The 288358-nt window shown below is 29.5% G+C and overlaps 3 protein-coding genes and 1 pseudogene across 12 annotated transcripts; 3 read left to right on the top strand and 1 right to left on the bottom strand.

Moving 5' to 3' along the window:
* The first annotated feature begins 7968 nt into the window (after positions 1–7968).
* On the top strand, positions 7969–36490 carry LOC129960831 (uncharacterized). Of its 8 annotated transcripts, none has more exons than XM_056074494.1 (10): positions 7969–8103; positions 10211–10392; positions 14073–14285; positions 14454–14571; positions 18916–18971; positions 20177–20279; positions 27282–27386; positions 34969–35111; positions 35191–35259; positions 36247–36488. In XM_056074494.1, the coding sequence occupies exons 2-10, from the start codon at positions 10219–10221 to the stop codon at positions 36340–36342; spliced, it is 1077 nt and encodes a 358-aa protein (XP_055930469.1). In that variant the 5' UTR covers positions 7969–8103; positions 10211–10218; the 3' UTR covers positions 36343–36488. The 8 variants fall into 8 exon arrangements, with proteins under 8 accessions (XP_055930469.1, XP_055930473.1, XP_055930471.1 ...); XM_056074498.1 differs by having other exon boundaries at positions 7969–8107; positions 34969–35069; positions 36265–36488; XM_056074496.1 differs by having other exon boundaries at positions 7969–8107; positions 36265–36488.
* Positions 36491–47417: 10927 nt separating this feature from the next.
* Positions 47418–74438, bottom strand: LOC129959879 (sonic hedgehog protein-like; annotated as a pseudogene).
* Positions 74439–116968: 42530 nt separating this feature from the next.
* Positions 116969–219635, top strand: LOC129960158 (mothers against decapentaplegic homolog 3-like). Its single transcript, XM_056073347.1, has 9 exons — positions 116969–117183; positions 117361–117653; positions 175878–176071; positions 204970–205107; positions 205794–205862; positions 209118–209153; positions 214156–214368; positions 216305–216442; positions 218554–219635. The coding sequence occupies exons 2-9, from the start codon at positions 117457–117459 to the stop codon at positions 218820–218822; spliced, it is 1254 nt and encodes a 417-aa protein (XP_055929322.1). The 5' UTR covers positions 116969–117183; positions 117361–117456; the 3' UTR covers positions 218823–219635.
* Positions 219636–240088: 20453 nt separating this feature from the next.
* Positions 240089–285676, top strand: LOC129960713 (uncharacterized). 3 transcript variants are annotated; one of them, XM_056074283.1, is made up of 8 exons: positions 240089–240137; positions 243299–243886; positions 245829–245970; positions 260889–261059; positions 262951–262987; positions 269699–269797; positions 270243–270479; positions 285439–285676. In XM_056074283.1, exons 2-8 carry the CDS (start codon positions 243339–243341, stop codon positions 285648–285650), a joined length of 1446 nt encoding a protein of 481 aa, XP_055930258.1. In that variant the 5' UTR covers positions 240089–240137; positions 243299–243338; the 3' UTR covers positions 285651–285676. The 3 variants fall into 3 exon arrangements, with proteins under 3 accessions (XP_055930258.1, XP_055930256.1, XP_055930257.1); XM_056074281.1 differs by having other exon boundaries at positions 240115–240196; XM_056074282.1 differs by lacking the exon at positions 262951–262987 and having other exon boundaries at positions 240115–240196; positions 269665–269797.
* Positions 285677–288358: the final 2682 nt, after the last annotated feature.

Genomic DNA, 288358 nt, shown 5'->3' with positions numbered 1-288358 from the left:
GGAAGTAAATCTGCAAGATTTGTCAAAATGTTTCGCCATTGTAAATACTACCTATTTATCTTATTGAATGATTCAAAAATCAATTCATAAACTGCTAAAATAGATAAAAAGGATAACTACAAGTCAGAATCATTGAATAATGCACATCCAGAAAGGCTTTACGGATACTTCAGAGGGTACACAAAGTTACAGAAATAAAGAGAAGTCAAAACTCTTTATTTGGCGATACTTTATATTTTGAAAATTGTGTACGCATCCGCTTTCACAACTATAGTTCACAGTTCTTACTGTTTAGTGTTATGCAGCCTTCTCAATGAAGATACATGGATTGGCGAACCTTTCGAAAATACCCGACATTTCCCGCGCATTTATAACGGCGATTTAGATTTTTGCCACGAAATAATTTGCCGAGCATTTCTCAAACCTCTCTTCCATCGCAAGCAGAAATCCGTGCAAAATAAATCGAACCATAGCATTTCTCATCTGTGCCTCTAACTCATCTGGGTGATGATATGATATTTCCCTATGTGATTTTGGCTTGCCTTTATGTTTTTTTTATCTCTCCCAATATGTTTGCATGTTGAATTTTGAGCCATCCAGTAGAAACCATCTTAAGGATATTTGCAATGTGTGTGTGTTTTTTTTTTTCATAGTTTAATTGCATTTTTCATAGTCGCATAAAATAAATGCACTCACGTTATGTCTTTATTTCACACAGATCAATAAGTATGATCTGTGTGAGAAAATCGGTTCATTTTTCACTAATAGACATTTTCATAAGTTGTTTTAGTTTAAACATTTATAAAGTAAAAGATTTTACCAATTTTTTTGGATGAAGGTGATTTCGTTATATATTTATTTAGAGTAAAGGTGTAGTAAACATTTCCTGTCACATTTCTTTTCTTGCTCCTCTTCTTCAGTCATCACATTTTAAAGTTAAATAAATACTGTAATAAGTTGTATCCTGCTAACTCACCTCAAAACTAATTCTCTGAGTGTCTATACCCTGCTTTCTATCACACTGGTAAGCTACTGAATTAGACACAGACAGTTAATTCCATGCGCTTTCACAAAGTTGATACCTACTTTTTTAGCAATAAAAAAAAATTCTAAACTGTTTAAAGAAATATGATCTTCCAGAAATTATTTTCCTCACTTTTTAAGAATCTCTTGTCGAAGCAAAATGATTCAAATAAAAATGTTATTCCCTAATATCATTTATGATTCAAAGATTATCTTTGTGTTGTTTACAAAAAGTGATAATAAAATTCCCTGAATATTGTTTATTGCTTTAAAAAGATTGAATAATAAGCTTTTTATCTGTCCTTGAATAAAAAATATTTTAAATGAAACTTTTTATTTAAGCAAAAACAATTCATTATTTAAAAATTTATGATGATTCTTGTAATTATAAAAAAAATAATAATAAATGCCTCAATTGCGCCCTTTGAAGTTTTTACATAGATTCCCTTTCCCTATTATATTTTCTCTTCGTCATTTTCCCTCGTTTATCAAGAATTTCTTAACTAAGGTGTTCCTAATTCATTAGCATTTATCTTTTCGTGAAAAGATACTTCTTAACACGCTTATTTAAATCACACTTTCCCTTCAATATATTCCTTAATTGCTGCCTCACAATTCATTATCCGGGGTAAATTGAAATTTATTTTATTGCTCAAGTGTAAATAGCATGCATGATATTTCAAGTATGTGTTTGGATGCGTTTAAAAGAATTTTATAAGCATTTACCTCCCTTCATAATTATAACAGCAAAATAATAAGGTGTTGTTTTTGTAACATTGCCGTTTATTTATTACAAATGTTAAAGTTAAATTATCAAAGTAATGGATTGATTTGATGCAACGTCACAATCACCTCACAACTGTAACTGTATACTATATCATCTAATGTTTAACTATGCATTTTCTTACTCTGAGCTATGACGAAACATTTTTCGGAATTTAAATTAGCCTGATAATCACATAAACACAAATTAGTACCATTATCCGTTTCTTAAGTCCGGATGGGTAGCTAAATTTTTCTTAAATTTTTGCGAGAAGAACAGGGTAATGAATTTACTCGGTTCAACATCACGATCACATTACATCTAAATGCTAATTTTTCAGATTTTCGTATCATGAGTTGTAAAGAAACGTCTTTCCGAATTCAAATCGAAATGACGCTGTTGAATCTGAATCGATTCTGTTATCTATTCTTTATATCTAAATTTTTCAGGTTTTCGTAACCTGAGTTGTGAAGAAACTTCTCTCCGAATTCAAATCGGAATGACGCTGTTGAATCTGAATTGATTCTATTATCTATTCTTTATATCTAAATGAAGCATAGAAGATTTTAATATTTTATAACAAACATTGTATAGTAATAGTTTTATGTAAAATTTCATCAATATTACGCTTATTTATTTATTTTTTATAAAACTCCGTAGGATCCCTATTAAACATGTTTTGAGCTGCGAAATGTCTTTTTATTCCTGCCTCTGTAAGGGATAAAAATATTTCCTTGATACAATTTACTAATTAAAAATACTTCAAATAATTCTAATTTTGTAAGATTCTGTATATTGTTTATGTACTGAAGTGTATCTTAAACCTTTTGCACTGTTCCGTTTACCACTGCTTACCGCTACATTCTGTTTCACTTTTCATTTTAAAATGACAAGTAAAGGCACACTTTTTTTTTACCCTTATCCTTTAAGAAGGTCTATTCCAAGTTGCTAAAGAATACTAAAATCAATTCAGGTGACTTAACTATCATATTTTAAAAAAATCATTGCTTATTTTATCTAACATCCATCTACTTTTTATCTTAAACTTAGGTGTGTTAGGTGAGTTAGTGCGTCCCTCAATAAATAAGAGGGACGCACTCACGTAAATAAAATTGGCTCAATCGTATTCAATAAGGTATGTAAATAACAAAGAGTATGTCATTTTCAATGTAGGTTTCAAAAGGTTAATGTGTTCATATCTGTAGCCGCGTTCCTGTGGCCTTTACGGATATGGTCGTAAATCTTCCAACTGGCCCATTGTATGACCATCCCCGCCTGTGGACGTCTATCGGAAGCTTCCCGCAAATTGTCGGTAAAATGAACAGACGTCAAAGAGCCCCGGAAAACCCCAAGAGAGTGGAAAGAGGGGGAAATGTACTTGTCTTTAGACGCGCATAGGTCGTCGGAACGGGGCTTGAAACACATCACCACTCCATGTACCTGCAACTAAAATCTTAAAGTTAGTTAAATAGTGTCGTGTACATGAAGTGGAAGACAAATCACAACTCCTGAGGGTAATGGTCTTTCTTGATTCTCGCCAGCTTATCAGCGTTGGGCCAAATTTAATTGTTTAAGATATAAAAATAATTAAGGAAAATTTAGCAGTAGTGGTTTCATGAGGCAGGACTGCTCTTGTGCGTTACAAACTTTGAAAGAAATATATTGTAAAAAGAATTCTGAAGACACAAATGCACATGACAAAAACAATCGCAGAATAAAAACGGACAAACAGTAAAATGAGACTAAATGCTGTTTACAAAACTGAATAGCATGAAAAGTAAAAGAGAAAAAAGAAAGAGGAGGGACGAATAAGAGATAAGAAAAGAAGGTAGTTATATATATATATATATATACTAGCTGCCTTTGGCGACCAGCCGGTTCGCCAATCTTAATGTTCGTTAAAATTTTAATAATTAAATATTTTATGCAATTCCAACTTTAATAGATTCTTCAGCAAAATATTTTAAAACTTCAAATTTTGATAGTCATATAATTCACTCACAATATTATAAAGGCCTTTAGTCATAACATGATATGTTTCTCTCTAATTTTCTGTTACCCCTCGTAGAATGTATGCTTTAAATTAAAGTGTAAATGATTAATCTGCAATTAATATAATAATATTTTTTACTGAAACAAAGTATTTTTTTTAATAATATGGTTACTGAAAATAGAGTCACTGAGCGTTTAAACTTTATGGGCACTAAAGAATATATTTTTTAATTTATGTAATCTCTCAAGAATTTGTCAACAAAAATTTCTCAGATTCATCATGAAGAGATCGATTCATTAACAATGTTTCATTTTAAATGCATCAAACACTAAGAAAATAAAATGAATCGTTTAAAATAATCGGTCTAAAACAGGTTTAAAAAAACTACTTAAAAAACGATGTACTTAAAACTATAAGCATATACAAAAAATATATATAACTAACATAAATACAATTTAATTAAAAAAAAGCATGCAACTAACCTAAAAATAATTTAAATCATTGAAAACAGGTTTAAAAAAACTACTTAAAAAACGATGTACTTAAGACTATAAGCATATACAAAAAATATATAACTAACATAAATACAATTTACTTACAAAAGCATGCAACTAACCTAAAAATAATTTAAATCATCCGTTCATAACGTTTGCCATGGCAACAATCAGAACACAGTGCGCATGCGTGAATTTTCTTCGCCAGTTACGTTAACGCAAATGCGTGAATTTTTCTACGCCAGTTGGGGTAACGCTATGCAGATTATACATTTTTAATTTCCTTTATTCTGTGTTATTTTAATTCAAAAGTACTTCAGAATGAATCTGAAACATGGATTAGTTAAAAATATTTAATTTTAAATGCATCAAACATTAAGAAAATAAACAGAATCGTTTGAAATAATCCGCCGAAAAATATTAACCCTAGCCTCATTACTGTTGGGAGAAAATAAAACGGAAGCCTTAGTCATTTTTTTGGCGGAAAAGTTGGCGGTGGGGAAAATGGAAGATTTTTTTGGCGGGAAAGTTAGTTTTTAATTAATAATTAAAATTCTAATTAAAAATTCGAAAAAAGGAACCCCAGGTGCACATTCCCGACCTCCAAGGTATACATGTACCAAATTTGGTAGCTGTAGGTCAAACGGTCTGGCCTGTAGAGCGCCAACACACACACACACACACATTGAGCTTTATTATAAGTATATATATATATATATATATATATATATATATATATATATATATATATATATATATATATATATATATATATATATATATATATATATATATATAAACCCTTCAATTAGATCTGCAGTCTTTAAATGTTTAAATATACAAGGCGTTTAATTTTTCCTAAATTATCAAAGTAAATTAAATTAAAAAACCAAATAAATTATCAAATTGCGATTTGGCTCAGGATTTAACTTTTCTCTTTAATTATTATTTCGCTGTCAAGTGAAAGGAGAAGGAAATGTTCAGGAGGTTGTTAAAAAGTGTTTAAAAAAATCTTTTTTTTTAAATATATAAAATAAAAATAATATCAATTATCAGAGAATAATAATTTTTAAAAAAATAATATAAGAACCAAAAAGAAAAACCAAATAAAACACAAAAAAATTATATATAAAGAGGTGTAAAAGAAAATTATAAATTAAAGAAGTAAATGAATAAAAAATATATGGAAGCATTTGAACTCACAAACATACTTATAAAACAAGTACTGTAATAAAAGTACAAAACTTTAGTATAAAAAACTGAGTGAAAAAATGTGTTCATGTAGAGATTAAGAGATTAATTTGCTTTCTATATTTTAACTGCTTATGTTCAAACATTTATGCTAAGAAGCTAATAAAAATAAAAATCTGTATAAATTTAGCATAAATTTTGATGCTTTTTGTCCTTTTCTTCAAAATATAGTGCTATTTTTTAGCCCTGTTAGAATATGACATTCAAAGAATTCATGTTTTCGCTCCATTCTATCATGCATATAGTAAAGATAATCAACATAAAAAGGAGAAAGACTAAATTTTTAGTGCATTAAAATTTTCTTTAAAAGCAAAATTAAATTAACTTAGATGAATTTAAATGAATGAACATTTTCTCTACTAGCAGATTCTGTGACAAAAACATAAATCTATTTATTACCTTAGAAATTTTCGTTTTAAAAGAGAAGTTATTATGCAAATACTAAACTTGGGTAAATCCCACATAAAAATTCGAAAGGACAGTACTTAAAATCATACTAAACGGAGGAAATACCAAATTTGCGTAGCGATTATTACTATACAAATACATATGTTCTTTAATTCATAATCAATTATGGTAATCTGTTTCATTAAGCGTGTAATTTAGCATTATTTTTAATAACAATTTGAAGGAGAAAAGGAATAATTGAAATTCTGGCCCTTTGCCTCCAATATATTGAATAAGGCCTCCAATATATTGAATATTGCCTCCAATATATTCAATATATATTGAATAATATTATAATTATGGTAATTTATGGCCTTTTAAACAAATAATATTTATACATTTATTTGCAGTGATTAATTTTAAAATTCTTTAGCTTCAAGGCATCATATGATATTTACATCGTTCTGATCAATTGCATTTAAGCTTGAGTCTTATTTCTGCTCTTGAATATCAGATACACAAGATGCTTGGAAATCTTATAACAAACTTAAAGGGTAAGTCAGGCATGCAAAAATAATTATTTCTAAAATAGAATATAGATCGCAAAAGAAAGGAGCAACAACTACAAAGGGTTCTTTGCCAGCGAATTACAGCGTGATTATTAAAAAAAAAAAAGTTTTGCCTGTATATAGATTTTTGCTGATCACATTGTTCAAAGAAAAGAAATTTAATTTTGAATATGAGCCTTTAAGATATGCACTCGAGAATGATGTGAAAATATCAGTTGAACTTACATCGTTATGATTACAGAGATAAAATTTTAAAATCACCACCCTTCTCTAATTTTTTTTTATTTCTGTTTTATCTTCATAATAAAAAAAAAAAACGATGAATGGCATTAGATAAGTAAACGCAGCAAGAGAAACGCTGGTATTAGGCAAAAGACAGGTAGATTTCGATCCTGTATCTCGGTTTTAAAATTTATTCACTCTCCTGGGTCATACTTTATTTATTTATTTAAAGAAAAATAAATCCATGTTAGTTTTTTAAAACTAATTAGATGTAAAAAACTTTGTTTTCGGAAAAATTACCATTCCAACTTTTACTATATATAAAACATGACAAAATGATTCTGTTTAAGTAAATCATCAAGAGTTACGATGAGCCCATGCTTTATAGATAATTATATTTCCTCTTTTTCTTAAGGGTAAAAAAGGGTTCACAAGCTTCGTTGGGAGCGAAAATCATTCCTTCTACAGCTTCAAGTAAGCTTAACTCTAGAAAACTTTAACTTTAGAAACTTTAGCTTAACTTTAGAAAACTGATGTAATCAAAGGTCTACTCAAAATTATATGAAGAGGTGTATGATACTTCGTAAAAGTCGAACTCTTAGAAAAAAAATCCGTTGCCATAATAAAGTGGCGTTAGACAAAGGTTAACCAGTCAGTAGATAAGACGAATTGCTAAACGTAAGGTCGCAAGTTTGAATCCCAAGATAAGTTTAAAGTAGAGTAGGATAAAATAAACGAGAGTAGCAGCAGTTATCGTATGAGAATATGGAATTTAGGTTGTGAGAAAGTCAAGGCTTTAATTTTCTCCCCAATACTTTAATATGTAGCTAGGTTTAATTTTAAATACTGGGAACTATGTTGCAAAATATTAGGAACTATATTGTAAAATATAGGCTTAATATTGTTGGTACTTTATACTGAATATTATAGCAAAAGCCTTATAATTTACACTGTTTAGGATAGTAATACTATATTAGTTTTCAAATTTTAATAGGTTAGCTAGTAGGACTACAGACATTTACAACTTATATTCTATAGTCGAAATGACTGTTTGAGTCTGAGTTTCTCCCATGATTTGAGAAACACGTTATCTTATTTAAACGAAAACCAAACAAAATATAATATAGCAATACATACATTAAAAAAAAAAAGGAATCATTAAATCAAAAAAGCGTCACCTGAAGTAATAAATAGTTATATAGCATTAATTGAGATATTGCGCATCTGTTCTAAGCAACGGTAAATTTCGGAGGTATGCGACAAATATCTATACGATCTTTTTTCAGTTCGTTTGGCGAAAGTATCGAGTCAGAATATAGCACATCCCATACTGTTGACATTCTTGTGAAAATGTTTCTGTTGGTAAACACGTGAATTATCAGCTGTGAATTCACCCGATAAGCAAGTATAAAGGAATTTGTTTCAAAGTGTTCAATTTTTATGAATTTACTAAAAAATATAGTATAATCACCAAACTTTTTTAAAAGCGATAAATTGCCAAATATAGTAATGTAATTGCATTCGTTAGTAAATAATTGGAAAATTTTGTACTGTTTTAAGAGATTGGCGGGGAATCTTTTCTATGTTCGTTAGTTTTACCAATTAAACGTTGAAATAGTGACGTATTTATTTATTTGTATTTACTGCAGAATCGAAGAAAATTTTTTAAATATGTATTCCATTCACATTCAACTCAAAAATATCTCTGTGTAACTCTAAAGCGTGAACAATTCAAAGTAAATTACTAATTTAGTTGTCCGATGGACTTTTAATAGTTTTTACAAATTATACTAATTTATATTGGTAGATATATTTTTTCCATAAAATGCATTAAACAAATTTTATTTCATAATGTAGCAATTTAAGACTTGCATATCCAGACAATTTTCTTCACATATTAGATTTTATTTTTTTATTTGAATTTTGCTCCACTCAAGTGTGATTCTTCTTCCTAACATTCAATTGACTTTTGTAGTATCTTTAGTAACCAAGGGAAGAAATAGTTAACAAAAATAAAAACTAGCAAAATTTTGAGCCAAAAGTGTAAATATTGGATATTGGTTTTTAAATTTCTCTTATTTACAGATGCTTTGCATTTAACGACTGCTTGCATCGATACAAACTTAATGTTTATTTAAAAAGTATATACTAGATAATCTAAGATTTTTTTTAAATATTTATTCCATTCCAAATTGAAGGAATATCTTTATAATATTAAATTGTAAGCAGTTTAAAATAAAATTATTTATTTAGCTGTTTCATGGGTTTTATTCATTTTTATTGGGGCATTAGCAAAAATAAAATGCATTACACAAATTTTGTTTCATAGTATGGAAATTATCATACTTCCATATCCTGAAAATTTTCTTCACATGTTAGATATCAGGTTTATTTACTTATTTCCAAATTCTGCTAGCATCAAGTGTACTTTCCTTTCTTTCTCTAAAAAGTTTCGAAAATGTGATTATTCTTCCTGACATTCAGCTGACTTTTATAGTATCTTTAGTGACCGACGGAAAAAATAATTAACAAAAATAAAAAAGGGGACCAAAAGGATAAAACCAAAAGAATAAATAATGGGTACTCTGTTTTTGAAGTTATCTTATTTACTGATATTTTATACTTACAGACTGCTTGAATCGATATGAACTTGACTCTTATTAAAGAAAATTGATTTTATCCAAGTGTGTCATTTAGTTATATCTATGCACAGTTTTTTAGTACATGCAATTTTCTGAATTAATGCCATCAATGACGTTTGTTACGTAACTACATATTTAGAAAAATTTTAATAATATTTGTTTATTGGGGCAATTTGCACTATGTATTGTCTTTGTAACCATTGATATAACTGTGCTTTTTCACCTTTATTTTATTTTAATTTTTTTATATTTTTTTTAATTTAATATCGCTATAAGAATGCCATGAAAAGCAAAGAGAGCCAAAATGCTAAAAATCTGGGGAAATAATAAATTTTGAATTTAAAATAAAAATTTTATTTAAAACTATAAAATTAATGTGATAAGTTTCTGCACAGTGTCAGCTTCTTTATCCATTCTATCAATAATAATTTGATAGTTTTTAGATGAATCTGATTACATAATATCAGTTATTATTTGGTGCATTTACATATCTATCATACTCAACTACATGTAGTAATAATTTTTGTGAAATTTCTACTTTTTTATCCTAATATTATTGTTATTAATAAATATTGCTAAGATTACATTTTCAGTTAAAATTTGATCACAGTGTTTTTGAAATAATATCAGAAAATGATCTGATTTACATACTGAGTTATAAAAGTAGTCATTAAATGGCAAATACTTATACCCAAATAAACTTTATTTATATTTAAACAAAAATTTTATTATTTGTTTTTATTTTATTTTTATTGTTATCTATTCTAAATATAACAAAGAAATGTTTTTACAGCTTGTTGTTATCTAACTCAGTAAATTTTTCTGTCGGTAATAAATTATTTCTAAGAACTTTCATTATTGATTAGTTGCTCAAATGGCTAGAGAAGCATATGATGAAATGTGGGATTTAGATTGGACTGAAATTCCTGAATTCCCATACATAATGAAATACCAATTTGATGAAGAGGGATATGTACTGATGATCTCTGATTTAGTTGCAATTTATGGAGAAAAATTAAATGAAAAAGCTATCCAGGAAAGATTTCAAGTAATTATTTTATGAATCATTACTGTGCTGTCAACATTTTGTTTTATTTCTCAAACAATGTTAGTTCATATTTCAAGTAATTTCTGTATAGTGATGTATATAATGCTGCTGTTTGATGTAAGATAAAACAATGAATATATGGTTACTCTTTAAATGTTTCTTTTGTGAATTCCCAGTAAAATTGATTTTAATTCATTCATACTCAAAAATTAATGTGTCTATTTTTATTTTTGTAAAAACATTGTTTCATTTAAAACTCTTAGTATTGTGATTCATTGATTACAGCTATTTATTACTGAAAAAGTTACATATTTTTATTAGTCCAAGAATTTGGATTAATTTCTCAAAGAAGTTGCTATAATTTCTGTCTAAATGAATGGTGAACCTTGCTTCATTAAATAGAGAAACTTTGTGTAAGTGAAATCTAATACGGCATTTTATGGTTTGTGATAATATATTATCAGGAAAAATTGAAGTTTTGAAAAGAATTAATAAGTTTTAAGATTCATATAAAAGAAACAACAATAAAAGATCACATAATGATTCTGATAAACTTGGAAGCGTCAGCAAAAGCATGGAATTTATGCATTTTTATACGTACATGATAGTTGATTGGTATGATGTATTGTAGTCAAATTATTAGCACATGGAACAAGATAATTATTTTTTTTACCCATTTTGCTTTAAAAAGGGGGGAAAACAAAGCCATTTTAATAATTTTGTCTTTGTTTCCACCCCAAGGCAACTGTTTGCCCATTACTAAACTTTTATTGGCATCTATGAAACAAGTAAATTTCAGTACATTTCTGAAGTGAGCATATGAAATCACATACTATTCTGTCTTTGTACTTTTTCTGCAGTGGTGTAGCATGGTTTCTAGTTACCCAGATCATACTCAAAATTTGCCATCTCCTAATTTAGGTATTTTATTCCAAGAAGCTCCCAATTTTACACAACTTCCAAAGAATTTTTTTGGCAAGAGTAGGGTTGTTATTGTGGATTATACAGAGTACAAATAAAGAAGCCATGTATGCATATTTTATAATATAATAAAAAAGATTTCTTACAAAAGTTCTGACATGTTTGCCATTGATATACAATATTTATGTTATATGTAGAAAAGCTAAGTTATTATTTTATAAAATCAAGAACACATAACAAATAACAATGAACATAATATAAAACACAAACTTTTATTAAAATACATAATTATTAAAAATACATAATTTTTAATATCTTTTTAATTATTTCAACTTTTAATTTGATGGATTATTAGCAACAAATGTTAATATGGAGTTAAATCTGACTATTTGCAAAATTTTAATATTTATTTTTTCAGAAAAACCTGAAAAAAATGTGAAAATTACAAAAATATTGACTTAAACATTTTTTAAAAAATAACTAGAATTCTCAAACTTAAATCCATACTAATTCTTAGTCCAATTTATGTGAAAGTATCTATAAAAAAATTTCAAGGCTCTACTTGAACAGGGAGAAAGCCTTAAAGGAAGAAAGCATTTGCATCACTAACAATGCATTCTAACACAATGCATTTCTATGAAATAATAATAATAACACAAATTAAAATTAATATTTTATTATAATATTAATAATAAAATTAATATTAAAATTAATTTATATATCCATCATTATATATAAAACTTTTTAATTTCTAATCTGTTTTAATTGACATAATTAGATTTTTTTGTGTGTGTGTTGTGCGACTTCATACTTCATTGATTTTATTTTCAATATCTACAATCATATAATTTGATACAATTGGGATATCTTCAGTTTTATTCGCAATATCTTTATCTAAAACACTTTTATTTTGAAGTCTCACATTAATGTCTGCAGATGGCTGGTTTTCAGAATTGTTTTCACTACTCTACCATCTCTTGAAAACATTGTGCCTTCTTAACTCAAGAACATTTCGATTGTGATATTTTCTCAAACAAAAGAATGAATAAGATACAACAAAACATTAACTTGCAAAGTTTCTAATTTTAAAAAAATGTTTAAGAACTGATATTAGCCTTGAAAGGCTATAGATATTAGTTAGATAGTAATGAAAACTAAAAAAGAATGCAAAACATAAACAATTTGGATTGTGAATGATAACTATTTCATTTAAGAAAGGGATTTGCTCAAGAATAATTTATTAACTTTAAGAAAAGAAAATTGCTTCAAAATACAAATGAAACTGTGTGCCCTCGATATGAGACTGCTACAATCAGAAAACTTCAAATTTCTTTAAAATATATAAATATGAAATCTAAAATTTGAAATCAAACTTCCCAACCATATGGGCTGTAGAAAAATACAATAACATTTCTTTTTTGATACTTTTGTCACTTTTAGGGTCCATTATCCATTTATGTCTTTTATGTGAATCCCGAATATTTGAGTATCGATAAAATGAATAAAGCTGAGGTTATTTTCATATAACAGACAAAGATTCTGGTTGATTTGTGAATACAATTAGGAATCTATTTCCTATGGGAAATACTTTTTAATCAATTGAAAAATAACGATAGTAGCCCTAAATAATTCTCCTTGGACAAAAAAAATAAATGAATAAATTCTCTTTTTTTATATCTGCTTTAAATAAAGATAGAATCATTTGTTCCTTTTCCTTTTATCTTCCAAGTAACACTTTAAGCTACTTCAAAATATCCAACTACCTTTCCATGATAAAAGTCATTTGAGTAATGTTTTTTAAAACTTTCTGTGACTAGTAATTACTGCAGATAGCATTTCGTTATCATAGCATTTTATATTTTTATTTTATAATATCATTGCTTTCAAATTTATTTATTTTTTATTACAACACAAATTTATTATTTTATTTATTACATCAAGTCTTGAATTCTTTCTTAAAAACTGCATAAATTTTGTCATCTGCTTACCAAAATGCTAAAATATGCATTTCAGCAATCTCTTTATTATTTCTTTCCTACCCCCTTGGGTAGGTCATTAGAGTAGTTCTACAAAACTGAAGTCTTAGAGGCTGAGGAATGGTAAAATGTATATTTGCTTCGTTATTTATTTTAAGTCAGCATTATTTTGTTCTATTTGTGGAATCTAATAATCCTAATTGAGTAGAATTTTTTCTTCCTTTGAAACAAGACTTGATAGCAAATATATTATTTTATATAAAAGCAAGGCATAGCTTACTTACAATGAAAATAGAAACTTTTAGCTATGCCAATATTCAAACAAAGATATCCCTACATCTTGAAAACATTTGACTCTCTCATTTAATTTTGATATTTTTTTAAATATGTCTTTTGAAGTGAACAATTTGTTTAACTTTAGCCTTTCTGTATTTTTTCATAATATTTCGTGAAATGGCTTTATGTTATATTGCTTTTTCTTTCCAACACTCTTCCTTAATCTCTTCCTATCTTAAAAATGTGGGACTTCAGTTGCTAGTTACTTATTGAATACTAATTGCATGAAGGCATTAAAAATTTTGCATATATATTAATTGCTACTATAATTAGAGTAGAACTGGTCTAATTAACATTATTTCATTTATGATTTTATTTTTAAAAAAGTTTCAAAAGACGGAATTTTCTAAAATGATTAAGGCTTTCTTGATTTTAATTTTATATGTTGCCTCAGTTAATCTTTATTGTGAATTAAAAATTGATGTTTATTGTTTTTGTTTTTTCCAGATTCTAAATCCATATGCTGAAATGCTTCCTAAAGTCATTTTAAAACATGTAAAACAATCAATAAAAAACATACTGGCAGGTGAACAAGAACATGAAAAAAATAAACTTAAAATAACTCTTGATTCCAACAAGCTTATTATTCAGCATGAATTTGATATTAGTGGTGTGCGTTTTGTGTTCAACTTTGAACCACAGATATTATCTGAAAATCAGGTATGTTAAATAATTTTGTGTTCTTAATTATTTCAAAATATTATTCTATTGTTATTTTCACTGTTATATAAAAAAGAAATATTTTTAAATAATTTTTATTTTAATGCAATATTGAAGCCCAAAAGTTTTTAATGTAATATTTAATCCAGAATTTTTTTATGTTTATAGTTTAAAGCACATATTCTTAGGCCTACTTTGCTTAGAGCTTTAATTCTTTATGAAGAAAAGGCAGATTTGCAAAGGAAAGTTGAAGAATTAGAAGGAAAACAGAGTTCATCTTCAAATAGTATGTTGTAATTTTACTATAAATTTTCAATGCTTTTAATTAGACTTAACTAATAGAGTCTATATTTAAAGAATCAAATCTTGAATGATGAAAGTATTCTACTCTTGTGCTTCTATAAGCTGCTATCTTAATTCTTAGCTCATCTCTTTTTATGTTGATGTGTGTTTATGATTAGAGTGCTTATTAATTTCATTTTTTTCGCAGCTGAATGTTTATCAAGATCTAAAAGTGGATCTTTTATTGTTAAGGAATCCAAATTCTAATTTCAGTTTTCATTTAGACACGTGCAAAAAAAATGTTTTCTGCTTGAATTTTGGGTAATACAAATTCACAATTTCTTGGCTTGAATTATATGAAATTGTGGGGAGGGGGGACGAAATTTGTATAAGAAAGTGTAAATATTGCTACGGAACTTCCTCCACTTAGTCCGTAAAGACAACGGGTTCGCTTGTAGTGGGTGTATGGTGTAACGATCAACAGGTCTCAGCAACAAACAACGATTTTTATTAAATTGACGCAAATACACAACCGAGATGTACGCAAACAACACACTTAGTACAAACAGCAGTCCACAAGTAGTAACCGGTAGCTAATAATAAACACAGCACCCAAAGCGGCCAGACAGAATTCAGCAGGAGGAGGGAATCTATGTAGCTACTTTTTACGGTTTCTCCAAACGTCTGCAATTCTCCACTGTCTCCTCGCTTTAGCTGTATCCATTACTGCCGGCTCACTACTTCTTATACTACTCGATGCTGCTTCGATTATAAATTCCAGGATTAAGCACACAGCTCAATTCATCAATCGCTTGAGCTCCACTCAACATCTGCGCTTTGCTGGACTGATTCTACTAATTCGCCATTGACTCTCTATGCGACTCTAAACCTCTCAACAACTGTCTTCGGCTTAGACTTCCTGCCTTTTATAATGTCTGGAGCAGGGCAGAGAAGGTTCTTGAACAAACCTATGGCTTCTATGGATAATATGGAAGATTCCAGTATTATCTATTTTGTCTCTAAGCACTTGGATCACTGATTCGGTATTCGATTACCATCCAACAGAGCTGATCGTAAAGGGGTCTTTCCAGTGATTGAACTAACCGTGTTGGAAAGCAACATTACAGATTTGTAACATTATCAATGATAAAGTCAAGTTTCAAATCAAATTATTGTTGATAAATTGACCTGTCAGAAAATTCTTTGATTTAATCTATTGTAATCTCAATACTTTTATGTTTAGGAAATTATGAAGCTTCTAGCAATTTACAAGTGATTAACCCTTTGACGCACAATGGCTTCGTTTGAGTCCATCTAGCCTTTCATTTTTTCTCAGCCATGTATGTCTGTAAGATTTGCCACAGTAGCTTCAAATGAAGCCACCCCCTAATTTAAATGTTAAGTACGAAAAAAATTCATTGTAATTTTAATTTATTTATCTTGTATTTGATTTAATATAATCAATTTCCATCTGATATTCAGTAATTTTATGTTCTGTACCTCAAAGGGTAGGACATGTTTTAACAGTCACAATTTAAGCATGCATTTTTTAATTATATGAATGTAATTATAAATTATTTCAAAAAGTTTTATTAATTCTTCTGAGTTACTTTGTTTTCCAAAAAAAAAAGTGGTTTTCTTGATTCCAACAATAAATGAATAACAAATAAAAAAAATTGTCTTTTTTATTCTTAAAAATTTTACATTGAAATTTTTCTGAAAAAATTATTGTTTTCAAAGTATTTTCTTAGAATCATTGAATTTATACTTGATTAAAATAATAATTAATAAAAATACTGTTGTCCAAAGAAAATTAATTATTCATTATTTATGCAAAGGGTATTCATTTATTTACTTGTTGTTTTTGTTTATAATTCTAAAAAGATGCTAGGCTTCAAATATGTTTTTTTACTTTACTATGAAAATGAGTTTTTTGTCGATTATGAAAATATCATGGTTAATATTTCTTTATGTAATTTCTACTGCTATATAAATGTAAAGTTTTTTTTTTCTTTCCATGTATGCGCTCAGGTCACATGTCAAATATGAATTACATTCTTTAATTTTATGTAATCTTAAATTATTATTTATTCATAAAGAATATTTTAATTATTAATAAATAGCTGTGTATTATGTATAGTATGCGCCCACAAATAAGCACACAACTTTTTCTTGTAATTAATTAGTATGAAATTGAATAATATATGAAATTTCAATTCAATAGCAAATACTAAATATTGAAATAAATTGAATAAAAATTAGTGGAAGTTTTTTAGACTTCCTGCTAATTTAAAAATCCACAGAGAAACAAATATCTGAAATTATTATTGGAAAACTCAATGATTTGAATTTAAATTTGCAAATTATGTGAGGCGGTTGATATGACAATGGGTCCAATATAATGTGCGATAAAGTGGGAGTGCAATTTTGAATTAAATAATTTAGTTCGCTGGCATTCTATGTTCCATGTAATAGTTTCTCTCTCAAACTTATTGTTAATGATATTGCAAAGGTTCTGCTGATGTCTTCAATGTGGTCCAATATATATATATATATATATATATATATATATATTCCTTACATACTTTTTGATGAGCTTACTTTAAAAATACTTTAAAATAATACATACTTTAAAAACATGTTCAAGGATTAACTTTGCAATCTTGGAATGATACTAGATGGGAGAGTGGGATAGAGGCCTTAAACCCGTTTGGATTTTATTCGGGAGATGTATGCACCATCTTACTAAACAATTATGAAAAGACTAGAAATTGATAATTTAGTAAAAGGCGAGACTTCATGTTTATTAAATTTTATTCAACAGTTTACGTTTTTATGTGCATTAATTATTTGGTATAAAACACTAAATTGCATTAATTTAATAAGCAGGATGGTGCAAATAAAAGACTTGTTCTGACATTTGTATTCGATCTTTTACAAAACTTTTTTTTAACTATTTTTATTTATTTTTTTATTTTAATTATTATTTTTTTTTTGTCTTGTTATATTTTTTCAAACAATTATTGCCACAAAAGAATTTGCTACCGAAATTGATGTTGAGGCTAATTTTGAATCAATGCCGCGGTGTAAGACGAAAAAAAGAAAAATGAACTTCTCGAATGAAGCATGAGATTAAACCAATCAAAGAGACAAAAAAAAAAAAAAAAAAAAAAAATTGATCAAGCACTAGATGCTAGATTCGATCAAATTAGTCACCATAGTAACTGTTTTCTATTCTTATATACTATATATGTTCGAAATACCATGTCTAAAAGAACTACTAACTGTTTACTAAAACTGTAAGATTTTGGAATGTATTTTAACTGTTGATGATTCTAGCAACGTAGAATTAGTAGAGGAAATTTCAGCAGTTTGCACTTTAAGAAAAAACAAGAAAGCCTAAGCAATGTACTAAACTTAATAATAAAGTTGAATTTTGTTCAAAATCTCAGTACTGTATTACAAATTTTGCTAATCGTAGCAAGTAACGAAAAGTCATTTCTCTACGTTAAGAATTTTCACGTTCAGCTCCTTCATGAAATTGTCTAAGTGGTTTCGCTAATGAGCATGAAAATTCCTGATCATATAAACTTATAAAACGGGATTTAAAAAAAAGAAGTTTTCTGAACTAAAAGTGAGAAGAAAAGTTTCTTGTGACTTTATCGTAGTTCATGTTACTTTAACTTGATTGTGTAATGATACATTTCTTTTTTTAATAGCATTATGAATGTAAAAAATGTTCAAGCTAGAAACCAGCATTTCTTAATTGATTTTAACTGCTTTGCGCTACTTGATTATCAATTTTATGTATTATATATTTCTTTCTAAATAGATGCATTTATTATAATTTAAAATGATTTGCTTTTTTTGTCCTGGGCAACTGCTAGAGTGGGTGTTGGAAATTAAGACCTATATGTATTTTTATATTAATTGCAGATGATACATTCAAACTATGGGGACAATGTTTCGCATATTGCATTACTTTTTGTTTAAATACATGCATGAAATTCGTATCCGTTGGTTTCCTATTGAAAGTTTTTTTTATTACTGTTTTTTAGAATTTTTCAATAATCCCAGATACTTCGGCTGGTTGGATGAATACATTATTGCAGATAATTAGTAAAAACCATTCCTAGTTTTTTGTATTCTTAGTCCTTGAAAAATTTTCATATTCATAGATTTTTTCCTTTGAAAAAAATTCGTGAAGGGAGCAGCTAATACTGGTGTTTGAAGTTCAGTGATTCGTAATTAAAAAAAAGTATGCATGGTAATTTTTTTATTTCACAGTTTGTTAGAATTGATAATTTGATATAATTTGAGACTATAATTGTCTTTTCTTTTTTTTTAGGATCTAGTGAAAGGAAAAATATAAAAGCTATTTACTCAGAAATTAAGGAAATTGATGTACGTTTACTTTTCTGTCCTTTTGTTCTCGAGTTAGAAAATTGCATATAATGAAAAGAAAAACAACTGTTTAATGATTACATACAAGTAGTGGATAGTGAAATTTTATTATCAGGAACATTGAAAATTCAATTCAAAGTGTTACCGCCCCAAGCTTTTCCAAATGTTTTGATACGTATGGGATATTTCTATCATTTAAAAGCTCTGGGGATTTCTATGCACAAGTGAGAAGACACAGAAATAGTAAAAATAATTGCTTGGAATGATTTTTTAATTATAATTATTGTTCATTATTGAAGTCTAAAATATTATTATCATAGAACTAGAATTTCAGAATTATCACTGGCATGTCTTTCTAATTATAGTATGGAATTATTCTTGGTAGTTTGTGTCAGTAATAAAAGGAATAAGTCAAATAACAAATTTATCAAAAAATGAATGATATCTTTAGTAAATTATATTCATTAAATTATTAGATCAAATGTACTATATTTTATTTTAAATTAAAATATTCAAACCTTTAAACAGAAATTAAATGCTGTGAACATAATAAAATTTTCATAATAACTTGATATATAAATTCTGTATATCTTTTAAGATTGCGAAATAATTTTAATATTACATGTGTTCCAAGGATTTCATTTGAAAGTTTAAGCTTATTTTCATTCTTTTTGCTGAATATTTCATTTGAAATTTTCATTTCGCCTAGAAAAATTTCTTGTTTTTTGAAACATCCCTAGTTTTGCATTGATTTTTCTCTCTTTTAAATAAAACTCATTTTCTCATAAGCCCAAATTTAATACAAGGAATTAAAAATTCAGTGTTTTGCTTAAAAGTTATAAATTGATCTTTGCATCTTATCATGATTGACATGTTAAATAATACTTTGTAAAAGTAAATTTCCTATAAATGTTTTTTTTAATTCATTGATTTTCATAAGGTAGTAGGAATGAAAATATTTTATTACATATGTTATTGGCATTTTTAATTTACAATAGTAATGATCATCCTTTAAAAATATAATTTTTGCCAGAAGTATTCATATATTTCATATGAAGTTTAAAAAATTAGATTACATAGTTTTTGCTTATTCTGTAAAGTTTTGTTTTTAAAGGTTTTTAAGGTTTAAATTTTTAATTTTATTTTTTCTGTATGCATAATACTAGTTTTATTGATACTTAAAACTGTCAAATAATTTATTTCAGCCCCCTGCATCAGGTGTTATTCGTGCATTTTTGTGTCTGCAAAAAGACAAAATTACCTTGCCTGAAAGCCTTGAAGGCACTCCAGCAACACACCAGAAGGCAAGTAAGTGCTATGAATGAGAACTTCTAATTTGTTAGATGATAAATATTCTTGTATGATTCTCCGATTCAAAATATGTCAATAATGAAAATCAAAAAGCTCGCATGAGTTTCAGAAGCAGTCTCCAGAATGACGCGATTTCTTTCAGAAACTATAAAATTTGTAAAACTGGAAACATTTGTAAATTTTCTTTACAAATCTTCAAAAAAAACTTATCTATTTTCCTTTTTGGAAATGAGTACTTATTGATAGGAGAAATTCATCAAAAAGAAAACAAGAAAGAAACAAGAAAATACAAGAAAATTCATCAAATATGCTCATCTCAAGTGCATTAAAAATGAGAATTCAATTTCTCTCATCATAGTATTTCATCACTATTGGAGACAAATGTCTTTTACAGACTGCCCATGATGAATTTCAGAATAGTTTCTTGATCTCACAAGTGAAATACATAATTTTTGCTACCATGCGTACAAAGTGAAATTAACTTTTAGGGGGAAAGTGGTAATTCATTGTCACTATGTAAATTTACTGTTTTCATATGAAGAAATAAATTGCTGGTTTCTATGATAGACATCAATATGTCTATCATCATGCATTTTTTTATTATTTACAAATTATCAAAATATTTTTATGTCTAAATTTCTTCACATTTTTATGAGTAACAAAATATTGTTATATATTGTTATATTATGTTATTTAACTATTTATTATTTATGTTATTATATTACTAATTATGTTAGTTAAATTGATATTATTTGACACTTTATGAAGTGAAATCAATAGAATCAAATGTTAAAGAACTTCTCAAAATCAAATATTAATTGTTTACAAAGTATCAATAATAGTTATTACTGTTGTTTTTAATGAAATAAATAAATACCTATTCAAAATAAAATTACTATTTTTCAATAAAAACCAATTTTTTTAATTAAAAAGGTTTGGGGTAGAATATTTTTTTGATAAATTTCTAGATATATATATTTTTTAACTGCAAGTTTATTTTTTTTTAAGTTCTCAAATTAAATCAGCTATAAGTTCTATTAAGAATTACACTAAACAATACAAATAAGTATTCGTATAATGTAAAATTTATATGAATCTCTCAAACATTCCAATTAAGATGCAAAAGAGTTAAAAGGCTTAAAAAGTTTTTTCAAAAGTTTGATGTGCTTTAAAAGATATAAATTGAAAAGATTCAGTTTGAAAACATACTAATCGTAAACTAAAGTGCTGAAATTATGTTATAAAATGTTAGCACATATGTTATAAAATGTTAGCACATATGTTATAAAATGTTAGCACATATGTTATGTTTTAACTTATTATGCGTCATACATGCCTGTTGAACATATCATATAAATTTAATTTTTATAATTAAATCGCTAAAACAGATATTTTATAATTAAATAAATCTAATTTGCATTTACCTGTTTTATTTATACTGTGGTGAAAGCTTATAAGCCTGTTAACAACTACGCTGCACGAGCAATTGCTTTTGTATTGTGGGCATGTTACTGGGCTGCGAACCATAAGGTTCCAGGTTCCATCCTCGTGCATCGCAAACCCGCCACATTGGTGACCTCGGACGATGAACTTTCAACCTTCGTACAGCTGTTGTGGCGCCATCTACGCGCAACCAAAGTCGTCAGACTCACTTGACGCAGCAACCACTCATCCACACACGCTTGCCATAACGCTTGGCACTACTCAAATTTGTATAGGCGCATTAGAATCAACAGCTAAATTAATACATCACCACTCAACAGCCATATCGTTCGTCTCACTGGAGGGAGGGTCTGTGGTGAAAGTTTATAAGCCAGTTAACAACTACGTTGCACGAGCAATTGCTTTTGTACCGTGGTCATGTTACTGGGCTGCGAACCATAAGGTCCCAAGTTCTATCCTCGCTCATCCCAATCCGCTACAATACCATTGGTTTATGTTGAACTCATATCATTTGACAAAAGTGCAATTCTTCTTAGCAAAAATACATTTTAAGAGAGTGGTTACAAGTACTGCTTTTTATTTTTACTAGATTTACTTTTGCTATTCACCAGACTGGTGAATGGCTGAATGGACAGAATATTATAAAAAAATAAAATGTAATAAATTATAAAATTTTGAAAATTTATTGATGCAAAAAGAAACGATTGGAGGAATAAAATATCGCCCCCCCCTTAAGTGTAAAATATTAATTGGGGAAAACAAGTCGAAAGGCGCCCGTGCATTTGTTGCGTTTTACGAATGTCCCGGTCTTATATAAAACTGACTTTCTCATTTTCCCTGACAAATCTACAGATAAGTAATCAATACAATCGACAAATGTAAAGATTCTTACAAATTTTCATCCTTCGTATTGATTTCTTAGTGTAATCTGATTTACCTTGTCACTATGTTGGTTATTTTGCTAAATATAGAGCAAACTGCAGGCTAGAAGACATTTTTTCGATTTAACTATTGTTCAACTGATTGTCTAAGTCGGAAAAAATTATCAATTTCGACTGTTCACCTTGTAATAACTTTAAGACTGGGTTTAAATTATCAGTATCCAATATTCAGCTCTCCACAACTCCTTTCCGAAACGGTGAAAAGTTTTGTCGTCGAAATTTTTGATTTCTCATCGGACAAGACAAGCGGTTATCGATAGGAAGACAAAGCACCCCCTATTGTCGCCACCCCGAATTATTAATAAAAATACTGTTATTCTTATTTAATTTTAAAACTTTTTTTAAACCAAAACTCTGGCAGCAAGCTTAAGGTGAGCAGAATATTAAAGGAGTAAAAATGGTCCATCTCAAATTTTAAGCACCTTAAAAGTGCTTAATTTTGAAAAAACGGCCTTAAGAAATGCTTAATTTTCTCAAGAAGTGCAAAAACAGTATTTTAGTTGTTTTGTTTACTCACATTAAATGCAATAATTTGAAAGCATTGTCCTAAAGACTTGTTTAGCAGATGTATCAAGAAAAAAAAATCAAGGAAAGAGAAGAATTCGGACAAGGTATACATGGAGAAATAGATCCACGGGTTATCATCGTATTAAGATAACGTTCATGAGACTTGATCCACGGGTGCCAACACACATTAAGATAACCGTTTATTGAAATACTGGAATAGTTATCAGGAAGGGGCAGTACGAAATATATACTATACTTAACTCGTTGCGGTTCAAAAAACGTTCGATTTTTTTTTTTTTTTTTTTTTTTTTTTTTTTTTTCAAATTTTTCAAGCACTAAAAAAAATTTTTAATGGTTGAAAGGTTGAAGAATTTATTTAAGTTTTGCTTAGTAAGTGTATGTCTAACCTCTCATGTGATGTTAAAGAAGAATACGCAGATTGGTCCGATCAACTGAAAATAAAAACACATCGAGATGAATTTGGTGCGCCAAAGAGATATATCGAACATGGTAGAAGCAGCTGTAAAGACATTTGCAGTGAAGCATCTTTATTTAGTACGTTACACATTCGATCATCATTCTCTTTAATAAGTTGTTTTGGAGCAATCTCTTGAACGACTTCTTAAATTGATTTTATGTGCTATACTGAAATGTAAATGAGATTTTAAATTAAAATCATAAGTTTCCAAAAGCATGGTTTCTTTCGCGGTATACTGATTAAATGACCTAAACCATTTGAAAATAATTTTTTGATAGAACAATCTCCCCCAATTTTTACCAAAGGAAAAAAGAGATGCTACTTTTGGTACTTAAAATTTTTAACGGGATGAAAAAAAAAAGCTTTTCAAAATTTTTACTCTTCAGTAATTAGATATTATAATTTTATGACGATTTTTTTTTCTTTTTATAATTGTTATAGAAATTTTGTTCCCAATGAAATCTCTCTTTACACATAAAGGTTTGGCCTAATATGAGAGAGTAGTGTGCAACATAAACCATTGAAGTTAGGAATATAAAATTTGGGAAGTTATTTTTGGGATAATAGAGATTGACTAAACGAAGATTTTTTTCAAAATTTTAATTCAAAGTTTAATTTTAAAAATAAAAACAGAATTTTAACGTGTTTTCACCATAACATCAAAGCATATTATAGCACAAAAATTATTTTAATGGTGTTTTAAAGGCTTGAAAAAAAATAGCTTTTCAGTGATAAAAATTTTGTTTAAATGAATGCATTTTTTTTTTTTTTTTAGTAATTTTTGAAAAATTAGTTTTGGACACAATTTATAATTTTTATTATGATGAAATTCAAAACAATGTCATTGTTTCTTCGAATAGCCACGTCGCATTATTTTACCGCTGTTAAAATCATGATAGAAGGAAAAAAAATGCTTTCTTTGCTTTTATTTAAACTTAATTTCATTGATTAAGGTGCTTCATTTGAAGAGTTTTGTTAAATTTTGAAGCAATGCTATATATTGTCTTGCAGTGGCTTCAAAAAATACTTTTAAAATGTGCTTCAACAACATTTTTTATTTTCATTTTGCTTCTAACTACAGAACGGGTTCATTTTTAACGTCTCCAATTTGTTTCTGTTACTTATAACTAGAAATTGTTAAAGCCATTTTCATTTCTTCGTAAAATATATAATCACATTTTTCAATATATAAGGCAAAATATATAATCACATTTTTCAATATATAAGGCAAAATATATAATCACATTAATATATGTAATGATATTTTAATTCTAATTTCAGTTTAATTAATTTCCAAGATTTTATCTTAATTTAGCCCATAGTAATTTCATTCTCTTATTTCCTGATCCAATTCCACTTTCTCTACTTAATTAATTCAAGAGAAGCTTTATAAAATTGCTGAATCGGCTAAGCGCCGACACTTTCACACGCTCTGCGTGGAGGGACAAAATACCGCTTACTTTACAAATTCTTCTAAAAGATCCCTGTGTTTCCCTGGCTTTTTGATTGACATGCCATGGAAGTCCCCATTAAAACATCACAGTATATAAGACCGGGTTTCTCCTTCTTTGTACGCCACTTCTTGACTAATGTGTTGCTGTGAGTGGACGTGCGTGTCCGCGCTGCATGTACGTAAACATGCCTGCCTGCCTCCCGGGATAGAAAATAAAGTGAACTTTAAGACTTCAATGAGTCTTTCTGTCTTCGAAACTGCGTCCTGATTAAAAAATTATATGTATGTATGTGTGTGTGTAATGATATTTTAAACTCTTAATTTAATCTAAATTAATTTCCAAAACTTTATCTTAATTTAGGCCATAGTAAAATATTCTCTTATTTCCTGATCTAATTCTACTTTCGGTTTAATTAATTTCTTTGTAAAAATAATGCGCCATCAGTAGTACGTATCAAATGAAAGTGATACTTCCGTTGCCCTTGTCAAAGATCAACACATGTATTCCATCGGTACGTGGCCGGAAATCTTATATTATATAAGACTAGTGATCATTTGTTTTGCGCTCTTTCTTACTTCTGCTTTTGTGCTGCTCTGCGCTTTCTTGTAAATAATCATGCTTGCCTCCCGAGAAAGAACAAACGAATTTAAAAGTCCAAAATGTCTCTTCATTGCTTCGAACTTGCATTCTCCTTCAACAATAATATGTTGCATATATGATTCTTACTTATACAGGGTGGCCCTGAATTCATATTCCAAACTTTAAGGGTAGATAAATTACGTTAAAAAGGCAGTTTTCGTATAAAAATGTGGGGTCAAAAATGAAAAGCATAGGCGGAGAACCTGCTTCTAGTTTCTTGACATGAAAAGAAACGCTGTCGTAATACTGACGGTGTAAACATGGAAAAATTGTGTAATCCTGTTTTCTCCGATTAGGAAGCGTCCATGAGAGACAACCTTTAAGTCTCCCTTCAGTAAAAATTTGCAGCCCGTGCATAAGATGCATGTCTGCTTACTCGGAAAGCGTAAGTCGCTTCATCACGTAAGGAATCGTTTGAAGCTCGCGTAATGCCATTCAAACTCAATAAAATTCTTTTGCAGACGATTCGACAATGCAAATTAAATATACCACCATAACTATTCAATATTTTTCTTTTCAAAAATTCGTTTTTATTTAAGCTACCTCATTAAACTTAATTGTCGTCTGCTCTAAAAATATATAAATAATTTCATTTCCTCGGCATTCCTCCCCCCCCCCACACACACACACAAATACTTTTCCTTTCCGACCCCATATTGCTATACAAAAATTCTTTCTTGTTATGTATTCTATCTACCCGTAAAGTTCGTCCCTTAAATTCTGGGACACTCTGTATAAAGCAAGTTTTTATTAAATTTTTGGAATGCAAAAACGTTTGAAAAAAGGTTTTCAGAAGTAAGAAGCGATGAGACAATTTTTTTATAGTCTGTCCATTTCTGAACGCTGCTATTCTTTTCTATTAAAAAATGATTTAAGAAATTCATTTAGAACATGGCATTATATTATCATCAATTTCATGGCAGTTTTGCCAATTTTATGATAGTTGCCAGTCTGGAACACTTAGTTCTTAGCTTTATAAGATGGAAACAAAAATTTCTAAATATAGCAAGTTAGTACAAGAGAGATTTACATTTTCCATTTAAATTATATCGAACCTTATTTGTTGTTACGTATAAAAATGAAATACAAATTGTTTGGTCAGGCCATGCTTCTACATCAATGTTGATATTTTCAGAAATGATGTATCCAAATAAACTGGTGATTTGTTACTTTTAAGAACTATAAAAAAAATCACAGATTTTTATTTTTTAATCTTATAAAAATTGACTTAATTTTTTGGTATTGGTAGTTTTTAATTTTTATGATCTTTTGTCAAAAATCAAAAAGACATAATTTGTTTTACAATACAAGATGTTGTGTAAATATTGCATAAATACAGAAATAAATATTAAATTTAAAGCATTCCCATTTGAAATTAATTTTTTAAAAAAAAATTTCAGTAAAAACTCATAAGTGTAATTCTATGTTTTGAAAGTTTGGGATTATTTATGATGGGTATCATAAATATTCCTCATTGTTTGCTTTTCTGATGCATTGGAAATTGCAATGCATAATACATTTTTAAATGTCTTTTTAGATGTTTCTCCAACAAAAGGAATTCATTCTTCTAGTATTAGTGGCATTCCACACAAAAGGATGAAGGATTCAAAGAGCACAGTTAAAAATATACCGTATGAAGAAGGTATGCACAGTATTTATTTCCTATGCTTGCTTCATTTTAATTGTAAGAATTTAATTATCATAACTTTTCTAAGATTTCTAATTCAAATACATTTGATTTTCTGCAATCAGTTTGACAATGATTCTTAGAAAAGATATTTGTATATCTGTCTTTAAGATTATAAAATATATTTACCACCAATTTTTTTTATTCAATGCAAATTTTTGTGTTTCTTGTAATGAAATAATGTTTCCTTAACATTTATTTTTATTATTTAACTCTGTATACTTCAAAAAATATATCCACCTACATTTTTTTTTCCTTTCTGACAATTAATTTAAAACTAAAAATATATAATTCTCTTCAAACTTTTTATTTTATAAAAATTTTATATATATATATATTTCCTTATAGATATAAAAATTTTAAGTACAGGTCTCCTTCCCCAAAAAATGGAAGAAGTGTTTATTCCCTTAAATATTGCACTTAAAAAAAAGACTTCTAATTACCAAGTTTTATTAAATACGGTAAACAATTATATGATTTAACTTCATTTTCTGTGGAGGCTGATGATAAACAGTTATAAAAATTAATGTTTTATACAGCCTTTTTAATGTAAAAGTGTCAGTCGGTGAAATATCTTTCTTACATTTATCTTACACAAAATTTCACACTGCAGACTCAAAATTTTATGCCTTTGTCTATAAAGTTTGCAACGATATAAAGAAGCCTACTAATTTATTGACTTAGACTGCTTTTTGATACCTCTGACTGTTGTTTAAACTAGTCTTTCCCTGCATATGTCAAGATAATTCACATATCACAAGATTATTAAAAGTGTGAGATCAGAAAATAATAGTGCATTTATTAATTTTAATTAGATTTTTTCATAAATTGCATTAAATGAAATATTCGTAGAACTTGTTCATAATAATCATTTTCGATACTGATACGAAGTTGTGTTCTTTCAGTATTTGCATGTGCATACTGTGATTACATAAACTTAAATCAATAGAATTTCAAAAAAATCCTCATTTTTGAAATGTGTTATTTTTTAGGAAAGCTTAATATCATACTCTTAAATGTGAGCAAAGAATTTATATTTTCTTATTTGGAATTGCACTAATTTTCTGAGGTACTTTAAATGTTTAATTTTTCAAGTTCCATATTTTTTACTATGTCGAAATTGCTACTGTCGATTCGACAAAGTAAATAACAGTATTCGTTAGTAATGCATTTCTTTCAAGTCATGACGATTGAATGATGAAAAATTAAACAAATATTTGCTTATGATAATTTTTATGTTTTAAATTTACATTTCTGAAATGAATGTTTCCATCTGATTTTGCGATAAGTTCCTCTAAATTTAGAAATAAAAATATTTTTATGAATTTGCAGATAGAAGCGTGAAAATTTGTGTGTAGTGAGATGAATGTTAGATAAACGTTTTACTGATTTTTACAGTATAGCGCTGTACACATATATCTTTATTTTCTAACTCCATAGAAGCTAAAGTATTTTTATACAATCGACCACCTTATTTAATGAAACTTTGCAACTGGAAGTATACAGGATGTCTCAAAAACCTTGACCGCGGCTTTTATTCCTTAAATATTGATCGTAGACATATATTGTAAATTACAAAGTTGCTTAAAAAAAGGTGCAAAATGTTATGAAATCGATTAAAATTTTCAAGGGATTAAACTTTAAAAAAAAAATTAAATTCTAATACGAACTCCGTACAAAAAAATTCCCAGTGAGTAAAATGTGCTCAATCCTCTAATAAGGTCATCTACAAAATTTCAGAATTTTATCATGAAAACTCTCAAAGATATGTTAAAACAAAGTTGGTGAAGGGTCAATCATAAATTAAAATTCAAATGTTTTCAGCTTCAGTGCAGATGACGCGACGCAGGAATGCATCATAAGGAAATAAAACATGCTTTATATCTTTAGTTTTACATACAAATTTTAAAATCTATGTTTCCTGAAAAATAATTTAAAATTTAATATCATGAATTACGGAATATAACTTAAAAATAGCACAGTCAATGAACTTGTAAAAAATTTATGTAATCAATCCTTTAAGTAATCTTTCCTTTATGTAATCTTTTCTTTAAGTTATTATTTCTACAAATTTTTAATACTTTTGAGCCAATAAATAGCAAAATTATTATTTATTTATTCAATCATTACTTTCTTTGTTAATTTTTGTACGACCCCTAAAACACGAACATCCGACATGATTTTACCTCTTTGCAAACTCATATCCAGGCATCGAAAAATGGTTTAAGTCAGGATTTATGTAGTTTCATATCTTTGAGACTTTTTGTGATAAATTGCTGGAATTTTGTACATAACCTATTAGAGGATAGGACACATTTTACTCATTGGGAATTTTTTTATACGGGGTCCGTATAAAGATTTAAATTTTGTATTTTTTGAAGTTTAATCCCCTGAAAATTTTAATCGATGTTATAACATTTTACACCTTTTTTTACGCAGTTTTGTAATTTACAGTATATCTCTGTGATCAATATTTAAGGAATAAAAGCCGAGGTCGAGGTTTTTGAGACACTCTGTATGTCCAGATGTAATATTTAAGGAAATAAACACTTTCTCCACTTTTTGAGGGCAGCCTGTGTATGCTTATCTTATTACTGGATTCGATTGAATAAATTGTAAAAGGTATTCGGAAAACCTTGATAATGTCTCTGTGTTTAAAAAAAAACTATTTAAAAAACACCGAAGTGTTATATTATCCCTTTCAATCAGCCCTGTGATATTTTAATCTTCTTTTACCTCTTTTTAGACATAAAATGCCTCAAACGCTGATGGTTGGTACGTTAAATTGCAGTCCCATCAAGAAAGGATAGTTGAGTTTCATACCCCCCCCCCCCCCAGTAATCGACATATTAAATGCTATAGACTATTTGCTATAGTCTACTCACAGCCACATCCTTAAACTGCAGGTTAAAAAAAACGTTTGGCTAAAATTTAAGTTTCAATCAAAAAATAATGTTTAAAATTCTCAAATGTGGTGATTTTTTTTATTCAAAACTATAAATATGAATGCTTTGCTGTGTATGTTACTGTATAATTAACCTTTGAGATGCCGTGTTTCTTACATGACTTAACTAGTGTTATTCTTACATCGGAAAAAAAATTATTTCGAAAATGATGTGAAATGTTCAGGAATATTCTTTGGGATAATGTTTGATCTTAGAAAAGCGATTTCGAAATAAAACCCATGATCCTTTCAGTAAGATGAAAATTGGATTTCTTAATCAGCTAACAAAGTGAAGCAAAAAAAACTTAAGATAATTCTAATTATGCTTTAAATTAAACTACCACTCTAAAAAGAAGATACAGAGGACTTTGCTCTTAACTAATAGTGAAAAAATATATATTCATTATTTGGAAAGAGATATGTAATAGTACATTAATTGTTAATTGATATAATTAAAGTATTTTCATGCCTTTCATAGCATGTGCACCTAAATCTATGAAAGTTTAGTCATTGTTTTATTTCAAAAATATGCTTGAAATATGGAATACAATTGAAAACATGTCTGAATATCAAATAGACCACTTTATTTAAAATTTCTCACATCACTAAATGCCTTTGATGGCAGTTCTTTAGGTTGTATATATCTGAACTAAATTTAAGAACAAATAAGCTAATTGAATTTAAATTATGACTAAACAAATAATCTTTTTTAAATATAAAATTAATGTGATAGCACTCATAACAGCAAATAATATCAGAAATAAAAATTTAAATTTTTTTTCCATACCTTAAAAATTTTCATATTTCAATTGCTTTGCATGATGAAATTTCCGAAGATATAATCTAGTTTCATTAAAAAGTGTTTTTCTATAAAAATAAGTAAATTTCATAGCATAACAGTTTGTAAAAGTGCTTTTGTATGTTATATTAAAACAGCCACTTTTAACTTTTATGTTAAATTTCAATTACTTACTTTGGCATCAATAAAAACATTTGAAAGATAAAATATTATTACTGATAAACGATTCTTTGTTTGATAAAGAAAGTTAAATCATTAATCAAATGAGAGTTTTCATTCAACTTATATTTAATTATAAAATGCTTCACTTGATTGCGGACTTAAGAAGGAGAGAGCATTATGTAAAGAAAACATTACTCAATTCGATTTGCAACTTTCAAAAATCAGATTACCATTTTACATCATTGCCTGTTTCCTGTTTTATGGGAAGAATGGGGAAAAAAACTCACCTAGTCTTTTTCAAATAAGGTTGTGATTTCTATCCTAGTCACAATTTATTTTCTCAAATTATAACAAATCGAAGAAGGTTTTGTCGAATTTTACAGTTTCTTTCGTTATTAAATGTGTTTAAATAAACATTGTGAAATTTGACAAAGGCATTCTAAGTTTGATAACCATAATTTTTTTAAGCATAGTAATATTTTTATATTAATACTAATATAATTTTTATTACATTTATAATATTATATTTATACTAAAGTCTTTATTTATTTTATATAATAATCTCCAACTGTTTTAGTTGAGCAGACTTAATGAAAAAAAATTTGCTGTATAGTGTATTTTTAATAACTACATTCTCTTCAGGAATAGCTTGCCACCCCCCACCTGTTAATTAAATGAACTTTGATGTTGTATGCATGTTTGACAAATGCGTTGGGCTTATATTAAATAAAATTGTAGTTTCATTCTGCTTCAAATGAATTTAAATTAATCTTTTCTAATCATCCCATAAAAATTGAATAAAATATCTGTTATTTATCCACCTCAAGATTTGTTTATAAATTTCAGGTAAACTGAACATATAAATTATTTGAAGGAAAAATTGTTTAAATCAACTGTTTATCTTTTTTACTACACTGTATTTGGTTTAAAGAGTGTTATGTATTTAAAATATTTTGCAAATCCCATTTAATAAATTTAATCACTAAAGCAACCTCTTTTACTGAGTTGCATGAAATTGTCTTATTTATTGTATATTCAGTTTTCATGAATAAATTGACTCTTTTGATAATTAATTTTTACTCTTTCTTATATTATTTTTGAAATCTTTAGAGGAAAGAAAATCAAATTCTATATTTTTTCATATGAATGTTGTAAAAAAATGGTATTCTGATTGAAAAAATATCCACTCATTTGTATGTAACATAAATCAACATGTTGGTCTTACTAATAAAGCTACTTCCTGTATGTACATCAGAATTTTTTTCCCTCATAATTAATGACTAAAATAATGATAATTTTATCTTATTTATAATTAAGGACTAGAGGCATGAAAATATTCTAATATTTTAAAGTTTATATTAAACAATTGATTTCAAAATAAGTTGACATGAATGTTTACTGGAATTATTTAGAATAAAACCGAAGCAATGAGTAAGTAGAGTAATTTATTTAAGAAAGGCACAATTAACATGGTATAGTTCAAATTTTTTTGTATGTCTACCATAATATTAATTTGTAGACTCTATTGGCAGATATTTTATTTTCCTTTTTACAAAGTGTCATCCGAGATAAAAACAAATGATCAATGGATATAATCAATCGTTTCTTATATATTTATTTTGTATAGAAATTGTGAGACATCAAAATTACTTTGAATTTACCTTTCACATAAACTACTATTATCCTACTCATCTGAAAAAATTTGGGGGGTAATTAAGAAAACAAAATTAAATCATTTATTTAATTTGATTATTGCAGATCATGGAAATTTAAATAAATAAACCTTTCGTTATTAGTAACTTTGTTTACAAATGAAGAAAAAAATCACTTTAAAACTTTATAGCACAACAACCATTACTTATATTCTGATATTACACTTTAGAAAGTCTTTTAACTCTACTTTTTCATGATAGATGGTAGTAGTTGTTCTAGGCTGATGAATTTTGCGAGGAAGAAAGATATTTTCGAACGGACATTGTGTTCTTTTGCTGCCATTTTGTACGGATTGCCACTTTCATCTTTTCTTTGATATAAATATATAATATCAAGCCAAATTTAAGTGTTGTATTTTTTTAATTCATTTTGTATTATCTTAGAATATTATTTGCCCAATCATTATAAGATAACAGATTATGTAATGTGCTTAACGGTCGAATTATTCGGTGGTACTTATAAGTACCGCCAGTACACGTAGTGTTTTAGAAAAACTTGTTTTCATTTTGTCCATGTAATTATCTATAGTATTTCTATTTATTATAATGTAATTATGAAAGTGTAGTGTAGCAATATGTTTTAGTATTTTTATAGATCTCAATTATAGATTTTTTTAAATTATTTATTTATTTATTACTAACACAGTCAAGAGCATTTGAAAATGTTAGTATTGAATGTGAATTTGCTTTTGTATTCCGAATAAAAAAATAAGCTAGATTTTACTTGCTAAGTCCAAAGGAGACTCAAAGATGGTACCAAAATTGACGTTACCGCACCCATTATTGTAAAAGACTACAATGGACACATGGGGGGAATTGATAAAGCCGACATGTTACGTGCTATTTATGATAGGGACAAAAATTGAAAAAAATAATAGCACAGTTTTTTTTTTTTTTTTTTTTTTCGCTATGCTAGAAATGGCATATGTAAATTCATATATTGCATATGTGGAAGTGCGTCGTGAGAAAATGTCGTCCCTCGAATATAAGCGCTGCATTACCAAAGGATTACTAACAAAATCAAAACCCCAACCAAAACGAAAAGGGATACCTAAATCTAATGGAGATGAACAAACTTTTTGTGCAAAAAAGAGAAGAAAAGAAAATTTGTCTGTTTCTAATGATGTTCGTTTAGAAAATAGAAGATACCATTGGCCAACATTCGTGTCGAATCGAGGACGTTGTGAATTATGTGCACTCAAAAATAGTCAATCAAAACCACACTCAAAATGCTCAACTTGTAATATATTTTTGTGTGTAAATGAAAAAAAAAAATTGTTTTTATGATTATCATCAAATGTGAATTTCTACATTTATTATGTATAAAATAAAATTATGTTAATTTGATAATTTCTTTGTTTTCTTATGAGTGTTTACGAGGTTAAATTTCATTAGAAATATCATCCGTAATTTTTTTCTATTATGAGGAAATTTATATATAGTGTACTGATGGTACTTTTAAGTACCCTTTTAATTAACTAGTTCTAACAAATTAAATTTCGCACCGGGGAGATTTTTTTTCTTCTTATATATTCTTTAATTATCAATATGACATCTAAAATATATATATATATGAAGAAAATTTTAATAGTTCATAATGCAGTAGATAAAGGATTAAGTATAGAATTCAACTGAGTATAGTTTTTCCCTGTTTTTCAAACAAATTATGCCCAATGTATAAAAGAAGAATTGCAAAATCTTGTAATTGTCCCAGAAGGTAAGAATAAATAAATTGTCTGTGTTAAATATATCAAAAGATCGTTTGCTATCAAAGTTGTGTGCTTATGTTTGAATTATATGAATGAAAATAATGTGTCGTTGGGCTTCATTTCCACATATATAGTTGAATTTTGATTAGAAATGTTAAAAAGAATATTTATCTAATTAAATATTTAAAAATGTACTAGGTTTATTTTGTAGGTGATTCTGATGTGACACTTCAATTCCAGAATAGAATACAACAATCAAAAGAACGTGAAATTTCCATAAAGATAGAGGAAAACGAAGCTGATGAATCGAAGGTGGATGAATTTAATAATTCGTCAAGTAATTTTATAACAAATGTAAATGAATCTTATTAGATTTGTAATGTTTCGATTTATTATTATTATTTTTTTAATATTCATTAAAGTTTTTTTTAAGGCACAGAATGGAAGGCAGACAGATAATCGTCTGTCCTCCACTAAGAGGGAAATAGTTGAGGAAGATAGTGTAAGTATATATTTAGAATATGGATTTAAAAATGTAACCTTTTTTTTTTTTTTTAGACAGAGGGAGAGCGAGAGGAAAAGCTTAGTTTTTTAATATTTTAAGACTTAATTTTCTTTTTCACCAGCTTTTAAAAAAATACCTGTCTAATGAATTTCTTGAAGTTGTTTGGCTATTGTTAGTTTTTCATTTATATGAACACTTTCCCTAAATGAGCTTCAACTTTGATTGTTTATTTATAATTTTAAAAACATTTTTAAGACAGTCTCAAATTTCTTCACTAGCTCAATCTTAATCCCTTCAAGACCAGCACGCGGTGAACGAGGCGCTCTCACAACACCGAACGCTTTGAATTGGAGCGTCACTAAGGGCTCACGCAGTTTTCCTAATTAAGTCTTAATTTTACAAACAAAAAAAATCATATAAAAACATTATTTTAATATCATGACTTCAATTTTACAAGAAACATTTGTAATATATTACTACTTAATATGTATTAATATAAAAACTATAACATTAATAGAAATGAATGAAGTAAGCACTCAACTTTTAACTATACCCACAAAAATAAATATTGTACTCATGAAAACAAAGCTATAAATATAAAAATTGTATATTTTTAATGGCGATATCGTGTACCGTGAGCCGGGAAAGGAGAATCGCGTGATCACGTATATTTTGTCATAGTCCTGAACGGGTTAAATTATTATTTATTTTTTTATTAAGAAGTATTTTCACTTGTTTTAAAATTCAATGAATAATGTAATTAATCATACTTGTATTTAAAAATATTTAACTTTTACAAATTTATGGATGAATATAAACAAAATCCTTACAAAAATATGCATTAAAATTTAAGCAAATTTATTATTGTATTGTTTACTTTATTTGAGAAATCTGTATTTGACTTTTCTTTTGTTTTATCATTTGTTAGTTGCTACTTTGTATATTATTATGTATTTTTTTTAATATTTATTATAATTTCATTAGAAAAATTCCCCTTCCCAGAAAGAAGAAAGTGTTTCGAAACCTACAACGTATTTGAAACCATCACCTTCCAAAAGGAAAAAGATTCTGAAGTTTTGATGTATTATTATTCAATATGAATGTTTATTCACATATTTCGTTTAGTATTTATTTGAAATTTGATGTATATGTTTTTGTGATTTTTATATTTTGCATTTTATTCTAAAAAACATATTGCAAATATTAATACAATTCATTCAATATGTTTTGTAAAATATAATATTTAATAAAGTGGTTATACATTCAAATGTACCGATCAGTGTATTGAGACAACTTTAGAACAAGGCTGAGCGATTACCGAACTTCATCATCGTGATATATCATCCAACATATATCGTGATTTTATTATTTATTTATTGCTATTATAAATTATACATAGCATTTCTTAACATACTCACTAATCAGAACAACTCCAAACAAAAGAAACTTTCATCTTATATAATAAAAATATTCCTGCTTTTTTCAATAACTAAAAAATAATTGTGTTAAAATATCTTCAATAAAATGTATCAGTTTGAAAGCAAGTCTGCAATTTACATTTTAATATTCCGGGGTTTATTATTGTTTTTTTCAATAATATAGTAATTTTTAAAATCTTACATTTTATTTTTACTGTTGATTTAGAAAACGTCATTTTCTTTCAATCATAAAAAAAGAAAGAAAATGCATAACAGCCTTTAACAGCTAAAATGAAGTAATTTTAATAAAACTCGAATTCCAAATCTGACATCTAATGTCTTGAAAAATTAATTATATACATGAATAACATAAATTTTTATTCTTAATTTAAAATATAATTGGCAGATTTGATTTAATTTAAATATGCATTGAAATTTTATGAAATATGTAGATTAGACAATTGAAATTGAAGTGGTTTTCATAAATTTTAATATTTCAAAAATCAAAAAGAGACGAAAAATATTAATTCCGAAGTGAGTAAAACACGAATAATAAATATTGTGTCGTGTAAGTTTATTTATAAAAAAATGATGCAATACATTAAAAATTTTAGAAAAAGTCTTCCAATTTTCGTTCAACTATGAAACAACATGATCTAATGAAAGAAAAATTCTCCGTTATACAGTGTCTCACAAAAGTGATGGGACACTTGTGCTTTACAAAAGGAAACTGTAATAAAATAAATTTTAAAAAACATGTACAAATTTTTTGTGGGTGTGTTTCATACTTAAATTTAGTAACAATTATTACATAACATACATTTTGTCAAAATATTAATTTAATAAAAATGCAATTGTTTAGAACGGAGCAAAAAATAGCTCACATAAGTGATGGGACACCATTACATATGCAACAAAAATCGTCTGAACTAAGCAATAAAAATATTTTTGGTGGTTTTATTTTTACTCAAAAGCAATTGGCAATAATTTATAAAATCGTCTGCAGTATTTCTCTCCAGTTTGTTTTGGAATTTTTGTGTTTTTTAGCTCTGTGAAGCCATGAATGCTAAACGAAAAGAAACTTCGCCTGAAATTCGAAAATTAGTTATTAATTTGCATATTGAAGGTGGAAAATCTATTAGAAAAACTGCGGAAACAGTTAACTTGTGTCATTCAACAGTTTCCAATATCATTAAACGATATAAAAAGAATCATATTATTCAGGATAAAAGAAGACCGGGCCGACCATCAAAACTATCCAATGGAATAAAGCGAATTATCGTTCGAAATATTAAAAAAAAATCCAAGAAAGAGTGCTCCTAAAGTTGCTGCTGATTTACAAGCATTATATGGAATAATTGTTAATTCTGAGACTATTAGAAGGGTAATTCGATCTGCTGGATATCACGGTAGAGTAGCCAGGAAAAAATTCTTCGTAAGTGAAAAGAATAGAAAACTCAGACTAGCTTTCGCAAAATCCAACATAAATAAGAATTCTGATTATTGGAATAAAGTTATATTTGCTGATGAGAGTAAATTTAACATATTTGGTTCTGACGGTAGAATCTTGGTGTGGAGAAAACCCAGGGAAGAATTTCGCAAACAGAACTTGGTGCCAACAGTAAAACATGGTGGAGGAGGAGTTATGGTATGGGGGTGTATGTCGTCCGCTGGAGTTGGTAATCTTGTTTTTATTGACAGTATAATGGATCAGTACAAGTATATTGACATTTTAAAGCAAAATTTGAAATCTTCAGCACGAAAATTGAACCTTCATAACGATTTTAAATTCTACCAGGACAATGGCCCCAAGCACACTGCTTTGAATGTTAGACTCTGGCTGCTGTATAACTGTCCTGAAATAATAAAAACACCACCACAATTTCCAGACTTAAATCCCATAGAGAATATTTGGCAAGAATTAGAATCAAGAATTCGCAAACAGACCATTTCTTCAAAACAATAATTAAAATCGGTGCTTCAAGAAGAATGGGGTAAAATCACTCCAGAAAGCACAAAAAAAATTAGTCGAATCCATCCCAAGAAGATTAAATCATGTTTTAAAAGTAAAAGAAAATCCAACAAAATATTAAAACCTTTTAAAAAGTAAAATTTTTGGATAAATATTTGATGGAAAAGTAAGTGTCCCATCACTTATGTGAGCCCTTTTTTGCTCCGTTCTAAACAATTGTATTTTTATTAAATTAATATGTTGACAAAATGTATGTTATGTAATAATTGTTACTAACTTTAAATATGAAACACACCCAAAAAATTTTTGTACATGTTTATTTATTTATTTTATTACAGTTTCCTTTTGTAAAGCACAAGTGTCCCATCACTTTTGTGAGACACTGTATATTATCATTAATATAAACTCAATGAAAAAAAAAGTAACTAACAGATGACATAGTGAAAAACTAAACTAAAATAAGTAAAATGCAAAAGGTAAGCACTTTTAAGCACCTTAGCCAAAACAATTCAGCACCTTTGTATATGTATGCATACATAAACTATGAATTTAATATGAAGAAGATGTTTTCTGTTTAATAGTAATGTATACTTTTTTACAAAAAAAAATTTTTTTTAATTAATTTTAAATGTGTGTTTTTAATTTTTAAAAATAAAATATAATTAAATTAAAAAAATGATTATATTTAAATAAAATTTATAGAAATAGTAGACAGTTATAGAGTGAAAAATTACCACTAAAATAATGTTTCCTAAAAACAAAATGTAATTCTACAAGAAATTTCTAACGTCAATAAAATGCCGGATTTTTTAGAGCAATTCAAAGTACTGTATATTTGAAAATACTTTAAAAAAAAAAAAAAAAAAAAAAAAAACAGAAATAAAAAAGAGGGGGAAAGCAACATTTTTAAACTGTGTAGAAAATTGAATAAAGCGCCACCTATATTTTTATCATATAAACTGAAATAATCGAAGTAAAAAATCTTTCTTTTTTAAATACAAAATAAAATAATTTAATAAAAAATATATTATGAAATTGGAGAGAAGCATTTTTTAAAGATATAAAACCAGAAAAAAAATATACGTTTTTAGAAATATAAAACGCATACTACAGAAAAGCATGCGGATAAAAGAAGAAAAAGCCGACATACTTTTCACTGATATACAAAACAGTGCCTTCAAATACAGTCGTAAAACATTGCCAGAACTAATTCTCAGCGGTCATGAAAATTCGATCATTATTGAAAGCTTGATTATTATTGAAAATTCGATAAGCATCGAAAGCTCGATAATTGTCAAAAGTTCGATCAAGTCCGAGCAGCTGGAAATATCGATGACCATCAAAAGTGACATAACTATGAAATGAGGGTGAACTGTTCTACCATTAAAATTAATTTTAAATTAAATGCTATAATTAAAAAAATATTAAGAAATTGAAAAACTAGAAAAATTATACATTTTTTAAAATATAAAAAGTACGTACTGCTGATTAAAAAGTAAAAAAAAAAAAAAAAAATCATCAATGTAATTTTTATTGATATGTGAAACAATGTCTTAAAATCCAGTCATGAAAATTCGATTATTAGCGAAAAGTTCAATAATTATCGGAAGTTTGATCGAGCACTCGAACTAGTTTTGAACGGTGTTGGGAATTCTGAGAGCCACTAAGGGTCAAGACTTTAGGATTTTTTAACCATTGTCCATACCTGTGTCTCTTAAAGCGGAGGGGAAGGGATTCCCATTCACAAAAAGGGCCTTTACATAGTTTCAGTTCTCATATGTTGTTACCATTTATGTGGAAATCCCATGTAAGAACAAGCGTATAACATATGTTATAGGTGTAGAAAGGATTTTATATTTGACTATTAAGCTTTCGCATTGTAAATTATCTTGCTTTAAAAACGCTGGTTCGAATACTTCGTCAAACATACCTGCTCTTAATTTCAAATTTAAATAAATGTATTTTTAATGATAATAATTTATATCTAACTTAATATCTTAATCAATTGGATAAGTGTTATAAAAAGAGTTTAAAATAAATGTAATTTATATCTAACTTAATATCTTAATGAATTGGATAAATGTTATAAAAAGAGTTTAAAATTAATGTTTGGTATCTGTTGCCGAACAGATAAATTTGGAGCTCAGTTATTTGCATAAGTTCTTAACTTAATACATAAATATATGAAAAATTATTACAAAACTGCTTTACCAATATTTCTGGAAGATATTTCGGATATTTAAAATAAAGCATTAAAAATTTGCTTGAATTGTAAATATATTTGAAAATAAACGATATATATATTTTTTATTATATTTAACTACTAGCCGCCTTTGGCGACCAGCCGGTTCGCCAGTATTACCGCTCGCTACAATTTTCAATTAAATATTTTAAGTAACTGGTCTCTTAATAGATTCTCAAACAAAACATTTTTAATCTTCAAATTTTGATAGTCATAACAAACTTATATTGTTGTTTAGATCGTTTCGTTCAATTTACTATATATATTTTGCTAATTTGTTGTCATTTCCGGTAAAACTTCAACTTTAATTTAAAGTGGAAATGATGAAATTGCAATTAATATAAAGATATTTTTTAATAAAACCAAGCGTTTAATTTTATTTATCATCTTTATTGTTGTTTATTTATTATTATTATTGTTGAATATGAGTATTGCAAACAGAATCGCTCGGTATTTAAGTCTTATGTGAACTACAAAATATTTTTCATAATTTATGTAATATCTCAAACAATAATTCAACAAAAATTTCTCAGATTCAGCATAAAATTCAGTTTTTAGTTGTGCTTTCAAAAGGATCGAAATGAAATCAATTATAATATTTTGTTCCAGCCTATAAATATATTTCAAAAATTATGAAGTCTAAATTTAATACAGTAAGGTACCATATTCTGAAAAATATTCTGGACACACCAAATTTTAAATAAATGAATGAATGTTTCTATTTTCCACGATCAACTGAGACTTATTTATGAAGTTTAGAATGTTAAAAATTTAGAAAAACTCAACATTTTCATAATCTTAGGCCAATTAATTTTGAGAAACCTGCGCGCTGATTGGCGTATTTTCTTTGAAACGATCGATGGAAAATCTAAAATTATCCTTTTTTTATTGAATAGTGATATTCAAATTTTCATAAATCAGTCAGTTTAAGTGATTGATTTAGTTGATTGGAAATTAACTCTTTTTATTTAAAATATTAGTGTTTCAAGAACATTTTGTTAATCTTGATTTCCACAGCAGACGCTTTATGTAAAAATCAAAAATTCGTTATTTATTAGATCATTTATTGAATCAAGTTACATAAAAAATAATCATTTTCCATTTAGACGATTTTAGCAGATCAGTGTCTTTCTTACTAAAGGTTTACAAATTAGCTGTGTGGCCCTGATTTGAGTGGATATCCTGTTCATATTAAACAAAACTTGCCTTAAAATAAAACTGATTTATTGGATTAATAATATAGAGAGTGTAAAAGATCATAAAATAATTTTTCTTGAATTTATTTTTTAGAAAAAATAATATTTCATATTTGTTTCATTTCCTACAGACACGTGCCGAAAATTATATTTTTGCAGATCTCATTGCCAAAGAGATTTAATTTCTTTTTAATTGGAGCTTTAATCAATGTGATGGCAACACTTTGAAAAAAGCTAATTTTTTTCCCATGAATGCGAAACGTGCTCGTGCAGCTTAAATTTTTATTTTTATTTTGTACGAAAAAAACTGTTGAAAAATATAGTTAAAATATTCATTTAAAAATTCATTAAAAATAGAAATTTAATTTTAAGGTTAAAACATTGGTATCATTTAAAAGATAAATTTTTGATCTTTAACTTCATGTAAAAATCTTTTTTTTTTTTGCGGTAATATTTTCGGAAGTTATAGCAGAAACACGCCAAAATTTCGCTTAATTTTTAAATAAACAAAATTCTAATTATAAATTCGAAAAAATAACCCCCAGGTGCACATTCCCGGCCTCCAAGGTATACACGTGCCATATTTAGTAGCTGTAGGTTGAATGGTCTGGCCTGTAGAGCCCCAACACACACACACACACACATTGAGCTTTATTATAAGTATATAGATAAATCTGTTGCGGCAACTTTTAGTTTTGGCAACAGAAAATAATTTATTCTAAAATGACACACCTAAAGCAAGTACTATTATATAATAAAAATATGAGAGTATTTGTAATAGTATTTACAAATTATGCTCAAAAAACAAATAAAAACTTAATTTTCAACAAAAATAAACACATAAATATTCATCAAATTCTGTCGTTCTCGATAAGTGGGATTCACACAAATGATAAAAGCTCCAAATAAACATCAGTTTGAGTATCGAAAACGAAAATTAATTGTGAATATCGAGTTACTGCATCGCGATTCATTGTGTATCAGGATTAATTTTTATGATATAAGTAAATCACAGCCGTACTCTAAAATGCTTATTTGTAACATTAATTTAGATTAGTCTGGTATTCTAAAATATTGCATTTAAAAAAAATCAGCTGTAACAGTGAAAGAGCTGGAGATTTGATCGGATTTAAATTTCACAAACTAATCTTGAAATATTATTAACTCAACGATCATCTTTTTCTCTTGTATATTTTTAAGATTTGAATGTAAAAATGTGTAGATTTTAAAGAAATATATGTTCGTACATGGTACACTGAAATTTTGAAATTATTAAAATAAAAAATAAAATGATGAAACAATCGTGCAAATAAATTGTTCCATTAAGCATACAGTTGAAATTTATTTATCTTAAAAAATTTGCACTACAATCTTAATATAATTTATTTGCCAATTGAAATTATAGTTTATGTAAAAACAAATATGCATACTTTTTTACTATAAGCAATTTTAAAAATTATATTAAATTAATAATAAAAGTATATTACTTTGATAATAAAATTATATTATTATTTTTTATCAAAATAATATTATTTTAGGTTAGTCATTATTAACTCCCCTACATTTATGAAAAATAGGACATTTATAAGAAACATTAATGTAACTAAAAGTGCAGAATTCATTTCAAAATTTAATAAGGAGAGAATACTTCAAAAGAAAACGTATTTCACAACAATATTAAAAATAAATTATTTTTTATTGAATAGGTTCATTGTCTTTCTCTCTCTCCCTCTCTTTCTCTCTCTCTCTCTCTTTTTTTTTTTTTGCTATATCTTTATGATATTTTATTTAGAAACAATTTTTTAACTTAAATGCTCAGATCAACATTCAAATGTATAATTATTCATAATATTTTACATCATAATAAGTCAAATGTCCACCATAAATAATTTAAAATTCTAACAAAAGAAATTCTATTAAAAAAATTCCGTGGAATAAAAAATATTTATAGTTGTATGAATTCAAAAGGATTAATTTAGTTTTCAACTTGTTATTTTAGTTTTAATCTAATCACTACCAATCAAAATTTTTGCAAAGCATTCAAAGTTCATGCAACTATAAATATTTTGTTGAAAATGCATTCTTAACATAGTGTTAGTTAAGAACTGGCTTTTAGGATTTATGTATTGTATATGAAATTATAGAATGGCTTTGTTTTTCTTCTTTTGTTAGATGCTATTTTATATGATACTAAGCCTGGTACATTTTACCTTAGCAACAATTTTCTAAGATAAGCACTTTTTATAATACCGATAGGTTTCTGCTTTGTTTTCTATGTTAACTTTGTTTCTGTGTCAACTTTATTAGAACCGTGATATCGAATTAGCTCTCTTCAAATTTTTCATTATTGCTCATAGATGCTTGATATTTCCATCGAGCCACAATGTCGCATCCATTTAACTCGTGCAATTCAATGGTAAGTTATATTTCTTGATTAAGCTTTTTGTAGAACAATGCATTTAAGCTTTTGTAGAATTTTTGTTTAATGTGATTTTTAGTAAAGCGATATCAACTTGGCTGCTTTCTTATGCTTGATATTTGTATCAAGTATCAAGTACATGATACAATGACTAGATAAAATTTTCTTGATGAATAGTTTTTTTTGTTGTGCATATCGGTTCTTTCTCTCTTTCAGTGTTAGATAGAATCTGTTTGCCAATGCCAACTTTAATCTGATTATTTTTCCATAATGGCACCACCCTTACACTAACTAGAAATATGATATTTTCTTGGGATGATATTTCTGACTAAATATAACATTAAATAGAGTTTACCTAAAATCTATATATTGTCAATCCACTGAAACTACTCATGGGCAGAAAGAACACAAAGATACATATGTATTGTCATTTCGGGACAAGTACTTGCTATTCCCTGCTCTTTCTGCGTATGCATGATTTTGTTGGATTAACAATAGCGGCTTAAAGTAAACCCTACTTTACACTAAATGAAAAAGCATGATTAATAAAACAGATCATCAATTAGAAATATCCGCTAAGAGTTCTAAAATATAGTGAAAATTGATTTAATCCATTTGGCAGGGTAGAGGGATATTTTTTTAATATCCGCTGGACGACTAAAAAACGGTAGTTTTCCAAACAATAATTTGGACATTACACCTTCTACTATTTATCAAATATGCATCATATTTTATTATCGATCAATATTGCACATATAAATGAACGTTTGGATCTCAATAAAATTGAATAGTGATGTGTACAATCGTCAACAAAAATAATAGGACACCTCTGTAACTTTGTTACCTATTAACGCATCTTCACAAAATAGAAATTACACAAAAAGGCAGGTTTATTTAGGTCGAAAAATTGATTCATCTAATTAACTTACTTAGTTAATTAATTAGTATCTCGGAATTTTCTCATCACGAAAATCGAGATTTTTCAAAAATTTGATTCGGTAAGCTTTTTTAAATATGTGTATCAAATTTCGTTCTAAACTTGGCAGTAGTTTTTGAGTTATAATTAATTTTGTTTGCTTAAAACTCCGTCTTGAAAGAGCCCAACCTCTAAGGACCATATATTAAATAAACTTCAAATTGCTTCAATCAAAAAATGCATATTTTTCATTTTATTTCACTAAGAATCTAAAAAATTAAACACGTGACTCACATTGATCTTTCAATTATTGTATGGTTTTTTTTTTTTAATTTAAGCATTTTATTGCATTTTAAAATATTTTCAAATCCGCCTTTGGGGTTGATCCTGCCCTTCATTTTTTGTGGTAATTATTTGACCGCTTTTTAATTTGGATTTAATTATTTATTTCTTTGAGGTACACTATCTTAATTTGCATATTTCATGAAAAATATAAAATCATGTTTAAAGCACAGATAAGATAGTAATACTAAATAATAGATAAATAAATAAAAGACAATATTCGTTTTAATTCCCCGATTAAAAATACTTTTTAATGTGAAAAACAGAAATTCGTAACTATATTTGATAATCATTTATAAATAGCGGAGTTTTCATGGCCCTTATTTGAAATTCTTATGTCAAAGAAAATCCAAAGTATTTAAACTATGGGATTGATGCGAAAATTTTGTTTAAAAATTCATAAATATGCATTACTTTCACATCTAGTCATTGATCATTAAATTTTAGAAAGAAAGACAATCAAATATAGATCATTCGTTAAAACTCTTAATCCAGCAACATAAGAATGTTAAGAAATTCTTCTTAATATTCTACACCTTTAATATCAACTGATTAAATATGTTTATTTTTGATAAGAAAGGAGAACTCTATATAAAATTCATCTCATCTGCAAATGATCCAACAGTGATTTTATAACATCAGTTAAAACTCACGTATCACGACGAGTAGAGCGACAGAAATATTAGATCGATCAACGGATTGGCTCCAAGGCACAGTGGGAATTGGACAGTTTTTTCAAAATATTTCAAAAGCTATTACAGATATGGAAGAAATTTTCAGGATTCCAATATTTTAGTATCTCAGCTTTACTACCATTTAAAAATTTTACTATGTTACAATTCCTTTTTTTTTTATCACAGCTGCGTTTAAAAATGTGTAAAAAATATTTTTTAATTTAAACATTTATTTCGTCCATTTATGCAGCAAAATTATGTTCTTTAAGGAAATGAAAAAAAAAAATCAGTAAAGTATTATAGTTTCCGAGATATCGTTAAATGTGTTTATAATTGCACTTAACATTAGATGTACCATTATTCAAAAATTTTTAACTCGAAATTTTCACCAGAAGCGAACAAGAAAAAGGTTTGATGGCTATTTTCATAACAAACAACTAGTTTAGCAAGAAAGAAAAAAAAAGGGCAGCCGTTATGGGAAAGTTTCGAGATATGCTTAATTAAATATGTTAATTAACCCAGTAATCAATGCATATATCTAAGCAAATCTATCCTCTTGAGCCATTTTCATTGACGCCAATTTTTTAAAATTCAATAATAAATAACAAAGTTGCAGTGATGTCCCATTATTTTTTAATGACTGTACCAGCTGTAATTTCGCTTACATATCTTTATGCAGAACCAAATTTACATTCTTTATCACTTTCAAGTGAATATTTCTGGTTTTGAAAATTACGACAATTTGCCAATGGTGATAGACGGCTTGCTGCATCGAGCACTCTGCATTCTTTACGTATAAATCTATTCTGTTCAACACAGGGACCAAACAAGGAAAAGATAAATATAATTAATTAAAATCAAACTAAATATCACAATGCTCACAATTCATACCGAATGTGAAACACCTGATTGTAAAAATTGATTAAAAAGAATTTTAATATTGCTGATTTTATCACATTTTCAGAGAATCAATATACAAAAAGTTTTTGGAAACCAATTCATTAGTTATTTTATACAAGAATTTTGCATACCAATGTATGCCATTACGATTTTGTGATGGATTTATTTTTGATGAGTTTAATTTTAGCAAGTGTAATTCTTGTAAAAAGTACAAACCGGCTTGTTTAAAATTATGCAATATCCTCATGGGTAAGAATACTATGTGAGCTAATTGATGATTTGATATAACAGCATAACAAGAGGCTACAACATTGTTCACAACTATTGTTCCATGCAGCGTTAATGGAGCAAAAATTCCAACCTTTCTGGATACTGTAACTTTAATGACTTTTTCGAAGGAAATTCTCGCCTTTTGTAAACTAGATGTTTCTGATACAACGTAGATAAAATGTCCGATTTTTACGTCTCTTGCATATGTTGCTACTGCCTTTTTATCGTCAAGATTAGCTTCCGATTTGGTAAAAATCAAATGAGAAGATGTTAAAGTGATCTCTGTGCCATTTTCTGTGATAATTGTCTGAAATGACCTTCTTTCTAAATTATCACGATCTAGAAATAAAATAATTTCACTGTAATCCAAGCTTCCATCAGCAGTTGTGACTAACACCTTATCACCCGTTCTCAACTGCGACATTTTTTTTCCTTCCTGTTAGTGTGTGAACTGTTGAATCGCCATTAAAACAGCCTCCTGGTCTTTCCAAATCAGCAAAATCTGAAACATGAGAAACAATACTAAAATATTAATTTGCACCCTGTTATAAATTTTAAACTCTATTTCTAGAGTGAACTGGGTTTTCACTCTAGAGATAAGCATTTACTCCTAATGAAAAAAAAATACTTTAAATGAAATAAGTAATTATCTTTTATTTTGTTCGTGCCAATAAATGGATTGCTGAAAATATTTCAAGAGATCTAAACTTTTATACAATAACCTAGTCATATTTAACAAAACATTCTAAACAAAATAATATTACATATATAATAATAAAGCAACTGATGTAGAAATAAATATATACATGTTATGGATCTTGAATAATTAAGAGTAAATTTTAAACAGCGTTTCTTAAAAATACTTGTAATGGATTATTTTAAACACAATTTTTGAAAAAAGTGTAACAACTATCCATATTTTTATTAATTTGTTTCCAGTTAATCGAATAAAAAACGAAAAAAAATGTAGTAATGCAAACTACATTGCGCAGTTAAATATATGTGCTATAATCATATATAACTGTTAGTCTTCATAAATATTTTTTTTGTAAATAAAAATCAAAGCCGCATACGATAGAAAGATTTTTATTTACTACTAGCCGACTTTGGCGACCAGCCGGTTCGCCAGTATTACCGCTCGCTACAATTTTCAATTAAATATTTTAAGTAACTGGTCTATTTTAAGTAACTGGTATTAAGATTCTCAAACAAAACAATTTTAATCTTCAAATTTTGATAGTCATACCAAACTTATACCGTTGTTTAGATCGTTTCGTTCAATTTACTACATATATTTTCCTAATGTGTTGTCATTTCCGATAAAACTTCAACTTTAATTTAAAGTGGAAATGCAAAAATTGCAATTAGTATAAAGATATTTTTAATGAAACCAAGCTTTTTATTTTATTTATCATTTTTATTGTTATTTATTTATTATTATTATTATTGAATATGAGTATTGCAAACAGAATCTCTCGGTATTTATGTGAACTACAAAATATTTTTCATAATTTATGTAATATCTCAAACAATAATTCAAGAAAAATTTCTTAGATTCAGCATAAAATTCAGTTTTTAGTTGTGCTTTCAAAAGGATTGAAATGAAATCAATAAAAATATTTTGCTCCGGCCTATAAATATATTTCAAAAATTATGAAGTCTAAATTTAATGCAGTAAGGTATCAGATTCTGAGAAATATTCTGGACACACCAAATTTTAAATAAATGAATGAATGTTTCTATTTTCCACGATCAACTGAGACTTATTTATGAAGTTTTGAATGTTAAAAATTTAGAAAAACTCAACATTTTCATAATCTTAGGCCAATTAATCTTGAGAAACCTGCGCGCTGATTGGCGTATTTTCTTTGAAACGATCGATGGAAAATCTAAAATTATCCTTTTTTTATTGAATAATAATATTCAAATTTTTATAAATTAGTCAGTTTAAGTCATTGATTTAGTTGATTAGAAATTAACTCTTTTTATTTAAAATATTAGTGTTTCAAGAACATTTTGTTATTCGTGATTTCCACAACAGAAGCTTTATGTAAAATCAAAAATTCGTTATTTATTAGAGCATTTATTGCATCAAATTACATAAAATATAACCATTTTCCATTTAGACCATTTTAGAAGATCTGTGTCTTACTAAAGGTTTACAAATTAGCTGTGTGGCTCTGATTTGAATGGATATCCTGTTCATATTAAACAAAACTTGCCTTAAAATAAAACCAATTTATTGGATTAATAATATAGAGAGTGTAAAAGATCATAAAATGATTTTTCTTGAATTTATTTAAAAAAACAAATATTTCATATTTGTTTGATTTCCTACAGACACGTGCCGAAAATTATATTTTTGCAGATTTCATTTCCAAAAAGATTTAATTTATTTTTAGTTGGAGCTTTAATCAATGTGATGGCAACACTTTGAAAAAAGCTAATTTTTTCCCATGAATGCGAAACGTGCTCGTGCAGCTTAAATTTTATTTTTATTTTGTACGAAAAAAACTGTTGAAAAATATAGTTAAAATATTTATTTAAAAATTAATTAAAAATTGAAATTTAATTTTAAGGTTAAAACATTGGTATCATTTAAAAGATAAATTTTTGATCTATAACTTCATGTAAAAATCTTTTTTTTTGCGGTAATATTTTCGGAAGTTATAGCATAAACACGCCAAAATTTCGTTTAATTTTTAAATAACTAAAATTCTAATTAAAAATTCGAAAAAATAACCCCCAGGTGCACATTCCCGGCCTCCAATGTATACACGTGCAAATTTGGTAGCTGTAGGTTGAATGGTCTGGCCTGTAGAGCGCCAACACACACACACACACACACACATTGAGCTTTATTATAAGTATAGATAATATTAAATATAATATAAAATTTTGCGTTGAAAATGTGTTATTTAAAAGATTTTTATGAAGTTTTTGTGATAGTTAAATCATAAGTTTTTATTAATAAAAAAGTGAAAATTTCCTCCCAAGCAATAGTGGATATTTCAATTAGTTTGCTACAAAGAGTTCAGCTTTTGAAGTTTTGTTTCGAGATTTCAGGATCAAATCAGCAAGTCAGAATCAAGTCTGCAATATTATGTATTACGTTTTGTTGGCGTTTCATCTCCTTTATCCGCCATCAATTTTTTACAACGGATTCCAAAATTAAAGTAGCGCAGCATATTTGAAGATATCATCAGTTTTAGTTATCAACATCCAAGCCATTCCTCTCTCTCCATGCTTCCACTCCACATCAGCTCAAGGACATTTCATCCTTGATGCGAGATTTCCCGTACGCCAGGTCTGTATGCAAGGAGAATCCATAGTAAACCTGGATTTCTTCATTCTTGAAACAGATGTAGCAGCTTACAACTGGACCTCCGCGGCCTTAAATGTAAGCATGATGTGACACCGGTGTATGATATGAGCATGGTATGAAGTGGGATTGCATTAATTTTTGGAGTTCTGCAAATAATCAAAAGTCTGAAAGTTTAATACCTTAATTGTTTTGCTTTTATCATAATTTAATTAGAGGTTGCTTTTTCTTTTTGTAATGCCCTGTCTTATTGATTTAATTTAGAATTTAATGTTTTTGTAGATTGCGTATAATTTTTTTCTATCGAATGATAGCGCCTTTCAATGATTTAATTTCAACTTATAAAATTGAGAAGCGGTAATTCGATGCCCATATGACTCGCAGGCACGACCACCGTCTTTGCATTCTTCATTTACTAGAAAATAAAAATTGCGCCGGCGTCCTGGCATAGGGGTAGCGCATCTTCCCTGTGATCTGGGCGTCCCGAGTTCGGATCCCGGTTTGGGCGTGGTTGTTCTATCTGTGAGATGTGTGAATGTTCCCTCCTGTAAAAAGGGGTTGTGCAAGCAAATGAGTGATGCGTGAGTAGTCAAGTCGTACTCTTGACCCAAGTTGGCTCTACGGTAAAAGAGGCGCTCCACCTTAGGCTTAAATCGGCTGTCTTTGAGCAACGGGCTTGTCCGCGGCAAGTGTCATAAGAAACAACAACAACAGCAACAAAAATTTAAGTTACTGAAGGGAAAAAAAGAGGGGGAAACTAAATAATTGATTTAAATGAAAACTCACTGAAAGGGAACAGACACAAACACAATATGGAAGAAAAAATAAAATGTAAAATGAAGGCTAAATATTAACACTTGACACTTTGAGAGCAATTTGTGAAATTACAATTTTATGTAGAATTTGGGAATGGAATCAGCTCAAATGACACAACATTTATTTCTTCATGAAAGAATAAATTTCCAGGTTGTTAACTAGATGAATCCTCCCACGCTCATTAATAATAGACATCCACTTCTGCTGTATATCATCTGTAGATAGAGTAAGAACTTGCCTCTCTGAATACTGGCAGCGTGGGTGTTCAATATTTAAGAGAACTACTTCCTATAAACTCACTAGATTTAATTCTCACAAGTGTTAGAAGAAAAACTTGTATGCTTCATGTCCATTGTTTCAAATATGTCCTAGTATGAAATTTGGAATCGTCTCAAAAAGCATGCCGGTATGTATAATATTATTCAAACTCTCAATTTTCATTATTCATTTTTTTTTAATATTTCAAAATTATTGCTTACAAGCTTTTTGAATTTTGTTAAACCTGATATCGAGTTATCGATCTTTAAGGTTTGAAAATAAGTATTCATATGTAAAAAAAACAAAAAAAAAAAAACCCTGAGGAATTTTTTTTTAATTTTTTATGTAAATAAGAAATAAAGGAGATGAATGCGTATTTTGATCTTAATTCAGTGAAAATGGTCAGAGGTTTGAGGTCAGAGGCCTCAAAGGTAAAACATTAATGCTTTTATTCTAATTTTTAAACACATTTAATTTTTTTTTTTTAATTCTAGTTTATAGCGAGAGGGGGTGCCATTTAACCTTGCGAAACCAATGTCACAGTCAGCTGACGTTCATACAATTGAGACATCACTTATAATTTCCAAACTAGAGGACGTTTGAACCAAGCGGTGCTTAAATAAATGATGCTGAACTGGAAAATAATGATTTTTCAGAACAAACAAAAGAACCTTTCTTGTTGTTTTTGTTCAAAATAGAGCAATTCAGGAATGATTAACAGCAGTTTTTTGCTTCGAAAAGAAAAATAAAAACTTTTTTTAAACACGTACACGCTAATGCTATTTATAAATTATAACAATAATTTGAGTTCATGGACTTCATTTCAAGTACAGTAGTTACAGTAGTAAGAAAAAAGGTAAAATAACTGGATTGTCATCAAATGCGATCTGATTTTTGCACTTTCCCATATTCATTAGCACGTTCACCGCGATGATTAGCGCCTATGATTCGCACATTTTGTCTTATTAGATTATTCTTTCTCATTATAAGAACTATAATAGAGATGGGGTTTCATCTAATTAGATGAAAGATGTGAGCCCCAAGCTTGAATCAAATGTGTAATCTCTTGATCCTGACCGATCAAATAAGTGAATAGCGTAACAAACAGTTCCTTTATTTACAGCCTTATATGTACACAAGAACAACTTGTTCTCATCTAGGTTAATATGATTTACAAAACAGTTGAAAGTTAATCTGAAATAGTTCCTTGTTCAGTTCGGAGAATAAACACCACAAAAAACGTTAAACAGGCTGTTAGCTCAAACGGCTACTCCAGGGATAGCTCTAGAAATCCACCGATCTTTATCGGGTGGATTTCACAAAAGCCCGAATAACATGAAGTTTCTCACAAAATCAGGAAACTTTCGAACTCGCAATGGTTCGAAGGCAATGATTGAAAACCATTGCCATTGAACCATTGAAAAATGATTGAAACAATGAATTATATCTTTAAAACTACATGAATTATGAAACAAACAGAAAAATAAATAAATAAAGCTTCTCTCGGCAAGCTGGAAGGCAAAGATAGATTCCTTTACATCTAAGTTGCTATCTGGCAACATAAATTGTTGATGTTAGAAACAATCAAACTTAGGGCGTGAAAATCACTTTTCAGCCCCTAACTTCATATTGCAGTTATAGAAATATTTTTAATTCAAAAGTTATTCGTCTTAACAGGGCGCTAATTTGTCTAATTGAATTTATTTTTCCATCTGCAATATTAAGAAAGTTATAGCGAAATGAAAATTTCAATCCCCCATCGTTTCCACCCTCCTTTGAGCTAAATGGGCCATTTACGAGCTCATCATGAGAATGTCATGTCATGAGAACCATTGTAATAGGTAATCTTCCTATAGAAATCTACCTAATTGACTTATGCAACTTTTCAGATAACTTAAAACGGTGTTTTTGGGGTAAAAAACAGGGGCCATATACAAATTTATAATGGAAATATTTAGATTAATAATGCAATAGCGTGCGTGGAAAAAAAAAATCCCAAATGCCCTTAAATAAAACTTTAATTTACTTTATTTTTCCTACATTAATCCGGGGGTTGGCAAGAAAATATGCAATTTTGTCGGTTTCTACGTATTCAGTGTACAATCGATTTCTCCCAAGGCCAGGGATGAAATTAACCAGTAGTTCTTAATTGCCCCATCACCCGATAAACAAATGTGCGTGTAACTTCAGGCAAATTCGGATGTCCAAACTCCTTATAAGTTTCGGCATTATTTTTATTGCTCATAGAATAAATCATTACTAATTTAAATAACTCTCCATTTTTTAAAAATGCCATAATATATAACCAGTTTTGCTATGTTCTTAATTATAAAATGAAACATTGCTGAATGATTTCCAATCTTTATTTCGACATGTACAAGAAAAATTTGGTTAAGTTGAACTGAAAAGGAATAATTCTGAGAATAAATGAAAAAAAAAATCGTTTGCGTTTCACTATGCAATTAAAAAAAATTTTTAACATAAATATTTGACACGGCTAAATTTCGATTAAATGAAAGAAAATAAATCTTCCGTGAGTTAATTTGTTAGAATGTCGTTTTGAAAAATTATGATAAATTTGACAATAGATTACTTGCATGCATTTATTTTGTATTTTAATTTTTACAAATAAAAATGGCAGTCTAAATATAAAATAACTCTTAAGAGTAAGTGACGGTGTTGCAAATCTGCCTTAAACAGGGAAAAAGGGTTTTAATGTAAATATTATGATACATTTTATCTTTTTGTAATAAGTCACAAATTTTGTTTCTATTTTGCTATATGGTCCCTATGCAGCGCGTTCAATTTTCGATTAAGTATAAATCGCGCAGTTTTAAAAATACGAATGTGGGGTTTTTTTTGTAATGAGGTTGTTTCATAAAAAAATTAAAGCTTTCTAAATGATTAAATTTGTGTAGAGGGGTATAACATTTTAAATTTGTATAAAATTTTTTAAAGAGTAACTTTTTGAGAATTAATGGGAAAATTTCTTATTAACATACTCTTATTTTGTACTTTATTTTAAACAATTTTGCAATTCACATTGCCCAGTTATCTCTAATAGGTAAAGAATTAAACAGCGTTTCAATCTTTTAGGGACTATTAATTGACTGTATAATGATGCTGTAAAGCCATTAAAAATGGCATAGTATATGAATAAGGAGAAATAAAAACTACAGATGCATTAAATAACATATAGGAGTGCCTTTTAATTATATAACGATATTGGGAAATAAGCCTGAAGAGAAAGTTGAAAGCTCAAATAAGTTTATTTCGCTTTACTTTCTTGTTATCAAAAGAGTCTACAAAGGAGAAACACCTGCGGCCTCATATTGCCACAGCATAGAAGATCTAAAATCGCATTAATTCTTTTATGGATCGCATCGACCTCGCCTGTCAGCATTGCCGACTTGAACACTTACCAGCTGAAATCCAAAATTTAAAACATCTTGTTCAAGATCTGGCTATGAAAGTGAGAAACTTTAATCTCTGACATCTTCTTTCTTCTATTGCTTCCCTTCCTGCAGCTTTTTCTAAAAGGAAAGCTAATAAAAACTCCTGTGTTATCTAGGAAAAATTCTCCCAAAACACACTGCGAAAAATAAACCTATTGTGAATCATTCACTGTATCCCAAAATCTCTCTAATAAATAACATGGATACTGATAAAGGGACAGTCTCCCATAATCGAAAAACTTTCCCGATCATGTTAAAGAAATCTAATGATTTTGCGAAGGACTTATCAATGATAACTTCGACGACATTAAACGTAAAAATGCTGGATTTTATTTTAAATTTATTCCCACTTTTCTAGAGAAAAATCAGAAATTAATTCAATGCCTCACTAAGAATAAATGTCAAAATTTTATAATCTCCCCAAAAGATAGTAACTATCAAAACAATCGTCAGAGGTTTGAGATGGAACACAAAAATCATCGAAATTAAAGATGCTTTAATTTTCATAGAATTCTTCGTTGAAATAGTTTATAATTTACTAGTTTTAAAAGTAAAATGCCTCTACCTCCCTTCCAAGTTGTTCTACCTAATAGGACAAGGAAAATCAATGTTCCAAGTCGACAATCTACTATAGATTAGAATTATAATCAAAAAACTTCAACATCGGACAGGCCCAATTGCATTCTCTTCCGTTAAGGATAAGGAGTATGCTTTTGAAAACCAAACGTTTACAAAAAATGCCCTAAAGCTAAGGAAAATTCCTTACTCACTTGTATTAACTATGCAGAATCTGAACACATCGCCTCTTGGAGAGGATGCAAAAACTTCCCTAAAGCCAGAAAAAATAACTTTTGCAAAATTGGCGTTTCCTACGCAGACATAATTAAAAAATCAGATGGAACTTCTAATATTCCAATAATGGTCTCTAAACATCCCCTAAATATTGCTAGAACCGCTGAAAACTATTATTCCATTTTTCAACATATTGCTGATATAGAAGACATGTTATATATCAGATCAGAAAGTAAAACTGTTCTGTATTCTGTAAACTGTTTTTAAAATGTTAGTTAAAAATCTCAAAAACACTAAAAATGACGCGCAGCGAATGTTACTTCTCATTGACTGTATACACGCCACCTACAATTTTCGAACGTAATGTTATCCAGAGAAAAAAAATTCCGAGCTCTATTCGTTTGCTATTGTTTTCTTTTTTTTTTTTTTTTTTTTTTTATGAAATCAACTGCAATCAGTAGAAGGAATAAAAAATAGGTTTCTGCCAAAGGAATTCTTTTTTCGGACCTCAAAATATTTTTAAATATTTATTAAAAGTCGCAAAACTTCAATTCCATCATTAAACAATTTTAGAAAAAATTCTATCATAAATAAATAAAAATAGCAAAGCGGAAACGTCCTGTATACTTTAAATTTTTTTTTTAATTATAAAGGCTAAATTTTAGTCGTAATATTTTTTTAATATTTTGTCCTTTCCCCCATGATCCTTTAACCCCGCCTTTTTCGGGGAGGACTCTGTTACCACTGATTTATGGTGGCAGTTAGCGGTCTGGTTTTCAGTAATTGTAAAAAAATCTCCACAGCAAGTAAATTCTTTTTTATTTATTTTTCTTTTGTATCACAGTTGTGGTCGTCTGGACACTTCCAATGCACATGTGTTTCTTCGAGTGCTACCGCATCATGAAGAACAAGACTTGTTCTACACTAATATTATTTACTTACTTTTATGCATGTTTATGGTTAAATTATTTTTTCTTGCTCAACTTTTTTAAATATTGAAAGAAGTAATTTGTTTATCATTTTAATATAATGAAATTTTTAAACAGCATTGTCCCGCATTGTAGGTAAAAAAAAACGAATATATCATCTTGTTATTGATTCCAGTATAACAAATTTGTTAATTCGCGTGCGAAGAGAGGTATAAAATTGACAATATTTAAATATGCGTACTTGTGTAATTGTAAGTTGAAGTCACAATTAAAAAAAAAAATCCCTAAGTATACATGAGGGGGGAGGGTGAAGCGTTCTTCATTGAAATGGTTTAATTTTATTTGGATCATAGAAGAAGTTCGAAAAAAAGGTTATATCATCAGGACAGGAGTTTCATAAAAGGCGTCGGTAACTCCTAATTTCTCTTTAAATGTTCGTTGCCGAAGTTGTAGTGTTAGAACAAAAAATCAATTTGTTGTAGAGAGAGGAACATAACCGTTATCGGAATTCCGCAAAGCAGAGACCCTCAAAATGCATCTTCAAATTCAATTTTGAATTGTCCTTTTCATTTAAAGAGCTGTTAAGACCGAAGAAGAAAAAAAAAAAATAGAAATTTTTAAATTAATTAAAGGAAGCTATGCTTGCTCAACAAAATATTAACCTTTGGGAAAATTTTGATTGCCGAAATGCAAGAATTTCAAAGAAATTGCTAGTGTGGTGTGAAACTGGAGATTTTGGATGATCTCTTTACGTACCCCTAGATAAAATAGATGCAAATTAAGCAAATGAATGAACATTTTCAGAATTGGTTTAAATGAAAGATTCCTCAAAGCAATTTACTCAGCATAGCAGTTTATACGTGCATAAGATCGAGTCATAAGTGGGTCCAAATTCGCATCGATCCTTTTCAGATCTTTTGACAGCTTGAAAATTCTCGATGAAATAGGGTTGTAGTCTCTTGCGAAAATGGACTAGAACTTGGAATAAATTTCTATTTCTTCCAATAAATGAATATTAATACTTTGTCGTATATGAAGTATAGAGAAAATATAGTTATCGTCGAAAAATTCGAACGGGAGATTTGGACGAATCTCCAAGTTTTAAATATGCCTTTTCCAAAAACACATTTTTGAAATGATGTAACAAAGATATCTCAAAAACGCTTTCAGATAGACTGATGGAATTGGTCTTTATACCAAATGTGTAGTTTTCTATCAACTTTTCAGCAAAATCTATTCAGAGGAAGTCTGTCTGGCCGCCTGTCCGAATATAAATTAACATGATAACTACAAAACGAAGAGATCTAGATAGATAAAATTTGGCACGCAGATTTAAAATCTATAATGTAGACATCCATCAAGTTTTAAGACAAATTCAAAAAGGGGTTGACTGTCTGCTTTGAAAAATATGTCAATACGATAACTCAAAAACGCAATGATTTCAATATATCAAATTTGGTATGTCATTTTGTGACTGCAATTGTAATTCTGTATCGAATATCGGTTCATTTGGTTGGGAAAAACATAAATTCACTTTTATTAGAGAGTACTCAAGAAAGTTTTTCTTTCTCTCTATTAATATAATAAAGGAGAAAGCATGAGAGTGATTGTGTTCGCGCTCTACAGACCAGGCCGTTAGATCCAGAGCTACCAAACTTGGCACATATATAATTTGAAGGGTCAGAATGCGTACTTCCAAGAGATTTAAAAATTTTCATGTTTCCCATAGGCTCTTTCTGCAAATAATTAACTCTTATGCAAAAGTAAATGTTCTTACTTTTCACATTTCTAAAATGATAAACTAGGATCAAATATTGCAATCTCTTGTAGAATTTTCGACCCTGTCATCTGTGCAATTACATAAATCAATTTTTTAAAAAGTTTTATGATGAAATTCGGGAACTGTGTTCTTCCTCTCTTACCTTTTTTAACACTGCAGTGAATATGTGATCTGGATTCGTAATAAACGAAATCAAAACCAGCTTCTATTGCTAACCTTCCAAGCATCCCTAAAATAAATTGAACAAATTTATAAGTTCGCAATTGATATATTTATCCATTATAACGGATTTCATAGATAAGTTTGTTTATTTGTATTTGATATTTAAAAGCAATTCTTACCTATGCAAATATCTGAGAATTAATTCTCACCCAAGAGAAGATACTGTACTTACGGGTAATAAGTACAACTTCATATAGTTTTCGCATTTATTGATGAGTTATGAATATGATAATTTTAAAATTAAATTCAAAGTGATTATGAGATTTTACTTTAATATGTCATTCTTTGAGGCTATCTGAAAGTATTTATAAAAATAAAAAAATTTAAAAACACGCTTTCATAATTTATGCCGAAAAGTATTATAGAAAAATAGAAATTGTTTTTAATCAAAAATATGTAGGCCAAAACAAAATCGTAGAAGCATGAGGTATAATCGAAATATCATAAGCAAATTTAAACTTTTAATCACCAAACATATTTATGACTAAAACAGCAAGATACAAGTTCATTATTTAAAAATTTTAAATATATTTTAAATTTTCAAAGATTGTTTGGAAATTGTGGATTAAATTCTACATAGTATAGTTTTCAGTTTCTGACGTTTTTTCGATTTTGTTTCAACCTCCATTTTTTTTTCATTAAAAGCTGTTTTCCTCTTTTCAATGCGTAAATCGTATTAAATGCAATAAAATCGTATTAAATTTTTTTAAAATTATTTTACACATTTTATTCTTCAATATATTTCGTGATATAATATTATAAATATTATGGAATTTTATATATTCCATTTTTTTCCTCAGATTCACTACAAGAGTCGCTTCTGATTATGTAATTAAAATTATTAGATTAATTGATATTAAGTTCTCACAATTTTATTATCATCTCTCAATATTTTATTATCATCTGAAACGTTTAAGTGTAAAAATTTTAAGCTCTAGTGCATCAGAATCCCATCGTTACAGACACGGAACAAGTCGAAAGCACATATGCAAAACACAAGAATGCGTTAAATTATACATACCATATTTCGATCGATCTCGATCACTTGTTGTGATGTCGACTGCTCTTCCTTCATAATGGAGAGAATTCGAGCTATGTATATTATCCTCATCCCATGCCTCCGTGACTCGAAGTTTAACAACATGATACGTGTTCATAACCAAAACAGCAAGATTGTCAAGCTTTTCCTTTAAGCGCTGAAATGGGAAACGTATTTTAATTACTATTGTTATTTTTTTTTTTTGAGAATACTAAATATAATACTATTTAATACAAAAAAAAATGCAAAAAAGGTGAGAACTGGCCTGCATGGCTACTCTCTGGTGTGCTTTGGCAACCATTTCTATTACATTTTTGAAATTAAATCCTTTCTATTTATTAAAACTGCTTTGTCGGATGAAACAGAGTATATGTAAGATATGATTTTTTAATATAAAAATTTATAAAAAGTTCATACTTCTTGTGCTATTTTATTATTACTTACAGTTTCGAGCGTATTAAAGTTTACGTTGCTCTCTGTGTTTAAAGAAAAATTTCATATGCACTGAATTAAGTTTCACATATACAGAGAATTTTTTAATATTACAATCTGAAGAAATATTCAGTGGCATAGCAACCAAGAGGCAAGAGGACGGTATGTGTCCTGGACGTCAACCTTGGGGGGGGGGGGTCATCGAGACGAAACATTAGTGCTTGTATGTCAATTTTTATAGTCAAATGTGACGAGAACATAGTATTAGTTATCGGGTGCCATTTACTCTTGATAAATCACTTCTAATGACTGAAAGCGAAATAGTCCTTTTATGCCCCGGCTGCCGTTTATCCTAGCTACGCCTTGTGTTTTTTTATAAATATATTTTTGAATATAAAACTTTTATGAAGATACTGACATTCCTAACGGCAGACAGGAGCTATATGTCGGGGAGGGATGCTGTCATTATAAAAAGGAGGGAACATATCTATGGATTGATAAAAACCACACAGCATCCTGTCTCTATGCCATAAATATCGCTGATTATCGTGTCCAAATTACATAAATTCAATGGATTGCATTGCATTTTTTACAATAATCTGTTATTTGTGATGCTTCGACGTCATTGAAGGCAGATTGCACTTGTCTGACAAATGTTAGGGAATAAATAAGTGCTTGGTTACTAGAAGCAGATTGTGCTTGTTGAAAGGGGACTTGCAAATTTCAGTATGATTCAATGTCATAACAGCACCTGATTTTTCGACCTTTTGCTCTCAAAAACATAAACCATACAACGTCAACCATAAATTTTCGTAATCGAACATTGAAGCTCGGTGGTTCATATCTAAAAAATAATTCGCTTTGATGATCTGCAAAACAACATCTAGGGGCGGATTATAAAGCAGTCGAGCGTCAGGAGTCCCAAACTGGAGGTTTAGAAATATCGCTGCAATAAGATTTCGTTATTTCAAAAACCCTTAAACTGATTTCCAGTTAACCAGAGACAAAAGCCTACTGCAGATGGCATGTTACTTTATTAATTCTCGATAACCTCCAAATTTTCATTTTTTAAAAAAATTTATTTATTTATTTTTTCTGGCTTGAAAAAGAAATTTACAAACATTTTTAAGAAGTTATCTTTTCGATAATTCTGAAATATTTAAATTGTCATTAGCAACAATGAAATAATTTAATTCATAAGACTACTTTAAATTAGCATATAACTATTTCGGACAAATGGCAAGTTAGGAATGAGAAATCAATCTTTCCCCAATTTGATCCCTCATGAAAACGTATTACATAGCATTTGAAAGACTCTTTAATATTGTTCCCTACCATTTTTTATCAAGGTACATCCTCCAGTATATCCTAGTAAGTCTTCATTTGTCTACAGTCAAGAATAAAAACAAGGCACTGTCAAGTAGATTCCTTATCATATAAATAAATTGCTTCCTTTCATTTCTTAGGCAAAAGTAATGAAATATCAAATATTGAAGCAACCACACATAATGATTTCATTGCTATCACAAAATTCAGTATTTTCTGCAAATTGATTTTATTAAAGTAACAAATATTATAAAAATAATAAACAAATGTATGTTTGTTTCTAAGCTTATATTATTGAAAAGCATTAAAAAGAATTAAAAGTTTATCGTCCGCATTTAAAACATCTTGAAGAAACTAATTATAGTTTGCAATTGTTGTTCTTTCAGTTAAATGCAGAGAAATGCAGTTTTATATGAGAGAAAGTACGAATTTTTTATTTGATTTTTCAATTACATTGGAGGGGAAATGGCCTGCTGTTCTTGATTAATGTTGGAAATAAGGTTTTATATATTGCGTTTTTGAATATTTCAGTTATAACTATTAATTTTTAATCAGTTTAAAAAATACTTCTGTACTTGTGTATTAACTGTATTAAAGTTATATTCGTCCATCTAGGTCTGTTGTCATTTTCCCTCAAACAAATAAATTACTTCCTTTTGACGGATTTCGTCCAACAGTTGACAGAAATATGCATTTTTTTAATGTTAAGACTGCGATACAAATTTCATCCGTCTAGCTCGCTGCCTTTTGTTTTTAGTTATCTTTTCAATGATAGACGTAAATAGTGTGTGTGTGTGTGTGTGTGTGTGTGTGTGTGTGTGTGTGTGTGTGTGTGTGTGTGTGTGTGTGTGTGTGTGTGTGTGTGTGTGTGTGTGTGTTTCTGTAGCAGAACGGTCGGTCTAAAATAAAGAGATTTATTAAAATCTCGATTACCAATTTTTTTACAATTGCAAAACTTTCTTTGTTTCGAATAAGAAAAAGTAAGCAACTGTAAGAGATATAAAGATTAAATCTTCATAAAACTGAAAATTATACTTCACTTTATTAGATTATATTTGTTATATGCACATCAAAATTATAATTTTTTATATATTATATTTTTTTCCATATTTAATTATATTTACTATTAACAACTATGATTATTATTGCACTCTTAGCAAATTTCCCATATTTTATTTATTATTTTAACACTCATCTGAAACGCGGTAAGTGTTATTGGTATTTTTCTCACGAAAGCTTCGTTTCGTTATCAGGGACATGGAGTATCATTCTCCCTCTGACAGTGATTGATTACCATATGGCATACACTGTCAAAGCGCCAAATCTTACATGCAAAGATAAAGGTTATAATGTGGCAACCTTTTTAAAGTTTGAACGCAAATGCGACTGAGCGCATCTGGATCTGACACACGATCCATCTATAGACCTACCACAAAACTTCTGTAGGGAAGATCTGTCGCATATATCCGTCATATAAGCGCAATCGGTTATTGCTCTAACTGGTAGGAAAACGTTACTATGACGAAATTTCCAAAATCAGTTGCCTTTTCTTTTATTTAATATGAAGTGAAGTAATTTAATTTTAAGGCAACGCAGTATCATTTTTCAAATAAATAAATAAATTAGTACACAGTAATATTGAAAGTAATTAATGACATACATACAGATTGCATTATTAAATTTATCCTGACAGAAAAAGTCAGCTTACCAAGCGGCCTTATTTTAATATTTTAAAAAATTGAAATTTTTGTAGTTTTTAAAATCTATAAAATATTAAATTTTTAATATTTTTGTAAGTATTTCAACTGATTTTTATAAGTTGGTTTATTGGTAACAAAATTTGGTATAGAATTAAAGATCTGAATCTTTACAAAAATATCAACTTTGACATTAAAAAAAAAAAAAAAACTAGAACTCTCAGATTCAAATGCATTCTAATTCTTATAGTGTGTATGTATAAAAGTACCTTCAAAAGATTTCAGGATTTTATTTTTGTCAGAGAAAATGTCTTAAGAAAAGAAAATACAGTCATCAACAGAAATAGAAGTCCGAAAAATGTCTATTTAGGGTAAGTAAAAGTATTAAACAAAAAGTAATAAAGCTAATAGAGCTCTTAACTTTTTAATTTGTTCTTTTGCAACTTAAAATATGCACAAGAACACTATTTAAACTCAAAAGACTGAATATATTTTATCTTATTCAAATTATTCTGTTTTTGCACTATATCAATTGAAATAGCATTAGTTATGGCACCATACACAACATCGCTTCATGCCCCTGAAACTATAACCCTCTAGTTATTTAACCCGGCAGGACGCGCGCGGGGTGTTTTGGCACCCCACACCTGAAAATATTTTTCTACCTTCCCTCCCCATGAACCGAAGTGGTTGGGTCTATCAGTACCTGTTTCCAAGGTCACATTCCACAGATAGTTTAAGTAAACCGCAAATTTGGAACTATTTTTAGACTGTTAGATCGAACTGGGGTGTGCTGACACCCCCTGCGCGCGGTCGTGTTAGAATTTTTCAGTGCAATAGCATGGCTTCCTGCAGTCGTTCAGTTCGGTCTTTTCCTCGTTTGACTTATGATGAAGAAATGGAAAGACTTCGGAACCTCTTCTAATAAAGACTTTATTAGAAGAGGTTTCCTCAGATGAAGAAACCATTGAAGAAGAAATAGAGGATTCAGATAATGAAGACGTTTTCAGTGAGCACCAGTCTGAATCAGAGGAAGAATGCAGATCTTCAGATGATGAAGTTTGTGAACAAACTAGCTTTTTTGTCGGAAAAGATAAAACTACAAAGTGGCAGAAAGAACCTTTCAGAAATCAGAAACGCATACCTGTACAAAATATAATCAAAAAACTGCCTGGCAATACGCAATTTTCTAAACATGTTACTTCGCCAATCGATGCTTGGAGACTGATATTTGATGATTCAATAATAGAAATGATTGTGAAATGCACTAATACTTATGTAGAAAGTATTTCTGGTAATTTCAAAAGAGAAAGAGATGCAAAACCTTTAGTAAAAGAAGAATTTTGCGCTTTTGTAGGACTATTATATATAGCTGGATTGCACAAATCTTCTCATGTGAATGTTAGAGACTTATGGGCGACAGATGGCACAGGATTAGATATTTTCCGTAAAACTATGAACTATAAGCGATTTCTTTTTATACTTCGTGTCTTGCGATTTGATGATATCAAAACTCGGAATGACAGACGAAAGATTGATAAATTAGCTCCAGTAAGAAACTTGTTTGAACATTTTATCAGGAACTGTCAGAAGTCATATCATGTAGGTGAATACGTAACATTAGATGAAAAACTAGAGTCTTTTCGAGGCAGATGCTCCTTTCGACAGTATATGCCAAAGAAACCAGCAAGATATGGTTTGAAGATATTTGCTTTGGTCGATTCTAGGACATTTTACACCTACAACATAGAAATATATGCAGGTCAGCAGCCAGATGGCCCTTACAAGACAGATAACAGTTCCTGCGAAATAGCTAAACGCTTGCTAGTTCCCTTATACAATTCTGGAAGAAATGTCACCACAGATAATTGGTATACCAGTTATGAATTAGCCGAATTTTTACAAAAACAAAAAATTTCTATTGTTGGAACAATACGTAAGAATAGAAAAGTTATCCCGCCTGAATTCGCCTCGCATAAAAATAGAGAAGAATATACAACTCTCTTCGGGTTTCAAAAGAATATAATGATTCTTTCTTACATGACGAAAAAGAATAATTGTGTAAATCTTCTGTCAACCATGCATAATGATAATCACATTGACGAAAGTACAGGAGATTTAAAAAAACCGGAGGTAATAACATTCTATAACATGACGAAAGGAGCAGTAGATGTTGTCGATGAAATGGGAGGATCTTACTCTGTTGCTAGAATATCTAACCGGTGGCCTATGGTGATATTCTTTTCACTGCTAAACATTACTGGAATAAATTCAAGGATCTTGCTGTTATCGACCAACACCCCACCCCAAAAATTCAGAAACAGGAGGCATTTCTTGAAGGATTTAGCGTTTTCACTTTTAGAACCTCATATGAAATCAAGGCAAAAACAACAAGAGTTTCTGGATGAACCACAAGCAAAAAAGCAAAAATTAAGCTACCGTAGATGCTACTTGTGTCCAAGAGAAAAGGACAAGAAATCAAAAACTACGTGTTTGAAGTGTGAAAAAAATATATGTCGAGAACATTCAGTAATTGAAGCGGTATGTACAAACTGCAAACAATCTAATGTTTCTGATCCATGTACACCCTAATAAGTTTGAAAATTTAATAAATATCACTCTTTTTATTCACAATAATGCGTTAAGTTTCGATTATAGTGAAAATTATAAGCAAAAAAGAAAAAAAAATCTTTAGAGTCGATATCATTAAAAGTCCCTTCAACAAGAAAAAAAACAAGGTGAGTGTATTCATTATTTTTTTACATGAATTTTTTTTTCTATTATTCGTTTTTATAGAAAAAGGGTATAGTTACTATAAAATTCATTAATTTATAGTATTCCATTGATTTCTTTCGTCTTATGCCATTTATTATGGCTGGGGTGTGCTGACACCCCATGCGCGTCCTCGTGTTGCGTTTCACAGCGCGCGTCCTGCCGGGTTAAACAGTGTAATGAGCATGAGTGGGAGAGACATTGAAAGACACTCCTGTTCTATCCATTCTTGTGACTATTCATTGACATTCATTTGCGTCGCCCGACATTTATTGATGACAATTTGGTAAGGGATTTTAATATTGGATAAAAGAAAGCCGAAAGCAATGAGTTGTGTGAAATTCAAATGGGAAGCAGATTTGGCTTATTAAGCTAACTATCAGAGAGAAACTGAAGACCTGTGCTAATTTACATAAGCAGACTTATAGTTTGTTTATGATTACAACATTCTGAAAAATAATAATAAAAATATTAACAAAAAATTAGAAACGAGGACAGAAATAAAAATAAAAAAAGAACGGCACACACATAAAAAAAATACAAATACAAATAAATGCTATGTACAAACACAAAAATAACAGAAAATAAATATGTGGATGTACAGTGATACTCTTGGGAAAAGTGTTCTTGAAATCTAAACAGATCTTGATTCTCTTCGATATGACGAATCATTCTCTGAATTTTCATCCTGGATCCTTGGGAAGAGGCAGCGCTACGGAACCGAACTCGTTCTAGTTCAGATGTTGGCTTGGTCGAGTGGAAGGAAGAAGTCAGCATACATTCTGTTGCGTAGTGGATCGGCGTGGCATCAAGATTTCTGCAAGGGCAGAATGCATTAGGGGTCAGATTAAAATGCCGAATATAGAGGGGAATGGCCCGTGGAATGTAAAGAAAAGAATATCTTCCCTTTTCCAGTTACTTGGTAGAAGGGAGACTTTGGGGAGAATATTGAATGTAGATCACCCCGTATCTCCGTCTTCGCAATCCTTTTGCCACTCTTTCATAAGTTCCTGCTTAAAAACGATTTTAGGTAGGATTTTAGTAACTTAGCGTGGCATTGTTCCTTGTTTGATTCTGCGGCTTCCTTCGCCAGTCTGTCAGTTTCTTCATTTCCCTCATACCCAACGTGGGCTTTAATCCAGGAAACTTTGATTTGCCTGTGTTGGATTAGATTTTTGCAGATGGCCCTCGCAACTGGATTTTGGTTTCTTGGGTTAGCTGCCGCTTGTAGGCTGGCTTGGTTGTCAACTAATATTGTGATGTGTTGTGGATGGAGGTTAGTAACATATTCTATGACTTTTTGGAGGTCTAGAAGTTCAGCTTGATATACTGTGTTAAAATTCTGCATTTTTGTTGACCATCTATGTACAATATTATGGTTTTCCATGACACAGAATGCAGCGCCAACTCCATCATCCGTCTTGGAACCATCCGTGTAAAGACGAACTCCCTCTGAGATGTGCCCACCATCTTCAATGGATATCTGATCTTGAAATGGATATTGTAATGGGTGAGCGGCCCAGCCTGTTTCAGATTTTTCAACATCCTTCGGTTTTATCATTGTGAGGCTCTCTGGTAGCGAAACGTTGAGTCTATTGATTGGTGTATACTTGGCTTCTTTCTGGAGTTTGAGATGTAATGAAGGGATCCCGAAAATGAATTGAATTGCTGATGTTGGGGTCGTTCTGTTGGCTCCCGAAATTGCCAACAGGAATGGTCTTTGTAATTTTGTGCATTTTCTTTTTATTCTTACTGGAGGATCCAAGCACCAGACGACTGCTCCGTAAGCCAGCATCCTTTCAATCACAGTGGAGTAAAGGATTTTTTTTAATTTCTGGAAAATTCCGCAAGCTTTGCCCATTAATTTAAGGATGCTTCTATGATACAGGAATGTTTTAATGGAGAAACTTTTAATGTGTGCATTCCAATTGAGTTTGTCATCGATATGAATGTCAAGATATTTGATGGAACGCTGTCTTCGAATGATTGGTTGAAATTTGGAGTTTATTCTTGTTGATCCAGGAAATGAATTTGGATATTGCTTCGTGTATTTGATTTTCAATTTTCTGTCCAGTGGATGCATGGGTGACTATAACAAAATCATCTGCAATTGCTTGAATCGATGTAATTTCTGGGAAGGAGTTATGGCAACATCTGATTGCTAGATTTAATCAAAACTTAATAACTGCATAAAAGTTTTGAACATGATGCACTTCTGTAGAGCAATAATAATACATGTTTTAACTACATTTGTGCATAAAGCTTTCTAATTTTTTTAAATCGGCACAATTAGTTGCATGCAGGATTTTATATATCACTGATTTTATTTTTAACATCCATATTAATAGTTTGATGCAATAGAGATGTTTTCAAGTTTAACCTCCAATACCTGCATTCAAAACACTTATATTTTGAAGTCTCACATTAGTGTCTGCAGAAGGTTGGTCACCAGAATTATTGTTTTCACTAGGCTGTCAACTCTTCAAGACAATAAGCGTTTTAGTAATTTGAGAATATTTCGGTCATAGTGTCTTCTCAATAGGAAAGAAACTAGAAGGCGCAAGAAAGTAAGCTTCTAAGTTTAAAAGAAAGAAAAAAAACTGCGTAAAAACTAATATTTGGTATTGAAAAAGTTCTGATCTTGAGAAGTTATGGATATTAGTTAGGTAATAAAACTCAAAAAGAATATAGAATAGAAACAATTTGAATTGTGAAAGAGGATAACCATTTCATCAAATGGATTTATATTAAAAAATATTTGAAAAATTAATTTTAGAAATGGAAAATTGCTTTACAATGAAAACGAAAGAGACCATTCGCTTTCAATTTGAAACTGTCAACACCCAGAAAACTTCTAATATCTTTAAAACTATATAAATATGAAATCTAAAATTCCAATTCCCCTTTTTTTAATTTCAGGAGTCGAGCTTCCTAATTGTGTGGACAATCAAAAAATGCAATAAAATTTTTTTACTATATTTTTGTCATTTTTAGGGTACTGTGTATCCTTAATGACAACAAAAAAAAGTAAGAAAATGACTTTAAAGATAAATTCCTTGTCATCTAAAATAATTTAAATTGCGAGAAATCTCAATTATTGGTGCATTTTCAGTTGCATGTAGCCTAACCCAGTTCAATTTTCAGTTAATATTTTGACATTTTTAACTGTAATTAACTGGACATTTTATTTTATTAAAATGATTGATCTAATAAGTCTGATAATCTGAAGTCATAAATGATTTCATAGTTGATCAGATATGATATCAATATTATATTATAGTATCGATAGTTAAATTCCCAGCAAGAATCAAAAGGCCATTTTGTTTTTATTTTTGTACAAGAAAGTCAATTTTTTTAGTAAAGTTATCTTTTAAAATAATCATAATCCACATAAACAATAATCCCCATTGCTTCAATAAAGGCACTGTTAAAAAAAATTCAGTTCTTATGCTAAGAATGATACAATTTGAGTAAAGTACAAGAAAATCGCATGCATATAAATTAAAAATAAACTATATATACATGTTTGTAATTCTATTCGGTCTTTTTTTCATTTACATATTAAAAGCAGAACTTATTTCTAAATACTACTTAAAGCTGTTATCATTAAAAATATGTCTAGTAAATATAAAGTAAGTTTTTCGAAATACAAGCTGACCTTTTCTAAGGCCATGGAAAGTATACTTTCCCCCAAAATTCATCGATTTTTGAATGAAGTTATGTAGCTAGGTATAAGTTTTCACTGATTTTTCAATAAGACAAAATCCTAGCTGCTTCAGTTTCTTATCTCATATAAAATGAACTGTCTTGATTTCTTACTTAGTAATTAACTAATCCAATTAATTAATAAATCAAATTAAATTTATCAAATAAGTTAAATGAATTACTTTTCTTGAGACAATATCAATATCCTAAAAATATTTTAATATGCCGTAACTGGTATGTATTATGTTATATGTAACTAGTAGTTTATATGCCAAAAAAAAAATGGCCTTTCAAAGGGTTAAGTAAAAATGGATTTTACCGCTGAACAATAACAGTTGCAATTTACTGACACTTAATTTGTCATGACCACGTGTTTCTGCTTTTCCCAGACAGAAGATCTGATCTATTTCTTTACAAGTGTATGAGCATAGGAGTAGTATGTTATGTTTACTCTTTGAGTGGTCATGTCAGCTTGTAATTATAGTAAACGCGATTCCTTCCACATTTCAATAATTGAAACTAAAACCTGTTTATTTAATTTAAAAACAAACTGATTTATTATACTGCGCTTAATATGGGATCACTGTGTTGATTCACATTACTTTTTCATTAAATAATATATGAATTGTTAATGAAAAAACATGTTTAGTTTCGCCTTCTGACAGTGGGAACTAGAATCTGCATATTTAATTTGAAAAGTAAAGAAAGTCGGATCAAAGCCTTTAAAAGAATCTTTCAATAAATTTTTAAAATCGTTCTCAAAGTTGTTGTTTTTTTCGAGATTGTGTGAGCCAGACGGAATTTTTTACTGTGCATACATAGAATTATCTTGACTCTCATATTTCTCCTGTTTTTTCAGTTAACGCTGTGTTGCTTAAACAACTTATTTGGCTTCTACTTTTTTAATAGGGCTTCTCTCTAATTATCTAAATAATTGCCATAGAATGATTCTGTCGGGAATTTTGCCTTACTTTTAAAAGTGCCCTTCTAAAAAATTTTCTTTTAAAGGTATCCACTGGCGCCCTCTTTTCGACAGACGCACTTCATGTTGTCATGCTTTTCATTCTAGTTAACTCCGACATCTTGACATTTGATGAGATCAAAAATTTACTTTATTTGAAGTGTATTTGTCCTTTCTATTTTGCTTAGAACCAATCATTGGTATACCACTGTAAGCTGTGATAACTATATGAATATATATGAAAAAGTATAAAAATATGAACGAAAAAGTACGGCACTGACTAATCAGAAGTTCTATCAATGGCTTCCTGCGACATTTGTCTATGTCTTGTGCAAAATTGAAGGTGCGTATCCTCCTTGTTTTCTAGTCTCTAAATTTTCAGTTATGGAAGCGACTGATTTCATACCAGGTAACAGATTTCCTCTTCATTAAAACTGTTACAACTTTTTTTTACCATCTGCCATAGCTGTTAAATGTTTCCTTGTTTCAGTGTTCTTGATACTTACGTTGCATTTGTTGAGCGAAAATATTCATGTTAAGAAAATTTAAGCATTAGTAATCAATTAACATTAGCTGAAACAAAATTGATCCGTTATAATACGAGTTTTATTTCTATTGGAACTTATTTTTAAATTACACCATTATATAAATGCTAATATGTTTTTATATAAATATGGCGAACCTGCTTAGAGACCACGTCCAGGTTCAGGTTCTTCCTCCTCCGAGGATTCATCACATGACTCTACAATCTTTGGAATGCATCGATCTTACAGAGTAATAAAATGGAAATAGATTGAAAGGTGTTTGATTTCATTTTAAGAGATTCCTTATTACCTTTATTTATATATAATTTCTTTTGTCATTATGTCATCATGGCCTGTTTTTATTTTTCTGATATTAGAAGAAAAACGAAGAAACTAAATAGCTGTTGAATCAAATTTGTAAAATTCAGTGCTTTTATTAATTTAAATTTTTTTTTAAGATTTAGAAATCTGTTTTTATACAAATGCCATTAAAATGCTATTTTTTAACTAAAATTCTGAATTTTTTCCTTTTTAAAACGATAATTTTTTTTCTTAAATTTTTTAAAAACTGGACATTCTTTGCCTCTAAGGAGGCATTAATGGCTTTTTTTAATTTCAATTTATGCTATTTTCTAGGATATCTTTGTCGTCGATTTTCTGATATCAATGAAGATGAAAATTTGGTTGCCACTGTTTACTGATTTTACTTAATGTTTTGACGAAGTTCCAATCATTACAAACATAAACATCGCAAATTTACAAAGTCTTAAAAAAAGCAAAGGGACTTGTTTTAAATATTTTCTAAATTATTATTATCGGCAACGGCAGCGTCGTGATGTTTCGGAGTTCCGCGATGTGACACGAGCACCTCCATATCATAATTCGGAATAAATACTTTCATTTGTTAGTTTAGGGAAAAGTTAAAATGAATTGAAACTAGTCATCGTAGCTATCTAAGAACTAAACAGCGATAATTTTGAGAATGAATTATTATTATCGTTTCCCATTTCAGTGACGTAATTAGTATTTTCAGCTTTTGAAGCAAAATGAGCGATACGACACCAATGAAACTCCCTTCGTTTCAATCCTTGTAGGCATCTGTGAATCTTTTTTATTCTCTTCCGTAAGAGCTGCTGTATTTTCCGTTTGATTAGTGAAGATTAACAAATCACATAAACGAGAAAAAATACTTCAAACATCGTTAGTGATTAACGTTCTCTAAGATTCTTTTTTTTTTTTTTTTTTTTTTTTGTAAAATTCTGCTAAGCATCTGTTAATGCAACTTTGAAGTTTTATAGCTTACAAATGTCTGTAATATGGAAATAAGAAATGATCGGTGAATGTTATTTGAAGTTAAGAACTAAATGTATTATTAAGCAAAGTTCATGATACAGGATAAGCAAAGAAATTTCGCTCATTTCTCAAAACTCAGGCATAAAATAGAAATAGTGCTTTTTTTTTATTGCTGTTGCAGAAAATAGAATTTTGAAATTATATCGTCAACCGCAATAAATATTATTATTGAAAAAACCATAAATATCGAAAAAGAAATATTTCAGTTTATAAAATCAGATAAAGCTGGATTCAAAATTAGTCTCTTATCTTAATACATCAATTAATGATTAATTTTTTTTGTAAATTTTTTCAGACAGTATATTTCATAAGAAAGATTATAATATGAACGAGAAAAAAATATATTACATTACTATAATAATTAAATTCACTTTCACATCTCCTTGGAAATAAAATAAGAACTTAGCTGACTTTTGAAAAATATAAGATTGATGCACATATATGAAAATTACATTTAATTATATTAAATAAAAATCAATAACATAATAAAAGATCGCATAATTTGTTTAAGAATAATAGCGTTGGAAAAAGAAATCTATATCGTTGCTCAATATTTTATTTATTCATTTATTTTTTCTGAAAACAAACTTTACCATATTGCTTATAGTTTTCTGATCACTTGCAAGAAATATTATGTAGAAAACTGTTCCCATAACTGTAGGAAAAAATGAATTGTTTTATGTGTATAATTATTTATGATAAGATTATGACTGATAAGTTATGTATATGACAAATTGATAATTTCTTTAAAATTTTGAAACTTAGATGAAATAAAAAAAATGTTAAAAAAAAAATTCTTTTTGTGGATATTTCAATAAAGAAAGAAATGACTTTGCGAGCAGACACTTTTTTCCTAATTATTTGTGAATGGAAATGTTTGCCCAAAATATCAAAATTAATTTCTTAGTTTTTATTTTTAATTAATAAATATTTTATATTGCTGCGCTAATGCATTAAATTCTCTAATCTTTTGAATACGTATTTATAAAAAAAGGAATATTTAATAACACGTAATATTCAAATAACTTCATTTTGCGATAATAATCTTCTTCTTTTTCTTTTTTTTTTTTTCCTTTTATGTATAAAACGAAAGAAATATTTATAGAGAAGCATACAAAATGTTTAGAAACAAAGCAAAAAGAACAAGATTACTTACGTTTGTCATGAATCGATCGCTGCCAGTCCCTTCTTCATCTCTGAATATTATATTCTTCGAATAATTAGGTACAAGCTCTTGAAATGTTGGATCATTTCTTGTAATCTTTCCCACAGGAGGTCCAGAAGCTATCAAAGAAAATTCTGCTACATTAGGCACATGTTCCTTGAAAATCAGTGCAGTACGCTTTTTTTGACTTCTACGTCTGCCAAACATCCCTGGGCCACATGCATACGTTTCCAGGACGGCATTAAGGAAAACTAATTTGATAAAAATTGAGCTCTTCATAAATGATGCAAGATCGTTAAAAATTGCTATTTTTTTCACTTAGTTTATCCTGCACTTTATTTTATAATGTCCGTTTGCGTTGTTGATTTTACTTGATCTTATTCCTATTCATATCATCCAACAGCACATATTTTATCGTGAACCAAAAGTCAATTATTCTGTTATTTGTCAAGCTAGAAACCGCTGGACATGATTCATTTTGCCATAAAAAAGATTGTAAAGTAGATGATAGATTTCAAGCTGCACTTTCGGAAAAAGTTTTAAATGTTATTTTCGACAACTCTTCCTAAAATATCCAATTGAATCGGTCTGTCACCATAAAAATAGCAGATGCTTAGATCTAATTTTATACTTTCTTCTACGTAAGAGTAATCAAACGATTTAATTTGTGTAGAAATATTTCGTGGATATCTGTTTAACTCTCGGTTGTTGCTAAAATGATTTCAGGGATAAGTGTAAAATGATTGAGCTACTTCTCTTGCTATGACACAGCGCGATACTCAGAGTACAATACTGACACTGGGGGGGGGGGGCATTCCCCGATAATTAAGAGCCAGCTCAGCTGTCTCGCCATTGGCGCATTCTTTACAGACGGGTATATTATTTTCCCCACTTATTTCTATTCTTCCACCGAAGATAAGACGCTTTTGTGTGAAAAAAAAAAACTATGGTAATTTCATTTGCATTTATTTTTTCAGCAATAGTGAACTAAATACAGATGCCTAAAAATAGGGTTGGATGCCAAACGGTAGCGATACCCAGCCGCCATACTTGATGGGCGGATAAAGGGATTAAGAGATATGATATGGAGTGGTGAAATAATTACGGGCAACATTTTCACTGGTTATGAGCCTGCCTAATTGCCCATCGTTTATATTTCACCCGCATTTTTTTAGTTGATTTTCACGTGGTTCAAGAATTATAATTAGTTAGTTTTGAAAATCATTTTTTAAAGACATTAATGGCCCTAAAACAAAATGTTTTTGTAAATCTCAAAGATTGAAGGGGTAGGGATGCTGTTAAGTTTTTCCATTCCAGGAGTGTTCTTGTTTCATCATATGAAGATGCGCTATTTTCACATTATTTATAAAATTCATTGTAGTAATGAGACATTTTGATAAAGATGCTGGTATTTACAGCCCCCGATTAATATTAGAGATTTTCGGATCGCTCCAAGCTCCATTTTAAGTAAGATGTCAAGATTGTTGTATTATGGTTTCATTTGTTAACGATTTATCGTGGGCGACTTCAGTTGACGATGCTTTTCATTTTTCGACTATTTATCCGGAAGCCATAAATATTAACAAATATCTAATGCAGAAAGAGAATATAAATATATAATAAATTTATCATCAATAAGGATTTAAAATAAAAAACATTAAAATTTTATTGCTGCTAATTTGATTAGCATTTTGTTGATAAAGCAGATTTTAACGCTATATTTATATCCATTAAAAATACGTTAGGGAAATACGTTCTATTTATTATGAATGGAATATTAATTTTCTTAAGCCCTATTCTCCAAATTTGAGCCTGTGCTAACAGCGATAAAAGTCGTTGAATCATTGAAAATTTAGAAACCCTCCTTTTCAGAAAGATATTTGCATTCTTTTCCTCGATAATTTTAGTAAACATACGTTCCTTTGTTTGTGTGACAGATTTATTATGTTTCCATTTCTGTGTAACCAGGGTCATCTTAACACATGTGATGTGAACAACCTAATCTTGAGTCATTTGACACCCTATCAGAATTGTAACTATTAATTTGAGTAACAATGGTCCAACGAAATACCCCTCCCCCAACAAAATAATTGAAGAGTAAAAAAAATATCAATTGTTCCCGAATTCGGACCTTACTATTTTGCAAATCGGCCTTTTTTTTTTTCCAAAATAATCACTAATTTTATACTTAACATTCATGAAGTTTATATATATATAAAAAATTACCCGCATCAAAGTAATTCTGAAAGTTATATGCTCTTGCAATATTCCCAAAATAAACAGTATTATTGCACTTAAAAATAATCCCATTATGCTTTACAAACTTCTGGACTGTGATGCTGGGCACCAAAATATCAAGTTCTTGACTCATTTTGGCTTTCATTGAAAGGTTTTTTCCAATACGTTCGTTCTTGCGGAACTACAAACGTTAATTGCTTAGTCTTGCTCATTAAACGCTCGCGGTTTTTTAAAATGCTATAAAGATGAGGCTGTGAGATTTTAAAGTGCACTGTTACGGTGCATTGACTTATTTTAGATAAACTTTCACACTTGTTAAGAATTTCGGTTTTATCTTTAAACTGTATTTTTTCTAAATCCATTTGGCTTTCGTAATTATCGTGATTCAGTTCCAGACAACAATATTTTCATGCCTGGTTAACAGCTATCGATTCAATCGCTCTGGCATAGCAATCTAAATCGCTCCAGTTAAACCAAAGGAAAGTGAAACCCATCCTTTGGGAAATTCGACCCTCAGATGTTCCTTTACAAGCAGAGTAAAAAATTCTATGATCGTCAAACATTAACATTGATTAAAAAAAAAGGATTGATCTATTCTCCACTTCAAAACTGTTAACATTAAACGATGTATTGATCACCCTAAACGAATATTTTTAAATACATTTGAATATATTGGTTTCGGACGAGACGTTCTTGGTAGTATAAAGCGCGATATAACCACAACCACATCAAGTAATCAAATTTTCTGATTGAAAATTAAAGTAAAATTTGTATAATAAATTTTTAAGCGTTCCTGTCCTATAACCCATATAACATAAAATATTAAAATGCCCTTGTTGATAAGCAACAGGGTTCTAATTCAATATTCCGCTTATAATTTATTTTCTGATTACCATATGCATAATGGTCGAATTGAATGCTTTCGGCGCAGTTTTCATATAATATCCACTTTTCTCACATTTTGTATGTTCATTTCATTTTTTTTGATCGTATTCTGCTTTATGTGGTCATTTAATACTTTTATATCTTGTTTTACTTCGACCATCTATTCTACTTTATCTTTTATGCAAAATAAATAAATAAATAAAAGGAAGAAAAAACAAATTCGTACTACACCATCAAATTCAACAATTAACGTTTTTATTTACCAGAAAATTTCATTTCATTTCCCATATTAGTCATCATGGAAATACCATTACCACAAGAAAACTCTCTGTCACAGTTGTAGGATAGAAAAAACCGTGGGGAAAAAGGGCCGTTCTTTAATGAGCTTTTAGCTGCCTTCTAGAGACGGTGCCATTAAGACGTTGATGTGCAGTAATAAAAGGATTTTTTTTGTCCGCTTCTGTTATCAATAGTGTTCCTTTCAAAGACGATCATTGAATGGGGATTTTCAAATAGGTATGGTAAGTCTGATAGATACAGTGAGGTTTTTATGCATTATTTGGTCACCTGCGGACGCATTCAATGCTTGTGAATGTTTAATAATTTCAAGCAAAATATTCACTGGAAGAATGACGAATACTCATTTCTCTTTCTTCCTGGTAAGTGATTGATTTGCACTCTTTTATTTACCTTCTTTCACATATCATCGAATTTTGTAATCGATTTTTCGCTCACTTACTGATGTACTAGCTTTTTAAAATTTTGTATAGAGGATTGCTTCCGATGACAATAGAAATTATTAATATATTCATAATTTAATTATAAATAAAAAGAAAGTTTCGATTAAGTCCTTATTCCATGAAAGAGATCCTATCTAGTGTGAATTTGAGAAAAAATAACAACATTCCATAATAATTTTAGTTATAAATCATGAAATATATTAACGAATAAAATGCAAATCCTTTTTAAAAACGTATTTTATTACTGTACTGAAAAGGAGAAAATAATTTTTTTATCAAAAATCTGAAAGCAATACGATTAGAAAAATGAAGTTGTTTCTTATGTCATTTGTCATAGACAAGCCCGCTAACGAAGTCAGCGATTTTAAGCTCAGAGAGCATCTCTTGTTTTCAGTAGCGCCATTTAGGGCCAAGAGTACGTCTTAGCTACTCATGCTTCAAATTCGCTTGCACAACCCCTTTTTACAGGGAGGCACATTCACAAGTCATAAATAAAGCACAGATAAAGAACAATCATGCCCGAACCGGGACTCGAACCCGGGACACCAGATCCCAGAGACGTTTTACCCCTATGCCAGAACGCCGGCGGAGAAAAAAAGTAAAATTGAATACCATAATAAAGAAAACTGTTGATAATTCATTAAAAATTAAAATATATTATAAATATGATTGAAATTCCATTTGTTTAGAGAGTTTTTTCCATTAGTATTTTCCCCTTTGAAGTATTTCTTCCGACTTCAAAAATTTTGATTTAAAAAAAAAACTACCTTTCAGTAAATTAATAAAAGCTTCTTTTTAAAAAATACTTAATTTCATTAATTATTATTGTAAAATGATCTCCCATCACTTTTAATCGTCATTAAGTTGGTGTATTACAAATTTTCATGCGCTGTTGCTGACAATTAGTTTTTAAATTGTAGTGCAGTAGCAATCATTTCGCTTGTTTTATCTTGTTTGAAATTTAAAAAAAAAAAAAAATGTATTTTGATAAGCAACAGTTCTCATTGCAAGTGATAATTTGCTCCTCTGCTCTTTAAACTTTAAAAATAAATTTTTCAAATTTAATTAAATGACTTTAATTTGAGCAACTTTTTCTAGCAGAACATAATTTTTTTTTTTTTCTGTACTCGGTTCAGTGAGCCCTTTTTCAGATGTGTATTTATGCTAGAAAATAATTTTTATGTAATTATGTATAATTATGTTTCTCAAATTTCAGTTCTTGAAAATTAAGTGTTATAATTTTTTTCCGTTTCTAATTATTTATTTCAAGCTTTAAAATGAATTTGGTGAAAGTAAAACTCAAATGGAAATGGAAATGTAATATAGTTGAAAATTCACCACATGAAAAAAAATAGTTTACTCGAAAATGTAAAAAAACAACAAGAAATAAAAATCATATTTAATTATCTGTTGAACTTATGCTTAAAATTCAATGGCTTTGTTCATTTTTATTAAAGCATTTATGAAATGGCACGAGATATGTAAAGAAAACAAATGGGAAAAAGAATCTCTTATAACTTTTATAAGAAATAAGCTGATTATTTTGCCAAAATTAACAAGAAGAACTAACTTTTATTCTTAAGCTTCATGTCTGTCAATGATTTTTTTTTAAATTTCTGTATAATTCTTGAATGTTTATTTCAGTAGCGATAAAATTAATTCATTTCTCTAGGTAACAGTAAATCTTATTTATTATTTATTGATTTGTGTTCTGAAGAGTTTCTTCCGGTGCGCATGACAAACGTAACTGCCCCTTTATCTAAACATGCGATCAGTTGATTTGGTTTAATTATATTTATGTTAACGTCCCGATGGACCTTTAAGGATGAACTTACTGATTCAGATGACGAGGAGCACAACCTCTCTTTAAACATAAGAGAGGAAGAACCTCTCATTCTCGTCTGATATATCGTCTAGAAGAACAAGCATGCAATAAAACATTGCTCTGTATGGCACACATGAAATATCATAATGCACCTGACGATGTGAATTTTCATTTCGCTGAAACTATTTTACTTGTTGAAACGTTTTACTTTTTTTTACTGTTGTGAATTTACCGAAAATATTTTTCATAGAAATGAGATCATTTTCATCCGAAAAGAATTTCAGAATTGAATAAAAAATCTTCAAAACGTGTGCTCTTAATCCATATTGAATCTCAGCAAGACGAGCAATATGTGATTATTAGATGCAATAATAGGGAAGCAATACAAATGAGAGCAATGAAGAATCTTCTCACGCTGGCATTGCAATTGCGGTTCCACGAAGTCAGTGGTTTACAAAAGGATTTTTATTTTTATTTTATTTATTTGCTTATTGGAACAATTTTAGCAGGTTTTCTCCACTGGTCATCGATAGGAAAGTGGAATGATAGGAATAGTCATTGTCAACTCCATTTGACATAATGTAGCCAGATAATGTGTACGATCATGAATGAATGATGTGATATGCATTTTTGGATTTCGTTGGGCTCAGGGAGATTCAAATATGTTCACCTTAAGTAAAAGAGTTTTATTTCACAGAATATCTATTATTAATGTATAAAACTAAATTTTGTCTGAATATATCAATGACGTTCAAGCACATTAGGATCATTATCAGAACTACTTAACTGAGCATAATAATGTTACCTTGCGGCTTTCGCCATCTTGTCTGACGGCACAGTCATTGATTGGAGGGGGAGGGAGGTGATGATGTGGAAAATGTAGTTGTTGATGGCCAGTTAGGACCAAATAATGTGGGGAGATATACTAATAGCCCAATTAGGTGTTAGTGCCTGGAGATTTTTAAAGCGCCATAACACAAAAATGAAAGGATGCTTCCAGTGAACGAACGTGAAATCTACTGATGTAGCTAATGATTGGATTTTGAACTCGTGAAATAGTGATATAGAAAGCTGCTATCAAATTCTATATGAGCGAGAGAGGAAAAAACGAACAAAAGAAGCTATTTTGATTTTACAAATCACATTAAAATGTTCGGATGACTGCATTTATCTAAATTTATTTGTTTGCCATCATTAATTTTTCATTTGGGTGTAACATTTTTAGAGTAATTTTTTTTTCCCCCAATCTCAGTCCAATTTCTGTTACAATTTTTTTCTTCTTCGAACCAATCTACGAACAAAAACGAAAATTGATTCGCGACTCTAAATGTTCGTATTTCTAAAAAGAAAAAGGGAAAGGGAAGTATTAATTAATGATAAGCAAAAAAATAAAATAAAAAGTGTTTTTTTTATATAAATATCTTTCTGAAGTAATTAAACCAAATCATGGACGAAACTGGAGATGACCAAAATGAGCTGATTACGATTAATGCATTCTTCCTCTAAGTAACTTTGTAGTATTTTTTCCTTTGTTTTAATCAAGGTATAAACATTTTTAAATTTAACCCCATCCTGCATTGCATCATCAAGCAATATCTAAAAAATGTGCTTTCTTTATGACATTTGAATTCCCTCTATGCCAAATTCAGTGATCAACAAAAAACTTCAAAATAGAGTGCTAATTAATCAAGCCCGCTGGGTTCAATTGTCTTTAAAAGTGAAAGGTCATTCTTCCAGAGCCAGGAAATGCTGTAACTCAATTTCCATGCATCTGGTGTAAAGAAGCCTTGCTTTACTAATATTCCTACTATTTCAAAGTCGATTTAACCCAATACGTTTTTTTTTTTTTTTTTTGACTTTGTGAGTGCCAATAAATTGTAGCATCTTTTTGGTTAAAGATGGTATTAAAATAAATAAAATGAAACTGTATTAGTTTACACTGCAATTACGATTTGTCGTTTTATCAATTTACAGGAAGGTGGGTGGAGTGCTTGAACTCATGACTCTTACCCTCCGTGTAATACAATCGGATGAAGAAATGATTTGGCAATAATATTGCTTAGCAAGATGGTTGTGCTTAATAAATAATAAAGCTAATTAGTAAGAAGATAAAAAATGGTGGAAGAGAATGGATTTTACATTTAAAAAATGGATCGGTCCGCAGTCAAGTTGGTATGGTAAAGCTGTAGTTAATCGCAAATAAGTCGGCGTTGTCGCCTAAACTTCCATTGTAACTTCCTTCATTACCTCATACTTTTGATTCTCAAATCTGAACTGATAAAATTTCTTATATCAGGTGCTGAATTCGTTTCTACCTTGAATTTGAATTTAATGTTCCTGTTTATTTATTTTAATTTTTTTATTATTTTTAAATTATAAATAAATGGTTCATATTAAAAGTTTTTTTTTTCAGAATTCTCCTTCCAAACTTTTACCTTGCGTAGAAAAGAAGTCTCAGATTCAAATTCGGATATATAATCAAAGATCAAATTTTTGCTGGTCTCAAAAAACGAAACAAAAAAAAACTTCCGTTTTTTTAAAGATGCGAATTATTTTGAAGACACAACATAAAAGTGTACGATCGAGTTGGTGTTTACTTTCTGATTCTTGCCATCTTTTTTCTGTTCCCATCTTTCTTACTTTAAGGGATATCTTGTCGTCACTGTTTGATTTAAAATCTGATCCGAAGTGAATGTTACGAATTTTAAATTTAACAGGAGGTTTATTCTTTTCAGTCATGAAAAAAATTTTCGCTCTGATAAGTGCTTGTAAATACAGAAATAATTTCGTGAAACAGTTTTCGAATGTTTTCAAATTTGGCTGACAAATATTTGTAAAATTCAGTGATACCTTGAAATCTGAATAGCACTGAATCTCGTTCACACCCATTTGTATATGATAGTTTACTAAAATATACCTATGAAGAAAATCGAAGAAAACTTTTCTTCCAAGAATCAAACCTTGAGAAATTCATTTCTAAGCTGTAAAAGTTTTTCCGTGTATATTTAATACTAACCGCCTTTGCCGACCAGCTGGTTCACCGGAATGAATGGTCACTAAAAATTTTAATTAAATATTTTATGTAACTTGGTCTTAATGGCTTCTCCGGCAAAATATTTTTGTTTCAAATTTTGATAGGTATACTATTTTATACTATTTTAGATAGGCTAGTCATTTTTCTAAGCATTTCCCTTATTTTCTATCAGATCCCTTAAAATTCGTAAAAAATGAATACAATCTGCTATTTCTAGCCTTTTAATAATGTAACGCAATTTCTAACCTAAAACGATGGAAAATATGCGATTTTTCTTCATAAATTTTATTTTAAATATATAAATTTCGCTAATTCTTCTTAAAATTAAGTAAATACAACTCTTGCTTTCCGGAATTTGTTTTGCCAATAATCATTTGTGTTGAGGAAGGATTATAATACGGCTTGTAATACAAAAACGAAAAAATATCAGCAACTTTAACAGTGACTTTTATCAATAACTTTCATATTTTCCAGAATTCTAATATTTTTATATTATCGCTCGTGGTATGTTTAATATTCTTATGTTTTTGTTCTTGTATTGTACTTGATACACTTAATATTCATTCAGTATTCTTATGACTCTGAAAAATATGTTTAAATTATGTTTTGAATATAGAAATAAATCAATGATTATGGTTAAATAGAGAAGAAATGTTTATATGTCACTCAATTGATGTCATTAAAAATATAATTTTTTGACTTAATGTAAAAATCATTTCTGTACAATAATACTTTCAGAAGGTAAAACGCCAAAATTGAGCTTAATTTTAATTAAAATTTCCGCGTTGCTCATTTCTGCCTTCCGAAATAGATATGCGTGAAGCTTGCTAGCCCTAAGTCAGACAATCTAGCAATACACACACATAAAAACACATATTAATCTTTGTTATAAAAAATATAGCTTTCCCTCAACTTGTTTGGTTCACTTTGCGTGTCAAAAAATACAAATTTTTCAACTGCGTTTCTCAAAGATCGTTACTGTCTCGTCTCTTAGTCTGTTAAGATTTACATATTGCATTTTGCGCCATGTTTGCTGGCCCGCAGATGGTCACGAGTTTGATTACCTTGTTATAAAATATAGCTCGGGAGGAAAATAAAACCTTAATTTTCGTTTCTCTCTCTTTTTTTCAGTTTGAGAAGTAGAAAAATAAAAGTGAAGTCAAATTGCAAGGGTTTAAAGTGAAAGTCAGGCATAGAAGTAATGAATCAAGCATCCCTTGGTTCTTGAAATATTGATAGAAGGCTAATATGAAACGTGCTACTTATTCTGATTTTTTTTTCTGTTTATCTTGTTCTAATCTATTTACCGAAAAAGGTTTTTTCTTGCACAAATAATATCCGGCCACGGAAAAATAATCAACTAGATGTGTTAATATTGATGTCGCTACTAATTACTAAGATTCATAACATTCAAATTTGTGTCAAATTCAACAAGAGAATATGCACTGAAACAAGTTCATAATTCATTACTATTTTCGATTCATCTACTTGAAGTAAAAGAAATAAGGGTAAAAGTATAATATATTATTCATGATTTCCCGCGTTCTTTTTGCAGATTTTTTTGCTAGTTTGCTTTATATTTATTATTTTTGAACTTTTTGGTATAATATCCAAATCTTTCGTTCCACATTGAAGTGTATAAAATCTATTTGTAACTTCTGAAACAGAATTCCTAAAACAAATTTTCTCATCATTAAAACTAATTATATATTAATATGCTTTGCTAATGAAATGTATAATATTCAGAATACAAATTTTCATTATTTTTAACCTTAAATGTGATATTTGTAATTTTTTTAAAAAAATAATATCAGTCATGCGTATAAATAACTTAAAAAATATGTATAATCTAACTTGATGCAGCAAAACGTAAAAGAAACAAGCAAATAATAATCCTTTTCTAAATATATCTATCACAATGATACCTAAGTAATAAGACGTAACTCATCATTCGAAGCTGAAGAAGGCAAAGGTAATTCAATAAAGTAATTACATCAGACTTATATTCCGCAAATATATGAACCTGTTCTCGATGTCAACATAATAAAGGTAAATGAGTTGCATGTGATTCCTTTCGAAATCAATTGTTCATGGCCAAGATAAATATTTGGTCTACCGTCATAGAAAATCAGTGTGATATAATTTACCGTAACGGTCTCGTGCATCTGCAAAATGCCTTTCTTCTACTCTCTTATTGACATTCCCACGCCTAGAATGCCAAGTAAAGATTAATATGATGCTAAGAGAACAATTGGCTCGTTGCGTTCCCACGACCGGACTACTTAAAGAACCTCGAGCTAATCACGTGGATCAGCTTCACTATATTGATCAAGGTGTTTTAACTCGATACTAAGAAGTAATTATATATGCTTCAGTTTGTTATTTTTTAATTTATTTTAAATAACTTAATAACTAATTAAAACATTATTTATTTACTGCATAGGTTAGTTACAAAATAAAAGTTTTTATGTTTAGGGATTTTGATTAAATAATAAATGATTTTATAAATAAATTTTAATTTTAGTTTTAATTAAGTTCAAAACTTAATTTCTTTCGCTCTTTTTCGAGTATTGCTTGTCTTTATTTATATAGATGAGTGCAACTTTTTCTTAAAAATTAAAAATCTTGCAGCAATTGAATTTTAACTTGTAGAAAACCAAGAAAGGAAGAGAGGAAAGATAAAAAAAACAAAGAAGAATTAAAAAGAGAAATTATGATGAAAGACGACATGGGATCCTGTCAGAATTTTCAATATAGTAAAATTTCGCTTATCTAGGTAATCTCAACTAAGGCGATACCATCGCTTTTAATAATCATCGAATATTTCAAAAATGGTATCTTAGGTATATTGGAACCGCGGCATCATTTAGAAGTCACTTTGTGAAATATTAATTTTTATATTCAATAATATATACATCAATTCATTCTGAAACGTATTAAATATTATAAAGAGAGGGAAAATAAAATAAGCATCCTTTTATTAATGTAGTAAAAAGTAGAAAATAATATTTTTTGTTATCAAAAAGCAACTAATATTATAAATAAATTAAAACACAGTGATCAGATAGAAACTTATTCACTAACAGTTAAAATATTTTTTTTAAATGTGATTGAAATTATAATTTATTTAAAATATTTCTATCTGTGCCTCACACTTGCGAATTTTGACTTCCATTTTTTGATGAAAGGTTATTTCTTCTTTTTAATGAGCTGATAAAAGTGCGGTTTTTTAAAAAAGCTTTTTGATATTGATTATCTATTTTTAAAAGTTTTGAACTTAACTCAAAAATACATTTTATTTCGTTGCGATAATCAAGGTGAACAGCATTGTAGTCTGAAATGTTAACATCGTCAGGTCTATAAAATGCATCGAATCAATAGCCTACAAATGCTTTTCATGAAGAAAACATTTAGATCGCTGAAATTTTTGGATTTAAAATGAAGCAGTTTTTGAAAACAATTTTTACTCTTTATGATACTAAGGAAATAGTTCAGTTTTTACATATATCAAAATTTCTTCATAAAAGGCGGGAGACAGTCCAAAGAGGAAGGCAAAAGGCAGGGTAAAAAAAGAACTTGAGGAAGTATTTTGAACTTATATAGATTTTGAAAGGAATTTGCTGATACCGCGTTTTGATCACTGTGGGAAAATGAAAGCCCACACAATTCAAAAATTAAAGTGAAACCGGAGTTCGAGTGATTAGTAAAAAATATTTTTAGAAGGTGCGCAAACTGAAATTTTTGCGCTCGCGCTCACACACACACATAACAGGCTTTGATAAACAGTCGAGGTGTTCTTGAATGATTTCATAATTTCAAGGAAAGAGTCCAGTTTTAACTTCTGTCAAGATGTCTTTATTCAAAACAGGGCAATTACGTAGAGGGAAGCTGAGTAGGAAAAGAGATAGCAGGAAAAAGAGACCTTGAAAAAGTAGTCTGATCTTATATAGTTTCCTAAAAGAATCTGAAGACACAGCAACTTGGTGACATGGAAAAAACAATTGCCGCACATATCAGAAGTTGAACTTACAGTGAAGCCGAAATTCGAGTGATTCATTTTAAAACGTAGAAATGATTGCAAATTTCTCCCTCCGCAAGCCTCATATGACCGATTGGCTCATGACATCATAAGATTCTACAAAACTGGAACATTTCAGTAAATGTCATGAAACATTTGAAAAACTTAATGGATCACTAGCAAACAATTATTCAAAAATGCATCAAAATATCTAAAAACATACACAAAATCAAATGTGGTAGGAGAAGTACCAGTCCAAACAAATTTTTGTAAAATATTTTAATTTTAAAAAGATTTGCATTGATGTGGTGTCTTATAATAATTTAGGAAACTTATTTTAATTATTTAGCAAATTATTTTAATATGGAGAATGATAATGTTTATTAATCTAACTACTTGATTAGGATATTTAGCCAAGAACTCATTCATTTTATGAGCATTTTCAAACTCTGTGTAGTGTTAGCGAGGGTCGTGGTCGTTGTATGGCAATAGGAAATGAAATATTAAATTGATGACATTAGTATTTTTGAAAGTTTTCCTCTTTAGGAAGAATAGTATAATGTGATGCTATCGCTTGCAGAAATGAGCATATATGGATTTTTAATTGGTCAAATCTGCTTCTAACCACATTCCACCTATCTCCTGAGAAAATAACTTTTTTGTAAATTAATACCAATCCACGTTCCCTTTTACAGTCTAAAGTCATTTTTTGCACCCTTAGAGGCATGAGAAGGTAGGAAATGGATGAATTTTCTTTTTTCCTCGTATATAAATGACAAAATCATTTTCTTTAGCAATTTAAGATGAATTTGAACCCCAGAGGTCTGAAAAGGTAAGCAATTATATGCAGTTGTATGGATTTTTTTATTAATAAAAATATTCGTCCATTTTCTAACAACACCTACCATTTAACACTTAGCATCAAATGAATTTTTAAACCAGATGATATGAAAGGAAATTTTCAAAAGCATAAATTATTTTTAGAATACATTTTGTAAATGCATATTAGCAAGTGAATATGCATTTACAAAATTCATACAAATGCATAGCAATTATTAAATATGTATCAATTTGAATTTGCTTTATCAGCATCACAAGAGAAATTGTTATTAGTATAGTAGCACACCATATGACTCTAAAATTTAAAATATATCTAGTACATGATTTCAAAATATAAAAATTCTGTGTAGTTAAATTGCAAATTATAAATAAAATGAAATTAAAGAGCTTTCCATTTTTCAACATGAAGCATCTAGAAATTCAAGAATTTTAACACGCATTCAAAAGCAATTTTTTTTCTCAAAATAAAATACTATTTCAATTTTTTAAATGTCAAAATATTTAAATCAATAATTTCATAAATTTCAAAAATTAATTTATCAAATAAAATGAGTTGAAATAGTTTAAAATTACCAGAGAATTATTTTTAACAGTACTAAGCATTTGCACTTTTTTAATGCTGTTGTTATACGCAACACAATTTTAAAGATGCTGGAACATTTTCTTCACTTATTTTTCATTTTTTCTTGATAGCTGAACAACACATTTTTTACAATTTTTGTAATGATTTTAATTGTTTGAAGGTTGTTTTCTTTTAGAATATATATTTAAAAAAAACACAACACATTTTAAAAAAGGTTGAAGAAATTCACTTTTTACTTAAAAAATGAACTTGTAGGAGTTGAAGCACACATTTTCCCTTGATACTTATATATTTTTGTGAACTACCTGCAGAACAACAGCAGAAATGGGATGAGATGTGGCCATAGTAATTTTAACTACGCAGATACGATTTAATTGCTCTCTCAGAACACAATTTGAAGTTTTATGAAGCTGCAGACGGTTAAAGCGGAGAATTTCCTGAAGTTATTACATCGAATACTCAAGAATGACTGGCAGGCGTGGTCGGTCAGTGGAGTCGAAATTCCGAGGAATATTTTTCCCCGCCTTTTCATCGCACAGTTGCTAATCCTGACGATTTTTTTAAAACATACTTTGAAGAAATAGTCGAGGAGTTTTTTTAACAATTTTTATTGATCATAATTTTAAAGAAATAGTTCAGTTTTTATCTTTTGTCAGGATTTCTTTGTCCAAGTCATGGCAAACACGGTGCAGCCAAATGAATAAGAAAGCAGAAACCAAGAAAGCGAGACCATGTTCTGACTTATATGGTTTCAAAAAGGAATTTGCAGACACAGCATTTTGGTCTTGTGGGGAAAATGATAGTCCGCGCAACTCAGAATTTAAAGTTCCAGTGAAACCAGAATTTGAGTGATTCGACAATTATTTTTAAAACGTAAATAATTAAAAATTATATATATATCGATAATTTCATTTCAAACATTTTCGTCCAGAAAAATTATTTTGACATATGTATAATTTTATTTAAACAAATAAAATCTGGCACCTAATTCTTTTACTTTACATCTAAAATAATTAGTCAAACTTTATGCTTCCATTTCAGTTCAGTTCAGTTCATTAAAAATTTTATCAAAAGTATTTTTTTAAAAATTCATGTTTGAAATTATCTTTTCGTAAAAATATTTTGAAAATTGTGAATAAATGAAATTATATTATGTAAAATACTTGGCAAAATATGTTGAAAAATGTTTCGCAAATATATTTTGAAACTTGACACTTCAGACTATGAAAAACTTAAAAATTAGAGTTTAAAACGTATGTATGTGTATTTTGTAGTTAAAATGAATATTTTTTTCTGTATTAAAATATATTAAAATAATGCTGCAATTCAGCAATTTATGATCAGTGTTAAAATAGTAATTATTTTTACTACAAAATATAATTGAAGTAAAATAAAAGCGATTTTAATTTTTTCTTTTATTAAATAGCATATTGAAATTTCAAATATTTTTATAATGTATTTAATTTTTATGAATATAGTTTCTAATGAGATTTTTGTAGCTGAACGTCTAGAAAAAGTTCATCAGAATTCGATGAAAGTGACGTAACTTTCATTTTCAAACAAAACGGCAGACTTTGATGATTTCTTAATCTATTTTCAATAAAATCCATGGTCAAAAACATCCTTACACAAACGTTTTCCTTGGAATTTTCCATAAGTTTTTGATTGATATAAGTTTCAGTAAACTGTTCTTAATCTGATTGTGCAACATTTTTTATGGTTTTTCGCATCATTGAGAACGAGTGACTATGTTTCAATTCGCGATGTAGACTTTTGTCTTCAAAAGAGAGGAGGATGTAAGGATAATGGAACATTATTAAGAATGTTTTTTAGCTTAATGTCGATATTTTATTTTGTAACATATATATTATTTACAAGCTTAAAAAGAGTGCGACTATGCTTTAAAAGACCCGCGTGTAGCTCCGGAATCGTAGGACAGCGAATCTTGCTGCAGGCAAATAGTTCCGGCTAGCATCGGAAGAAAGGTAATTGACAAGTGAGGGGGAAAAAACAGCTTTAAAAAAATCCTAGGGGAAAAATAGATGGTTAGCAATAGGATGCCTTGCAATGGAAAGTCGCAACCTTATCAATAACAAAGGACATCTTTTTTGAAAACTCTTGTTACTCTGCTCTCGTTCCAATCACTTTACTCCTCTGCGAATGTTAGATACCAGTAACAAATGCATTAACGAAGATCATCCACTCTTAACTTCTTGACCCTTGAAATTAATCAGTTCTTCATGTTCCCCGGAAATGTTTTTTCACGACCCCATATAGATCGCGCAACTTCTACAAGCCTTTCCTTCGCTTTCACCTTTTTAGTACATGATATGACCTTGTCGTCAGATTATCGACGTCAACTGCTCACACGATCTCGATGAAATCACATGTTCACTTAGTAACATACATAACATAACAGTAACATAGTAATAGACAGTAACATTGTAGTTTTTAACTTCTAACTGAGCTTTTTTTTTTTCTTTCTTTTTCTTCTTTCTAAGCATGCGTAATCGTACTGGAATCGTATGCAGTGTAATGTAAACTTACCTTAATGACATTAATTTAATGCTTTATGTAAACCTACTTTTAATGGAAATTCACTTTTATTTCTTAGCTTCCAGTATCTATATGAAAGGAAAATAAAGAGCAAGAATAAAGCATTAGTAGATAATAAACAAAAATATTTATTTGTTATAGCTAGTCGATAGTTTTCTAAGAAATGTTTAAGTGAGATTATTTTTATAATTATTTTTGAATGGTCAATATAAAGAATTCGACGAAAGCAAATTCTCGAAGGTTTAGAGAAAGTTCGAAATGTGAGCTCGACATCCATAGCTAATGCAACCATATTCTAAAATGGGTCTTCCAGAGACATAATCGATTTATTTTTCTTTCTGAAAATTATCCCTGTAAAAACCATTTGGTATTAAAATTAGAATTTGGGCTGCCATCTATAAGGTATTAGAAAAAGTATTTTTACTAACATCAAAAATATTCTAAAAGAGATGATTTAGAAAGAAACCACGGACCCTTAAAGATCAAACATACCTAAAAATATTAGGATCGCAAAATTATTATTCTTTCTTTGAGACTGACATAAAAAAATTTGATTTTCGCCCAAAAAAATTGATCACAATTTCTAAATAAAAATGTTTAATTGAATTTCCTTGTAATAATAAATGATTAATGTTTAATTTGTAAATATTTGATTTGTAGGGTTGGGGTGGGAATTGGGGAGAAGATTAAGGTAAAGATGAATCGCGAACAATTTTTATGCAATTATTTATATGCAGATTACATTAGATGATAGAAGCATTGAAAATCTTATTGTGAATGAATGTTTATTTTTGGAGAAAAATATATTTCAATGTTTGTGTGAAATATTAAGCTTCACTACTTTGAAACATGTTGTATTATGCAATGTTAATTTAATTAGTTTATTCGTGATTCTCAATTTAATGTAGATGTAGAATAAATAGATTTTGTTTTTAAATTTCTAGCATAATATCATGAAATGTAGCAGCATATTGGTACAAATGCAGGCTTCATTCGCTTATGATGTGAAATAAAGTGCGGTAATTTTATTTTCTACTAGCTTATATTCTCGACGTTTTCTCGGAATTTAAATACTTTCATGTATAATATTCAATCTGAAAATTAATTTTCTATAAATTATAATAATTTTTTTTTCTACTACATCACTTGATTGACTGACCTTGGATCTTGCTCAGTCGTAATCGCATGAAACTGAAAAATCACTTAGTTGTTTTTTTCAGTTCCACCATTAAATAGCTACTTTTAACCAATAAAAAAATGCAAAAAAAAAAGCGGTAGAGTAAATCAGAGTCTTACTGTTACTGTATTTTAAAATCATATGATTTAAATTCAAAAGAATTAAGATAAATTGAAGAAAAAATTGCACAGAAAAGAATCTGGTATGACTGAAAAGGTAAAATGAAAAACAACACGAAGCGGAGAAGAAATATAAAAATATTTCTTGTTAAATAATTTGTTCTAAATTTACTAATAATTTTATAATTACTAAATTAATAATTTGTTCTAAATTTACAGTTAATTTCTAATTAAATGAATATTTAATCATCTTTTGCACTTTGAAAGGTTGGCGGTATTCTTTCTCTTGTCCTAGTTGTTGCTTTGCTGAAATTGGCCTATCGTTTAGTAAGAAAAATTAAACATACATATATGCATAAAAATATAGACACAATGACTTTTATTTATATAAAAAAAATGTTTAATACATCATAAATTTCTTTATTTTCAAGGCTCAGTTGATTTAAACATTATTTCAGAATATATCAAACGTATTTTGAACTATGGAAAAATTAATTGAAATATTGATGCATCTTTTCTTTGGAAGGGAAATAAAAGGACACATTTGAAACTTTGTTTAAGAACTTTTTTATAAAAAATTCGTTAAATAGAAATTTATATATTAAGTTATCGAAACGAGAAAAAAAAAATAAACTGTCCATTTCATTTACTCCTAAACTGTAAAAAAGGTCTGATATCCTGATTTACATATTTTTATTATAAAGACAGCATTGTTTTTATAAAAAAGCAGTTTTTCGCACTTTTGTAAAGAGTGAAATATATTCTTGATATTATGATTCTTTTAGTACTGTATTCAATGCTGTTAGCATTTCTTCTTGTGAAGTTTTATGTCTCTATTTTATCGTAGTCATCACTCTCTGTAGTGTCTTCATTACATTTCGCATAACACTGTGAAATGTTATACTCCGCGGGATAATCAACGCGGAAAAAATTAGGCTTTCTTCCATAGCTCCCACGTTTTTCAGATGCTGCATCAATCAATTTGGTTGATCTTGAATGACAAAAGAGGAGTCGCGAAACAATGCAAAAATTAAATTATTTGATAACACAGTTACACAGAAATTTTCTACGTTAATATGAAGAAAAACTATCATTCAAAATCAAGGCTCTGTAGAAAATTTCATTAAATGATAGTTAGCTGAATAGAAATTGTGCTGTAGTTACAGAATTAAGACAATTCATTTTAAATTACTCTGTGGAAAGTGATAGCCTTGAAGATATAAACCTTTTTAGAAAATTATAGCTAGTAAAGTAGTTTTAACCTTCATAAAAGAAATTAACTATATTAAAGCCTGCATTACTAGTTAAAGCATACCTTATTCATATATTGTGTATTAGATGGCTTATCTCTACAATCTTTATTGTTGTAGGCACTGAATTGAATTTAAAGATAAAATCATGCCATTCTTTCAGAATGAAGATAAAATGATGATTTCTTGTATCATTGTTAGACAATGGTTCATCAATAATGAGATTGCTAACTAATTATTTGAATAGCTGTCACAAGAGCGAAATTTAAAGTAAGGGAAAATTTATCCTATCTAGCCAAAACATTTCTCTTATAAAAGAAGACTGCATTTAAAGACTATTTTATTTTAAATAACTATTTTATTTTAAACTATTACTATTAAAGACTATTTAATTTTAAATAAACTAGCACATCTCTAAGAAATCCAAAGATTTGTCAAATTTTTGATGAAATATTTTGGATTGTTTGATAATTAACTTTTCATTCTTACATTGAGTATGATTTGTCGTTCATAATGCGTATCATTTTTACATTTTGAATAGATTTCGACATAAAAATCATACAGTTGCAAAAGGTCTCGGATTCATCTTTAGAAATGGAACAAACCAACAATTATATTTGTCATCCTCTAAAGTGTTAAGAAGAGAAGAGAATTAAAATGCACAAATAAACAAAGAAGAAAAGGGGAGGGGCGCATCTCGTTGAAACAGATGTAAAGAAATTCTCGATTTCGGTGCATGTTGAATCCCCTCATTTTTATAAATATTGCAAAAGTAAATTACAAAATGTTCTATCTGGCAAAATATGTTTCAACTAAGCAGATACGTTTTGCTTTCGCTTTTTTAATACTAATAAAAGTTATAGAAACCAACACTAAACACAGCAGAAACTTTTGACTGCATGCCAAAACTCTCGTATTATGACTCGACCGTTTTTGTTTTCTCGTCTCGAATTTTTAACAAATCTCCGCATTTCAGACTTTCCCGAATCCGAAAAACACATTTTTGGAATGTCTTTCGCCCTGTTTAGGAACAAAACGCTTTGAGCTAGACGTATAAAATTTTGTAAAGGTTCTGTACACTAAATTTGTAAATTTCTATCAAATTTGATCCATTGATAGGGTGTTTTTTGGTCCGGATTGAAACGCACTTGTTAATCGATTATATAAAGAGATAGATGAAAAAAATTTGGTACACAGGTTTAGCATCTAAAATGTAGTTCCATACAAAATTTGGAACCAAATCAGTCGAAAAGTTGACCGTCTGTCAGTTTGTACTTTTGAATGAATGTAAATGCGACAATTCAAAAACAGATGTTTTTAAAAAGGTAAATAGGGTATGTCATTTCATTAACTACAATGGTAGTTACATTTCAGATTTTGGTTTGAATGGGTCAGAAAATAGATGTTCAAAATAAATATTCGATTTTCGAATACTTATGTAGTAATCGCATGTCATTGACGAATCGTTGTAAATCGCAAGGTAGATCTCTAGATTCAAGCCTAAGATCCATTTTTCATAATTATTACTCGCTAATGGCGTGCGGTTAATACACAAGTCCCGTTTTTCTTCACTGTTCTATAAAGCAAACAACTCTCATGTGTGAAAATAAAAATCGAAGAATGCGTGACATTTCCGGCCTTACTCAAGATCCGCAACTTTCTGCGGGGAGGGGGAGTACCGCCTTTACTGGAAAGTATGTAAGAAAGTTTCAGGAAGCCACTCCCTCCGGTTCTTCAAAGCTAGCTTCCGACATTTGTAAGAAGATGAGCCTCACGCTGAGTCTGCGTGTTATTGCGACGGCCCCCCTCTGAACAGGATTGCTCCAGCGTGAATTTTCTCACTCAATTTGATAGAAAAGGAATCCTTTTTGTTGTGTAAATAATTTACTAATGAAGCGCGTTAATCATGTATACAAATCTTCATTTTGGTGCGATCGATATGCAATATGTTCTCTAATAAAAATAAAATCTTTATTATGATTTTTTGTAAAATTTACTTGTTTTGCGTTTGATGTGTATATGCGTCATCGCTTGATTTTTAATCGGGGGATTTGAGGGACTTTTAAAATTAAATTCCGCAGTTAACTGGTTAAACATCACGATATATCTTTGGTATTATTCCGACATCTTATTTGCAGTATTTTATATATTTATCCTTATCGGAACCACTAATATAAATGTGTGAGTTTTATTTATTAAACAATTGCTTTAAAAATGACTCTTTGACTTCAGAATCAGTATGTGCTGACTTGATCTTTTTCACTTCCGCGGACACAAAGAGAAAATATAATAATCTTCAAAAATTCGAACTCGAGAATTTGAAGAATCTCTACGTTTCATATTTCCCTGCAAACACGGTTTTTGTTTTAAATTACGTTGATCTATCGAACTGCGAATAAAATGACTCAAAAACGCTTTCAGATAAATGGATGTAGATTTCTATCAAATCATGATAACTAATATTAGTATATTTTTAAATTAAAAGTATGCAAGTTTCTCTACAGTTATTTTCATATTTAGGAGTATTTAATTATTTATTGCATACAAACAAAATAAATTTCATTATTTAAGGAAGGTAATTATTTTATCAGTCTCACATTTTACACTGTACTGATATTCTATTTAAAAAAAGTCCATTAAAGAAGGAAACGTAAAATAAACTTTCTATTCGATTTGGAGCTCCTCTCTTATGTGGGGGCCCTGGTCAACTGCCCTGTATGCCCCTGCCTTAGTCAGGCTCTGTTTGTGTCGTCCTGTGTTGATGTGCTCGTCGCTTCTGCTTGTGCATAAATGATGCCTCCTGGAATGGAATAAAAGTGAAGATTAAAATTCGAAAGTGTCTTCTTTCTCTTCGGACTCTGCATTAAAAATTATGTATATATATAAGCCTCCCATTGCAACTTCATTTTATAGTAGTACTTCATAAGTTCAATAGATGGCGGCACGGAATAAGTGTACAGTTAGTCCATTCTGTTTATTGTGAATTATTAATGTTTCTTGTGAATTCTTATTATTATTTGTTTATTGTGAATAATATTTCGACAAACCCGATGAAATCAGTCGATTGCTGTTTTATTCCGTTAGTAAAATAGATTTAAAAACCTTTCGGAATTTAACACTATTATTCACTGAATTTTAAAATGTTTAAATTCACCGTTTTTGATTAACTTTTAGTTCCTTGCTTTGAAGAATCTAACCCAGGATACCATTTTCTTTCGCACGTCTTAAAAAAAATCTGAAATAAAAATGTAATTATTAAATAAAAAATAATTTTATTCATTCAAAAAATGCCACTATTTCCTAAAATTTATTTATTTATTGCTTTAGAATCATCTTAATATCCATGCAACCAACAGATTCATTCTGTTTGAGATAAATGTTAAATTTGACGTCGAGGACGATCTTCGCTCGTTAGCTGTTAAAGCTGCCTAATAAAAACACCGTTTTCTTTCGCTTTTTATATTAAAATAGAAAAACGATATCCCACCGGTAAAAAATTCAAACTTTGTTTATTCCATCTTGGGATTAATCTACAAGTTGCCATCTACAAAATGAGACAGCAAAAAATATTTCTTAAATAACGTTGCCATTCTAAAATAAATAAAATAAAATATTAATACATTTTCAACATTAGCGTAACGTAGAAGTTTGGAGAGGTGCTGCAGGTTTAGCTATCGAACCCGTGATCAGACTATGGTCGGAAATTATAAGGTCATTTCTAAAAATGTGTTTCATGTTATTTCAAAAATAAGTCCATATATTTAACGATCCTGGTGACTTTGTAGGTGAAGTGCATTAGGGTAAGACAAGGACCCATTTCGTTCATTCCACATTTTGACTTGTTTACTATAAAGCTTATTTTTTGTGTATTGGATATGATGGTATGCTTTTTTTTTTTCTCAAAAAATGCGGTTTATAAATTTCTTAAATTTTCTTTAATTAATTTAAGCTCTACGCTTGAAGATTCTTATCTTGCACTGTTTATGCGATTTTTACTAAAACCCCATATAAAAAAAATTATCTTAAAAGTATTTTACAGGGAAATTTTATCCCTGAAATTGAATAAACTTTGGACTGTAACACTTGTGTTGTTTTCTGTTTGATTAAGCTTTGTTTATTGTGGAGAAATCTGTCAGAGATAATAAAGATTTGAAATCCTTACCTCAGAGAGTATATATAAATATCGGCTTGAGATAGGCCCAATTAGTTAATATATTTGATGCAAACTCTCTTTTTTTCTGAAATCGTCCATTATTTATGAGTTTTCACTCTCTACTCTAGGAACATTTACAATAGGATACAATGCTATACTACAAGATAACCCATTTAAGACGGCTCATAATTGAGGCGCTGTGAATTCAAATGGGCCAAACTGCTGTTTCCCCTAAACTAAATTAAATAACAAAATAGAAAACGTGTTTTCAAACCCTAATAGATCAAAGGAGGAGAGAGCAAGTTTTGTTCGGAGGACAAAAAAGGGTTTACTTTTGATGCTTATAAAATGTGATAGCTGGGTCAATTCAGTGAAAATTGTGGATTCGTCTATTCTGATCCTCTACATCTAATTTCGACTCGTTTTTCCCTTCTTTTTCAATTAGCATTTGTGCGGTCATTTAAAAGTGAAGGTAAGCTATTTTTTCCTTGTGCGTATTAAGAAAATTCGAATTTCAAAATATTTTCCTAGGTTGAAACAACCAGCAAAAATTTATGCGGGACTCTGTAGCAAATAAAATGTTGACTATCTAATAGCTAAAAAACGTGGAGTCGTAAAATGTAGCAGTAGGCACTTTCCTTGAGAAGGCAAAACATACAGTATTCATTTGGATCAGAGCCTATTATTTTAAAACTATTGAATTCGTTAAAGCATATAAAAATATTACTGTTCTTTTTCTACTCTATCATAACAGGATGTAACTATAAAATATTCAAGATTTAACTTTCTTCTTATACAGGTGTATAACTTATTTAGTTGCAGAGGCCCAAAAAGAAAACCTTCCTTGTCACCTGCACATTCAATAAATATGAATAATTGGACAACTTCAGATTAATAAGGGTACCGACCGCAGCATAAAATAGATCTTAGTACACGAATCCGATTCCCGTAATCCAGGATAGTCACAAAGAAACAAATCCTGTCGTCGATGATGAAACCATTTACAAGCCTCACCATCATTAAAGAGCTTTTACATTATTTACGCATGCGTGATCTTACACTGTTATGCCAGTAAGATTACACATGCGCAGAAAAAGAAAAATGTTGTCCAGACAAAGATGCGTGCTTTCCGCCACGGGACAACTACACATCATTGTCCCCCATCTTTTTCTCTTTCTACATATAAATGATCTCACTGACATAATAATGGCTTAAAGAGACATAATAATATAAAACGAGAAAGTATAAACGGTCGAGTCATAATATGAGAATTTTGGCGGCAAAAGCATGCAGTACATCAGTCAAAAGTTTTTGCTGTGTTCAATGTTTGTTTCTACAATTTTCACTAACGCGAAAGCAAAACATATCTGGTGAGGTGTTTTTCCAACGAATGTTATTGATAAAGGAATTAAATTGATTAATACGCTCAACCTGGGGAAAGATTTGAAAAGCAAATCATGAAGCACAAACATTTCTGTCAAGTTATTTTTGTGAATAATAATACATCTTATGAATTTTTCCTGAAAATAATTTTTTTGCAGCTTTAGATTATGGAACTTTAATTGAAATTAGTTTTTACAGCATCATAAATATCAAATTTGAGACTATGTTTTCAAAAAAAAAAAAAAAACAGTAACGTTTATTAATTAAATCCGTTGTTATTTAATCATCGTTTGAATATGATTGAAAACCAGTTTCCATGTGCTAAAATGATCTTTTATAAGATTCTGGTCAAAAGATGATATTAGATTGATACGAAAAAAGATAGAACATTTTGTAATTTAAATACTTTTGAAATATTTATAAAAATTAGGCATTTTCTACTGAATTTCGAAGCATTTGTAATTCATCATATAATAATTTTTATTTTTGTGAAAAGATTTCTGAGTGAGATTTCATTATCGATCAATTGAACAATTTTTGATTGTAAAGATTGTTTTTAATGGTAATTTTTTCAATCTCTTTTATGTAACACTTTTTAATATTCTTATTTTCAATCTTATAATGCGATTTTCACAGTATACTTAGACGTTGATAGAATAATTGGAAATGCTGTTAATATTCAGAAACATAAGCGTTTTGTTTAGATTTTGTTTATGTTTTCAAGAGTTTATAAAACTGTTGATGTATTTTCAAGCTTTTTTCTTTTATTTACCCATGTATTCTAACTGAATAAGCATTGAAAGCCTTTTCTAAAACTTTCAACTTATTGCAATATTTTTTCATAAGTGGGATTACATTCTATAGGACTTAATATGCATAAAAATTTCGGAATAACCATTTTTAATTTCTGAAATTTAATGGTCAAGCTTCTTTATTTGTAATCATTGCATCTACAAATTGAGTTTAAAATCTAATTGTAAATTTAAACTAAATCTGCCGCTAATACTTTTTAAATAAAAATCTATGTCATTTATACACTAAATTAATTGTTAATGACTTTTGACTTTAGATTCTGAATTTGCGATTTGTTCAAACTAATTATTTTCCGTGTGAAAGACATAAATGTTTTATGTGTGTGCTTCTATAATGGATTGAATTTTCTAAATTAGCATTAAAGAAATTAATCAGTTATGGAAAACATAAAATATTATGATGTATTGGGAAATGCAGACATAGCTAAAACGAAATGAAATACATGTGCGAAAGAAAACACTCTCTATTGAAATAATTTTAACATCATTATATTTTCATTTTTTATTGTAATGAAAAACACGAATATTTTTATCATATCAATGAAAATTTGCAATTCGAAATACCTCTTTTTTGTTGAAATGCTGATATGACAGTATGTTGATAGAGTTATATATAATATATTATTACAATACATAAATATTAAAAACGAGATATATCAATAAATATTAGCTAATTTTGAACAATATATCGTGATGGTGAAGTTCGGTCCTCACCCACCCCTAGTCCACACAGCGTAAAAGTGTCATTTGATAAAATGTTTCTCTAACATTCATCTATGCTCAGACAAAGTTTCCCGCTTCTACCTAAACAATTTGCAAAAATCAGCTTATTTTTCTGATTAGAGGGGTTGATCACATATTTAGATGGAAACATTCAGCATATTTAAATTTCGATATAAATATTTATTCCACTGAAATTTAAGAAACTGAATATTTAAAATATCTTAGTGAAAAAAGGCAATTCATTGCTTGCAATTGTGTATGTGATATTAATGACATATTTAAGTAACGATGAAATGGTGATTTATAATGTATGTATCGTAATGTTTCATAAGAAGGCAAATGTCGTTTTCTGAGATTCCAGACACTGTCTGCAAAATTATTCGCAGAACGTTTAGCGATTGCAAATTACAAGATTCTTACTTCCCAGGGGAGGAAGAGGCACTAAACAAGTGATGCAGAAACGGAAATTTTAATTGATTGATCTTTTAAGCCATCCTCGTGCCATTGTACGAACAGTTAGTTCAGAACTCATCATTCTAAAAACAGCAGAGCAGAAAATATTTCATGATTATGGACATCCATTTAGCATTCACGGACAGTTACAATCAGGGCCAGGATTTAATTGATTGGACCGATTATTTGAAGTTGTGCCCCGCTCCCATGTCAGAGTGCTATCTACTCTCGATTCAGTGTGGTGACAGGATTAAGGTGAGACAGACAGGAAGGATACCTTAAGCGTACAGTCTTTTTTTAACAACTTGGTCTTGGGTTTTGGCTAAATTGGTTAATCTAGCCAAAACTTCCAGATAATTTTTTTAAATTCATATTTATGCTCGTGTCATTAATAAAAAAAAGTCAAAATTCTATTTAGATAATAATTCTATACAGAAAATAAAACAATGAAAAAGTCTGCCCTTACTTTTAAAAAGCTCTAAAAAATAAATAAGCCAAAAAGAAATTTCGAATATGCATTATCCTTCTTTTTTCAAGTTCGTTTCTTTTTTAATTTTTTTAAATTCACTTTAAGTTTGAAATTGTGAAAAGAGGAGGAAAGAACTGCTCTCCAAGTTTACTGGAAACCAAAGTGGCTAACTAACAGTGTTTGCAAGTGCACTTCGAGCCTCTTAAAGCCGGCCCTGTCTGCAATCAGATCATGATCAACGTCAAAAATTTTATAATTGGGCCCCACTTGAGGTAGAATTAAACCCTTCTTTCTTCAGAAATATAATTTTGGTGGATGAAACAACATTTGTCAAAGCGATCACTTTCAAACGGAAAAAGTCCATCCTTCGTCCATTATCAACAGCAATTTAATTTTCCATAAATGTTCGGTGCGGCATTTTTAAAAATTCTTTGGATGGTCCTATTTTGAAGTAATCTGCATGGTTACTGATATATTCTGATGATGCTGAACTCCTTGATAGATAATTGATTTACAAGCTCCTGTTGAATTTCCTTCTACGGTACTTGATGCCTTTTGACTTTTACTTATGGCGTTGCTTGCGTTTTTCAGTGTGTAACGCCTTTTGCAGATATTGCCGACGAATTCAAGAAGTCTGTCTTGATGCCATTAGTGATGAATGAATTACGTCTATGCAAGCAATCTTAGAAGAAAACACTTTGTATAAGCGTCGAAGTTGTTCATTTTGAAAAAGTTTTTTAAGCACTTTAATTATTACTTTCTCATTTTTCAGAATTTAATGAAAGATAGTAAATACATCATTATGTAAATGCATTATAATTCCATCCTTTTAATAACATTTTGTAATATGTATATTATCTCTGAAAAAGACAATAGAAGAATTACTCAAACACCAGTTTGAGGTATGGTAAAATGGTCTAAGTCGACAAATTTACCTTTTAATATCTCAGAAAGCTTTGCAGATTGAAAAAGGACACTTTATATGCTTGTAGAGGAATGTAAGAAAAGCATTTTACTCACTGACATTTTTTCACTACGGGACCCATCTAAAAATTTAATTTTTATTACTTTTTATCATCAACCTCTGAGGAACCAAAGTGTTTCATGCATTTCGATTCATTTTCATACATTGCAATAATTAAAGAAATAAATTATTGTTCCACTTTTTTGGGACGCCTTGTATAAAGCATTATTTTTCAATCACATTTGTAGTATTTGATGTAAATAATTAAACACAGCAAAACGAAATGCATTAAACAGCTATGCTGTATGCAATCGGTTTATATATATATATATATATATATTCAAAGCATTGTAATCATTAAAAAATTAACCTGGCTATCGGTGGTCAAAACTCCTTCGACTGGTTTGACGTGGAAAATGGAAAGGGATTGATGGACCATGTATCGTTCTTGTCTTCCGAACGCAGTTCAAAATTACAAGATCCACATTAAAATGGGTCTCGTATTCTTTTAAAAGAAGACTTTAATATAACTCCATTTTCTATATGAGTGGCTTAATTATTTACCGTAAATTATAACACTATAAAAATTAATTAGATTGTGTCTTGAAAAGATCCAAGAACTACTGAGAAATTTTCTTGTTGGAAGATAGGTTAAATGGTATGCATTACAATATATATATATATATCATAGGTAATATATTTAAAATAATTTTTCTAGAAAAAATTGCAATGATTTGTATTTGTTTCGATTTTTATTTTATATATAATTAATTTATAAATACATATAATTGTTATCTTTCGAGGCATTCTTCAGGAATTTTGAGTAATTTTAAGCATGAATGTTAAAGAAAACGTGACATGATGGTTGTATGGTCTCGGCTTCGAAATTAGCAGGTTCCGATTCCACCGAAGAATAACTATGAATGAGGATTTGATGCAATTAAATCTGACGTAGTGAAGGAAACGTCGTCCCGTTAGTGTGGTGTGGAAGTTTGGCGAGGAAGGTGCCGGTTGAAGAGTCGTTTTTGTCATTTGAACAAAGTTACTACAGTATCCGTCTCAAAATAGCTTTCGTATTTCTTACAAAAAGGATGTAAATAATATTAAATAAACAATTCAGGGTATTTTAAAAACTAGCCGTCTTTGGAGAGCTGGTTCGTCGGGATTGATGGCTGCAAAGTATTTCATTTAAATATTTTATTTATCTTGCTATTAATGGCTTCCTCAGCTAAGCATTTTCAAACTTTATAGGCATGTAATACGAGCTGTTTTTAGGAATCTTACACCATTATGGTCATTGCCCAATGCATCTCCATAATTTTCTGTCATTTCACCTAAAACTGGAGCTTTAATTTGGAATGGCAGTGATTAAATTTTAACTAATATTAAAAGAAACTTTCTTTCTGAAGTTACTTAAAAATGAATGCAATTTAAAATTTTTCCATCATTACTTACTTGTGAAGCTAACCTTCATTGTAAGTACAACAGAATTAAAAAAATTTATTAAAAACGTATTTTAAAAAGAAACCTACTCATTATTGAAAAATAAGTTCCATTTTCATGCCTTCAACATTATTAACGGAAGGAAAAGTAGTCTAGTATAAAGTATTTTTTGCAACAATGAAAACTATTTGGGTTTCTTTGCAACAGTGAAAAATATTTTTGCAAAATATGCAAAATCCATTAAAGATAGACAAAAACCAGTACGACACATAGATTGGTATCGTTTAACCGAGAAGTTTTAAATTCTAAAATTTTTCAGCTGCAATGGTAGAAAGAATGTCAAAATTTTGATTAATTTTTAACTATTTCTAAGGAAACTTTCCAATAAATCGCTCCGAGGTATCCATTCCAAAGTACAATTGTACTAAATTTGGCAGCTCTATGTCTATCTCGCCAACACATATATGCACATTCTTTTTTATTAGTAGTAGAGATTTATTTTTGTCATAAATAAATATTTCAAAAAGGACTCATTCTTCATTTCCCTAAATGAAGTCTGAAGAAAATAAAGAAACAGCGAGATTATATGTGTGATGCAGATTTTTTAAAAATAAATTTACAACATTATTTTTTGTTCCAGCACTAGCAATATGCAGTAATTTAGAATCATTTGCATTGAAAAACTCCCACAAACAGCCGTACAACGATCATATATGGGATATTTTTAGAGGGTCTCTAAGAATTTCTGTGAGAATGAATCTCGGCAAGCTTAAGTTGGGTAACTACGTTGAAAAGCCAATTTTTGGCAAAAATACTGAATACTTTTTAATCAGTGAACAGTTAACTTTATAAAACTGTTGAATTCTATATCTGTGTTCATTCTTTGGGAAGTTACATTGATTTTTTACACTTACATAGTTTGTATTTTAATATTATTTATATCTTTAATTGCTAGCTTTTCAAAATTTAAATTTTGGTAATATATAAAATCCATAAATTGACATCTAACACGTACTATTTGTTCAAATTTCATTATAATAATTTTTCAGTAATTTTTTGTAGTTCCGGAAGTGCAGAATTAGCAATCTATTCATTTATAAATATTTTAACTATTTTTAATGTTTCATAAAGCAGGAGGAAAAATTGAAAATTGCATCTTATTTATTAATCGAAATTCGATATTTAATGACTGGAGTGAAATATGACTAATTTTGCAGCTCGATTGTTGGAGTCCTCGGTAATATAGTGATTAGTATCCCCGCCGGGGAGAGTTTTTCTGTTTTTTTTCCTTCTCTTCCTTTTTTTTGAAAAAGGGGGGAAATGAAGTTCAGAACATTTCTTAAGTTATCTGCAAGGTTTTGAGCAAATCATCTGATAAACTTCTAAATTAGGTTTATGCTTTTTTTTTTAACAAAAATAAATAAATAATAATGTCCTAAAATTTTGAAAAACTATTAGTTTTTAACGAATATATTTTTATTTCAATTTTGCGAAGTACAAAAATTTAAAAATATATGTCAGAGGGAATATCTATACTTAACGCACATAATTCTGTATACATGAATGAAAAATGCAATAAATGTCAAAATGAAATGGAAATAGAAGTATAGACAATTTACTGCTTTTCCAGCATAACTGTCATTCACGTTGAGGCATTTGCCCAAACACTGGATCAATTAGAAAAAACCTATCCCATAAAAAATCGCCAGCTGCTAGTAGAGCCATTGTCTCATGGCCCGTTAGAGGTTGTCTTCAGTCAAGCTTCTCAATATGAAAAACATTTTCATCGGCCCAAACAGATGAAAACCTGATGGTTCCAAAACAAGAGTGCTTTCTGGCGGGCAATTTCCCCCGTTCATGCAAAACTGCAAAGATTCGTTCTGGAAATTTTAAAGCACCCACCCTATAGCTCAGACATTCAGCCCTCAGGTTTTCTACTATTTGGACCCACGAAAAGGTTTATCGGCGGTTAGAAGTTTAAATTTGACAATGACCTCCGATGGGTCAAAAGACAACATCTCTACTCGCAGCTGACGGCATTCTATGAGTTCTGAATTTTCAAGCAAATCCAGTGCAGGGACAAAGGCCTCAACGTGAATGACAGTTAGGTTGAAAAATAGCAAAGTAGCAATACTTTCATCTCCGTTTCATACTGTCACTCATGGCATTTTTATTATTCTGTTTAACGTTATGTGCGTTACTTATTGATATACATTCGTATTATGTAAGGTTTTTCAAAAAAAAATTATCCTGAACATAACCGCATAACTTAAGCCTCCTTTGCTCATCTATGTGGTATTCTATTTCTATTTACTGGCTGTCTTGATAAAAAACACTTTAAAGTACCTACGTGACAATATTTTTTAATGTGGAATGCAATGACACACACACAAGAAGTAGAGTTAAACCAATTTATTAATTCAACTCTGAACTCAGAACACAGTAACTGACAAATCTTCTGCTTTTATACTAGCAGGGAAAGTTCCAGAATCACTTATTATATGCTTTTATATATAAATGTAATAATTTCAATTTATCCACTTTCTAATCACTTGAACTCATGCCTTACTGTAATTTATTGAGTTGCGCTGCCTCTTGTTTTCCCACGCTGAGTCTAACCATGCCGAATCGAAAACGCTGTGTCAGCTAAATTCCCTTTAGAAACTATGTAAATTCAGAATCCTTTCACAGGGTCTCTTTTTCCTGTTTTCTGTCTTCTTAATCCGGCTAAACCGGTCCTTGGTCATGGTTCGAACAAAGAAATCTTATCTTATGATATCTAAAAATTGAACTCTTTCCTTAAAAAATATAAACAAATAAAAATTTATAATTCAAAGAACTCCCACTTGCTTCTCCGTTGCCAAGAAAATATTTTGTCTACATATATGTAAAGTGAAAATTTTGATAGTGAAAATAAGAAATGCTCAATTTCTGTTAGATGCTTCAGATCTGTGGGGCGTGGAGGTTTGGAGAGTAGAATTCCGCTTCAGGTTTCATCGTCGTCATCTGTTTAAATCTAGATCGATTTCTCTTAGCTTCCAAACTGGATGTTCATCCACCGTAGCATCTCTACCATTTAAATAGGATCTAAATTTGAAAGAGATTTGAATTCATTTGAACCGGTACTATAAATTGCGGTTGGTTAGTTTAATAAAATTAATATTAAATAGAAAGACTGATATGAGCATAACTAAACATGATTAGAGATTCATAAATTAGAGATACATAAAAGGAAAGACTGATTGTGACATACATAAAACGCATCATTTCATTAATTGCAGTGACTCACGTATTCTTTATTTTCTTTTGATTTTTTAAAAATATCATGGTACATAATGATCTTACAAAATCTTTCAATCTGATTTTGCAGCTGATAAAATGAATTCGTTTGCAGCTAAGAAATGATGTGAAAAGGTTCAAAACGAACATTTTTTTTTTTAATTTTCATTTTAGATTTTTTTTAATGATTTGTATAAGTTTAATGAATATAAATGCATAAGTTATAAACTTTTGGAAATAAAACTACTCGCCCCTTAACTAAGACATTCTCTATTTTTTCCCCCTGATTTACACTTCAAAATATTTTAGGAAAACAGACAAAAGTGATTGCGATCATGTTAGTTGTATTGTATGTTAACATTTTGTTAATATAAAATTGTTGTATACAATACAACAAATGTAATAATAATTGTATTGTATGTTAACATATTGTATATTAACATACAATCGTTGAGATTGTATGTTAGTATGTGATGATGAATAACATACAATCGCAACGATTGTATGCTAGTCATCACTCTGCAGAGTATCTCATAAATAAATGTATAAGCCCAGGGCAAATCAAGGGTGCAGAAAGAAATTTTTTCCCGATAGAACATGGTTCGAAACGTGAATGAGAGAGGAAGGGAAACATTGCACACTATCAGTGAATGATGTAAATACCAGATCAAAGTGGTATTTGAATACTCTATATTTTTCGTAATCGATGAAAACTAAATTCAAGGAAAATATATCATTCAAGTTGCTAGTATATCCTCTTTAAAAACTTGCAAATTGCATTCACATAAGGGCTATCTACAGTTTATATTGACATAATCTTCAAATTTTCTAATTATTCGTCTTTTAAATGTTTTTGAAAAATGTGAAACCTTCAAATATAAAATAAATTCGAAGATACACAAGGATTATATATTCGGATTTAGGGGCCATTTCAGTATATGTAAACGTAGAAAATGGGTCACTAATAATACTTGGCTTCATTTAAGCCTTCTTTTCATCCGTTAATCAATATCTGATCTCGATCAGGACTAAATAAAAATTCGAATTTGCAATTCATTTGCAATCTAATTGCAAATGAGTCAAAATATATCGTTGAAAATAACCAAAAATTCGAGGCAATTAATATTAATAAAAAAATTGGTTATTAATAATATTCTTTTAAAGATACCTAAGATTCCCATTCCTAAACCAAACCAACACATGTCAAAGAACTCCCAATCAAAACCTCATAGTAAAATCACTGAAGAGGAAAATTTTGGCCTCTTTTGCTCTTAGATCGCGATGTAAACGGACGTCAATTTCATCATCGCTTTTCGTTTATAAAATGCCTCCCATAGTGAAATAAGTCGAAGTTAAAACTTCAAATGTCTCTTCCATTCGTCCACGCAACTACTAAAATATGTTTATATATATATATATATGTTATGATATATATATATATATATATATATATATATATAATGATATTTTAAACTCAGTTTAGCACATAGTAAAATATTGTCTTTTTTCTCGATCTAATTCCACTTTCGGTTTAATTAATTCCTTTGTAAAAAATAATGCGCCATCAGTACTATGTATCGAGTGAAAGTGATACTTCCGTTGCCCTTCTCATGGTCAACACATGTATTGAATTTGCGCTTGGCCGGAAATCCCATGTTATATAAGACTAGTGATCATTTGTTTTGGCCCCTTCTTCCCTTTTTTCTTACTTCTGCTTTTGTGCCGCGCTGCGTCTGCTTGTAAATAAATTGCTTTCCCGAAATGGATATTAAAGAGAGAATAAAACGAAGTTAAAAATACAACGTCTCGTCTATGTCTTCAAACCTGCATTCTGCTTCAACCAAAATAATGCTCTATATTATTTAGTCGACAGGATAGTTTCCTGCGAAAAAATGTTCAAATGAATTAAAAGAATCAAATCCCCAGGATGAGAGGCAATTTGAGGTTACGTTACGGCTCCTTGATTTACCGTTATTCTGAAGAGGGTATCATGCTGGCTCGGCAGCTTGCTTGCCGACCCTCGCCGGGTTACCTCCCGTGGCATAGCGTCTTCAGATCCGACCACGTCGCTGAAATTCTACTTCCGTTTTTGTTACCACATCGTCGTTACTCCTGCCGCATTAACCTGTGACATCATCCGACACTCCGGCTCAATACCCTGGTGTTTTTGTGCTCCTTGTCATTTTGGGGAAGTTCAATTTAATCAGTGCTCAAAATTTCCTCATGTGCGTGCTCCTTATATCGTCAAGAAGTCCAACCTGTGCCATGATTTATCAAAAAGTTATTAGTGTTTAAAAAAAAGCCTCCATCAACTGACTCGACGGATAAAATTCAAGATTTATATTTTGAACTTTTGTTTTATTTTGAATTGCATTTTTCTATTATAATATAATTAAAAATAATCTTTTTATATTATTCAAAATATCATGAGTTTTTGTTTAAAATCTTGAGTTTTTTTAAATTTTTTTCAAATCTATTATTTAAAAATTATGCATGCAGACCTTGTGAATGGAAAAAGTAACATACCAAGATTCTTATATACTTAATAATTAATGGCACGTGATAAGTAGACTAAGGTAGTAAATACCTCACAGGAAATTGTTACACCCCTGACAATTATTAAGCTACCGTCTATTATCACTGTGTCCAAATACTTGTTTTTTACAAAATACAAATGTATTTTGAGTCTTGAATTTGTTACATTCATTCACAAGTGTTTTGTTTGAAATCTTTGAATTTTGCAATTATTATTATCATTTAAAAATGATTTATTCGAAATACATGAATCTTGCATTTATTTACATTTCTAAAAGATTTATATGAAATCATTAAATTTTACAAGTATTATTTTCATTTTCAAGATTTTCATTAGATATTTTTGAATCTTATATTTATGGTTTCAGTTCCAAGTGTTTAATATGAAATATTTCAATTCTGCAAGTATTATTTTCATATCAAATTTTTAACCTGAAGTTTTGAATCTTGTGTTTTTATTTAGAGCTAAAATACTTTATTTAAAATCATAACTATACTGATATTTCATTTGGCTGAAATCATAACAATATTGATATTATATTTAATAATTTAATACTTTATTTCTAATTTAAATAACTTGTTGAGTCAGATTTCCTAACATTTAAGAATAATATACCTTTAATTATCATGACCAAATTAAATTCTATAGTTCAGTTTTTGCAGAAAAATGGTAAAAATAACTTGTGCAATATACTGTTTAATTTATTAATATTTTGTTATAACTGATGATTATTAAGATTTTTATTTAATATTTTCAGAAATTTAAGCCTTTTTATGCTTCTAATATAAAATGATGAATGGGATGTCTGGATTAATATTTGTATAATGAGAAGGTAAGGGAAACTGATGTGTCACTTTCAATATACTTTTAAATTAAACTTACTCAGACACCACTGTAAGGTATGGCTAAGTGTCAAAGGGCCCTGATGCACTTTCAAGCCTTGAGGGGGGGGGGGGTTGAATTGTAATGATATTTTAAACTCTTAATTTAGCCCATAGTAAAATATTGTCTTATTTCTTGATCTAATTCCACTTTCGGTTTAATTAACTCCTTTATAAAAAATAATGCGCCATCAGTACTACGTATCGAGTGAAAGTGATACGTCCGTTGCCCTTCTAAAAGTCAACAAATGTATTGAATTTGCGCTTGGCCGGAAATCCCATGTTATATAAGACTAGTGATCATTTGTTTTGGCCCCTTCTTCCCTTTTTTCTTACTTCTGCTTTTGTGCCGCGCTGCGTCTGCTTGTAAATAAATTGCTTTCCCGAGATGGATATTAAAAGAGAGAATAAAACGAAATTAAAAATACAACGTCTCGTCTATGTCTTCAAATCTGCATTCTGCTTCAACCAAAATAATGTTACATATATATATATATTTGTCGACACCTAGGGGGCCCTCAAAGTTGCTTACTTTACCTATTTTGTAGTCCCTCTCTGCCAAACTGATGAAATGTCTTGTCTATTGACATATTAACTTTACGTCTTTAGCGAGATGGATCTCCCTTCCTGAAAAGATGAAATTAATATTCAAGTTTTCGTCCCTTAACGTTAATAATGAGCTAGTAATATACGAAAGTTTTAAAACTTCGCCTGAGTAAACATTTGTTCATTGCATTACCAGTGAATAGGAAATAAAAAAAGTAAATGTTCTACTTGTAGAAATGGTGGAAGGCTGAGAAATGCGGTTTTCCACATATAAGATTATCTCTTTGAGAGCATCCCTGATTTGGAGGTGAGAAGTTACTACATAAATAAGCAGATTCTAGCTTCCCCTGTGTGTGTAGAAGTGGTGTGGGCCTCAACCGCCTTTAGCAGGGTCGTATCACCTTCCTGGGAAGTGGACCTGACTCTACTAGCATAATTGCCAGAAACTATTAGCATTATACTATACTCTGCTAGCATAATTGCTCTGAGGCGGTTAGATCTCCATATTACCCAAGCATGGCTGGGGTTGCTAGCTTTGTGATTACATATAAGATGTAACGATTCAGAAACCGAGTTGTTTGAATGTAGAATTTCTGACTAAGACGCTTCAATCTCTACTGTAAGAGGAGTTTTAAATTTTACCTCTCTCTCTTCTTCTTTTTGTCCCCCCTCAAAACTATTTATATCCATTTTTATTTCTAAACGAAAATGAAACCTTCGTAACAATTTTTATTATTATACGTTAAAAAATTAAAAATCATGAGAATTATTCTTCAATTCGCGACACTATTTCTAGCAATTATGCAAAATAATGTTACAATGTAAAGATTATTATTTTGTTTTTCATATGGAACTGCTCTGATTTCCTATTTCCTTGAATTGCTTGTTTTTTTAGGATTGTAAACTCGTCTGCTTTTTTTTATTATTCTTAAATTAAAATTGAAATGATTTTTAAGCAAATAAAATTTTACTATGAAACTGGCTATTGACGTAATTATATCTTAGAGTTACGAAATTTTTCATTGAAATAAAGGAACATGAATTCAGTTACAAAGTATATGAAACTGAAGTATTATAAGAATGTAGGAAGGACTACGAAGTATTATAGGAATGGTTTAAAAAAGATATAGCTATTTACAGGAAAGAGTAAATTTTTTCCTCTCATTTTTTAAAGGTGTTGAAATTATTCAGGCAGTCAATTTTAGGTCTGATCAAGATATTTGTGTAATGAGCGTACTATGAATTTTCAGAATTCTTGATTTTTTTCATACTCAAATAATCGCTTTAAACTGCTGCTTTGCTGAAGAAAAAATTATTTATAATTTATTTCTTCTTAAGTTAATTGGGCTGGTAAATTCTGATTTTTGAAGTAAGATGAAAACTGGGGATCTTAGTTCTTAAGATAAATGAACTAAATCCTTAAATTATCTACTGGTACGAAAATGGGGCATTAAGAAACGTTGTAGTTAATTGAATAATTAAATATCAGAAATATGTTTTTGTTTACAATACGCGAGTAAAGCAAGTTTAAAAGCATTAAAAGCAAGCAAGTAAAGCTCATTAGTTGTCTTTTGGATTGAGGCATGCCATGCTATGATTGAGAAATAAGAATCCCAAGGTAAAGCTATGGATTCTAATGTCTGATTGTGCTTTTAATCAGGATTTCAAAATCTGCTAGTCTAATATACCATTAAGTAAAGAATTGCTCGATGCGGTTGGGTTGGATATTTTCTGGACTTCCTCAGATCAGACTGAGGAAGGTAGTAGTCCAAGCCATTCTATAATTTTTAGACCACCCATTTAGGCCGGTCAATCAAGAACACACCCTGCCATGGAAATTTTTTCTCTTCCAATAATTCCGAGCCACTAATTATTTCTTTTTATACCTTCAAATCCGGATCCTCAAATGTTTACCGTTAAGTAGATGCAAAAATAAATGATGCACTAAATAAAATTTATCTTTTTAATTGCAAAATAAATCTCCTCTGAATGAGAAATTTTGTTTACATTGAGTTGCATTTATCCCTTAACAAAGAATAAAAAAACACAGCAAATATGAAAAGCACAGCATTCTTTTTTTCATTTTTCACTTTTTCATTTGAAAGAACACCAAAGTTTGTTATGACTTATATTTTCAACATACTGTTGTTATAGTTTTTAATAGTGTCATGTATTAAATGTGATAGATTGTTAGTAAGGAATAAACGTTCCCAAGTAGTAAAAAACTAGAAATAATTGGGAATTTCATTTTTAAATGATAATATCTGGAAAGCCAAGCTTCACTTGCCACTTTTTTTTATAAAATTGTTTTTCATCGGAGCAAATATTTAGATACGAATCACATTCTGATTTTCAATCTTACCTATATATGAACTGGTCATTTAAATAAAAAAAAATCATGAATGCACTTAGTTTAACATCTGCTGCAGTATTTATTTATTTTACAGTCGATCTATCATTATTTATATTTTTGAACTTATATTCAGTTTTACCAAGGTGAAATTGGGTCCGAGTTGGCGTTGTATGACATTTTCAGCATGAGAACAGATAGAAAAGGGCTCTAACAGTTAGTTATATTTTTTTGTGTATGTATGTATGTAAAATTGCGTTTTTTCAGGAAAGACATATAGATAAATTTTTAAGTTTATCTTTAAGAATAAAATTTAAATCTAATCTAAAAGATCCATTTCCAATAGGTTTCTATGTAGCAAAAATATTGAATATAAATACATAAGTGAAAAAATAAAGCAAAAAGGGCAACTCGAAATGATCACCCGCAACACACGCGTCATTCATATTGTTCTGACTACTATAGTGCACTGCTCGCTCTTCGAAATGTGTATACTTATTTAACGAAGTTGTGTATACTTATTCTAGTAATTAGTTATTAAAAAAATCGGGAAGGAGACTTGTACAGATAAACTTAAAAAGCAAACCTTAAAAAAATATAAAATTCGATTCAAATCGTTAGAGACGTTTCGTTAGAGCAGTGTTTCCCAAAATGTGGTACGCTTACTCCAGGGGTACAATAAGAGTTTGAGGGGGGTACAACTGAGGCGAAAGTCAACTCCCAGAAAATCACGTGACTCTGTTCAAAATGAAAGAAGGCCCAATCATCTGTCGCCCACTGTCCCTCCCTAAGTGACCGAAAGGATTAAATTTAAGGATTTAAATCAGTCTCAAAAAGTAATGCAGGATTTGGCAGGAGATGATAATCAAAAAATACTAGAAACTTCATATCGCGTATCGCTTTTAATTGCGAAATGTAGTGCAGCCGAAAACATTGGTGAAATTTTAATCAAACCTGCAGCCAAGATAATGGCAGAAGTACTGATATCTTTAATGTTATGAATAAGTTTATGCAAGAGAACAAAATTAATTGGAATAGATGTGTTGGAATAAGCACAGATGGAGAAAAAGGTATTAGTCGGAATTAATAAAGGACTCGTTGCAAGAATTCGAAATGTTACCCGAATGTCAGAATCACACATTGTTGCATACACAGAGAGGCTTTGGCAACACGTAAGATGCCCGCTGAACTCCAGGAAGTTCTAGATGAAAGCGTGAAAATTGTTAATTACATTAAAAGCCGCCCTTTGAATGCACAACTTTTTTTTCGCAAATATGTGAAGAAATGGGAAGTAGTCATACTCAGCTTCTTTTTCATACTGATGTTCGTTAGCTATCTCGAGGAAAGGTTCCGAAAAAATTATTTGAACTTAGACATGAACGTCAATGTTTTCTTAATGATAGATTTGAGTTGAGAAATTATTTGACTGGAAATGGCTTTGTAAACTAGCATATTTAGCAGATATATTCTCTGTTTTAATTTGCCTCAACTTATCGTTAGAAGGCAAAGAAATTTCATTATTTCACGTTCAAGATAAAGTGAACGCTGCCATCTCAAAACTAAATTTATGGAAAAAGAGAGTAGGTAGTGGAGAAGTAGACTCGTTTCCCTCTCTTTATGAGTTTATAACCAGTTCGACCACTAAATTGATGCTGATACTCTGAAATGCATAACACAGCATTTGGAGAGTTTGCAAGTGGGCTTGAAAAACTATTCCCCTGATTTAAACAAAAATATTGAATGGATAAGAGATCCGTTTAACATTGACACAACACCCATGCCAGAAGATTTGACGCATGCAGAAGAAGAGCAATTGTTGGAATTGACTTCAGACGGATTTTTGAAAATTAAACGTAGGAAGAGTATCTTAACGTCATTCTCGTTACAAATGCAACATGTGTATCCGGTCTTAAAAGTTCTGAAATACATCTTGCCTTTTCTAACTTCATATTTATGTGAAGTTGCTTTTTCAGCATTTGTAGAGATTAAGTCGAAAAAAATGAACAGACTATTGGACGCGGAACCGCATCTGAGATTAAAATTAATAAACAGGGAACCAAATTATGACGATCTCTCATCTCAGTATAAACAATTTCATCATTCTCATTGATCCAAATAAATGTTACTTACAATATAACTTTTATTTATATTTTATTATGAATAATTTTATTTATCTTTTCTTATTATTTTGTGTATGTCACAAAAAAAGAAAAACTAAATATATTTTTGATTGTTATTAAAATGCATCCATTTTTTGACGAGGGGTACTGAGCGTTACGAAAATTATAAAAGGGGTACACATATGTCAAAAGATTAGAGTGAAGAGATAAAAATCCTTAAAGTTTATAGCATTATTTTAAAGATACCAAATTTTCCCTTTCCTAAGATTACACGTGTCAAGGAAATCCCTATCAAAATCTCATAGTAAAATCACTGAAGGGAAAAATTTTAGTCTCTTCTGCTCGTGTGTCATGATATAGACTGATATATCTTACCTCTTTTTATCTGTATAAATTATGCTCCCGGAATAAAATAAATCAAAGTTAAAAAATTCAAAAATTTCTTCTATTCGGCCACGCAACTGCTAAATTATGTTCACACACACACACACACACACACACACACACACACACACACACACACACACACACACACACACACACACACACACACACACACACACACACACACACACACACTCAAGAATTGTATTTCTCGTTTCAGGATTGTATTTTGACGGCCTTATTGTAATAAAAGATATCAGAAAAGAGCACTTCTTGACAGAAACAAAGAAAGACAGAGAAAAAAAAATTAAATACGAGAAGAAATTGGCAGTAGTTTATTTTTTATTCCCCGATATGTTTATACGAGAAATAGCTATCCAGATGAAGGAGGCTATTTGATTTAATCTACCTACGACTAATGGCTTCTAAAGTAAGTGATTGTAACTGAAAATGTGATCTTATTATTCACTCTCATCAAGTGGTGGCTTCATAAAAAAATATTTTTCTTAATGGGTTTTTCACTCAAGCTTAGCAAATCTCCTATTAACTGGAGATGATTAAATATTGTCCATCAGAACGGAGATTTTACAATTCATAAGATTTGCTGAAATTAATCTAAATTTGTCAGAATAGTTAAAAGAAGACAGATTCTTAATTTAGAACTCTTTTTCTTACAAGGGCCTCTGGCATACGACAAATTCACCGATTGTTGAATCTATTCCCAGCCGTTAAGGCATTTCCGGCTTGCTGTGCATCGTTTCGAAACTTCTGACGTCAACGTGTGGTCTGCTATTTTTTTTTCTCTCATTAGTATAGAATTTCTCATTAAAGTCATATTATTAAAAAAAAATGTAAATTATGTGAGAAATCCGAAAAATATTTCATGAAATACCACAGTTATACTTTTTTTCCAATTTTCAAAGTGCATGTGTGGATGATGTACTTTTCCCGCGATTCGAAATTTTAAGTATATCCAATAAGATTCAACTCAACTCCGTCATTTTATTGTTATTTTTTTTGTTTCATTCTTTACTGATCGTGAGTTTGCCTGAAGAGGCACCCGCAATGCAAATTGTGGTATGATTGAAAATCGTTTTCAAAAGTGGCTGTGGCTCGGCAATTTTTAGATCGAAGTGCGTTTTATTGATGAAACATTGTAAATTAAACTTAATTATTAAACGAAATTATCATCGTTTTCTCGAGATCCGGTTGTGTCTCATCAGTTTTTATTTTTTCCCCCGGAACTGCGTTTTTCTTGATCCTGTGAGTATATGGAATGTTCGGGTTTTTTTGCGTTTTTCTTTCCAATACATACTGTCATTTGTTTGGTTTACTAAACAAGTTAGCCGATATTATCAATCGCAATGACAGTTTATGAAATTCAGTACGTAATTGTTTCGTATATTTTCTTAATTGCCCTTTTATTTATTTTCTTTAAAGTGTATGTCAGGGAGCGACCAAATGTTCTATTAAGAAGTCAGCTATGCTTGAACTGGATGAAAGGCCAACTTAATATTCGATTTGCTTCTGTCAAGTATGACATCCATTCTTCCATTCACGCTACCAGTTGTGAAACGCCTTCTTGGTTGGAAGAGAGGAGAAGGTGAGGAAAAGTGGAGTGAAAAAGCTGTGAAAAGCTTAGTTAAGAAACTTAGAAAAACCGGTGGTTTGGATGAACTAGTAAATTCAATCTCTAGCCAGGATCCCAATACTAGGTGCATCACCATCCCAAGGTGAGTCTCAATTCACCTGCTTGCATGCTGATATATATATACAAAAAAACAAACCTACTGATGCTTAAATTATCAAAATATTACTGTCTATGCTTGAAAACTCTTAGAGCTGTAATTTTGGGTTTGTTATAGGTTTTTAAATTTGGCCAAAAGCTGCAAAATGTCTTAAAATATCTAGCTACTACTTGACCTGTCTCATATTAGTACTAAATTTTAGCATTGAAAGCATTATTTCCATTATACTTCATATCAGAAAAAAGTTCGTGAGGCATGTATCAGTAAACTATATTGAAGGAAAAAAAATTATCATAAAATATGGATATATCCCTTGTTAGTAAGATGAAGTTTTTAATTCACTGATTCAAATAATTATGTTCTTTGTGTTGTATGGTTATATGGAGATTGTCAATATTTTTTATGTTATCCATTTTGGTATCGAATTATTACCACAGTCTAGAATATTGATTGCAAAAATCTTTTCAAAATTTTGACACATCTTTTAGTTATTTGAATTATATATATGTGGCTACTAATTAAGCTTTAAATTTATGTCAAAAGAAGTTGGATGAAAATTTTTCTGTTTTAAAATATGAATATTTATTGGAAACCTGTATCTTATTTATAAATCAAAATTTCATATTTCTATATTGAAATGCATATCTAAAAAAATATAAACCAATTTTACTATATAAAATTTATTATACTTTATATTGTGTTATGTCGAATAACTTATATTTTTTAAGGACTGTTTAATTTACTGTATACCTTAAGAAATTAAACGCCTAAGATTATGGTGCATAATATGGTATTTCAATTCAGACTTCAGTTGTAGGCTGTTTTGCATTATATGAAAACGAATATAAGAATTCAAAAAAAATTTCATTTTAGATATACGTTTCAAGAAATATGAAATTCCGGATAATATAATTAATCACTGCCTTTTGTATAATTTCTTCAGTATTATTATAACATTTTTTTTTTCTCTTTTCTCCCCTCGCCCCTTTATCTATTTTTTTTTTCTCTTTTATCCCCTCGCCCCTTTATTTATTTTTTGAGGTCCATGTTAATATCTTTAACTAAAGGATTTCCGATGCTTTTTGTGACATGGCTTGCTTTTTTGGATTTTAGAAGTTAATTTCCTTAATTTATGATAGTCCATCATTATCCCTATAACTTTTTTCTCAAAAAAATATTTACACAAGCAAATAGCACAATATTTTATTATTTCATTATCTGTTTCAAATTTTAATCTGCATTGATTTCTTCTGTATCTTTGCTCTTGTAAAATATATTATTTCTGAAATTACATAAATTTTGGTCTTTACTTTTAAAATATTTCCGATTCTCCCACTCCAATTTTTGTATTTTTTACAAATATAAAAGAAAGGTTTATTATTTTTTTCCCCTTCATTCAACATTCTTTTCAAGGTCTTGAAAGCATAAGATGTCATTTTTAATTGGGAATCTTTTCTGATTTTTGAAATTGTCATAAAGTTTTCATACTAATATGAAAAACAAAACTTGTTTATTTTGTACTTTTCTTTAATTTTTTTTGAAAAGAGAATTATTTGGATTGATATGGGAATGCCTTAAATATAGAACCTAATTCAAAATAAACAAAACATTAATCTTTTAAAAACTTTCTTTTTCTTAATTCTTAATTAATTAAACAGTTTTTTTTCTTATTTTTTTGTAATATTTGTTCTCCTTTGTTACTGTCAGTTGTCATACACATTCTGAAAAACAAAACATTAGTAAATTTCAAACTAGAAGAATTTGAAATATTATTAGGATCAATCAGATTATTAATGAATAACTTTTTTAAATATCCTATTATTATAGGATATATACATTTTTTTAGTCGAGTTCATTGTTAAATTTCCCTATGTATTTTTGAAGCATAAATTAAATGAATTTTTCTAGTGATTTATTTCCTTACATAATTTTGTAGGGATGATCCAAGAAAGGTTTGATCAACCTAGAATTTTGTTGATTGAGGGCTTATATGTTTAGTTTTGGATGGATAATTTTTTTTTAAGAGAAGAAAACTTTTGAATAAATACTTTTTCAAGGAGCAAAGAGTTGCATTTTGCTTTCCAAATGAAAAAAAATATTAGCAAAATGTTATTAATTAATATTCAGAAATATTTAATTATTTTTATATAGAAGTATTACAATTTATATATGTATATTAATATTCATGTTTATATTTGAATGTTATTAAATAAAATTCTTGTGCTAGATGATTTGAATACACCTAAAAGACTATTTTTGAAAATTAAAAGGAGGAATTACTTTTATATATCTTATAAAATAATCTATCAAAAACATCTTAACTTAAAATAGAAATATCTGTTGTATAATAAATGTTGGGTAGTATATTTATATTTCTTTCAAAAAAATAATTAATCGCATTAAAAATAAATGCAATGAATAAGTATTTGTTTGTGTTAGTTAATAAGGTTTTTTTTAAGATCTTGTTATGTGGCTTCTTAAAATTTTTCCATTTTATACCACTTTCCATGGAAAACAGTTTATTTGATCTGCCATCTATCATAAAAAAAGTAGCTGTCACTATGTTTAAAAGTAAATGATAATAGTGTAAAAATAAATAAACCCAATCTTAATTAACCATATATAAAAAGAAACTGAATTAAAATTTTTATTTAGCCTGTTTGTAATACAAATTCTAACAATATATCATAAATATATTTTTAAAAATTGTGGGCTGTATTTGCTATACAGCAAAAACAGACTATGAGATATAGCTAAGAATTTGCAGATATAATCAGAGATGCTTTCTTCATTTAAAATACAAGGTGTTCACAATTTTCTTTAAGGCTTGGGGAGGTTATTGAATTTATTTAAATTTTGGAGAACACACGCACACAAAAGGTTTCATATTATGATAAGGTATAGGTTTCAATTATGTGCATTTTTTGGCGATGCTGCCTATTTCAAATATAAAATCTAGATCTTGCTATGCTCATCTCAACAACTATTGTTCATATCTATTATTATTATTATTTTTGCATTTTTATTTTTACAATCATATGGAATATAGCAGTGCATGCCTTGCTAAAAGGGGGGAAAAATTAGGATAAATTATCTGTAAAACTCCTGTATAGTTCTAATTTTGAAACTTATGCAGCATTTTGTCACAGAATTTTTGAAGGGCATACAAATTCAATTCATCTTCATTATGAGTTTCATGATGTCATCTCTAAAGGTCTTCTAAAATTGTTATTTTAATGCAACATTTAATTAAATAAATTAGATATTTTTATTACAGTTTTTGTGCTGTGCACTAATTTAATTGGTTATGTGTTTATATGTACTCATATGCAAGAATTTGACTTCTTTAGATAAGTTGTTTGAATTTATTGTAAAATGAATTAAATTTTTTGGTAGTTATGGTTATGTTTTTTAAGTAATATGAAAAATGTGGCAAAAACATTTGTTTGATAAAAAATCAATATTAGGGTTCGGGGGATGTTAAACAAATATATTGGTTAAATCTGATGAAATTCTGTATCTGTTGTCTTATTTCCTATTTTTGTTTGCTTTCCATTGTGAATTGGAAACTTTGTTGACTTTCCACCTTCAATCTTTTCATTAATTAGGCATAAGTTAGAATAATTTTTTCCGTGTGTGACTTTAACTTTTTTTTTTTTTATCTTTGGTCATTATTAAATTTGGCTTTGCCTTTTTATTTGTTTTTTTCAGTAATTAATTTTTACATTCCTTTGAAATAATTTTAGTTGCAAAAGTATGAAGATTATCCCATTTTTTCCCCCCTTCAATTTGTACCCCCCCCCCTTTTTTTTTAAATTTGCGATAGCAGTTCAGATAGTGAACACTTTGAGCCAAAATGTCTCCTCAGATATTTTGTATGCTTTCTCTTTTTGTTGATTATTTTATTTTTGTATTAATATCTGTTTCCCTTAAACATTATAGAGCAAATACTATTTATTGATTTTAGGTAAGATTTAAGAAAAATAGCAGTGCTTATAATTTTCATGTAATTATGAAATAATGAAGTCATGGAAAATATAAAAACACTGTTCTTTCTTTCAGAAATATTTTTTCTATTGTTCATATACTATGTCAAGTTAACATGGAATTTATTACTAGTTATTTGGTTGATGTTGACAATTTCTACTCATACAACTGCTAACTATAGTTAGTGACAACTTAAGTAGACAATATGGCAAAATCCAAGAAACCTATCATTGCATCCTATTACACAGTCCTAAATGTGATTCTAGTATATTTATCAGTGACTGATGTATTTGAATAATATTTAGTTTTGAACACCATTTATCAGTATGCTGTGTAATACAATTCTGTATTTAAAACTAATTGAATTTCATAAAACTCTTTTGATAGCTTTCAGACGTATACAGACATGCATTGAACCTTTATCTTAGGATATGGTTGCTCATAGCTTTCAAAATGCTGTCAACTTAAGCTGTCACAGACTAAATATTTCTGCACAAATCAAATATCTGTTTTTTGAGATAAATATGTAGTAAAGTTTTATATATTACTTTTTTTCTTTGATGATCTAGTAAGTATATCGTCTTTATCCAGTAAGTATATCATCTTTTTTAAATTTAGTTTTTTTTTCTTTAAATACACACAGTGGCTATAAATTACTTTTCATTGTCTTTAGGTGAGCCTAATTAATGAGATCCATCAGATGGTGTTAGAGCTACATATATCACTTGGTATGAAATGACACTTACTAGGATTTATTAAAGCTTTGTCCGTATTCTGGCTAAAATTTTTTTTGTCCCCGAAAATCTGGATTTTTTTTAATATATATATATATATATATTCCGTCTTTTGCATGTCCTTCCCTTACGTTAGCCAGTTATTTTACGTTTCAGTAAATGCATTATCTGATTTAACATTTAAAAAAAAATGTAATCCTCTGTGGCTGCCTTGATGAGAAGTCTGTTATGTTGAATGTTGTTTCCATAGCATCATTTATTTGTGATCCACATATATGTTGAGTATTTTTTTTTTTTTTTTTTTTTTTTGTGTGTGTGTTCATTCAACAAAAATTAAAGTACTAACTAATGAAATTATTATTTTGCTATTATATAAAAAAGTTAATAAATATTGCCTGAGGTACTTAATCCATTGACCAAAAACTATCCAGCATTTGAATCTTTCTAAAATGATGATACTTGAATATGGAAAAAGTGATTTCCAATTTTAGAACTGTCATTAAAGTGACTCGTTGGGATGATTTTCTACAATCCAGTCAATTGGAGGATTAATAAGTGCAAGATGTTTTTTATTTGGGAGATTTTTTTTCTGCACCAGTTTTAAACATTACACATTTTCTTAAATCTTACCATCTAAATTATTGTTAAATAGATGGATTAATATTAAGTTATTGATGGTTTCTAGAGTGGTGGGTTATTATGTAAATTTTTGATACTCCCCATTAATTTGAAATTTTAAACAATTATTTGTGTATTTTATTAGGCAACTATTCATTAATATACCAATGTTGGAAGGAGAAGGGTGGCAAGAACAATCTCACTTTTATGTAGTTAAAAATTGCAATGTTGCATTCTCTTATTCAAAACTGACGTTAAAGAAGATAATCGAATTTATAGAGAGATGAAAATAAATGCATTAATCATACTTAATGATTATCTAGAATCTGAATTATTTCATAATATTGGGTGATTAATAATAATTAAGTCAGTTTTAAAGGAACATTTTAAAATTGACCTAAGTCAATGAAGAGCAAATGAAATTTTTCTCCAAAAATTTTTACAGAAAGTATTCAGAGAATTTTGAATGTTAGTATATGTGCAAAGAAGTTCTTGACATTCTTCTCTTTTGTATTCCACATATGATTTAATATGACCAAAAACAGAGAAGACTTTCTGAACTTCATAATGGAACTTGTTTTTTGTATGTTTATGGATAAGCTATATCTTACTAAAAATGACAGTTGTTCATTTTTGTAGTAGTTATCATTGTCTAATTTTGAGACCAGAGTAACTACTGTCTTTGTAACAGTATTGTCTGAAGTACTGTTACCAATTTAATTTAGCCAAGAGTAACAAATGTCATATAAGAACCTGAGGGATCTTTAGTTTGCTGCATAGTCAGATAAAAGTTTTGAGTATTCTGGTATCATAAAAATCTACTGACTTTACCAGGGATTGAACCCTCAAATTTGGGTAATTTGATTAATGCAACTTATTCCCTTGTTTGAATTGACAATTTTTTGGCATTTTTTTTTTTTTTCCCACAAGCTTTTTGGAAACAAGTTTTCGGTGTATATTGCAGCATATAAACTCAATCATTTTGAATAGTTAAAAATCATATTCTGTGTCAAATAATTAGTCCCTTCCTTACAGCATAATTTCCAATTGTTTTCAGTTTTTTTTTAAAATTTTGTATTTTTATACAGATTACATTTTTAACAACATAAATTTGTAGTTAAATTACAATATGACACACTTCTATACTTCAATAAAATAAATTTATTGTCTTTTCCTTTTAGCAATTCATTTTATTGCAATGCTAATTTAAAAATTAAAATGAGAAGGAGGAGAGGGAAAAAACTATTTTCTGAAATTGCACTCTGTTATATGTACTTGCAATGATTTCAATAGATAAAATATTTTTCAACAATCACATCTCTCACGATTTCTCTCATCAGGATTAAACCCCATTCCCATGGCTCGTTGCCTTACGGATATGGTCGTAAATCTGCCATCCTAACCATCTCCTTCCCAGTCTTGCCCGTTGCCTGTTAATACGCCGGTAGACGTCGGGAGCTTCCCGTAGACAATCGGTAAAATGAACAGACATCAAAGAGTCCCGGATAACCACAAATCAGGGGAAAGAGGGCAAAATGTGTCTGACATAGGGCGCACATGGGAACGGGGCTTTAGAGAAAACGGTATTAGATTAGGAAAAAATGTTTACTGCAATATTAGACTCTGGTAAAATTTTCTTTGTTTTAGTAACGCTTTTTTTCCCTTTTAAAATATTGGTTAGCGCTTTGTGCATTGCATTTCTTCAAAAAAAAAAAAAAAAAAAAAAAAAAAAACAGATCATACAAGTCTAGATTTTTTTAAAGCGATTTAGGTGCTGTTTTGATACTTAGTTATAAAATGTTTTAATGTATCTTAACAAATATTTAGAATCATAATAGAAGTCACTTTCTTAACCTAAAGAGATTTGAAATAAAAGTAACTAGGCATTGCATTATTTTCAGAGGCAGTAGCAATTTTCAATTCTGTGGGCGGTTTAAAAAAGTGCCCTTTATGCAAATCAGTATAAATTTATTTAATTTTTAAAGGAAGTTTTAAAAGAATTCTCGCTTCCTATTTTTATTATGCATAGAATATGGTCAACGTGATTTAAAAATGATTTTAAAAAATGGCAAAATATTTCTTATTTTTCTTCCTTTATTTTAAAACTTAATAATAAACGATTTTTTTGTTTCTTATTAATTTTATTTTATGGATTTTATCGTATATCGCCACCATTTCATATTCAAAATCAGAAAACGTGGTCACTTTATCTGGACACATTTTTTTAAAAAAAATATTTCCATGTTTTAATTTATTCTCTGAACTTCTGAAATGCGTTACGCGTTGCCGTCTAGTCAAAGTCTGAAAATCTAGCTTTATAAGCTCAAATAGGGATCTTGCAGAAACGCTTCGTAAATGTCTGATGCAATTTATTAAACTGTCTGATATGTTTCTATTCATATGTGCTGGATGTTTTTTATTATTGTGAAATAAGTTATTGAATCAGAAAAGTCTGCTTGAAGTTTAAATATGTTGGGATATAGCTTATTTTGACCAGATTTTCTGTATTTCAGTCTGGGACGCTTTGTATACTGGAATTCTAATAGAGGTATCATTCCGGAACTAAATGTTAAATACTGGGAATTTCCTGACAAATTTGAGTCGTTTAATCATTTTTAAACACAATTCATCTTGGAAATTTTTTTTCCAAGTACAAATAATGTTTTAAAAGCTGATCAATTTATAATTTTTTACACGCTGATTATTGCCGGTGTACATCAGGGTAATTTTTTCTTACCGAATCAATAGCAATCAAAAATGTAATAACAGGACAGCAAGGATTTTTTTCTTCTTCCTTCTTCGATCTAATTGTACTACGTGTAATATTAGAAAGATTTCCTCATAAGCTGATTTCTGTCTTTTAAAATTTTCTAAATCTTTGCCAGAGTCAAATATCAGATGTCTGGCCACTTTAGTTACATGCATTTACCTCCATAAAATTTTCTGTCCCTCTGCTTAGAAAAGAAGTTACAATTAATTTTTTGGGAACCATTAAATGATTTAAGATAAATAGTTTTTGTTGAAAAAACATGTTAAGAAATGCTTCTGAACGTATTGTTTTTTCCTTATTGTTTTTGTTAGTTTTTCCCGACTTTATTTTTGTATGTGTATGTACGCATTTATTTTTTTAATTCCAAATACCGCTGGAAAATTAGAGATTTATTGTTGATAATTTCAGTTATTGTCGCATAACTCAAGGAAAAAAAAAAAAAAAATGTGAGTAACGAATATAATGCAAATTTTAGTAACTTTCAATTCTAGGCAAATCCAGACTGGAAGTGAAAATTTAACAGCTGGTGATAAAGTACACTAAACACTGGAAGTAATCTGATATTGCAGTTGGAGTATAAACAATGTCTAGTGTAAGGTCTATTCTGTTAACTATTTCTACCATATCGAATGCAATAAATCTTATGCATATCCGTGAATAAGTAAAATCTAGTAGAGCATTTTTGAAAAATATATAATTAACCACAAGTGTCTAGAATATCTAGGTTTTGTTTTAAAACTTCACGTGGGAGATTCGAATTTCGTTTGTATATGGGATCGAGATGATCTTTCGGAAACCTTGTTTTTCAGAATTGCTCTCCTTAATTACAAAGCGGAACTGTTATATAATTGGTTATAATGCATGACAAGACTTAACATTATTGTTTAACATCTATAAATGTACCCACTTAATTGTTCGATCAGTATTTTGTCTTTTTGCTTTGTTTTTCTTTAAATATTTAAAATTCCTCTGCCATGAATGTAATCGCGGTTCTCTTTTTCTTTACATAGCTCAAACAAATTCCGACCTACTTGGTAAGAACACGAGCCCTGAATATTAAATATAGTTTATATGGCGAATTTTTATTTAAAAAAAATTAGCTTGCGGTTTATTAAAAAAAAAACATTCGAATTTCGAGGACGATTTCCCTTATAAACAAAGGTGAAAAGGATATTTATATTATGATTAATTTTAATTGAATGGAAGAATTAAAGGGTGGGGAGGTAATTTTTAGAAATAACAGAATTTAAAACAATGATTTTTGTCAGTCAGTCATTCATTGCACAGCATTGAAAAAAAAAAAAAAAAAAAAACTGTTTGTTGCTTGGAACTTTTTAAACATTTTGACAAAATTCGATGTGCTGATTTCAAATATTAAAATAGTTTTTCTTATGCTGTTCTACTTTTTCAGATTTAATATAGTTACATTATTTTAAAAAAAAATTATAACTTTAAAGAGCAAGTTCCTCTGAACCAGAAGAATCTTTAGGATAAAAAAGGAGGGGAGGGGTAGAATATTAACTTTTTTTCTTCCTCACGTGCCCAGAAACGTAGAATGATATTAGCTTTAGTTATTGAGAAGATTAAATTTACTATCATCAAAATGGTTGATTATTCTGTTTGTCAGCAAATGAACCGACCATACGAAACATCTTTACTTTTTGCGCTTGTGAGATAGCAGAAATATTAGGTTGGGAAAACTTGGTTGAGGGCGGTAGAAAATGAACCGTTAGTTGGACATAGTAAAATCATATTGTCTTCGCTACATATAAAGCTAGGGTTAATGAATCCGCTTCACGAAAGCTCTTGAGAAGGATTGTCCTTGTTTTTCATACTTAGGATAATAGAATTGTCCTACGTATCCTACATAATAGAATTATTCTACGTCCATGAATGAGACAGATAAAAAAAAGCGTGGATTTCATTTGCTCTTGCTGTTAAAATTCTGGACAAATTTAAGGCTTAAAATCATGTTAATTTATTCAACAGCAAGCTTTTCAGCTTCAGAAACTTTGATTCTAATTTGAGCATTTTCATTACGCTCACAGTTAGTTAGGCAGTTATTCTGAAAATTTTGTAACGATTATGGTTGAACGAAAGTAAACGTTTTCTGGAGGGTATAAACACACATATCAGAGCAGACGGGATACTAACTGTAACAAAGCTTCAATAGCAAATTGCTGTTAGAATATGCAAGAAATCGCTTAAATAAAGCTCAGTAAAGAAGTAAAAGAAACTTTCGGAATGGAACAAAGCCTTTACGTAGATTTTTATTTGATTCTTTTCATTTCTAGTTTTAAATTAAGCTCATCTGCATTTACAGGAGAGTTGTAGTGTTTTTCCAATCGTTTAAATTGCTTTACATAATTTACTGAAAAGGAGAATATTTGATTTAACGCATACCCTAAACTTAAATTAATAGATTAACTATTAAATTCACTACCCTCATATCTACAAACAGAAGATGCGTAAAAACTAAAGTGAAATTTGTTTTCAGCACATGGAATGCACATAAAATCAGTTAAAAAATCTCGCACCAGAATGAAATTGTTATCTTTGTGCTGTGTGTTAAAGCTTGTATTAACTGTTTAGTGCTTTTAACAGTCACCTGATTCAACTATCATATAGTCATTAAAGCAGACTGGCTTTTTGGTTTATTTTTTGTGTCTTTTCTTTTAAAATAAAACTCGTAATGGTTTCTTGTAAAATCAACTGTAATTCCTGTTTGTTTGTTTTTGCCGGAAAAAATAATTGTAATATTGTGAGGTAATAGTTCGAATTTTGTATATGCTAAATTTAAGTGTGAGTGACATGAATTTTGGTACGAATCGGTTCAGACTTGACTGACAATTTGATTAGAAATATCATTTTAATTGAAAGGCTATCGAAGCGTATTTGTCCGAAGTTTTTTGGTAGTTGGAAATTATATTACCCACAAATTAAGGTAAAAAAAAAGGAGTAGGTGTACAAAATTTTGCTCAAGAAACTATTTGTTTTATAACAGTACCAAGAATATTCAAAATTTCTGTGCAATCCGAATTTTCTTCCTTCATGTAGGTACATGTATAAACAGTTAATTTAAATTAACTTATCACTCATCAGCTCATTACTCACATCTGTGAAATGTCGGTATCATGAAATTAGAAAACAGGAAAACTTGAACTGTATTACTTATGTTAATCTCGGGCCTATTTTCATTTTGAGGTTCGCCTAGAAGTTAACTCGTGACCTCTGTATGAGCCCGGAATTTTGATGGGGGGGGGGGGAGGTGCATAGCACTCGAAAATCGAATGCTGTATTTTCATCTGTTCGATTTGAACAGATAAAACTGGATTCCTAATTCAATTTTTTAGAAATTACTTAATACTACTCTATTAAATTTCTTAATACTATTCTATTCAATTACTTAATAATGGAACTTTGTTTTTATTTCCTTTTCCGAAAAGCAACTTAGTTTTCAAATTATCTGCAGGGTTATTTGAAAGTTAAATTTTTTGTGGTGTATGTGTATGTAAAACAAGTACATGTGATGTACATGCTTTTTTTTTCTTTCTTCTTTTTCTTGCCCCTCTCTGTCAGGTCACGCGATATTTGCGCCACTTTTTCTGAAGCGTATCTCGGAGTCAGACATAACGGCATCTCCGTTAAAGATTTTTGAAACCTTACATTTCACTGCTCTTGTGGGTTTTTGTGGTTTCTTTTGGATGTCTTGAAATTAAATGTTTTTGCTTGAAGGATTAAGAAAAAAATGTCTTTGCTCTTTTTTTTTTTTTCCCTCCAGTGTTATTGCTTTTTGCAGAGAAAAAAAAGTTTATCTGATGTACTAATAATGTAAATAAGTGATATTTTTTTAATGTAATATTAACATTTTTCCAAACATAAATTTAATATATATTAGGGAACTTTTGATGTCCGATATATTGTAGTAGTTGAATTTAATATGCTGCATTAATAAGTGACTTCAAAATGATAACGCAAAAAGAACATTTCTACATTCTAAGAACTTCGAAGCATTCTTCCTTCTTCCCGCAGTTTATAATAAATTAAGGAAGCGAAAATATTTTGTTTCTCATTCAGAGGAAACATTTTTGCTGTTAAAGGAACCATTTTTGAAACGATGCTTATAAAATTGTCAAAAGAGTATTGGTTTATTTATTTGCTGATAGCAGTCGCAACTATTAAACCAGTGCCTTTGTAGCCCAATAATATGTTTGAATCAGATTGTATCCATTTTTAAACGTTGACTGATTACATAAAAGTTTGTCAACAAGTCATTAGCTATGAACTGAAACCTAGTTTTGTGTCAAAAAACGGAATGCATGTTATCATAATTTTAATGCCATTGAACTGATAAGACAAATGTTCATGGTTGCTTTACAAATGGCTTCGCGGATGACAGAATTGTTGGGACGCGAGCCTCCATATTACCTTTCAAGAATCAAAATTACAAAGTTTATGCCTTCTTTGAGACTAATGTGGAAAAATTAAGATTTCTGCCAAATCATGTTCCTTATTCATAATATCGAATAGTAATTTCTTCCTCTTCTAAACCTGTTACAAAGCATATATTTTTGTAATTTGCACTAAACTTCGTTTCACCTATTTTTGCTGGAATTACTGAAGTCATAATAGAAATAAAGTCTTCGAAAAATATATCTGAGAATAGGTCCTTCTAATTTGTTAAAATTGTTTACCATATAAAATTACCGCCTAACACCTGTGTCTGAAAAGGACTCCACATTTAAAATATCACTTGTATCTGAATGGGTGCAAAAAGAATAAAGTTTTTAATATGGTGGCACTCAGTGTTTTTAACTAGCCTTTTTTGAGAACTCTTAAATTAATAGAAATTATAAGGAACACTATCAGGAGTTATTTTTCCTTCATTAATATTCTTAAACGCGAGAAATTTTGCACTGCGATTCAGAATTGGTTTATCAAATACGTTTTCTCCTTTTGGTAAGAATTTTTACCGTAAAGCCTTCATCATAGTTGGTTAACTGGTTAAAAACATTATGCAAAAAAGCAGATGCAGTTTTCAGGTCACGTGATCTCTTCTATTATTGATGTCGTGGTTGTGCAGTTAAAATGTCAAAAATGATTTAATATATTTTTGCAACAATATTAAACAAGCTATAATTATTTTACTATTACAAAAGCATTTTGTGGGTATCGTTAATCACGTTTCGAGATATTTTCTTTTTGTTTCTACATAAGTTATGTTTTTGCTGTACGAAGGAATTAGTTTCGGTTGTGCGATATTTCTTCTGTAAAAAATAAACGTTATGCGAGAAATTGTCTTACTTCAAAAGCAGTCGGTAAACTGTTGCCACTTTTTTGAATTTTATTTTCCAAATGATAAATTTTGTATTTATTGTCTATTTTCTGTCTTTTCATACACAGGATTGTTCTGTCCATTAATATCCTTACAACGACGCTTACCTCGGTTTAATAAAACAATTAAAAAAACTCTTGTTTATGGTTTCTTTTTATAAACCACGCTTTAACGTTTTTATTGCAATGCCATTTATTCAGATTAAATGAAACCAAATTTACTTGTTACTTCACAATTCAAATAATTTTTGTTTTAATAAAAGATTGAACTAGAATTTAGACATCAGTTAATTTTAGAAAAAAATATTTTTAGTTTAAAAATGCTTTCAAATTGTCAGTTTCGTGGATTGTCGGTACAGAAAAAATAATGTTCCTGTCATAAAAAGTTATTTAAGTCATATATGGAAATAATTGCGATAAATGTATTTATAGACGTGAATTGTTTTCAGACATTATTTTAGATTATAATTTAAATTTAAATAAGTAACATTTTTTTGAGCGTTGCTTGCTAGTGTACTATTCTTTTTAATTAGTAGTGGTTCCGAATTATTATGTTATTTACACTGATTCAATTTAAAGAATCGCATTTATGCCTTTTATTTCGTAGCTTTTTTTAAATGTTATATAATGAATGTATTTAATAATGAGTAGTTTCACAAACAATTTCATATTCGCATAAAGTAATATTTGTGTTATTGTTGAAGATTATAAAAAGTTTTATGGAAATATAATTTCCTTTTAATCTTGTATATTTCACATTGTTCTTGCCAGTATTTTTTAATTATTTCGGAACGAAAGGATTCTTTCTTTTATATTTTACATTTACGCCGCGTACAAAGATAAGAAAGGGACGACTTTTTATTTTCTGCAACATAATTCTTAATTAGGTACTCACTCCACCAGCATTTTTTTTTTTTCCATGCTACTTCTCTTTATAATGCATGATTTCCCTTATGTTTCATTTTAGAAATACTAATTATCTCAGTGAAGGTCTTCATCTATCAATTAATTTATTTTATGCATGATTTAAATGTATTTCTTCCTTCGTCCAATAAATGAAAGTATTATGATTTAACTTCGCGTTTGTATATATATTTGGAATGAACAAAATGACAAATGGCTGGGAATTTAATTTGGAATAGTTACTGGATAGGTTTTTATGTTTCCCGTATTTTCTTAATCATATTTGCTGACGAATAATGAATTTCAAAGAAAAAGACGCTGTGGAGTTTTGGACTACGTAATAGCTTTTAAAGCTCTGTATTAGTCTGTAAATATGAAAAAACAAGCCGTTAGAGTTTTTACATTGGTAGAAATATGAAAGTTTGGGTATATCTGCACTCTTGTTTCCTAATCGTATTTAGTTGAAAACTGCGTTGTTTCGACATGGGAAATCGCAAAATCATATTGGTAATAAGGAAAAGGTAATAAGGAAAAATCGGCATCGTTAGATTAATTCTCGTTTACCAGCAGAATAAATGATACTTTAAAAATAAGGTGCTACAAATGCTAAGTATTTGAGTCTGCAATAATTATGTCTCCAAACCAGTCTTATGCCTAGAATCATAACTGACTTGAAATAGCTTTATAATTATTTCAGTCTAGTTATCAGTGTTCCTCAGATATTTCTTTAGAGCTGATTGAAAGTTTAGGGGCATATTTGGTAAGCGAATGGAACCGGTTCACTATTTTACCTAGTCATCGGTTTTTATTTTCTTTCAAAGATACGCATAAATGTCCTTGGTAAAACTAAAACTGGTTTTTAATTTCAACGATTTCAGTACCTAATAAAATTGCTGGGACTCGCTACATTACCCGTGGAGCTAAGATATTGGGAGTTTGAACCTCGGGCCACAAAGCCCCCACTAGGGCCCCAACTAGGCCATCGTTCCACATGACCTTTATCGCTTCTACGTCATAACGATGCTAACCTGCATTCTTGAAAAGTTAGCCCACGAGGTGGTGATCATACGCTTGTGCGGGTAAATTTATCGCCTCGAAGTTTTGTAAGTAGTGCTTCTAGGCATAACATATCGAGATGCCTGGAAGTATTACTTCTCCTAAACATTCCGTTTTTTGTAGTAAACCTTAGTGGAAGTGTTTATAATGGAGGGTTCTTGATGCACGTAAACTGTTCCGCATTTTTTTACCTTCTGCTTAATTCTTGTTGTTTTTTTAACCGTGAGTAAAATATATCCTTATAATTAAACTTAATATAGTAGATTTGCGTGAAAATTTCCTTCGGCTGAAGATGAATTCTACTGATTTGTCGTCGTAAAAAAAAGTACATACATTTGTTAATCTACTTAGATGTAGAATTAATTATTAAGCCGAGAGTTATGGTGAAGCGAGTCTACTGTATTAAGCATCGTTTATTTGTGCAAAAATATAAATTTATCCTATAAATTTTATTAAATGAAAAGCTATTTTTCCGAATTAAATGGACATTTTTATATTTACTTATTATCCTTCCCCGTTTTTTTTTTTTTTTGTTTTTTTGAGGGGTTAACTGCAACTTTTGTGTAAGATTTACCAATAATTTTAAAATTGAAATGTTATGAAATTGCATAGTTCTATTATTTTCTGATAAGTTAAGATTATGGGAAAATATTCCGTTTTTCTTGACTGAATCTTCTTGTCTTTATAGAAAATATTTCATAGAAACTCAAGTAATCCCGTAAAGCTGCTACACTTGAATTTATAATGTAATTTGATCTCTTATTGTGTCTCAAAATTATGCAGATTGCAATTGCTAGTGTGTAATCATTGTTTGTGAAAGTTAATTTTCACATAACATGTTATTTTTTATCATTCATAAAATATAAAGTATCATCAGCATTTGGGTTAACTGAACTGAATGGCAGAAAAGCACATGAACGAAATCAGCAGTTTTAAATGATGCTTAATTTATAACCAAAGCTCTTTTAGTAATATCATTAAAGTTATTTGTGTATGATTTGTTTTAAGTCCTGTCTTAAAATGTGTGTGAATGTTTTTCGATTTATCTCAAAATGATGTTTGAATATTAATTTTTTTTTATTTGCTTCTTCAATTGTAGTTTCTCATTAGTCATCGCGCGGTTTCGCTGCTCGGTTATCAGTAATAATTTAAGATTTCGCGGACTTATTTTCCAAGACTTATAAACTAACTAACCGACCCATAAATGTGTAATATCAGTGCTGCAAAAAATTGTCAATATGGACACTTTGATTGTTTGCAGTCACGGAGATATTAAGTCCGAATTTATGATTGCTTTTCATTATTGTTATATAAACTAATTTATTGTCCATTTTTATGCTCTCCAACAGCTACCGAAATTGGTTGAAAACTACGGAATTACGGCTATATGTAGAATATTTACGAAATACATTTTTCCGGAATCTTCGCTCACAGCAATGCGTATAGGATAATATTTTTTTTTTAAATGGTTGGAAGAAAACAAACGAACAAAAAACTGAATCTTGTTCTAGCACGAATGCAAAATCTTTGGAGTCGCTTATCATAGAAAAATTGAATATGGTAGTTTATTATAAAGTTAAACCGAGCTATGGTGACTTAATAAAAACAAAATTGTAAATACTGTTAATTTATTTGGTCAACAAAATCTTTTATGCCGTTTTTAGAAACTATTATTACACTTAGATATTTAGTAATAAACGTCTTATATAATTTTGAATAAGATATGAAACTATTTAACAAGTTAAAATTCTTTGGAAATGTCTATTCTTCAGTAATTTGTTGATATTATGTTATATATCTCTAAGAAGTACAGCTGATGACTAATGCATTTTCTGAACTAAAAACCATTAAAATTGACATGAATAATGATTTTTTGGCATTGATCTCCTTAAACGACAGTCTGTTAATCACGAGTTTTCGAATTCAGGCAATTTCGTATATTCATACTTTTGTGTCATTTCGGTTAATATGTTTAATGAAAAACATGAGCAAGTAGTAAACAAATTTTAAAATACAGTGTATATGTTTAAAGAGGGGCGATGTTATGAATCTCAGCCCATTTGCTATAGAAACTGAATAGAGATGGAGTGCTGTGTGGGATATTAAACTCCATTAAAAGAGAAAAAAATCTTAGAGAAAGGAGGGAGGCATGAACAATAAATTTTACTTTTTCAGATGAATCAGTAGAATTGGTTACATCCATTTTGAGCTTCTATGTATTAAAAATAGATTATTACTTAAAAAAAGCACGCAGGAAGAGATGAAAAAATGTAAATAATATTTATTTTCGAACTCGTTTTATGTATGTTAAAAGCTAAGGAGAAGAATTCTTCAAAAGTTAATTTATATAAACAATTATATTTGGTTAATATTTTTAATGCTATGAACCCTGTATAAGTGTAAATTGGAACAATTTGAATCCCCCCCTCCCAGTTTTATACTAATAGTCAACATCTTGAACTGTTCCGTCTAATCCTGCGCATCTGGTAACTAGTATGGGCGTATTCTAGATCTAGAATCGACCAGAAAAAAACTTTTGTTTTATTTAAATTTTCGCGTGCAGTTTTATCAGAACGACCCAAAAGATACTTTGTAATTTCCCTGTTCTTCGTGAATTAATTCTTGCAGAAACTTGGTCAAGACTCAATTTTACTTTCAGAAGCTGAGAAGTTTCGATGTGGCCGTTAAAACTCCGTGAAGCTACTTTTTTGACTGCCAAGCACGTGCATGGCGATAGTGAAGGTCGAAAGTTCAAAGGCAGCTATAAATTTGTACAATCAAGTGATTCTGAATCAATCCTTGCGAGATTCTTTTCTTAAGTCTGGCATCGTTACAATTTCTTTAATGGAAAAATCTCGCGCTGTTGAGAAGGATGTTCCCAATACGAACTATCAGCAGAGATAATTCTCACCATGTGTGCGAGAAATTTGTGTCAATTTAGTTCAGATTACTGATAATGCAGGGAAGATTGGGTAACGCGAGCTTGAGGTTTGCACTTTCTTCTTTCTTTTTTTCTGTATGAACTGGTTCCCGATAAATGGGCGATATAATCTGCCTTTTAGGCATAACAAAATTGAAAGTAGAAAATATAAAAGTTGGGAGAAATCCAGCCTTTTGCCAAAAGCAAAGGTAGATTCTTTTTGTTCAGAGATATAAAGGTAAACATTTTACCGCCTCCACCATCAACTTCTTTAACTTCATAAGGATAATTTTTTCGAAAATGTATTAGCAAGATGCCCCGAAAGGTGAAAGGTGATTTGAACCCCTAACCCTAACTTTTAAGCATTTGAAACTATCGGAAACTTTGCGGTAATTCATTATAATGAGACGATTGAAAGTCTTCATTCAATCGTCTTGATGCAATCAAGACGAGTCATAGGGAAATGAAAATTTGAAACATGTACCATTCGCACTCTGTGAGTTGGATTATCCATCTACGAATTTCACTCTTCTGCATTATATTTTGTTCTAAATGAATATAGTTATCATATTCAAAAAAATGATGTGGGCAAAAGTGTTAAAGCTAATTCAATGTAATCGAGTTCTAAAAACGAGGTATAAATATTTTATTCTAATTATCATATTTAATTTTATTGAGCTGCTTGTTTTTAAAAATATACCCTGATCATAATTGATATTAATGTTTATGTTCTTAATTTCTCTACTTTATTTAAATAGATTTCATTCGTAATGAAATTGTCTCATAAAATAATACAACTATTACTAAGCAAAGGCACCCAGATCAGAAGTGCTAATTGTTATTACAAGTTTAAACATATTCTAATTGTGATATTTTGCCTCATTGTGCAAGAAAAAGTTGTATCTCAATACCTTCTAGAAAATCCTTTCTTTCCCTCCTATCTTAACGCTTGCATTCTAAAATTTATAAAAATCCATGATTTTCGTTTATTTTGCGCTCTATATTTGAAGACTAACAAAAGTATACGTTCTTTAACTTCAAATATGCGACGCAGAACTTAAGAAACTCGGCTATAAAGAAAGCCTTGCACACTCTGATTAAGGTTTCGATGCACATAAAGAAATGGATGCTACTCCGGCTTAAATTAGTATTTTGAGGTGAATAAAATAATTCTGGTTTATAATGATAGTAATTTAATTTCTATGCATTGTTCAGTTTAAGACTTTCGGAAATAATAGTGCATCCATGTGTAATGCGATAAGACATCAAGCGGATGTAATATGAGAGGAAGAGGCAATTAAATAGCAATTGCATTTGTAATTGGTCAAGCATAACCATTTCTTCTTCTGCCGAGTGATGTGTGTTTACTCACATCATATGAAGAAATAGTCAAGTGACTAGTTTGACTAGGAAGAGATGAGTTCAATCTTTACATTGAGGCATAATAACTGAATAAATATCTTGTGTGGATAACAATCAAATTGAAAATATTGAGATGGAATCGGGTGATATTATACTTGTTTTGTTCTGTCATTTGAATAACTTCCGTGGCCTCTTGTTTGAAACAATGATGCATGGCATTCAGGTATTTATTTCTTGAGGCAGTGAAACTTCCGATCTGCGTTCTTTTTGAGCGGAGGCGTGATATTTTCTCTCTTGTAAATGAGAAATGAAGCTCATAAAAAGTATTGATTCTTGTTGTTTAAGAATAAGATTCGATGAAAGCAAATTTTAATCACATTTCCTAAAGTATCTGCCCATACTTTGTTTTCATTAAAACTAGCGAATACTGCTGACAGTTTTTTGTTTGTGATCATTTTTTATGTATTTGTTTCTACTTCTAAAGGCTTATAATATGTTTAAGTTTAGGAGCAGTTGACTGGACTTGGGAAAGGTTTACTATCAGTTTATTTAAAAGAAAATCGTCTTTAGCGATAATCAAAGATGTCACCGAAAGTCCCGATTTTTCTTCTTGTCTCAAATTGGGGGGGAAAAAGAGGGGGCGGGGATTCTTTTGAATTACTTTCAATTCAAGCAAAATGTTCTAGATCGTCCCGTTTTCTTTTTGCTCATTAGTATCCCATACATATTACTAAATTTTATTTAAAAAAGTTTGTGTACGAGAATTCTACCTTTTAAATTTTACCAAGCATGAGATATCGTCGCTCTGTTTTAATGTATAATTGCAGTTTTCATTATCGCAACTCTTATAAATCTTATTAATTTTCATTATCTGTTAACTTGCAATATTTTAATGTCAGCGTAATTTCCTTAAGTAGCTTATTAATTACTCAGTTTTTTTTTTAAATTAAAAAAAAATTCGGTATGATCCTTGATTTGTATTCCCTTCTTTATACGTAGAACGTACTTACGATGGATACAGACTAATAATTTTACATTTGTATTTGTATCAAATCACAATGACGCACTTTTCCATAATTATTTTGAAAAGAATGCATTTTACATTTCTGCATATGCCATGCAGTGTAGTCCGTTATTTTCTTATAGGTCTTGTTCACGAACTGCTACAGCAAGAAACTTTTTGAAGTTTATGTTTAATGTGCTGTCGCGATTTAAAGCTCAGGTTCCATTCTTATAGGACTTCTGTAGCTTTTTTGGGCGCCGCTATAGTTGTAAAATTTATATTGTCCAGTCGTTATTAGTGTACTGGTTTTTGGATGATAAACTCAGATTAGAATAAAAGTAGTATCAAAATAATCGTAAAACAAACTTAAAAATGTGTACGAACTTATTTTTAAAATTCACAGAATTCGAATTCGAATGTAACTTTCTTTTCTCGACTAGCCAAAACCCTAATTTCTCTATGAAAGGAATAAAATTAAAACGAACTTAAAGTGGATTAACTGAAATTGCTTATATGTTTTTTTGGGGGGTGTAGAGAAAATAATGCTCTATTGTTGCCCACAAAATTTTCTTTTTTTGTTTAATATCTTTTAGATATAAAATTCTTTTGCCTTTTATCTTGATTCGGCCAAAACACGTATATGTGAATTTAAGAGCCCATTGCTCTCTAATAGAAGGGATTAATTTGTTTATGGAATATAACTTTCTGATGAAACAGGTTTTTTTAAAAATTTTATTTTAGAACGAAAATGCTCATAATATTTCATATATATACCTCGTGTATAAGAGATCGTCCGTCAATTTTAACGCTTAAAAATGTAATGAATTTGAATAAAATTCGCTATGTTAATTCTTCAGTGCATCGTGTATCCATTTGGCTTCATGTTCTTATTTCCAATTATAAATTTGATATGATTGTTCCAAAGGGTAGCAGTGAATGTTTGGAAATCCTTTTTCAAATGCTTTTTGATAAAAATTTGTACAGAAGAGAGATAGATTGATTGTATTAGCGGTACAATAATTAGATTTAAACTGGAAACTTGGAAAGATACAAGGACGATTGTTGTATGAATAATTCTGCCATTAAAAATAAAATCAAAATACTTTTTTTTTTTTGCTTCGTAAAAATATATGTTGGTAAAAAGGAACTTTTATTTTTATTCCAGAATTGCTATAATGTAATTTGTGTCACTCAAATATTGTTTAATTTATAATGTAACCATTTGGCACATTTTGATTTTAAGATTTCATTAAAAAAAATTTCTATAATTATTCGCAGTTATTCAATACACTTTTTATTTATTTTTATTTTTGTAAAAAATAAAAAGTCATGCACTGTAGGGTTAAGTGAAGTCATTTTCCTTTTGTTTCTTAGAAAAAGAATGAAAACAGCAACAAACAAACAAACAAACAAAAACGTTTAACCTCTGTGATTGGCAAAACATGCGATATCTGTTTTCAATCGAAAACAAATATGCTAACGTTATTTCAGCTCCTGTCTAAAATAAACAACCTTATTTAACCAGACTGATTAGAAATTTATTGATTGCGCTTCTTTTAAAATTTGCTTTTCAAAGCTTTGCCATTAATACGCACATCTACAATTGATTTCTATCGTGAGAAAGATTCACCTCGGTTTTCCGATAGAGGCTAAAGTTCGAAGTTGCGGTGCGCTGTTATTTTCGGGAGACGCTGTCTAGACAGTTGTAATGTTTGTTCCTTTCTCACGGAGTTGAACATTACATAGATTCAAGCGTTTCGCTGATTCCCCCCACCCCCACATTTCAATGTCTACTGCTGGGAATCATTTACATCGCTCTAGCACTTGTTTGTTCTTCTTGGCTGTATGATTTAATCGTAATAAATCCTCGTGTTATGTCAGATTTTGATTTTCGTATGGAAGGGAGAGATTTATGTAATGGACTTTTGAATCATCAGTTTTTGTTTTATGGGACAATTAATTGTTGTGTTGCAACGGTTGATTGCAGGTGTTTGAGGATAGATAACAGTTACTAGTCGATTTTATTATGTTGTAGTGATATATGGGAAAAAACAGGAATAAGTTCTCGTCAAATTCATTAATAAAATATTCGGCCTTGAATGAAGTAATCAGTTATGAACGAGAGGAAAATTGAATGAAATTCTTTTTTTTAAATTTCTTTTATAATAACATTATTCTTTTAATTTTTTTTTTTTTTTTTTTTTTTTTTTGCAGAGTTGCCGTTAGATGTATTTTATATAAAATATTGTATTTATAAAAAATTGACTTGAAACTTTTTATATTCATAAATTTAATGTTTATTCTAAATAATTCGATATTATAAAAAAAATTAAGTCGATTTTTGTACTTTTCCATCGAAAATCACGTGATCTCGTGTTGGTAGTAAACATGTTTAAAAAATTAAATAAATCATTAATGTTTGGCGGATTGTTCTGGCGAAAATATCTTTAATTCTACTACTTTTTTTCTACTAGTCTACTTTAATGTGTTTGGGAAATTTTTATTTCATGTTGTTTGATTCTGAAGAATTAATAGGATTCGTGTATACATAGGATCATACTTTACTTATGATTAATATTACCTGATGACCCGTCTAAGCGTGTCTTTTAAAAATTTGTCTCGGGTTTGACTAGTTTTAAGATATTATTACCGATATTGTCGTTTTTCACCGTAAATATGTAATTTAGAGTTATGAGAAGTTTCTTATTAAAAATGTTCTTATCCATTTTGCAGAGATGGGTTTAGAAGTGAATATTTTCAGTTTTCGAAAAAAAAAAAGGGGGGGGGGACAAAATGAAAAAAGAGAAGAAAGGAAAAAACTTAAAAATTTTTAGAAAGAGGGAAACATAGGTTTTGAGACAAAATCAAATTCCACCAGCTTAAAAAATTGTAAAAAGAAAAGAAAAAAAAAAAAAAAAATGGATATGTTTATTTATTTTTTTTTTCTTTAAAAAGTCTGTTATTTAAAAAAAAAATAGATTTAATTAAATTCTTTCTGGGAAAATGATACTTTTTTTTTAATTAACTGTGAGATCATTCACTTACTGAAAAGATATTTTTTTTGCATAAATATTGTTTGAACATGGGGAAAAAAATAACTGAGCTGGACGTGAAAGCTTTGTTAATTACAAAGGTAATGAATTATTTCCAAAGATATATTTAATGAAAAGACATCATTTGAAAGAAATGCCTAAAACCCCTACCAACGTTAAAAATAAAGAGCGCATTTCAATCAAATCAATATGGATAAATGAAGCTGAAGGAAAAATATTATTAAAATCATTGTTTTCTATATTCTTGTTTTTTGCAAAGTTGTAAATATTTATCTTTAAATTTCAAAAATATCATTTTTTTTAAATCTGTTTATTGTTTGGAGTTGGTTCAATACCCTTCTCCCTAAATATCTTGATCACTCAAGTTTAGAAAATCTAGTCAGTTCACTTTAATTATGTCTTCTTATTTATGAAACACCTCTTTCTTTTGTTTTTCTATAATGGAAATGGTATGCAATCATCCAGATTCGCTAGGGCTTAATTTCATTTATGGAAAAAATGGAGGTTGTAATATGGATTTCGGTTGCGTGAGTTTTAGCGAGAAAAACAAGCATCTTTTCCTCTCTATAATTGTTCATAACTTTCGATATGTTTAGTTAAATGCCATTATTCTGAGCATTCGTACAAATTTGATTTTAATTTCATTTATTTATAAGGCCACCTTACTGTATTGTTTCTTTTTAAAGAGTCTGTGTTGATTGTTTCATTGATTGTAGTACAAACACCGAATTTCATTTCATAGAATTCTACATCGGCCTCTAAATAGGTTTGTCCTTTATTTGTGTTTGATGTTAATCGATTCATTAATTCAGTATTTTGCATTTTATTTTTGCTAACTGTCCAATATTGATATGGTGTGTAAAGGAAGCATTTGAGCTTATGTTGTCTACAAAAGAAAAGTAAAAGAAAGAGGGGGAAAAAAACCCCATTGTTCTGAAATATGAATCTGCTTTATTTTCCCTTTCATATTAACTGAAACTAGAGGGTTGTCAAAATATGTTTTACATCATGTTTACTTTATTAATATCTATGGCATTCAAAAGTAATGAGAAAGAAAAAAAAAAAATTCTCTAATATCTGTTTATGAAATTAGTGTTGCTTTTTATGATGCTATACTAGTTATTAAACAAAAAACGTTTCTCTTTTTGTTTGAAAGGCAAAACGTCTTAAATAATGTAATTCTAAGAAAATGGTTCAAAATTGATGGATTGAAATCAAATTTCATTCAAGTTCGGAAAATTAGATTAATTTTAAGATTTCGGGGATTTAAATAGAATTTTAAAATTATCAGTGCTTATGTTTTATTTTGTTAACCATTTACATGGTTAGATATTTTCGACAAGAGCAGCTGATGTAATTAACAAGCGAGAGAAAAGGATTCGTTGATAATTTTTTTTTTTTTTTTTAATTTGAATGAATTTCAATTTTCTGTGTTCGACGGAGATACATAGCTAATCTTTCGACTAATCCTATTTGCCTATCTGTGCCCATTTCGTGAATTGCGCTTACGCCCCTCTATTCGCAGTATTTTCATGAAATGAGTTATTCGAAGTTGATAAGCAGTTATTGCTTTTCGAAATTTGTGTAATCGTCGTTTCACAGCTAAATGTGTTATTAATTACCTGCAGAAGTTTGCATTAATACCAGATTGGGCCGATGTGTGTATTTTTGCTTTTTCTCTGCAAAAGAAATTTTAAATATCAAAAAGCCCACGAAGACGCAACTTAAATTGCAGCATATAAACGCTGAATTTTTACTTTCTGGCCATTTAATAAACGCAGAATGATAAAAGAATGCAACTGCTGCAACAAGCTATTTGTGGAAAGCACTTACTTAATATTTGTTAATATACCATACCACTGACATATTTAACATTTGTTAACATATCACTTTTCTATTTTTTAAATTGTATTATTATAGTACTTCTCCTAAGTTAGCTCCTAAGTTATGTTTGAAATAAATAGAGAAAATTTAAAGATATACTTGCTTTTAATTTGTCATTTACGAGTCGAATGATTCATTCTTTCAATCCATTATTTAAAAAGAAAAAATAATCTTTTGATTGACGCGTTTAAAGAAAGCAATTCATGCAGACAGCACCAGCTAAAAGTAATGAAATTGTATCCATTTTCTTATTAAATGGTAAAGAAAATCGGAAGTTCTCTTTTAAGATTGTCACTTATCGCTAAGTATTTCAGGCGGATTAGTCTTCTCGAATATCTTATCGCATAAGTGTTCTATTTGTATTTTAAATGTTGCGGATTTGGTCAACAAAGATAAGAGCAGCATGGAAGGAAAGAATTCGGGAGTTTACTTAATATCGTCTCCCTCTCAAAAATAATTTGTTTATTATTCTGCAATTCTGCGTATTGCTCGGTATAAACAATTCTGTCTCATTTCTAGAAATGTGTTTTAGTGATGAAATGCGAAAGATTTTGAGAATTCTTTCAAAATTTCAGTGTTTTGTTTTAAAAATTTCTTGTTGAACCATTTTAAATTAAAACCTATAGAAACACGCTCTTTAGCATATCTTTTTGTGGATATTTTTTATCTGCGCTTATGTTTACACTACTGAGGTCCGTTATCGGAATCGTATAGTTGTAGGTTCCAAATCTGATCCCATGTGTATGTGGACCTAGTGCCCATTAAATCTGACAACAAGGTTCATGCGAATATGGCGAGAAGTATATCACCAGTTTTAATGCCATTTACGTCATCTGATAATGGTTCAAAATTCCTATATAATTGTCGTACTGTTTCGAAACGCTTAAGCGGGATGTTAATCTAACATTAAGCTCGATTTTTAGTTGTGTGACATTAAATTTCAAGAATAAACTAGATTTTATTTAAATTTTGAAAAGCAAATAAAGGCCACAACATATATTCAGAGAAACTGAAGATCAAATATTTGTTCTGTAAATGATATGTTATTATTTATGCAATTTCTAATGAAATGATGTGTAATTCAAAAAAATGAACTAAAAGTATTAGCTTCTAACCCAGAGCGTAATTGTTTATTGTTCCATTGTTGTTCATTCTTTGTTTTATTGCTTTGCATTCATAAATGTCTTTTAAGTTACTTTTTCCAGCTCAAATTATTATTTATCAATTAAAAAAACAATTTAGAACTACTACATGTTTAAAATGATTCATTTGTATCCAGATTATGTTGATTTTAGGTCCATCAAACCCTCACCATCCATATTAAAAGCACGTTACTGTATTGAAGCCAAATGATATCAAAGGTCCGGAGGATTTAAATTCGATACCAACAGTTTCTATGGAGTGTTCAACAATTCCTGTCAAATCACTGTTCCATTTTTTATGGAAATATTGCAATCGATGAACGTTTTCATTAAACAATTTTTGCTAAGTCTTAAATGTGGTATGAAAAGAGGAGAATGCAAGTACCACACAACCGAAAAGAGAGCCAATGGTCTGCGAATGATAGAACGTAAGACGTGACGTGTGCAAGCTTATATAATTCATAATTCCGGTTCAATGTCCTTTTTTTTTTTTTTTTTTTTTTTTTTAATAATAATAATATATGCACCTCTCCGAGGTAATGTCTCGCATAATTTCTAATATTTCCCCGGCTCTGTTTAAACAAATGATTTTTATTAAATATATCATTTTTAATATATATATCTTGAAAATTATATATGTGTTAAGATGAATGAATTTAATTGATTATTATTCATAAACCGGCAAAAGTGATTAATCAGTTTATCATATGGACTATAGCATTTATACATACTGTTTGCTGGCATTATAAACTAGGTTATCGTTTTCAAATAATATTGTTATATGAGTACTAACTTATTTAGAAAAAAATATGAATTTATCTTAAAAATTTGTAAGAAAAATTTGGTGAAAAAAAGAATCGAAAATGTTTAGCAAAACAGGTCGGTACTTAGTGTACATGTATTTATTTATCTTTTAAATCATTAATTATAAAAACAAAATCGTTTATATAAAAGATTAAAACTTTTGGGAAAAGTTATTTAATTTTAAACGAGATTAAACTCCTAATGTAATGACCAAATTCAAATTGAAAATGTCCCTGCTCCTTTCTCTTTTCGGATATTTCGGTTAAAAGCCTTCTTTAGTTTTCCACTCCCAAAATTATGTTTAAAGCATTATTAGGGAAGTCGGAAATTTAATTGCTTCGTGCGAATAGTAATATCTTCTTGGAAAGAAATGAACGCCTCAGTGTTAACCTAATAGCATTTCTAACATAATGTTATTTAAAAGTAAAAAAATCAGTTAAAAAAAAGGAAAATTCGAACTTCTCCGAAACACCGTAGCGTGATAATGTTTTTCGCTTGATGTATCTATTTTTTTATTTGTTAACATTTTTCTTAATTTTATGAACGTGCAGACAGAATAATAAATGTATTTTGTATCGTCACAACGCGCGTTTGTTTTAATCGAAACCATGAAAATTGTTGTTGTAAACTATATTTAAAAATATTTTAATTAATTATTAAAACTGGTAAATAATTGGCCTCATTGAGAAGTTTGTTTTTCTGTATTAAAATTGTGTAAAAAGTGATTTTTGTGCGATAATATGCTTAATTTTTTTATATTAAAAGTAAAATTTCGAAAAATGCTTTCTTATTGTTATGTCGAAAATTGCTTTCTTCTGCTCAAGAAGCGACTACGTTCCAAATTTGGTAACTGTAGGTCCAGCAATCTTTTCTGTATTGAATTTTGTGCGATCTTTGCATTATGCATGACGGAATTTACTGACTGTATACCGGCCTTGAAACATTAATATGCTTTAAAAAAATATTCTATTTAACAACAGACACAACGCAGTTGGTCAGAACATCTTAGATTGCTAGTCGCAAATTGCTTTTCTGTCTGATTGTTTAATACTGATAAACAAACAAAACCAATAAGATCTATAATTTTCCTTTAAAATTTGCAAAAATGACAAGCGTATTTTTTAAAAAAATTTCATTATTTAATACATATTTTTTAAAGATATGACAATAGAATTAAAAGTCTTGAAATTATTCAACGGCTAGAAATGTATTTGACAAAAAGAATTTCAATAAGTTGTATTCTTTGTGTGTTAGTTATTTATTACATCTCTAACCAATCCTGATCTGAAACTCATTTTCAATCACATGCTGAAGGAAATTTATTGGCTTAACATCTGTAAATCAATCGGAGTTAGTCAACAATAACAAATATTTATTTTCGTTCGCACATAGGAAGTATTTTGACTTCTGGGATTTGGTTATAGTTCAATGGCAAGGGCATTTTATGCTATAAACACACCTACGCTATTCTGGCACCGCCATCTAGGAGACGAAATTGGAACTTTCATTATTTTGCAAAATAGTCGCGTTTCTTATCGAATTGTTAACTTTTCTACATATATCTGGTTAAACTTCGTATTTCCTCCTTATTTCTGTTTTATAATCGTAGAAATTTGCTTTTAGTTCGTAGTAAACTTAGAAATTTGCTTTGACTCTGTGTTTTAATTATTCCTTGGACTAAATTCTTATCTGATTTATAGAGCTGGTTCTTAAAAAATGGTCTTAATTTTATTTCACGTAAGCCTTTTTGAAAATTCTCTACTGAAATAATAACGAATTAGTCCTCACTACTCCTCTTTCTCTCTTTTTTTACGCTTACTTTTTAACACATCAAAATTTAAATAACCTAAAAGTTATAAAAATTTGGATATGCAATGTGATGTTCTTAATCGAGCCTGAATATAAATTGTTGCTTTTCCTTTTCTTAACATTTAATGTTCCTTTAATACCGATTGCTTGTATGTTATTTTGAATTCCCTGTTTTTAAAAAGTTGATATTTTTTTGCTGATGCTTGATAGACGCATTCATATAAAGAATGCACTTTTGTGCTGTGGGGAAATAAGCTTCAAGCATTCTGTTTTAATCAAGTTTTTATTACAGACAGGGAATAAGGTACATATTAACGCATAGTTACCGGAATTTTTTTTTTTTTTTTTTGTCGAAAATTCTTAATAATATCTGTAATAGTGGTTTTTACGGTTTTAAACGAATGATTTTTAAGGATTTTATATAAAAAATACTGATTGTTTGATCTTAATACCTTTGTTGTTCATCTGAAACTCAAACTTAAAATTTCGCCCGAATCAAAATATTTTCTTCATCTTTTTTATTTTATTTTAAGTTTAGCTGTCATTTGTGTATCATAACGCTGGTGTACGGGCGTAGATGCTCATTTCATATTTTGAGGAAATATTTTTAATTTTTTTCGGTGTCCCTTGTTGATTTTCGATCTGAATAAAGGAAACAATGTAAATATCAAGGTAGTTTTATATCTGTAAACACATGTCATGCAGTCAGTTATTCAGTTTCGTCGAACTAAACTTTCATATGGAAATTTTATTATGAAATTAAATTTTAATTTCTTTCTTATATAAATGATTTCGGATGATAAACATTTGTCCTATATTTTATTGAAAATATTTTATATAAAGTAAAAGGCCTAACAGTAACTAGTCCCACTTCATATGATCTTTCTAGAGTTCTGGATATGTTCTATTTAATCGAGATATGATTTATACGAATTATTTCCTAATATTCTTAAAAGCATCGCGAATTGTAATCTGAAAACTTTCATCGCATCTCTTATCTTATTAGATTTGGAATTTGAGACATCACATCTTTGAAGAGCATCTTAATTTTGAAGTATTTTTATTTCATCCTTATCTGTTCACTCCCAAGACGATTTTTTTTTATTATTATGTTGCTTGTAATGATTCTTGGTATTGATGGTAACGTTCATTAGTTTAAAAAAAATAAATTTTTTGTTATTAACTTGAGTTTAATTATTTAGAATATTGTTTAACTTCGCTAATTTATAGATATGAATAATGGCAGTGTTAAATCCCGCCTGTCCTAATTAGGATTATATATGTTATTTCTGAATTTCTTAATTTGCAACTTTTGCAATGTTTATAGAATGTTTTGATTTATAGAGTTTATGTGTTGTGGCAAAGAAGAGATCTTTTTATCTTTTCTGCGTCCCTTTATCTACTTAATACCTCGTGCATGCATACAAGGATTTGCTAATATATTATTCATGAAAACACATTAGTGTGGTACTTGGATGCATTTGGTTTTTCCTATCTATTACCGTGTTAACCCGATGCTTTTTAAGATGGAAATTTAAGAAATTACATCCAAAATTTGAATCTTCTGGGTTAATTAGTTGGCACAAAGTTTAGAGTAATCTGTTATTTAATTTGGCACATTAGTTCTCTCCATTGTCAAAGAATTTGGTTATTTAAATTTGAATTGATTATTCAGTTGAAATATTGTAGATTTATTGTTGAAAAGAAGTATGGCATTACCTTAATTCTGATCTTTTTTTTTTTTTTCATCGAAAAGTCGCTGAATTGATTGGTTTAAACAAAATAATTGGCAATATACTGATGTAATTGACAATCAACGCAGTATATAATGTTATAAACAGTTTAAGTTAGTGATAATTATGTTATCAAGTGAAAATTACCGTTGTATATATATTATGCAGTTATCTTGTTTCGAAATTGAATCGTGACTTTTTTCTTAATTTAATTAAAAGAACACAATTCTTGACATCACTCATTTTGTGTAGATAAGTTTTATTACCTTATAATCAAGGATTTAAATCTAATTCAGAAATTAGTATGATTTTTTGTTAGGATGTTGAAATCGAAAAAATGTTTCTTCATGTACATAAAAATATTTATTGATAACTTGGCATTCGTTATGTTGTCATCGGCTCCTTTGATTTTTTTTTTTCCTTGCGTCTCTAAATTATTAAATTTGGGGAGTTGTTACTTGCGATAAATATAACAGATTACTTTTGAGCTCTCGATGTTAAGATTTGTCTCGAATAAGAAACAATTTCGGCACAATTAGTTATTTTTTTTTATTTTTATTTATATATTTTTATTTTTTTGCGTTTTTAAAGTGCTAAATATAAAAATGAGTAAAGCATAATTTGTGCTGGCGATTTTAACAGGAGAAATATAATTAATGTTTTGAGTTCATTCTTTCGGTTGAAATCCTTATTTAAGATAGTGTCGCAAATTTATTACATTTTTATTGTTTCCTTATACACTTAATTTTTATTGGTCAGTTCCTAGCTCAGTCAAGGGACGTGGTAGAGATCTGGACATCAAGACCGGATGATCGTGGATTCGAGATCCAGTTCCATCGAAAATTCGTCTTGTGTACAAGATTGATTTACGTCATATCCGTCAGCATCAAAGTCTTATTATTAATATGATGCAGAAATTGGGAAGATGTAGTCGGCTCAAGTTTTGACCACGTTTTAAAATTCCGGTCCTCGTTCCTACTGCAGCTTGACATCGAGACGCTAAAAAAAAGTGCATATCTTAATTATATTAATGACTTGCATAATTAACCATGCTTAAATAAGAAAAAAATATTGAATGAGGGTGTTTTTGCCTAAAATATTAGATAAAATATAATAGTTGATTCAATACTTAAATTTATTCATATGAGTCATAATTTAAAAACTTTGATTTAATGAAGCTGACTTATTAAGTATATTTTTTGTTAATGTAAAGCAGATGGAATGTTTATTAGATGAAAACTTATTCATCTGCATATTCTGAACTTTTCTTTCGTTTGGCATCAAGGCACGAATTATATTTGTATTTTTTTTTTAATATGAAAGTGAAAAAAGTACTTTTATTATTCTGATAAATACTATTATAATCGCTTTACCTGTTAGCTTTTGCAATTAAATAAATAAACGCGGTTAGAAAATTCATTAATATAAAAATGCATGTTTTAAGCATCTCTAATACTTTTTCTTTTTGCCTTATTCCATAAGATTCTGTCTTATGGCTGTTCAGTTTCATGCTGTAACCGAAAGAAATGCAATATTGCTAATATTTATAACAACATTTGTTCAAATCTCTTAAATCCGAAATAATAGTTAACGATATCTTTATCGCAGAACAAATGCTTTACAATAAAAAAAAATACTATGCAAATGTTTCTTTTGTGCTAAACTGTTCATTAAATAGTTAAACTGAGCTAACTTATTCCATTTGTAACTTATTTCTCGTTTGTTACGTTTCCAAAATTCCACTGTGGTGCTATTTATATACTTTGGAAAATGGTTTTCTTTTAACATACTTATAAACATAGCAATAACTGCAGTCGCCGTTGCGGTCCATTAAAAGCAGATGCTTTCAGATATGTTTCACTTGCTTTGTGATAGACGATATTTGCTGTTGTAATCCCATTATTATAACAGCTGTATCTAAATGGTGTTTTACATTAACAATAAAAAAAAATGTATAATCGTTTTCATTCTTGGATTTTGACTTTGAGAGAGATGTTAATTTCAGAGTTTGAATTGGATCAAATATACTTGTTTAAATAATTTTATTCCAATGTTGTTTTTGCAAATGATAAAGATATCCGGACCATTATTTTTAGATTCTTAATTATGGGAAAATCAACTTGTTTTTTAAATCTTTTCATGATTGCTAACATATTGTACTATTAGAATGCTCAGCTAAATGCAGTGCAGGCATGAGGCAAAGTCAGACTTCAGCCTTTGGTGCCTCTAGGTCCTTGACCTCTTGAAGCTGCATTTTAAGCCCTTTTTTCATGACGTCGGCCTACATTGTTTGAAGACGTTCGGGCTCATGGACCAGGTTTGATGTTACTGACGACCAGGTGGGATAAGCCACAACACTACTAGAATTCGTTAGCAACCACCAACTTATTAAATTGCAGCTTTTCCGAGTCATTTTAACAGAAGTCAAAGCTTTTCCAAGTCAGTAGACTGTCATGCAAAGAAATGAATTTTGCTAAGGAGCTTGAGAAATTTATTCCAGTAAAAAGTAATCCCTTTCTATCCTAAAGGATATGTGTATTTAAAAATGAAATCATCCAATTTTTTTTCATTACTTAAATTTTGCAAATGTTCATTCTGTGAACAAACTAGTCAATGGAACATTTTAGGTCTTCATTTATTTAAAAGAAAATTGGGTGACATTAACTAAAAATTAATTTATCTAATTTAATTAGTATGCATTTTTGAGTTATATTCTGTACTATCATTTACTGGCTGTAACTTTCATCGAGCGCTTGTAAGAACAGTAACTGGGAAACAATTCTGATTTTAACATCAATGAAATATTTTCTTTTTGTGAGAAATGCGGCAAGTGAAAGGTTAACTGTCTCTCCTTCTTTCAACTTGGCCTATAATTTTCTGTTTCCTTTCTTTCTTTCTTTTCTTTCTTTTTTTTATTTTTTAATTTTTATTCTGATCTAATGCACCGTTCCGTTTTGTCCCAAATTTGTATAAGAAAATCGATTATCAAACATTGCTCTAAAATTATTTTCTTGCTAGTTCCTATCCACTTCGGAAATTTCGAATCTTTGATGACCTTGAATTGTAACGGAGAAATCCTTGACTTTTTCGTAAATTGAAGCGTGTGAACTGTCTTTCTTTTGTGTATTGTTTCGGTAAATGTGTGTGCATTAATTTTTTATATGGTGGAGTAGGAGTGGGGATTTCCGTATTGAAAGAGGAAAATCTTCTCAGCTCGGTTCATCACCCTGATCGAGACTGAAAACAGTGGTTTCCGAAGTAACCACAAAACGTTAAAAGAGGGGTGGGTATAAAATGTCCAGACGCTATAATCGGAAATACGGCTCACCGCATTGTAGAAGATTCTCTATTTGAATTTATCGCGATTTGTGACGTTACTTCAATTACTTCTAAAAATTGTTCTACAAAAATATGTTTAAATTTTAAAAAAGGTAATAAGTAAAAAAAAAAAAATAGTAGACAAGCAATATATATTAAAAGATTTAGTAGTTATTTATTTGTTAAAAATTTTTAAATTCAGATTATGTTAAATCGATTTATTTCGGTTGAATAGAGTTTTTTGGAAGCTCGTTTCTTTTAAGACTAAGATTTAAAATAATAATCATTGTTCCCTGATAATCGTTTTAAATGGATTGGAAAAAAACAACAAAAAACCCCGAAATTGTTGGATAATTTAAAAATTGCGAAATAATTAATAACAAAGCTTTTTCTGAAACTACATCTGTTTCTAGCATTAACATTTTTTTTAAAAATTCGAATCCTAATATCCTTCCCCCCCCCCCAAAAAAAAAAAAAATAAACAAACAAAAAATAAAACCAGGTGTGAGCTTAAATAGGAAGATTAAAAAAAATCTTTCAATTTTTATCGAAACTGAACATTAAAAGCAGCATTGAAACAAAGTTGCATAGTTAATGTTTTTTTTCTTGACAGCTTTCCTCTTCTACTTTCTTTCATACTTCGGGGAGGGGAGTTCCTTTCATAAATATAAATATTTTGCTCACACCGGTAGTTACTTCCCAGCATGGAAATAATTTCGTATGTCAATTTTTTATAGAAATAATTTCGTATGTCAATTTTTTAAATTTTCAAAGCTGCGTGACGAATAATTTTAAAATTCAGGAATTCCATTTTCACTGAGTTTTGCCTTCAAATCTGAGAGTCGTTGGATCGCAATTTCCATACAATTAGGTAGTGAGTCCTTATCGAATAAAAAAGAATAATTTGTTTTATAATACAACTAGTAATCGATCGTTGAGAATGTTGTGGTTGGTTTTATGTGATAATGTATAGCTAAATGAAATACCCGGTATTGTTCAGGTTTTTTACTGATGAAAAAAATTATGGTCATAAAAACTTCCTTAAAATCTTGCTTACACATCAAGATTTTAGCTATGTATCGTATAAGAAAAAATAAGAATCTATTTAATATTACGTCTATTTAATATTAATCGACGTCTGTAAAGAAACGCTTTTGAAATAACTTATGAAAAAGCATATTTTATATAAAATACAGCATACAAAATCTTTCTATCGTCTATAGTTTTATTTTGGCGAAATACATGATTATTAAAAACCAATTTGAATAAATAAACTTCAGATCTAAAAACCAGTAAAAAACTCCTGCCAAGAATAATTTTAAAAAGTAAAACAAATATCAAAAATAAAAGTTGTCTAGTTATGGAATATCTGTAAATTTTGTTATTTCAAATTCGTCTGCAACTACTCGGTTATTTCTTAAATTTTGAAATATTAACAAAAATTTTAATCTTTGAAATTAGTATAATAAAAAAGATTTTTAAAAAAATCGAGTTTTAAAATGGTATAACAAGCTTTCTTATGGGATAATTTGCACCCAAAATTTTTGCGGAAAAGTGGCTAAATTTCGATTCATTTCTTACTAATTTAATACTTAATTAACTTTTGCTTCTTGAAAAATTAACTATATTCTTTCTCTTTTCTAAAGTAATAAGTTTGAAAAATTTGTTTGAATTCAACCTGATTAATTAGGAGATGTAGAATATACATATGTACATCGCTATAATGACTTTTGTTTGTATTAAAATTAGGTTGGGAAATTTTAACTAAGAATTTTTGCAAATTATGTTTTTTGGGTCGCAAAGATATTTGTTATGGGCCGCGAGTTTGATGCTCTTGATCTATTTCAATACAAAGTTGAGAGATTTAAATGTTTCTGATAATTTTAATCAAGAAGTGACGCCCGAGCATCAAATTAAGGTTTGAAGGAAATAAAATTAATATTAAGGAATGTTAGACCCCATAAATTCAAGATGAATATCAAAATATATCACTTCTGTCAAATCGCAAAATTATGATACACTTTGTAAATTTTCCTATTCTTTTAAATGTCTTATGGCTTATATTTTGCCTTTTTTTTTAAATTTATTTTTTATTATAAATAAGCCGGAATTAGGATCCCTTGAATTTCTTTTTCGCGATTTTTATTTTTAGAATTTTAAGTAGAAACAAGATAAGCGCTTTTTAAGTGACAGATATTTTTATGAGTGAGTATAAATAATGAGATTTGTTATTGTATGATTTTTTTTTTATCTTTGTTAGTAAGAGTGTCGAAGCGAAAATTGATACATCTAAGCACATACGGCTGATATTTATCTTTTGTGCTTGCATTCTATTAGATAAGAATGAATTAATTTATGGCGCAAAATGTCAACATTGTATGCACAGCATTTTTTATATATAGATAGATAGAGATCACTTTGTTATTTACTAATTCTATTTTTTTTTTAAAATCTGTTGATCGTGTTTATCCGATTGTTATAAAAATGCATTGTTATTAACGTTTGATGGGTTTAAATTTTATGACAGTTTTAATCATAGTTTTTTTATTACAAATGAATTGTTTTAGTTTTTCCGTACTGTGAAGTCCATTAATGTTGGGCCGTGATAATAAATTATTACAAATGTCAAACAAAAGGCGACAATGAATGAAACAGTGTTGAAATAATAAAACGATGAGTTAAATGACAGCGACGATGATGCTTGAGAATATTCCTCAACTATCTGTTGTATAAAGTTACTTGATTGCAATTGCTTTTATTATTTCGTTTCATCTTTTGTTATTTACTATTTGTGAACAAAAAATATGTAAAGCAACGCTAACAAAAATTGACCCTTGTAAAATTTTTATTGCAGATAATATATTATCTCCATGCTGTCCATTGCTGTGGCAAAATGTACACTACTTAATTAATATTTATCATTGCACACAATTAGTGTTTTAAGGTTTATTTTTCTTTATATTACATTTAGAATTCACATCTTTAAGCTCTAATTTAGACTTTAATTTTTGCATTTTTGGGAAGTCTATGAGTAAATTCTTTTTTTTTTTTTTTAATGCTTTTCAAGATCCATTTAATGCCAGCCTTGTAATTTTTTACCATAGTTAGGGAACCGAAACGACAGCTGAATTGTTGAACCCACTTTCCAGATTCTTACACCATACTAGCACGGTTATTTAATATCAAGCTATATAAAATAACTTAACGATATTAACTAAGAATCTTTGGACGTGGTAACATAATTCATCCCTGTGAGAAGATAATTCGAATGGATAAGCAAAGGTTTAATCTATACGAATGCTATTAGAAAAAAAGGGGGGGGGGGGTCCGGGAAGGGGAAGTGTTAAAGAGGAGGTGCATTATGACCTTAAGCACGCTATATGTTTTTTATAAAATTTTGTGTTTTGGCATTTTTCTGGTAACAATTTTGTATGCCGTTATTCGTGTTGTATCGGATTGAATAGTGAAACCCTGAATGTGTATTTATATCTCCATGGAAAATTTTATTTGGGAGGAGGGAAAAAAAAGGACTTGAATGATCAATATCAAAGAGAGTCCAGGTGTTCAAAGCTTCCTTTAGTTTTTCTTTATCCTAAATTAGGAAATATATTCCTTTAAATGTGATAAAATAATTGGGGGAAAAAAAAGAATCTTAAAGGCTTTGAGAATTCTATAACCTCTAAATATAATTTTTCCTAGTATCTTGTGATATTATTAGCCCTTCTTACCGTCAAAAAGTTTTATTCAAATGAAGATGTTTTATCTTTTTTCTTGTTTATCTCTATGCCATAGCTGCAGGATGCTATCAGTTCAGACTGAACCATAATGGCAAGATTGAGATTCACAAAACACCATCTTGTGCTAGCACTGTGTGTGCGTAAGTGAATCTCAATAATGAATACTACCCGTCCATTGTTTTTTAAAACATCATTACTGGAGCTGTAAGGATGAATAACATTTTCTTTGAATTCGTTTTATTTTACAGCTAAAACTATTATCGCCTAATATAGTTAGCATGGGTTGTATAATGTTCATTTTTCATTAAAACACTGAGCAAAAGCCCGTGTTGTTGATGATCTGTGATTCGGTATTCTGTTATCTAACCATATAAACAAGTCTCAGGTAAAATGCGAGTTTTTTAAGAAATTATTCTTCTTTTTGAAATGACATAAGATCTTTTAAGCATTTTTATTTCTAATTACGAAAGTCAATTCTGGCAAATTAGAAAGCATTCAAAAGCTCGTTAACTTAATCATCTTTTCCCACATAATAGGTTTTTTTTTTTTTTTTTTTTTTTTTTTGCAAATGAATCCTACCGATCTTAGGCCAGCCATCTCGTGAATCAGCTATGAAGTATTTGTGAAGCAGCAACAAATTTACGGTGGAATAATTCTCTTGCAGTGTTACATATATAGAGAGAAATTTAACCGGGATTGTGGAATTGTTCTTAAAAGTGAGCTACTATTCAATTTTTATACCTTTCACTCACTTAAATGTTTTTGCAATGTTCGCTTTGTCAGTAAAATATTACCATTTCAGTTTGTAAAAAAAAAAAAAAAAAAAAAAAATGTCTTGTAATGTCTGTTCGTAATTATCATTGATGACTCCATGGTTTTTGAAGAAAGTTAGTTACTTCAAATTATAATATGAAACTTAATTTTATTCATCAGCAATGCTTTGCTCTGTTTCATTGCATCATTCTCTATAAAAAATATTATACATTCATTTGCTAGTGAAGATGGAATCTCTGTATATAGTGTTTGATTAATTAAGAATGTCTTCATTATCCCCTTCCGTGTTTCTTATTAATATTATATTAAACTAGTTTATACATATATTCCAGTTAACACGTGTTAAAAAAATATTAATGCTGTCTCGTAATTTGTTTCCGTGTTGTACAGCATCATAAGTGGAAATAGTTTAAAAAGCCGCTGAAAGTTTTTACTTTCACATATGCGAATTTTGAAGAAATATTTTTAATCGTAAAAAAAAAATTAATATTTGGTTAATATTTCCGGTTTAGACCTCTCGGAAGTTCGAACAATAGATTTTGAGGATTACACATGTATGTTTATTTTCCCGTATATGTATGGTCATTCCATAGTTGATTTATGCATTTTTTTTTTTTTTGAAGTAATACAAAATGAATGCGGTCGCTTAACATTTTTTTCGGATCAGACTGGATCGCGAGTGGAAGTGGTTTAAGGAGCCGCGGATTAGTTTTTACTTTCTCGCTTGCGAATTATACAAAAAAATTGTAGCCGGAGAAGTGGGAGGGGGAGACTCCAAGTTTTTAATGAATTTTTTTGGTTTACACCACTTTTTCCCAAAATTTGAAAAAATTGAAAATGATACATGTCTTTTTTCCTGTGTAGACTTCTGAAACTCACTGGAAAGGTAACTGAGGTCTCGAGAAATAAGTCATTTTTACAATAGAGCAGGGGATCACAAATACAAATGGAAATGACTAAAAGAAGCTTATGCCCTGCAATGAATTGGAGACACCAGAGATATTGTGTAATATAGGGTTCAAAAATTCCAGATGTTAAAGAGGGTAATATATAAAACCTTAGTCAGAAGGAATTTGTGACATCTCTTTTTCTTGAGATCGAATAACGCAGTGATCTTAAATCTGATCTGTCCCGGGATGTGCACACGCAACATTTATGCAGTATCCAAAATAGGAATAAATAAAATAAAATAAAAAGCCACAATGTGAGTGCGATTAATAACGAGTTTCATGCAATTGTGTGAGGCTCATGCTATCAAAGCTAAGAATGAAAATTATTATTATTAAAAACAATATAATAAGATGTCTGAAAGCAAAAGTTAAGTTGGTGATTCTCAGCACGTTAATGACAGCATAATTAGATTGAAGATTGAATTTTTTCTGTACAAAATAAAAGAAATGGGTAAGATAAGAAATTTTTATACCATGAAGTCACATGATTTATTCTTTTAGTTTGTTTCTGTTAACAAGAGAGTAATGCATAAATTGTATTATGAGTGGTGTCTCTCAAATAAAAGAATAATTATTTTAAATGCGGGTTAGATATGTAGGAAACAAATTATTTTTGCAGAGTATTGTTTACAGTGAATTAAGTTTTAAAAAAAGGCGGAGAGGACAGCATATAAATGTGTATCATTGAATGAATGAAATACAAATTTCTAATAGTGCAACAATCCTGTTGCATAAATAACATCATTACAAGTCATGGGTAACACGACTACACTGTGGCAATTAGATACAGCATGACAATAAACCTTTGCCTTACTTAAGTATTTAAAACGCATTTCATCCGAAGTGAGTACTCTCTTTGCATGTTATTTACAATTGTGCTGTTGTAAATTTCAATCCATATTGAACCTAAATTTTTATCATTCAAAATAAATGAAACTTTATATCAGTAAAATGTTTTATAATCTATTTTTCATTTTGATATTGTTTTGAAATTTTGTAATTTTTGTTCTAGCTACATATTAAAAAAAAAGCATCCATTTTTAAAAAAATGTAAATATGTAATAATTTTAGTAAATGGATAAAAATCTGAAAAATTCGTTCATTACTTTAGAAAATCAATTGAAATTTTTTTTTACTTGTGATAAAAATAAGAAATAAGATAACAATCTAGACATTCTCATTAGAGTTTTAGGGAATTTAAGAAAATTTTATTGAATTTAAATTTTTGTTTTAAACATGGTATGATTCAATTTGACCACCTTAATACCGCTATCTTGATAAAAATTTAAGTGTTTCAGTAATTTGTTAATAAGATCTTGGCTACATGAATGAAGAAATTGAGAATTAATGGAAGAAATTGAGTTCGTCGTCCAATTCCATTGAAGATCTGCCGTATATGTAGGCTTGGTACGCATTAACCCCTTAACTATTTTGCTTTCTTCATAATCTAATTAGATGCTATCTGTCTTGCGGAGGATGTTTATCTCATGCATTCAATTTAGAAGCCATAGAATACTTGGAAGTTTTATGTGCAATTTTTGTATTGAATTATAATACGTTTGAATGATGTAGTTTTAGCTTATAAATTTAAGGAGCGATAATTCGATGCTCATATGACGCACAGATCTGACGATTTTAAATTTGCCGTTGGGTATCAGCTGTCCGAACGTCAGTATGGAAGGTGGATACCGACTTGGGACTATCGTTCTCATCTGGTTATGAGGTCCGTAGAAAAACAGTTGATGCCGCTTTGACCCAAGCCAAACTGATCACTACTTACAAATAATCAGTGGAACTGAAATACATTAAAACTATTTCAATTTTGTTGAAATGAAACAATCATTGCGACGTCACTCGTATTATTTGTTCGTTTTAATTAGAAAAATCGGCACTATGGACAGTATAGAAAACAATTCGTACATATTTAATACTTTAAAAAAGTTATCGAGACTTAGATTTTTTTTTTTTTTTTTGAATTATCAAATATTTGTTGGATAAACCGTTCATATAAATAAGGTTCATCAAAAGATTCAACACGTTATTGGAATGATCGTTTAAAAGGCTTCGATCTTCTGAGGAAGCAACGGTCCAATCGCACATCCGTCCTTTCCCCTCACTTTAATAAATATTTCCGTCAACTTGTATTCCACGCCCCCATCATTTCAACATCGCTTTTAAATTGTCTTTCTTCCGAACTACAGATTCAATAACACTCCTGCATATAGGCAAATTAAGTAAGGAACGGGAAATTTTCATCATACTTGGAAATTGATTATACTCTTTATTTAATTAATTTATTTATTTCATGTTCATTTTACCAAGTTAATTCGTCGTGAAACCGATAATGTTATTTGATCACTAAATGGAAGGAGGTAACACTGCTGAAGATAGAGGGGGTGAGTTCAATTAATGGAAGCATTGATCCAAAGAAAATCGTGTTTTCCTTTAACCTTACATCCGACCATCGGGAATTCATCCCTACAAGCGAATTGTTGATCCCTAGTTGCGGCGGATTTCGCATGCATTTGGATACGATTGATCCGTTATCTTGATCAGTACAACCGATTGATCGTTACATTAAAAGCGGCGGCGACTGAATTAACATTGTGTTGGTTCAGAGTAGAAACTAAACTAATACGAAGTTTTTAATTTTAAAAATTGAAAACTTATCTTCTTTGTGTTGTCTTGAAAATAAAGAGAAGTGAAATTACCCAGCATTTCTTCTGGGTCGGGGGACCGGTTTAAACAACGAACATTTTAAAGATATTTGTCTCGAGAATTATTTTAGAATGCTTTTAATGTATTTGAAATGAATTTTTTTTTTCGCTTTTGGAAATCTGACTTAAAGAATAAATTTATGATTTAAAAAAAATGCCCTTGGAATAATAGAAAAATTTAATCGTAATGAAATCAATAAAATGTAATTTATCCTCATGGTTTTGTTAGATAGAGAAGACTGATCTGTTGTGAAAAGGTTAATAAATAATTTTATTAATATCTATTGAACAAGACAATGAATTTGAAAATAGCTTATGTGTTATTGCAGTTACATTAAACTTGATTACCTGCGGCAATCCCACAAAGGGGAAATAAAAAAAAAATGAAGTTAACACTCTCAGCAACGACCGATTGATTATTGAATTATTTTAAGTACTTAAATGTACTGTTTGTTACTATAAATAAAAATTGCGATTACCGCGCCATCCAATTGCACTGAGAATCGGGAATTCACCATATTCAATTTTGAAAGAAACATTTTCTGCCTTTCTTAAGTAAGATTTTTAATTCCTTGATGATTGAATTCTTAAATAATCTCTCTTTTATACATTTATGATAATTGTTGCCTGTATTATCGATATTTTGCACTATTTCAGTTTTTTAATAAGAAAACTAAATATTTAAATAAGGTTGATTTTTCATAAATAATTAAAACTGGAAGTTATGTTTAATGAGAATTATGTTTAATAAAACTTTTTGCAAATTGTTCAAAATGTTTTTTTTTTTTTTTTTTTGTTTTTTTTGACACATTGTTTACAATGTTTCTATAGTGTTACACTTCCAACTTGAAAAGATATTTTTGAAGCTTTTAAGATTTCTAAATTTGTCCTCTTTGGATTTCTTGTCTGTTCCGTGTTGTAGGGATTTGAGCCGGTAGCCTTACTTACCGGAATCGAAAACAATCCGATGCATTATTTTGTAAATAAATGCCAACGAAACTATTATAGATTGTAAGAATATTTTCGAAATCAATTAGAATTACAGCAATTTCTATACGAATATAATTCATAGTTTTCGCAAAGAAATTGTAGTAAAGACGAAACGGATAACATTTAAAATAGCAGTTTTACTAGATAAATATTAAATCCATTTGTTCGATGGAAGAAACTGCCTTTTAAAATAAAGGTATTTTTCGTTAAAGGATAATTTCAGTGACATATTTCTCAATGCCGTTTAATTTTTATGGCTTACTTTTTTTCCTTATCCATGCTATTTATTTATTTATTTCCACTTTCCTCCACTGATCCTACTAAAGTAAAAACTCAGTTTATGCTTTAAAAAAAATTGGACATATGCTTGTATTTAATTATAAATGTGTGTAAGTTTTCATTAAAAATTTGTTATCTAATATTTATTAAATATGTTGTAATGTGGGAATGTTATTTAAAATATCCAGCAGAAATAGATATTTGGATATGTCGGAAAGTGGAAAATTTATTTCAAAACTGTGAAATCTTGCATTCATATAATATAAAAACTCTAATTATTCATTTTAAAAATGTATAATGATACTGTGGGTTATTGCTCTTTCATTTTCTTTTAATTATTTTTATTTCATTTCTCTTGTTACGGTAACATAAAATTTATAGTCATCCAACAAAACTGCTGAAACTTTTCCGTTAAGGTGTTTATTTCATCTTCAACTAATTAATGAAATTGGTTTTTAATTAAGACAATTTTTAAAAAAATGGTTGGAAGTTTCTGTTATGAAATCACCCTTCTCTTAAAATGAATGAGAATTCGAATATCGAAACTTTCTCGGGGTTCCTTTTCTTTTCCTTTGCACCCTGTTTTTCATCAATGAATGTGTCTGCTTTGCGCTCTTTGCTACCCGCTCGTCTGGCAAAATCAGACAGTCTATTCCATTTCGGTCGATAGGGGTAAGAATATGCCGTTCCGTGTGAAGGGGAAACCTTTTCCCATGCGACCTTGTGTATCCGCTTCTCTCCCCCCCCTCCCCCCGTCTCTCTTACCTGCTATGGTTTACGGTCGTGATTTTTTTTTTTTTTTTTCATACTGTCGTTATAGTTGAAATGTCTTGGGGTGCATTGAAACTTCGTTAGTCATCATAGTCTAATGATCGGTGTTAAGTAGACTCCTGTCGCGTTTAGGTGAAAAATTTGTTTTGTTTGTAAGCACGAGGAGTAGAAAAGAATAAAGAACATGATTTTTCTTTATTTACTGTCATATGGGAAATGTTGTATGACGTATAAAATTTTTTTTTAGTGTTTTTGTTATGTTAGTCGAAATTTGCTGATTGTATATGGGATTTTAGAGAAAGCCATTTTCATTGTGAGATATACTCAACAAGTGCAATGTCGTATGAAAAAAATATATTCCGCGACCTCATCTGTTTATACATAAGTAGTTGAAACAGGAAAATAGAGCTTCAGTTACTGATAAATAAATTTAATTATGTTTATTTATAATTTTTATTATTGTTTTAATTGAGTCAGTCTCCTCAGTTATGTTTAGCAATATCGAATCTGACTAAAAACATTGTGGTAAAATTATTATTTAAAAAAAATAAGTGAAATTTGAAACTTTATTGAGTAATCTTTTGAAAGCCGTTATCTTTCTTATTTATTTGTTTTAAATAAAATTACCTGTTAATAGATGAAATTTATGAATTAAAATTTTTAGTAACGGAATTAGGTATTTTTACGTAACTGATTATTAAAATAATCATTTAATAATATATTGGAGCATATATCGAAGAAAAAAAGAATTCGATGGCTTATGGGGAAAAAAAAAATAGCGCATAGTATGAATTAGCTTGAATTAAAAAAAAACAAAAAAACATTTAGCTGTCCCTAAAACTAATTTTGAATAAAATCTGAAATTCAGTATTTATTTTTTTTAATTTTCATTTCAGTTTTCTTTAAAATCATAGAAAATGTTCGATAATATATAAGTTACAATTATTGTATGTATAAAATAAAATGACATAATCATTCTAGAAGATTTCAAAAATATTTAGGCCGAATTTTTTGATTACCGGTTAGGCGATTGACTGATAATGGTATGAATAATAAATGAATGCTAGTTGCTCAAATTTAAAAGAAAAGAAAAAATTTTTAGTTCAAAATATTATAAAAATGACTTATAATTTTTTTGACATTTATTTTGAAAGGTTTTCTAATAAAGCAGTAAATTCTGATAAAACAGTATAAAATATATGTATTTAAAGTTTATATTTTGGTTATACCTCAAAAAAATATTTTAAGATTAACACATAACAAGTATGTATGTAAAAATAAGTTTTTTTTATTCCACGTTGACTTAAGTATATTAAGGAAATGTCGCCATATTCTTGACATAGATTTAGCACACCTCATTTTGTTTCTTCTTATTGTTTCCTCCATTATTTTTTGTGACTTTGGGCATTAATGTAGTATAGTTCTGGCATTCAACAAACAATTTCTTTAAAATATCTTAATGTCATTTTTGTTAATGCAAAATGGATATTGATTCTCCTGATTCTTGGGTTATAATTTAATTTTTAGAAGAAAAATAATTATAAATATGAATGCGTTTTTTTAAATATTCAAAATCACTTAAATTAACAATGTAAAAATGGTTTCAATTAATATACTATTTTTTATATGAAAAAAATAAATGTGTTTACTCGTAATACATAAGTTATAACTTATTTTTTAAAAGAAAAATAATTATGTTCATTCATACGGTCCTTCAAATATAATTATAAAAAATAATTTATATAACTTATCTTTAACTTAAAATCATTAAAGTTGTAAATTTTTGGATTTTAATAATGATAAATTATTGTTATGACAAAACGAAGCTGTATTTATTTTGGTAATTTAAGAAAGCAGCTGAAATCTAAAAAAAAAAAAAAAAAAACATTCAAAACATTAAATAACAAACAGCGTACATTCTCAATATTAATAATCAAAAAGAAAAACTAGAAAACGTGTGTTAAGTTATAGAATGCATAGGCAGATGGCTCAAAATTTTTAGTAATATTAAATGGTATGCTTGCTGAAGAAAAACAAATATTTTTTGAAGGTAAATGAAATCTGCTTTCTAATAGATTTCTTTAAGGTTTCACTTGTGAATAATAATTATTTATCATTTGTGCAAGATGTCAAAATAAATCTATTTTGTTTACAAGGTTTTTACAATAAAAACCATTTTGGTTCTTCTATGTAATAAAAAAAATATTTAAATTTTTTTATGATGTCAGTAATTTTATTAATTTCCTGCTTAAAAATAAAATTATAAGCTAAGCATTAGCTGAATGAACATTTTTTTTTTCCCTTGAGAGAGAGAGAGAGATTTATTTTGAGAGCACTTATTTTTGAGAATTTGTAATAATTGTCTTTAATTTTATTTAAATAATTTTTTAAAAAATAATATTTTTATTTTTTAAATTATAATTTAGTTATTAAGAGAAAATGCACGTATTTTTCCACACAAGAATGGTTATGATATTGATTGAAACCATCTTTAAATTGTTAATTGAAGTAATTCTGAATATTTAAAAACACGCATTCATATGTATATTTATTTTTGCATAAAAAATGAAAAGCAAATTAATTAAACATGTTTGTAAAATGTTAAATGAATTTGAGATAACTTAAAAAGAAAAAGAAAATTAATTTAAAAAAACGCAAAAAATGCTAACCCAGGACCGAACTTCGTCTCGAGAATGCCATGCCAATGCTCTATCCACCATACTATTTGGGAGCTCTCCAAGGGTGACACGCTTTTAGTATATAAGCTACGTTTGAGAGCCATTTTCTCGAAATTGACTGTCTATTGTGCTTTAATATTTTCATGAATAGACATTATAAATGTGTATTACCATTATACAAAATCTCATCTCGAACTGATTTTCCTCCCCTTGTAAAACATTCCGAGTTCAGTTGCCGAACGAAAAACTAAACTTCAGTCTCGGGCAGAATTCTGCAAACATACGTCAAAGTTTTTAAACTACTTGATATTATCGAGTATCTTGCATTTTTCAGTGTCGTAACCAGTGCCGAACTGTTTTATAGGGCACCGCTAATATGAAAATGAGCAAATGGCAGTTGTCTATATAAAGAAAGGCAACATTTATTTAATCTCTCTCAATGTCAAATCATCATACTAAATCACGGATATTCATCTTTCTTCAAAATTTCGAAAAAAAAAAAAAAAAAAAAAGAAAAAAAAAAACATTATTTTACATTCAAATCTGAACCATTATTTTATATTAAACATCGTGAGCTGGATGCGTTGATAGATGATGAAGATAGTTATTTTTAAGTATACGAAATAGTTTGGAGCGGGGTTCCGAAAATCAGATCAGATTTTTAAAGTCATTTTTAAGTATACGAAATAGTTTGAAACGGGGCTCCAAAAATCAGACCAGATTTTTAATTGATACCAATCCTTTTCTTTTGATAAATAAACACTCTTTATCTTTTGTCAGAATCCAAATTATAGGCCCTAACAACTTCAATTAATACAGTTTTGCATGATTTGTTGTACAGTTACCTTTTTTTTTTTTTTTTGCGTTTGTTTGGTCTTTTTGTTGTTGATTGCTAATAATATATAAATCAAGCGTAGTATTATTATATACAAAGAAAATTTTTATCATCTTGAAAGTGAATACAACGTAAACTATCTATCATACACCCACTTAAGTAACATGACCTTGAAAAGGCACTGTCAGGAATTGAGGGTGGATGTGCGGGTGAAAAGAAAGCGCATTGTGATACTTTTAAGCCGACGTACATGTCAAATTGACGCCCATTAGTATTCTGAGGTTAACTCTATAAATCTGATTTCGTTATTGAAAGATAAATTCAAGGACTATTTTCTAAGAGCTTCGACAAAATTCTGTCAATAATGCTTTTTATTTTAGAAAACTGATTTTTTAAAGGCCTTAAAGATATTTATAACGCTCCTTTCTGCTTTAATTTTTTTTTTGAACCCTTAATGTACTTTGCGTAAACTTGAAAATTTGCTGTTGCATTATAAACCAACTTGTGAAATAAAAATTGTACATTTAAAACAACCCTGTTATTGTGAATTCCTTATTTTATTGACTACATATTAATATATACATATATATGATATATATGACTACATATAATATGACTAGCTTATTAAAATTGTTTCATCGGCTCAATTCAAGAAAATGGATCCTCAAATTACATCAATAATTTCTTTAAGCTCAGTAATACAAAATAGGTTTTGATTTTCAAGTTCATATCAGCATATAAAATCTGAACTCAAGTTTGATATTTTATGAACTGTAGGTTTTCTTTTTTTTTATTCGTTTGTTCCTCAAGAAATAAAAACACATAGCCTTAGTTTTTCTATTATTTGTCATTTTATATTAATTATTATCTTTTTGCTTTAGTTTTTTTCCAATTCCAATTAATGATAATGATTATAACTGCTTTCTGAAAGCTATGGTAGACTTCTTGATCTGAACATCAAATTCAGGAAATAATTTCAATTCCAATTTAAGCCTCTTTTGTAGCCCCCCCCCCAAAAAAAAGAGAATAACCTAACCTTATCTTTAAAGTATTTGAATAAAATTATACTGTAATAAGTACTAAACTGTGGTCAATAAAATTTACTCTCATAGGATATAACATGTTTTGTTGCTTAATTTCAGGCGGTTTAAACTCTATCTTCCCTTTGCTAAAGCATATAACATTTATTAATTTTTTTAAAAAATGGAATAGTATTGAATTAATTAAAGTACTTAAAAATTGGTTTCAAATTAACACCTATACAGAATTGCATTACCTTAATAATACTTGGATATATGTGATTGAGTTCATGTGACATAAGGACTGGCTCTTTTGAGTTAGTCAACAAAGATTTATCAAATATCCGCTGATAAAGTTAATTCGTTTCTTAGTTCAGATATAATCCCAATAAAAATTAACGAAATCTATCGGTACCATACAATATACTTTTGTTGAAAATGGGACCAACTAAAGAACTTCTAAAAACGGCAGCATGTAACATATGAACAGAAAACTACGAATGATGAATTTCTTCCACAAAGAATTGTTTCCACTTGTTTTCACTTTCCGAACATGAAAAATTTTTTTAATTAATGTTTCTATCTAGATCAAAACAACATTCGTCTCTACAAGCAACATCTTTCAGAAAAGAAAGTTTTGATTTTGCATAAGAAAGGGCTTATTTGCTTGATTTTAGACGCCGATCTTGTATTCTGCATGAAAGCCACTAATTAAAGTTGAAATACTCTACACAGTCAATTTTGGAATGTTGAGCTCTGGACTGCCTGTCCCTAATCTAGCAAAAGGGTAACCTAAAAAATAGATTTTTTTTCATCACATATATGGCATTCTCACCATTTCTGTCCGGTTGAAGTAAGGATCCTACAATTTTTAATCATTAAATCACAAAGCCTATTAAAATGTTGGGAACTGAAAACGACATTGTATCTAGAACTAGGGAAACATTACGATTGCATATAAAATAAATCATCATCACGACCAAAAGTTTCTTGTTGTCTTATATAATATATATTTATGCAATGATATTTTAAAATCTAATTTAAACTTAATTAATTTCCTAACTTTCAGTTTAATTTAGCCCATATTCATTCTAAAATATTCTCTTATTTCCTGATCCCATTCCACTTTTTCTATTTAATTAATGCAACAAAAGCTCTGTGAAAATGCTTTTATCAGCGATTCCCACTCTCCGAGTGAAGGGATAAAATACTGTCCAGCTAAGCTCATTCTTTTAAAAGGTCCCTATGATTATTCCCTTACTTGTGTGTGTGAAATCCCTATTAAAATCTCACAGTATGTATTCACAAGGATAAAATTTTCATCAGCTTTTCCTGATTTCGTGTTGTGTCGTTCTGTGTTGTGCTCGTCGCTTCTGCTTGTGCAAAAAATCCTGTCTCCCGGGACGGCAATAAAACGAAGTTAAAAAAAAAAAATCGAAAGTCTCTTCACTGTCTTCGACACTGCCTTCTGCTTCAATTATATGCATATATATATATATATATATATATATATATATATATATATATATATATATATATATATATATATATATATATATATATATATATATATATATATATATATATTCTTTTAGAAACTGCACAAGTTCGAATTAAAAAAAAAATATTTTCTTGCTGAGTATTTCAGGAAGTCTCTGAGATGGCTTAAATGTTCAGTTCCTCAAGATCAGGTTCCTCAATGTTCAGTTCAGTTCTCTTCCCTTCTTTATAAAAACGATGGTGCAAATGCCGAACAATGAAAGTGAACAACGTTATGCCTTATTATTAAATAATTTTTTTGAAGCCATAATGATTGAATGATGTACTAGTTGCATTTCGAAATAAATGCTCTCTTCCACATTTGTGGTCAGTCCTTCGAAATTTAAAATTAAGCATGTCTGTGCAAATTTTCTAGATATAAATGTGAAATTTTGTACGTATAGACGAAAATAAGATAAAAATTATACCAATTTACACTTGAAATTATAATGTATATATAAAAATTTAATTTTTGCAATTTTCGTACAATTGCCTACCTTATTTAATAAAATTTTATAATTGGAAGTATGTCTAGATGCAATATTTAAAAAAACAAAAACTTGTTCCTAAGTGCAATCACTTAATGCTTTTCAGAAACCATGCTTACATAGTTGTGAAATTAGTCTTATCTTACGGTCGAATATTTAAGTATTTACTTTTGTAATTTCAATTTTGATTACCATAAAGGTCCTATCTATATGAATCTGTACTTTTGGCTAGAAATTCAGGGACGGAAAAAGAAAAAGAGCGAATAAAATATAAAGTAATATATTTTATTTCTAACTTTTTTATTAATATTCATTACATTAAATTTATATTTATAATTTTAATTTGAAAAAAAAATTGAATGAAAGCAAAAGATGCATCCTGATCTTCCGATTATGGCGCGAATACCTTAAAGACTACGCTGTTTGAACGTTGAAAGAGAGCGATTGCTTACTAAGTATATAAGCTATGCCAAAAGTTAGAAGAATTATTTTTTCGAAATGAGCTAATATTGAGTTTCAATATTTTAAAGAATGAACATCCTAAAGCTGTATTACCATTATACTAAGTCTAATCCCGAATTCAACCTCCTTGTATTTATTTCTAACAGAATGATCTAATTTGTGTCCTTCTTCAACAGATATCTCACTAATGAAACGGAAGTCAACCGAGTCCCCCAAAATGAATCACAAATTTTAGGAGCTAAACAAAAATTTAATTAAAGCGTTTAATTGATCGTATATATGCTTTCCAATAGGATTTCTTTAGTATTATATAAAGGCTCCTTTGTAGTATCATCTTTCCATTAAAAATTTAAACGGAAGTTCTCTTTTTCTTGGCTTGTACTTTTATATATATTTTATTAATTCTTTATTTTAGATACACATGAAAGATTTGCACCCATTCCCCCCCCTCCCATTCACCTACCCTTTTATGCCATTGAAAATGTTAATCTGAGAAATTAATATTGTTTCCTTTGTACTGCAGCATTTATTTGGGATTTTGTATATTTCATCATAGCTTTGCTTTCCAATAAGATTTTCTTTTGTTATATAATGTCATGTTCCTTAGGTACCGAAGTTTTGTTTTGTTTAGTTAGGCCACCGGTATTCCATGTCCATGCTTCATGCAGGCATCAATTATCGCTTCTCAAACTTATAAGCTAACATTAACCATAAACATGCTCCGACTTTTCTCAGACTGGTTACACACACAGCGTTTTTTTCCGCTGCGAATATTTTTCCGCTCACAGAAATCGAAGGTTTACACATACGGCGGTAAAATTTCCATCGCCGTCTTAAGAGTCGGCGTAATTTCATTAACAAACCATTTACTTTAATCGTGTTATTTAAACTGTTTACTGTTTTAAGTATAATTTGAAATTAATAGAGTGCAGATTCTATCTTTATTGTTATTTTGTCGTCGAATGAAGAGGACAGGGAAAAAATCGACTTATTTGGATTTATTCAATTACAAAAAAAAAAAAAAAAGGAGTTAGGAGGTTTTAACACGTTATTTGAGGATTTGAGGCAAAAGAAATTGGCATGGGCTGCTAAAAGATATCAGCACAAAAATACCAAAATGAATAATTCTATTCAGCATGTAGAAATGCTGGCAATAACTTTTGATATCTCTAAGTTGGAGTATTAAATTGCAATGAGTAATAACTTTTTTACTTACTATTATTTTCGTACATTGTTATTATAAAGTTTTGAAGGTAACTTTGTTTATTGGTACAATTCCATAAAAACATACCAATATGATCAGAACCTTAGATACGTTTTATACATATAAATATACAATTAGAAATTAATATACAATTAATATTAATATATATTAATTATATAATTAATATTACCATTCAGTTGTGCTGATGAGCATTGCCAGGCACAGAAAGTACAGAAATTTCATACTTTTCTGTTGGTGATATTCAGTATTTGGGCTGCATAAAAATTTGTTAAGGTCGTATGCTGAAACACATTTGACACTCGAAAAGAAAATATTCAACTATCGATTTGTCAAGCAAGAAGATACACAGAATGCTCTTTTGATATTCTCAGCAATAAATGAAGAATATTCCATTGTCCTTTTAATATTCTACCACAATTTGCGCATGATATTATTAAATCCTGTATTATTCTTCATAATTATGTTAGGGATAGGTATATGATTGAGGATACAATGTCAATTATAGGATTGGAAGATATTCACGGAGAGAATATTACAAGAGAAGGCTTCAAAGCAAGCAATATGAGAAACATTCTATATAGATATTTTGTTTCAAATGCAGGCATGGTTTCCTGCCATACATCTACAATATAAAAATATTCTGATCGCCATGATATTAGAGACATATAACTGTAAAATATGCCGCTTTCTTATTTGAAACGAGTATTGCAAGGAAAAACGTTTTTCTTAGCATTATTTTTATTTATTTGTAAAATATTTCTGATTTATTAGAAATAAGTTAAAAGCATAATAAAACTCTTTGAAATGCGTAATATCGTTACTAATTTTCCAATAATGTTTATATTTTTACAAAAAAAAAAAAAAAAAAAACATTTGTTAATAATAGCCAACTCAAATAAAAAAAGATTTGATAATTAAATCCAGAAACAATTGTGTAATGTAAATAAAATTCTTTGGAACTAGAGATTGTTACTACTGTCATTTCTAGATTCTCAAAATTATTATTATTATTATTATTATTTTACACTACTCTCTTATCTAGTAAGTACATATCTAGTAAGTATGGATTTCCTATAAATCGTTTCTCTCTTTCTTCCAATAAATCAAATTACAGATTTCTCCAACCGCTGCGTTTCTGTCTTTAAAAACTCATAAAACAGGTCTTTCTCGGATTAAAGCAATTAAAATTTAATTATCGATTTTAACTCACTCATGCTCATAGATGAAAACCTATTGATGCTAAAGAAACATTGTGTTTTATGCAGGAAGGTGAAACTCACTGTGAAAAAGCAACTCTAGACTTTAAAAAAAACGCCGTGTGTGTAAGCTTGCATTTGATTATGTGTGCCAGTACTTGGACAGCGACGATAAAAATACCGTTGCCGCCAATGGCAGCCGGCGTCTGCACAGCGTCCGCCAGCGGCAAACTGACCGCGCGTTTTTTTTTTTTTTTTTCCCTGCCTAATGTGTAAGCTCTAATTTACTCCAGTGCACTACTGTTGTTATGGTGGCGACGGTAAATTTACCGCGTCGGTAAAATCCGCTATGTGTGTAACCAGCCTAAGGCATACGGAAATATTGAATGATTGGAATGTCGTTTCAACATAAGGAAGAATTTTGTTTGTCTTAAGGACCATCACCGGCCACAGTACAATCCCTCCCATAGATGGCACGTCCCGTCATTAGTAGGGATCCCATACCATTTCTGTATCCACCAGGAAGGGAGGACGAGAACCAACTATCATACCGGAACTTTCTCATGTCCATATATGAGGTGCCCCCCTGGGTGGTGACATAAAATCGTTCTAAAATGCAATAATTTAACACAAAACTACGTAAAATCCATAAACACTTGTATTCTATGGATTCTTAATTAAATAAGCAAGGCATCCGGGTGGTCGAGAATAATTAAGGAAAAGCCGGGAAGAAATTTGTTATGAAACTGGATTTTTTTTTAATAAATCGGCAATTTTTAATTCGCTGGTATATTTTTGTAAGTAGAATGAAGCATCGTTGGCAGCTAATGGAAATCAAACGTCTACTGATAGTCTAAAACAGACTGTGTAAAGGAAAGATTAACCACCATATCTTATTTATTGCATAATATGTATAAATATATAATATTTTTTGATTTGGGAAGAATGGGGATGTGAAATACACGTTGAAGTAGTGATTTACCAAAGTGGAGAAAAAGGCGGATGTTTGAGTGAACCGTCGCTTCGTGCAAATTAAAAAAATTGAAGTTTGCAGATATGTCTTTCGGCCTAAAAAAATCTGGAATGATATCTTTTTTTTTTTTTTTTTTTTTTGAAACCAGGATTAAAAAAACTGTGCAACACTTTGTAAGTCTTTTGATACACCTTCCTTTAAAAATAAGGTCAATCGGAAAATGATATTCTTCTTCAAAGAACAAATTTATTTCTAAATTAGATACCATGAGAATATTTGGTTTTTTTTAGTCGGCTTTTTTATTATTCTATAAGCCACATCCTTTAATATTGACGATAAACTGTTGATTCGAGGCTATCGAAATATACGCACCTTGAGAACGGTGTCACTGCTCGGATTCCGATTGACCACGTGCTTCCAAAGGCTACCTCCGTCTGAACGCACGCTGGGTCATAAGAACGAGGTTTAACGTTGTAATATTTCCACTCCGAACGTACTCAGGTGACGTTTGGGCGTCCACTAGGGGAAGAGTCCCTTGAAAACACGCATGGGGGGAAAATGCCATGTTTGAATTTAGAAGATTGCCCGACACCTGATCGGCGTAGACACTAAACTCGTATAACCTTGGAATGATGAAGCTGAATTTCGTGTTAAATGGTTTGGAAGTGTTTTTAGTTATTTAACGGGTGCCTCATGTTAGCCTTGAAAAATAATTACAAAGCATGCCTCGACTTAAGTGTCGAAACTGCTTGATCTTTTATATTGGTTGGAATTTGTGGTAGCAAAACGCTACCCCTTTTATGTTCTAAAATATTTGTTTTTGAGTTTCAATTTTTTTTATATAAATTAAGAAAAAAGCGTTGTTTTGATTGTAAAAATAATCAATAATAACCAATTTTGAATTGAGTTGTGTTTATAAGATTGAACATTTAAGCAAATCCCTATATGCTTCAGCACCTCCTAAATGTTAAAGACAATGGCGCTGATTTTTGACATCACAGATAGTTGGGATTATAGGATTGACATGCCGTATATGACGTCAGCTGTTTCCAATTAATGCATATCTTAACCTTTAATAGTCGTTAAGTCACCTCTCACGACTGAACTGATTTGTCAGCTATATCATGTATAAAAATCTAGCGTTCGATAAGGAACGCTTGCGATCTCTTCTGGAAACAAATTCCATAGCAAGAAAGTCCCAATTATTTGTGATATCAGAACTCAACGCCTCGACCGTTTTAGGTGTTGCACGCTCCCGCACTATTTAAAATCTTTCTAGTAATACATAGCAGTCCGCTTTCCACTGTCGTAACCCATATTTTAAAAGTGGTTCAAACATTAAGCCAGCATAGTCGCTGCCTTTCAGATCGTACATGCGCAGAAAGAAGAAAAGACATGGGGAAAGTTATGTAATTGTCCCATCGGGCAAGAACTTGCCATTGCCATGCTCGCCTTATTGACAGTGACAATATTGGCTTAATGTAAACTCTCCTTCAGAAAAGCTTCCTGTCCATGCCTTCTCATTTCCCGAGTAAATTTTCTCATCGGACTTTTGGAGTTTGGTTTTGTAGTAGTATTTTTTCTATGACCTTAAAGTGGGCTGTGAGAGACTTAGAATTTAATTTTGAAGTATTTCAACACTTTCCTCTTTCAACTAATTAATTACAAAAATAAATTTTTTAAAAAAGTATGCTCGTCTATAGTTGTGTGGGGGTAGGATTGATTTCGGATCATCCAGTTTAGAAAAGCCTCAGAGGAACCTAATTTATTATATTTATTACTTCAGGGAATATGTTACAATGTTGAAAGAATAAAATTCTATGTGATATTTAGTTAGTGGGGAAATCGGAGTATCATAGCTTAAGCTAGCAATAACTAATTTTTCGTATTAGTTTGCATTTGTAATAAGATTTAGCAAATTAAAATAAAAAGTCTCAGAGGAACCTAATTTATTATATTTATTGCTTCAGGGAATATGTTACAATGTTGAAAGAATAAAATTTTATGTGATATTTAGTTAGTGGGGAAATCGGAGTATCGTAGCTTAAGCTAGCTATACTTTAAAATTTGCACTTAAACTAATTTTTCGTATTAATTTGCATTTGCAATAAGATTTAGCAAATTAAAATAAATTTAATAAAAACTGGTGTAAGTTAATATGCCTAGCTTAAAAAACCTTTGTATTTAGTTAAAAGTTTTCGTTTCTGGAATAAAGGTAAGTATATATTATTTTAAAATAATACCGTTGTCAAATCTGAATTTTTCGCTGAAGGCAAGTTTTTACTAAATTTCGTCTCATGTGTAAATGACAATATAAATATATAAAATATATAAATGGCAAGAAATGAACTTTTATATGTTTACTTCTGTTGAAATACTAATAATAATAAGCCCAAATGTTTCGAGAAAAAAAATTATAGCCACATTAAATCAAATGAAATGACAGATAAGCGGCTGTTTTTCTGATTTTGATTGTAAGATTTTATGTTTGAAAGTTTTCAGTAGTAATTTATTTGGATACATATTGGAACTGAATACTGATTTTGCTTTAGTTGATTTTACTTACTATTGCATAAAAAGCAAAAGAAGGATAATTGTAAAAACCCAGTTTTCTTGGTTTGCAATAAATAAATAAAATTAAACATAATAAATATTTTAACTATTTTATACATTTTAGGCTACAATTTTTAATTTGTTATTACAAATGTAATAGGAATTTAGAATCAGCCCCTCCCCCATATACGTTCTACCAATACGGAGTTGAAATACAGCTTATCAGTTAACTTATTATAAAGATTTCAAAATATTAAATGTATCTTTTAAGAATACATACACGTACAACATTCTAAACTTTAGCCTAGCATATCATTAAATGAATGTAAAATTGGTTACAGAATTTAATTGTTGCAAGGATAAAATAATTCGAATAAAACGAAAGTGTGTAATAAATTGCATGCAAATTACTCAGTTAGTAAATATTTTTTAATAAGGTTCATTCCTTTGTTGATAACTTTTTCGCCTTGTTGACATTCAAGGATTAATTTTTCGTTAAATAATAGCATGGTACCTTGTGTTTTTTATTTATGTAAGAAATTTTAGTGTTTTCCATATGTAAATAGGCCTAATACTTTAAAATTTCATTTTAGGTCTTTAGACGGTCGACTCCAAGTATTTAAAAAGAAAGGTCTCCCTCATGTTATTTACTGCCGCCTGTGGCGCTGGCCAGATTTGCAAAGCCATCACGAACTAAGAGCGATTGAAAGCTGTGAATTTGCATTTAATCTCAAAAGGGACGAAGTTTGTGTAAATCCATATCATTACCTTCGCGTGGAAACACCTGGTTAGTATATTTCCTGATTGTTTGTTTCTGTTAAAACATTCTGCTTTTGAATATATGTATATTTCTCTTTTGCAGTTTGAAAACGCAACTGAAATTTGTTTATTATCATTTGGCAATAGCTTAATAGAATCTGCCATTGAAATGGGTGATTTTATGAGCTTAAAAATAACAATCTGTGGGATGTAAAGAGAAAACGAGTGGTCCCATTTGGAAAGCAAAACATTAAACATTACTATGTACTATAGTAAAAGGGATTAGTAGAAACGGAAAAATGATTAAGAACACATATTTATTGTGAAATCTTTTTATTAAAGCCATGATTTCATGTATGCATAGCTTAGTTTAGTTATTTTCACATTCCGAAACAACATGAAGGCTATTTTGGATGGACCTTATAATTTTGAAACCATGGTCAGATGGGATTTGGGCTAGCACCCCTTCTCTAAATTTCTGAACCAATCTTGCAGGGCCATGACAGATTCAATGTACACTGTTGGTATGGCATTGAGTAATCGTGAGCTTTAAATAGAGATTTGGCTGTATTTTTTATTGGAATGCAAAATCAATATGAGATGCATTGATTTCATTTGACATTGAGTGGTGCATTGTATTCAGGAAGGGAGGTGATGTGGGATGAAATTGAGAAAATTATGAAAGGAATAATTTCATTACTTGCTTATGTTTACTAATGCTATTGTGGGGTGTCAATTGACATTGATTTCTACAGTTTACTGATTCATTTGTTAAATATCTTCAGTGCACTGCAATGTTCCAACCTCAGTTGACATGTATAAAAATAATTCTGAATCAGTTGAAAAAAATAAAATTATTCTTAAAAAAAGGATGTTTGACCTTTGTGCTTTATAAAAGAGCCTGCTCTGAAAAGCAAATAGATTTTGTTAAATATATTCAATTGTGCAGTATTTAATTTTAATTATCTTGGAGAAGATGTGGTAATTATCTCTAATATTACTTTTGCATGTTTCAGATGCATAATTGTACATTTTGTATTTGTTCAAACCTTGGGTCTCTTAACATGTTATTTTGTGAGAATAAATGAAATTCAGTAGAAAAATCTTTTTATTTTTTTTACAAATTTTATGCAGTCTATTTATTTGAAATTACATGGAATGTAAGATTTGGCTACCTTTTTAAGCAAGTTTTTATTTTTAAAAATTATGTTTCTTTCAACAGAAAGATAATATATCCCTCATGCTTTCAGAACCCTAGTTCAATTCAGTGAAAATATCTTGAATCTTTTATTCTATTATAAAATGTTTTGTGCTTCAGGGGGAGGAGGATTTCTGAAATCTGGATGAGGTATTTCCATTTACATGTTGTAATAAATTTTAAGTTACATAATCAGTAACTAAATAATTAACCACAAGTTGCCCAGTGACTTGTTATGCAATTAATACAAAAACATTATAGAAACCTTTTTGCAGTAGCTCATAAACCTTTTTGCATAGTCCCCATATCTAAAGAATTTCTCTGTGATTTATGCAGTTATGAAGCAAAATATAGCAAAAGGTAAATAATTATATTAATTATTTGTCTTTTGCATGTTTTTTTAATTTGATGAAGCTTTAAAAATTATGAAATTTTAATCTGTTTTACTAAATAAATGAGCAAGAAAGTAAGTACGCTACATTCTGCCAGCTTTCAATCTCATAAAAAGTATGTTTTAAAAATTTATCCTTTAAGTAATAATTTGAAAATTATTTTAATCAAGACATAGATATTGTAGAAGAGCATTATGTAACTGTTATTAAAGTAATTTTGCTAAAGGTATAATTTACTTGAAACCATTCTTCTGTTATCATCACAACATATTCCTCAAGTCTCAAAAATTTGGTGTATTTAATTAATTGCTGCAAGAAGGAGGCCTTGAGGTGCATGTAATAATCCAAATATTAATGAATACTTTTTTTCCTATACCATAAAGTTAGATTTTTAAATCTCTCTTTAAGCTGGCATATTTACATGCTGCTGAATCATTATTTTTTTGATGCGCAAATGTGCAGATGTATTTAAGAGTGAAAAAAAAATAGCTAACAGCTGTTAGTATGTATAAAAATTTACTTTTAGACGCTGAATTTATTTGTTTAAGATTTCATCATTATAAAATTGTGCTGTAAAAAATATATAATGATAATAATTTAATTAATTTTTAATTTTTAAAAAGCGGAAATGTTAGCTATGCAAAGAGAACCTACTTCACTATGCTGTGACCATTAGTAAATTTTCAAATCTTGTACAATAGATGGCGCCACAGTACACGTGCTTTGGAAAAGAAAAGAGTTTTGAAATTACTTCCTTTTATAATTCAAGAAATTAAGCGTACTGGAAAACTTACATGATATAATAATATTTTTACAATAACAGTCAGATTTGTAGAATCAAGTGAGACTTCGTAGTTTTAACGTGCGTTACTTGTAAATAAAAGTCATAAATAAATGCGATTGATAAGCAGAAAATAACTCTGAAAATATGTAATGAGAATCTTAGCGAAATTTGTCAGGTAATGAAAATGCATTACAGTGTGGATTGTGGAGAAATTCACCCAAGAGAAAGTATTTTAAAATGCTGAACAGTTATCTGCCATCAGTTTAAACAACTTATTCAGTTATTAAATATGCAGAATTACTTTAATCAAACTAACAATTTAAAGACCGTTTGAATTAATATGATATTCATTTTTGTATGGAAAAATTAATTAATTTTTTTCTTAATACCCGAATTAGAATTTTTTTAAAAAAAATTAGATATGAACGTGTTTAAAAAAAAATATTTAAATAAAATTATAGAAAATTTTAATGAGTATGTAACTCTTTTATCAGTCAAAAATAAATGTTCTCAAAATAAATCTCTCAAAAATAAATGTTCATTCACATAATGCTTGAATCATAATTTTAATTTTAAGCAGGAAAAATAATTATAAACATAACTTAAATGATATCATTAATTTTATTAACATTTATCATCATAAAAATATTTCATTAATTTCTTATTATATACAAGAACTAAACTGATAATTATCGTAAAAACATTTGAAACAAGATAGATGTATTTTGATATCTTGCACAATTGATAAATAATGATTATGCATAGAATCGACTAGGAAAAAAAATTTCATTTACCTTCAAAATATTTGTTTTTCTTCAGAAAATCGTGTAGTATGCAAAGTATATCGTATAATATTTCTAAATATTTTGAACGATCTGCCTTTGCATTCCATAATTTAATACCTGCTTTCTACTTTTTCTTTTCGATTATTTTTATTTTGATTGAGAATGTTTGATATAATTTTATTAAATTCAGCTTCTCTCTTTAATTACCAATATAAATACAGCTTTGTTGAGTTATAACAAATAATTTATCATTATTAAAATCCAAAAAAGTGAGACGTTTAGTAATTTTAAGATAAAAATAGTTATTTAAATAATTTTTTTATACTTAAAAGGTTATAATTATTTTTACACTTAAAAATTAAATTATAATTTAAGAATCTTATGAATGGACATAATTATTTTTCAATACAAAAATTAGTATCATAGTAATTGAAACCATCCTTATATTGTAAATTGAATTTAAGTAATTCTGAATATTAAAACGCATTCATATTTATACGTGTTGGGATGAAACGAGCGGACTATTTTTCTGGCTTGGGAATATCTGTGTGATTACGCTTTTGCTTCGTTCCGGCGCTATTCCTCCCGCGAACTGCTTAACATGATGCTGTGTGCGTAAACATCAATACCTGTGTTCTTTTCTTTTCGTTTTCTATGTCTAATAAATGTGCTATTTTTAAGAACCATGCTGAGATTTATTGAAAAGTAACACCAAATTGGTACAGAGCGTGGTTCTGGTTCGTGGTAAACTAAACGTAGTTATGTTTCGTTAAAATTTCTAAGTGAACTGTGTGACTGAAACGAAACTGTGAAAAACGAAATTGCCAGCATGGATAAATTAAATGTCCCTGAGCTTAATGGAACTAATTATTTTATTTGGGCATTGAAAATACAGGCATCACTGAATTTGAAAAGATTGGACTCTGTGATATCCGCGGTGAAACCAGATAATCTAAGTGAAAAAGATGCAGCAGAATGGAACCAGAAAAATTCTGACGCCCTTGCTTATATTAAGTTATTATTGTCAGACGAACAGGCCCTACAGTTCGCAGCAGAGGATAATGCAAAAATTCTTAGGGATAAAATAAAGTCAACATTCACGGGTCAAGCAGAAGACCGCAAAATAGATGCTGGCAATGAATTGAAAAATCTTCAAATGAAAAGTAATGAATCGGCAAACGATTATGTTACCAGAGCAAGAGGAAGTGCTACGCAGTGTCATTCTTTAGGACTGGATATCACACCTAGGGAGCTCGTTTACTATACAGTGAAAGGAAAATTCTCTAAAGTACGAAAAATTCTCAAATCCCAACGTGGCAAGTCAGTGAACGAAATATAAGAAATTTTACGTGAAGAAGAAAATACCTGTTATTCGCCGAGGAGTACTCGTGTTGAAGGAATCAATGCGGAAGTAGTTTTATACTAGAAAAAACAAAAATTCGGGTGTAAGACTCTGTTACATCTGCAGACGTCCAAATCATATCGCCAAGAACTGTTTTTACGGGAATAAAAATGCTTGTCGAAGTGCTCCATGTAATGAAAGTAATCAAAGGCGAAATACACAACACCGTACCAACCAATCAACAAAACGACGAAGTGTTAGTGATAATGTGTTTACTACTTCTCATCAAGAAGAAAGCCCAAATGATAAAATATGGTTGCTGGACAGTGGAGCTTCTTGTCATATGGCCAAAAACAGTATGTGGTTTGAAGAAATAATCCCTGAAACAAGGGATATTTATTTAGCAGGTAAAGACTCTAAAATTTTGTATGAGGGAGTCGGAGCAGTTAAAAAAAAAACTGTAAGTAATAATCCTACAAATTTAACAATTACTAATGTTAACTATGTTCCTGAACTAAGATATAATATATTGTCAGTAACTTGTTTGATGGATAAGGGTTGTAAAATTAAATCAGATAATAATTGTATGTTAATTTTTGATAAATATAATAATTTAGTTACTAAAGCATTTAAAAATAATAATAGATTAGAATTATATTTAGAATCATTCTCTAATTCAGTGTGTTGTTTTTCTAAGCAATCCACTAGTAATTATGAGATTTGGCATTACAGATTATGTTATTTAAATCCTAAGTATATGCTTAAAATGACAGATTATATTGATAGTAATGATATAAATGATTTTAGATGTGAAACTTGTGATATAAGTAAGATAACCAGAATAATTCATCCTGATATTGACGTAAATCAAAGTTCTGAAATTCTTGAGTTGATTCATGCTGATCTGTGTTTTCCTATTCAACCTGAATCATTTGGTGGCGCAAAATATTTTATGATATTGGTGGACGATTTTTCCGACATGTATTTTACTTATTTCTTAAAAAATAAAAATATATTATCACAATTTAAAGCCAAATATGAAAATTTAACCGATAAAAGAATTAAAAAATTAAGAACTGACAATGGCTTAGAATTTATAAATGAACAACTTAATACTTATCTTGCTAATTCAGGAATATTTCATGAAAAAACTATTCCATACAATAGTGAAAGTAACGGTAAAGCTGAAAGAGCAAACCGCATTCTTTTAGAAAGGTTTAGATTTTTATTATATGAAAGTGAGCTTCCATTAAAATTTTGGGCCGAAGCCATTAATTGTAACACCCAAGTGTCTAATGTAAACCCGCGTAAAGGAAAAGAAAAAATACCCCTTGAAATTTGGACAGGTAGAAAATCGAAATTAAATTATCTTAAAAAATTCGACTGTGTGACCTATTTTCACGTTCCTAAAGTAATGAGACATAAATTTGAAGTTCCAGAAAAAAAAAAAAAGGGTATAATGCTAGGATATGCTAGAGAAAGAAAGTGTTATCGAATTTATAACATTAAAAGCCGAAAAATAATAGAAGAGAGATCAGTTAAATTCGATGAATCCTTAAAAGGTAGTCCTTATTAGAGGAAAACGAAAGAAGAAACTTGGGATATTAATCCACTGCTTGAAACTTCTCCAACGGCAGAAGATAAATCAGAAAACTAAGTGAAATATCTAGTTTAGAAATTCCTGACGAATCTTCAGAGGATGAGAATAGTGATTCATCTATTCTATACCATAGTAGAACTTCGCGTCAGACAGACGGCCGCTATGGGGGATGAAAACGAAACACCAGATGTTGAATCAAGTATTAATAATATCGTAAATCAGATTCCAGTGAGACTTTCGGGAAGGCTGAAATTTAAACAAATGTCAGCTAATGTAGTTCATAACAATCCGAATACATACTTAGAGGCAAAAAATAGTGCCGATTGGGAAACTGGGAAAGAGCAATGAAAAATAATTTGATTCGTTGAATAAACACGAAGTTTGGGAAATAGTAAATAAGCCCGCAAAAACAAAATTAATAAAAAGCAAATGGGTATATTCTTTAAAACAAGATAGCTCTGGTGAAACAAAATATAAAACGAGACTTGTAGTAGCAGGTTTTAATCATATAAAAAATAAAGATTATTCTGAGTCTTATTCACCTGTTGTGAATATTGAATCTTTCAGAATATTAATAGCACTTGCATCTAAATTAAATTTATTTCTTAAGTTCTTTGATTTTAAAACTGCATATTTATATAGTGATATTGAAAAAACTGTTTATATGTTACCTCCACCTGGTTATGAAAAATTAATTGGAGATGAAAAGGTTTGTAAGTTGCAAAAGAGTATCTATGGCTTACCACAATCTGGTAGAATGGTATATGACTATAAAAGGTGAATTAGAAAAATTAGGATTAATACAATTGGCATCTGACAATTGTGTGTTCATTAAAACTGTTGGTAAAAATATTTTTATATTATGCATGTATGTAGATAATTCAGCAATTTTTTCTGATAATGATGAAATGTATCAAGAGATTGTAAAAAGCATATTTGAATTACAAGAGAACAAAACTGGTAAGTTTTTAGGCATAGAAATTGTTAAACATGAAAATGGTATTAGTCTGTGTCAATCTGGATATATTGAATCATTATTGGCTAAACATAATCTAGAAAAATGTAAAAGTGTTAAAACTCCAATTGTAAAAGGAGAAGATAAGAGTTTCCCTTCCACAAATAAACTGGTTGACATCACGATGTATCAAGAATTAATTGGTGAATTTTAATATTTAGCTAATAGAACGCAGCCTGATTTATCATTTGTAACAACATATTTGTCACAATTTAATTATATAGAAAAAAGGCACTATGATTTGGCTAAAAGAGTACTAAGGTATTTAATGGCTTCAAAAGATAAAAAAATGTTTTATGACAGTAAGTTTGGTTTTCTTAATGCAAGTTCTGATGCTAGTTGGGGGAATGCAGAAAATGGCAAATCATTTTCTGGTGGTGTAATTAAATTAGGTAATTCATTAATTTCATGGAAATGTCATAAACAAAAAAAGTGTCGGTCTGTCAACATGTGAAGCTGAGTTATTTGCTATTTCTGAAATATGTAAAGACATTATTTAGACTGTAAACTTATTAACTGAGTTAAACTGTAAACAATTTATAAATAATGCTGTAACCTTAAACTCAGATAGTCAAGCAGCAATTCAGTGGATTAAGTGCACCAGATCTTCAAATAAATCAAGACATGAATTTACGTTTTCATTTTGTGAAAGATTTGTTAAAGGTAATGTAATTAAATTAGAATATGTTCAAACAGAATGTTTAATTGCAGATTTTCTTACAAAAGCTGTAAGTGAAAAAAAGTTAAAATATTCTGTGAAAAATATTTCGTTAACTTCTTAATTTTTGTATGTACATATAATTTTTTGTATTGTGTGTATTTAATTTTTATTTGTATTATAAATGCTGGAAAAATGTCACTCGCAGGAGGGTTGTGTTGGGATGAAGCGAGCGGACTATTTTTCTGCCGTTGGAATATCTGTGTGATTACGCTTTTGCTTCGTTCCGGCGCTATTCCTCCCGCGAACTGTTTAACATGATGCTGTGTGCGTAAACATCAATACCTGTGTTCTTTTCTTTTCGTTTTCTATGTCTAATAAATGTGCTGTTTTCAAGAACCATGCTGAGATTTATTGAAAAGTAACAACAATACGCATTCATATTTCGTCTAAAAATTAAATTATAGTCCAAGAATTGAGAGAATAAATATTTATTTTTGTATAAATAAATGAAAAAAATTAAACCTTTTTATAAATTGTTAAAGTAATTTGAAATAATTTTAAGAGAAAAAGAATGGGGGGAAAGCAAAAAAATAGTAGCCCAGGACCGAACTCGGGTCTCGGTAATGCTTTGCCAGCGCTTTATCCACTATACTATTCGGGTATCATCAACGGCAACACTTTATTAATATATAAGCTATGCTGAATGTTTAAGGGTCATTTTCTCGAAATTGGTTGGTTATTGCTCTTTAATATTTTCATGAATGAACATTTGAAATGTATACTATACGAACTCAATTTTCTACCTCGTTCCCTCCCCTTGTTGATTTTTTTTAATGCTTCTAACTCCATGAAAATTCTAAACATTGCATATCCACCACATGCAAATATGTTTTCGACATTCGTCCCCCATGCCCCTTTTAGTACAATATCTTCCATACTACTTTTTCAAAATATTTTTTTTTTCTTTTCCTTTTCTTCATGCATAAGCCACGTCGCTGTGTAGGGCATCAGGTGATTCATTTACCTTTGTCTCGTACTATCAAGTATTTCTAATAATTTAATTACACCAGCACCAATTTTTGTCGCTTTTCATTAGATTATGGAACTTCCCTCTAGAAACAAAATAAATATATTCTTTACCTTTATATCAAATATTTCAGTGCACTTTATCAAAATTGGCAACGAATGTAATTAAGCAGAAAGAAAAAAGTGTAATAGAGTGTTAATAGACTAAACGACGAAAAAAAAAAATCTCTCATGAATTTTTATGGAAATGCTTAGAGCAGTACAGAAATAATGAGAGTATTGATTTAAAATGTGATTTATCAGCTTATATTTTTATGCAAAACTCTGTAGCTAACATTTAAAAAAGATTAAAAATAAAATGTTTAAAATTGATTTCCCTCATAATTACCAGAGGTAAATTAATAAAAAAGCTTTGTGTTATTTCGACAGTAGTTTTAATTCCAAAAAAAATTTTTATTTATAAATATAGTAAATGCAGACATTATAAGACATGAAATTTAAGGTAAGCTAACAAAGCTTTCACTTGCAAAATTTTAAATATTTTAATTGAAAAATGTATTTCTAATTCAAGGCTATTATTAGCAATATAGTTTGCTCTGTTTACAAAGCAACTTTTCTAGAATAATCATTTTTAAAATACTCGCTTGCAATTTAATTTATTAAAAAGCGAGGGTTATTCTAATATGCATTCAGCACATGATTGATGAATTAATTTTTCGCAGACTTATATCAAAATCGCAATTATTGTTTAAAAAAATTTCTGGAAAGAAAATAATTAATGCAACAGAATCAGCACAAGATAATAAAATAACATGAAGAAATTTGCTCACCTATGGTTTTTAAAGCTGGTTTAGTTCTACTTTACAAGTCGCAGCATCTTTTTCAACGTCTCACAACTGCTCTGTTGTATTCTAATCTTTATTGGGACATTGATAACATTTCACCTACTTTACCCCCTTTTACACAGATGTGGAGACATCATCAAATTACAAGGCCCTGAAAATATCCAGCTGGTAAATGCTTCCAGTGTCGAATCTCTCTAGTTTATTGTCAGTCTTTGCATGCATTTCTTGAAATGCACACATTTTACTTAAGAGAATAAGTGCCCTGAAAAGTCAGAACTACAGTGGTGGCCAAAAGTGTGGACATTTTTTGAAAGTTTCATGTTTTTCAACTTTGCGTGCTTGTAAAATATATTAATTTTCACTTAAATACAAATGTTTATATATCAAATTGAAGGTAATTTATTGTAGAATTTAATAACAAAAACAGTATTATAATATCTGTATTACAAAAAAAGTTACGCTCATTTTAGTAGAACAAACAAACACAAATCGTTTTGAATAATGACGTGTTTTGCAATAAAAGCGTACTACCCAATCACAAACACTGTTCTGAGGACCCCATCAAATGTCTGTAACTATAATTTAGGTTATTTGGTATGTAAAATAGTTATTGTTGTGGAAATATTTTGCGGAGTGATGCATACAAATACAATTAAATAGAGTATTGCTGTTTTTGAATATTTTAAGTCCTTTTTTCTAATTAAACTAATTTTAAACAATGTCACCAACAAGAAGAACTGATTGGACATCTACAAAAAGAAGCCGAATTGTCATATTAAGAGAAATTGTCCTCTCTTATGCTGAAATTGCAAGACAAGTTGGTGGTTCAGTGATTTGTTCTGGTGTACGAAAGTTCTGTTTACGTTATGAAAAAACGAAATCAGTGGAAAATAAGGCCAAATCAGGCCGAAAAAAGTGCACAAGTGCTACTGCCGATAGAAAAATTAAACGGCTATGCCTTCAAGATAAAAAAATTTCACCAGATGCCATTAGATGTTAAATGAATGCAGCGGGTATTGCAGTAAGTTCAAGAACAATAAGAAGAAGGTTATCAGGATTTAGACTACCAGCTAGAATTCCAAGGAAAAAAACTATATTTAAATCAAAAGCAACGCGAAAAACAAGTTAAGTGAAAAGAACACATTAAATGGTCAGAAAATCAATGAAAGCAAGTAATCTGGAGCGATGAGACTAAAATATCGCTCTTGGGTAGTGATGGTAGAAAATATGTGAGACGTAGAGTAGGTGAAGGACTTCATCCTGATTGCATTGAAGCAACTATAAAAACTACAACAAATGCCATGATTTGGGCATGTATTTCTGCAGATAGTGTGGGCCGAATTCAAGTGATTGATGGCATCCTGAATGCCAAAAAATACATCGAAACTGTCCTGGAACCAAAATTGATACTTTCCATCAGGGATTTCTTCCCCAACAAATCACCATTTATTTTTCAGCAGAATTCAGCTCCATGCCACACAGCAAAAGTATGCAAAGCATGGTTTCAAAATAAAGGCATAGATGTATTACCATGGCCAGGAAACAGTCCTAATCTCAATCCAATTGAAAATTTGCGGCAACGTTTGAAAATTCTTGTACGAAAAAAACGTCCCTCCAATAAAAGACAACTTATTGAATCTATAATTGATTCTTGACGCCATGTGATTACGAAAGATGAACTCCAAACACTCGTTCACTCGATGAAAAGACGCTGTGAAGCTGTCTTAAAAAATAAGGGTTATCCTACTAAGTATTGGTTGTGTAAGTATCACTTTAAAAAAATGCAAATCTAAGATCTTACTAAAATGAGCGTAACTTTTTTTTGTAATACAGATATTGTAATACTGTTTTTGTTATTAAATTTTACATTAAATTACCTTCAATTTGATATATAAACATTTGTATTTAAGTGAAAATTAATATATTCTACAAGCACGCAAAGTTGAAAAACATGAAACTTTCAAAAAATGTCCACACTTTTGGCCACCACTGTATATATTTTTTCTATTATTAATACACTGAAGGATTTAAAAAAATGTATCTGTCTTTTTTTAAAGGTGAATTTTTATGAAACCTTCTGTATGTGTTCAAAATATCTGATGATAGGAAAATAAAATTCTTAAAAAAAAAAAAAAAAAAGCACATTTTCAAAAATAAATAAATAATTCCATAGACATTTTTTTTTTCAAGAAATGAAGCGCTCCGAAGATTGTGACAGCTCTTAAAATTATTGAAACAATATATGATTTGAATCATGTAATTATTATCTTGTTATACATAACACAAATATATATATATATATATATATATAATGTATATCTAAATTTACAGAGACTAATGCTTCAAAATTACAATGAAAATATTTTATTGCTTATATGTAATTCATTGAACTGAATTGCTTGTCAAGTTCTTTTCATGAATCTAAATATCATTTTTAGAAAAAAGAGAGAAAAACGAAAACCAAGCTTTATAATCTAGGAAAAAATTTATTTAAAAAATAACACAATAGAAAAAAGATTAAATTTAGCGAAAGTGTCAATCGTTTGGTCTTTAATAAATTTTAGTATTTGCTTAGTTAAATTTACTTTAATAAAATAAAATCTTAACCCTTTGACTAATAATTTTCCTTCTGTTGAATAACAAATATCATCTATGTAGAATCTTAAACAAAATTCTTGCTAAGAAAAACAGAACTCTTAAGAAAAGAAGCTTAAATGATTTACATCTTTTTAATAAAATATTAAAGGACATAACACACGACAAACAATAATAGGACAAGCAATTAATACAAACATTTAAGGAAAAGTACAGATCTCGGGGGTTAACACCATGCGTAATCCATGACTCCAGAGCACAGACTGAAGTTTTATCGAGCGGCTGCTAGGTAGTAAGCTGGAAAAGTTGTCCTGTTACAGACCCCCCCCCCCTTCTGGCTCGCTACAATTCCACTGTCTCTAGCAACTGGAAGTTCATATGCTCGTACGGCTGAGCTGTGGTAAGTCCCAAGGACTTCACCTGGCTTTGCTGGATCAGCTGATATAGCAAATATGTCACAACATCTTCATTTAAATTGGTAGGCCTAGACAACATGTCTGCAAGGACATTCGACTTACCAGGCGTATACTCGATTTCGGGATTAAAAGTTTGGATCTGAAGAACCCATCTTGCTAAACGACCTGATGGCGACTTAATACTCATAAGCCATTTCAAAGGTTGGTGGTCATATGCTATTATAATTTTTTGGTTTTCGACATAACCTCGAAATTTCTCAAGAGCCCAAACTATTGCTTGTGCTTCTCTTTCTGTAGTTGGGTAATTCTGTTCCGCTGGGATAAGCAGACTGGCATATTCAATAACATGCTCCTCTGGACCTTCTCCTTGGGTAAGGACTGCTTGCATCTGCTCGGATACGAAATGGTTTTGATCCATTTGGTTGTAAGTTTACTAAGAGGCCTTGCAATATTCGCGAAGTTTGGAACATATCTTCTAAACCATGAGCAAGTTTGCAAGAAAGAATGAACTTCTTTCACATTAGTTGGCACAAGAATTTTTTGACACTTTCTCCTGATCAACTTCTATTCCATTTGAGGTTATTCAGTGACCTAAATATTTTACACGGTGACAAGCAAAATGGCATTTTTCTCTGTTAGCATGAAGTTTAAAGAAAGTCTTTCAAAAACAGCATGTAAATCACTTAGATGTTTATCAAAAGTCTCTGATAAGATAATAATGCCGTCTAAATAAGATAGAGCAAAAACATTGTTTAGGCCTGCTATAAATTTGTCAATCAGGCGTTGAAGAGTTACGGGTGCATTTCGTAGTCCAAAAGGCATGCGCAGTCTGTATGTTCCAAATGGGTAAATGAAAACTGTTTTATCTTGATCATCTTCATGTACTTTTATCTGATGATATCCTGATTTGAGATCTATGGTTGACACATAGGCTGTTGGCTTGTCTTCTTTGAGCCAATTGTTCATACGAGGTAGGGGATACGTGTCTGCAACAGTAATAGCATTAAGTTTGCGGAAGTCGACACAAAGGCTCATGCTACCATTGGGTTTAGGCACCAATACAACAGGGCTGGTATATGGGGATTCACATTCTTCAATTATGCCATCAGCCAAGAGAGTGTCCAATTCTTTTTTTAGCAAATCCTTTTTTGCAGGATTCATTCGATAAGGTGGTTCTGCAACCGGTGGACTATTTCCAATATTAATACGGTGTTCACTAAAGGGTGTTGGTTCTCCCCCTGGTTCGAATCAACTCTTGAACTCTTGTAGTAAGCTATTTAATTGATTACGTTGTTCTTTAGTTAGATGCTTACCCTCGTCACTTCGGCAATTTATGGTAGATGACGTTTTAGGAACTTGCATAGAACTGGACGTTTCTGCAATCTTTTCTTTTGAGTCAGCAACTAAGCAATTTTCTTTACTGGAAGACACCTTGTAGAAAGAGTACTGAATCTGAGGGTTTTCACAGTAATACCATTTACCATTGGTAACAGCGAGAACAATTCCAGCTGACCGGAGAAAATCTCTACCTAAAATAGTTCTGTTTCCTTTTGCTTCCGGTAAAACAATTAGTTCTGTTGGTATCACTTTACCTTCGACTTCAAGATTTACAACCGTAGTCAAGGCAGCTACGTTACTCTGTGTTCCATCAGCGACTGTCAAAGAAATAGTCTTGGATTCAAATTTTCATTTTTTGCTTTGCAGCATATGAAATAACTTTTCTCCAGCTATAGAGTGAGATGCACCGGTATCAGCACATACAGCAGATTCCACTCCACAAATTTTGAGAACAATTAAACTCTTAGGAGATGTCGGAGATTCAAATGTAAATAAATTGATGCTGTTTGTAGACGCTTTAACTTCTTCTTTAGATACCGAGCAGGTAGAACATTGAGATTGTATATATCCTGGTGTTCCATATCCATAGCATTGGATAGTTCTTCTTTCAGGGGTAGAGTTTGTCTTCTAGGAGAATACATTTCTTGCTGTCTTTTCTTGTTTATCTTCTCTTGATGTCGCACTGGACTTAGACCTTCTCTCTGTTGTTGCGAAATCACTTCTAAAATTTTGTTTATTATTTGGAGTTGAGTGTTACTTAGAACCTTGACGGTTATTTTCATAGGAATCCAATTCCTCTGCTAATTCTAAAGGCTGATTCCATTCTACCCATGAATCAATGAAATGTTCCTTAAGATCAGAGTTTTTTTGTTTTTTTTTTCTCCTTAATTTGGTCGTTAATAATTAGACTTTTAAGCTGTTCAAAATCTTTAATGTTAAGCTTTGTGATCCAGTCCTCAAAATATGATGTTATTTCAAAGTAGAAATCTCTCCAAGTTGTATCTGGGCTTTTCTTGTGTTGCGAAAATAACTGTCTGAAACGATCCGCAGTTAATCTGTATCGCTTAAGAAGCATTTCTTTTACAGTAATCTTGCGAATCTTCCTCATCTTCTTTCGCAATAAGTTGTGCTATCTCAGTAGGCAATGGGCTTATCAAATAATGAATCCATTCTGATTCTGGAATGCTTAAGAATTTTAGTTGACGCTCAAATATTGTCAAATAGAGTTCTATTTCATCTTCTTTTGGGTTAAATCTTGGGACAACTTTTGTAATATCCATTCTAGGTTGCTTAGGTTCCTGAACTGTCTCCTTTTGAGTAATGTTTTGCATTTCTAGATGAATGTTCAGTTTTTCTAACTCCAAAACACGTTCTTTTTCGACGCGTTTAACTTCAGCAGCTTTTTCCTCCTCTGCTTTCTTTTGCATGAAAACAAGACGAGTTTTACAAAAGTTAGCATCATATGATGCACTTCTAGTGATGAGGTCTTTGATGTTCAAAAACGTCATATCGTTTGTCACTTCTATCCCGAGATCCATAGCTAGAGCCTTTAGATCATCAGTTGTGCTTTGAGCTAGGAAGGCCATGGTCTAAATGAATCAAAGTGGAACCAGAAAGGGAGTATAAATGAGTTCTTATCTTGAGGCACCAAATGTCTTTAAATAATCATAAGAGTTCTTTTATGGTGCAGTCAGTTGCAAAGTTATAATTGATAAGCAAAAATGTATATTTTACTCTATATTTACTCCTAATATAAAATTGTATTTACACTTAAACCACATTTTCATTTCATATTACGAATCAATTGCAAGAAGGAAATGATGCCAAATGCTTTGTAGAATCAAGAAATATGTATATATGCATTCACTAGTTGACAAAACAAAATTTAAATACAAGCTTTCACTGAATATCAATAAAATAGTTAATAACTTCTAATTCACTGCAATAAAATAAGAATGCAATCTTAAATTTTATTATTAGAAAGTAATGAAATTTCCCTTTATTTAAATAAGATTTCAATTAAATTTCATATTTCTTTGCACTAGAATTATAGATGCGTTAATAATACCATGCAGAAATAGAAATATTTAAAACACTATATTTATGCAATAAAATACAACAATAGAATATTTTTAATTACAAAGAAATAAAATTCTTCTTTTCAAAACGTTAGAAATCCAACTGAAAAAACACATATACAAACAAAAATAAAAGTTTCACAATAACTGAATATGCATTCATACTTTTTCTTCTAAAAAACAAAACTCAGCAGCAATTCTTGAATATAAATGATTGATATACTCAATTCTCAGATGAAAAGAATCCTTTTTATTTCCGGTGAACAATTTCAGTTTTATTCTGTATAAAAAAAAAATTCGTTTACTCCAAAAAAAAGAAAGTAGACATAAAACAGAAATAATTTTACCTTCCACTTCCGTTCGGAAATATTTAATGAAAACATTGGTTCTTTCTACTTTTATAAATGCATATAAATACAAAATTACATAAAGCATCAATACTATTTATACTAATTCTTCAACAACAAATGTTAATAATTTTATATACGTCAGGATTGACGTCGATACGGTTCAGAATTTTATAATAATAAAATAAAAAGTTACTTGAATGAAAACATTGTTTTTGTTTTTTTTTCTTTTATAAATGCTTAAGAATACAAAATTAAGCAGAGCATCAATAACATTTATACTAATTCTTCAGCACTGATTCATACCTCAATACACGTCAGGATTGACGGCAATACGCTACAAAATATGATATTAATAAAATGAAAAGTTACATACGTTCTTCGGTTGAAGATTTATTATCAAACAAAACAGCTTCGGGATGAAGGCTTATATGCATCAACTCCAGGACGGAAATTGCATAAAATTCAGGATTGAATTACAGGATGAATTTGCAATAATAACTTGAAAAGGAAAACGAGCCCCTGATCTTAAACAAAACTCTTAAGGAAAGAAGCTTAAATGATTAAAAAATTTTTAATAAAATATTAAAGGACGTAACACACGAAAAACCGTAATAGGACAAACAATTAATACAAACATTTAAGGAAAAGTACAAATCTCGGGGGCAAACACCATGCGTAATCCATGACTCCAGAACACAGACTGAATTTTTATCGAGCGGCCGCTAGGTGGTAAGCTGAAAAAGTTGTCCGGTTACATGTGTGATTTTTTTCTGTCTTAAATTAAATGTATTTTTAATGTTTTTTCCCCTTATATTGGAAATAAATTCTCAGAATAATATGTCTCAGGATTTCTTGTTTGTGTATTTTCAGAAATTTCATCCTGAGAGAATTCATATAGTTAGTTATATAATCCTCGTTTATTATGGAAATTGGAAAAAAAAAAAAGATTCATAACCGTTTTCTTACATTTAATAAAATTATTAAATGAATGCAAAAATAAGTAGATGGCAGACATAAAAATTAAAATTATTTTATTTTTAATTCATTACTCATTACTTTTTTTGTAATCAACCATGTTCAATTTTTTTAAAATGAAAATTCGCAGAAAATGTATTATCTTTAAATTATTCAGAAATGAGAATTGATAAACTGAGAAACATTGTATTTTCAGTTTTAAAAATTGCATCTGTATGTCTCAATACTTCAAATGATGCCCAGAAACTAGCTATCTTCAAAAAATTCAGTTTAAAAAATTACTAGCATCTTGAGCAAGAGTTGTAATGATTTAAAAAAATGTGGATAGGTAGGAAGGAAACTTAAATACGCTGAAAGTTCTGCAAAATCATGTAATCCCCACAACATGAGATCAAGTAGGTTAATGTCCAAGGAGGAACATTTCCCTTTCTCTGTGAAAGAAGTGGTATTGGTTTTACAGATATCAATTTCGAAGTTTCTTTTAGAAGTTATTTTTTCTTTCGCCGTCTTATGATAGCATGGGATTGTTGGTTTTTGAGTCAGCCGTTTAAGATAAATCGGAATTTATTTTTCTATCTGTTAGCAAATATGAAAACAAATCCTAAGAAAAATATTCTGAAATGTAAACGAAAGTTCATATTGAATGCTTTCGAATACAGTATTCTTGTAAATCAAAATAAATAAATGAATAAAAAACTTCCCTTTGAGAGGTAACATGACGATTGGAGCAATATCTCTCATTTAATAATAATATTTTAATTATATAATGTTGCAATTTATTTAGAACATATGGTTTAAAATATAATTTTTTTAAAAAAAATTTCTATTTTAGAAAATTTCTGAATGTCATTCCTTTTGAAATTATGTTTTTTCCTCCGCTCATGTTTATTTCCTCCGTTTTTTTAATTATCATTTTTATTATTCTTTTCAGTTTCATTCTTCCTTTCCTTTTTTTTAAGTGGGGCGAGGGGAAGTAAAATTTTGTGAACATGTCTGCAGTACAAAAAATTTTTGAATGCCTCCTCCTTTACGTTTCAATTACGAGACGACCCTGTCCGACGCCTGTGCGGAAAACCGCCACTGATTGTCATGGCTGAGGGCATCAACCTACGCAAAGAAAAAGGCACTGTGATTTGACTTCAAAGTCATGCTTTTTACCCTGTGATTTGAATAATATGCCTCTTACTGTGAATTAGAGCGGCAGAATAGTAAAGCTTTATTATCGAAATGGACAAAATGCAGTAAAGGTCCTACTGTGAAATCTACCGGTTACGACGATATCTATGTTCAGTGTAAGCTATACAAGATTTAATGCACAAATTTGAAGAAACTAGTTGTACATGTAATTGATGTCTCCCTGGGTGGTGTTCCGTTTCTATTGAGGTTGTAAAAGTGCACTAGACTGTAGGCAGTGATCACTTAACCCAACCATGTGGAGTTTCTTATGTGCGGGATGTGCCAAAATCAGTGTTCGGCAAAATTCTCTTTCTTGCCTTTTCTTGTTTCTGTACCTGTTTTATCTTATTCAAATGCTGCAATCTGATGATCATCAATTGCGGTGGGATTTTGTTAATGGATTTTTAATCCTGAATGGCTCTAATAACAACTGGTCTTTGCACTTCCATGGACAGACAAGGCACTCGTTGCTGGTAACGTTAATTTGAAGAGCTACATACAATGGGTAGATTCAAATCCCCATGATGTAATTGCACTTCTGTTACACGAAGCAAAAGTAACTTTGCAATGAGAGGTAACAAATACCGTTGTCTTTGACACTTACTTTTTTGAAGAGAATATTCTGTTTTGTGTTGTGCAGATGTAATGTCGTCTCTCTAACGTTTCTTAACGCAACAATTTGGTGTCAAAATTAACTCTTGTCATTTGTGGTCGGCAAGGTTCTCTCAAATAGATTTCTGGCTACGGGAAATCCAATTTTGTCTGATTTGAAAGATGCGATCTGATGTGTGATTCCTCTTCACATGTTGCGTACTGCATTAAAATGCCGTCCTGTGTAAGAGTGGACTCTGAAAATTTGGGAAGCATAAAAATGTTTGCTTCAAAATTTCTCTAAATGCTTCAGCGACTCGTAAACCAGTGAAAGTTTTTTATATATATAAATGCTTTTTATATATTGTTTCCTTGAATTAGATCCGTGCTCTGTCTTAAAAAATTATTTTTCTGGAAAGCTTGATGAAAACTTATTTTGTGTTGTTGCTGATGTTTTGTGCAGAAGCAGCTTTTAGAAAACAAACCATGTACTCAAAATATAGTATGCATTGTTAGAATTGAAAGTTTTGGAACTAACTTAGTTTTGATCCAAGCCAGTGCGATGACGCTCGAAATATAAAAATATGATAGAAAAACGAGACAATGTTTCTCTCGGTAGAAATTTGAACATAAAATGACGTTGTTACTTTAGTAATTAGTAAAGGGTCTTGCATCAAAACTGCTTTGCTGCAATAAGTGGCCTATGCAGATTCAGTAGTTTGACATGTTACTGTTGTCAACCAAAATAAATAAATTAAACACCCCTGTAACTTTATTATTTGTTATCGCTTCTTCATAAAATTGTTTATGAAAGTGTCTCGAGAGAGCAGGTTTGTTCCAATCGACAAACTTATTAGTCGAATTAATTAACTATCTTATCGCGAAATTTTTCCATTACGGCTATCATTATTTTTTGCTGAATCGATTTATAGTCATAAAAGTAACCTCCAATAAAATTTTATGAAATTCTGATGATAATTTGAAACATTGTAGGGTTTTGGAAAATAACGCTTCCAATGTTAAAACGAGTCTTAAGGTATTTGACTAGGTTGTAAAAATGCTTTTTCCAGAAAAATCTGAAATTTTTTTATGATCTGAAAATAAAGTCCAAACATCGTAGATTCTAAAACATACTTTGTTTTTAATATATGTAAAATAGAACTGTAGATACAATAGTTTCAATAGTGCACAACAAATAAAATTGAAATCGGAAACAGTGGTATTTTTAACTGAAAATAAGTAATTTATTGTATTTTTATAGTAAAATTCTCCGAAATAATATTTGATATGTTTATATTAACTCTCTACTTACTCAGGCGTTGTTTGTTTATTTTTTGGCTTTTCTGTTAAAAAAGCATGAAAATTACATTTCCAGGACATTTGTATGAACTCATTTCAAGTACAATATCTAAACGCATTTTTTAAAGAATGAATATTTCACTGTGATTGATTCACGGAAAACGCGTTATCTCAAAATCAGTTCATTAAAATTTCACGAAATTTGTTATGCATGTATCCACAACCTTTGACGGTGTCATAGATTGCGGATTTTAAGCTATCCTCATTTAAACATGTTTTACAAACACTTTAAGTTCAAAACATATACAAATTTTAATAAAAAAATCATAAGCGGCAAATTCAAATGCTCATAAAATTTTTATTTATTAAAACAATATTTATCTTTCGTTCTATTATATTTTATGTAGTTAGAGCTATATATAGATGAAATAAAAATGAAATATTTTCATTATTTTTTAATTTACTTTGAAAATTTTGCTAAATTTTCGTTGATTAAGCAGTTTTTTTCAAAAACTAAAGGCAATGAGTGTATTTTTTTCTTCTAATAGTAATCTTTCAAGTATGTTTTAGCTATCTAGTACAATGAAAAATATTATATATCAATTTTTTAAAAAATCGTCCCCGAACCTAGTCGGATACCTTAATGAACTTTCGGCGATATTTCGGAAACTATTATATTTCTCAAAAAAAATTTTGCTGACTAAAAGAAAAATTATATTATTTTATGAAATAAGAAATAAATGTATAAGTAATACAAATTTAATATTCTTTATGAATTTTTAAACATGAAAGTGGAAGAAAGTGAATTATGATATTATAAAATTTTTGCTTGGGAGCAAACCTGACTTGCAAAAATACCGGATTCGAAAAGACTGCGCATAATTGATTGTAAATAATTTTTTGAAATATTCGCAAAAATGGTAAAATTCCCTTGGTTGATTTGCAACGCCAACTTTTGAAAGGACCGTTATGTTTATAAATCTGTTTGTGAAACACGAGCTTTAGAAAATAACAGTTATCTAAATATTCAAATGAGACGATTTTAATTTAATACGAATAATTTTGCTTTCTTTTCAAAAGAAATGAATGGGATTATTATTATTTTTTCAATAGACGATATAAAATTTTATTGCTGGAAAGTTTAATCAGTTTTAACCCGGAGTTATGGTTTGTAAGTAAATAAAATACAAATCTAAGGAAATCTGCACTATTTCTTGGTATTTGATAAATTAAATAACACTAAGATGAGGAAATAAACACCTATTATTTATATATTCAGTGGCTTAACGATGAGCATTCATTTATAAATTTCTAATTAGTTGGAGGATATTTTCAGAATATTTTTAAAACGATTCCTTCAAAGTTATAAAGTATTATCCTCCTCATAGTTGCTTTTATGTAGAAACACAATTTCGAACTTCTAGTTCGAAAAATTGTAGTGTGATAATTTCGTTAGTATTTGCTTGTCCTTATTGTATCAGCCATTGCGTAACAGAAAGGATGTCCATTGCTCAGTCATTCTTACAGCAGCTTTTTATTACTTTTTTTTTTCTTCTTTTGTTTCAATGAGTGGTTTTCGCACTCCTTAGCACACAGTTTATAGACAGTATGCCAGCGTATAAACATTAACATGTTACTAAAAAAAAACAACAACAACAGATTTAAAGATATCATGTAGGTCATCAATAATTTTCAGAACTACTCTCAATTCAAAACCCTCTGTTTTCCATATGCTGACATTAAGTTTCTATCGTTTAGAGAAGATAATTCAGAAAAACTTTATCTCTTCGACTGATGGAATCCAAATTCGGAAGAAAAAAAAATTAGATGTCAAAACTACAAATCGAATTTAACATTTCTAACGTGTTACATTATCATTAATCGCTTTTCAATACATCAATAGGAATAGACAATCAATCAATAGGAATAGACACAGACTCCAGTTTTATCTTTCTCTGTCTTCAGATCGATTTAGAATTTCTAAATTTGTGTATGATATGCAAATCTGAAGATTCAGTCTGTACGAAATTTCATCCATCTAGCCTTTTTTTAAAAAAAATATATATATGTATCAGGATCGCATTGATATAAAAGGCAAAATATACACTTCTTTTTGACGATCATTTTGATGTAAAGATCACATAACAAATTTCCTCGTTCCATTTTTTAGTTACCATACTCGCAGAGAGACGAGTTTAATTTCAAATATATATATTTGATTTTTGGGTTCAGAGTGGTCAATTTGTTTGAGGAATACGTTTGTTCGTATATGGACAAGTAGAAAATGTATTCCAAATATTATTTTATCACCATAAATATTGTGCAGTTCTTTAACCAGATAAGTTAAATTTCGTCCCGCTATTTAACTTTATACTTCTCTATTTTCTTAATTTAAAATTTTTTTATTACAGTGTTATTAAATAAAATTTTCAATATTTGTTCAATATTTTCTTAGAGCATTGAAATAATCAATATATTGTTCAAATCTATGTAAAAACCAATGTGTAATATTTTTTTATATTCAATAACCTTATGAAACTTAATAAATCTTCTTTCCGCCTGTAAATAAAATGACCGCCTTTTAATGAACATCGATAATTTCATTGGTACGGTATTCACATCTCTCCAGTCAGTGATTTTTTAAAACAACTTTCATTCGCCATAAAATATAAGATGGCTGTGAATTTCAACTGAAGTGGCTGAATAATTCATTGATTTGAAATGCTTCAATATTTAAATAAAAGCTATAAAATTGTTAGAATTGAAAAAAACCATTTTCATTCATATTAAGTACAAATTTGAATTCTTCCGAAATTTCTGTGAATAAAAACGTCATTTCTGCTATTAACAAGTTAAGATTTACTTTATATACAGTCCCCAGTGGGGTGGCTCTTTTTGGACGGAATTTTCTGGGGGGAAAAAAGTATGTCTCAAAAATTACTGAAATTTTTGAGCGAAATATGATACACTTACATAAAAAGATCTGCTGGATCGAATTACTGAAAATATCGATTTCCATAATGGAAAAATTTTAAGATACTTGCTCATTAACTATGTTTATGAGCAAGTATCTTTAAAATATTAACTATTAACCGAGGCAATTAATATCTTATTTAATTCGGTTAATCACTTTATCGATTGGAACAAATCGCAAATCATTTCCACCGATGCGTATTTTGTGGAGATGCGATAATAAATAACAAAATGACCTTCTTTTTTTTTTTTCTACTGTAACAACAAAATGTCCAAATAAAGGAATGAAACAGTACAAAGGAAAGCATGCAGCGTTTTTACTGTAACTACGAGATGGCTTGATAAAATGAGGGAGAAATCTGTGCCTTGAAATAGATAAATATAAAAATTCCAAACAGAAACAAAAGTAAAAGCCGTGAAGGAAAGCAAATAATAATAAGATGGTTTAAAGTAACACATCAGTTTTGAAATAATAAAATTTCTCATGGATGTATTGGAATTTGTTGAGATAAGGAAAATGATATTATTTGTTTAAAAACGGGGGGAAATTACCAAATGCAAATAAAGGTAATCCCCATGTATAAGTTATTCATAATAGTTGCTGCCTTGCCGACTAACAATATATTTTTTTCAAATGCTAAAAATTTTTTCTGCTTATCAGTTTGCATGAAGGCTGTATATTTAATTCTTGGAAAATTCACTGAAATATGAATAACAGGAAAAAAAATGTGTCGAAAAATTTATAAAGACTGCTTTAAATACTTTTCAATATTTTATAACTAATCGCGATAGAGCTGTGGCGTAATGAGGTAAATCAGTGCCTGGATTGTAATAGGATTTTTTCACTTCCACTCTTCACTATTAGTTTAGCAAATGTAAATGGTACCCGGGGCATGACATTATTTTTCGCCCTTCATAGTATTTCACTTTAAAAAGTCTAGATAATATGAATGCTTTCTGAAAACTAACGCCCTGCTCATCTATGCCTATTCGGTCGTTATGCCGCTACGATAGTGTCAAATATTTTAATTTTCAGTGTATTCTTTCAAATGACTCATTACAGTTTAAATGAGCTATTATATGGATATCTAATAAATTGACATTGACTAAACTAAAATAATGTTTAAATAAATCGGCATTTTTTTTAACATCAGTCAAAATCGAAAGAACGAAGGAAAAGTATTGAAGCCCTGAAAGATGCGAAGAGTCAATTTGAAGAATTTCTAAACCTACTTGAAGCAGCAAGAATATGCAAATAAGATAAGGCCTATTAACAAAAGGCGTTCAAAGTACTTAATTCACTCTTAGAAATCACTCAACCTCCTGGTTGTTAACAGGCTGTTCTGATTATCTAGATTTTAAGTTCAACGCTATCAATCTCCAAGCAAACTCCTGATTGGCCTAGAGAACCTCTGTTACTCTCCTTCGGCTGATTCGCCATGAGATCGATCCTCTCCACTCCTTCCAACCTGCATTTACTATCTGGAGAAGCGGTTGCCTTTCCATTCGTCCGCTAGCCTTTGCTGTTGCTTTTTGCCTCTTCTATTAAGCAGTCTTCACTGTCATTTTTACAGATCCAGTAAATGAATTGTCATCTACATCAAAGTCTGAACTGTTAGGCTTGCATTTGGTGCGGGCTATGCTTCCAAGGAAAGATACCGCAATATTCTCGGACTCTCCTTGACTTAGCCCCTCCTACCTGCAACTTGATAGGGCATCCCTCACACTCCTCCCTGCCTTTCGCTTCCTCAACATGGCACGACGAATTGTCGGCAGACCCTCGTTATCAGTCAGGTAAATGAGGATCAACTTTAAGGAACCACATCCTCCAGGTTCAAATCATCATCGTCAAGTCCTATTAGAAAGCATCCGTTAGCGTTTGTAGATTAAGGACCAGTTACTCCATGCTCTCCCCTCAACTATCCATCATTGGTGCTTAGTGTATTTTCTTTCTAGAAATCAATGTAGAATCAATTAATGCATTAGGCATCTAGATATTAGCTTATTAATATTTCTACAACTGTGCATTATGCTCTCCAATTTGTACTTAAAATATGACCCTACATCACTGAATTCTACAAAATTTCTGTAATGAGGGCTGGCTAAAATTCAAGTGAATCTTATATCTATTTTGTATAAAAAAAAAAATAGCAGAATTTTTAATGCCTGTTAATTCAATATATCAAACAGTTTTTGAGAAAAGGTCGAAATTTACAATTCGGGCTTTAAAAAAAAAAAGGTTCTTGTTGAATTTATTTAAATTCTGCCATCATTTTCTTGGACAAATTAATCGTCTGCTTGAAATATTCATCAGCCGCTGTCCTCGAATATTGTTTATTTATATTTCTGATTATTTGTTCTCTACATTAACTTGTTCATGTAATGAAGCACACAAGAGTACCGTACAAATTGTTATGCTAATGTACCATAGAGCTTAATTAAAACTTATTAAACAAGCAGCTAATAGAAAAAGTTTTCAGTCAGAAAAAAATGCCCCTCTCGCAGCAGAGCATTAATGAAAATAATTATAGATTCAACTTAAAATAGTTCCTTTAGTAAATATAATAGAAATCTGTCAGTATAATATTCTTAAAAATTTTAGTTTACAGATTTCAAAAAAAATTTGATGGAAGAATGCATTATAAAAATTTTCTTGTTCTCAACATTTGTAGATATTTGTACTTCAGATCTTCATTTATTGGGTAGCATGTTTGCAATTTTAGCCTACAAACATTCTTTTAACTAATCCATATTTTGATGAATAATGGGTTGATGTGAAGGTTACAAATCTTTAAAAATATAATGTTTATGTGTGTGTGATTTAAACAAATATGTTCAAAAGAGATCATGGAATTATTTGGGCAGTCAGTCATTACTTTCACTTCAATGTTATTTTTAAAAATTCATTCATATTCAAAAGGTTCTACACCCCTCCCCCCACTTATTGATTGTTAGACCTTCTTTACTACAACTGTTTTTTATAAGAGTTTTTAAGTTTTTAGTGTTTTTCATGATGATTATATTTATTTTGCAATATATACCAAATTTAAGATCCTTGAGTACCACATGGGTTACAGTACTTGTATCCTTTTAAACTTTTAACAAAGTTAATACTGCCATTGAAGTTTATCAGCTACTTTTTTTCTTATTGTCTTGGATAAGATTTCATTCCTGTATAAGCAGAGTTCAGAATGTTCTTCAAAAACGTCAAATATTTTTGTTTTGATGGGTGACATTTTCATTTCAACTTCATCCCCTACTCTCTGTTTTTATAGCAGAATATTCTATATATTGTAAGAAATTTCTAATAATCTGGCTAATGATCACATCATTTATTCCTGTCCAGCCAATGTTTGGAAATCCTTAACATCACTCGATTGTCACATTCATATATTGATTATTAGTGTTTTCAACTGGGAGGATCATTTTATTTGTAGCAAGATCTTTTTGTTTCTGCTGATTTCACTTTGCCAGAATTATCTCTTAAATGAACTTACTGACAGATTTGCTGTCTGGAAAAACTCATGGGATGTCGGCAAACTGACAGATTTGCTGTCATAAACTGTCGAATGCCTTTAAATGGTTTTAAAATGCACGTTAAAATCGTACTTCATTCTAAACGATGAACTCAATGGGATTTAAAAACTGAAAATAAATTCATCAAATTCATTATTGATTGTTGAAAAATAGTTTGCCCAACTGACAGTTACATTATTGGCACAATGTTCCAACTTGGTTGAGAATCGGTTGTGCTCTAATCGTACTTAATCATTAACTGTTGGGATAATTCATTCCTCTTTGCATAGTTTAATGCCTTGTGTCAATTTAGCATATGCTATTGGTTTGTGTGCACTTCAGTCATTAACGCTCTCGATATTTGAAGACACCTGCCGTTTTCCTGCTTTATAGAACTCATCACCTTTTGACTTGAACTTAGAAAATCATCAACGCTCTTGCTATTTGAAGACTTATGCTTGCTTCATAGAATCATCTTTTTGCTTCTCTGCACTTCAGTCATCAATGCTCTTGCTATTTGAAGATGCCTGTCATAATCTCAAGCTTGCTTCATAGAACTCATCATCTTTTTGCTTTCTTATAGGATACCGATTTTTATTTTTTAGTAAAAATCGATATCCTGTAAGTACTAGCTTTCATGTAGCTGGACTGTAAGTATTTCATCTTTTTCAAATTTAATATTTTCTTTAAATTCATGCCATTAGCTACAAATTGCTTTTCATTGTCTTTAGGTGAACATTATTTACAACTTTGCATTCATCATTCGCCAGTGATGACGCTGCCTCAACTTGAATTGTCACTGATTAGTGTTTAAAACTAAAATCGTAAGAGTACATCAAAGTATCTCTTTATTTTATAAAATATCCCATTAAATGAAATGTAAAACTGCATTTTTCAAGTATTGGGAGGTAAGTATTTTCTTGCTCCGTGAAAAATTTCTGGCATAGATACTTTTTAAGCTGTTTTGCATTTGAAATCTCAGAAATGCTAAATTGTTGGTAACGAATAAGAATTTCAACCAACCTCGTTAAATATGTTGGAAAAAACTAGAAGTTTTGATAAGTTGCTTCATTTTTTCAATGTTTTCGGTCAACAAGAATTTGGGGAATTATTATTTCAAAGATAAGGGTATAAAGAGAAGTATATATTTGATTAATTTATTTTCTAAAAAAGTGCATTTTTCAAATCCTCCTTCACACATACACACACACTTAGTCATGTTCCTCCTGTGAATCTAAATTTTGGCCATTTAACAAGACAACGTATGAAAGTTAAAAAGTTTGTGGCTAAAAAAATATCTTAAAAGATGTAAAGTTAAGTTATTTCTGCTGGAAATATTATTTAAGATGTTATTCAACCAAAATACTTTTCAAAAGCATAATTGTCATCGATTACTTTTGAAGTAAGTATTGCTATAAAACAATTTAGGACTAGATGTATATTATTGTAATTGCAGCTCACTGATTTGCTTTTATTTTACAAATTCATTAATTTAAAATTTTGGCTATGATAAAATATACTTTGATTGAGTGTGGTTTTTGCTTACAAAATATAATATTTTGCAATATTCTATATTCAGAATTTACATTTTTGGGTTAACTTAGTTTATTGATATATTTTTTTGAATTACTATTAAATGGTTATCTCCTATTAAAAAGATTTATTGAGTAATAATTAAAAGTTAAGACATTTTCATTAACATTGCAACTTTAGTTATAATTTGAGGTTTGTGGCATTAATCTGCAAGATTGTATGTATTTTCTAGAAGTTTTTTGGATTGGAATTGACTTGTCATGGGCTGTAAATTTTTGTACTAGCACACATATAAAATGTTTTTTGCTATTATCTGCAGTCTTGTTTAAATTCTTTATTTCAGTGTATGCTTGTTTTCTATTTTGTTGTAGAACATTTAGACTCTAAATTGTGTAATGTGAAAAACATGAAACTCATTCTACATCATTCTTCTTATAGTGCTGCCAACAGTTTATGTTCCACGTACCACGGGGGAGGTACCTACTCAGCTACCACCTCTAGACGATTATATTAATTCTGTTCCTGAGAATACTGAATTTCCTCTCGGTCTGGAGAACCGCAATTTTCCTTTGACTGGTATGCATGCATTATTTTTATTTGGAATCAGTAATCTTCAGGGTTGTAAATTTAATGTTCAAAATATTGTTTTGGATTGAAATCAGATTATAATACATATTTTTTCACTTTTAATTTTTGTAGGTATGTTTTGTTAGTATACCTTAATGACAAATCATTTATAAACGTGTGTAGAAACTTTTCTTTACAAAGAATATAAATTAAAATATTTTTAATTAATTTGTCGTAACTGATATCATTCTGTGAAAAGTTAAAATTCTCCTGGTTAATAATAATTTTTTATCTAAACAAACCAATAATGTGTGTTTATAACTTATTAGATTCAGTGAATTAAGAATTTTGAAATATAAATTTTTGTAAAGAATTTATGATTCCCATTCAGAATATATAAAATGTTGAAAGGCTTTTTTAAAAAAATGTTTGAATACGAAGAATAAAAAAAATATTAAAAAAAATTTGGAAAACCTGGAAGGGAAGTGAAAAATGAATTTATATTTTTATATACCCAGATAATTTGAATGAAGGAAATTATTTTGATTTTATTAGTTTTCTGGCAAAGAAATTTGAAAAGAAATAATGTGTTGGTTTTTAACAGTTTTTGATGCTAATGCATTACTATCTCTTGTTACTGCATGGAACTTTCGCTGGTGACATCACATAAATTTGAATTCATTTTAACATTTCAGACACTCCACCACCAGGCTACATGAGTGAAGACGGCGACAGCCAAGAGCAAAATGGCACCGAAAATATGGGTACGTTGAGGAAGTTTTTAATTATATAATTTAGCCTGTGGTACAGTCAATAATTAGAATTTATTCTTTTTTTATCCCCAGAAAAAGGAATCAGTTATTTTTATATTAAATAGCTTAACAATGGGGATCATTAGTAGAATAGAGCTGGGGTATAAATTTAAAAACCATAAAAAAAAAAAAACATGCAAAAGTTTAAAAATTAGGTATATGGTTTGCCTATATGTTGCTCTGTAGTCACAGCATGGTGTCCAAGAAAAAGTCTATTGTTTATCAACATTATAATTTTCAAAGCTATTGCTTCAATTGTGTCACGATCGATTTAAAATGTGCACTTTTTGCTGCAAAGGGATGATATAACTTGTACTGTGTCAATGGAAATACCTCATAAATTAACTCTTCATACTCCTCTGGTGTTTCAGGTTTTTATGGAAAACAGTATCCTTAAATTTATACCATAAGAAGTACTTATTTGGAGGTAAGACCAATTGAGTGTATGGGGCAATTGATACCTATTCCAGTAGTAAAATAAACATACCACTGATTTTATTATTCCATCTTTATGTTTTAATTAATTTTAAAAAGGAATCCTAATAGTAATCCTAATTCAAATAACTTTTTATTTTAAAAAATTCAGAACTTTGAACACCTTAAAATCTCCACTTTGTCTTCAAAATATATTTCTTATAAAAATATTTTGAAAACGAAACTAAAACGAAACGAAATAGTTTCGGAATCGCAACTAAAAATTATTCCTTATTCAAACTAAAACCAAAAAAGGAACAGGAAAAACATCATAGTATTTAGATAGCGCATATGCAGCTACTTCTAAAACACAGATGAATAAAGACAAAAGTAATAAAAATGAAGTTAATAGGAAAATCAAATTAAACCAAATAAAAAAGAATCCGGCCTGAAGATATTTTCAAGGGTCACCCTCACAAAAAAGGGATTTTTTTCTGTGAAGGAATACAGACTAGATAGTCTAATAATGATTCCTCGTGACCCGAAAATCCCCTGAAATTAGGCCCAAAAGATATACCATTTTAATAGAAAGGAAAATACAGAACAATAAATTAGAATAATACATTCACTAATAAGTAAAATGCAATAACAATAATAACAAAAATACCATATAATAACACTCAAATTAGTAATGTAAACAAAAAGGAAAGAAATTTTAAGCTTTCGATTGTGATTCCCGCTTTTAACACCTATAAGCTAACACATTTTAGGTAAAAAACAATTGTAAGGTCCCAGCGCCATCTTTTGAGTGATCTAATATGCAAGGAAAGTTCTATTTTTAAATTAGGTAAAGGATTAATCCCAAATCATACCTTGTCTAATCAGAAGGTTGACATTACAGTAGTTTCTGAGAAATTCCTTATTAATTAAATTTTAATGAGGTTATTTGATGCTTCAGTATTGGAATTATTATTACATACCTTTTTAATCCTGTTCAATTCTGAGAAAATTAGAGTTTTGAAAATTTTAGAGTTTAAATTGGAATGATAATTACAAAGTTTTGTTATTTTGCAGTTAAATTCATCCATTTTATCGTAGATACCAACTATTGTTTTATCATTAGCAACTTCGATTTTTAAATCCGGAAAGGTAGCCTCCAGTTGATTTTTATTTGTTTCTGTTGGAATTAAATCTTTTGAATATCAATTAGTAACAATATTAGTATTGTCTAAGTTTATCAAAAGTAGGTCATCAATATACCTCCACCCGTTTATTAAATTATATTTAATTATTTTTTTCTCATAGAAATGTAGGAAAATATTAGCTAAAGCACTTGAGAAAGCTGTGCCCATTGGAAATGCCTTTTACTTGTTTATAAAAATTAATTCCATTAAAAACGTAATTTTCATTAATATTAAAATTACGTAACTCCAGCCAGTTATTTTTAGGAATACCATCTTCATTTAAATATTCGTCATATATAAAAGTACAGACCTTTATTAATTTTTCATGAGGTAGATTGGTGTATAAATTTTCGAAATCATAAGTATTAAGTTTATTAATGTTGTTATCTTTAAGAAAATCCAGTACTTCTTTGTTGCTAGAAATTATAAAGTTGTCTTCATCTTTGATTTTGTCCAGGATAATTTTTAAGTATTTAAAGAAATGTTTTCCGGTATAGTAATTATAACTGCCAGTGCTACAAGTCACAAATCTGAATTTTAATGGATTTTTATGAAATTTAACTGTTGGGAATAAATAAAGATAGTTTAGAGCAAGTCTTTATTTTTTTTATTTTTATTTTATTTTACGAAAGCTAGCAGTCTTTTATTTAATTCCTTTTTCCCGGTGTTCTTTAAAAGATAAGTTGCGTTAGAGTTATATTCATTAACTAAAAGTTCTTTATAATAATATTTACAAATTAAACAGAAATTTTTTGCTGATTTATCTGTTACTGTAATAACATTTTTTTTTCGTTTTTTAATTATTTTGCCAAAATAAATCCCACGTTCTTTAGATATGTCAATATCAGCATTCATTTTTATTTTAATTTCCTCTGAAATTCTCACTTTCCATAAAAATCTTCAGCTCGGATTCTTTTTTATTTGGTTTAATTTGATTTTCCTATTAACTTGATTTTTATTATTTTTGTTTTTTATTGTGTCATGTTATTTTAGTTGGCAACATGTGTTTGTGTTAACGTTTAATATAATAAAATTTGTCTGCAGTTGAAAATGTTTTTAAAGAAGTTAATGCAGCTAATTAAAGGAAGCAAACTCATTTCTGAGAAATACCGACACATTTTATGAGATTTAATCGAATGTGTCTGTCATATCAGTGTCTGTGTGTTTGTATTTAGATCTAGATGTTTTACATTTAGTATTTTAGAATTTGCAAATTTAATATTCTTCAGTAAGATGGCTATCAGGAAAAAGCAGTAAAAGAAATTTCTTTCCTTAGGTTTGTAACTGGAACAAAGACTATAGATTGATTACATTCAATAAGTAAATAATTCGTTGCTAGATAGTATTAGGTTTTGTATAATCTTTTATATGGGAATAAATCATCTGAAGCTCTTTAAAATTCAATAATAAATTGATTTTTTAAACTTAAGGGCAAAAATTCATTTTATTGTATTCTGTTATAAAATATATTTCAATTATTTCTTCTTTCTCATTTAAATCTTCAAACAAATTTTACACCTTGCCATTCTATTCATTATTGGTAATTGAACTGAGCTTTACTTTTATACAAAATTGATTTTTAATATGTTTATTGTTCAATATTTTACAGATGCTGCTCTTATTTCTTCGCCAAGTCCACCTCTTGGTAATTTATTAATGTTTATTCTGTAAATAGACTTTTTTTTATGTGTATTTAATTTCGAATTCTTTACTTCTGATGAATATTATGTTATCTTTGTTGAAGAATTTTGATTCTATATTTTTGTTTTTAAAAGCGGAGGATTCGTTAGAAATTCAATTTTACACATGTCACCTCATAACCTTTACTTAATATAAATAATGCCCTTTCAAATATAATTTATTTACTGCTATACTAATGTTATGCTTTGATAAGGGTATATTGAATGAATATAGTTTTTGAGTAGTGTATTTTTATCAGGGAAGAAAAGTAATCAATGTGTATTTGTAAAATTTTAATTGTAACAAAAGAAGTGGTCTGAAGGTATTCTACTATAAAACTTTGTGGTGGTAACATCATAAGGCAGATAACAACTTCCGAACACGAGTGTACACTTTTGTCTAGTGGCTTTGTTACTCGGCTATGAACCCTAACGTAGCGAGTTCGAACCTCAACCTTGCACAACTTCGCTAAATGATTTGGTTGCCCTGTCTTGATGGCCTTGTTTTGCTTAGCACAGAATTTTCGATCCATGAACTCAGTTGTTTAATAAGCTTTATTAACAAACATTTGGACCTCTTACAAACAGCAAGAGTGTTAATCTTTTCATCTTCATGGCCATGGGCTTTACGTTAAGAAGGACGAATAAAAGTTACATAGTTTCAAAAGTAACACCAGATTTTAAATCGAAATTAATTATCCCTTCCTAATTTGGAGGATTAATTAATTTTTCTTAACCCTGAGAAGCGTGAGATTGTAGCAGGTATAGTTTACTAAACACATAGCAATCACATCGTCAACTGTAAGATCTCTAAATAATGCTCAAGTATGTGTGTGCAGTTACAATTTGATGGTATTATAATTCGTTAATTCATCGTTATATATACGACGGAAGTTCTTGTTTGCTTTTTTTCCAGAATGTCAAGTTATCGACATAATTGACGAAAATACATTGGTGTGCAAAACTTAAGCAACAATGTAAATTTTAAGCAGGTGGCCATGAAATTGCAGAAAAGCAAAATTGCAATCAGTACAATAAACATGCAGTTTAGTAGAAAGGTGATGCATATGCAAATGTGTCAGTAACAGAACATCATAGAACGACAGTCGGCGCACAAGGAAAGGAAAATCGGAGGCGCAATTAAAGACATTCGTTGCAAGTGCAAGTGAGTTCTTTTGTAAAATATGACTAGAAGAAACCACCTGAACGACTTCACACGTGGAAGAATGATTGGAAAGCTGGAGGAGGGGCGCAGTTTGATCAGTGTAGCTGAAGAGTTCGGAATCAACAAAAGCGTCGTTTCGCTCGCTTGGAAAGCCTTCCAAACCACAGGTACAGTTATTAGAAAGATTGGTGTTGGCCGCCCTAGTAAAACAACTGCAGTGGATGACCGGTATATCGTCCTGCAGGTGAAAAGAGCCCGATACAAATCAGCAAGCGCTACTGCTCAGCAAGCGTATACAGCAACAGGCCGACAAATGGTTTACTGTGGCCAGACGCCTTCATAAAGTTGACCTATTCGCCCACCATCCTGCTGCATCCCTTTGAAAGTTGGCACCATTTAGAATGATGCAATTAGCACAAAAACTGGACATCTCATCAATGGAGTCGTGTCCTCTTTACGGATGAGAGTCGTTTCAGCGCCACAAGTTATTCTCAACGCCAGTTGATTTAGAAAGAGGTATGGGCACGGTTTCATCCCAGCAACATAACGGAAAGAGACCGCTAGGATGGCCCTGGAGTTTTCTTCGGGGAGGCATTATGCTAAACGGGTGGGCTGAGCTCCACGTTTTCGATAGAGGTTGTGTAACCGGAGATTGCTATTGTAAGGAGGTGATCCTTCCCCATGTGCATCTGTTCCGAGATGCTTTAAGACCAGGTTTCGTTTTTATGTATGTCAATGCACGACCACACCTGACTGCTGATATTCAGCAGCTACTGGAAAATAAAGATATCACTCGAATGGATTCGCTCCTGATTTAAATCCCATAGAACATGTGTGGGATGCTTTGGGAAGACGCCTTGCGGCACGATTACATCCTCTGGGGAACACCCAAAAACTGATACAGGTGCTGATTGAGGAATGGGCACTCTTACCTCAAGAACTATTGGACAATCGAATGCTGAGTATAGAGAGACGGTGCGAGTAACCATTGCAGTAAGGGCAAGGCATATCCCATACTTAGGAACATCCGCTTGTTGTTCTTCCTCTTGGACAGACAATCGTGTGTAGCGATACTATGAATTCAATAAAGCCTTTTTTGTTTGATTCCATACTATATGCATTGTATTCATTTTTGCGCAACTATGCTTTCGTCATCATTTAACTACTAAAAGCTGTCTCTCATTTCTGAATTTCATGTTTCTCAGATGATTTCTGGTGAAGATATGGCAAAAAAAAAAAAAAAAAAAAAAAAAAAACCACCTTGTTGTTTAAGTTTTGCGTACTATCGGAAAAGACTGTCTAACTAAAGCCCAATCCTGTTAATGATATCTAAACTTCAATGGATATCTTTTATTCATAAGGATATATCTTTCGAACATCAAATCGATCATATTACGTGTTACGAAAGCAAAAGTATGAATTTTGAGCATTAATTTTCGAAATTATTTAGATTGGATGTAAAATATTGACCAATTATGATAATTCAGAAACAGTTCAATGTAATTAAATTGATAAGGACCGATTTTCCACTTTTTTTCACTATTCTGTGGATTAAGCATTCATTCAGCATTCAAGCGATTTTTATTATTATAGTTGGTGAGCTAAAAAGTCAATGCAATTTTGATATTATTGAGGAATTTTTCTCATTTTGATGCAGAGATTTCATTTTGTATTTCTAATTTTTTTTTTTTTTTTTTTTTTTACTGTTAGTAGAATTATTGTTCAGCTCTGATTTGCGTGTTGTAAACAGTATGGATAGGGGAGAACCCACTGGAAAGAAATAAATCATTTCAATCTTAAGTACTCTGCCAATGTGCCTATGTTTTTGTACTGCATTTTTTGTAAATAAATTTGACAAACAGTTCTGAGATATGAGTGGTTGGCCGAAAGTTAGTCTAGATGGGCATGCATCTTCTTGTGTTGACTAATGTGTTTGCAAAAAAAAAAAAAAAAAAAAAAAAAAAAAGGAGAATTTTTACATAATTGAAGCTCATCTGAAATTCAATAAGTGAAAACGATATTTTTTTCTGGGCATTAAATTTTAATTTGCATTCATTTTAGTTTAAAAGTGTAGAACAGTTTTTCAAATTCAGTTAAAAACATATTATACAATGATTAAAGAAAATGAAATAAAGCGACGTCGTTCTGAGGATATTAGATGCATCCGAAAAAAGTCGGGGAAATTTTTTTTAAAAACCTGGAAAAGACAGGGAAATTCAAACAGCAGAAACGACGGCCACCCAGAATTAGCCAAATCTTTCAATTGCAGGGAAATGCAAATAAACAAAATCATTAGCTGAGCTTATGCTATTATGGAAGGAAAACTGAAGATGTTGCTTATTCCTCTACATCTACTGTCGGATCGATTAAGGATTTACTTTTTCAATGAAAAAAAAAAAAAAAAAAACTTATTGGGAAAAAAGCTATTTGCAGAAAACTGAAAGATCTATGCAAACATAACTTATATCTTTTTTCATTTCTTTTTTAAATTTTTGAATAATCATTTTTTTTAATTGACTTGTGTCAGAAATAATGAAGTAGTTTTTGTTTTAATAAATATTTTTTCTTCTAAAAATGAAAAACCATCCAAGTAGCCATCCTCTCTGAATGACAAACTTTGCATTAAATTTCATGGTTGCTGTAAGAGGGGTGATAGGAATAGATGGTGGGTCCGTATATTTTTGACTTAATGCCTTATGGATTTGATCCTGCTTAATTTTATGATGTGAGACTATATTTACATGTAGGTTTTAAAGCAAAGTTTCACAACTTGATATTTGCCACGGTATAAAAATGCAACATTATTACTCGCCTTTATTGGCTTTTAGCAATATATTTTCTTAACCAAAATTTTGCATCCAACAAGTTTTATGAAATTATTCAGGAAACCAATAAATTTCTGTTTCTATGCGTCATTGATCAAGTAATGGAAGAGGGACTGGAATTCTGAAGTGGGTTTCAGTTTAGGGGAATACTACAAAGACAAAATGCTTTATCAGAATTTCTTTTGCACTTTAAAGTCAAATATACTGGGGTAACAGAAAAAACTGCTATGTGTTCTTCGTTATTTTCTTTACTACACCACAAACAAATTATTTTTGCATTGCCAATTGTGGTAATTATCATCTTTATTATTATATCCGTGTATTTTATTAATTATAATTTTTTATTTAATATATTTTCTACTGCAAGAAAAATTTCTCACATAACACATATATGCATATTTGATCCAAAAATGCGCAAGCTTATATTCCTAGTATATTTATTTTTGTTCTTGACATGTGTTTGATTTGAATCAAACTCTGAGAAATTAAAAATTACACATTATTATAGTGGTAATTTTGACTCGGAATAATTAGAATAGTTTTCTTAAGGAGTTCACTAACTTGTCAGATGCTAGTTATTCACAAAGATGTATAATGCATAATCTTAATAAGGATAAGGGGAAATAGTAATGATGCAGTCTCCTGTTTTGATATTCGATCCTTCCTCCATTACATCGTCATACGGTATATATACAGTATTTCAAAATAAGTCGGAAATTGTAGTTAGGTAACAGAAAAAAGCTTATTGTATTATTTAAAATGAAATTAAAATTCTAAACAAATGAAATCTATTCATCTATTAAATATAGAAGGGAAATGATATGGTTATGAATTTACTCTCTGCCATATTATTAAAAAATAATAATGCTTGATAACAAAATTATTCATAGATGTTTACAACATTTAAACTTGTTCACCATTTTATTCCTTTTTTTTTTTAATTATTATTTATAATAAAGTATGTTCAAATTTTTACAGATGTACAGCCTGTAACATATACTGAACCAGCCTTCTGGTGTTCAATATCCTACTATGAGTTAAATACACGAGTGGGGGAAACTTTTCATGCATCTCAACCATCTCTGACTGTTGATGGCTTTACTGACCCTTCAAGCTCTGAGCGTTTTTGTCTTGGGCTTCTGTCAAATGTAAATCGAAACAGTGTAGTAGAGCAAACAAGAAGACATATAGGTAAGCATTCCAATTTTTCTTAATGCAGTCCGTTTTATTTTAATTGTGAACTAGCAATTTTATTTATAAATAGCAAAGTGAAAAAAAAAACTGATTTGAATTTGATTAAATGTTTCCGTGTGCAGTCTAAAATAATATCTTCGTAATAGAATATTTATTATATTATTTTTAAAGAATAAATTTTTTCTTATAATTTGAGCAAAACTGATTTCTTATAATTATCTCTTATTTTTTATGCAAGGTATCCATTTTAAAGAATGCCGCCCATCTTTTTTACATTTGATAACTTGGAACTTTGAACTTAAGTTCATAATATATACTTATTTTGATTGTGTTATTTTTGATTGGACAACTACATTGTCAACTTATAATATTATTTAATAATTTTATTTATTATTTTGAGTTAAAATGACACATATATCTCAGTAATCTGTTGTTAATTCTTAACAGTAATTGTATGTTTTTGTTTAAATAATTAACTAAAGACAGATTATTGTTTTATTTTAAAGTATATTAAAAATCTTTATTTCAAGAGCAATTCTCTTAGTCTAATAACTTCAACATGGAAATTCGTTGCCATGGCTGTTTGATATTATGTTGTGGTAATGCCAATACATGTACAAAATACATATACCAAACTGTCAAACTAAAAATATAATTAGTGCTAAATTCTACTTATCACAATGGGATACTCTTAAAATGGGAAGAAGTGCTTATTCATTTTATAATTTTAACCTATTTATGATATAGAAGTTTATATATAGAACTTTTCTTAGTTACAGAAAAATTTAAAGTATTATCCTACTTTTACATTTTAGCCTTTAACATTTTTCCATCGTTTGTAATTCTCTTTAATAGTCCCCTTAGATTAAGTAATAATATAATTTATTTACGTATTCCCCTACTTTACACCACTTTTCTTTTGATCCCTTAAAAAGTGTTAATGCAGAGTATTATTACTGTATAATTTTACATGCGACCTTTTTACATCAAGTTAATATATATACAAGCTAAGCGAAGAGTATAGTTGTTACTATTATTATCTAGAAGGATTCAAAATTCAACATACAAAGTTTGAGTCAGGTGGAACAGTACAGAAATTATAGTCATTTAGAAATGTATCATTGGAAGCACCATCCAGATGGGTTAGAATGCAACTAAGATGCAGTAAGGACAAATTGGTAAAAGCAAATAAATGTTCGTTTCATGTTACAATTCACATGATGTGTGGATCAAAACAAATGTATGTATTGCTTATGGTAGCCCTTTACTGTGTCTGTTATTACGTAATGTCCTGCATTCACATAAGTTCTATGCAGATTCACAAATACTTGGTGGTTTGATGTCTTCAAGTATTTTTTCACATAGAAAAAACTTGCAGCTAGTTGTAAGCTATTCTGTACATGATGTTCTTGTCTTCCACCTCAGCATTCCGATTTTACAATTTTAACAGATTCGGAGTATTAAATGACTAGTGGTAAAAATCAGTGCATTGTAGTTAATATTTTGGCGTTTTCATCGACTTTTTTGTATATCTTATTTCCTAAGCAATTTCTGCCTTCGATTTTGAATCATCCTGTATTAAAATGCTTATTCTCTTCATTTAATAGTTTTCATGTCTATAATGATAAAAAATCATTTTGTTTTCTTTTTTATGTTTATTTTATTTTTATGTTGATTATAAACTCAAATTTTGACCTTTTCATAATGAATGAATATCATTTGAATTATCATGAAAGGATTCAGCTTGTGCTTCTTAACACAATGTTAAGCCCATACTTTAAATTATGTGGAATCCAGTGCTATTGCAGCTCTAAGCTGTAAAATAGTTTTTTAAATGAAAGAAATTATCTGGATGGCAACATTTCTGTAAATTTTTTCAACTGTTCAGTAATATTCAAAGCTGAGAAGCTACATATCAACTTTTAATTTTCAGGTCGTGGTGTAAGGTTGTATTATATTGGTGGTGAGGTTTTTGCAGAATGTCTTAGTGATAGCAGCATATTTGTGCAAAGTCCTAATTGTAACCAAAGATATGGATGGCATCCTGCAACAGTATGCAAAATTCCTCCAGGTAAGTAATTCAGGTGTTTCTGTTTCATGTTAAATCAATTACTTTGAAATCTGAAGCTGAGTATATTTGCCAATTATTTGCTGTTATGCAAAAAAAAAAAAAAAAAAAAAAAAAAAAAACCACTTTATAATTATAATAGTGCTTAATATTTTATTTAGTACATTAAAATCAGATTTTATCATATTGTTGTGCTAGTAGTTCAGTAAAAGCTAATAATATATTAAAAAATAATAAACATCTGTCAGTATTTTTATAGTTCTATGTATGAAGAACTTTGTATATTTCCTGTTGTCTTGTGCATTTTAGCTTCTACCATATATAACAATAAAGCAATTTCTCTATGATATATGCATTGCTGAAAGTAAAACACTTAAAATAATAAGTTTGAAATATTCATGGATATTGTTTGAATAATGAATGAGAAACAAATATAATTGCATGAACAAAATATTTATTTACAATGAAATGCTGTTGAGAATCAGTGACGTCCATTATAAAAGAAAGTATGTGGTAAGAACTGATTTTAGAAAGTAATTTCATGGATTTACTTGGATAATGTGGATATTGGATTTTCTTCTTATTTCTGTTTTTATTTGCTTACTGATGTTTTAGCTATGTAAATAGTCAAATTAGACTACCAAATAGCATAATAAAAAGCTTTAATTTAATAATAAAAAGTATTAACTATGAACATCAAACTATTTCAGTATTTTACAGGATTTATTAGGTTAATAATATCATTATGAATAGTGTATTTTATGCAGAGTTAAAATATGGTATGTATCAGCTGTACTCATTCTATATTGTCATAATATGCATCTATAGACATTCATTTTCATTTGGTTTGGGTCAAGAGTAGAGAGGCATATGATATGCTAAGCCAGTAATAATTCATTAAAGGAATTGCCCTTTCCCCTTCCATTTCCCACTCCAGCTGCTAAGTAAATCCTTGAAACTTGTCATGAAAATAGTTAATAATCAGTAAAAAAAAAAAATAAGTGTCTCGATCATTTTAGTTTTAAATTGGGGAGAAATGTTCCAGTGTTTACTACTCTTTTTTGAAAAAGTGGAATAAAAATTTCGAATCCAGTAATTTTAATTTTAATTTTGTCCTTATTATAAGTAAAAATTATCAATTTATGATATTTAATGTACCAAATAGACCTGAAAGTAACTTGTATTTATATTATTGCACTGTTTGTATCTTCTTAAATACCATAACTTTTTGTACCATTTTTTACCCATGGCATTGTATATAGAAATATTTCGAGTTGTATTTCAAATCTCGACTCTCATATCTTTCATAGCTTTTCAATTATTAGCATTTTGAATTATCTCTATTCTTTTGGTGGCTTGTAAAGAAGTACAATACATTTAGTAAACCTAAAATTGTTAAAATTATTTCCAGAACATTTTACAAATTAGTTGCATAGTGATTCTTAATTTTAAAGGAATTTGTAATTGATTATCCTTGTAAAGATTGTCTGCAACTGGTCAACATCCTTACTAAAAATTCGGAAGTTTACTGCCAAATTGTAAAAATAATTAAAAAATGAAGTAAAATTTAGGCTAAATTATATAGATATTGTGTGGAAATTTTATTGTGATAATGTGTTTTCTTGATGTGTTGGTGCAAAAAAATACTCTTAACAGATTTTGCAAGCGTTCAGTAGTTTCCTTTCATATAGATGTCTTGATATGGCCTTTTTCTCATTTTCCTTTACTTGGTCTTCTTGCACAAAGATTTATTTTTATACTTTTATTGTATAACTTATCTTCATATATCTTTAGTTAATAATCGTATATACAAAAAATATTTTAATTCTAGATTGTTCAAAATTTCGATATCTGAATTTCTGTTATGAATTATGAACAGAAGTTCAGTCTCATATTTGCTTATTCATATTTAGAATCCATTAAAAGTTTAAAGTGATATATCTTAGCAAAACTAAATTATATGCTTAGATGTATGAGGTTGATGCGGTTCTGTTACTCTTTATGAGAATATGTTTAATGATTAATTATTCTGTTATTTCTTTCTTTGGTAATCATTAAAGTGGTTATATATTATTCTTGACACAATGCATTATATTTTTTTTCTCTTCTAATAGGCTGCAATTTAAAGATATTCAATAATCAAGAATTTGCTGCATTGTTAGCACAATCTGTTAGCCAAGGGTTTGAAGCTGTTTACCAGCTGACAAGAATGTGCACAATTAGAATGAGCTTTGTGAAAGGTTGGGGTGCTGAATATCGCCGACAAACAGTTACTTCTACTCCATGTTGGATAGAGTTGCACCTGAATGGCCCTTTGCAGTGGTTAGATAGAGTTCTAACCCAGATGGGAACACCAAGAATCCCATGCAGTTCCATGTCCTAATTATAACAAAGCTTGCATGCATTCTATGATCTGGTGCTGCTTTTTTTTTTTATCCCAGTGGGTAGCTAACATCATGGATGTTGTTGGTTTTTGTGGTGATGTAATTTGCTAAGGAAAGTTTTAAGAATGTTACTGTTATCCATTTCTCTTCTCCATTGGATGTTGTTTCTTGCATTATATAGTTGAAAATTATATGTATCAAATATCATCAATAGAATTTGAATCAATTGTTGAAATTTTGCTTTCCTTTCCATATTCTTTTCTCAACTAATGTATATGTTTCATGTATGTGCATGTTTGTATGCTAAAAATATGCTGATAGCTATTATACTTTGTTGTATTTTATGTATGCAGTCATCGTAGATTATCATTCTCTTCCTTTTCCTTCTCTTTATACTATGATAATGTAAACAAACTAAAGAAAATGCGAAGAAATATTTTTTTTTTTCTTTTATGATAGCGACTTTAGTAGAGATGTTTTCTTAGTGTTATCTAATATCATTATAATCCTTGGTTAGGCGTAGCTTCAGTTTCAAATGTACATATTGCTGATATTTGTAACTGTGTTCATGCATGATTTAAAAATACAAGTTTCATTTTCTACTTATTCTGATTGAATTTAAATTTAAGAGTTTAGATAATAAACTCTGATTTGGAAGATATTTTCGTTCTTTATAAATTCCGTATTTAACCCTTCTTGCTAAGCATGTTCTTCATTTCAAAATAATTAGAATATAGATCTTTGGTAGCTTTTTAATTAAACCTTTGGATACGAGTATTGAAATCAAATACGGCTTGAACGAAAAAAAGAATTGATAATTCCCTGTTGAAAAATTGATGCATGAGAAATGTGAAAACAGATGCAAGAGACAGTACCTCATTTGTAGTTTCTTGAGGAATCCCGCTCTTGCTTATTTTATGGTGAAATAATTTATTTAGGGTTATAAACAAGAGTTCTCTCTATTAAAAAGATTAGAGAATGATAAATAATTTTGTTAGTTTTTTGTTGGTTATAATGTAGTATCATTATTGTGTTAGGAGTATTTTCAGAATTTTAAAAATAGAAATTGAGTTTCTTAAGTGTCCTTTGTACACTTGTCCAAAATTTAATTCCAAATCTTGAAAAAATTTGCATTATGAAGCAAAGTATAGATATAATTTATAGGTTCTGATAACTTTTTTTGAAAGTTGTTTTTCTTGTCCAGCTCTATGTATCTGTAAATGTTTTGTGTTGGAACAATATGAGGCACTTTCAATAACATTCTAAAAATTTCATTACTAGTCACTTTTTTCATTTGTGTTAGATTTTGAATCTTGTATGATAAAATAATAAAGTTTTATGTTTTTAAGGTTAAATGTTAATATAAGATTTTCATTATTTTATAAAATATGCATTGCTTTTTATGCTTACCTTGAAATGTCTTATAAGCTATTTGTAGTTGAGTTTTTTTTATTCTAATTCTATTTTTCTCGTTAAAAATTATTTTTATATCGGAAAAGTTTTGCATGCTGTAGAAATGAATATGAAGTTTGGAATTTATGTTTGCATTCTGAATTTATTAAATCATTCTTGTATGAAAATGTTTAAATCATTTTTAAATTTTGCATCTTGCTTAGCAGTTTTCATGTTATTTTTTATAGGGATATACAAAATTGCATTATATACTCGAGAATTCAATTATCTTAGATTCGTGTTGTCCAATTAGTATTCTTACTTTTGCCTGGATTTTTTCTAAAATGTTGAAGGAATTTGTGGTGATTTAAGATGAAACATACTACTTTTGTGCCAAAAAATGTATTAATATCTTGCATAAAGTAATGGAAACACTCAAATTTTTCTCTGAAATACTCGTATGTGAATTGTTCCTTTTATATGTATACATATATATAAGTAAATAGTGTGTAGAAATATGGCATATTGCATATATATTATTGACTGTAAAATTTATTTAATTTGCCATTATGTTTAGTTCATTTTCTTTTACTAATAAGATTGAAATATACATTATTATGGTTCATTAATTTAATAAGGCCAAAGACAGGTAATGTCTACTTTTGTAGCATAGAATATAAATGAATGTTTTCGCGTTTTCCCATGCTGTGTGTTAGTATTGCCTCCCGAATTTTCTTAATGGGTTAATTACAGTTGTTCCGATATATATATAAGAAAAGGTTTTTACTCTTTATTTTGTTTGGAATATATAATTTCGTCTTCTCTTATAAGGGAATATTTGCCATGGACTTAATTTTTTTGATACTGACGATTTGGACTGTTGCAGTTTTATTTCCTGTATATTCATTCATTTGAATTTAACAAAATTGTTTTATTTTGCGATGGTAATCGTAGTTCTTGGAGAGTAATGATTTTCGCATTGTTGCACCTTTCACTGTTTTTAAACATTTTGAAATGTACTGAATTCTGGCCCATAATCAATATCGGCTCTCTCATAATAAATTAACTATTTATATATAACAATACAATATATTGTAAACCTTACCTATAGTTGTATGCTATAAATAATTTAAAATATGCGTCTTAAAAAATTATTCATCTTTTAAATTTTAAGTTCATGATATTTTTTCTAATGAGATGTCATTTTTTTTTTTTTTGTAATATTTATTTTACTTAAATTTTAAGTTACCTAAAATTCAGAGATTTACTTTTTCTTTTGGTGTTTACATCACTTTAATTAATTAAAAATTAAATTGGTCAATATAAATGAAAATTTTGAAATGTTGTCTACTATTTAAAATAGAAATGCATTGAAACTATTTGTAAGTGCATATTCCCTTAAAATTATTCCTTTTAAATTATAAGTTTATAGGTGTGTTTAAGCACCATTGAAAGAATTTATCACTCTTTATCTTTTTATGTGTTTGTCATTACAATTCTTTAAATATCGCAAATATTAAATAGCATTTGAATGTGAAATCACAAAAAATTGCTCGATAATTTTGTTTTGTTTTATTTTATTTAACCACATGTTTAACACTTGTTACTTTAACACATTCGATTTTTTAAACCTAAAAAATACATTTATCAGTACAATACGATTTCTATTCAATGCTATTTAAGTCACTGTAGCAGTTGCATTTTGTTCTTACCATTTTGAAGTGATTAATGGAATTTCTTAAAAGCTTAAAAACTTGTAGTCTTTCTCTATAGCTCATTATTTGATAACAATAGTTCATTTAATAATTTTATGTTTCTATTGTAATAGTTGTGTTTCTTTGTTAACTAGGAATTCTGAACTTGGGTTATAGTTTTATGTTCTATTTGAAAGGATAAACCCTCTGCCAAATAACTTTTAATATTTCTAATGTTGCTTCCCTATATAGAATAGTATGTAGATTTTCCAACCTGAATGCATATAAATTTGAATTCCTTAACAATTTTGATTTTATGTAACTAACTTTGTAACGTAAATTCTTTTTAAAAATAGCTCGTGGAAGCTAGATCAGGGATGGCGAACCAGTGGCAAACGGTCTGCCTTTTGGTTCAAAATAACGAAGTTCACTATGAAGTAATTCGAGCAAACGCTAGTGATCAGTCGTGGTGCGCAGGGTGCCTATCCCCATTCCCTGCAAGTGCAATAAAAGACAGAAATAAAACAAACGACATCTATGATTAAATATGTTAGCAAAAATTGTCATATAAGGCGCGGCAAGTTACTTGGCTGCAAATGTAATTGATCATTATAGTAAGCCTTTTCAAGAGGTTTTTGAAGGAAGCCTGGTAAGCATGCGCGTCCTCACTTTTGGAGAATTTTGATTATAAAGATAAGATAATTCAGCGCATCAATGATATTCCTCTATCAAGAAACACAATGAAAGAAAGAATCTTAAAACTGGCCGGAAATGTAGCAGATGACATTAACTCCGCTCCTTTTATATCGCTATGTCTTGACGAAAGTACTGACGTCACTAAATCTGCACGTTTAGCTATTTTTGCTCGATATTTTCTAGGAAAAGTCATTAAGGAAGACTTAATTGCAATAACAATCGTTGCTAACAACTACAAAGGGCACAGATATTTGTAAGGATGTTAAAAAATCGCGTGTCGAGAAAGAAATTGATTTGTAAAGTATTGTTTCAGTAACAACTGATGATGCTCCAAATAAGGTGGGCAAAAAAAAAAAAAAGTTTTATTAGTTTATTTCAAACAGACGTAGGACATTCAATTTTGGAATTTCACTGCATTATTCACTAACAAGCCTTGGGTGCTAAAAATGGTTTAACATATCTTGTTAATGTAATGGCGTTAGTCACAAAAATAGTCAACCTTGTATCGTTGCAAGCTTTAAATAAACGAAAGTTTAATGCTTTGTTGGATGAAGTCAATTCGGTGTATAATGCTTACTAATGTATAATAATGTTCGCTGGTTGAGTCACGGGAACGTACTACAAAGGTTTTTTGACTGCTTGAAAGAAATGAGACTGTTTCTGCAAAATGAGGGGGAAATTGAAAAATACCTACAGTTGTTGGATATTATGTGGCTTTCAAAATTGATGTTTTTACAAACATATGCCAACATTTCAAGGAATTGAACGTAAAACTACAAGGCACAAATAAAAAAATTGTCACCATGATGGATCTCATTCGCACTTTTGTCGCTAAACTGCGTGTTTCCAGAAACGATATTATTACAAAAAACTATAAACTTGGGAAAAAAATATCACTTTAAAAACTTGAAAAAAATATCAATATTATCTATCAAATTTAGATGTATATGAGAAACCAGACAAAGAAAAAGTTATCGAAGAATTTATTTTCGTAATTGATTCTTCAATCATGGAATTTTCAGTGAGATTTTCTCAGTTCAAAGAATGATCGGAAGTTTATTATGTACCCCGATGTGATTTCATTTGATAAACTGAATTTGTCCCAATTCGATTGGTGGGAAAGTGAATAATTTGAAATTCAACTGATTGATATCCAGTCTAGCTCAATATGGATTTAAAAATTTATTGAAAGAGGATAAAAGTTGGAATAGATTGAAACAGAAAGATTAACAAGCAATATAAGTAAAAATAACAGTAACGAAATTTTGGAAATATGGAATTCGATTCCAGACAAATTTAACCCTTTCTAGGGCCATGGGAAGTATGCTTCTCACCAAATTCATTTTGTATGGAATAATGTAGTTTTGCGTAAGTTCTGATAAATTTTTCAATCATACGGAAACTTAAATGCTTCATTTCCTTATCTCACACAAAATGGTGCGTCTTGATTTGTTAATTATCAATTAACCAAATTAATTAATCAAAAGAAATTTATCTAATTAGCTAAATGAGTCACTTTTCTTAAGCCAATCACAAACCTAAAAATATTTTAATATACCATGACTAGAAAAAAAATGGCCCTTTAAAGGGTTAACTGTTTGAAGAAGCTTGGTCATGCTATTTTAACCATATTTTCATCTATGTATGCCTGCGAGTCATTATTTACAGAGATGAATAACGTTAAAGACTCGCTTAGAAACCATTTGGCAGATGACTCCCAATTCAGCATGCATTCTGCTAAAAGTAACACCTTACAATCCTAATGTAAAATATTTGTTCATCTAATCTGCAATAACAGAAGTCACACTAATGTTACTTTAATTTGAATTACACATAACTAAAACATTTACTACTATACAATGTAAAATGTATTTTTTCGTAGTAAAGAGTTTTGAGTTGTTAGTATTTAATTTTATTATTTTTCCAGTAATCACAAGTCAAAATTATTTGACGATACGTCTATACCTCATTGAACATTTCTTTAGAAAAAATGGCACGTTGATCCATAAAGGTTCGCCACCTCTGCATTAGATGTTGCTGTGGTATTTGTTTAAGAGACTTTCCCTCGATGAGTGTTATATATATTAATAGCTGTACTTCTTTATTATATAAATTAACACTCATACAAATCTTAATATTGTAGTCATTAGTAGGGGAGACCGGGACAGGTTGACACCAATTTTAATTGCAATTTTTTTTTTTTTTTTTTTTTTTTTTTTTTGATAATGGTTAAATAGCTTACATGTATTCTAACATATTCTTACATCCTTCGGCTAGTATAAAACGGAATTAATTACTGTTCGTTTAAAAAATAAGCGAGAAATATCGAGTTGAATGAGCTAACTCCATCGGTGTCAACGTGGCCCGGGGTACGTTGGCACCATACGCGGGGCAGGTTGGCATTATATATTACTTTTCTCTATTATACTGTAGGTATTTATCTAAAATGAAAATTTTAAAAAGTGTTTGAACTAGAAACTTTTATTGAACTAATGTTTAACTAATTGAATTTAACTAAAAATTTCACTTTCTTTTTCGAATTTAGAAGCATTTAATCAAGATACAACGAAATGAGATCGACTTCAAATGGCAAAATTGTTTTTACATCTTTGTTGCCTCAATGTTCAAAAGCAGTGGTTGAAACATTTTTAAATCAGCCCTTGAGACAACTGCTATTTCAGCGTTATTGGGAAAAATAAATGCATTCGTGATTTTAGAACTTTTCTTGAGGAAACTCGCCTTCCATTCTTGGGGGCTCTTTTGGTTCAAAATTTTAGCCATGGAAATTTTGAAATTTTTTTTTATCTTCAATTACTGGTTTCACTAATATAAACTCATTAACCTATGGATCTTTTTCTAAACTCAAATAATCCGACTTCTCAATCAAAATCGTCTTCATTGGGAGACATCCATTCTTCTTCCTCAGAATGAAAGATTTGTCTCCTGAATTTTATTTAACTTTCTCTGTATTTCATCCTTTGCCACTTTCCTATTTTTTAGCTTGCCTTCTTCAGTTTTTTTTTTTTTTTTTTTTTTTTTTTTCTTTGTACAACTTTAGTCTTGGTTTTCCAGTTATTAATTATCATTTTATTACAACGGCTTTTTTTTGTTTGTTTGTTTGAAGTGCATTTTTCGCGGAGGGTTTCTGTCAGAATAGCAGCCTGCATCTTCCTTTATCCTTTTCTTATTCCACGTCTTGTGCCAGCTTTTGATGATGATGGCCAGCTCAGATGTCGTCCTCGTTATCTGATTGCGGTTCAAAATTTGGTGGTCCGTACCCAAATAGCCATAGTGTTGCTTTAAAGCGGGGCGTTAATATAACTAAATTAACTAACTAAGCTTCCATGAATCAGACACTTTCCTTTTTAATGAAAGGGCCAACTGGTAAGTAAATTTGCGTAATTTTTTTGCACTGAGGCCAAAATAAACATCTGAAGCTCGTTTTACATATTCTGCATGATATGCTTCCTCCTGACAGCTGAAAAAGTTTCGTGTTAGTTAGCTGATAGCCACTTTTGAAGCTTTTTGGCAGTAGCATTTTTGGGAAAGCAAAGCCTTTCAATACGACAATTCTTTATGAAATGTCTCTTTCGCGGCTTCAAAAATGGCCTCCCGAGAGTCGAAGCTCGATTTGTCGAAATCTTTCTGTTTCTAACCATGACTGAAAAAAAAAATTAGTCGTCGACATCATTCAAATCACAAGGCCAACCTGCCTCGCCCGCCTTGTTGCCAACATGCCCCGTCATGCCATTTTTATTTTTATTCTATTTTTTCAGAAATATTAAATTAATTAAAAGACATATACTCATGAATGCGCTCATGAACGTCAAAATACTAAATGTATCGCGCAATAAACTTAATTGCTAATATTGTATTCGCGACCCAATATTTCGAGCACGCCGCCGATCAAAACGGCTTGCATTTTACGGTTTCATGTGACTTCATTTGATAAACTGAACTTGTCCCAATTCAATTGGTTGGAAATTGAAGAATTTGAAATGCAACTGATGATTTTCAGTCCAGTTCAATATGGACAAAAATTTATTAAAACAAGGAAAAAGTTGGAATTAATTGAAATAGAAAGATTAACAAGCACTATAAGTAAAAATTCCAGTAACGAAATTTTGGAACATGGAATTCGATTCCAGACACATTTAACTGTTTGAAGAAGCTGGCTCATGCTTTTAAACCATATTTTCATCCACCTATGTCTGCGAATCATTTTCTGAGATAAATAACTTTAAAGACTCGCTTAGAAACCGCAGATGACTCAAATTCAGCGTGCATTCTGCTAAAAGTAACATCTTACAATCCTAATTTAGTTATTAGTTAGTTAGTTATTTGTCATCTAATCTGCAATAACAGAGTCAACTGTTACTTTAATTTGAATTACACGTTTAACTAAAACATTTACTACTATATAGTGTAAAATGTATTTTTTCGTAGTAATAAAGAGTTTGATAGAGTGATTTGAGTTGTATAAAGAGTTTGAGTTGTATTTATTTTTATTATTTTCCCAATAATCACAAGTTTATTAATGCCACGTTTATAATATAACAAATAACTGTTGTCAAATTATGTTACAAAATATCTTAAATAATTGTTACAAATGACAATATGAATATGTCAAATAAATGTTACAAAATTATTTGACGGCACGTTTATACCTCATTAAACATTTCTTTAGAAAAAATGGCATGTTGATCCATAAAGGTTCGCCACCCTTGCTCTAGAAGAAAAACAAGTGAGTGGTAAATCATTACTTTTCAAACAAAAAATAACCGTTTGACCTCTAGCGTCTGTAGATTCATATGAAACTGACTAGAAACTTCTGAGCGTATGAAGTCATAGTTCCTGTTCACTCTGTTGTTGAATATGTTAAGAAATCTTTATTTAAGTTACTGATTTCAAATTAATAGTGGAAAATTTGTTTTCTTTAAAACTATTGAATCAAATTAATGTGGGGAGGGTAAGTTACATTTTAAATTTGACTTTTCATACTTACCACTTTAATGTATATATGCAAGTGATATACATTTGTGCATAGTCATTGAACATTGCTTAAATTCAAAAATTAGTTTTGTTTAGAAACATTAGTTTAGCAATCACTTAAAAAATCCGTAATATGTTTTTATGTGTTTATATTCACATAGTAATATACGAGGCTTATTTGTATCCATGTTGATTCTTCTGTCTCCAATTGCTATTTTCTGTTGTCATATTTTCTTACGTCAGCTATATTGCATACAAATATTTATACTTACTATATGATTTAGATATTCTTATCATTTGGATAATACAGGGTAATTATTAACTCCTTATATTTGCTGTATTAAGTTTTAGTATGTTTGTGAGAAGAACAGAAAAACGGAGGCAGTTGAATTAAATTTTTGTAGGATTTTTTTTTTAATTTTTAGTTAATTTCTTCAATTTACAATTTTAAAAAATGATCTTTTGTTAAATACCTACACTTTATTCTCAAGATCTTCATGTGCCATTATAATTCATGGTAGAATTTAGATATAATCATATGCAATGTGGATTTTGTATGAAAAATTAATATCTTATTTCAATCGTGTTCTTATTGCATGTCTACCACATTATATGTCTAATTTTGATAGCATCCCCTTAAATGTGTATCCATTGTGACTTTGTATGTTCTATAGTGTAAACGTATTTTATATAATATGTTATCAGGTTTGGATTAAAACTTGTGATCCGGTATGTGATCTTTTCTAAAGAAGTTTGATTAATTGTGGGATATATTTGTGTCCGTATATATAAGGCTATTTTTCTAAGAACTTGCTATAGCATGTTCTAAAACCTTATATTTAACATGCATCATGGACTTGTATTAAAAAGTAGCTTGAGAAGTGTAAGGCTTGGTGCATTTTGTTAACTATTTTTATACAAAAGTAGTACTGTTTCATAAACAAACTTGATTAAAGAAGTTAGGCATGTCCTGGTTAACATGCGAAAGGAGAACGTCTGAGTTATTAACTTTTCTGTAGCAAAAATTTTATTCCTGTTCGCATAAAATTGAGCTACAGGAACAGCTTATGGATGCTAAGCTCTGTGATATACTTCTGTCTGATATGTATTACTTGGTGAATTATATTTGTAAAATGCATGAAAAAAGAATTTTCATGAAAGCTGTGGAAAGGCCTCACAATTAAGCAAATTTGATGCTTGGAAGTGGTATGCAAATCAAAAAAAAATAATTTTAACGATTACATAATTGTAATCATTGTGATAATTATCACTGAATTTAATCTATAGATTCTTTTTAGTTTAAAAAAAATAGAGCTTGCACTTTTAGATAAATTTCTATAGCCAAGCAATCTTGAATTGTTTTTTAATTCAAAATTTATTACACCTGGTACTTCCCAGTATGAATATTTATTTGTTTATAAAGTCTTTACAGCTTTATGATTTCCTTATGAAAAAAAATTATTGAGATTGAAAAGAACTTTGTAGTGTTAAGTTATTGATGAATTATGTATGCATATATTATATTTTTATAATTGGGTTTTATTATGTCCATTGTTTTCTACTGAATATGTTTTATATAATTGTATGTAATATTGCATGCTTTTTTAAGTGAGTTTTATGATTTAATATTATATTGCATGCTCGTTAAATGAATTTCATATGATTTAATGTAATATTGCTTGCCTGTTAAATACTTTTTGTATGATTTAATGTAATATTGTATGTTTTTTAAATAAATTTTATGATTTAATGTTGTATTTCATACCTGTTGAAGGAATGTCGAAGGTTTAAATGAAGTATTTCATACAAAGGAATTTTTAGTTTTAAAACTGGAGTTTATTTTTGACAGTTGTTATAAAGTTGGGGGAAATGTTTGAAATAACTGTGTATTTAATCTTGGTTGGCATTTTTCAGCATAGTTGTGAATCAGAGATACATGTGGGGAAAGGCAAAGGTATTGTATCTTAAGTTCATGAAGCAGTTTTACTTTTATTTCATTTTGCAATATTCATTGTAGCTTGTCTATTTTAAATGTATTCATTATAATTTTGCATAGAAAATATTGCAAAAAGGAAATGAAAAAAAAAAGAAGAAAAAAAACGTGACCATCATTATCAAGTTTTTGATTGCATGATTTAGGGAAATTACTTTATAAGGAATTATGTGTAACAAAAGTATGTTATTATATTAAACTGGAACTATGTTCCTGACTTTTTTCAATACCTGAGTTGTATGCATATTCATGAGCCATGTGTCATATTTGCTGAATTTGTCAGCTGTCATATGATTTAATGTAAACGTAGCTTCTGCATATTGTATGGAAAGCATTTGAATTAGGTATTTTTGATATAATGCCTGGAATTAGTATAGTTTGAAGGTACTTACCCTTCAGCTATGTTGATGATTCATATAAATGGAAGCTCATGATCTGCGCTGGTAGTTGGCTGTTTTTGGTTGTATTTTCTAATGTTCCAACTTTATTTCATTTCATTTCATTTGGCTTTGTACTGTCAATCATTTAACAATCTCTATATAAGATGTCATTACTTTTGAATGAATTATTTCTTATGTATATGACCTGCTGATAATTGTAATTATGTCATATTTCAACAATAAAACGTGTTTTCTTGTGATGTCCTTCCTTAATCTGAAAAAACTTTTATTAATTGGGCTTTTTGAAAGTTTTGTTCATATCAAGTAATTTGAAAACACCCCATTCTCCCTTGCTTAAAATATTCGAAAAATAACACCTTGTGTACATTCTTAGAGGGATCTGATAAATCTAACAATGCAGATGTTCAGGATTTCTTGATAAGCTTGTTATGAACTTGTTTAGTTTGATTTTTCTGATCACTTTTTAATTTATCTTTGTCTCCAAGTAATGAAGTTTTAGTTCAAATTGCAGGAGAACTATGTAGTCGCAGAAGTGACAAATTTTTAATTAAAACATTCTTTCACTCTCCATGTTGTTACTTAATATTAGTAATACTTTCTGTTCATAGTAAGTTCAAACATTAATATAAACAATTAACAGCATATATCATTTGTGTTAAATATTATTTTTGAGTTATTACAATTAAATTTTTAATTGTAATAATTTAATTATTTATTGTAATAATTTAATTATTAATTTAATAATTTTTTTTCATTCTAATGTTGAGCTAAATAATTTTTCATTCGAGACAAAATGGAGTATTCACTTGATATAAAATAAAATGTTCAGATTATGTTTCTTGATTTAATATTTTAACATAATTTTTGAATGTTTTAACATCATTTTCCTATGTAAATCGTTTAATAAAGGGTGCATAGCGTCATGAAAAGTGCTTAAATTTTAAAATCATTTTTAAGCACCTTTTAATTTCGACAAAAAGGTCTTTAAAAGTGCTTAATTTTCTCGAAAGTTCACAGAAAATATTTGTTGACGGAGACGTTTTTTTGTTCCCGCAGGCATTGAATACAATAAATCGAAAACGTAGTCATAAATCTTTGTTTATTGGATGTATCAAGGAAGAAAAGGAGAGAGTTCGGGGTAGGGAACCAGGAGTTTCATCTAGTATTAAGATAACGCTTAATGAACTTTTTCTCACATCTTTCTTCAACAGTGGGCATCGGCGTATATTGAAATGATTATTATCGAATAGAAAGAAATGAGTCAAACATGTTGCAACCCGAGCTTCTTTAGTATTCTAGAAAGCGAAGAATTTATTTTAGCCATATCTGGTAACTTCATGTTTAACCTTAAAGCAGGAAATTTTTAAAGAATAAGCAGGTTGGTTCCCACTGACGAAAAATAAGAATGAAATAAGATGTGTTTGATGCGCAAAATGAATCGAAAATGGGAGAAACACACAAATGAAAGATATATATGATATTTAGACGTTTCAATTCCTATTATCTTGAAGTCATGTTAAATTCGATCATTGTTCGCTTTTATATTTGTTTTGGGACGATTTTTTGAATGACCTACGAAAGGTATTTTACTGTATGGTAAATTACTGAATTGGTATTTATTGCGGCGCTTAATTACGTTGTCGACTGAGTGAAATCCAGTGCGTTGAAATTTTAGTTTAAAGCCATAACATTTCAGTAATAGCGATTTATTTTATGGTATACTTTTTAAATGTCACATAAAATAGTTGAAAATTATCTTTCATAGAAAACTGATATTGCAACACAATAGAGTATGCCATAGGAAATACGAGTTAAGTTTTCAAAAGTTGCCGGAAAGGTAAACTAAAAAATATACATGGACATTTCCGAGAAAACGCAGTGCGTTTTGTTCAAAAAGAAAAGAATAAAAAAAAAATTATACAACTTGGTTTTGCATAAGCTGTGGATTTGCAGATATGTATATAATATTTATTTCAGCAATTCCACTCAAAATAAATTCAGACGTGTGACATTTCTTACAAATACATCTGCATTTGTTAAAAATTACTTTTTTCATGTGAAATATTTTTATTTTTCTCAGTACAGTGCATTTTATTCATACTAGTTGCTCTTTGGAATAAAAAAAAAAAGGTACTTAGAAAAAGAAATTTTTGACATGGGAGGATAAATTAAAGAAGTGTCACAAAAAATTAATGGAACAAAGAATTTTTCCCTCTTAGCAAAAATGCAATAACATTAAAAGAAAAACCAGTGGGAGTAGTCTCCCCAAAACTTTCTCGCATACTCGTGTCGTGGCAGAGAACGGCTTACATGGCATTAACATACAATAAATATTTACGAAATATTAAACTTTGTTGGGAATTTAGCACTTTTACCGAATATATCTCGTCATCCTTGGCGATTTATATCTGGCATGCGGTTAAACAGTAGCTAATGTACAGCATTATATACTGAATGTCAAATAAAGCTATTCTTAAAAATCTATAATTCTCAAAGATTAATTTTGTAATAGTGATTTTTTTGGGGCATCTAACATTCATTTAATTTAATTAAATCAATGAACTTGGAATAAATAATCTAGGTATTTGGGATATTATATGAAGTTTCTTCCTTCATGAAAAAAGGTGATAAACAAACCGAATAAGAATTTATCATAAAAATAAATTCAGTTTTTCTACAGGAAAAATTTAAACATCATATCAACTAAATGTAAACGGCTTTACTCTGCTATTCCGTTCTGTGGCATAAGAGAAAATAAAAAGTTCTGGGTTATTTAAAAGGGAAAAAAAATGGATAAGTAGGGAGAAAATATAGTTTAAAAGAATACCAATGATTGACACAGAAAATATTATAGGATATTTTCTATGATTTTTGCTACTTTGAAATGAATATTTCATTCCTCTTGAGAAAAATGGTAGAATACACATCAGGGATGTTTCTTTATAATAAGATATGTTAAATGATTTCATTGGTATGGTATAGAAATTTGGAGAGGAGTGCCGGCTCAGTTGCCGTCCTCATCACTTGACTGCAAAGGAAAATTACGAGGTCTATCTCAAAACAGCCATTACGCTGGACGAATTTCAAAATTGGATATTCATCTAATTAAACTAACTCGGTAAATGAAAATATCTCGGGTACAGGATATTGCGTTTTCTTCATAATCTAATTAGACAACTTCTGCTTCTTGAGTTGCTTATAGATTCTGTCTTTTAGTATCGAGTTATAATTAATATTTGCTATTTCACGGATTGATCAAGAAGTTCTTAAACTCCGGTCGAAATAATGTTGAGAGAAAATGCAGAACAAGTTCAATTACATGGAAGATTTTGATTGCAAAGAGAAATAGACACTTCAAAATACCTCATAAAAATTGAATTACCTCATTTGATTATGCGATTAAATTTGAAAAAGCAGGGAGGGAGAATGGAGAAAAATTTATTTTATAGAAGTTCCGCAAAAGTATTGCGAGGATGGTACCATGCCTGTCAAGGAGAGACGATATGTTAACTGAACGCGTTACAGTTTTTTAATGAAAGGAAAACACAGAAAAAGGTCAAACAGTTGAAGAAATTGTAATAATTTTAAAAGACAATGTTTAATTATTGCCTGTGCATATTTTTACTTTTACCCTATGTATTAAAAGTAAAAATAAAAATAGGTTTCGAAAGCAACTTAATATTAACATCGGCAGAAATGTGTGATTGGTATAGGTGATTAAAGTGAACTAGTTTTAATATTTCGATATCACCGCACAAATTTTGTTCAAATTGACTTTGAAAACTGATTAAAAATGAGTTGAAATTCGCATGACAATGGAAATGATATCACAATGACGTTAACTTTTTAATTGTAAGATATTATAAAAGTAGAAAGTTTAGAAATGTAAATTTAAAATGGTAAAACTTAGAAATGGAAATGTTCTCAATACAAAAGAATTATCATATACAAATATTTGTCCAGTAGTACATCCCCAATAATCATGTCTTCAAAGAATGGATATAAAGTTATGGTCACAATTAAATAATTTCATTCCAAAATAAATTTACCTGAGTTATCAAACTGGGTACTTTGCAGCTCGTGATTTTCAAAACCTAGTCTAAATTCTTAAAGAACCACGAAATTCTAAGAAAATTATTTATCATGATCTTCATAATAATTAGTGAATTTGGAATATTTTCTTTTACATACTTTAATATTTATAAGGTTTATTGAATTCTTTACAGAGTAATTGCAATAAAAATGTTAAATTAAAAACTATAAATATAATAATAGGATTAAAATAATAATTATTCTAATAGTTGCCAACAAATTAGTAAGAGTTCTTTGAGAATGATTTTCATAACACTTCTCATAAATAGCATTTTTAAAAATTGGAATGTCTTCATTTAGATGCTATAGCATTGTACTAAAATTCTGAGATCCTCTATTTTTATCTCTATCTCTATTAATAATACATATGATTTTTGTGCCTTCTGACGACAATCTACAGGCCAGGCCGTTTGATCTAGAGCTATTTAAGTACATATGCATTTTGGAGGAGGAGGAATGCACACTTTAGGGCGATTTTTTGATATTTTGATTAGAGTTTTAATTAATGAAAAATAAGCAAAATTTTTCCGATATAACTCCTGAAAATATTTTGCGACAATGATAATGTTTACATTAAAATTAAAATTCAAAACATTATCTTTATAATGATATGATTTTTTTTCCTATTCTAAATCAATTTTAAAATATCTTAAGTGTGTTTAGTAGCAATAAATTTCATTTTTGAAGTAAAATTCAAATTGTTTTCATTGTTGCTATTAATATTTCATCCTGAACTTTTCCACCATTATTTCTATAAAATAGAAGTATTTGGCTTCTTTTCCCAAGTTGAGTAGTTTAAAAAATGAAATATGGTTTTAATAAAATTTTGTTTTCTTACATTAAGGTTATCAAATAATGGCGACATTCCTGTCATATAACTGAATGTACAAATTCATGGGGAGAAAATTAACGAAATGTATAGCACAATGAATTGAGCGATGTAAGGCTTTTAAATATTATGAGTTGTATAAGCATCAAAATTTGAAGGTTTTCCTGAGGAAGTATGGGAAAACATGGGTGCAAAAAATATTTAAGCGAAATTTTTTATAACCATTAATAATGGCGAACCAATTAGTCGACAAAGACGGCTAGTATTTTATAAGAAGGGGGGGGGATTGCTGGTTATTTCGCTCTCAAGTAGTTTCATTTGTAATTTATATATAAATGGAAGAAATCATTACTAATTAATTATATGGATATTAAAATATTGAGTTAAAACTTTTAATCCTCTAGACAACCTTTGCATTAAAAAAATAGAGTACAATTAAATAAAAATTTATCTTAAGTAATAAATGAATACTTACCAGTTTAAATATATTAAAAGAATGTCCTTATTTTGACAGAATTGAATCCGCCTGATCTGTTAACAGGAATTCGTTAAAATAATAGTTTATTTTGTACGAGGTTTTTTTTTTTTTTTAAATCGAATCTGTTTCCAGTTTTTTTTTTTTTTTTTTTTTTTTTTTCCCCTCCTTTAAAACCCTAGGTTAGAAAGTGAATTGTGAATTCAAAATTGAATATGAAATATCTTGCATTAGATTTGGAAAAAAAAAAAATTGAATTAAAGGCTTGCTTGCTTGTGCATTAGCTTGCACATCATTTTAGCTATTGTTTTAATTTGAATACTGTTTTTATTTCAATTTTATATTGAAATGGAACGTTGTACTTATTCTATAAAAGAAAGAAAGATGTAACATTTCTTCCATTTAAAATTTATATATATATTTTGCTTTGAAGGAATTTTTATTGATATTATAAAAGACAGAACCCTATCAGTTAATATATTCATTCAAATCTTTACAACTGAAATTTGCATGGCTTGATTAGAAAAATTATCTTTCAGAACACAATGAATTAAACAGTTGTAACACTAATTATTTTATTTAATTAATAGTTTTTAAATGATACATTGACATATTTAGATTTTAAATTATTTTTTCTATGATATTTAACAGTTTTTTAAGCTAATGTTTCAAAAAATAGTTTTTATATCAATATTAACACCAGTTTTATGACTGAATAAAGTTGCTAGGACAAAATGCTAATTTATTGCTTAATATCCTATAGAAATTTCTTTATAAAGTCTAGAGTTGACCTTTAAGATTTTTTTTTTGTTAGGAAAAAAATTAAAAGCCCAGAAGTGCTTATATAGACTCCTTGGGGATCTAGAAATCAACTGGGAGAGGCCTTCTAAATATATTTTGCAATTGGCCCATTATATCCTATATACGAGCAAATATGTATGTAAATTTTGTCCAGTATTTTAAAGGTCTTTGAAAAGTATAAAATAGATTTATTTTAATGCAGCGATTCTCAACCTGTGGGGCAAGCCCCCCTAGGGGGGCGCGAGCACATTAGAGGGGGGGGTGTCAGAATATCCAAGAGAAAATATTATTTAAAGAAATGATTAACTGACTGAAAGGAAAGCACACATACACATAGAAAAAAAATACATTTCGACATATTTAATTACTTATTAAAGTAAAACAACTTACTAAATCAAAACTTACTTAATCAAAACATACTGAATGAAAACAAATTTGATAATTATTAGTGACTTCCTGAGACCTGTCTTGCAGAGCAAAGTTTTTCGAAGGAAGTCTAAATATTAGAAAAAGCCACTCTCAGTTCTGCTGAGATCTATATTTTGTCTTCACAGAAGTCACAGCAGAAAATCCAGTTTCACAAAGGTAGGATGTTGAAAATGGTAATAGAATGCAAAATTTCTTTGTTTTTAGTTCAGAAAAATCATCCTCTACTCCTGCCCAAAATTCAAATAGTGATTTATTACTAAATAGTCTTTTAGTTTCGCCACTTGTCGTGAAGTCTATGAATTTTTCTTTCTCATCAATTGAGAGTCCTTCAGGAGTTTTATGAAATGGATCCCTAACTCACTCGTAACTTGCTATCAGTTTGCCGTCAGCAAAAAAATACTTTTTAAAATTATTTGCCAGAATGGTTAAATGATTTTCAGTGGTTATAAAAACAACTTTTACATGTTCTTCTTCAGCCTTGTAAGTTTTAGTATAATCATCCACATTTGCAAACATTGTTAGATTTCTGTGCTTTAAATTTCTGCTCCACAATTCCAATTTTCTACAAAAGTCATTAACTTTATCACTTGTATCCAACATACGTGTATTTGCTCCTTGGAGTTGAAGATTCAAGTAATTTAATTTCCGAATATGTCGACCAAGTAGCTCAATTTTATCACAAATAAATCATTGCGAAAATTCTCGGCTTCCGGTCTGTTTTCTTCTTCTAGGAAAATGGCGATTTCTTCGCTTAATATACACGTTTAAAAAATTTTCCACGTGATAACCATCTTGCCTCGCAATAAAATAGTAACGCTGAATGTACTGAACCCATGTCTTTACAAAGTGCGGAAAACATTCTCGATTTCAAGGTTCCCCATTTTTATATAATTTACTACGGTTACAACCGTAGTTAACACAATAATCAGACCAGGACTCATTTCTTTCGAAGCCAAAGCTTCCATGTGGATCATGCAATGTGTCCAGACACACTGAGGCGATTTTTGTTTTAGAAGTGCTTGTATGCCGTGGAATCTTCCAGACATTGAGCGAGCACCATCGGTGCAGATTCCGACGCAATTTTTCCATTCTATGTTTGTCTCGTTCATAAAATCATTTAAAATAGCAAATAATGCGAGGGCCGTTGTTTTGCGTTCTATTGGTTTGCAGAAAAGTAGTTTTTTCTACTACGGACATATTATCACAAAATCGAACAGGCAATTAAATGAGCATCTTTATTACTATCTGTTGCTTCATCAAGCTGTATTGAAAACAATTTGTCACGCAACTTCGAGAAAAGCTGACACTGTACATCTAGAGCTACATCACCAATTCGACGAGCAACAGTATCATTTGAAACAGGTACGGACTGCAATTGTTTTGAACAATTATCTCCAAACATAGTTTCTACAATCTCAATTACTGCTGGCAAAATAAGCTCTTCACCAATGGTGTGAGGTTTTTTACATCATGCTTTTTTATATGAAACTTTGTAAGATGCAATTAAAGCTTTTTGATTCACAGACAAAGTTTCTTTAAAAAATTATTTTTGCTTTTTATATGATTTTAATTTTAATTCGAAGAATTCTCTGGGTTCGTTGACGTACTCACTATGAAGCGTTTCCAAATGTCGTTTAAGTTTATTGGTTTCATGCTGCCTGCGGCCAATATTTTTGAGCAAATGATACACAGGGGCCTTTCTTCTTCATTTACTTCAGTACTGGTAAACCCAAAATTTAAGTATTTTTGAAAATATTTTCTTGATTTTATTTTGGGAACCACGCTTGTCTGTGTACTTTTTGATGCTTGACTGTCGTCTAATGCTCGCTTACTTCCGCTTAAAAATTTATCCATGAGTCTGCATAAATCTGCTGCCGTAAATATTTAATATGATGAATTGCAATTAACACGAAAACACATATAACATACACATTCACGATAGATTCGATGGCGATAGAAGGATGGATTCGAATGAGACTGGCTGGAATTGAAACTTGCGTTATCGAACATTTTCCTTCTTCCTATGAGAAAACATCTGCGCATGCTCGAGACGGCATCGGCCGTATGGATTCCCTTCCATAAACATTACTTATTTTTTTTCTCTTTTGTTTAGTCATGCTTTTATTTTATTTCTTTTATTATTCAAAAAAATGTATTCCCAGTTTCTAAATTTAGCTCACCCCTTCTAGATTAACTTTCATTAACAAATTTTTCTATTTTCATATTCTTTTAACGTTATCTCCCTGTCTTTATCCAGTTATCCCTATCTTTCATTTCAAATATAATATTTAAATTTCCGCCGCTTTCATTTGCTTCACCTGTTCACTGCCCGCTTTGCAAAATGCCAGATGTAGTTTCTCGCAAATCTTGGCTCGCTTTTACACTTTTTTTGGCAGTTAGTTAAAAATAATTTAAAAACAGAATACAAATACTCAATATACATTATTGTTGTATCATTTAATTGTAAGCGGGGGGGGCGAGATGAAAATTATGATTGAAAACTGGGCCAAGAATACTGACAGGTTGAGAAGCGCTGTACTACAATATTAAGATATAATATTATCAATGCTTGTGACATTTTTAAAAAGATAATTCAATGTTTGTGACTGAAGATAAATCTGTTACTTACATCTTTAACATATTAATTTAAAGTTGAATAGGATGTAGTGAATAGCATATAAGCCAGTTAACAACTACGCAACACGAGCATATGCTTTTTATCCTGGTTATGTAACTGGACTGCGAACCACAAGATCCCAGGTTCTATCCTCGCGCATCTCAATTCGCTAAAAGGGAAAACAAACAGTGAATTAAATTTAAAATTATAAATAATCATTTTTAGCAATATAAGTTAAACATAAATTTAAGACAATATGAATTGCAAACAATAAATAAAAATCAAATGCGCAGTTTTCACTTTAATAATTTTATTATTTTTAAAATCTGGAAAATAGACAGTTTACGAATTGAATATGAAAGTTATGAAGAGGGTAAAAAAGATTGAAAAATATATATATATATAAAAGTAATACAAAAATTTCCTAAATACAGATTTGGATTAATTTATAGCCTATATGATTACTTTTTTAAAGTATTTTGGCTAATTTTTGAACAATTTTTTAATGATCAAAGTTTTTGATTTTGCAAGTTATACAATTTTGTTTAAGTGTGATCAGTGTGTGTTTCAGACAGATGTCTCCCACAATATTCTCCAATTAACTCTTTCTTAATTCTTTTTACTGTGAAAAACATCAATTTTTACATGCAATGAAACAAAAGTTTCAAGTTCTGAAATGAGTCAACAGATGGCAGTTTGATTCTGAATGCTGATTAGCTTATAACATTTTGGGTGTGTAACCTTTCATAACAAATGCGTGCATGTGTGTCATAAAAAATACGTTACTGCGCATGCCGCTTCACGCAGAGTTTACCACAGAGAGCCGTCCGAAATTTAACAGTAGTTGGATTTGGCGATACGAAAGGTAAACAAATTGGCGACATCCTGAACATTCACAGTAAGGTAAGGACCCACGTTTATGGATAGTATGAGTATGATTCATCGTTATGAATATTGAAAATGTATGTGTACATTTATTCAGTTTCTTTGTTAAAGTGTAATACTTTTCTTTTCTTTCTTTGGAGATATTTTATATACAAACTTACTAACACTATGAAAATAGAACATGTATGCCATCAATAATATTTTAGGTCTCTTTGTCAACATTATCTAATTATTTGAGGAATTCCCCCACTGAAATATTTTTACTAATGCTGAAAATTTTCACTAATTATTTGAGGAATTCCCCAACTGAAATATTTTTACTAATGCTGAAAATTTTCGTTACTTATTATTATATTTTTTTATAACATTAAAATCCATAAAGAGCATTTCTTATATATCTTTTACTTATACAATCTTTTCATGCTATCTTCAGAAAATGGAATCTATCAAGTTTATAAATACTTGTGAGTTATTTTTAATATTTAAAATATATTGATGTTTTAAGGTTGGAAGAGAGCTTCTTAAATTTTTAATGCTGGTAAAAACTTTACACTGTATTATGACTTTACTTTGTAAATTATTTCATTTAAGTAAACAAAATTATAATACTTAGTGTAATCTAATATACTTACCTGAATGTAATTTTAACTTTTTTTTCCATTTCATGAATATTATTTCTGCTGCATATATTTTTCTTAATGACAATTACATATTTATTATTAATTATATAAGAAAAAATATTTGCTTTGAACTTTTTAATTATTGCTTTGATCTTGGATGTTGTTTTGTTCTAGGTAAACTATGAATTTAAGTTATTTGATAAATGCTAATTTTCTGATGCTATAATTAGTATTTTTGAATTGTGAAACATATAACAGACATGTTTATGCAATGTGCTATTTAACAATGACAAAGCTAAGAGAAACAAAAGGGCAATTGCTCTGTCGGTTGAAGTTGGACTACTTACCAGAAAACAGGAATTTTTTGATATTTATTACTATAAAATTTTTTATCTTGTGTAGGATATCGTGATTTTATCTGAGGCATTATCATTTAATGGTTTGAATTTTGATGATTTAATCTTGATTATTGTATCTTTTCCTTCCATTTACATGGAAAAATCATTTGTTCTTTAATCTACATAATTTTTAGTTGTTACTTATTATTATTTCAGGAATTTTTTTTATGTGTCTGCAATAACTACTGTATAGTTTTTAATTCTTTGATCGAACCATGCAAATTCCCATACAGTATACATTTTTTTAATGTATATGCAATTGTTTCAATTTTTCTATATCTTCTTTCACTGTAGTCATGTAGAGCAACTCCTGTTCCTTTAAAAATCTCATATTTTCGGAGTTAAAAAATACGAAATCTGCATGTCTTCACAATTTTGTGATGTAGAAGTTTACTGAAAGAGTGGAGGGCTTATATATTATTTTCTTCCTCAGCCCATGATTCAGAATTGTTAGTTTGTTTCTGATATCCCTCATGTGACTTCACACCATTAATCTAATTAATCAAATCGTACACATTTGTGAACCCATCCGTGACTTAAGAAAATTTATATGTTTATAGATAAAAAAGAGCTGTTTGTTTCTTGGTCTTAGTATGTGTAAAAGTGATTCTTGAAATATTTATTTAGAAGAATTTTAGAGATATTGATAAAGAATGATTTTTAATCAATATCTAAATTTAAAACATTTGAATGGGCCGATGGTTAAGTTTTGGTTTTGTAGTTGAACGTTGCTTGCCTAGTATTCATTATTTACATGGGTGTGGTGCTTTCTACATATGTTGATGGTGCCAGATTTATATGTAAGCTATACAAGCTATAGTTTAGGGTCCCCATTTTCCCAGGAGGCTCCAAAGCATTCAAATGAGTTGGTATCATATATACTAAATGTACTGCTTAAATGGATTTATAAAGGACCCCATATTTCATTTAGTTTAAGGCTTCATCTAGTCTGAACTCAACACTGCTAAAAGATTAGGGTTTTGTCATCCTTACCATCTAATTTAGTTCCAGATTTGTATTTCTGTTTCCTATAACTATTGTAAGGCTTCAGAATGAGACATTAACTTAATTAATTTGCAATGAAGAAATTATAATAGCTAAATAAATGCTAAATAAAGTGAAGAAAATGAACTTAACACAGAAATACTTGCTCAGTTATATGGGCTATCCAAAAAGTTTATTTTGGAGAAAGAATGTCAAGTAGAAGATTTAGATTTTTGTCTATTGTAACATTTTTTAATTAATTTTCTTTGGTAATAATTATTCTCAAAATGAACAACTTGGAATGTACAAATAATATTTAGGATGCATTTGCTTTTAACTATGAGAATGGCCTACATCAATAATTTATCAACAATAGGATGGAAATTTTTTACAATTATTTGCACAGTATAAATAGCAGTTGTTTTTGAAAATTTAAAGTTGCTAAGTACTTTGTTAGCAAACATTGACATTTGTTACACAATCACTGAAATATCCATTTTGAAGGAGATGGATATGGGAGTTTTGGCTTCATAATTGGTAAGTTGATGGTTTGGGATTATAATGCTCAAAAGGTTAGCCTTGTACTATAAACTAATACATTAATTTTGCAGCGGCTAAAAGGGCTTCATAATGGTGTAATAGTAGCTTAAGTGCTGTAATTGTCATAGAACTTTCCAAATTATGATCCTAGTAGTCCTTATATAGTTCTAAAATACATTACCATTCTAGCAGTTTAGTAAATTCTGTAAACCAATATTGTGGAAATTAATACCTTGTTTTTTTTTTGTGATAAGTTGAAATATCAACCCACATAATTAGGTGGTGATTGATATACATTCTATATTCTTAGAATGAATGATTTCTGGATTTTAATTTGATTCCATGAAGAATTATTTGTGATGTATGGTTTAGCTATGGCCATTTAAAAAAATATGACTCAATTCAACATTTAAACAAACTGGTTGGTAAGGAATCTAGAAGTGAATAATTCAAATTGACCTTTTTTATAAATCAAAATATAATTGAAATGGAGCATTTAAATCTAATAATATAGTATTCTTTTATTTATTAACAGTAAAATGAAATTTTTTCTTTTATATAAATGGTGCTTTTACCATTCAAATTTGTATTAATATGGTAAAATACTATTTCTTAAACATCTGTTTTTCTTTTATAGGTGTCGTGGATGCCATCATTTTATACCCGATTTCATCAAAATGATCTTGCAGCGTTGGCCCAAAAAAATTATTATGCTTGTTTTCTTTTTTGCAACTTTATTTTTTGGTATGAGGCTTTTGAAAGCCAAATTATCAAATGTTATTATGTTAATTCATCAGCAACCTTTCTTTTCTGAATCTGCTGTCTCCAGTACTGAGGAATTTGATGATCATGGAAAGAGAACTATTGTTCCTTGGGCTCCTATGTTTAGTCATTTATATTCTTGCCCAGTCTGTTTTGGGTATGGAATGTGTAATGAAGTTATGAAAGGTTCAGTGCTTTTTCATGGTGAGTTGACTTTGTCTCAGAATAGTCGGATTATGTGGAAAAAAGGAGTTTTGCAGACTCGCAGAGTTTTGATAAGTTCTTTAACTGCTGATGAGTGGAATAAATTTGATGAATTCATTTGCAGAAATGCTAGTCATTCTATCCCATGTAACTTATCTGCAGCAAGTTGGAAGACTGTTTTAGCTTTGGAAAATTTATTGGATTTGGAAAAATTCAAACAACTGAATAGTTTGCTTGATATTTCTATAAATCAGTTAGCGTAAGTAAATTTAAAAAATAATGTCTTTAAAAGATTCTTTTTTTTTAAAGTATGCATATTATTAGTCTATATATGAAGTTAGTCTTATAAAATATTCAAGTGTATATATATATATATCATATATATCTGTAAGCTAAAGATTAAAATGGATTGGAAATATTTTCCTTTGTTTCAAAATGTTATTGAATGTATACTTAGATATGTATAATTTACCTTCTTCTATCTCTAAAGTTTAAATAATTTTAATATTGATGACTTAAGGAATTTAATTGAATTTTTATTATGAATTTATTTTTAATTTATTCTAAAAAAGACATGAATTCACAGAGCTGTTTTTAATATTTGGTTTTACTTTCATATGTAAGTATTAAAATATCTTAAATCTGTTTGTTGCTTTAATTTTTTATATTTATAGTTTGATAGTTATTTTAAGATGAATAAAGGATTCAAAATGTAACATTTTTCTGTATGTAATAGGATCAGATTTTGAGTTAATTCATCTAATAATTTATTCACAATAATAGCAAACAGTAAAATAATGAAAATTTGTGAAATTTTTTAAAAATTGTAAAAGTGAAACATTGCTTATTTAGCTTATATATTGCTTATTATTTTTCAATGAACAACATAACTTAGTGATTTATATTGCATATAATACTTAATTCGTTATTCTGTTTAAACATATTGATCACATATTTAATATTAACAGTCATTGATGGAAAATAGTGATATCTCTAGTAAGTAACTGATCCGAGGGGATTTTTTTTTTTTTTTTTTTTTGTCTATTTCAACCTTAAATAGAGTCCGAATATTGCATTGTATGAGGCTTTTTCTTTGGTTCAAAATACTGGTAAAGTGCGCCGGTGGGCGTCCCGAGTTCGAGTCCTAGTTCGGGAATGGTTGTTCTTTACCCTGTGTTCTATCTGTGAGGTGTGTGAATGAGCCATCCTGTAAAAAGGGGTTGTGCAAGTGAGTGTTATCTACATATGAGCTAGAAGTCAGACTTCTGCCCTCGGGTGCTCAGGGGCCTTTACCCTCAGAAGCTACTGCAGAAACTCGGTTTTAATCGCTGACTTCGTCATCTGGCTTGTCTATGGCAAGCACCATAAGTAACAGCAACAACACTTGGAAATAAATATTGTCTGTGCTGCTTTCGTAAATTTTGTAAAAGATTATGTTGGGGAATGTATAGGCCCAAATTCTTTTGAATTTATACTCAAGACATGTGGATAGCATGTTTTTGTAATTTCTCAATAAAGTGCAGAGTTTAAAATTCTTTAAATGATAATTTTATAATTAACTTAATAATTTTTGGGAATTGCTAGGTAGAACAGTTTTAAATTTTATTTCATTTGAAACTCTAAAAAATTTAACAATAAAGTAACAATATTTTCCTTTGAAATTGATATGCAATCTGTATACTGGATGTGCATCTTTTTAGACTAATTTTTTTAAAATCATCATCAAAAACATTCTCATTATAGAGAAAATTTATTATTTAATGTCCAAAAATTTTTGGTCCTGATTTTAAGTGTAGATTCTTCTGTTTTTTTGATAAACAATTAATGTAAATGAAGAAAATTTTTATTTTGTATTCATAATGATAGCTCCAGGTATGCTATGAAATTTGAAAATCTATGTAAATAAGTTTTTTAGCTAACCCATTAGTATTGATTTTTAATATTCAACTATAATTTAAAAAGAAAAATTCTATTTCCATGAAATGTAGAGGCATTTTAATAATATTAAAGCTATATAAATTACTATTAAACCATTTATATTTTGCTCACATTTTCTGACAAAATTTTATGATTCTTAGAATAACTGTAAGTACAAATATTGTTTTGTGTAATATAGGTTAGAATATCTCAAAAACTGAAAAGAAATTGTTTTGTTACAATGTTAAATTATATAGTTCCTTAATTATGTTTATGGATTTTAGATTGCCAGTTTGTTCTAGTCAAAAACTTCTTGTTGAAATTATGAAGAGCTTTGATGAGAATTTTGACGGTCACTTTAGTAAGGAAGAAAGAATACTACTTTTGACAAGTCTAATAATGCAACCTGGATATGTTATTTTAATGGTTAGTGTTAATTTCTTATTTATTTTATGCCTTTCCCCCTCATTTATCTTCAAATAAGTTTTATAACTTAACTGTTTTTGCATACTTTTTATCCTTGCGTCTTATTTAATATAAGAGAGTAAGTGAATTAGAATTTTGCTGTAAAAAAGCGCCAGTTATTCACAGTATTATATGCATGTTTGAAAGTTATTAAACCATTATTAATTACATACATAAATTTATGGCATTATTAAAACAATACAGATCATACAAACAATACATATCATTAAATAAGAATTAAAACATCAATCATATTTTTCTGAAAAGAAAATATGCAGAAATTAGCATAACTGTTAAACAATTAAAATATTAAAACACTTATAGATTTTGTATATTTTGAAAAAAAAAAAAAAATCTGAAAATTCCCAAACTTAACAAAGTTGAGAGTATTGGATATAATTTTGCAATTATACTGTGGTGCAACGAAGAAGCAAAAATAAACTCATGCACAACTTAAAACAATTTGTTATTGAACTTAGAAGTTGTGTAAAAATTCAACTCTGCTTTGTTGATTTACGTGCGCTTGAAAGATTTGAAATACGCATTAGCGTTACCTCTGTTAATCTACGATCGTTATATTTGTTATCGTCGATTAAAAATGGATGTATTAGAAGAAAATACGGATGACGTTATGTAGTTATTCAGGCTTTATTTTGTGCAACCGCTTTCAACGGGTTACAGCATTCGAATGTACAAGATCACATTTGTTGTAGGTGGCGCTCTTGCATGCCATGACGTAACATTCCGCCCGGCGTTGAAATATGCAAGATTTCAAAACACATTTAATTATACAATTAGCTTACATTTTCTAAAACCAAATAAGCTATTCAGATGAAATATTTACAAGTGAACATCAAAATTGCAAAATATATATTAAATTTATATTAATTAAACTTATATATTAAACATGATATAAATACAATTATTATGTACATACAATATATACAACTATCTTAACTATTTTAATTTTCAAAGTTATCCCTTATTGGTAAGAGACAAATTTTTGAAATAGGGCGTGTAAAAATACCTGTGTTAGTTTTTAATTTAACAACTCTTACTCTGCCTTCATTTCCATAAATTATCTCTAAAATTCTAGCCATTGCCCATTTGCAAGGAGGCAAATCATTTTCCTTTAACAATACTAAACATCCGACCTTAACATTATTTTTTTTGAATTGCCACTTATTTCTTTGCTGTAAGTGGTTCAAATAGTCAATTTTCCAGCGTTTCCAAATTGTTTGTACACATTTGGTAGTATATTGCCAGCGCGACAACCTATTGTCAGAAATGTCTACAATTTCCGGTTCAGGTATTGAAGTTATTGGGCGTCCAATGATAAAGTGTCCAGGAGTTAAAACTTCATATTCATTAATATTATCTGATAATGGAATTAAGGGACGTGAGTTAAGTATACCTTCAATCTGAATTACTATTGTTTCAAATTCTTCAATAGTTGTTTTACTGTTAGCTAAAGTTCTATAAAGATGGTGTTTAAATGATTTTACTCCTGCTTCCCATAAGCCTCCGAAATTGGGAGAAGAAGGGGGTATAAATTTCCATTGGATTGATTCTGCGGATAGGTAATTGGCTAAAGTCTCATTAGTCTGACAAACTAGTTTTTTTAAGCGATTTAATTCTGAAGCTGCACCCTTGAAATTAGATGCATTATCCGACATCAATGTTGCAATGCGGCCTCTACGGGCGCAGAGTCTCTTTAAAGATGCAATGAAAGCTTCAGTCGTCAAATCTGTTACCGTTTCTAGGTGAATAGCTTTAGTTGACAAACATACAAAAATCGCTACATAAACCTTTGAATATATTCCCTTTCTTTGGTTTTTAAACTTTATTTGAAAAGGACCACAAAAATCTACACCAGAATTTAAAAATGGAGAACTAGGAGTTACTCTTTCTGAAGGTAAATTTCCCATTAACTGGTCTAACACCCTAGGCCTTTGCCTAAAACATCTAATACAATCATGGACAATTTTTCTTGCAATACCTTTACCATTTAAGGGCCAGTATTGTAGTCTAATTTGATGTAACAAACCTTGTGCACCAATATGTAGACATTTTTTATGTACATGCTCAAAAAGTAACTTAGTGAATGTATGCTTACTGGGTAAAATTATTTGATGTTTAGATTCAAATGGCAAGTCAGAATTTTTAAGTCTACCGCCAACTCTAAGTAATCCTTTTTCATCTAGGAATGGATCTAAATATCTTAACTTACTTGTTTTAGAAATATTTTTACCTTTATTTAGTGCATCTATTTCTGATTTAAATTCACTCAACTGAGCTACACTAGCTAAATATTCAGTACTTTTTTGCAGCTCCTCAGTAGTTAAATATTTACTTATCTTATTACGAGACTCCTTAGCTTTAGTGTTGTTAATAAACCTGAAAATAAAGCTAACTATTCTAACTAATTTTATGAAATTATTTGTAAGATTAAACAGTTCATCATAAAAATTTGAATTAGAGTCATTAATATTCAGAGTCACAACACATTTTAGTTCATCAACAAAAGCAAAATCCTGCATGGATTGATTGTCTACTGGTTCATCAGTAAGTTCATCTGGACCAGCAAACCACATTTTATTTCTTATGAGTTCATCTGCACTGCATCCTTTAGAAATAATGTCAGCAGGATTGTTTTTGCTACTTACATGCTTCCAATGACAATCTGATGTGAGGGTTTGGATCTCCGCAACCCTATTGCTGACGAATGTTTTTAGCTTATAGGGCTCAGTCTCGATCCACGCCAAAACAATAGTAGAGTCTGTCCACAATGAGATAACATCAATGGGCAATTGCAGAATTGGAACTATCTTTTTCACTAATCTAGATAACAGCAACGCAGCACACAGTTCAAGTCGGGGAATGGTAAGTGACTTTAATGGAGCCACTCTGGATTTGCTGAATACTAGACTAGTTTTAAACTGTCCAGATTGGGTGAAGCACTTTAAATAGACAACAGCAGCATAGGCACGTTCTGATGCATCAGAAAATCCATGAATCTCAATGCGAACTGCATCAGGAAGTAGAATAAACCTTTGAATTCTGAAGTTGTTTACTTCCCAGAGTTTTATGTAGAACCTTTTCCATTCTGTCATTTCATCAGGTGGTAATTTTTCATTCCAGTCCAATTTTATCTTCCAAAGTCCTTGGATAAATATTTTTGCCTTTGTAATGAGAGGGCCTAAAAGTCCAAGTGGATCATAAAGACTCGCTATTTCTGACAGCACTTCCCTTTTTGAAAAAGAGTCCTTAGGCTTGATCTTTACCTTATATGTAAAGCAATCTTCTTTTGGATCCCAAAACATACCTAATGTTTTTACAGAACTAACACCTTGTTCCTTCGAAAATGAATAGGATGTGGCAGACAGGTTTTGTAGTAAATTAGAGTTATTAGCGACCCATTTGTGAAGCTCAAATCCAGCTCTTCCGAGGAGTTCAGAAATCTGGGTTTGAAGATTTTTAGTATCTTCTAGCGTTGCATCACCTGACAGAATGTCATCCATGTAGAAATCAGAACAAATCACATCTGCAGCCTTAGGAAAGTCCTTTTTTTCCTCATCTGCTAAAGCTCTTAAAGTCCTGGTAGCCAAAAATGGTGCAGAAACTGTTCCATAGGTTACTGTAGACAGTTTGTAAATCTTCACTGGACCATCAGCACTTGATTTCCAGACAATACGCTGTAAGTCTCTTTGAGTGGGATCGATCAGTATTTGTCTGTACATTTTTTTAATATCTGCACTAAATGCATATCTGTGCTTTCTGAATCTACTTACTATGGAAAAAAGATCTTGCTGAATAATACCTCCATTTAGTAAAATGGAATTCAGAGAATATCCACTTGTTGTTTTTGCACTTGCATCAAAAACCACTCTTAAGGGAGTTGACGTTTTCTCAGGTTTATATATCGCATGGTGGGGAATGTAATAGTTCACATTGCTATCAGCTTCAATTTTAATCTCCTCCATGTGTTCTAAACTCTCATATTCTCGCATAAATTCCTTATATAAGATTTCCATAGTATTATTTTTGTTTAATTTATTCCAGATACCATTTAGGCGCTTGATTGCATTTTCTTTGGAATTTCCTAGTAATGATTCGGCATTTTCCTTTATGGGTAATTGAACTATAAATCTTCCAGTTTTATCTCTTTTATAGGTTTTAACAAAATGCTCCTCACAATAAATTTCTTCTTCACTCTTTGTTATTTCTTTAACATTATCCGGCAATGATTCCAATTCAAAAAATTGTATAACTGCTTCATCTAAATTTGGTTCACTTACGAGATAACAATTGGCTTTTTGAGGTAACTTGGGAAGAATGCCTGTAACTAAATAACCAAACTTAGTATTTTGTAATATTACATCTCCATTTTGCAGACGAAGTTGCTCAGGTTTTAAAATCTCAAAAAATAGCTCACTTCCTAATAGTATATCAATTTCACCTGGTGTGTGGAAATTGAAATCAGCTAGTTCAATTGAACAGGGAATATTTAATGCAGATATATTTAATTTCGATACAGGAATCTCATCGGTTATTTTAGGAAGAATAGAACATTTCACCATGTGTGAAAATGAATAATCTCGATTTGATACTTCAATGTTAGCAGCGTGTTTAATAAACTGCGTAATTCCATTTATACCAGTTATACCTTGTTTTATTGATTTTAGTTTGATTCCCAATTTTCTAGCTACATCTTCTCGAAGAATACATAAAGTCGAAGCATTGTCTAAGAGCCCTCTTAATTGAACTCTCCGACCATCTGCAGTTTTCACATAAATAAGAAGAGTGTTTAATATAACTGATTTATTCCCTTCTATTGCCTGTTTAGTCTCTCTCGGATTCAACGTCAAAGCAGATACTTCGGTTAGTACGTTTAGTTTCGGTTTCGTTTCTGCATCTGTTTGGCTTTCGCTCGCCCGTGCCCTTGAATCTGAAGTGGTAGCGCGATTTTCAGCTGACTCATCATGTATGAGCGAGTTATGCCTTTTACCGCAACTTGGAATGTTGCAAGAATATTTTGATTTGCAGATCCCCGGGTGAGGTTTAAGACAGTTAATGCATAATTTGTTATTCCTAACAAAGTTCTTTCTAGCATCGATAGACATATTTTGAAAAGTAACGCATCTAAATAGTGCGTGATAGTTTTTGCATAAAATACAAGCTTTAGCATTGGAATTTTTATTATTAACTATAAGTGTTTTCGCTCTTTTAAATATGCTCGTATTTTGTGGACGTTCGTATTTACTTGGAATACGGTTAATACTTTCTAACAAAGAACTTCGCTTTTCTAGAAATTTCATCAAATTTTCAAATGTAGGAATTTCTGCCGTATTTAGAGAAAGCTCGAATTGCTTCCTTGTCTCTTTATCTACTTTCTGTAGAATGATGTTTACAAGCATTAAATCAGATAGCTTATTTTGTTCGAATGTAAGAACCTTTAACGCTCTGATGTTTTTATTAACGCAGTCTATTAAGGCACACAGTTCTTTAGCAGATTCGCTACGAATTTTCTCAAAATTTATTATTTCTAATATATGAGAGTCTATCAATTGACGTTGATTTTCATAACGATCTGATAATGCTTTAAAGAGTGATTGAAAGTTATCACTAGACGATTCTAATAATTTAGCTTCTCCTCTTAAGCATGCACGGAGATAATACAGCTTTTGAGAATCATTTAATTGCTCATTGTTGCTAATTAAATTAACAAATAAATTTTTAAAATTTGCAAAATCAGCTATTTTTCCAGAAAATTCTGGTAATGGAATTTCCGGTAGTCGGATTTTAGTTACTGCATTATCCTTTGAAACAGGGTTAATTTTAAATTCATCTTTAATCGAATTTAATAGCAATTTCAGACCTACCTCTGTTTCTTCAATCCTTATATTTATTTGATCAATATCTTCTAGGATGGTTTCTATATCTTCCGACGTTTCAATACCGCAATATTGTTCGGATATCTTGTCCAACTGTGCTTGCAATTGTCCAAGTTTCCTTAATTTCACTTCTAATTCCATTGCGTTAATGTCCTTGGAAGCTGACTTTTCGGCATTAAAACTTTCGATTCTTTTCAAAGTAGTTTTTATCGAGCCTTTCAGTTTATTTAGTTTCTTTTCTGAAACCGCTTCTTGGTCATCGCTTTTTTCAACTTTTTTATCCATGGTATTTGCTCCGGCTCGCTTTTGACCAATGTTATCGTCGATTAAAAATGGATGTATTAGAAGAAAATACGGATGACGTTATGTAGTTATTCAGGCTTTATTTTGTGCAACCGCTTTCAACGGGTTACAGCATTCGAATGTACAAGATCACATTTGTTGTAGGTGGCGCTCTTGCATGCCATGAAGTAACAATATTTAAATGTTAAAAATGTAAATATTAAATGTTTATGTCGTCTCACTTTCGATTGAATTATTTTAACACCTAATGTATTACAGCACGACTTCTTTAGTTTCGCTTTAGTCATCGCATACTGGTGACCCGGACGTGATCTTTTCTTCAGTTTGAATTACTTTATTTCGATCGACGAAGGCATGTGCATATCAGTTGAAATACTAATGATTGATTTATATCTTTTATTAAATATGATCGATAACACAAGTTTTAACTATGCAAAATAATATCATTTCAGAAATAAACAGAGTGGCTGTAAAACCGCCAGTTTTTTGGCGACATAAACCGAAATTATGGTTTTTGCAACTTGAAGCACAGTTTTCGAACAGTAATATCACTGAAGATTTAACCAAATATAACATTGTCAATGCTGCATTTGACGAAAATGTGCTAGATTTTGTCGTAGATATTTTAACAAATCTACCAATGGATGGTAAATACGACACTTTGAAAAATGCATTGCTGAATAGATTAACCGATGGAGAGGAATCCAGGCTAAAAAAAGTACTGACGGATCTTAACCTTGGAGATAAACGCCCATCCGATTTATTATGACAAATGAAAGGTTTAGCCGAAAATTCATCTCTGAAGAAGTACTAAAATCCCTTTGGCTACAACGTTTTCCGCAACAACTTCAAGCCATATTATCTATCAGCTCTGCTTCATTAGATAAAATCGCAGAAATGGCTGATAGGATCATCAAAATCTATAGTTCGACAGAAATATGCTCTGTTAATAGATCCTCCGAGCCAAATAACACTAACGATGAAAAAATCAATTCTCTGAAAACTAGCATCGCAGAATTAACTCGAAAATTTGACAATTTCATAGTGAGGGGTAGGCTTTCAAAAGAAATCTGGAAATTCCCGAAATAGTAGCCGTTCAAGGTCGAACTCTTCTCGTTACAGATTATGCTGGTATCATCATAAATTCGGTAAGAATGCGCATAACTGTAATAAGCCTTGCTTTCAATACATCTGAAAATACTTCGGGAAAACTAACGGGCCGATCGATTGAAGAGGCCAACGACTACGGCCAAATAAATTGCCATCTCTCTCTCTCTCTCTCTCTCTTTTTTTTTTTTTTTTTTTGATAAATCTAGCAGAAAACATTATCTTATCGATACGGGGGCTGATGTGTCCGTTATTCCGTCGCCAAAACTAAATAAACTGTCTCCATCGGATTTTAAACTTTATGCCGCTAATTCAAGTTCAATTAAAATTTACTGCAAACAACTTATTAGTTTAGGCTTGAAAAGATGTTTCAAATGGAATTTCATCATAGCGGACGTCTCGAAGCCAATAATTGGCGCGGATTTTCTTAAAGCCCATGGACTGCTGGTCGATTTTAAACGAAAGCGCTTGATTAATTCATTAACATCATTATCAGCACCAACTAAATTAACTAAAGGCCCATCTTCATTTTTAACAACCCTCGATATTAATAATCTTGATCCAGATATACATTCTCTGCTAGGAGAATTCAAAATCTTATCTTCTGAAAATATAGTCAAGAATAAAGCTAATGTCGGCCATAACGTCACTCACTCTATTATTACAAAGGGCCAACCTATAGCATCCAAAGTTCGTAGATTGGCTCCAGATAAATTAAAAATCGCCAAAGCGGAATTTGCCAACATGCTAGAACAGGGCATATGCCGTCCATTTAGCAGCTGTTGATCTAGCCCATTACACATGGTCAAGAAAAAGAATGGTGAGTGGAGGCTGTGCGGGGATTATCGTGCTTTAAATTCGGCTACATTACCAGATCGATATCCCATACCCCACTTGCATGATTTTATTAGCAGGCTGCACTATTTTTTCCACATTAGATCTTCATTGGGCTTACTATCAAATTCCCATGGAACCTGCAGACATTGAAAAAACAGCTATTTGTACGCCATTCGGACTTTTCGAATTTTCCTTTATGACTTATGGACTTCGTAATGCTGCGCAAACATTTCAACGATTTATGCTCGCAGTTCTACGTGGTCTAGATTTCTGTTTCGTCTATCCAGATGACATTTTATTTGCATCCCGCACTAAAGAAGAGCATTTACATCATCTAAGAATAATTTTTGAGAGAATTCAGCAATTTCAATTAACCTTAAACCTTGCAATGCAATTTCGCAAAACCTGAAGTTAGTTTTGTAGGCCATATTGTCTCGACAGATGAAAAAGTCAAAGTTATGGAAGATTTCGAGAAACCCAAAACAGTCAAACAATTAAGAAGATTTTTGGGAATTATCAATTTTTATAGAAGATTTATACCTCAAGCAGCTCAACATCAAGCGAGTTTGTACGATTATTTAAAAAGTAGCAAAAGTAATGATAATCGAATCCTCAAATGGACTGACGAAACTTCAAAAGCCTTTACAACTTCAAAAGAGTTATTGAAATCTGCAACATATTTAGCTCACCCTGTATCATCTGCTAAACTTGCTCTCATGACAGATGCCTCCGATGTTGCATTGGGTGGAGTTGTGCAACAATTTGTAAATAATGATAGGGATCCCCTTGGTTTCTTTTCCGTAAGACTGACACCAACGCAAAGGAATTATAGTACATATGATCGGGAACTGCTTGCTGCGTATTCATCCATTAAGCATTTTCGATACTTGCTAGAAGGTCGTGAATTTACTTTATTCTTGGATCACAAACCACTCATTTATGCGTTCCGTCAAAATTTAGAAAAGGCATCTCCATGTCAACGAAGGCATTTGGAATTCATTAGTCAGTTCACAGAAATTCAACACTTTTCCGGAAAAGACAATATTGTTGCTGATGCCTTATCTAGACTGGAGGAAATTAGAATTTCATCTCAAATTGATTATGAATCCATGGCCAAAGCTCAAGAAACAGATACGGAGTTAAAAGAAATAATTACATCTCAAAACTCTTCAGTGAAAATTGAAAAAATACCAGTTTTTGGCTCTAATTACGAATCATATTGTGATGTTTCAACTAAAACTAAAAGACCATTTATTCCAGTCAACTTCAGGAAAATAGTATTCCATAGTGTTCACGATCTATCACATCTCGGAATTAAAGAAACTGTAAGATTAGCTTCATCGAAATTTGTTTGGCCATCCATCATCAAGGATATTCGCAATTGGACAAAAAGATGTTTAAAATGCCAAAAATCCAAAATAACTAAACATGTCCATACTGCATTACAAAGTTATCCTATAGTAAGCCAACGATTTCAAGAAATTAACCTAGATCTTATTGGTTCTTTGTCACCATCGGAAGGATTTCTGTATTGTCTTACAATAATTGACCGCTACCCACGTTGAGCTGAGGCTATTCCTCTACCTGACATCCGTGCAGAAACTGTAGCTGATGCTTTATTGAAAAATTGGATCGCCCGTTAGGCATTCCAACTGTAATTACAACTGACCTAGGTACTCAATTTGAATCTCAACTGTTAAAAGAACTTTCAGAATTTTTTGGTTTTAAAAGAAAAGAACAACCGCATATCACCCACAAGCTAATAGTTGTATCGAACGTTGACACTGTACTTTGAAAGCCAGTATCACGTGCCATGAGAACCAAAGCTGGATAAAATCACTTCCAATTTTTCTTCTTGGTTTACGCTCAGTGTGGTGTGATAATTTTCAAGCCACCCCCGCCGAACTCCTGTTTTGTAAAAATATAAAACTACCATGCGATTTTCTTCAGAATTCAAGCATTCAACCACAATCTGAATTTATCCAGAATTTAAAAAGCACCATAGAAAACTTAAAAATCATCATCACTTTATCATATCTAGCGATGCAATCCGGGATTATTATGTGACATCCGGAGTTATCTCGGGAGAGAATCATCATTTATCATATATTTATCATATCAAGCGCCACAATACTGACTTTCAATTATACTTGTTTATCACTTAAACATTTTTTGTGTATATATACTGACTTTCTGAACTTATATGAATGAGCTGCTTCTCTTGTCAGTCATTAAACTTTTTTTTAAATTACTGTAAAAACTTTTTGTGACCTAATATTTCAAGACTTTTTTTTCTTTACATATATATTACTTGGTAAAAAAAGAATTTGAATTCAAAGGATTACACGATTCATCAGCACCAGTCAATTCTGAATATTGCAGATCAATCGTAATAATCATTAATACAAAATAATACATCAAAATTTATAATGTTGGGGTTGATATATGTATCTTGGTACAGAAATGGATATGAGAAGTAATGCGTTTTAAAGAGAGAAACATAATTTCTTAAAGACGTGGTCAAAGGGATATTTGTGCTTTTTCTAACCATATACCTTGATGTATACTTCCAGCTATAGAATTTTATTAAATGAGGTGGGTAATTGTATGAAAACATTTTGGCTTCTGTAAAAGGTGATAGTAAAAAGTTTTTATATGGCCCTCATCGTGTAAAAGAGTGAAATGGTAAAAATTTTCTTTTACATTCATCTGTGCACACACAGTTTCATGCTCGTATTTACAAAATTTGCAGATAGAAGCTTCTAATTTAGAAGGGATCACAAATTTAGGAGAAGATATTAGTTATTGAAGTGCAATTTTGTTTCAATGCAGAAAAATTACCAAGCGCAAATATTTGTCTTTCAGTAACCACGTTATTTATTCAAGCATCACGATTTGGAAGAAATTTGCTAATTATATATGCTGTTATTCACTTTGAATGGTTAATTATTGCAATTTCGAATTTATAAAGAAGGAAAGAGAAACATGAGAAAAGGATATTTAAGTTATCTCAGAAAAGTGGCCGTGACATAGCGATTGGGGGAGGAGCAAGTGTAGTATAGATGCCCTCAGGTTCTGGTCTTAGCCTGTGACATGTTGACAAAACATTAGTACAATTATATGACTTTTTAAACAGAAATGTGGTGAACGTAAAAATATAATACAATGCCCGGGTTCAGCTTTTGCTTGCAAAATCACTGATGGTGATTAGGAGCGAAAAATATCATTCCATGAAGGAAGTTCAAAAATAATATCATGTCTGTTGCTATTTTCTCTTATTACGCCACTGAGAAATAGTGCAATACGACAAAGCCGAAGCGACCGGCGGGTATAGATACCTCGGATGCCAGTCTGCGGGGGGGGGGGGGAAGGGGTCGTCTTGGAGATAAATATTAGTAGATATATGTCATGGAAGAAGTTATTAATGAAAAATATGATGAAATAGCGAAAAAAATATATAATACAATTCCCTGGCGTATTTTACACTTGCAAAATCACTAACGGTGACGGAAAAAAAATAACACTTTACTTACTTTTCTATATCATTGAATACCGAACTAGAAAATAAAATCTTTTGCTAGCAATTGTTTGTATGATATTAAACTTTCCAAAAGAATGAGATATTTCAGTATAATGAAAAATGTTTGGGAAAGCTGTCTATAATTGTAATTCTAGTTACAAAAGAAAAAAATAAATGTCATTTTTCGAATTCCTGATATCCTTCTAGCAAGTGTATTTACGGAACGGTTGAGCGATTGCAAATTATTGGATCCTTACTTCTCTGTGGAGGATGAGGTTCTATACAAGTGGTACGGAAATTGAGGTTTTGATTTTTTTGAAGTACTTTCAAGTTAGTATACAGTCAGCCAATTAAGAACTCAATGTTTCAAAACAGAGAGTGTCGGGAATCAGCATTCTTGGATTACATGGACAACTACAGACAGTTCATGAACCATGTCTAGAATTTTGAATTCGGACCATACTTTAGATAGAGTCAAATCTATCTATTCTGAGAAACTTAATTTGCACAGATAAATGTTGATGCATCAATTGTCAAAACAATCATTTTTGGAACAATAAAATTTTTTTCTTTGTGCAGGAGGCACAATCATCAGAGACAATTTTCTGTAAATATGTAGTATGTCATGTTTAGAAATATTCCTTGATTGGTTCCATTTTGTACAGCAGTATGCTGAATGCTGGCCAGTATATTCAGTTTATTTTAAATGGCATTGTGTTTGAGCTAAGAGCATTACGTTTGACAGTATTTCCACACTTGTGATTGCAATTAGATGGTGCTTCCCCTCACCGCATATCACCCATAAGATGATGGCTGAAAGTGGAATCCCTTACAGATGGTTTGCTTAACTAGGATTTGTTGAGTTTCCTCCTAGATCTCCCGACTTCATAAAATGCCCAACATCATTGTTACAATATCTTCACAATATTGTCCAGTATTTAGAATATCATACAATGTCGTGGATAAATGCACAATATATTGTGCTATTAGAGGATGCTTTATGATCTTTATTTATGGGTTCGTTTAAGTTCTTCTATTTATAATATGTTTCCTATATACATAGCTGTTCCTTACATTGAAGCAGCCTATTTTGTTGTCAAAAGCGATGAACTAGATCATGTGTATGCAAGTATTGCTAGAAGAATGCAGTTTGGTATAGATGTTGAAGGTATTCATTTTAACAAAGTTTTGCGAACACTGTAACTAATGTATAAACTTACCATTAAAAAAAAAATTTAATGAGTTAATAAATGTATTATTTTCCGATTTTGCACTTTTAATAATCTATTGTGATGTGCTAATTACTTTGGAATATACAATGAAAAATGTATTGAAAGACCAGTCCGAAGCATGAAAAAGTGTTCCAAGTCCATTTACTTTTTAATATGTCAACAAATTTTGCAGATATTAGTATACTGTTTTTGCATTTTACTTATAAATATTTTTTCATTATGGAGGAAGTATAAAATTTTACTTTTTGGAATTTTTTAGTTTCAACTTCTACATAAACCGAAGTGTTTTCATAAAATTTCTTACCTTACTTAAAACCTAATTATTGGAAATGTTGAATATGACTACTAAATATTTATTCTGAATTCACTAATCACGACATCAATTTGTAAAATACCAATACATTTTCTTCTAATATTTGCAAAAGACATGTTAAATAATTTCAAATTTGAGCACCAAAGTATAAAATTTTATGAGACAAATTATATACATTTTGCAAATGTGCTCTAAAATATTTCTGGTGTATCATCTTAAAATTTTCTCGAATGATTAATAAAAATTTTCAAATATTTGTCTTGTCTCCTAAATAGTAAATATTTATTTAATAAAATTCTTGGAACTTCTTTAAATTATATAGCTAATTTATCGTTTTTCTTATTGGAAATTTAAATTGCAGTTTATGAATGAAAATTAGAAATATATCAGTAATAATCTTTTGTTTAGTGTTTTTATATTTATCACTAAATGTTCTAATGCTTTATCAATACATTGAAACTTCTATAGGAAAACACAGTAGGTTTAGTGTTAAATATGCTATTTACCAATTTTAATGGAAATTCTGAGTGTTTTACTTAGTATGATGTATTAAAAAATATCCTTAAAAAGGGTGTTTTGTATCTTGAAAATTTTCTTTAAGTTTTAATTATTGGTTTGTTGTAAGATCATTCCTTTTTAAGATGCCTTTAGTTAAGTCTAGTTAATGCGAACTGAGGTTTGAATTGAATTTTATGTATTTAAAGGCGTCTTTGATTGAATTGTTAATGTTCTAAAGTCTTATGATTAGTATGCTTTTTGACAATGAATCATAGCAAATTTTGCGAAGATATTTTTACATTAGTCTCTCTATAATCAGGCAGATATTAGACCTGAAGACTGCAGGGCAGTGGAGATTCAATTAAAATAATGCATTTTGATAGCAAAATCTGTGTTAATTGCATTAAAATATTCAAAATTATACAAACAAATTATTCTACATATAATAGATATTACAAAATATTCTTCAAAATCTCAGCTTGTAGCATATTATCTGCATCACGCCAGGCCACTGGCATATCAATATGTAGTGACTTGTTTTCCCTTTAATCCTTCCTATGTTGTTTTCCGGTAACTTTTGGGCTAGATTGGCAAAATGTCATATTAGGAGATATCACTATAGATCCATACAAATACTAAGATTTTCTCATTGTGTATCATATCTAAGTGACCTTCTCATATCTATATGAAATGATAGCTGATAAGAAGTCATGGGAACTGCCATCAGAAACAAATTGCAATCACTTGCAATTTGATGAATTTTTGGTTTTCTTTCCATGAGCAAATGTTTTGGATTATCTGTATTAAGCTACTCTTTTTGAAACAGTGATAAAAAAACTTGCATTATTTGTTTTGTATCAATGAGTGGTTTTTGATATTGCAAATAGCCATACTACTGAGTACTTTTCAGAACAATATTTTTCAGAATGATTTGGCTAATCTTTTACTATTAATGATTGAAATATTTGAATCTTAGTGTTTTTTGTTAGAATAAAACCATTATATTATTTATGCCTGCATATGTTAGCTTTATTAGCTTTATTTAATATTGTAAAATTTATATGAATAGTCTGTTAATTAAAGTCATAAAAAATCCTGCCTATCAATATTTATTTTCACTTAAGATTACTTATTCATATATTTTGTAAATGTATCTAAAATTAATTTGCATTTAGTTACAGGCAAAATCCCGCATGACACTGCCCTTTCCAAATCTATTAGGCGCATGTGGACGTTCAGTTATTCTGGAAGGAGGACTCAAACCATTAAAATCTTTTCTATCTGATTCATTTGATGCTCGAGCTGGATTAGCAGTACAAGTTTTGCAACTGGTTGAAGATTTTGAGGTTTTGTTTCATTTCAGTTAGAAAATATTTTTTTTACAGATACTTATTTAAAAAACGTTTAAGGTGAACATAAAAATCATTAATTTAGATTTAAAATTAAAAAAAAATTATACATGAATCCATGTATCGTGTCACTTGCTAATGATAACTCTGCAGAACACAATTTTCTTATAATTATGTGACCCTGAGTTTTTAAAACACTGCTAAAAAATTCTTTCCCCTTTTATGCTTCTTTTGATAAAATAAGTTTCATAAAAGCTCATTTTATAAATGACATACTTTTTTAGCAGAATCAAATTTTTCATTTATTCATGTTAAATTTTAAAAAATTCTGCAGTATGTGAATTTTTTATAGTTATTTATTATTATTTTTTCCTGTAAAACATGTATGTGTAATTTTTATGGCAATATTTTGTTATGAAACATTCATATATATTTGATTTTAATTGATTTAGAATGTTCTGAATGTTGGCTAAAATTTGTAGTTAAATGAATCTTTTAGAAATTGGCTTAGTGCAATGTCTTTAATACATTGTCATATGTTAAGCTAATAACTTGCTACTTAACTATGTCATTGTATTTGCATAAATTCTGAAAATATTAAAAGTGTGCATAAAGCAATACTAGGCATTTACATTATTTTTACAAAATGTGGAATTTTCAACTTTAAAGTTATAAAAATAATTATTTCAAATTAAATATGATCTAGTAGTTATTAGTGCTAAGGACAAAATTATGATCCTGCCATCTTGGTATTAATGAGGTAACAGTATTTCAGTTGAATTTTGAATAACTGATATTTGTATAAAAAACAGATACATGTTTTCTAAACCTTTGTTTTAAATTCTAATAATTTTGTGCTGTTTTATTTAATTTTAAAATGCTGTTATTTAATATAGAGAATGTATTAAATGCCAATTTCAAAATCAAAATGGTATTTTATGACACAAGAATGCAGTTTATCAGAAAATATCAGAATGAAAAAAAAAGAGCATCTCGTCTCTTTATATGAATATTAATATGTATATAATGAGAAAATCATTCATCACGGTAAATTAGGTGAATTCTTTCAATAAATAGTGCTATTTTAAACTGAATAATTTTGCTATTTGTATGTTGATATGGATTTAATTAAAAGAGATAATTTTTTATTCTTAAGTATGTAATAATTTCAATTTACTGCTGTAATTTCTGAAAATTTATATTCATAAAGAATTTTTTTCTCTCAAAACATTGAACAGGGACTATAATTTATCATTGCTTAAAATTTTTGTTATTGTTTTGAGCATGTGTTTTTTTCATTTTAATCTTTTTACTATTTGGTTTTAAAATATATTTGGCTTAGTTATTTTAAATTTTGTTAGTGCCCATTGCACTTATCAAAATGGGAATACAATTTATGAAATATATGGTGCATGATACATATTTTTAAGATAAAAGTAGTAAATGCATGCTTTGTGAAAGATGTAATATAGAAAGAATCAGTTTTTAAATGTTATGTTAATGACCATTGTTTTGTATTAAATAATTAATTACCTTTCATTGCTTGGGATTTGCTATTTATGTTGTTGATTGCTGAGCTAAAATTTAATATTTCATGGATATTTTATATCTTAGTTAAAAATAATTAACATTTAAAGGAACATAGCATCCAATTAAGTAGATTATAGACAAGAATAATTCTATGATTTTGTTATTCTGTATTGAATATAATTTTGGAAAGCATCTGCATCATGAAAAATAGTAGTAATATTTTTTTCTTTGTATCAAAATTCAAAATCTTTTGTTTTATTTGAATTTTTTTTTTCATGTAGTGTGATACTTGTTTGAAATAGAACTGAATGAGCTATTATTTGAAATTAAGGTCTTTATTTTTGATTTTGTTTTTCAGAATATGCATGAATTGTCTTGTCTTTTACCCATAATGAGTAAGTTTCTTTTTATAAGTTTCCTTAAATTCGTAGCTTATATTTTGTTATAAAAGCATGTGTGTTTTTTTTAAAATAAAATGTTGACTTTTCTTAAAAGGACATAAAATTAAAAAAAAAAAATTAAAATTACCATGAGAAAAAAAAAATCTTAAAATCCCTGTAAGAAAGTTTGATAATGTTTTCTTTATTCCTGTAGTATATTTAAGAAAATAGATTTATCTTTTTTTTTTAAATTAAAATCATTTGCTCTACACTATCAATTCTTATTCTGATTAAAACAGTTTTATGTGTATGAATACTACTTCAAACTAATTAATTTTAAAAATAAAAGCTTTTTATATTTTTGTTGGAAATTTTCACTAACTCAGTCTGTTAGTAAATTCCTGTTCTCCTTAAATGTAAGTTAATATTTGGTACACTTTTTTGTGAAACTAGTTGCATTGTGGACTCAATTTATAGTTTGATACTTCTATGCTCAATTCTTAGTACACTAAATGCAAAGAATAGTTTGACGATTTTACAGTATTTGTGATGTTCACAATGATATTCATTACATGGAACCAATGCAATTATCTGAAGCTATTTTCTAATTTTTTTAGATTCATTGCATTTTTTTTTTTTTTTTTGTATTTCTTGTACCTTATTTCAGATCTTTTATGTGTCCAAAATTTTTTCTGTAATATTTTATCACTTCTACATTTTATTTTTGTTATTATGCTTGTGCTTAATTTTACCCCTATCTAGTTGGAAGAACAATTTTCTGAAATATTAAAAATTCAAATTTGTACCAGAGCACCTTTTGCAACAAATATTGGCGATCACACTACAGGGTGATTAATAAAGAAGTATACACTTTCTAGGTGCCTTAAAACAGTAACAGTCGAAGAAACGAACAAACCTAGCGAATCGTAAGATAGAAGTACTCTTAAAGTTTGTGCTTCGTCCTTGACAGAAGTCACATAGGCAGAAGCATGTGTGGCATGTGACTAGTCAGCCGAAGTGGCGGTGTCGCAGTGGAGAAAGCTTTTTGCGGAATCCGCAACTGTTATGAAATGGTATTTTCGATCACAATTCAGAAAAGAAGTTCCAATTAGAAAATCTATCTTTCGATGGCATGAAAAATTGAAAAAAAAAAAGGTATATAAGTCCTAGACGATTGACTGTATCACAGGAAGTCGTCATTCAACGAAGCTAGGAAAAATCAGCGCAGAAGGTGAGTTGTGATGTGTAGATTTCTCAGACACTATAGCTTCTGAGACAGTGCAGGAAAGATGGTCTAGAAAGATCACCATAAATCACGCTCCTAATGGACTTCGCGCCATAATATCTAGCATCTTTTTGTCGCCAAGTCTGGTGGTCATTAGTCCATTCATGCAGTTATCTATCTCTAAACTGTCTTCCTTATGAAAAAAGTAACTATATTGGGAAGCAACATTACAAATTCGTAACATTCGTGTGAATATATTTAATGATCTAAATTGAATTTTCAAGTAAGTAAGATGGATAATGATGCTGTTTACAATTTTCATTAAAATATTGACTGCAATAATCAAATATGATTTGTATTACATTTGTTCCATGTGTCGAGTGAATCATTAGCACTGACATTTTTATTTTGGTCGGTGTAATTGACTCGTGATTCGTATCTAAATGTAGTGATTATGGTAGTATGTGGTTACTCAAACAAACGTATATAGTTAGTGCTAATGCTTGCAACAAAATAAATTAATGTAATAGCGGTGGATGTACAAAAACATAAAATATGACAGCTTTGGTAATTTTAGTAAATTATAATAAAATTATACTTGGGATCATCTAATTTTAACTTTACATTAGCCAACGTGTAAAAAAAAAAAAAAAAAAAAAAAACACCCTGGAAAATCCTTTTTTTAAAAATTAGTCTATACATATAATAAAGTTCAGTGTGTGTGTGTGTGTGTGTGTTGGCGCTCTACAGGCTAGACCGTTTGACCTACAGCTACCAAATTTGGTACATGTATACATTGAAGGTCGGAAATGTGCACCTCGGAGCCCTTTTTCGATTTTTTAATTAGAATTTTAATTAATTAAAAACTAAGCAAAATTTGGGCGTTTTTCCGTTATAACTTCCTAAAATATTCTGCACAAAATTGATTTTTACATCATGTTGAAGATAAAAAAAATCTTTTCAATGATACTTACATTTTAACTAACTAATTAAATTTATATTTTTAATGCATTTAAAAAAATCTATATTACTATTATAAATGTGAAAGCTTGGATGGATGTTTGTTACTCAATCACGCCAGAACGGCAGAACGGAATTGGATGAAATTTGGCACAGAGATAGATTATAGTCTGGAATAGGACATATGTTACTATTTATCCCGGTTAATTGAGTGGTTAATTTTTTATTAATTAAAAACTAATTGTCTTGCCAAAAAATCTTTTCATTTCCTCACCGCCGAATAAGTAAGGCTTCAGTTTTTTTCTCACGCTAACGAGGTAAGGCTTAACATGTTTTCGACCGATTATTTCAAATGATTCTGTAAATTTTCTTAGTGTTTGATGCATTTAAAATAATTTTATTTTAATATTGTTAATTAATCGATCTGTTCATGATGAATCTGAGAAAATTTTATTAAAAAATTCTTAAGATATTATATAAATTAAGAAAGATATTCCTTAGTGCCCATAAGGTTTAAATGCTCAGAGACTCTGTTTTCAGTATTCATATTTAAAAAAAAATGCTTTGTTTCATTAAAAAATGTTCTTATAATATTTGCAATTTAATCATTTCCACTTTAATTTAAAGCATGGATTCTACGAGAGCTAACAGAAAATCAAAGAGATATATATTACGTTATGGCTGAAGGCCTTTATAATATTGAGTGAATTATATGACTATCAAAATTTGAAGCTTTAAAATATTTTGATGAAGAATCTATTAAAATAGGAGTTACATAATTTAATTATTAAAATTTTAACTAGCATTAAGATTGGCTAACCGGCTGGTCGCCAAAGGCGGCTAGTTTATAATAAGTGTATTTTATAACTAAATTAAATTTTGAAGAAAGTAAGATGCATAAGGATGCTATGTACAATTTTATAAAAAGATTGATTAATGATAAATATGACTTTGTTTTAATGCATGAAGTATGAATTAAAAAAAAAAATGAAACCTGTATTTTCGTTGTTCAATGAAAAAAAAAAAAGAATTAACGATGAATTTGGAGTGTATATATGCAAAATATTTAGTTAAAGCTTTCGTTTTTGTTTTTTTCTTATATTTGATAAATGCTGCAGCTTGCAGAAAGTAATCATTTAAAAACACTAAGAAATGAAGGTATATTTGTGTCCATTTCCAAAACTGACTTAATTTATATGTGATTTGGGAAAAATATTTCTTGCAAGTTTCGTACATCTTACTTCATCCAATTTTTTTAAAGTTTGTTTCCTTTTCCCAAAAGTATCTTTGCATTAAAAATTTTTTTTTTTATTCCAAGATAATTGATAATCGAAAGATGATTTTCTTTTTTAATGGTAACTAAGGGAATACCTTTCTAATTTAGATGAAGTATACAGTTGAAACGAATATAGTTGGTTGGTTAGGTTTAATGGTGTATCAATCAGATTTTATTGTGCTGCTCAAAATTTCCGAATACTGAGAAATATCATTTCTAAAGTATTAGTTGTCACATTTCATTGACTTTATGATTCATATTTATATGAAAGATTCTGACTAAATGTATAAATTTTCATTAAAAGCTGTGTTCACCAGCTTATTTATTTGAAGCTGAATTTGGAAAACAATGTTTCATATTAGTGAAAAGAAAAAAAAGCAGTTTCAATTGGTCCAGAGACCTAGGACACTAGAGGCAGAAGGCTGACTTAGCCCCAAGTGCCTGCTTGCAAAATGGAATAGTCTGTACAGATCAACAGTTTCCTCGAAAAAGAAAGGATCAACGATAAATGCTGCCGTAAATCCGCACCACACAGTGACCTTTTCAGAATGAAATGAAATGAAGAGGCGTTGATTGCATTTTGAATTCTCTCTTGCCCATGTTCAGCAATTTTGAGTATTGATGTTCAGCAATTTTGAGTATAGTTATCTATTCTTAAATCCATTAATGTCAAGAATTTCTTCAACACAATTGCCGCCTTTGTTATAGAAAGCTTCACAAGCAGAGTCCGAGCTCTCAGTGATGATCATGATTACCTTCACAGATGCAGAATAACAGGAACTGAATGTTTCCCGCTTTTTATCACAAGTGTAATGTGCTGTGCACATGTCACTTCTTTTAATTAGCAATTTTAATCTTAAAATTAACTACCATTTAAAACGACCGTTTTTAGCATCTTATGACGAATACTGCGCTATCTATCAGTCATCTTTTTTCTTTTGCAAAACAAATTCCCATTGCTTCACATATACTCGGATGAAATATGTCATTCTGACCAGTGGTTCTTTTCTCACAGCCGTTTGAAAGTACAACTGTATTATCAACCTGTACATTTAAGTGGATTTCGTATAACATATAACTTCAAATTGTGCAAGTGTCAATCTCCTTCAAATTCAATATGTATTCCAAGATATACGGATGAATTTATTTGTACGGAAGCATTCTTTTGATAGCATAAATCAACTACATTGTGAAAATTTCGGATGCTTAATTTTCTTGAATTTGTGTTAATGTTTGTAGTAGCTGCTTGACATACTTGGTTTGGCATAAATTGAAACTATTTGCATTGTCTAACTATTTCGAATTCCTTTTCTCTCTGAAGAATTCACGAGTGGAAAAATAAAATTATTTCATAAAACTAGCCGCCTTTGGCGACCAGCCGGTTCGCCAATCGTAATGTTCGTTAAAATTTTAATAATTAAATATTTTATGCAATTTCTACTTTAATAGCTTCTTCATCAAAATATTTTAAAACTTCAAATTTTGATTGTCATATTATTCATTCATAATATTATAAAGGCCTTCAGTCATAACGTAATATGTATCTCTCTCATTTTCTGTTAGCACCCGTAGAATTTATTCTTTAAATTAAAGTGGATAGAATTAATCTTCAATTAATATAATAATATTTTTTACTGAGACAAAGTATTTTTTTTCTGATTACTGAAAATAGAGTCACTCAGCCTTTAAACTTTATGGGCACTAAAGAATATCTTTTTTAATTTATGTAATATCTCAAGAGTTTGTCAACAAAGTTTTCTTAGATTCATTATGAGCAGATCGATTAATTAACAATGTTTAAATTTAAATGCATCAAACACTAAGAAAATAAAACGAATCGTTTAAAATAAGCGGTTGAAAACAGGTTTTAAAAAAACTACTTAATAAACGATGTACTTAAAACTATAAGCATATACAAAAAATATATAACTAATATAAATACAATTTACTTACAAAAGCATACAACTAACCCAAAAATAATTTAAATCATCCATTGATAACGGCTGTCATGGCAACAATCAGAACAGAATGCGCATGCGTGAATTTTCTTCGCCAGTTACGTAACGCAAATACGTGATTTTTTCTACGCCAGTTGGGGTAACGCTATGCGGATTAGAAATTTTTAATTTCCTTTATTCTGTTTTATTTTAATTCAAAAGTACTTCATAATGAATCTGAAAGATCGATTAATTAACAATGTTTAATTTTAAATGCATCAAACATTAAGAAAATAAACAGAATCGATTGAAATAATCGGCCGAAAAATTTTAACCCTAGCCTCATTACTGTTGGGAGAAAAAAAAAAAAAAACTGAAGACTTTCTCATTTGGCGGTGGGGGAAATGGAAGATTTTTTTGGCGGAAAAGTTAGTTTTTAATTAATAATTAAAATTCTAACTAAAAATTCGAAAAAAGGAACCCCAGGTGCACATTCCCAACCTCCAAGGTATACATCTACCAAATTTGGTAGCTGTAGGTCAAACGGTCTGGCCTGTAGAGCGCCAACACATACACACACACACACACACACACTGAGCTTTATTATAAGTATAAATTGATATTCAAATAACATGATTTGCTGAAAAATCTCTTAAATCGGTCAAATTTTCGAATTTTTGTTGGTTAAGTATATAATTTAATATACTTAAATATATTTAATATTTTAGTATATGAAGGATATTATTTTATTCAATTAATATATTTAAGGAATGATATATTCATCTGTGTAATTTAAATTTAGATGTAAGTGAATACTTGGCTCTTTTAAGTTTGAATATGAGACAGTTTGGACTTTCTTCAAATACATGATTAGTTATGAATTCTGAAAACGACATTTCAAAAATGTTGCTTGAAATGATTATCTTGGGTATATAAACTTTTTAACAAAGATTCTTGTTTGTAGAGGACCCTGAAATTAAATATATAATATAATATAAAGTTATAGGTATATGGATTTCATATATTTATACTATGTCTATTATAATACATACACTTGTATTAGTTATATGTTGCATTTTAAAATGGTGGACAATAATTACTATATACAGAATGACCTGAATGAAATATCTATTCTTCTTTCTATACTTATTTTTATCTGTGTTTTTCCCATTAAAGTTTTTTTTTTTCTTTACAAATTCTTATACTTTTTAATATTTTTCTCATCAACGATGTCCGTAATGAAATTGTATTTAATCACTTTCAATATGCTAAATGGTATGGAAATTCTCTTTAGGAGGAAGACCCACAGTGGTATTTCCTTTACTTAGGATTCTCTCTTGATGGAATTGTTGTTACTAAAGAGGGTGAGGTTGTTGTCATTGACTTGGACAATTTGGCGATTCTTGATAAAGCAACTTTTGTACCAGGTAATAAATATTTAAACTCCCTGTTTTTTTTTATCAGTCTAAAAGGTATAATTGATTTAAAAATAAATATATATTGCGAAAGGAACATGGCATTTTTATACTCTGATACGTTTTTTTGTTAAAATTGTTGTAGGTTTTAAAGACATTTTATCATGTGGCTAAGAGGTATAACTGTGTTTAACCTGATATTCCTCACTGATATTCCTCTTCTCACTGATATTCCTCTTTGTTTATTTGATCTCAAAGAAAAATAATGATACTAAATGCACAAGAATTATATGAATTGAATATTTTCTATTTATTCCAGAAAAAGTTTATGTTGTGTTTTTCATGAGTCAAAGCAGCTTGCAATGTTAATGTGATGCAACATATTTTCAGACAATTTTCATTTTTCTTATGGCATAATTTGTGTTTTTGATTTTATTAGTTTGATTTTATATTTCAGACAAGCGCAGGAGTGCTACTAAGACTGAGCTATGCAATGAAGTTTGTTTTCAAAGAATTACTTTAGATTTATTTTACTCATCAAAGAATTCTTCAGCTTGTACTCAGGTTTCAGAGTATGGCCAATTAATGTATGCCATCGTTTGTAAACAAGTTTTATCAGACATTGGAGAACATAGAGCAGAGGGGTTTTTTAATTTTGATGGTCATCGTATTCACAAAAAGCAAGAAAATCTTGGTATGATTTTTTAAAAATTACTTACTGTTTATAAATAGTATTATGACATATTTATTTATTTTCAGGAAAATGCACATTATAGAGAAAAATTTCGTTAGTTTAAAACACAAAAACAACGAATAAAACTTGTTGACAATAAAAAATTCCAAAAACTATTTTTTTTTAATGTGCATACAGTTAATTTTAAAAATTTCAAACATATTCAGTCAATTTAAAAAGCGATATGTATTAGGAATATTCTAGAATTATCGATAGAGCCATAATTGAAACCGTTATGGGGAGGCTCATTTTCCTGTTAAAAAAAAAGCTTTAAATGACGAACAGTTTTATTTTCTGTTGTTTGAGTCAAAAAATGAAAAAATTATGAACACTTAATATTATTTATACAGTCTCCTAATCCTAGTAATCATATTTAATGAAATATTCTTAGGGCACTAACATTTTAAGCAAAGGAAAATTCCATTCTACTGCGACAAAGAGAGAGAGAAAAAAAAACTGATTTATGAAGTTTTGAATTTTATTATGCAATCGAACCTCGCATAACGAGTACCTTTGATAACGCAAAAAAAAACAAAAAAAAACAACCATGAATGCGATTTTTTGTAAAATTAGTGATGAGCAGCCTTCTTAACATCATGTAGAAATGTAGAATACTGCCTATACTATCAGTCTTTGTTTATCATTTGTTCATTGGTCTCATTTTTTCTCATTAAAAGAAGAACTTTAAAATATATAATTAATTAAGGCACCAAAAAAGCGAAGTCTCTTTAATAACCGGCTTGATTTCATATTGAGATATGGCAGAAAAATATTTCAATAACATGCGATCACAAATTCAAGCTTAGCCAGGAGCTGCATTTTAATCTTTCTTTTGTCGGTTTCTCGTTTAATTATCCAGAACGCACACTTGAAAAAACATTGTAATTAATTATGAAGATTTTGTCAGGAGATTAAGAGATAAGCATTAACCTACTAATGAAAAAACAGAGTGAACTGAAAGCATGGGAAACCGCTGAATCTTATGTTGATGTCATTGTCACCTTAATAAGACAGTAGTTCTGCATGTTATAAATTTGTTTAACGGTTATACCGCTTCTTATTTAAATCAAAATTTGAAGCGCAGGCTGAAACAAATGTCTAGACAAATTTCTTGCAAAAAATGTATTATAAATAATAAATTACGCCATTATAAATTTGTTTGAGTATTATTTTTAGGAATGGAGCTCATTATTCTATTTTACACTTTTTTTGTATGGAAGAAACATTGTTTCGCGTATCAAGTGTTTCGCATTACGAGTACAATTCAGGAATGCATTATGTTCATTAAGCAAGGTTCAAGTGCATAAGACCCTCCAATGGGAATTTCCTGAAATCGCCTTCTCTTAATTGTTGGATCTTCTAGGCGATCATTGAAATGATCTATAACCGTGTAAAATAGTGATATTCAAACCTTCATAATTCGGCGAGTTTTAAACACAGAAAAGTATTTTACTAAATATAACTAATAGAATCGTAGAACTATATTAAAATTTTGGCTTTGTAAATTTTTTCAGTACATATGACTCAAACAGCATAAAATATAATATCTTAATAAATTAATATTAATTAAATTAAATAATTTAATATTAATTAAAATATAATATTTTATGTTATTTAGAGCATTTTTCTGATTGGAAATCTATGTTTATGTTTAATTGTTTAGAAATAAGCTATTAGGACGTGACTAGAGTGACACCCTGTATACTATATAGTAAAATTAATAGAGGGCTTTCAATTATTTCTATAATCAAGCTTTTTAAATTTATTGAAAAAAATAAACAACCTTTATAAATAAACTTTGCAAGGAGAAAATTGTACCGTTTTATTTGTGACATTTGTAACAATTCATACACTTCCTCACACAACAAATAAATGTTATTTAATTTATCTGAATACCTTATTTATATGCATCTTAATAGTAAGGATGATAACTACCTGTAAGATAAATATAAGTAAGTTAATAATAACTAAATATACGACAAATATATACTATATGTAAGTTAATAGTAACTAAATGCAAGATAAATATAGCATTTTGTTTCTTCTTTTTTAATCATCAGAAATATTTCAGATTTCTTTGTGTTTCCATTAAATATTTTTTAAGGGAAAAAAAAACAACAACAAGAAATCTGATGTTTTATTGGTCTGTATCTTCAGTCGTAAAGCATCAGGAATTATTGCAGAGCATCGAAAGGGCTCAATGTCTATATGCACTAATAATCAGAAGTATTAGTACAATTTCATATTTCTTCAAAACGAGCTGCACTTGGACTTATTTTGCTGTGAAAATTCGGTCACAGGCAGAATTTAGAGAACCAGTAAGAAATTGAAAAAAATAAATAAAAAAAATAAATAAAAATAAAAAATGAAGGAAAGATTTAAGTATCCTGTTTCATAGAAAGCTAACATTGATTTCTTCATATGCCAGCAATTTTATTTGCGCAGTACTTACAAGCATTTTTTGTAAAAAATAACACGTATATTCAGAAAAAAAAAAAAAAAAATTAAATATGTCGAATTTTTTCGCTTGTTTCTTCCTTATAAAATCAAAGTTTATAATCAAATTATATAAAATACACAGCATATGTGAAAAAGTGTTAGTAAAGCATCGTATAACAATTAAAAAGAAATACTTTGAATACGCGAGGAAATATGAGTAATTGTAGTGAATAATTTTTAGCTGCCAATATGAAGATATAACAATTTTTTTTTTTTTTTTTCAGAATTTCAAACCCATAAATATAAAGCAGTTTCTATAAAAAATGACTTAGTTAATGAACACGAAATTTTTTTGTATCTTTTTAATCAATCGTTTACATAAAATTGTTTATTTAACAGGGAAAAATATACATATTTTGGAGTTTTTTTTAATTAATTTGGAATAGCGATTTACATGCGCTTGTGAAATTGTCTAATCTCATTTAGATAGATTGAAAAAAACTGTTTCTTCAGATTCTATTTATTTAATTGTGTTTAAATGCAAAAAAAAATTCAACGTCTTAGATTGAATTTAATAATTTTTGCTTAAAGACAGGTAACAGCAATTTTTACTTTCTTGTTACAGTGTTTTTGTCAAAAAATTTGATCTCGAGATATTTATGAATCTGCACATTTCACTGTTTTTTCTGAGCAATAAAAAAGCCTTTGAACATGATAACTCAGAAACGCATAAGATAAATGGTAATTTAGTAGTTAAATCAAAATTATGCATACTCAGCAAATTTTAAACGAAATTTTCTTAAAGATTTTTTTTTATGTATAGGGACAATGATCAATTCAGTTATTATGAAATTCGGCATATGATTTTATTAATAGAATTCTAGATCCGTATTAAATTTTGGGCCATGTTTGTCGAAGGATTGACTGTTTTTCAATTTATTTATTAGTTCATATATGAATATGATAACTCATAATTGCAAAAAGCTGGAAGACTGAATTTTGGTATATGGTCTTTACTCTAAAATTATATTTTTTTCTAATATTTGATCATACCCATCAATTGGATAAACTGTACGAATGTTTGACTATGGAAAATCCAAAATACAATAAGCATGATAAATTTTGATATGTGGCTTTTACATCAAAATCGGAATATCGGATCCAATAAAACGATGGGAAGAGGTCTAATACATACTCGATTCTCTTTACTTTATAAGATTAAATACATAATGTATCGAATTGTATAAGTATTCGAGAGAGTCGAACGGAAAACACTTCCATTGGTTTGGACACATAATGTATTAATGTACTACTGGATATTGAATTGAGATCCCACTGGATTTGATATGTAATAATTTTAATCCTTTTTTATAAACATTTGTTGTATTTTAAATTCCTAAGGATAAGCAAAATTTTAACGAAGTTTTGTGATAATTAATTAAACGGTTTTTTTTAATTAAGAAAAAGAATTTTAATCCTTAGCAATGTTGAGTATATCAGTTAGGGGTGCCAGATTTGCGCATAAGCTATAAATTGGTCGTCCACTATCTTGGGAACTCACTAGAAAATTTACTAACTGAACAATCTTCATATATATTAAATGCATTATTTAAATAGATTTATAAAGGACCCGTTTATCTTAAATGGCTTAGGGCTGCAAGTCTCAATTAGATATAGTAAGATAGTAAGTATCTGAACATCGCAATTAAGTAAGTATGCAGAACTTGGCGGAAATCCATTTTCTGGATAAACTACGCTGAAGCCAACTAAGATGCATAAAAACTTGCCTTAAAAATGTATTTTCATCTATACATATATAAAATGAAGTCTCTTGAAAGCGTCTGTTTGTTTGAACCACAAAAATTCGAGAAATAGTTAACGGATATTGGAGATATTTATACCATTTTGTAGAGCATTTATTGGGAAAGGTTTTAGTACATTAAAGCCATATCAATATATATATATAGTATAAAATGAAGTCTCTGAAAACGTTAAAACCAATATGCGAGTTCTTTTGTCTTCAGAAGATAATGCCCTTTTTGCAGATTTATTGCTTAAAGTTGAGAATGGTGAACTGTTGATGACTGATGGGAAAATAACCATTACTGATGATTTCTGTGTTTCTGTTAAAAGTCTTCTGGAATTAATTGTTAAGGTTTATCCCGTTATCAATCAGCTGCGCAATAAGTCTTTGACCTGGTTTAAAGAAAGGTCATTTGTAGGTGATAAAATTGCCCATGTCCATAAAGTCAACAACTTGGTATTATCTTTACTCATTACCCCGGATCAAGTTTATTATTCAGTGGACACAGTTGTGGATAGTGAAGAAGCCGTTCATTATCCAATTTAATTTTTTAATTCTCTTAATACATCTGGTCTTCCTCCACACACACTAATTTTAAAAGTTGGTACTCCTATTATACTACGTAATTTAAGCCTTCCAAAACTGTGTAATGGCACTCGATTAGAAATAAAAAGTTTGAAAAATTCTTTATTGAGGCAGTACTTTTAACTGGCTGTATACCAATTTAACCGCCAATATAGTTTACAAAGAAATTTTATGAAGTAAGCTGAATTTTATTTTCATATCAAATTATACAGAGTAGATAATCAAGTTTGGAACAGAGGGTATAATGACTTATTTGTATATTTTTAAATTTTAAAACAGCTTTTCTATTATATATGTTTAGTGGATTGTTTTGTCTACGGACATATCATATTTTTACCTTTTTAACAGTCTAAATATTTCTGAATGTGTGCTATAAAATTTTTTGTAGCTATTTTTGATAATTTCTAAATATATTTTTATGTTTGTTTGATGTTGCGTAACATGCCCATGTCATATCGAGTGGAGGCTAGACTTAAGTTTAAAGCTAATTTTTTCCACATAGATGCTATACCACGGGCAACGCCGTGCGGGTACTGCTAGTGTAAGATAATTTGAAAACTATGTTTTAAACCAAATACCAGAGAGGTTTTAAACCGAATTGCAGAAACAGAGAGATGATTAAAATATCTTTAAGATATGCTGAATTTTCTTGATAAAACTTGAACTCTTTTTAACAAAGGAAAATGTTAAATATTGGTCTCCGTCTAGTTAAAGATTACAAACGATTGACTTAAAATGTTTAAGAATCGACGAATCAAGAAATAAGCATTTATCCAATATATATCTTATTGATAAACTTTCCACTGCCCATTTACAGCAAATACACTGGTGGCTAAAAAATTTGTTTTTCCGAGATTACCGAATATGTAACCGTGTTTGAATAACATCGTATTGACAGTTTAGAGTGGAAGATTATGGTTCGATCGAAGGTCCCATAGTGTGTTTTCAGTTTCTAGGTTTCATTGGTTATGGCGAAGCTATTTAGGGAACGCAGGACCACACATCAACATGAGGGATCGGTCGTCTAATTTGGCTGCAATATTTGCTGTCTCAAACCGTTGAATGCTTATATGGGAAGGAATCTAACAGAATGGATTTCGAAAAAAACATTTTGGAATAAATTATTATGCACATTCTAAGTGCGTCATGGAGAATCTGGTTTATAGTAATATAAATGAGTAATGACTTCAAAATAGAGATGTGCTGCTAAAGATAATTGTCTAGGACTTATTGTTTGAGCAACTCTGTCCAGGAGGGCCATTTCCCTAAAGCTTTTTTGTATTCTTACACAATGCTGCAAGTTTTGTGTTTAACTTCATAGTATAGTCAAGAAAACTGAAAATGAAATTTGGACCCTTTCTCATCGACCTACTGGTTTCAGAATTTATTATTTTGACATCAATACCACATATAAAAAATAATTTATCTTGCTAATTTGTGTATTTGAGTTATTTTTTCACGTACACAAAGACAGTCTATCAATTGATGGGTATGGCTCAAAATTAGAAAGAGATTTAAAATTTTAAAGATCGTATTCTAAAATTCACCCATCTATTATTTTGCTATTAAGAATTATCGCTTTTAGGTATAAACAAATAGACAGAATCATTTGACAGATTTGGTCCAAAATTTGATATAGACCTAGAATTATTGTTAAAAATCTGCAACCACATGTCGAATTTCATCTATTTATCTAGCTTATTATGTTATTGACTTAACGTACTCACATGCATAGACGGACAAATTTCGGTCAAAATTTGCCGAACGTCTACAATTTTAGTGTAAAGACAGTATACAAAGTTTAACTCGTTTATCTTGCGGCGTTTTTGAGATATAGAATCTTTTAAGAATCTGGAGGGTCAATGAAATATGCAGGTTTAAAAATATCTCGGTCGACGAGTACACTTTCTATTTGTAAAATGAGAATTTTTATTAAACAAAGGATCTGAAATTCAGTGCAAAATGTAGAATGTTTTGCATTTTAACAGAATTAAATAAGCAGCATTTTATATTTTTTCAATCCAGTTAAGTTAATAAGGCCTATACTTAAATGAGTATAGCGGCAAATCAATTTTATAAATACGCATGAATCGTTCCCAAGTACCAACAAAGAAAACTTCTCCAAAATAGTTTATTTTCCCTCGTTCTATAAAATAATGTAACATTTTTTGGGAACAATTGACTATTCTCAGAAAATAAAGAAACATTTTAAACGCAACACATTCTAAATTGGAAATACTTACTTCATGTGAATATTATAAAGCGATGTAACTAAAATCAAGATAAGTAAGAGGAACGGGAGAAAATCTAACTTGAGACTGTTCTTTTAAGACTAGCACTTATCGATGTTTGTACTTTGCTAAGGAGTTATACGCTGAAAGATGAGCGGTAATTCCGCGTTAACTCTATTGTTAAATATAAACATCGCCTCCTTTTATCCTTCCTCTCACTTCTTCTTTGACACTTCCTGCCGCATATGTAAAAGAGCGGAGGGTTTCCAAATCCGAGAATGATCAGTATCAATTTGTTAAATTTTCTTACTATGTCCTGGAGCAATTATGAGATGATCATTTTCTAATTTGTTTAACGGAGCTTCGCGATGCTAACTGAGATAACTGGTTTTTCCTTGCTGAAATTTTGACAACCCATGATTTTAATTTCTAAGTTTCACAATGCTTCGAAGGACGAAATATTTTTTTTCTTGTTTGAACTATGATTAAATAATGCGATTAACGAAAGATTTAATTTGTATTCGTTCATGATCATATATTATCAAAGAAAAAGTCGATAAATACTACTATATAAGCTTTAAAAAAAAAATAAAGGTTTTCAAATGATGTTGAGAGTGCTGCACCTCTGCAGACTCATTGGTCGAGTCGCCACTGTATAGTGCAATTATTTCAGTCATAAAATTTTATTTCCTCCAAATATAATTATTTTAATTAAAAAACATTATTTCCATCCTTTAACATTTCGTTTCAATAAGTACCTCTCAAATGGATTTTTTTTAATGATATACCCGGTCAAAACATATATAAATTTATATATTTCATCCAAAAAAATTTCTGTTTGAATCAGCAAGATTGAATCGATAATTATTATAAAAATTTGCAAAATAAATAATTATTTGTTAAAAGCAGGATTTCCATTTCGATTCAGGATATTACGTCTAAATTATAAAACATAAAATTTTTTTTTGCATTCATTCATCTGAGAAAATCATGGTTGCCACGGCACCGGGAGAATACAGGGAATTTAAAAATCATCTAAAAAACAGAGAAAATGCAAGGAAATTTGAACATTTCCATAAAAACCAGGAAAATACAGGAAATTTTAAGTTTCTCATTCCCTTTTTTTTTTTTTTTTGCATCTGAAAAATACCTCTGCAAGAATAAAAGATCGTTGCCACAGCATCAGAAACTAGACAATTGGGTAATCGCAGAAACTCGCCGCTTTTCTACTTGTTCCCCCTTTTTTCTGTTAGATTAGTGTCATTTCGATTTCAGCAACAGTTGTTTTTCCCCCCAAATTCCTGAAATGCAGCTAATGAGGATGCGCGAGACTGCTGTAACTGCGTGGAGAATGGAATAAATTCCTAAGACGGGAAGATAGAGTAATTTCTGCGGAAGCATTGCTGTAATATTTAGTCATTCACACTTGGGTTTATTGAATTGTTTGTTTATTATTTGAGAAATTGTGAGCTTATTCACAGTAGGTTAGAAATTTTTTAAACATTGAAATGCTCAAAATCCGTATTTAATATGGATTGTTCGGTTAAAAATATCAATTTTCACTTTGCTGAATCGGTTAGAGAAATTCCGCAAAATTCGCTAGCTTCCTACTGCCTTGCTTTGTAAGAAAATAATAAGTTTAAGCAATATGGGAAAACAGGCACATATTAGTAATGTCAAAAGAGGAAAACATACAAAATTGCGTACCAGTTCAAAAAAGCGAATAATTGACATTGGACTTTCTGTCTCAAAGGAATATAGGAGTAGATGATGTGTGAAAATAAGCCGATTTCGAACTTTTTACTTCAAGAGCGATCATTTAAAGTTGAACAGTTATGGGCATTAAGACTTGCTGCATCACACTCGTCCTGTAATGCATTCACTGATATATCGGGAATATTTTTACACATGTTCACAGATAGTGAAATAGCCGAAAAACGTACTTTAGGTTCTACAAAAATGTAGTACATTATTTGTTACGCATTAGCTCCGTTTTTACAACAATCTCTTAAGAAATCTTTTTTTAAGTTTTGTAATATGCTTTGATGAAGCTTTGAACCGCATTTTACAAAAATACCAAAATGGATCTTATCATAAGATATTGATATGAATCAACCAATAGTCTCCAGAAGACATTGGAATTCAATATTTTTAAGACATACCACTTCTCAAGAATTGTTTGAGAATTTTAAAGAAGTTATATCAAGTTTGGACAGTTACAGTTACTTTTACAAATTAATATGGTTAGATCAAATGTAGATTAAAATCTTTTTAAAATATGTCAAAGAAGAACTTCTGTGCGAAAATGACTGTAAAACTTTAGATCTAGGTACTTGTGAACTACACAAAATCCATCGATTATTTCCTTAATATAAATCTATTGAATGGGAAGCATATGTTATTCTAAGAACAATGTATAGAATATTTAAAGATGGTCCAGCTCGACGTGCTGATTTTCTGGAAGTTACTGGTTCTTCTGAATTTTTATTAAAGTTTTGTTTGGTAGAAAATGTCAGTGTTTGTGAAATTATTCTGAAGTTCGATAAGTAAGTAAAATGAACTACTATGTTTTTGATAACATAAAGAAATACATACATTTCAATAATAATAATAAACTTTTCATAGATCTGTCACGAGTTATAATATTATAAATGATTGTCAGGATAAATTGATTTTAAAATTAGCTTCTCGTATTTGCTAATATTCTTCAACCATTTTTTAAAACAATTCAGTCTTCTGAACCAATGGTGCTTTTCTTATATGAAAATCTTTTCATTTTTGTTAAATAGTAAATGAAAAGCATTGCTAAAAGAAGCATAATCGGAGAAGCAAAAACATTAGGCAGCTTATTTTTGATAGATTTTGATGATACTAAAAATGTGTAATTGAGAAAAAATACCGATATTGGAATAGTGTTACTTGATTTTTAGTAGAGTTACTGAAAAAAGACAATTGTTTTAAATTTATGAATAATGCTATAAAAAAATATTTGAATGCATGTCCAAAAAGGTTACGGTTTTAAAAGCTGCATCTTCTTTAAATCCACATTTCTTGAAGAGCAGTGAATTGTTATGTGAAAAACGAATGGCATCTTTTTTATTCAAAGCACAAATTTCTCTGGTAAGTTCAGAATGTGCTAAGATCCAATTTATGATTTTCCTAAAAAAAAAAAAAAAAAAAAAAAACTAAAAATTGTAGACAAAGAATAGCTTGATTCATTTCGTGAAAAAATTAATTTCTATTCTAATATTTTGAAGTCCAAAGAATTTCCTGATTTTTGGGAAGTGGTAAAAAGAATTATTGTGTTGTCACATGGCAATATGGTTATGGAAAATTAGTATCAACAAGAATATGCCTGTTGAAAATCTGAAAGAAGATTCTTTAATTAGTCTAAAATCGTATGTGATATAAACTTTTATGGATCTTCGGAGCTTTCAAAAGATTTGCTTCAGTATGTTAAATGAGCTCGTGCGAAGTATTATGAAGCTTTTGAAGAGCACAAAATAGTTCAGAGAAAAGAAAAGGAGTTCAATAAACGCAAAAGCAGCATTGCAGAAGAAAAATAAATTAAATTGATGACAAGAAAATCTGAAGAAGTTGCAAAAATTGTTGCCCAAATGTATGAATTGACAAAAATAAATCAATAAAAATAAAAAAGTATTCTTGCTTCATGATGTTTTGTGTGAAGTTATCATTAAGTGGTTTGTATCATACGATAGTAAAAATGTCATTTTGTGTTTTATTTCACCCGAGTCTTAATTTTGTGCGACTCAAAAATAAAAGGACATTAGAGGTGATTAAACGCTTAACTGTTTTGTCCGTATGCCTTACATGCATCGATTTATCGAATTTTGATAGTGGTAAGCAAAAAATAAACCATACATATTGATTATAATTCAATATTAAAATTACTTCGAATACATAGATAAATCAAGTATTCAATGGATTTCAGTTTGAATCAAAATAACAAAATATTCCCAAAATAGAAGGTGTCATCTTATTAGATAGTAAAGAAAAGAAAACAGTTAAGTGGTTAAAATAATAATATTAATATATAAATTTTGTCTCGCTAAATTTTTAGCAGTAAATAAGGATGAATTGTTTTTTTCTCTATGTAAATATAAACATTCTTGTAACATACTATTATATCGAGTAATGTTAAATTGTTACTCGAAACAATGTTACTGTTATTGTGCCTTTCTTTGCTTTTTCCACTCATTAAAACTATGGTTCCATTGTAACTAAGTGCTGTTCGCGCATTTCCTTTTATATTGCATATACGTACGAGTTAAATACAAGGAAAACGCAGGGCTTTTTTTTTTTTTTTTTTCAGATTTGAGTGACAACTCTGAAAATGATTTCAAACATACAGGGTGTCCCAAAAAATGTATACACACTTTAAATAATTGTAAATTTGGGGTTTATTATAATTCGAATAATTTTCAACTTGTAAAAGATTCTACAAATATCATTCTATTGTCTTGTTATCGCATGTTCTCAAACTGATGTTCGTTCTGCTCCAGACACTGCTGACAACGCGAAGCGATGGAATAGCACACATGATGGAACAATTCCCTTGGGATATTTGCACATTCATGTTCAATGGTTGCCCTCAATTGAACAACTGTTGCATGTTTATGGACGTCCTGAACAGTTCCATCAGCTTCAAACTTATCTCTAATTCGAGTGATGGTAACTCGTGTAGGTGGTTCTTTGTTAAACTCCCTCTTAAATTGTCTTTGCACTTCTACTGCATTTTCATACTTCCAATAGCATTTTAGAATAAATTTCCTTTCTTCAAATTCAAGTCTGTCTGCCATCACTCGGTTCAATGGGTTCAGTTTGTAAAGAAAGAAGAAATAACTTAGTTATCTGCTGCTAAAATGTGTATACATTTTTTTGGGACACCCTGTATTTAAACTATTATGAAAAATATAATTACGTATATTTGAGGATAAATTACATTGTTGAGTTTTAGTTGTTAGTTCCAATTCTTCGATTCATTGTTACTGCAGTTTTAATGTTTCATTTACAAATTATGCTGTTGAAACCCCATTCTTCAATAATAAAAAAAAAAAAAGTAAATTTAGTTTTATGCATAAATGTTAAGCGGAGTCCACATGCTAATACTTATCATAATTAGAATTGCGTATGATGATGAGTTAGAGGAATTAATATCGAAAAAGTCCCGATTTCTTCTGCATTTTGATTGGAACTGAAAGTTTGTTTTATTAAGGATTTTGATGCCATTTTTACTATTACTTATTAAATTGAATATTAGAAGCATTTTGTATTTTAATTTCAAATAATTTAAAATGAATAAGTGATTAAATCAGTCAAATGAAGTGCTTTGTTCGGCAAAAATTCCATATTCGATTAACTTGCTTCATTGGGTAATAGTTCTCAGGGCCGGCCCTAAGAAGAACGGAACCGGATTAAAAAATATTTAGTCAACATTCTTTTTAATGTTTTAAGAATATTTGTAATATGTTAAGATTTGGAATAAAGAATCAATAAAAAAAAAAAAAAAAAAAAAAAAGGGAGTGTTCTGTCCTCAATTTTTGATATTAAAACAAAATTTTATGCAAAACTAGAATTTATATGAAAAGAGCATCTAACAAATTCTGTTCATGTAAAGCGTTACTTTTTCAATTATTGTTTTCACATACCCACGAACAAATAGACTGATAGACAGTCATTCTTTGGTGAATTTGGCTCAAAATTTGATATAAATATACAATTATGATGGTAAAAGGATATGCTAATACAATATTTTTAGTTTTTCTTTTTTTTCATTTTTGAGTTATCATGCCAAAACGCAGAGGACGGATAGATGGATTTCTTTTAAAATTTAATTGATATCTGTAATTTAGATGCTCGGATCACAAACCAAATTTTATCCGAGAGTTTGAGTAAATGTGTTAGACCGACATAATTCCGAGAATGATTATTCGTTCTGACTGAGGAAGACCTAAAATGAGGAAATCCGTCGAACTGTCTCAAGGGTGAATTTGTTAAAGGATTCAGTATTTTTCTTTTGTATACAGCTACTTAAAAAAGTATTGGGACACTTGGTGTGAATAACTGCAAAGCTATTTATAAAACTATTTATCACATCAAAATTAAAACAAAGTGAATCAAGAAATATTTTATTATTTGGTGTACAGTTTGTAAGGAAAATTTAATTGGTATTTTAGAATAATAATTTGATATAACGTTTCAAATATAATTCAAAAGCAAATAGGAGTCAAAAAAGTATTGGGACACTTTTGAAATAAGAAACTCAACAAATATATAGCACATCAATAAAATTGAATTTACTACCACTTTTTTAAACTATAATTTTAAACTTAAAAATTTCAACAAATAAGATTACTTATAGAAAAACAAACAATATTTTTAGTTTGTTGAAAACAAACAAAGACCAGGGCTTCCAAGAACATTAATGAGCGTGAAGAAAGGTGGGTTATGAAACAAGCTCACTTTTATCCAAAAACTAGCGCAGTAAAATTGACTCTGGAATGTAAAGGAAGCTCGGAAAATCTATAAATCTTGAAACTGTCAGAAATATTTTAAGAAAACATAAATACCGTGGCAGAGTACCTCAAAGAAAGCTCTGCATCAGCGAAGCTAATCGACAAGCTAGGCTGGCATTTGCTAAAAGTATGTAAAGCAGCCAAAAGAGTTTTGGAAAATGTAATTTTTGTTCATGAAAACAAATAAAACACTTTTGGATCGGACGGCAAGCAAAACGTTTGGCGGAAATCAAATGCAGCAATGCATGTCAAAAATTTACGGCCTACTGTCAGATATGGAGGCAGCAGTCAAATAGTCTGGGGTGCATGACAAGCACTGTTGCTGGGTTCTTACATTTTATTGATGGAACAATGAATAAATGTCTATTTTGACATTCTCAAGCGAAATTTAAGCAGAGTGCAAGCAAGCTGGGAATCTCAAGGCATTTTAAGATAGACCAAGATAATGATCTGAAACATATTTATAAGTTATGCTGATATTTACAAATTATGGGTCCTCTACCACTGTCCTAGTGTTCCTGCACTCCTGCATAAAGGCCAGACTTTAATCTCATTGAGCATGTTTAGGATTATTTGCAGCAAAAATTGTATGAACATCAAATTTCTAACAAGCGGGATTTAAGAAAAAAATTTGGTCGAAGTTTGGGTCAAAATCGATGGATCATTTTGCAAAAAATTGGTCCAATCCATGCCAAATAGACAACGAGAGGTCATAAAAAGCAAGGGTAGCCAAACAAGATATTAACTTTTAAGTTTAAATTGTTTTTCTTAATTTATTGGGAAGTGTCCCAATACATTTTGAGCACGTATTTTTACTTTATTTCTTTTATTTTTAATTATATCAATAATTACATTAATATGATAGTTTTGTTAGAATTATTATGATTTGTATATATCAAAATAATATTTATTTATTTGTTTTGGTTCCATTTGTATATTTAAGTAAAATATTATGATAAAATCTGTGAACTTGTAGTGTATCCCGATACTTTTTTGACAGACTGTATATTACATTCAACAAAGTATGGGAAAAAGTAGCTTTTAATTTCTTTAACTCAGTTTTCAATTCTTTGAAGCAATGTGCAGGGATTTGCCCTGCTTAATCCATCTCTAGTAATACCACTGAATTAAATTGAGAATCAACAGCACTTGTTACAAGCCCGAATTGGGAGCAATTTGTTCAGTCGGCTAAAGGCCAGCTCTGATAGTTATTTTTTTTTTATTCTGTTATGCTTTAAGTTTTCTCTATTTAATATTTTAGAGGTGGAAGTTTTTTTTAGTTATTTTTCCAAGAATTCTGAAATTTAACTTTTTGTACATTATAGGTTTGCTGCATAAGATTCCTTATAAAATAAAGGACCATATAGAAGATTTGTTAAGAGAATGTGTTCAAGAAACTAAGCCAAATGGCCGGAAAGTAGCTGTTGCCGAACTGAAAGAGATATTGGAAAACTATGTTAACATAAATGACTCTGAAGGCCAAAATTCCAATGAAAAGTCTTTATTTTTTTCAGATAAAAGACACTTTAAACAGTGACTGCCATTATATTTTGAGCTATTGATCCAATTGGTAACTAATTAATTGTTTATAAGTTTATTTACTTAATTTTTTTATGTATATGTAAATATAATTTTTGTATATATTTTATATGCGTTCTTATTAAATGTTTCTTTAAATTTCTATATGTGATATTTTTTGTACATTTATTCTTTTTTTATATTCATGTACACTCATGTTTGATTTTTCAATGCTATTAAATTCATGTCTTAGGCAAATTTGTGATTGTTACAATTTGTTTAAAGAATCCATATGACTGAATTCTGCTGAAAGTAACTAATCAGTGTATTCATGTATTTCAAATGCTGTAATTTTTTTAACTAGATGAAAACAATTGTGCTATTGTTATTGGAAAATCAGGAAAACAGTTATTCGATTTAAGAGTTTTTATTCTGTTGCAGAATCTTATTGCATATTTTGAAGAAAATTTTCAAAACAGGATTTTATTTTTAGAAAATGATTTGAAAACTTTTGTACAGACAAACTATTCAGATGTAATATTGCGTAATACAGTGGAACCTCGCTTAACTAGCAGAATTTGTTTTCGAACTCGTAATAAGAAATATGCGTTAAGCGATACAATTTTTTTCGTGGGAATCCATGGAAAATAGGAAGGACAATAGGTTCCATTATGGAAAAAAAAAAATCTAAAGCAAATTTATAATAATATAATCTATTAATGCAGGCTTTTTTTTACAAGACAATTGTGTGAAGACATTTGGCTACGGTTAAGGTTTGGAGAAAATGAGACAGCATTATAGTTAATTAATGCAGCGAATATAGCTACTGTCCTTCTAAGATGATGCTATTCAGTGTACAGTACAATAATTCCCTTTACTTTCAACATCTGCCTTATTTCATTGGAAGATTGTTGCTCTATAGGCTATTATTTCCTTCTCTCCAACCGAAGCTCCTCTGCAGTTTTTTTCTTCTGTGACACAGAATGCAACTTCTTCGGTAATCTGGCTGTGTTCTTCCACTAGTTCATCGATAGCATTGCTGTCCGTCTCTAGTGTCATAATCTTAGCGAGGCACGATCTCGTTGATTAAAGCTCCATAGATATTAGTTCAAACATCTCGGAGTCGCATTCGACATCGCTATCGGGTCAAAATTCCCACAAGATTAAGGATTCTCTTCAAACAAGCGCTCAACACCGACTGATACAGGCTAATCCAGCATGTGAGTCACGATGTCGGTTGGTTTGACCCAATGAGTCAAAAGCATTCTGTGAAACACTGCTCATTAAGCATTTCACTTTTTTACATTTTACTTTGCTCGTTATGCGAATCATTCGTTATCAGATGTGTTCGTTAAGCGAGGTTTGACTGTATTATGTACTATTTTCTCCATAGAAAGGAAATTAATAAAATTGGATTATATCTGAAAAAAATCGGTGAAGGATGAGCTAATTTTTTTTATATCAAATAAAGTATGGTGCATTCTGTCAAAAAAGAAATGCATTCTAGCGTTGCTTGTTAACAGGAACTGATTATATCACATTAAACAAAAGAGAAAGAAAAAAAAAAAAACTTCCATCTTTGTGAAATGATCGCTATTAGTATATGTAGTTTTTGTTTTATGCAAGATATCTTCATATTAACATTTGCACTAGCTTAGATTTTTCAAATGGCAGCACCGATTTCGAGCACTAATTCTAATTATCCATGATGTATTAACATAAATACATGCATTTTTTTTTTATTTAAAAAAAACAACAACACCCAATGAGTTAAATGTTGAAATTTAAGTCTTCTATTGTTAAATGGCAGTTTTAATATTATCGACATTTCTAGATATAACCAACGGATTGTTATAATTTATGTGGTCAGTTCTTGCTTAACATAAGTCAGAACTTATGAATTTAATTAAATTTTAATATATTCAATCTTAAAAGGCTGTTGAGCAACAATCAAAAGTTTGAAACACCGTTGTAGGAAATTGAAATATTTCCTCTCATTACTTTTAAAGGTATATATTGCGGGCGATTCCAAAACATTCAAATTATCACTATTTTGACTTTTTTTTTTTTTTTTTTTTTTGATTTCGTCTTAACGTATGGATTACTTAGGAGGCGGAACAGTTTCTTTTTTTTTTCTTTTTTAATTTTTATAATGGTTTCGAAATCAAAGAGTATAATTAGATGTTACATCACGAAAAAAAAAAATTAAATAAGGAATTGACTCAGTTAGATGACGTGTTCCGTTTCGGGAATGCGCTTTATTACTGATTCAATTAAGAATCCTTAGAATACATTAAGTGTTTTTATATTGTATTTAATTTGTGTATTGAATTATAGCGCCTTTGAGTGGTTTCATTTCAGCGTATAAATTTCAGAATCGACAATTCTTTGTCCGTATAACACATAGGCACGACCATTACGGGATTAAATTTATAATTTGGTTTTAATATGATATTTATTTTTTCTGAAGGGTTCCAATGCAAAAAGTAGAAAATAAATGTAAGACAATTGTGCGAGCAGATTACATTTTGGTAACATTCAAACTAAATTATTTTCATTTAACTCGTATAACAAAGAATAGGAATCAAATAGGGTTACTAAAAAGTTTTGTAAAATCCTTGATATTACGAATAAAAGTATGAAACAAAATTTGATTTTTTTAAAAAGTCAAAATACGATTGAATGTAATATTAGGGCGGATGAAGAATGCCCGACTGCTATACCTTA

This window comes from Argiope bruennichi, chromosome X2 (genome assembly GCF_947563725.1).
Source record: "Argiope bruennichi chromosome X2, qqArgBrue1.1, whole genome shotgun sequence".
Lineage (NCBI taxonomy): Eukaryota > Metazoa > Arthropoda > Arachnida > Araneae > Araneidae > Argiope > Argiope bruennichi.
This window is presented reverse-complemented; position numbering and strand designations above follow the sequence as displayed.

What these genes read in the sequence shown, in the direction of transcription:
- LOC129960831 (XM_056074494.1), top strand. Translation starts at nt 10,219, where the DNA reads ATGGCTAGAGAAGCATATGATGAAATGTGGGATTTAGATTGGACTGAA. An exon ending in AGATATTATCTGAAAATCAG is followed by an intron (nt 14,286 to 14,453) that starts GTATGTTAAATA and finishes TTATGTTTATAG; the next exon opens with TTTAAAGCACATATTCTTAG. An exon ending in AAATAGTTGAGGAAGATAGT is followed by an intron (nt 35,260 to 36,246) that starts GTAAGTATATAT and finishes TAATTTCATTAG; the next exon opens with AAAAATTCCCCTTCCCAGAA.
- LOC129960158 (XM_056073347.1), top strand. Translation starts at nt 117,457, where the DNA reads ATGACATCCATTCTTCCATTCACGCTACCAGTTGTGAAACGCCTTCTT. An exon ending in AGGTGCATCACCATCCCAAG is followed by an intron (nt 117,654 to 175,877) that starts GTGAGTCTCAAT and finishes ATTTCATTTTAG; the next exon opens with GTCTTTAGACGGTCGACTCC. An exon ending in CCGCAATTTTCCTTTGACTG is followed by an intron (nt 205,108 to 205,793) that starts GTATGCATGCAT and finishes TTAACATTTCAG; the next exon opens with ACACTCCACCACCAGGCTAC.
- LOC129960713 (XM_056074281.1), top strand. An exon ending in ATTTCTATAAATCAGTTAGC is followed by an intron (nt 243,887 to 245,828) that starts GTAAGTAAATTT and finishes TATGGATTTTAG; the next exon opens with ATTGCCAGTTTGTTCTAGTC. An exon ending in TAAAGCAACTTTTGTACCAG is followed by an intron (nt 269,798 to 270,242) that starts GTAATAAATATT and finishes TTTATATTTCAG; the next exon opens with ACAAGCGCAGGAGTGCTACT.